Genomic DNA, 252,822 nt, shown 5'->3' with positions numbered 1-252,822 from the left:
TAGTTGAATAAAAGAGGCATACTGTCATCAGTCATTTAAAAAAAATGGCTTTTTGGAGATGCCAAAGCTTTGGGCCCCTTGCCAAAATGTGTTTGTGTATTAGCATATTCAGATTCATGATTAGTTAAATTAGTTACATATTAAATGTCTCAAATAAACTAGATAAAGTCATAGCAAGGGATACAAATATTGGCTACCTTATACAGTATTCCCTATGAAGTTACCTATTCAAGATAATTACATATTATACACATCACCAAGCAAGGGGAAAAACAACACCCAAGCACCAGACCTCTGCTCAAACAATCACAAATTACACATGCGGCCATGTGTAATTTGTGATTGTTTGTGCAGAGAACAAGGGGCTTGGTTACTCGATGTCACGAATGTGAAATTGGGGAATTTTTTAATTAGTTCAAACTTGTCCTGCAGACGCTGCTGAGTGTCTTTAAGTGGACACACAATGACAAACTTCAGTAGCCCTGACTACATACTCCAATATAACACAAACAACTTCGAACAGAAAGAGGGCAGGGGTGGGTTTTCCGCGTATTTGAAATCGTTTTGTGCGGTTGTTTTTCTTTTTCACCAAAGAAATCCACACTCCATTGCTAAATAGTCTTACAAACACTACACAACTGACTTAACTCTCCCGGTTGCTTCATTTGAATGACGTTGCTAAGTTTCCATTGGTGTGAAGGTGTGAAGTCATATTTTGTCCTTGTGTGAATGATATACCAGTTTGTCTGCCAGTTGACATGCGTAGTCACGGTGGCCGAGAGGTTAAGGCGTTGGACTCGAAATCCAATGGGGTTTCCCCGCACAGGTTCGAATCCTGTTCGTGACGGAGTTTCGTTTTTTCATTTACATCGAAAATGTTACAGCAGCAATGTACAGACGTTGGACAAATTAAATGAAAAACCTTAATCGATGAGTGAAGAAACATCAAATGCAGATTCTTCCGTGCACCAGTGCCCAATGAATGGTTTGGTGAGTATGACAATCCTACGGCCTTCACAGTCACCAGACCTCAACTCAATTTCACACCTATGGAAGATTTTGGACCAATGTGTAAGACAATGTTCTCCACCACCATCTCTATAACACCAAATTATATAATATAAACTTCTATCTTCAAATCTATTTAGTGACGTCTGTGACTGACTCTGATGCTATATGTCCTTTTGTTGTGTCTGGCTATGTTTGTTTTTCTTTTTATCTGCTGTACTCAGGTCTCTCTTGATCTCAATGATATTACCTGATTAAATAAAGGTTGTATATATAAATGAGGGAATATCTTGTGGAGGAACAATATCTATCCCTCCAATAGAGTTCGACAGACTTTTCAAGGAGCACTGAAGCTGTTCTGGAGGCTGGTGGTGGCCTGACTCCATACTAAGACACTTCTTGTTGGTTTTTCCTTTGATTTGTCACCCATCTGTATATGTTTCCAGACCCGTATATGGGTTTGCACACATGGTATTAGAATTCCTCTCAGCACAGTGCACCTCAGATAAGATGGATATGAGGCAGTTTACTCACTAGGGCAATGGGATATACTGTATGTAGATTAATTACAGCATTTCCTTAAATAAAGTGGGGTAAATGAAACCAGCATGTGTCATATAGGCAACCTAATTTACTTGAAACCTTGTGGAGAAAAATCTTAATTTTGAAATATCTTTATTGCACACAATGTGCAGAAATGAAAAAGCCGTCTGACAAATAAATGTTCAAACCGGAAGTATACTCAACAGTATGAAGACAATAAAAAAAAGGAAATTTGACATTCTACCATTATTTATGTTGTTTTTTTATTTAAAATCATGCAAGGTTTTGGCCAGATCAGACCCCTACAGAGCACTATGTACATACTTTGAGGGTCAGTGTGTCACTGTGAACAAGTTTAATGTTGAACCTGGCTGCCCCACACATGTTCTTAGACTGGTCTTGCTTTTGCATCATGTTAAGACACACAAGCTAAAGCACTACAGCCATTGGGAGTTATTTATTTATACTTATTGTATAAGTACTTATTGTACTCTAAAAGACTACAGCACCCTCACTTTTACAATTACTTCACAGTTTCATAGCTTTTATTGCAATCCTTGTGCAGCTTCATGATATATCCAAACCAAACTTTGAATTCCACATAATGAAACAAACCTGAAAATATCGGATTCAACAAAACACGTCTGATGTGTGCCAGCTGTGAGCGAAAATATGAACCGGGTTACTTCAAGTAGGCAGTGTAAATGTGGGCCAAGGTTACAGTGAACTGCTTTGCATCAGGAGTCCATCAAATCTCAAAAGGAAAACAGCAGATTTAGTAAATGCCCCCGACTATAGTGTCTAATGTTCTAATAATGAAACCAACGTAACAGCATAAAGGGCATTAGTCATAACGCAAGTGTTTAGGATTAGCCAGGTTACATAAACATGTATTTTATTACAGTCATAATGATCACAGGTCCCATATTTCCACAAGTGGGGTTGTATAGAAAATTAAACATGTAATATAATGAGACTAGAATCTGAAAATGGCAAAAAAAAAGGAATTACACTTGCTTTTCTGTGTTTTTGAACTAAATTTACTTAAAACTGTCGCCAAATCTAACAAGCTGAGTATACAATACAAACAGAGGCCTCATATTATGTTGTCTAATTAGAATAAGATTGTCATTGTGATTGTCAAAATAAAATAAATAGATGCATTCTCTTGCACCCACATACAGTGTACGTACAGTACATACTGCCCAGATAATACACATACTGCTTTAATGCACAGCAACATAACAAGAGCTAAAAGAACAGATCAGATGGCACATTTTATGATTATCAAACCACCAGCAAAGGTTCATATTCAAGTAGAATGTCATAATAGAGGTGGATAATATTCATTTATCTGCCATGCATTTGTTTGGATCATTTAGTATGTTAAATGGAAAATATCTTATTAGATTATTTCAAAGGGTTATGGCATTCATTAAGAAAATATTACAGGGAAAACAGCCTGTGTGAGCTGTCATTATAATCATCTCTTTAATGTATTTTTGTGGTCTCCACTGAATGTTTGTGTAGTAAAAGAATCTTAACAGTAAGAAAGTTGAGCATGAAAGTGCATTCTTGACCTTCGAAGTATTTGACAAAAAATAAAAATACAATCTTAAAAGGCGCCATGTGGACTTTTTGACCACCAGTGGTGCTATTGAGCAATGTTTATAAGAGTGGGTCCATGTTTTGTTTTGCATGAGCATGTGGACGACGCAGTACACAATCCTGCCACTGGTTTCATGCTATTCTGCTGACCAACAGGTGGCGATGGTACGGCGCAAAGAAACACAGCAATGCCCTTGCAAAGGCAGTGAAGAAGAAGACTGTTAGCTTGTAAATATGGATGTAAACAATGTAGGATTTAAGAAAAATCGGATTTGCAAATGTTTTATGCACTCAATACGTTTGTTAGACCTCAAGGTTACACAAAATATGTTTTGAGAAACACTGACTGTAAACATAAGACAACTCCCCAGGGCATCTTTAACTCAAGGTCCACTTACTGGCTTTTTCCAAAGCTTTCAACCACATCTTCATCAGTGGCTGCCGTTGTAATAACACAACAACATAAGTATGGAACATAAAGTTAAAAGAAATCCTTGGATCAAAGCCTTGGTCAGTTTGTTTTTAATGGGTCCAGCACAAAGTAACTGAAAGTACCTGCTGCGTGAGGAAATGTTTATATTTTAGCAGAAGGGTTACTAATGTAATTAAATCACAGCTACTTAAAGGGGATGAATGTGATTCAATAAAACACTGAAATCAAACATGAAACTGTGCAGTAACTGATTTAGCTTCTTTATAATGTGCTACTTTCCAAATATTCACTCAGAAAAATAAATACACATCAAATAAATATGTCAGTGCTGATAACTGTGTCAGCCATCAGTTTAAGAGGAATTTCATTTTCCGGCATATGAAATGTGTCTTTAATGAAACTACAGGTCTGTTCCTACTGGGCTCTACTGAAGGGTCTGTTTTAATGAGCCTCATACACAGGAAGTCACGGCGGGCCCAGATTAGGGCGGAATAATTTAACAGTGGGATTCATTTGAAGCCATAAAGGGCCATGGCTGTAGCGTTTTTGTAGACGTTGGTTTATCCTGATCAGCTTTAAAACACCCTGGAGTTCATGCTTTACTCCCATTCACACAGAACTGAAGCATTAAAGCCCAGGTAGTGTGCTCCAATGAATGGAAAATGAAGATTAAAAAAAGGATAAGTCATGCAGTGTGTCTCCAGCTACATGCAGTTGAGTTCAAAGGCCTCACATGCTGTCAGCTCATGAATTCATATTGAGAGTGAAGAAATACGTTAAAGTACAGCTCGATCTGTGATGTACAGGGAGCGCACACTGATCTTTTGGCTTACGTTCATCACTTTGGATATGCAAAGACAGAAGTACAACTATCCATTTTCTTCAGCTGTCTAGCCGGCCACATACTGTAACTATCGGTCCAAACTTTATCCATCCTTCCACCTGTTCATTTTTCAGTATATCCACGTTTACATGTATTTGTCCATCATCCACCCAACTGTCTCTCCACCTCCATCCGTTTATCCAGAGTAACATATTAATCTTACCACATGCTGATCCATTGATCTACCGTTTATTAATCTTATTGTAAATAAATCCCATTAAAAGGCCAAAACCAACAATGAATTGATCACGTAACGCTGTCAAAAACTATTAAAAACATCTTAATTAGCCACATTGTTGTTCATTCATTACCATGAAAACACATACTGTAGTTTATTTTGACTCAATCCCTGTCCTTGTTGAGCAACGTTTACAGTGCCCAGCTGTTTTAGGAAATTACTGAGCCTTTTTTGCAAATGAAACTATTTTTTTTTTTTACACATTTAAAAAAATAAAAGACATCTTCAGTGGAGACCAATGGACTTGGTCTTGGACTGATGGTTTCGACTTTTCATGGGATTTGTTGACAGTAAGAAAATTATAGAATAACACTAGCCTTATCCTTCAAGACAGAAAAAACTTTCCTCATTTAAATCTATCTTACAAGCTCTCTCTTTGGCGATTTGATCCAAGTCTAGTTTAATGAGCAATGAGTTCAATGACAAGGATGCCTTCCACCCTGTACCCCTAAATCTAACACCACAGATAAGCAGTGGTATAATGCTTCCCTGCGCTTTGTATTTTATTTTATAGTAAATCTGTGATTCCACTGTTTGAGTAATTATAAAAGCCAAGATGCATAGAGACATTTGGATGTGTGTCCTTGCAGAGACGTTTCCTTGGACACAACAAACCGCTCAAGTATGCTGATCTTGGGTTGTGTCCTTGAGGACTAAACAACCATCTCCACCTTCGGCCTGCTGCACTGGATTTAGGTAAGTAAGTATCGATCATGAGTCAATCTTTTCTTCTCTTTTCATTCTTGACATCTACCTCACCAGCAGATGCATCCTAAAATCTTGACGTTGGCGACCTGTCTTCAGCACACTTGTGTTGGTCAGTTTTGAAATTGTACAAAAATCTTTTGTAACTAGAGGTAGGGTGTTGCTGTAAATATCTTCCTCTGGTCATCTGTGACCCATGCTGTAGTTCCCTGGTGACTTGCTTGCTAGTGGCCATTACTGTTCTCCCAGGAAACAGTAACAGCACACCTCGTCTTTTCTGCTTCTTCTTCACGCTCAGAAGCTCTCCCTCCTCTGACACAGCGGGAGGTTAAGGGAGGGGAAGCCTCCGTGTCGCAGCATGCTCTCCCTCGCTCACGATGATCGGGTGAAGCATGACAGTGGATGTGCTCAGTAGCGCCCCCTGTGGTTCGTCCTGGACATGGTGAGCGGCAGAGACACTGAGGAGAGAGAGGAGACCTCCCAGTAGAGAGAACGAGACAGGAAGAGCTGGTAGAGGGTCACCATGGAGATGGACTGGCAGAGGATCACACCGATAGTCACCACCTACAGAGAGTTAAAGACAGCATGTGGAACACGTTTAAAATACAATATCTGAAATAGTATCACCATATAAAGTTGTTAAGGTCAATTTGTTAGAATCCAGTTGCCTTTTTACACATCAAGCAATTACGGTGCAACATTATCATTCATTTGGAGTCACTTTCCTTGTAGCTCTGGTTTTGGTCTCCACCAACTCCTGAGGGAAATATCTGGCTCTTTAGCTGCTAAATGCTCAAATCTTAGCTAAAAGATGCTAAAAATGTGCTGTAGAGTTTAGGAGAACTGCAGAGAAGGGTGATAATTCGCTTTCACATTACAAAGCAAAGTAAAGTGCAGCTGGAAACATTCACCCTAAAAAAAAAGTACTTCTATCATTCACACCTATTTACAGCAATTACCCTAACATTTCTACAACTGGTGCTATAATGCAAGAATTCTGCTGAAGTCAGACAACTGGACCAAAACTGCAGTCATTTAACTACAAAACAACTGGATTATTCTGGTACAGTACAAATATATATGTTATATGTAACTTTTTGAATGTGAAACATTATACTGAACATATTCCAATTATTTGAAAAAGGAGAAAGGAAGGTTTGGTTATGAGGTAAGGTCAATTGTCCTCACTACAAGCTGTAGGCCTCCATTATGGTGCCAAAGGTCACATTCCCCTCCCTGAAAACTCCAGCTCAGACTAACACATCAGTCGCACATGTCACTTCATGGTGGTGCTTTTGGTAAAATGTGGTTTGTGTGTTCGAACCTTCTCCCTCTGGTGCTCGTTGAAGACAACAGACACGACGAAGAGGACGGGATGGCAGAGGAACCACAGGAAGCATCCCTGCAGAGAACACGAGGAAGACCACATGACCTCCTGATGATCTGAAGGTAAATGTTTGTCTGTATATTAGTGCACCGTGTAGCTTACCTTGGCGAAGCAGAGGTAGAAGTCTCTCTTCAGGGTGCTCCTCTCAGTGGAGGTGATCTGGTAGAGGACTGAGGCCAGCAGGAGGGCCAGGACCACTCTCAGAGCCATGAGGAGGAGACCTGCCAGACTCTGCTGGGTGTGGTAGCTGTGATGTTCACTCTCTGATTCTGAATACTGCTCCCACAGCAGCAACACTCCCTGAAGATGAGGTGTTTTACTCTCAGTAGTTCTGGCATTATTAGGTGACTCTCAAAGGTTTCCGATGCTGATAACAAATACCACAAATCTAACTTACTTTACTCAAATTCTGACTTTCTCTTGATGTTTATCCCAGAACTCCTAGTTTTTTTATTTCAACCTGAACCATATCATTCTTATATATCACACTAGAATTGACCCTGCGTACCTGTGTAACGACTCCACCAACAGCGACAGCCGTGGAAGCCGGACTCTGTTCCCACTGCAGAGGTCTGGACTGAGGCTTCCTGCCTCGGCTCAGAGTCCAGCCCATACACAGACTCAGTAACATGTACAGCATGGACACCTGGGACACCATATCCCAGACTGCACAGGGAACAGGGAGTGAAACAGTTAGCAAGAGGAACTCTCTTGCTCTTATAACTAAATCAAGCTTCAGAAGCAGATATAAATACAGATGGAAAGAAAGGACATATTTAAAAAAGAGGAACATACACTCTGCCAGGCTGCCCATCAGTGGAATACCAATACCATCTCTGGAATACCTGCAGAACACAAGGGGAGGGAACAGGAAACATTAGAGTTTGTTTATATTCTCCTCAGTACCAATTATGTGTATGTGTAGTTCAATTCAACTCAATACAACTTTATTCATCTCTGCAAGGGCAACTGTATGCAGTAGGTCACCACCCAGGTCAACAAATACACACAATAGAGATAAAGAAAATGAATAGAAAGAAAACACTGTTAATCACAAAGCTAAAAAAGCAAACGTTACATGCTTTAAACAAATACGTGGACATGGTAATAAACAGGTTAATAAATAAATATAAATATCCCTAAAAACAATCTAGAAAACACACAAAGTAATGAAGCTTGCCAAAAGCATAAACAATGCATCTGAACTGAACTAACCACTCAAGGTCAGATTCTACTGGATCTACCTGGCCAAGTGGATGTAGTTGCAGAGAGCGGAGCAGCCCTGTAATGCCAGCGCTGTGGTCAGCACTCGGAGGACAGTGTGCATGGGACCTCCTTTCCTCAGAGCCTGGTACAGAGGCTTGATGTAGATACAGCAGGCTATGAAGTAGGCCAGCAGCAGGAGGAAGTAAAAACTTTGGAGACCTGAGAGAGAGAGAGAGAGAGAGAGAGAGAGAGAGAGAGAGAGAGAGAGAGAGAGAGAGAGAGAGAGAGAGAGAATAAAGGAAGGAAACATTTTGTCCCACATGAATGATGCAGATCTCTCAGGACCAATCCCTAATGTCACATCTGTGCAGAGTGTATCAAGGATTTGACATCTGGCAAACCATTATACATCTTTTAAATATTTAACACAAACATGTTTTTTTAATAGCTCCACACAAGCATAAAGCAGTCGATGTGGATAACTGCACTACAGAGTAAGCTAATAAACAGGAAATACATCGCCATGCTTAATGATGCACTGGGAAACTGTGCTGATATCTGACAGCTGTGGTGACGGGAGTACTCTGGAGGCCTGACCTGCCTCCTCTGCACTGAAGTGCTCCAGAGGATTTCCAGCCGAGTCGGCGTTAAACAGCAAGACAGTAAAACTGAGATCAGCATGAGAAGGTATCACTGCACTTTCCTGAAGAGAGACAGGAAGCAGAGAGAGAAAAGGAATACAAGGGGGGGAAACTTAGTGTGACAAATTACTGCTGTCAGTACCAATGTAAATGGATAAAACTTAAGGAATTATTACATTTTTGTGTATTTAATTATTTGGAGTATTCACACAGTATTGTTGTCATGTTTTATTGAACTGCCAGTTGGACCAAAGACAACCTTCCACCTTGGAGGACAATAAAGTTCTCTTCTAATCTACTAATTTATGTATTTACTTGTGAGTTAATTTAACAGGGACCACACAGATGTTACATAGTGCATCTAGGTATATGCATGTTTCTATGTGTGTATGTACTGCACATGACTGTGTATACATTGACATATGGGTGTGATAGTGTGTGTGTAAGTATAGATGTATACAGTATGTGATCATAAATGTGAATCAAATCATTCAGTGTTTACTTCTTTGTTGTTGTTTCACTGGTAACTAGCACTAGCTGTTTCATTCATGCTTCACCATCAGTGGCTGCTTGGCCACCAGCTGACTCAAAACATCCAATCCTATTCATACAGGTGTACACAGCAGCTATAACCTCAAACAGCTATATCCCTCCGCCAACCTCCTCGCTATGTACTAAGCTTTGGTATTGTTGATTGTTAAGGGTGGTTAGTCTCACAGCAATCTGCGATGTAGCTGTTACCTGACATGTGTATCTGTCAGCATACAGGGCCTGCCAGGCTGTAGGTGAGGACTGACGAGGGATCGTGTGGTTGTGTTCTTCTTGGCTGAGAGCGACTGAAGCAGGAGGAGGAAGAGGACAAACAGGGCGAGATGAGGTGACAGTGCGGAGGAAGGAGAGCAGAGGAACGAGGAGAAAAAAAATCAATGCAGCTAAATCACATCCATCATATCAGAGATCAGCTCGCTGTATTAGTGAACACTGGTTCTTACTGGTGAACTGAGCTTTAGCGAGCCTCTCGGAGCAGCTGAGGTTGTCCAGGTCTGAGTTCATATCCTGATACAGCAGCAATCTGGACTCCTTCTCTGTAGCCAAAGCAGAGTTGTCCAGCCTGCACACCAAAAGACCGTTATCACCTACAGAAAGACAGAGACAGAACAAGGGTGTTGGATGGTACTGATTCTTATGTAATTTAATGAGACTACTTTGAAACCACTGACTAGGAAGTGCTATGTAGGCCACACGGGGAGGACACTGACAGTTTGACTCACTGTTTCACGGACTATATATACACTTTTGTGTAGAAAACACTGTGCCTACCAGGACGGTACAGTGTTTCTTCAATAACAAACCCTGGGTGACCCCTGAACTAAAAGCTCTGCTGAATGAAAAGAAGAGGTTTTTCAGTTCTGGGGACAAAGAGGAGCTGAAGAGGGTACAAAGGGAACTTAAAAAGGAAATAAGCAAAGGCAAGACCGTGTGTCTGATGTGGTGGTTTGCAGCACAGGGGCCCCACAGAGTACGGTGCTCTCTCCTTGTCACCCTGTACACGTCGGACTTCTGCAACACAAGCAACTGTCACCTCCAGAAGTTCTCCGATGATACAGCCATTGTTGGACATGTATCAGAAGGGAATCAACAGAGATACAGGGAGGTCATCGCGGACTTTGTCGAACTGTGTGAGCTCAACCACCTTCCCATAAATGCCAGCAAAACAAAGGAGATTGGTGACAGACTTCCACAGGAAGACGCCTCAGACTACATTGGCGAACATCTGGGGATTGGATATTGAGATGGTGGGAACGTACAAATACCTGGGTGTTCACCTCAATAATGGACTGGTCGGACAACACGGACGTCCTGTACAAAAAGGACCAAAGTCGGCTTTGTTTGCTGAGGAGACCGAGGTCCTTGGGAGTGTGTAGGACACTGCTGAGAACATTGTACAGCACTGTTGTAGCATCTGCAGTCTTCTACGCAGTGGTCTGCTGGGGAGGCGGAAGCACGGAGAGGGACAGACAGACCCAACAAACTGGTTAAGAGGGCTAGCTCTGTCCTGGGCTGCCCTCTGGACTCCTGGATGTTAGCCAAGCTGACGTCAATCATGGACATCACCTCTCACCCCCTGCATGAGACTGTGGCCTTCAGCAACAGACAGCTACACCCACAGTGTAAGAAGGAGTGCACCGCTGACGGCAGTCCGACTCTTTAACACCAGCATGACATAATGTAGCACTGTTTGTTGTCTCTGTCACCCACCACTTACAACATCAGTTACTTTTGCACTATTTATCTTGATTTATCTCAGGTTATATATCCTAGTTATTTATAGCTATACATATTATATATATATATATATATATATATATATATATCTAATTTAAATTATACTTACAATGTGCAATTATTTCCTGTGCAATAATATTTATTTATTTACACTGTGCAACTACCTCCTGCTGTATCCTGTGCAATCAAATCTTTGTGAAATGTATCCATCTCTCAAGGCAATTATTATGTGCAATTATCCATCACATATATCTGTATAAATTAAAGGTGCGTATAGCTCTTATGTTCTATTTTCTCTTTCTATAAAAAATGTATTTTATGTGTATTTTTTAACCTATCACTCTTTTTCCTGTACATGTTGAATCTTGAGCTGCTGTAACAAGCAATCTTGGTGTTGGGTTCAATAAAGTTTATTTTATCATATCTTATTTACTGAGGGCCATAGTGCATATTTATTAGATTTCATAAGAAAGACTGTGTTTCCGCTCTGCCACAATTTTCTATGCTGGCCCCAGATTAGCTATGTAGTAATGTGATTCATTTAGTGGGGCCTAGGTAATAAAGCAGAACCCACCTTAAGGTCTCTATCAAGTCCAATGAAATTGCGCTTTACTGGTGCAAATCATGATAGGCTAATCAATTAATTGTTGAAATTATTTTTTTAGGCACAAATGCCAAATATTCTCTTGTTCCAGCTTCTGAAATTTGATGACCTGCTGCTTTTCTCTGTTTTATTTCAATGCAAATTGAAAATTTGGGGGTTTTAGACTGAAAAACAAGCAATTTGAAGATGTCACCCCGGGCTCTGGGAAAACGTAGAGTAGACAATGAATTGATTAATTAAAAAATACACTCAACATATTAATCGATAATGAAAACAATCATTGGTTTTGACCTTAGTGCACATTCCCAAACATATTTTCAATTAAATGAGCACAAGGCAGTTGGGGAGCAGAGCGCCTGTAGCTTTGAGGGGCCCCTGGAGCTCTGGGGCCCCACGGCAGTTACCTACTTTGCCTGGTTTGTAATCCAGCCTTGATTCTACCCATAAACCCTTGTGTGACATAATCCTACTAGCTCCAGGAGATGATTCTGAAACACAAGTTTTGTTTTCAAGCATACTGACATTAGTTCAGTTCAGGACAAGCTGAAACTGAAGAAGCAAAACAAGCCAAATGGGGAAAAAAGCTCCAAGATTTAAATGAACCCTATCAGCTCAGTGAGGTCTGTGGCTGACCTCTGACCTCACTGGGGGTGGGGGGCGGGAGAAAGGACAGCTTTGGAGCTGTTGTAGTGGTTAAAGTTTGTCTATAGATTTGTAGGTCTATAGGTTAGATCTCAGTAACACCTAAAGTGTCCTGGAGCAAGTTATTGAAGCACTCACTTAAAGCCACCCTAAATAAGAAAATGCTTTGAAATAAAAGAGAAACTCTGATGATGCTGGAAAAAATAGCGCTCTCTAATATTAACCGGCAAGAAAGAAAGAAAACAGAGGATAAGCAAAGTAGGGTTATTAAAAGTGATGTAAATGATCAGTGCAGACATTATCAGATAAAGTGACGATGACACCCATCGGTGAGCCAGTGGTGAATAAGAAAAACAAGAAAACGACGCCAAAAACAGTGAATTTAATCAACACATCGTCACCACGCCACGTTAAAATCAATACTATGAGCTAACCCTGTCACTGCTGAAATGACACGTGAGCAGCAACACCTCAGCATCGTTAACGTTACCTTGGTACATGAATTTAGTGATGAACTGGCCATTCTGCTGTCTCGCTGCTTCGCTCTTAAAAAGTCCCGTTACAGTTTTCCCAAAAGCCTCCGAACTGAGCAGCACTACAGTTATAAGTGTGGCTAACAAATACGACATTTTCCCATATGCAGTTTAACGCTGTCGACAATTAAACATTAGCGAATGAATTCAATGAGCCACGAAGCCAGAAGTAAACCAGCAGCGTCAAGTTATCCAAAGTTACCCAGGATGAGACCGGATGTTAGGTGTTTCTGCCCTCAAACAAATCTCTCTGTCTCACTTTGGGAATAATAGAAGAACATACAAGATTTATGATGTACGCGAAAACATCAAGACTCATTAGTGGGAATTTTATATGAAATTAAGGATTAAACTAAAGCTATAAAGGATTGTAAAATCTATAACACTGAATTGTGTAACAGCAGTGTATTTCCTGAAAGTACGCTTTATGGTTCAGTATATGTAAGGTTTTAAACAATAATACGTGGCTTGACCAAGTCAAAAAAATAAGTAAACCTTCGAGAAAAAAAATAGTTATTTAAGATAGTAAATACATTTTAACCAAATATGTTAACCAAACACTTATTTTGAAAATAAGTTCCGGACGTTACGTATTTATTGTAGCTCACTTGACACTGTTGCCTTGCCTAGTCGGCGTTGTTGACAGTTTGATTGATTTGGGATTCACACAATCAAAGGGCGCTTATTTCATCCGTCATATAAAACAACCAATCAGAGAGTAGAAACCAGTGTACAAGGGCTAGCTGTCCCGCCCATTTTCTACGTGTCAACACTGCCGTAAAACGTCCGCTAACTGTCGCACTTTACACAATACATGTACTGTACTGACGAAAATAGAGAACTTCTGAACTATCTGTACTGCCAGTTAGCTAGCAGGCTCGGTAACGGAGTATTAAAACGATTAAGATGTCGTTATTATGTCTGTAGGAGACCTTAATGTGAAGCGACAGCTTCCGGTGTTGTAATGACCAGAGGATGGACTTTAACAGGACTGTTCTGGTGACTGGAGGCTCTGGATTCATGTGAGTTCATGTAATGAATTCAAACTGATAAGAAATATATGGCTTAATGTTAAACATTACCAAACCAAAAACCAAATTATTACAGTTTTTCTCAATTGCTTTGACACAATCCAAGTTCATGAGTTGAATTGAGTTTTTAAATACGGAGACGTATGTGTGATTATATTATTCTATTAGATTCATATTACTGGTGCATTAACATGTAAGCAGCATATTAATGTTGTAGCTGGCTGTAGGGGAGCTGATTCTGCCTACTTTGTATACTGCTGGGTGGTTTACTTAACTGTATAACAAGCAATTGTATTTAATATACTTATTATAGGTAGGTTGTGGTGATGCAGCATCATCTCAGTCAGCAAAGTAGCTAGTATCTATAGCTGTATTTGCCTCTGAAATGAAGTAAAGTAGTTGTATAAAGTAGCAGACAATTATACTCAAGTACAGTACAAGCACACCAAAATTGAACTTAAGTACAGTACTTAAATTACACTACCTTTTGCAGGATGGATGAAATTGCTATTCTCATTCATTGCACTTAATGTTTTAAGATCTTGAGAAAATGTTCTTAAGCAAGTGAGAAAAACTGTTACTGCTGTATGTAATGTAATAGGCAAACCTAAACACAACCAAAGAACACGATGTGTGGCCTTTAAAGTCACAATGTGCAGACATTTTATGTGATTATACAGTTTACAAATTAGAGCATTAGTTCTTTGGAAAAAATTAACAATGTTGCTGCAGCCACAGTGTCTTTTGGGGGGCACCAAAGTCAGAATTATTCTAATTCTACTGACAGAGGCTTTAAATTCATTACTACAACTTTGCTGTAACAGACTGTCAGTCATTCATGTGAACCTTTTCCTATTGCTGGTTACCACACTATTTGTTCTGATTAAGGAGTGTCTCCACCTCCCCATCTCTCTCTCCAGTGGCTCCCATCTTGTGTGTTCACTGGTCTACAGACACCCTGACTGGAGAATTATTAACCTGGATAATGTGAGTATTTCAGTGTTGAGTCCGTAATGATTTAAATACAGTTTTTTTTTCTCACTCCAGTTCCTAGCAAATATAAAATTCTGGGCAAGCAGTGAATATATTTTCTCTATGAATCTAAAAAGTGTCTTGACCTCATGTGTGAGGCCACTAGTATGTTGTATGTACTGTAGCATTTGTCATTGTCTGATCTCTTCCAGCTGGATTACTGCTGCAGCACCAGGAGCCTGGAGAGTGTTGAAGACAGAGCAAACTACACCTTTATCAGGGTGAGAGCTGCTGGCATAAGTATTATAAAAGTAGCTCTGAGAGCTTTGTTAAATAGCAAAAGCTTTCAAGATAAACTTCTGCCCTTTGAACATATAGCTGCAGGCAGTAACAAAAGGTTGTGTTTAGGTCCATTCAGGGGAACAGTGACATTTGTACTATTACGATAACTAGTAGTATAACTGTTTAAATCTACTCCTTTCTTCAACAGGGGGATGTGTGTAACTCACGGCTGGTAAATCACATTTTCAGCACAGAAAACATTGATGTGATCTTTCACCTAGCGGCCAAAACACACGTCGGTGAGCAGCAGTTATTCAAAAGTCTACCGCGCTGATTGTACTGTGTGTTCCAGCTGTGATATTCGAGTCCTTTTTTCCTTCCCTTGCACAGAGTCGTCGTTTGAAACTCCATCTAGTTTCCAGCGTGTTAACATTGATGGAACCAGAGTTTTACTGGGAGCCGCTCATCAGGCCCGACACCAGCCACAACGCTTCATCTATGTCAGCACCGATGAAGTGTACGGAGCCAGTCTGGACGAGGTCAGTGAACGGTGATTCAGTTGATAGATTGTATGGTGGATATGTGGAGTTTGGGTTTATGGAGTCATTTGGTGACTTGGATATTGGGTGTTCTCTGCAGGTGTTTGATGAGAGCAGTCCATTGAGGCCCTCCAACCCATATTCTGCCACTAAAGCCGCTGCAGAGTTCCTGGTTAGATCCTACTGGGACAAATATAAGGTAGATACACACACACAGAACAGAACAGGTTTAAATGATCTGAAACTGAAGACATTCATCTTAAAGATCTAGATCTTGATTTTTCACTATGTTACAGCATGTTTTCTAATGATCATCTAATAGTCATCTAATTGTTGAAGCAAAAATGCCAAACATTCCCTAGTTTCAGCGTCTAAAATTATGAGATTTTGCTTTTCTTTGTCTTACATGATAGTAAACTGATTATCTTTGGGTTTTTGACTGTTGGTCAGACAAAACAAGCAATTTCATGATGTCACCTTGGGCTTTTGGGAATTGTGATGGACAGAAATGAATCAAGAAAATAATCAGCAGAGTAATCGATAATGAAAATAAGTAGTTAAAATTAACTTTTAGACAGAATTACAAATAGACAGATTCCTGTCAAAAGCCATTTGTGTTGTCATAAAAAGATGTGAGTGGGAGCAGCTGCCATGTTGTTTTTTTATATTGTATATTATCTGCATTTCCAAGGTGTGTTCACACAGATTTAAGATCAGCTTAGATCATAGAGTGATTAGGAATACACTATTTGCCAGATTAGCTAAATTTGATCTTTAAACAGAACAGTAATCCAGGTTTTGTTCTTCACGGTTCTTTGTCGTTAAATACTGCTCTGTGTATCTGTTACCAGTTTCCCATCATCATTACCAGGAGCAACAACATCTACGGGCCCAGGCAGTACACTGAGAAGGTACAGCACCCTGACTTTCCTATAAGATTTTCATCATTGATTGGTCCATTTGTACAATTTAACATTTTTAGTAAAGTTAGTACATTTTTATCACTGATTACTTCTGTAGTAGAAGATCTGTCCTTACCTGGTTTTGTCAGGAGGCAGGTGATTGATTTTGCAAACATCAGGTGGCTTTAACTAAGATGAAGTTTCATCTTAGTAAAAGTTTCTTAGTTAAAGTTTCTGAGATGAACCTGTTAAGCACAACATGGCTTTCAAAAAAATCCAATTATTTAAGCACCACTGAAGGTAAACTGGTTCCAATTTCCTTGTAATCTGCTATGTTTCATTTCTATTACAACGCATGTCTTTTTCTAATTATGTCCACCTGACACTATTGACCAGTTTAAGAGGTTGGACAGTCATCACAGAACCTTTGCGCTTGTTCCTCTTCTGCGTTACAAAACAATAAAGAAACAGCAAATATGAACGTCAAAAAGCAATTTTTTACTTAGTGTAGTTAATCTTCAGTTAGAAGGTAAACGATTATTTAAGCTCAACGGCACAAAATGTTAGTGATAAATATATTCTCTGCCTCCAACTGACCAGCAATCATCTTCTTGATCTTTCAGGTCATTCCAAGGTTTCTCACCCTCTTGCAAATGAACAAGAGATGGTAGGTTTAAACTTTAATTTGAAAAGCTTTTACTGAGAAACCATGTTATAAACCAGCTTCAGTATTTGTTAGACAATAAGAGAAAAACAAAGCAGAAAAAATCTAGTTTCTAATCTGGGTTCCTCCTCCTCCTCTCTGCCGCAGCACCATCCAGGGAACCCTCCCTAAATCCCGCCATTTCCTGTTTGTCGACGACGCCATCAACGCCTTCCGGCTGGTTCTGGAGAAAGGGATTGTGGGAGAAATCTACAACGTGGGAACAAGCTGTGAGATTCCCATCATGCAACTGGCCAGGGAACTTGTGAAGATGGTGGGTTTGGGAACTGTCCTACACAGATACACATAATAGTGTCAGATACCCTGACAGTAAAGAAGAACGGTTTATTTAAAACGCATTAAAACTGTGTTTTTTTAGGTCAAGAACGTGCCAGACTCCGAGGTGAATGATTGGCTCGAGTTTGTGCCTGACAGGTGAGTGCACTAGTTTTGGCAAAAAAATGAATGAACTGAGCCATGTTTGGTATTTACCAAAAATACTGCTTCTCACTTCGTTTCTTATGCAACTGTCATGATACAACATGCATAGTTTGTAGATTTTTGTTTATTTACTGTTATGGTAGAATCAGCACAATTATCAGAGTAAGTAAAGTAAAACACGCCATGACTTTTAAGCTTAATGTCGGCTTCAACTTAAAATATTTTGGAAGGATAATTTAACATAGTTTGCTTTACTTCTACCCAATACGGGAAGTCCTGCGCTCCTGTGGCCTACAAGTTGCCTCATCATACTTGAAAACCCAAAAAACTCTAATGCTTGATATGTTTTGAGGTTCTATCCAGTATATACCGAGGCAACATAACACTCCATCTTCCCAGCACTTCAACACAAGCACCAATTAAACACATGCGAAAATGTCTGAATATTATGACTGTAACATCATGAAAAAAATATTTTCTATCAAGTCTATTACTCCATTAGTCCTCACCTAAAATATTACTCCACTGTGATAGGCCAATTCGACAAGAACCTATCAGGACTGTGAGTTAATGTCTTCACATAACAACAGGAGACAAACGTGAATCTACTGATGTCTCCTCCATAATTTATGCACGTCTAAAACATCAGACATCGACGTTTGACCTCTGCTCTACAGGCCGCAAGTCGACCTGCGCTACCCCATCACATGTGAGAAGCTGCAGCAGCTGGGCTGGAGAGCTGACGTGTCCTGGGCTGAAGGCATCAGGCAGACTGGTACGGTAACACACACACCACAGGCCTCCATAGCAAGGAGACAGGGCCAGTACGTTAAAGCCCCAATTAAATGATGAATGTTAATTCCTGTGTTTTGTGTGTGTCTCTTGTAGTCAAATGGTACCAAGACAACCCAGACTTCTGGTCGGACGCAAGCGAGGACCAAGGACAAATCAGAGTGCAGCTTGAAAAAGCTACCAACAAATAAGTGGGCTCAGCTGTGCCCTGATGCTTGACTGACAGGAGTGAACTAAGACACGGAGCAGTGACATTTTTCTACAAATATAAATGATTTCACAATATTTGTGTAACAGAGAGGCTATTATGGCTGATTTACAACGCAAACGTCAGTCTCACTGTACAGAATACTTTATTATTCTCAATTGACTTTAAATGATTGTTGGACCAATAACAAGGCAGCAGGAAGGCAGAGCCTCCCTTCAACCAAAGTTTCACCTGAAAATGAATGCACTTTATCTTGATATTAAATACTGATTCATCTGCTGTTGTTCTTATTTTGCTTGTTCTATTTTTATACACATTGTTTAGATGTTTAAGGCTGAAACACACTACGGAAGCATGTAGAAACCTGAAAGCTTATTAAACTGACCAGTACTTCCATGGGGTACGTTTCAGGCTTTATGTGAAATTTATGTGATCTTTTTTTTAATTCATCTTATCTAATTTCGCTTGCTGCGTTGCCTTCAAAGTTCATATTCAGCAGGTAGCTCGTAAATCCAATGACCAAATATTCTGGTGGTGGTCGGCTCAAAACAGGGAAGACACGTATTACATTTACATGCACTCAAGTAACGAGGTTACTCAGAGAAATAAGGTTATGCAGATAATCTGACAATGCATTTGCATGCACTGTAGTAACCTGTTTACTGTAAATCCGTATATACACTCATCAGATTTCTCCCATAATATTGACCTTAGTTTGGAAGCATTACTTATTTAAACGGTTGTAATGCTGCAATATGCAGCTTCTTGACTTTTTATAGTGTTTTGTCTCAGAGGAAGACCTTAAGCGCAAATGTGTCAGAATTTTCCAATTAGTCAAATGTTCGGCTGTGGAAAATTAAGATTTCTAGAGGCTACTTCGTGTTAGTTTCAGTTTTAGTCTTAATGTATATGCATATGTATAAAAAGCCAATTAGAAGTCCGGTTACATGTATACATGGCAAAGAAATTGGCTTTCTCCTGGAGAAAATTTAGCGGGTTTCTCATATTCATGATGTTACTGCAGAAAGACGAATGTAAATCAGTTACTCAAGCGTATGTAAACACACCGCTGGACACGTGAGATTATGACGGAGCCGTGTGGAAACATTCAGCAAGTTTTAGCAACCGTAAGTGCAACTTTACATTTAAAATTTCTGTTTAACCTTTTACAGCACAACAGCATTTTGATTAATAAGAATAAGATAAGAGTTTGATTTTGTTATAGCAGCAGCCTTATAATAAAAGGATGAGAAGGGAACTGCAGCCAACTCAGTCTGGAGTGTTTTATAAATTTGTAGACTATATTTAACTGCAAATAAACTTTTTTACTAACTTCAAGGTATTTCACACTCTTTATACTTTTCTCTAACATAAAAATAACTACACACAGACACAAAACACTGGTTACATTTGCAAATCCAAACCTTTATTTGTGGTAAAATCCGAATGGATACAGTTTTTTTTCTTCGTGCAGTGCTCCTCTTCGTGCACAACTGCTAAACTAATACATAAAGCAAATACTAACTACCAGGCCGGTGGTGCTGTGTGTCCACATTGAGGGGTCTGGCCAGTCAGTAACGGTGACAACATTGGGCTTCATTTCATTTCATTTCAGTCACTAAACAGCAATCTTTCCTAAATAAGAATAACCCTCTGAGCTTTACTGAACTGAAAGTAAAATAAAGCAGCAAAGTGTTGTATTTGTTTTGCATCCCCACTTTGTCTCCCAGAATGCCTTTTGTCAACAACTAGAGAAGATGAACTTATTGTCGCAAAATTTTGTGTTTCTGCACACAAAAGGCAGTGGAGTGTGACGATTCACCTATGTACCATATCTTTGATCTGCCATTGATAGTGGCTTTGCTGGGGCCACATTGCATTCTGGTCCATTGAGGCTACTGTTGTTGGACACGTGGATTTGTCCTGCAGAATGTCTGTGCTAACTAAAACTACAAACAGCTGCGATATCATATTCTCATGCAATAGACAGATTAAGACTCCTACGGATCAGCTACTAGTCACTCATGTAAAAGACACCTGGATGGATGTCATCAGGTTGTCTTTTCCCCCATTCCTGATTGGCCAGAAACTCCCACATATGAGCATTAACACTCTGGCGCCTGAAAATATGCAAATCACAACAACATAGCAATAGAAACACAGTTAATTCTGTGTTATGAAGACTTTTAAAGATCACCACTTGCCAGACATTCACAACAAGGGTATTAACGGGAAGGAAAAGTGTAAAGACTTAAAATGAAAACAAAAAACACAAAAAAAGAAAAAAATAACATCTGACTTGGAGAGAATCTGGACACTTGTTTTTTGTACTGCATGTTTGTTTTTTTACAAAATGGTCTTTGATCGTAACGTTTTGTTAATTTTTTTTTAATCCAAACCTTGGCATATATGGTGTTACTGTCTCAAATTTTTGTTTGCCAATTAAAAATGGCTGTTTATGGTTGATTATCATTATTGGCAATGGAACCTGTCACACAAACAGGTTTATGGATCTGATACTGAGTCCAATGTGACTTTAAAGGTAACCTGTGTAGGATGTTTCTCTTAGTATGTCACAGTCGCATCAACTGTAATACAACTGTCAGTGCTTCGCTCTGTGGCCTCATGTGACACCACGTGCACATCTTGACGTATGCTTTGTTGTAATTAACAGAAAGGGAAGAGCCCAGCTATGGCCATTGGACTTTGCATCAAAAACAAACCATTTAACAACCGAAAGCGAGAAGTACAAATTGGGCGCAACTTTAAAACAAAATATTTCTACTTTGTTTATAGAAAAAGGAAGCAATTCGATTTTTTCACTGGGCGGTATGACACTAAACGTCGTGAGACGATAAAAATTTGTCAACCATCAGAGAATTTGTACCGTTTATATTGTGACACCTACCCCTCTCAATGGGCAGAACTGCATTATGGCATTATTGGATTTATGCAATTGTGGCATTAATAGGAAGTACCTTGACTTTTGTTTGATCATTTAATTCACTAGATTAGCCAAAAAGGAACCAGGAACTGCAGTAAATCACAATATATATGGATACCGCAAAACAAAATGCATCAGCAAAAACAGTCAGTAAACATGAGAAGATGTACACGCATGGGTTTGTATTGGCCTTACACAGAGAATTAGTGAATCGGGATTTTAGACAAGCAGACGATTTGAAGTAGTTTTGACACCAGTGACAGTTTTGTTATTTTTTGATTTTTTTTAAAAACCTCTCTGCATTTGTGTATCATCACAGCTTGTTACGGTGACATATTCAAAGAGAAATCCCTACACGTCGCATCTTTAACATTAAAAAGCTCACACTACCCCAGAAAAATATAAATTTTCACTCATACCAATGACATTCAACATTCAAGTGCCAGTGTTTTTGTTTACTGTCTTTTGGTCAAGTCACTTTGTAAAATATCAACTTTTGTGTTAGGCTTATAAAAATAAATATTTCTCAAAAATGCTTGATAAATTACACAAACTAGCAGCGAAAGTAGACTCGAGAACTCTGTGTGCAAACAGCTGAATCATATGGTTGCTGTTAACTAGAACTCCACCTGCCCCCCAAAAAAAGTTTCATATCTGGAAGAACCTTTCCACACACACACACACACACACACACACACACACACACACACACACACACACACACACACACACACACACACACACACACACACACACACACACACTAAACTGTGGAGAAACCTCTCTTTTTAACACCTGGCTGCGCTACACTTTAAACACTCACTCACTCCTTCATACCTCTCAGAGGTTTTGAAGGACATGTATTACAAAAGACTTTAGATGAACATTAAACTAAGTAACTCAAGTATTTTCTGTAAAACTTGGTGGAATTTGAAGTCTTTCTACAACAGAGGGGCCTGCAGGCCGCAGCAATGGGAGCATAGCACCATTAATTGTTCACTGACAATCGAAGCACTCCTGCTGGTAAGTTAGTTACCGTAGTGACACAGAATCATTTGCCATGGTGACACTGTCAGTGTGTCAGTTGCCATAGTAATGCTGTACATAGTGGAACCAACTTCACTATCTGCTCCATTAGGGCTGGGTATCACGCTTGAATTTAAGGCATCAAAAGGTTTTGAAAATATTAAAAAAGCAAAAACTAAAGTGCTGGAATTTTAAATGAGAACTTTGAGTTTTCTTTCAGAGGAAATAAACACTGAGCATGATCTACTTCTAATTAAAGTAAAGCGGATGGTCCAAGCAAATGTTACATTTAAACTAATTTACTGTAGAGGGTATGTATTTGTTCACGTGATAACACCCCCCCACCTCCCCACCCCACACTACTGAGTGGCAAAAACAGACCTGCTGTGGCTTCAATGAATGGGAAGAGCTGTGATACCACGAGAAAAACAACTTGAACAAGAAAAACAGCTAAAGCATCTACAGCCATGCTAGCGGCTCTGAGGCTGTACGTAGGCACAGCTAAATGCTAATATCAGCATGCTAACATACTCACAATGACAATGTTAACATGCTGATGTTTAGCAGGTTATGTTTACCATGTTCACCATCTTAGTTTAGCATGTTAACATGCTAGCATTTGCTAATTTGCGCTAAAGACAAAGTACAGCTGAGGCTGATGATAATTGCATTAGTTTTGCAAGTCATAAACGTGTGGACAACATTAAATAATGCCCTAATGATGGCGCTAGAAGAAATGTAATTAGGATTCACCCTCGTACAAATTTCAGTCTGGACCAAAGTGGTAGACCAACTGACTGACCTACATTACCATCCAGAGCCCTGCTGCTAGCATTGCTAAAAAGCAAAGGCCAACGGAATTGACAAAAGGCAGTCAAGATGGAGAATTTACTCAAAAATGGAACATTAATAATTGTTTCTAAATCTGTTTGTGCCAGTGATTGCACAACAGCTCTTAAACGTTGACACAATGTTTGAAGCAATTGTGTTTTTTCCATTGTGAACGCACCCCACTATTCTCAAAGCTTGTGTGTTTGCCAATCTGGGGTAATCTGACCGTGGTGACTTCCACGTACAGTGATGTCACATGCATACCCACTACTGCATAATGCATTTACTTTTATCCGTTTCTATATTTCTATTATAAAAGAAATTGTTTATATAATAGTTTGGATATTTCATCTGTATTGAAAAATACCCAGCCCTAACCAACACGTTTCAGTCTGTCAAGGCACCGCACACATGTCAGAATTTGGGCTGATTTCACTTGTGCCAGTTTGTGCTCTAATCCAAACGAAGCACAGACAGAAAATGACCCTTACAAAACTCATGCAGAGAATCTCGGTGACAGCAAAGTGAACGCAAGCCACAAGTAATGGATCTGTATTGGACTTAATTTAGAAGTTCAGTGCCCAGGGGACATTTTGACGAGTTGGGATGGGGGTTTGGGGCACAGTGGTAGTTAAGTGTTGCTCCAACACAGTTCATTGGTAATTACAGCTGACAGATATAATCTGTCTGCCCTAGAAAAAGACCTAAATACATTGCATATATATGTGCGTACTCTGAACAACACTACTTAACAAGATTGTTCTATAAACAAGATGAAAAGTGAGGTAAGTTTTACCTTCCATGATTCCCTGCTGTATAACTCACAAATTCCTATCTGCACTATCAGCAGTCAACAATTAGCTCATATCTTGTATTATATCAGCAGTTCCTAGCATCTTTATCACTGCACGTGAAATGCTCAGTCGTTCCTTCATATATTCACGGTTATTCTATTTGCCCCCTAGTGGCTGCTAGAAGGCACAGCGATGTTTACACACCGAACCAGATTCATTCAAGTGGTTTTGTCTCTCACTGTATCTCCATCTTAAAGGTATGCCTTTGAATTTAGGCTGCAAGAACGGCATTTTAGCATACTTAGCATTATTATTAAAACACAAGAGACTGCACTAGCTGCATACTAAGTTTGTGGTTGGCAACAGCCATGGATTCAAGTAACAAATGCGGACAATATCCCCTCACACACAGGGAATATATGACGGCAACAGTTGACAATTCAGTCAGGCATTAAAATTGGTGGACTCTGATTTTTGTAACAGTGCCTGCTAGCGCCCAAAGTTATTCATCTGCGTTGAGCTCCAAAACATCAACAATTATCTGGGTGGAAACTTTGGGACTAAGGGACACCACTGGGTGCTGTAAGGAAATCAGAGTGTATCTTCAACTGTAAGGTGATGAGCTTCAGTTTGGCATTCATCTGCCTGTGCAGATCCTTCCCCTCCATGATGGAGGACACAAGTTGGATGTGCATGTTTAAAATGTGATGGTTGTCAAATAACTGCCAACAAGACACGTTGGTTCAGAAAACTTCTACATTTAAAGATGTCCCTAAGACTGTTAAAAAAGTTAAATTTAAGAGTTCTGTGGATGTGTAAAGTGAGTTAAATCCTTCATAATTGATTGTCATTTGCACTATTATTTTCAACTTAGTGTCCTGTTACTGATTTCTATCTTCCTGCTGGTTATTCCTTCATACTAAACAGCAACAGTTCTTTTAAGAAATCGAAGGTGGAAACTATCCACCATTGCTGCAGGAGAAATCATGAAAGTGTGTTATTCATATCATTGCCACAGGAAAATTCCTTGATTGGTGCTAAAATCATCTATTGGGACACCTCAAACACAGTTCTGGTCAACAATTTAATCACGGTTTTAACTGGTGCTCATAGTAGTTTAACCATAACGACAATACAATGCTTTGTGCTACAGTAACGGTTAATCTGACAGTTGAACCATACTTAAACAGTAGCCGAAGGAATATGCAAACTAATTTTCTGTTTTTGGTTCGTTTTGAAGTGGCCATGGGGAGCAATTGGACATGGTGGAGCCTGTTACGTCTGCCCTCTACTAGGAGTTTATTTCTAACGTCGCATCCCATGACAACTGTCCTTGAACGTAGCACCGTCCCTTTAAACGGGCCCCTCATTTCAACCACTAAGAAGGTGAACCAGGTTTAGTGACATATAGTACATCACTGAACTAATTTCTCCCACCATAAATTCTGACACAAGAAGTTGGTGCACAAAGACATGAAGTAGCTTTTGGAAAATCTAGTTTGTTTGTATCTGACCTGCTGTCTGCTTGAATCCTGAGTCCTCCTGCATTACTCAGCCTGAAACTCTTCAAAAATGATGTTAAAGCCAACTAGTTTCCCAAACCGCCCTACCAACTGTACTCGAGGGAAACAGATTTGAAGATTGACCCAAACACGACCTGTGATTAAAAAGTAGTCTAAAAATCATAGAAGACGGGAAAAATCAGAGTTCTAACATAACTAAAGCCTGCTGTATAATTGTATTATTTGCTTGGCATTTTTAACTCCTTGACCAAAACACAACAACACTTGCATATGTTTTATTGTCTTGGTCCAGCCTTGTCATTTGTCAAAGCCAGTGGGCAATTTGAGGGAATCTGCCTTGTGAACATTAATTGGTAAATAAATTCCCCTTACTGATTTATGTATTTATAAACAGATGTATTTTCCGTAAATACTATCTCTAAAGAATGAATCTGCTGACTGTGTTCAAATTGCCCACTGAACTAAGCTTTTCAGACACTGCCTGGTCCAACGTTGAGTGATCAAACGTAATTTTTTTACACATCAACTGTTGTTTCACTTAATAATTCACACTTAATTATTCTCATTTATAATTCACATTCTTTTTCAGTGGAGATTCTTCTTTTTGTTTTAAGAAGAGTTGAACTATTTACATTTAATCTGTATTTTAATTCCACTAAAGTTGTTCATGTAAACAAAACAAATTAAGACCCCGATAAAAATTAACAATTTTCCCCACCAGGTAGCAACAGAGTATTTTTTGGCTTATTCTGCTGCTAATTAATACAGTGGGGGACTGGACTTCTACCACTGAACTGTCCAAATGTACAGTGGAGTTCCATTTAGAAGTTTAATCAGGGATGAAACATGGACTTCCTGGGTGCAGGTCAACTGCCCCTTGTAGCCTGGTTCCACAGCAGGGCCAAGTCGGGCTAACCAGGGACCAGACATTGATAATGTCACAAATAAATAAAAATAAAAATCATGCGATCTTCTTACATGTTGTAGACAAAGACCTTCAGTCCTGTTATGCCACTTTTCCACAAGCACACTGCAACTGTCCTGTATCTTACTGTGCTATTGCAAGCTAGGCTTCTTCTTAACATTCCTAGCAGTGCTAAAGTGCGACAATGCTAGCCAAAGTGCAGCAAATGCCAGCTGTGTTGCGCCACAACTGGTGTGTGCTACCTTTAAAAGTTAGTCTTAATCTGGATTTAGAAACATTTTTGTGCTTTCTTTGTTGGCTGATCGCTTTTAACAAAGCAACAGAGAAATGCACGTCATTACAAGAGCATAGAGGAACAGTAAACAATGAGGCTCCTATCTGTTGAATGAATAGCAGGAACAGGAATGTATTCACCTGCAATCTTAAGCAGGAGCTAAGTAGTTCTATTATAAATTGGACTAAAGAAGATGGCGTCACAAGTGAACGAGTCAAGGGGTGCAGGCAAAGTTTGGGCAAATCTCAAACCTCCAACACACGCCTCATCACATTTGCTCATAATACAGTAAGATAGGACATGGCTAAAATGTGCTATGGAGGTGTGGCTTTATATCCTCTGGAAAGCCCCAGCTGTCCCTGCTGTAGAATGGGTTAGGCTAGATTATCCAATTCTTGACCTATCTCCCTGACTTCAACAGATCATAAAGACCTAACAAATAAACTGGAATGACTTATTTTAGAGAAGACTCTTCATGTAACTCTCCAGGATAGAGTGAGCGAGAAAATTTTGAACTCTTTTAGCCTTTTTGTTGTGTATCCCCTTGAAAGAAGCTTTTGACAAACAAGGGGTTTCAATGTTTGTGGTGGAAGCGGAGCCAGATTCCCAAGAGCATGGTGGCACTAAGAGTCAGCTGAACAGCCACAGCCACTGATAAAATTTGGTTGTTTTCAGCAGCAGGCATGTAGTCGTTTTAATTTTTACACCCCAAAAATGTTGTAGCATTGCTCTGACATCACTGCTGGATGTGGTCACAAATGCAAGAGATACAACTTTTGCCAATATTTCATAGCATAGATAATTGTCACACTGTGAATATATTTCATTTTGGCTAATATTATAGAAGAAGGTTAAAGAGTGATGCGTTTGACCAATTATTGCAAATCCAATATAGCTTGAGAGTGGCGTCAGACTTTGACATCTCACTATAGTAAGTTATGAGGTACATATCTATATTTACAACCACATATCTGAATGGTAAGAGAGGGAGACGTAACATAACATGACTGCTGCTGCGCGGCTAGGCCAAATTCTCTCTTAGTGGCTCTGAAACTGACATAATGTGACCCAACAATTAGTGACAAGATGGCTTTGAGAAACCCAAACTCAAGCTCAAACCAGAGCTGTAGATGTGACACATAGGTCAATTAGTAGGACTCGGTTTCCCAAAAGCATAAAACCACTGATGTTATCTGTGCTCACTGGCTAGTAAAGCAAAGCAGCCTCTTTTTTTTTTAATAAGACAAACATAATGTCTTTTTTGAACCATTTTAGTCACTCTGGATGAGGGTATATTAAAAGAATCTATAAATATGGTTACAGTGTTGATATGCTTTTGGGAATCAGCTCATCAGAGACCTGCTGACAAATTTGAACTCCAATAAACAGATAAGGAATTGCTTTGAGTTTCCTCACCGCAGTTTTTGTTTAGGTTTTTTTTTTGCCAAGGTTTGATTTAGTTCAAGCCTAGTTTGTTTCCTTCCAAATAGAAATAAAAAAAAGCATGTTTAAACCCATACATGACATTAAATACACATTTTTTAGTCACAGTTGGCCAATACTTGTAGCCAGTTACGCATAATGGCAATAAAAACAACGGAAATAAGAGACAAAGTTCAAATTCTTAAAGGCACAGTACAGAAACAAATGATTCTCCATTATGTTTTGTTTCAAACAAAGAAAATGCTGTTTGTAGTTGTTGTATTAACAACCACAAGTTCTAAGACTGTTTGCTAGCATCATTGCTAATGGGCGGCAACATCTGCTGGCGTCCCACTGACTGGGTGTTTCAGTTTGTCCAGCCTTTTGTCCCTTCTGTCTCTGTTAGACATCCTTCTCAGATCTCTGTAAATCAATACTAATATGTTTTAAAAAGGTGAAAAAATAAAAAAACATTTTTCTGTTTCTGTGGCTGCTTTTAAGTATCTGTCATGTAAGTGAAGGAGACCTCAGCCAGTTCCCATTTTTGAATTTATATGCAGACATATTTTGCTCAGATTTGACATCTTGCCTATCTCTGCGCTAGATTTTAGAAAAGTTTTTTGGCCGGTGATTTACAGCATGGCCATGCGTTACATACAAAGATGACATGTGAAGGTACACAGGATGCCTGGCTGGCTTTGGGTGAATGCAGACAAAAACACTATGAAGCCAAAACTCAAATCTAAAGTGAAAAAACAGGATTTCCCCCAGGGTCTTCATCAGCTGTTTTGTAGGACTTAACTCACTTTAAATCATAAGTGTCCATCTAATCTTATGGGGTTAAAGGAACACCTAGAACTTTAATTTAATTAGTTAATTTTCTTTAAGCACTTGCCACAGAGGGAAAATAGTTTGAAATGTCCTCACTGAAACCAAAGGATGTTGCTAGCTGGAAGCTAACAAGTAAATCTGTGGCTAGTGTTGAAAAATAACCAACTAAAATTGAAGAATCCCTTTATAATGTGGCCTATTTAAAGAGGTGAGATTTACCAGGAATTGAGAAATCAAAAGAAGAAAGGATGGGGGACTGTAAAGACAAAGGTGGAGATGGAAAGGAAAAATCTAAGGAGGAATTAAAAGATCTGAGTGCATAGGGATGGAAGGAGGGCTATATAAATGAGTATAAATAGTTTAATACCATGCACGAGGGTTCTTGGGGTTAATGGAGGGGAGGAGAAAGATGGGGTGCAGACAACAGTGTGGAGAAAGGAAGGAGGATGAGTGAGAAGAAGAAAGAGGGATGAGTGGAGATGGAGGAATCTAGTTGCCCCACCAGTCAACTTGAGAGTGTGTGTAGTTTCCTCCGTATCCGTCACTGGTGTAGAAGTTACCAAAACCACCTGAGAGGGAGGAAACAGGAGAAAACTCAAAGTTAACAAACGTGTTCCCATGAACCAAAGGTAAAATGTTAGCTTGTCTCTAACTTCAAGTTGTGTTGCAGTATAATGTTCAGTTGGAAAATAAGTATAATTTATGTATAGAGGATATAGTAGTCGGCCTAATATTGATCCTTGTGGGACATCTTTAGCAACAATTTGGTAATAATCATTTTGTCTCCTATGAAAGAAATGTATTACAATCACATTTTCTTAAGCAGTTCTAGAAAAATTCTTGCCACAAGTAGAATGACTATAAAGTATAAAATCATTTAACACACTAGTTATATCCTAAGACCAGATCCTCACCTCCTCCAAAGCCACGGGTTCCTCCATGTCCTGCCTGGTTGCGACCTCCACGTCCTCCAAACCCTCCAGCGGTGCCTCCGGCGGCCGTTTGGCGATAATCACGGGCTCCAAAACCACCAGAGAACCTGGTGGTGAAATCAAATACAAAGTGAACTTCACTGAATTTGGACAAAACATTGAAACCCTTTAATGGAATTAACATTCATAGAAAACAAACACACACATTTACGTGTAAGTATACCTCTTAGAGCGTCCTCTGCTGCTGCTCTTATGCTGGTGTTCATAGGCCAGGCTCTCAAGCCATGAGGGAACTTCCTGTTTGGCCTCTACCAGAATGTCCAGCAGGTCTTTAGTGATGTTGCCATTTTTATCATTGAAGAACGATGTGGCCAGTCCTACAAGTAAAAAAAGTAGTAAGTAATAGTATCAGTAAATCATAGATTTTTGTAGGGTGTGGCTCAGAAAGCTTAGAGTCAATCCTCATTATGTAACACACATGACATGGGGTTAATACCATTGACTGACATTAGTTGTAGTCTTACCCAGGTTTCCGACTCGTCCTGTACGTCCAATACGGTGGACATACTCCTCTATGTCGCTGGGCAGGTCAAAGTTAATAACGTGTTTCACATTGGAGATGTCCAGACCCCGAGCTGCTACCTGAGTATGTACAAAAAGAGCACAAACATTAACACACACGTTCACATGCAGTGATACCATTCACTTGGACTGTAAGTGACATGTGACTTTGAATACCAAGAACAGTATCTTTCTATTGAGGCTGTCAATTTATATATGCTGCCATTTAAGTGTGTAATATTCGCTATGAGTTATGGTAAGTTTTCATTACATGTCTCCATTTTCATGGAGACATGTAATCAGTATATGTAAAATAATTTTATTTTTACTGACCGCTGTGGCCACCAGAATGGGGCATTTTCCTGATCTGAACTGGCTCAGGGCCTCCTCTCGGTCTCGCTGGGAGCGGTCGCCATGGATACTGGTGCAGGCGTAGCCCTCCCGATACAGGAAGTCCTCCAAGGCGTCAGCGCCTTTCTTGGTCTCCACAAAAACCAGAGTCAACGAGTCCTTACCTGATGAGCCGAGACAAAAGACACCTGTAGTTATTCATTAAAGGTGAGTGGATAAGCTGTAGCCATTGGGTTTTATGAACGAGGGGCAGTGGGTTTAATTTCTCTCTTTTAATCTGCACCAGCAGAAAAGTCAGGGGGTCACCAAAATCACGAGGAATCTGTTTTTGGAGAACATTAGCATGCATTCAAAATGTAACGCATATGAAAGTTCACCCTGGTCTTCAGTTGATCGGATATCTTGCTCTGAACCTAAGAGATAAACACACCAGATGACCTCACAATCCTTAGGGCTGGCTGACGACATGGCAGCAAATAAGTTTCAGACTTCCCATTTCACTACATGTTGTGGATCTGACATATAGATGTGGTACCATGTATAGCAATGTCAGACTGTGTGTGTGTGTAAATGAACCACACCTGAAAGAACAACCAATAAGATTTTATACTCAACAAAACATTGATGTCAGCTTGCAAGTAGCTTTGTGACACAGCACTTTGATACAATTTGATCTGAAATTTTGGACACAAAATTCACAATATTTTTCAGGGATCTTAAACTTGTGTTATTGTCAGGGAGCATAAAATCTGGATTCCTACAGCTGCCGACAAAAATCCTTTGTCAAAATGCAAAGGCATCCTTCTTACTGTATTTTATTCAATCATTTGCAATTTTTTTAAAAGCTGTAGGTACAACATATGTTGCATCATACTAACAATCTTGAGATGTAAATCCTTCAGTGTATAATCAAATCATATTATTAACTTTTTCAGCCCTACTGGCAGGTTATATGTCTACTTTCAGTACCCGGTGTGATACACAAATCTTAACATGCACCTTCATTAGTTTAAATTGTCACATCACATTACAACAGATGTTTTCCAATGAACAGAATAGTGCAACAGGTAGCATGGAGTGCAGTGTGGATAAAAACAAAGAATAATCACAAGAAAAAATAGCTAACAGCATCAGCAGCACGGTGTTGTTGTGCAGGCACTGTGACTAGAGCCACTGATGGAAAGAGTTTGGTCATAGTTCTTCCTCAATGCTCCTGCTCCATGAACATTACTACCAGATTATGAAGTGAAGGGCACTGGCCCACATTTATATCCACTTGTTAGCTGTGGAGACAACATAACCAGACTCTTTCTATCAAGGCTTTGGGTCTGACATGAAGACACCACAACAACAAACTGTACATAAAAAATGCAACAAAAAAAAACTCTTCTCCATCCACAGAGAAGAACATTAAAGGGCAAGCAAAATTATTTAAAATATGAAATGACAGATAAAAGTTTCACCATTGAGAATCTTACCAGGTTTCTCTATGTTGTCTCCAGTATTGTCCTGTACCTCGCTGGGGATAACTTGGGATAAAACCACACCAAACCACCAACATGTAAACTGCACTCAGTCAGCAGTAGAAAACCAACTCTGTATGTTTAATGTTCCTGATGTACCAAAGAGAGACACTAATGTATTGGCTGAGAAGGGAGGACGACACTATGATAATAGAAAAAGGATTGGGGATATAAAACTCCAATGTGTGTGTGTGTGTGTGTTAGCAGTAGCTCTAAACCGTTTGAGAAAAATCAGGTTACAGTTTATGTTTTATGTGTCATAAACCTGCAGTGTTGGGACACATCTATCGGTTATGAGTTGCTATTGCTATGAGACTGTCTCACCTGTAGCACTGAGCAGGTCCAGGAGGAAGGACCTCTTATCGCTCTCTTCCACCCACACCACTTTCTGAGTGATGTTCTCTGAGGTGGAACCAACTCTGCCCACCGCCAGGAAGATGTACTCCTCCAGGAAATCCCTGGCCAGGATCTGGAAGAGGAGCAGAGAACGTGCTTAGTAATAGATTTTAAGCACTGGACAGGCAAAAAAATTGCAGCCTTACTGTTTCCAATTTAGACTCTGTTAATTCTGACATTAATGCTCATAACAGCTGTTTTGCTTTTCTCTTTCAGTAAGACTCCACTCTTGTAAGTGGCCCTTAAATTTGGGCTATAGCAAAAACAAATAAAAGAAAAACACTTACTTGGGGGGTTCAAGGCTCTGAACTTGTGGTGGTGTGCTCATAAGGTCATTTGCAAAGAAACGGCCTTTAAAAATTCAACTAAAATCTTCTCTACGTAGATTTGTAGAGACGTTTATGTGTATTTACTTTGATGAAGAATAATTCCAGCCTTAAAGCATCAAGCTCTAATATTCCTGCTATTTTCAATGTTATTTAATTTCATTATTTACTTAATTTATCTTGTTTTATTTTATTTTTTTAAACTTGGTAACATAGTGTTCATCTGTGCAACTGAAGACATTCTGAATGCTGATGACATTTGGGGAATACAACCTCTGCTGTAGATTAAAGAATGCTATGTGAGCTTTCTCTACAGTCACTTTCTTTCAATGCTACAACATGTACCTGGATCTCTTTAGGAAAGGTTGCGCTGAACATCATGGTTTGTCGGATGCCCTTATGCGGCATGGTGTCCTGTTCAACGATGCGTCTTATCTGTGGTTCAAATCCCATGTCCAACATACGATCTGCCTCATCTAGGACCAGGTAGCTGCAGTGAAGAACACACAGAGGAAGAGAAAGGAGTTGTAGCCATTAAAATGAAGCAAAAACTCGAATCTTTAAAACAGTGCATTTACATAAAATGACCAATGATAGCATTAACTTGAATCAGTCCATGAAAAAAATCCACACTTTTATCTATCACTCCCTCCTCCTGTCCATGTCTTACTTGCAGTAGTCCAGTCCAATCTTGCCCCTCTCCATCATGTCCACCAGTCTTCCCGGTGTGGCCACCAGCAGGTGGCAGCCTCTCTCCAGATCTCTTATCTGCTGGCCAATGTCTGCTCCTCCATACACGACACAGGGACGCACTCTGGACCGGTAGGAAAACTACAGAAAAAAAGAAATAAATAAAAAGGCTGAAGAAATACATGTTCCTCCATTTTTTAGAATTTGATGCTAATGTGTTTGTGCGTATGTATATACCTTCCTGGCTTCATCATATATCTGCAGTGCCAGTTCTCTGGTTGGAGCCAATACCAGTGAGATGGGGTACTGCTTACGACGCCCGTACTTTCCATTCTCCTGTAATACAATGACAACACAACATTTCAGTCCAACAACAGTTGACGTTTTTTTTCTTTTAGCTCAGTGAAGTTAAGAATTTACAGGAGGGAGCCCATAGTTTCAGCTGGTTGGGAACCATGTTTAACTAAATACTGAACTCCAAATTTAAAAAGGTACAGGCCACCACTTATCAGGACTTACAATATATAAATCCAAGGGGTCGCAAGAGTACGAACACTCTGCTACACAAAAAAGCTTTTTTATGACTTTGCTTTAATTGTTGCTTGCCCTTGTGAAACATTTCCTGCCTGTTTATTTAAATGTAATAACCAATGGTGGATCTGCTCAAAACATATTGACATATGCAGCAGACATTGCTTTATTTTGGGAGATGTTTTTGACATTTTTTGGCAAAAATATGTAATTTACTGTCAGTTTGATTACTTTTGGTCTATTAAATATATATTATATCTACCCAAACAATTTTGGACATAGGGATGTCCCGATCAAGTATCTTAGCACCCAAATTAATGTTTTACTGAGTCTTTATTTAAAATTTATTTTTTCCTTCATTACACAGCTTCACAGTGCCTACTTAGTAAGCTTGCATTAAAATCAGTAAAGCTATCTAGTATGTTTATCGGCTGATTAAAGGAAATATACCCTGAAGCTTTTCTTTAATGGATTAGTATAATATCTGTGGGGTAATATACTGAGAAACATCTGTGAAACAGTTATTGTTCTTTGAATTTAAGTGGTTCTACTCGTCAGCATTAATATATCCGACTGAAACTGAGAGCTGCTGCTTGTTTGTTTGTGGCAATCCATGGTTCACTCACTAATAATGTGTGTTAGGAAACGGTCCCTATAAGAAGATTGACTATCTGACTGTTGATTAATTACTTGTCAAGCTTGTTCTCCATCTAAACTTTATGTAATGTTCTTGTTGTTTGTCTGGTGAATACACCATAAAAAAAATCTCAAAGGCATATTTTAGTCTATTTTGGAACCTTGAAGAAATAAAGAGCTATTATTTGGGGGCTTTGAGTTTCTTCTTACTTGTCCAGATGCTTTAGCTGCGTTAAGAGCTTCTCCTGGTCCTTCGGTGTAGATCTGGCTAAGAATCGGCAGCAGGAACGCTGCAGTCTTCCCAGAACCTACAGATACAAAGTCAACGTCATTCATCCCCACGTGCATTCAGCAGATTCATCATTTAATTTTTTCTATCTCAAGAATCTAACTCCAATATATTACTTTGTTTTGTTTCTGGAAATATGATGTCCTGTATGTATGCGTCTGTGTCTGTCCTACCTGTCTGTGCGCAGGCCATGAGGTCTCGTTTTGACTTGACAATAGGAATGGCATATTTCTGGACAGGGGTCGGTCTGGTGTAGCGACTCAGAGCAATGTTACCCATGATAATCTCACCCATGTCCACATCTTGGAACTACACAGGACACACAATCAAACACATTTATAGAAAGAGCAGTGGAAAGTAATCATGCAGCTGATATATAATGTAATACTGTTGGATCCCTGGCCAACAACAGTAGCTTACACTCTCGATGTGGTGAGGACAGTTCTGTCCTGTGGCCTCAACAGGAATGTCATCGTATTTCTCAAAGTTGATCCCAGTGTTGCTGCCGGAGAACAACTCACTACAGAGGAGCAAAGCAGGAGAAACAGAGTGCACATTAGTCTAATGTTCAGAAAAGACATGCAATTTAACAATGATTTGCAATAATTACACCTGTGTTAAAAAAACAATGTCTTTGAATACATCTTATAATTATTGTGATCTTAAATGAATGTCACTCACTGCTGTTAGATTATTTGGCAGATTTTTAAACTAATGATTATTTTCACTATCAATGAATCTGCCCGTTATTTTCTCGATTTATCAGTTGGTATTGTCAAATGTCAAAAGAAAGTAAAAAATGTCCAACACCATTTCCTATAACCCACGGTGATGTCTTTAAATGTGTCCAACCAGTTCAAAACCCTGAAGATAACCAGTTTATAATATATGAAAACAAACATCATATAACACAGAGAAAAGCGGCAAATCCTCACAATTCAGAAGCTGGAACTAGGGAATGTTTTTTGCTAGAGAAAATGACAAAAAAAACAGTTAATCGAATAACAAAATAGTTGCCAATTAATTTTCTGTCCATCGACTACTCGATGAATTGTTAATCTTGTGATTTTGGTAATTCTCACTCTTTGTAAAGTTATGGATACACTGCATGACTTTCAGAAGCATAATAGACATATTTTGAGTGATGCTTCCATTCTGGTATACTGTCAGTATTGGGATGTAAGACTAGACATGTGCCTGGGAGTTTTGTACAATAATTTACAATAATTTCCATGCTTTTAAAGACAAAGTTCTGGTAAGTGACAACTTTTTAGCTGAAATGAACAATGAAAAATTCTTTGCTAAGTCTGACCAGTCATTTTGAGCATGTCCTCTAAATCCAACTGGCCATTATGTGTTATTCTATGACGCAAGACCCAATGAAACCCCTACAATACCACTCACAATTTGTCTGATGCTGATAATTGCTACCATTTCTCTTGAACAGTTTCTCTACAAATCGTATCATTATTATCCAACTTTCCTTGTCTGGAGCACACCTCTCATGACCAGTAAAAGCACAGACTCACTGTTCAAGGCGTTCGTTACGTGGTGTTGGTTTGGACCAGTCTCCATCATCTCGGGACTCCTCCACCCAGCGGCTGTTTCCTCCTCCTCCTCCACCACCACCAAATCCACCATGCTCAAACCTGAGCACAACACAAAGACAATAATGATACAAGATGTGTGATGTATGATGCTCGTGTGATGTTTTCCAGATTCTACAAATCAGACATGCAGTTTTTAATTTCATACTATGTATTTTGCAATTTGGGAATGGCCACTTCGCCCTACACTGCAGTCCTTGTTGCTTCTAGCTCCCTCTGTTGGCCAGGGATAGGCAACAGCCATTGCTCGACTATGACATATTTAATGTCACATCACCCGCTTCTTTTTATGCAACAGCAAAGGTTTTCACCAGGACAGCATAACACACACACACACACACAAAGGATCACAAGTTTTTCAGTACAGTGACAAAAGGAAAATAAAGAAGTCCTGTAGCAGCAGCAGTTATTCAATCTGTCTCTGTGTGCATTTCCTTACCTTCCTCTATTAGCATTGCCTCTGTCATTGAAGAATGCAGACTTCCCTCGGTTGTTACCAAAACTGCTATATGCGTCCTTGGCAGTGTTCCAGCCGCCTGTGTCTGACAGGAGAACAAAAACAAAACCAATAGAAGACAGTTTCATACATACAGTCTTACTAGTACAGGATGTGGCGACTACACTACACTACACTACACTACACTAAACTACAGCTGCACTGCGGACTGAAATATCGGAGATGTTTGCTGTGTAACAGATTTTATTTGACGTGCTTATCTGTCTGATGATAACAAGAGACCTAGGGTTGTAAAAAATAAAAAAATCCCTTTACGCCTATACAACTCAACTTTTACTTAAAACACTTTCTAAGTAAATTGATGGTGCTGTATTATAGATTCCATCTAGGTGTATCATATTAATACTGATTTTTCCATGTTACACCCAAATTTCTCCATAGATTGGAATTCATTTCTTTATATTAATTTCTTTATTTAACCCGCTCTAGTTACTTGATGCTTCAGGAGCCCTGAACCAGAACTGATCTAGGAAGAACTACCTTTGCTGTTAGTGCAGTAGTTTCATGCAATGATCTGCAATGTCACCTAAAAATCAAAACATGTTTCTTTCACTGCTTGTAATTGCTTTCATTGAGCTTGTATTTATTTTGTTAATTGACTCTGTTAGCAGGGCGTAAAACACAATGTATGTTCAGCCACTCTACCATGTGTAAATATCTATTATTTCTATTTTATTTGGTTAATTTTTGTTGAACAGAAGACTAATGTGACCGTACTTTTAGGCAAGAATGGTTTAACAATGGCTGTATGGCTATATGCAAAGAATGTCTGCATAGATAAACTGCATGATGAGTCTTATATACACAGACTGGGTGCAACAAATATACATTTCTCATTTTATGAGTATTTTTTTCCTTAAAAGAGGACATAGGACATGTCATCTGCAGAGCAGACGCTATAGAAGAAAAAGTTTTTTAAGTTACGAGCAGTAAAACCAAATCCCACCTTTATTTTCGTAGCCAGCGAAGCTCATTGGCTGTGCTGGGTTGATGGGGTTAAAGGCTCCGCCCCTGTTGCCACGGTAACCTCCTCCGACACCACCTCGGCCCCGCTCCATGCGAGGCGGACCGCGGTTAAAAGAGTTGCCGCCAGCCATGCGGTTGTCATGGTAGCCATTAACAAAGTTGTTGCGCCCCCCATCCCAACCATCTGCAGAGGGAGAAAAAGACAATTAAAAAATTAAATCAAATCATTAAATCAAAATGATCCTCCAAGACGCACAATATGTGCAGGATTATTATTTATCACTTTTGTGGAAGAGTGGACATTACTGTTTCAATTCTTATTGGTAACCCATAAGCGGTTGATCGAGATCACAGATTACTTAATACGCCTTTTTTCACTTCACTGAGAGAAGGAGCTAACAAACTGGAAAACATACTGATGAGTGAACAACATGAACGGCAATGCACGGTAGCAAACTGCAAATGCAGAGTTTAGTAGAAGTTCAGAGAGGAACTTACAGTTGGCTGCGGGCGCTATGGTGTAGCCACCCTGTCGACCAGCAGCAAAGGCATTTCCTACTGGACAGGAAGACAATGTTTGAGTTGTGCTTCTTATCAGTAACAAGTGCAGTTAATAAAGGTACCCTGTGGAGTTTTTGACCACTGGTAGCATTACAGAGTAATGTTTTTACAAGTGGGTCCCCACTTTTTTGTTTGTATCATGCAGGCATAGACACACAAGCATGCGGACGACCTGATTCATATCCTGTCACCGGTTTCACACTATTCCACTGATCAACAGTTGACGGCAGTAATGTAATGCGCAAAGAACTGTAGCATTGTGCCAGCAAAGGCAGGGGAAAGAAGACTGCTAGCTAGCTAACATGGATGTAAACAATGCAAAATATTCTGAATAAATCAGCTTTGCAAATGTTTTATGAGTAAGAAAATACATTCAAGGATTCACACAATGTATTTTGGTGAGTAACACTGAATGCCTTTTTGTTTGTTTAAAATAAAACTCCACAGGACAGCTTTAACTTGATGCTACACACCATTTTTGGAAGCGTCTTTGTTCCGTAAATGTGGAGGAATGTATCGCCCTGCAGACAGAGAGAGACAGTGTCCAGCATCATTTAATGAATTATAAAACTTTAAGGACTTAATTTTAAATTATTCAAAACTTCTGAAGCACCCCCAGATAATCAACATTCATTGATCTATGGTGCACATCTGAAGCTAGAAAAAACATGGAAATCCAATGTAGATTTCCAAACTCATCACCTAGTCTTTCTTGCGTCAGTGACGCATTTAAACTGTACTAATTTACAATTATCAGTGAACAAATAAGTTGGAATTTTTAAAGGAGTTTTACATTGTAGTACTTCTGTCAATAAAGGAAATAGAAAATATTCCCTTTGTTGTCTTTTGGTCAACTTTCCTGTCCTTCCCAATTTATTCTCTATGGACCACTTCCTTGTTTGCTGTCTTTATGACATCTCCAGTCTTATTCCCGTGGTTCAACACTTGTCGAGGCAATGTTTCGGGTTTGTGAGTGTCTATGCACATTGATAACACTTCTAAAACCGTGTTGGCTGCTTACTGTTAGTGCCTCCACCTTGTCCGTCTGCTGCGCTCAAGTCTAGGACAGCGAGCTGGAGAAACAGAGACAAAGAGTCAGAAAAACACACAACACACACAGTCATTTTCAGCAGAACAAACTATCTATCCTTGTTCTACATGTTTGAGGCTACAGAGTGCTTCTTCTTGCAGCAGGTGACATCTGCTGCCTATTTGAAAACTAAAGCAAACAACGTACTTATTGTTTATCCATCATAATAAGCAATGTGAAAGCTTTGCTTACAGACACTAGACAGTAGCTTAACTGTCACGATTTAAAGGAAAGGGCTTTTTTAATTTCAGCACCAGACATCTCTTCACACTAGTTGGAAACATGTTTCTAACTCAACACGCAGAAATCCTATTATGGTTATGTCAGCAAACTGCACACAGCTGGTCTGAGCTATTAAGGATAGCAAAGTGATGAGAGGTAAAAGATTTGATGTTGGTGCGTCCAGCTTTCTGTGATCGGAGAATCTAACTGCTGTTCAGGAAACAACTTTGGATTTTATGCTTTTATTTACAGAAACTGAATTTCGGTCTTGGGGTGGGATGCTTTTCTACACTGCAGCTGTATTCAGTGAACTAGGCTAATAAGATGGATTGATTTCTCCATAAAAACCTTCCCAGTGCAGCTTTTTTTTTGCATCCTAGCCGAAAAAGAAGATGTATAATTTGTTTAAATGTGGTCAGTGCTGTGCATTCAACTCTCTCGTAGACATTTTGCCAATTATACCTTTCCAAAATATCAATTGAGAACATACAGTACTTTTCTGTTGCCGTCCATCCAACTGTCTGACCACTCAGACACAGCTAGTCTACGTTGCTAGTGACGCAGACGAAATGAGCCTTTTTTAAGCGGGACGCAGTCAAGACAAGCATGAAAACTGTGCAATACTGCGTATTATCTGAAAGCCAGTGGGCAACACTGTCAAGCACCGCAATGTTTGTGTGTCAGCCCCGCTAGCTGCATCTCCGCATAGCTCCATTTTATTATTGTATCAAGCTGCAAGACAAACGCAGCGAAGATAATAGTTGATGGGTGCGTTTCATATGTTCACACGGGAAAGCCGACGTAACCACTCGGGCGTAATTGCTCATTTGGCTCTGTTATAATTAAGTTTGCCCACAGTCTAAGCTATCACCTTCAACATTAAGACTATAATTTATAAATCATTTTGGAAGACTCTTTGATGTAGCACACACGGCCATAACCCAACAGGCAAAAGGCAGAAGAACCAATCATGTGGTCCACATCGTATGGTTCGGTCCCCGCTCCGCAGCCGCTCTTGGTCATTTGAGCGTTCATGTGGGTGTTGAATTGAAGCGCACCCAACGCTAGTTAGCTAGTACGATAGCATCTCGTTAGCCGGCAAGCTAACATTTTCCCCTGCCGTTATAACAAATTTCATCCACTGACGCTGCAAGACACATTAAACTGACGCGGCTTACCTGCTGCTCTAGACCGTGGACATTTTCGACGGCCACATGACTCATAACTATAGAATATGGAGGAAAAATGTTGTCGTTGAAAAAAGGACCTCTTTGTTTGCCGGGTTTGATGTAATGTTATTTTTCCTTTGCCTCTATCCTGTTTCTGTGGTTACGACAGATGACAGTTATTTCATTGGCTTAACACTTATACGTAACTTTGTAAAATGCTATTGTTGAATTTTACGTGATGATAAATTCCTGTATTTTAGCTACAAGGATGGTACTTCATGCAAACTCAGCTGATGTCGGCTTGCTCTTCAGCTGAAGCTGAGCGTCATGCACTAGTTAAGCGAGCCTGAATAACAGAAAAAAACATCCGGTAACGCCAAAATAAAAGTCAACAAACGTAAGTCGATGTCAATTTTTGCTATATATGCGCCAAATACAGCTTCATCTGTTTGATGGAATTAATATTTGGCTATATCAGATGAAAACATATTGTCCTAAATATGCAACTTGAGCAAATCTGACTCCACGTTGCTAATATTTTTGTTTATTTGCGTTCAAAGCTCATAAAGATGAGCTAACGTAAAGGGATATCTACTAAACGCTAGTGCATGTATTCTTAACCATATGTTGCACATTTCACATAGGGTTATGGCGAGCTATAATCAGCTAACAGGTCATTTAAATATAAAATAAAAAACATTTCAACCTTTCATTTTAAGTGCATCTCAACTTCCGTACTTCCGGACCGCCGCTGACTAACTAGGTGGCTTGACCGATGCATCTGAAACCAGACACCGCGAGACTTTAATCATAGTTTGTCGCGATATCGCCACTACAGCAAAAAGAATATAATGCATCACAATGGAGCACAGAGTAGATTGTCAATTGTCTTCTTTCCATCTTCACTTGCCTCTAAAAAGTTTGCAAAATTAGTTTCATCACTTTTTAAAATACTGATATACAAAAATGTTATATGAGAATTCCTATATCACACATGCACTGTGTTCCCCTACTGTTACATTAAAAGTCTGTAGTGATGTATATTGTATTCCAAACCCCATTCAAAAAGACTTTATACATTTTTTATGTATAAATGGCTTTGAGAAAAAGTTTGTGAAAATGATGTGATATAGTAGAGTGATTGTCTCTCACCCTCCATTGGTGACCACTAAGAATTTAAACAACACTGACATGTTTGTGACAAAGTTAATGGGAAACTGTAATTAACACAAACAGAAAAGTCACATTAACATAAACTGGCTAGTAATAGGAGACATCCAACAGAAAAGTCTTAGAAAAGTCTTGCAGACAACACATCCACGTGGACTCCATATGGGTTAAATGCTAAACACACTCCCAGTAAAGGTTGACGACAGCAGTTGGCTTTTGAGGTCTTCACTGGAAGCAGATTTGAAACTGTGAAAACAATACGCAACAACAAATTCAATGACAAGGATTACAAATCAGAAAATACGGGATACCATGACCAGTAGTTTGACCAAAGGTGTTTATACAAATGCATTAGTACAATAACAAGTTTACTGGATTCACAAAGTAGTTAAACTGTCCCTCATGCCAGGAAGACAACACAGTAATTAATCTAGTAGCTAAAAATATACATAGAGTCCTCAAGAGCAAAAATAAAAAGAGTAAAAAGAGTTAGCTAGCCCAACAGTTAGTTAGCTAGCTAGAATGTTGTATTAGCAACACATTAGCCTCAGACAGCAGTAGGCCTATACGGTTATATTAGCTAGCTTGGTTAGCAGCTATAATAAAGAGTAGCCTACCTACAGATACTTCTCCAACAAGGGCATTTGGGAAGTAGATAAAAGATGCTTGTAAATATTTGCTTCGTCACATATCTGACAAAATGGTGGATTTTGCTGCTATGGAACTGTGCCATTAGGGGTTGCTATAGAAACAGCGTTCAGCTGAAACCAAGTGCTGGTGAGCAAGTAGTGGTTAAAAAGTGGGCACAAGTGTAAAATGGGCAAATTGTGTTGACCTCATAAGGGCTAAACTGGCTAAAATTTACACTGCAGCTTGTGGAGCCCTAAACTAAACGGCAAGTCTAATTTTTGCTAGCTCGCCTGTTGAAAACAATCAAATGTTGTGTGTCCAAGTTAATAAATCAGGCCATTCCCCTGTTGAGCCGTATACAGAGTACTTACTGAAATTGACAGGGCAGATAATTCTGGAGTGCTTGAGCCAGCTGTGTATATCTGCGAGCATACAAGTGATTATATTTTTCCCTTACTTCTAGTCTTCTTATTCACTTTTGCTTTGCCAGCATCACTGTTTTGTTTGTTTAGCCTTTGATTTGTACTTTAACATGGCTCTCCTGCTGTTATTTGTTGCCTTCTGCTCTAATGTGGTTTTGGTTGGTGTTATGCTGACCTGGTCCTCCATGCTTTGGCCTTGAAGTAAACCAGCAACATCAGCTTGTGTTTTTTTAAAAACAATTTTTATATTATTGGCAGGATCTCAGGTCTGTCATTAGTTGTGAGTGGGTTTGGAGTAAGGCTTCTCACTTGAGGTGGAAATGAGTAGCCTAATGGCTGTTTCCAAGCCATTGCTTTACTTTGCTCTCAGTTTTATATTTGTTTTATATTTCAATTAATTTACTGAACAAATCCTCAGCAAACTGAACCAGTTCAAAGAGTATGTGACACTTTTTTTTTCTGCAATCACACTTCTTTTTAAAGATCGCTGTATAGAATTTGATTTGCAGACAGTCACACTCACACAACACTGAACACCAGTTACTTCATACATGATGTCAAAGTCTTAGTAACATTGCACAGGCACAAACATAGAAACAAGGTGTCAATTTACTTGAAAATAACACCAACAGGAAACATTAACAAGGTGAGTTTGTTTAAATGTTGAAGACCCTCTGAAGTCAAATTTTAATACTAAATAGAAATAAACGTTGTTGTATTGCAGGACGCACCTGTACAAAGAGGGACGTTCCTGAACTGCAGTGCAGTGTGTTCAAGAAAGGGCAATATTTAACAATTTAACACTTTCACTCTTGAAGGTCCAGTGGCGTGACGAGACTCTCTAAGGGGCAGGGGCAAACATAACAAAGGGGCACCACTGCTGCACGCAAGAAAAGGATTCATTTTTGCCTTAAAATCATATCAGAGTGGCACTTCTGTAAGTTATGTATTAGACCAAATTGGCTTCCAAACTTTGTACATGTCTTCAAGTGGAAATAACACAGAATCAAATGAATGCTGCTTTTGGTAATTCATTCTTGCATTTATATATATTTTTTGCTTTCCTACCCCTTTTCTCTGTGTTTGTCTCTACATCTTCACATTCAGTTCACATGACAGTTTTCACAAATGTTTGACAGCAAGTATGTGCATGGATATAAATCGCCTCTCACAATGTGCCTAACCTGTGTCTAAGAAAAACACAGCTGGCTCACATACAGCACTCCTGTCATGTCTGACATCTTAAAGTACATGAATTGTGCATACACACCCATGCCCATAGTATAGTTTGACAGCTGCCAATTAACTGTTGAAATTGATGATAAAAATTCTATATGAAACTTGAATCACTAAACGTAAATCATCAGCTTTTTGGCATTAGACAGCATTATTAAAGTCACCGTGATTGACAGATTGGCATAGGCCCATTGTGCTTTAAATATATGCAAAGCAGATGAATGCTGCAATTATGTTTGAGTGATATCATTTATCATACAGTGTGAGATGGTTGACATCACTTTTTTTTTACATTTCAAAGAGCAAAGATCATTTGTTGAGCACTACACAAATCAGATGACAGAGATTACAATGACTTTCTAATACCCTAATGCTAGGGTAACGTAGTGAATACCTTGATTAAATCTTGTATTCCTGGCACCAACCTGTTGCAAAACAATCACACAAACCTCTCCACCCCTTGCAAATATCACGCTAGTTTGTTATAGTTAATTCTTTTTACATCATTTCTTAGTGTATGTGGTGCCAGATTTTAGGAGTTTTGGAGGCGGAGACACATTGGAAGTAGTTTACACAGTTCCACGAATGGATTAACCTGTTACGGAGCCCCAGGGTAGAGGTGTGGCACTCTCTTTGGGCCCCTCCACCACATCCACAGTTATTCATTCTAGTATCTTTGTGGGCCCTCATCAACATGAGGGCCCTGTATACTCAGTCCCCTTTCCCACCAAGTCCAATGCCCCTGCCCCAGAGCAAAAATGAGCTGTTAAACCCCTATTAGGCCTGGTGTATTAGCTACGATTTTCAACAGCAGCTAATACACACCCACATATAATATAATGTATTATTTCTAATCTCACCCAATATCCAAGCCCAGGTCCTGCTATTGTGCATGCTGGCTCACTGTCACACTGTCATGGCTTACTGGGACACCTGAACAGAATAGAGCCACCGTTAATGTCATTAATAACACCTGTGCTGTCCCTACTATGACAAGTCTGCTGTGAAAAGGCACATTGTTTCAGCCTGTACTTTATACAAAGTATAATTATCAAAACTTTTTGAAGGTGTTTTGGTAAAATCAAAGCTTAAATGGGTCTGTCGGAAATAGTTATAGGCTCAGTATCGTAGAAAAGGTTTCAGTCGTAGTCATCTGGACACGGTTTTCAGAATCAAGACGTTTCGGCTCCCATCCGGAAGTCATTCTCAATTGTAAAAAAATTGGACGGGAACTGGAAATTTAAGCTACTCTGTGTTACATAAGCCCCGCCCTCAGGGAGGGAATCTGCCTGAGTATCTGTTAATAGCTAGTTTCACCTGAAACTGACCTAATAGTTTCAAGATGACCCAGTAATCAGTAATCAGGCCTATTGTTCTCTGGCTGCATCTACTTCATCACTGTTAAGTGCGAAACGTCTTGATTCTGAAAACAGTGTCCAGATGACTACGACTGAAACCTTTTCTACGATAGAACACTCCTGGACGAATGAGGGACTACACCGTCCTATAGGCTCAGTAGTTTTGACAAATTATTCAAAATGTCATTTGAATCATAGTTTCCAAGTATTTGAACTTTTGCACCATTGTTCAGTTGGAAGGTTTCCTGTCTTGTTTGATGATTGATAATGAGTTTATTAAGAAAGAAAGTGACATTTCCTGAAACAGCTTAACTGTGCAGCAGCCTGTATTGTAGGATTATGAACTTGAAGACACCAAAGAAAAAAAACCCCTCTGTCTAACCCTTCTGTCATTTCTAGCAGTGAGCTTGTGTGGGATGTGTCTTCCCAGTAACTTTCCACTTTCAGTCTGTAACTTTCCACTGCGGCAGAGAATGTTGTTAATGTCATCTTAACTGAGTGGTGGCATGTTTGCTTGTTGTGGTGCCTTTTAAGTATGCTTCACATACCATGACCTGTTGGTTCATGGCGTGTCCTTGCCTCAGGTCGTCTGCTTTTAAGCAAAAGTTTTGCTTTTACATTTACCCGTTTTTCTAGAAAGCGCACTTTATTATAGCTTAGATTTCCAGTGAGTAACTAAATAACAATACATGCAGCTGGTCATGAGTGCACTTTCCAAATATGTCTTAGAAATTGCAAGTAACCAGTACTGAACCTATGGGGGAGTGCATTATTTATAGTAATCTCACAGATTATTGTGTTTATAACATGGCCACTTGTCAGGGGTAAAATTTTAAGTCTAGTTTATTGATATTCTGGGGCAATAAACTCACAGAAGAGTGTGTGGCCTTGTACTGGTTGAGGCCAGCAGCGCTCCAGCTGTCTTTGACCAATCAGATTCAAACATTCTCTATGGTAATAAAGAATACTTGATTTTGAAGAATACCTGACTGAATTTCTTATGTGTTCAGATGTATTCCCCATTAAACTGGAAAATGTGCCTCGTCCTTTTATAAATAAATAAAGCCCTAAAGGCTTCTTTGAGAAAGCCAAATAGACGAGACAGCATAGAGAAGCAGCTAACATTTGCAGTTTAATAAAAGAAAGCCAGCATTACAAACTGGGGGCATGGAGTTGGATGAGGTGCATCATGGGAAATGTAGAATCCAGTATTATGGAAGTTTCCTCCTTTATAGGGAGTAAAAGTCACACTTTCTCTGACTCTGCTTCCTTGATTTTGAGCATTCTTTTTACATCTGCCTTTTGTGAGTCCACCAACCTTATGGAAGTACAACACTAAATCACTGGAGTTCCCTTATAACAAGACCAAGAGTCTACAGCCATGTAGCTATGTGTGAGGCTGTACTTGGCACAGTGATGCTCTGAAATAAATGCCAAGGTCAGCATGTTAACAACGGTCACAAAGATAATGCTACCACGCTGATATTTAGCTGGTATAATATTTACGGCGGGCAGCACGGTGGTGCAATGGTTAGCACTGTCGGCTGGGACCTTTCCGTGTGGAGTTTGCATGTTCTCCCTGTGCCTGCGTGGGGTTTTTCCTGGTACTATGTCTTCCTCCCATAGTCCCATTGCTCGTAGGTGTGACTGTGAGTGTGAATGGTCGTCTGTCTCTATGTGTCAGCCCTGTGCCTGCTGACCTGTCAAGGGCGTACCCCGCCTCTGGCCCAGAGTCAGCTGGGATCGGCTCCAGTCCCCTGCAACCCTCTAAGGATAAGCGGTTATGGATAATGGATGGATAGAATATTTACCATTTATTTATATTCACCAGTCTGGGTTTAGCATGTTAGCATTTGCTAATTAGTGCTAAACACAAAATACATTTGAGGCTGATGGGAATGACATTAGTTTTGCAGGTATTTAGTCATAAACGTAATAAAAGTATTGGACGAATTAAAATTGTGATCAAATAATGGCTAGATGAAAAATGAATGGATCACCAAAGTTATTACAATTCATTCCTTGGAGACCATGTCTGTACCAAATTTCATGGCAATCCATCCAATAGTTGTTGAGCTATTTCAGTCTGGAACAAAGTGGTGGACCGATCAAAAAAAAAAAGACTGTGTGTGTTTTTATAGTGTATAGTGGCAGGAACTGTGTTAGTGGTAAGTTTGCTGGGAATCCACCAGGGAGCTTTAGGCGGCTGGATGTCCCACTTTCAAAATACGAGCTGTCATAATAAATAAACAAAAACTCAGTGTATTTGTTTTTTTCATTCTCAGTCAAGCACATCAGCGCAGAAAGCCTACAAGGCATAGTATGTAGTTTCTGAACACAGCACACTGTTAACATACAATAGTCCTTATTTACAGATCCTGGTGGGGGAGCAGAACGACCAGTTTGGTTAGATGTTTCTTGACTTGTGAATGCCAAATGGTGTCATGTTCAGCAGTGATTACTGCTGTGTTATGCAGTTTGGCTGGTGAAAGATAAATTACTTTTTGTAGCAAAGTAATCCCAAAATTAACCTACACAAGCATTTTACAGCAAACTTTAATTTTGATACTCTGTATAATTCCAGTCAAACTATAAAACCTCTTAAAGTGATCAGCAATGACCAAGACATCAGATTGGATATCAAATCAAAGGACACTGATCTTGGTAGTTCTATCCTTATTTTTATTGTGTAAAACAATGATTTAAGAACTCCCTACAGTCAGATGTGGGAAGACAACTTAGAACCAGCACCTCTGCTTATTCCTGAGAAAATTCTCAGGAATAAGACAAACACCACTCAAGTTCTTTGGCTTGATTTAATTAGTTTATTTTGCATGGAATACTGTAGGTTCAGTATTAAAAAAATTCAATAATGCAATTATATTCACTGGATCAATCTGGGAGAGGAGGAAAGAGTGAGGAACTCATTCCAAGTCCTCCCTTTCACATCTGAAATCTGGCTTAACATCAGGTCTTACAAATTAACACAACACCATAATTCACATTCATAAACATTTTAAACCATCTGAGTGGAAGACACCCTTTGAGTTCTATAATTCCTGGGTGTTTACCCAATTTGTGGGTGAATGTAATTAACTACCATCACCATAATGTTAATTTGTATTCATCTCCGAAAGACAGGGGTTTGTGGACCTCTGTACTGTTCGGGGGGGTTCCTGATAGTCCCCTATAAAAAAGGAATACTTTATTTCATTCAGTGGAACTTATGATACAGTGAAATTGATCAGAAGACTGTCTACAGTAATTAAAGACTATCTTCACCACACTGTCTCCTAAAGGTGTTAATAGGCTTCAAACAAAGTTCTTGTTGGACTGTTGAACAGCGTTCACAATACCCTGCCCCCACACCTTTGTGGTGTCTGAATTGGGGCGGCTGCGTCCATAAATTTTTGCAACTTTTGAACTGACAATCAGTCAAACATGGATTGTCAGTTTGCACAGTAGCCAGGTTTCCATTCAAATATAGTGCAAATTTCAACTGAATTTCACAAAAACCTGCAAAAGAAAATGCAAATTAATGTGCGTTTCCATCCACTACCGTCCTAAGAGTTGAGTGCATCATGATAAACTATGGAAACAAGTGTGGACCATTATTTCTTTTTATACAATTCATCATGTCTTGCCCCTCTTTATGATAGCCAGCTTTTTGCCCCGCCTTCGAGTGTGGCCATTCGAAACACTTCAGACATGTACGGAAGACACTTTGTACAAACTGGTTTGTTTGAAGCATACTGAACACTTGACAGTTATCACAATATATACAGTGCAGAAAATACAGAATTTCAGAATATACAACAAAGTACTAATTTGTTCTATTAAAAAAAAAAAAATATTTTCAAGAGGTGGTTCCTTAGCCTAATCCTGAGCATATTTCAAATCTACTTGGGGTTCTAGGTCCAATTTTGCAGGAAAAAGAAATGGGACAAAAAGGATGAACAGAACCCTTTACTATGTATACAAAATGCCTTTTAAACTTGGTAAGTTGCAATTTCACATTTCACAATTTTCTCATGAGAGGAAACAGCAGTTTTCCTTTTCACTCAAGTGGCAACCTCTGGGGCTAAAAAAACTTAGCCAATGAAGCAGTTCCTCAAATGACCACTTGAGGCTGGCTCCAAAAGCGAGTCAATCCCCATAGAGCCCCATGTTAAAATGTCCAACTTCACAGCAGAAACAAACATGTTTACAGCCTGATACAAAAATCAATTTTGGTCTCTATAGCTAATTTGAGTGACAGGTGGGTGTCCTATCAGTTGGCTTGCCACTAGGTGGTTCAGTAACCAGGCTTCATTCAGCCCGCCTCAGCTCCACCTCTTTGCCCATTTTTGGACTGCCAAGATGGTGACAGCCGGAGCCGTCAGGAGCCACCCACTTTGAGCTGCCCAATGGCTTTTCAGAAACCTATGGGTGACGTCACAGACACTAGGTCCATATTTTATACAGTCTGTGTGTTCACCATGCTCTTTTTAAATTAAAAGTTAAGAGAAAATTGAAGGGTAGCCTACCTATAGACCATTCCTGCTTATAGGTTTTGGAACAAACCTGTCCCACTGCTTGGAATTGAGCCTATAAGGAGAAATAGATGAAGAGAAAGATCCCGACAGAGCTTATCGCCACCAGTCCTATGTTCAGGATGATCCTAGTTCCTGGAGGTTCATGGAGAAGCTCACCCATGATCTTCTCCTGTTCCTGGACTGTAATGACCTGAGCGTTGGGCTGCTTCTCCTGGAAGCCACAGAACCACTCTAAAACCTTCATACATCTCCCACCCTCCACTTCTCCTCCTCCAAAGCAGCCCTTCTCTTCCCCCTCCCTATCCCTCACTCTTCTCCCTTCTCCCACTTCTGCAATTTTAGGGTCAGAAATTGGTGAGTGACAACCATTCTGAATTGGATGGTGGGATTCTATGTCACTGGCTGTGATAGCATGACCATTGCTTGGTTGAGCATTTTCATGATTGGCCTCAGTGCCATTGAGCATGTTTGGGTGGTCTTGACACATTTCTTTACCAAGCAAACAGTTTCCTTTTATGATTGCATGGTTTAGAGGCTTCAAAGCATTGATGTCTTCTCCAGCTTTCTCTTTTTCTTGCTGTTTTTCTTGCCTCTTTCTCTTATTTAACCCCCACAGAGTAGTGGTTCTGATTTGTTCTTTTCTAGGCGGAGGAGTGCAGAGACTCACAACTACAGTCACCAAAGCTGACACCCAAAACAAGATGGCTGCCACATACATGAAATGAACATCTTTGATGAAAGATGGCCGCTCATCAGGCTGGTCGCAGTGAGGCTCGCGGTAAACAAATGCCAAAACCAGACGTAATGCTCCAAGGACAAATCCTACCATTCCACCCCAAAAGGCACCCGTCTCATTGCAGCGATGCCACAGGACGCCAAGCAAGAAGAGAGCAGCTATGGGTGGAGTCAGGTAATCTGATACTTCTTGGATGTAATAGAACATCTGACCTCCCTGCATCTCAATGATGACCGGCACCCAGGCAATGCTGATGATCACCATGAAAACCACAAACAACCTGCCGACTATCACCAACTCCCTGGATGATGCTCCCTTTCGTAGCATCTTGTAAATATCCAATGTGAATATGGTGCTTGCTGAGTTGAAGATGGAGTCCAAGTCGCTCATTAGAGCTGCGATCATGACAGCCATCATCAGGCCGCGGAGGCCGACGGGCATCACTGACATGACGAGCCGCGGATAAGCCATGTTGCTACAGCCAGCAGCAGAACCACACACTTCCATGCAGTGCTCTGGGCTAATACACGCCAACTCATCAGCAAAGAGTATCCTGGAAATCATCCCTGGAATCGTGATGATAAATAAATCAGTCATTTAGTCCACAGTCAGGATTTTAGGTGTAAGTCACTCAAAAAGCAATTAATGGCTCTACCTGGGATGACAATGATGAACATGGGGAGGATTTTAAGAAAGCCAGCCATGATAGTAGAACCTTTGGCATGGGCAACGTTCTTTGCTGCTAGAACTCGCTGTACAATCACTTGATCTGCACACCAGTACCTGGAACACACAGTGATACTTAGAGTTAACAATCAATCCTAAAGTACCAAGTAGCATTATAGCATTACCTGTGCTATTTGTACTGACTCCAAAGGATAGCTTTGTGGGCAGGGATCGGGCATATTGCTAGGCTAAGGGCATTTTTAAACACACTAGTGGCATGGCTCCCGGGATGGCAATGTTGGTCCAGACTGAAATACCTCAACAACCAGTGGATGGATTGCCATGCATTTTTGTACAGATATTCAAGGTTCCCAGAGGATGAAACCTACTTTGGTGATTCCCTGAATTTTCCTCTAGCACCACCATGAGGTTGACATTTCTGTTTTTTAGTGAAATGTCTCAACAACTATTGGATGGATTGCCATAAAATTTGGTACAGGCATTCATGTTGCCCTCAGGATGAATTATAATCACTTTGGTGAGTGCCTGAGTCTTCATCTTGTGCCATCATCAGGTCAAAATTTTAACTTGTCCATTAGTTTTGGTTTATGAAAAAATACCTGCAACACAAGTGTTTAGTGCATTCTAAGCTAATATGGTGACTACAGAACATGGTACCGTTATACCTACTTAGCATTTTCATTCTGAGCATGTTAGCATGCTGATGTTATCATTTAGCTCAAAGCACTCCTGTGCCTAAGTACAGCCCCACAGAGTTGTTAGCGTGGCTGTAAACTGTCTTACTTAATAGTTAGCTCCACTGACTAGCTCCACTAGTCTAGGCTTAATTCCTGTTCAGGAAATAGTCCCTGATGGTTTATATTTGTTTACACAGGAAGTGAAATTAATATTAGCTCTTTAATGACACAAACGTAATAACCAAGAGTAAAAGTTCTTCTTGCTACCTTGCCAGTGGCCCATACAAGCCGCATGCAATGTGGCTACAAAAATGTTTGAATGAACAATATAACTATATACAGTTAAACATATAAAGTTTGGCCTGAGGGTATCGCTACAAGTATGCTTATGAAGTATCCAAAACCAAGTATCTATGCTCTTCTGGGGAGAATGTTTGTCCTCAGAAAATTTCATGACAATCTGCTCAATATATTTTCACTGTTGTTTTGTAAAAGCCTGACACAGGCTCAAGAAGAAAGGCCAGGTGGGTTAGGATAAATCTTCTGGGGACCATAAATATTCATACAAGCCTACATGGAACTGAACCACTTAGGAAGTCAGTCTACATGAAAACACTTCGACAAGTACCAGATAGAGGCAGGAGTCTGGCCCAGTAAGAAACCGGGCCACGGCAGGTCTGGATCCCTTGGGCCTCGAAGGATTTTCAGAGCATCTGGCTTCGGGTTGAGGTGGTGGTGGCAGGATTCAGAATACGTCAGGTTGGGTGAAGACAGCAAGATGGCAGTGATGTTTGGAGTAGCCTGCATGTACTTGGTCCTCAGCCCTTAAAATGACATGGCAGGACATGGTTTAGCATATGGTATAGTATGCAGATCAAATAGTAGTTTAATTAATTACATGGTATAAATGGTTTAACTTCAATGCATAAAGGAGATAAATAAAGACCTTCAAGACCTCCCACTTTGAAGAGGCTGATGCCTGTAAGGCACAGTGCTCCGGTGATCATGAGGAATGCCTGGACCGTATCTGTGTAGATGACAGCGACCAGACCACCAGTGACTGTCAGCAAAGCCGTTATGGCGATGAGGAGGATGATTGACAAATAGAGGTTCCACCCTAAGGATTCCTGAATGAACAAGGCTCCGGCATAGAGGTCCACGGACAACTTGGTGAAGATGTACAGAACAAGAGATAACGCAGCAAAATGCACTTTTAGTCGCCTCCCGCCATACCGTTTTGTCAGGTACTCCGGCATGGTGTAGACTCCGGACTGAATATACACAGGGATAAACACCCAGCCTAACAACTGGAGTAATAATAAAGCGTTGAATTCCCATGCAGCCACGCTGAACCCGCTGGCAGCACCTGATCCAGCTAGTCCAATGAAATGCTCACTTCCTATGTTGCTAACGAATAGAGATGCTCCTACAGCTGCCCAGTTCATGGAGCGACCAGCGAGGAAGTAGCCGCTCACTGAGCTCTGATTGGCTTTCCACATGGCAAGGAAACCGATCGCTAGCACCAGGATGAAGTAGATTACTACAATAGTGATGTCTGCCACTTCCATGGTGGCTGCGGTGGCCATGTTGAGCACTTTTGTAGCTCTATAACAGAATGAAACTAACTGCTGAGCTGTAGCACTGTAAAATCCAGGTGCATTATATTTGCGCGTTATATCTAGTTAGGATCCTAGATATAAAATGCAAGTGCAAGTACACTTGTAACACTGAAATTTCCACAAATCTAAGTCCACAGATTCCTGTTTTGATCTGATTTCAGGGTATCAAACAGTGGCCAGTCAGTGCTATTCAGTGGGCAACAAAATCATCATACACAGTCATCTGTACATCGTCATATATACAGTATAAAGCAGTTATAAAGGGGAAGTCTGTGCTAAATGTTCCTTGTTCCTTTGGCATCTGACTCTAAGAAAATATTTTAAGTAGTCTCCCAAGTTTTTGATCCTTTGTAGTTAACCTCATCTTTGGGAATCAGTGCAGGTTGTGGCTTGCCAGCTTACAAAATGGCGGGGCATTGTAGCTAGGTTTTCACTGAGGGAGCCACAAAAGAAATCTGGAAACAAACACAAATAGATAAACAAAATTAATCTTATTGCCAAAGTAATGCAAAGCATCCTGTAACCACATTTGGGACATTTACCTATCATTTCTAATGCTTCTGTAAAGTACATGTAGCCCCCCAAGACCTTTAGGGTCACTGCTTCTTTGGTAGGCAGTCAGCCAAAACATTTTCCATGAGACAATGTCCGTACACTCATTAATCTTCACACCAAAAGTATGTAAGATATAATGCAAGATATAATTTGATGCTCAGAAGTATGCAAAAGATAATAACTTGCACTGATGTTAAAGGGGTACTCCAGCAATTTAGTATTGCACTTTCATAAAAGTTGGGGGACTCATGAGACAGAAAAAAATATAATGTTCATAATTGAAGCAATAAAGGTTGAGATATTCTGACTTTTAATCCCGAGTATGGGCCAAGCTCCAAAAACACTACATTTCCCATAATGCAACTTAGTAGTGTCTTTCATTAGACCCTACCTGCCCGGTAAATGTCCATGTCTCCACACATTCTTGTTTTGTCAACTTCTGTTTCTAAGGTCATGAAAGAACTATCAAGTGCAAATTCACACCTCCAGGTAAGTCTCCAATCCCAAGCCAAGCTAACCCTGATGCCATCACTATGACATCACCGGGGTTGGTTTCTCAGATTTGTCAAACCACCGTCAGAGCCACCAAAGACATTAAACAAATATTTTCACAGGCTGAGTAGTACACCCCATGACAAGTAAACTGATCTTTATCATTTGAGTGGCTTCCTTGTTCAGATCAACATTTCCTTTCTTTAAACCTGCTCTCCAAGTGTGCTCATTGCTTGGACCTTCTGTTTTAACTATTATGTCACTTGTATTTTATTTTGTCTAATACTGTGAAGTTTTTCAAATGTCAATAAATATCCAAGAAGGCTTGTGACATTTGGTAAATGAAGGAAAAGTCATGAATAATGCAACCGCTGGTTATATCAAGATCCCTGCAAGCTGTGTAAACACAGAAAAACATGTTTCTTTTCTTTTCTATCTTGTCTTTCCGATGCACCTGCACAGCACAGCCTTTCAGAAAGCCTATTGTTCCCTCATCTCTGCGGCTGTTTCAGATGGTAGAGGAGCTTGGGAATGACAGGCAGCTGTTTGCGAGGAGCAGTCAGCACTTAACCCCTTCTGCCAGACTGTGCCAGAGTGCCAGAGCAGATTTGGTGTCCCTAGGAACAGTGCTGTTAAAGTGGAATAGATTAGACCCGCATAGCTCAATGCTATCATTCAGGCTGTGTTCCTCCTCCAGTTTGCCAACTCGGCTGATTAAACCACCAATTAGTCTAAATCAAGTCACAAGTCTTCATAAGCAAATTGCAACTAAAGTTGCAAATCTTTTAAGAGTTCTGTTCATTGTGACTTTTCAAAGCATAGACTGACTGACAGACCTGACCGGGCCAAGTGGTGGACCAATCCAGGCTGAAATATCTCAACAACTACCAGATGGATTGCCATGAAAGTTTGTACAGAGATAAATGGTCCCTAGAGGATGAAGCCTACTGACTTTGGTGATCCCCTGACTTTTTCTCTAGCGCCACGATGAGGTTGACATTTCTGGCTTAAAGTGAAATGGCTCAAATACTATTGGATGGATTGCCATGAAAATTAGCACAGACATTCATGCCCCCCTCACAATAAATTGTAACTTTGGTGACTACCTGACTTTTCATTTAGCACCATCATCAGGTCAATGTCTCAATTTGTCTAGTACTTTGGTTTATGACAAAATACCTATGACGCTAATGACGTTAGGGTTGCTAGCATGGCTATAGACTTAGTCTTGTTTCATATATATACTGCTTGAAATTACTTTCAGGTGAATGGTTACCAGCTCTGTTCCTTGGAGGTCCTGACAGGACGTGTTTTGAAATCGCACACCTGATTTAACTGATCCAGATTCTTTTGATAGCAAGTGGCTTAATGAGACCTGGAGTTGGGAACAAACTTACGAAAAAATTATATTTGCTTTCAAAATGGTCAGAAAACATCTGAACGCATATATTTATACAATAGTCTTCAAAAAGTGGTCGGGGGCTCATGACCCCTCTAAGATCCTGGTTACTGCTGTGCAGATAGGTAAAGTGCAGGGATGAGTTGATGTTCAGTGAAACTGTAATACTGTTTAATCATGATATTTGACTATGAAAAGATCATAGCTCTCTGGGCTGCATCTACCAATTATTTTATCACAAAAAAATTTAAGAAAATAGTGAAAAATGTCCATGACAGTTTCTCATAACCCAAGGAAACATCTTCAAATGTAAAAAAATGTAATAAACTCACTTTGTAAATCGAATCAAACTGCATTCATTCAAATCAATTTATTGTAGCTCGATTATACGTAACTAAAATATTTTAACCTAATCTTAACTTGCAAAAAATGTTGTGTGCCGTGAATTTCAATGGTAGGCCTAAATAAAAAATAGAAATGTGTGGATTTGCTATGAAACATAAATTAATCATTCTGTGATTTCCATAGAAAATAGGCCTACATGTCGTTGAAGCACTTTACAGAGACATAGGCCACTGGAACACCATGTAGGCTAATCAAGCAGGATGAAACGTCAAGAATGTAACAGCTGCAGTATGTAGTGACAATACTGGTGACAAGGTGGATGGTGGTCTTCTATAGAGGGTAAACACTTATGTCACTTTTCCTCATGATACCAACCTGTTCACTACGGAGAGGAGGGGATGGCAGCACATGCCTCACCATGACAGGTAGTTTGATTAAGCACTGATTACTCTGTAAACACAGGATCAACAAAAATAATAAAGGCCCTAAAACCTGTCCCAACATGATTGATAAATGTGGAGTCAAATAACCTTTGGACGACTAAAGAACAAATGCAAGTCTGTTTGATTAAATGACAGTGTTGACTGGCAGAACTGAGAAAAACTGAAGGTGGAGTTACAGATAACTCACACAGACTGTTAGTTTCACAGCAGAGTTTAGATGCTGTGCAGATAGGTAAAGGGCAGGGATGAGTTGATGTTCAGTGAAACTGTAATATTGTTTAATCATGATATTTGACTATGAAAAGATCATAGCTCTCTGGGCTGCATCTACCAATTATTTTATCACTTAAAATGATTAATCCTATAAAAAAAAAATTAAGAAAATAGTGAAAAATGTCCATGACAGTTTCTCATAACCCAAGGAAACATCTTCAAATGTCTTGTTTTGTCCGAGCAACAGATTCTCAAAATAGTTGGCATTTAATTTTCTGTCAGCCGACTAACCAATGAATCAACTTGTCTTTTCAGCTCTAGGTTAGGGCACTAAAAGCCTTGCTAGACCAAGCTTGTAACATGGAAAACATTGGCACGAAAAGCTGCAAGGCTGTGGGTGGAATTTATCAGGTGCCAGCTGGTGGTGTATTGATATTTGTAGAAGTGGGGGATCACATCTCAGCTGCTTTCTAGAAACAACTAGCTGTTAGCAATGCTATCACTAACCTTGGTACAGGACTGTAGTATGGGGGGTCCTGCATCAGGGCTGCTGTTTGTGTTTGTTGCGGAGCAGAGTGCTGGTCTGTGGAGGACAGCTGGGGTTGACTGTATGAATGCATACAAGTCTTTGGAAAATCTAAATCTCTCCACACAGCTTCACTCCATCCACTTTATTTTAGCTCTGTGCAGGCAGCATGAAAATGTTTCACTAGCGTAAACAGTTGGGGACAATAGCATCAGTGACATTTCCTTACCAGAGAACATTGGACCTACTGTATTTTCAGGTGCAGGGTTTACTCCTGATGCTACTTGCAGTAGAGTCAATATTGATTTAAAATAGTTACTACAAGACTAACCGACTTCTTGAGGGGAGAGCTGGTTAAACAGAGGTTTAGTCATATCCAGCTTCAAGGTATCTATGGTTATTCCCGGCTTTTAAAGTTTTATTAGGGGACCTCTGTCAAACAAGTTTTGGACCTGCAGGGAGGTTTCAACACAAACAGTGAAGTTTAGTCAATTCATGACTTTTTATAAGACTTCTGTTTTATTCTGTGAACTTTAGTTGCTATTCTGCAGTGACCTTAATGTATTTTATGGAGTTTTTATTAATGACTTTATGGTATATCTATCATATTGTGAAATGGGTTTCCTTTTAATATTCCTATGATAAGAAGGGACTGTTTATAGGATTCTATTTTTCTATGATATTCCTATAATATTCTTATAGGCCTTATAAAAGTATGCTGTTGCTGTGCTTTATATTGGTTTGATTAATTGTGGTTGTTTTCATGATTAATTAATTATGATTTATCTAGTATTCTTATACTTCAAGGGGACGTTTTGTGGTGCTGAAATTAAAACTATGATGAACTGTTTTCTAAGATATTTCGATGATATTCCCATAGTTTTTTTTGCTAAATATGTGGTTGCTGTGCTTTATGGTGTTATGATTTAGATAGTATATCTCTCATTTGGTTAAAATCATTCTGGTTTAGGACATTTACAGTCGTCTCAGCTAGCTGAGGGATGTCAACTTCTTGTGGAGCCTCTGTGTTTAAATACTTCAAAGGGACTTTCTGTGGCACTCAAAGTGAGTTTATAATGAACCGTTTTCTATGGCATTCCTACAATAATCATATATATTCTTATACAGTTGGTTGGCTATAAAGTATGTGGTTGCTGCTTTATGATGTTATCACATATTACTACAGTAGGCACAGTATTTTTCCTTAATGTTTTTTTTTTTTACAGTAGCACTTTACAGTCACCAGGTTTCATTGTATTTTTTCAGTCTCCTATGATATTCTGATAATATTGCTATAAGTTCATATACTGTACCAGTATGGTGCTCTTTTGAATTCCTGTGACCCTAATTTCCTTTTCCATAATGCAACAATAATGTTAAGGTAAATGTGTTCCTGGGCATTAGAAGTGAACATAGTGTTAAAAATGAGACACGATTCTAAATACTTAAATACATATCAAAACTATTTTCGACCCTTACAAAAACTCTTACTGCAGAACTGTTTGAACAATGTATGAATGAAAACTCGCGGTATTTAAGCCGCTCGAAACACTAAATAACATCGGACTCACCTGAGCGGCTGTTTTCCTCCGTGTCGCCTCACAGTTTGTGAAGTGGCAAGTTTACAGCCAGACTGGTTTGAGCTCCGGACTCCTTATGTCTGCAGTCCTCAGCCTATTAACAGGAGCGGGAGCCTCCGCCCACAGCAGCGGCATCACCACCTGGGTGGAGGGAGATGATGATGATGATGATGTGCAGGTTGACGAGCATAAACAGCGATACAGCTGTAAAGCCATCTAAACTCACTATGTAAATCGAATCAAACTGCATTCATTCAAATCAATTTATTGTAGCTCGATTATACGTAACTAAAATATTTTAACCCAATCTTAACTTGCAAAAAATGTTGTGTGCCGTGAATTTCAATGGTAGGCCTAAATAAAAAATAGAAATGTGTGGATTTGCTATGAAACATAAATTAATCATTCTGTGATTTCCATAGAAAATAGGCCTACATGTCGTTGAAGCACTTTACAGAGACATAGGCCACTGGAACACCATGTAGGCTAATCAAGCAGGATGAAACGTCAAGAATGTAACAGCTGCAGTATGTAGTGACAATACTGGTGACAAGGTGGATGGTGGTCTTCTATAGAGGGTAAACACTTATGTCACTTTTCCTCATGATACCAACCTGTTCACTACGGAGAGGAGGGGATGGCAGCACATGCCTCACCATGACAGGTAGTTTGATTAAGCACTGATTACTCTGTAAACACAGGATCAACAAAAATAATAAAGGCCCTAAAACCTGTCCCAACATGATTGATAAATGTGGAGTCAAATAACCTTTGGACGACTAAAGAACAAATGCAAGTCTGTTTGATTAAATGACAGTGTTGACTGGCAGAACTGAGAAAAACTGAAGGTGGAGTTACAGATTTTACAGACTGTTAGTTTCACAGCAGAGTTTAGATGCTTGTCTTACACCCCAAACACCTCTTCATCATTTAAATAGGTGTTAAATGGTTATCAGAAATGTGGGTTTTTAGCTACAGTTCCTCTAATGGCCACTAGATGCTGGTACAAAGAAAACTGACTAAAACATGATCAAAGGAATAGTTTGACATTTTGGAAACTATTTGCTTTCTTGCTGAGAGTTATGTGAGAAGATTGATACCACTGTCATCCCTGTCTGTTGAATTAGAAGCTACAGCCAGCAGCTGCTTAGCTTAGCTTAGCATAAAGACTGGAAACAGCTAGCTTGGCTCTGTCTAGCAGTAACAAAATCTGCCTACCTCTAAAGCTCACTACTTAACACGTTGTATCTTGTTTGTTTAATCCGCTGGTTGCCTGACAAACCTAGAAATAGTCCGTCACATAACCTCTCTACAAATTGTCGTTTTTTTACACATTGTTTTTTTGTATGGCTTAAACAAACTAGATATAACGTGTTAATTAGTGAGCTTTAGAGCTGCTGGTAGGCAGATTCTGCTCCCTTTAGACAGAGCAAGGCTAGCTGTTTCCCCTTGTTTCCAGTCTTTATGCTAAGCTAAGCTAACCTCCTACTGGCTGTAGCTTCTTATTTAAAAGGCAGATGTCAGATTGGTATCAATCCTCTCATTTAGTTTTTGGCAAGAAAACGTATACTCTTCCTAAAAAGTTGAAACACCCCTCATTTTATACAATGTCTGTTAACATTATTCAGTTATTTCATTAAGTACAAAGGTTAGATGTTACAGCTTTAAAGTAAACCAATGTACTTTTTAAACTTCAGGAATAACTACACTTACACGTAAGACACATATGTTCAAGAAAGATTCTAAAAAGAGTCTTCATCACCACTTCCAGATAAAAAGCCCCTAAGTTTTCATCAGCTAACAGTCTTCTTTTAAGGTTATTTTTGGGGGTTTTGGCCTTTATTTGACATGAACAGCTGAAGAGAGACAGGAAATGTGAAAGATAGAAAGAGATGACCAGAGACCTCTAATGATATACCGGTCATGCACCGTATCGGTCACATTGTGTTTCACTCTATTAGTTTGAGCACTTGGCTTGATCAGTAAACCAAAGATCCTGACATTTCCACTTAGGACAAGCACACCATGCAGCTTGTTGGAACTCAACGTGTGTCCAGTACACAGACACATATGTATGGATTTACGCACATACAAGCGCACACACTAATTAAATGAGCGAGAGGCAAACACTAACACACACACACACACACACACACACACTGTTATAAACCCACCTGTTCACACGATGTGCAAGTCATGAGAACGTGGACACTGCCTGACTTGGCACTGTGTATGTGTGTGTGGTGTTTGTGGTTTACATGAATGAATGCAACTTTGCATTTCTGCCTGTGGGACTTTCTTTTACTGGGTCGCTGCATGAATGTATGCAAAATATTTTATTTGCAGGTGTTTGTGTGTGTGTGTGTATTGACCATGAACACCTTATTACCCATTACTGAGGCAGGGGTGACCTTACCATGAGAGCAAAGTGCTGCTTCCTGCACACACACCAACAGTGTTTTGTTATAAAATCAGGACTTTCTTCTGCACTCAAAACTCCACCTGCTGAGAAACTTCTCTGCACACTAATTTTGTGTATCAAGCCACTTGTTGAACTTTCTGCATATCTTATCTTTCCTTTACCAGTTTTGTTCCCAAAAGTTTCCATACAGATTAAATGTAAGCATAAAAACCAATTGGAAGATTTAGCTGCAGACTAAAAAGCATTTCAGGATTGTTGTACAGTATTTATGGGTGCAAGGACGATTTGTTTCTGCACACAGACACACCAACTGTGTCTTCCTGAATACGGTTGAGAACGTGGTTGATGTCCGCCATCTTGTCTGCAGCCAGCATTCATTGTCTTTTAACACATGGCTGTTTACGGTCTGAACGCCCACTTAATCCATTCTGGTCTTTAAGCCATTAGAGCTCCTTAATGGAACAGTGATTCTCTAAATCACCATCAAGGTATCAGAAGTGAAATTAGCTTCTGTATTTTGAGTAAGAATTTGGGACTTTCTTTTAGCCCGCATCTCATGCCAATTACAGGAACTGCAGTTTGAGACAGTTTAACAGTCAGCCATTGAGGTTTTTAGATTATTAGATTACTGAACAACTGACCTCCAAACAAGTTTATCTCAACAGCAGTATTAAATAGCCATACTTACTGTGTCCTCCTGTCCTGTGTAGGTTTATGGCTAAGCCGATCCCTGTAAACCACAAAACACATCCTTCCTGAAAACTGGTTTCTTTTCCTTTAGCTTTATCTCGAAAAAGAAAAGGCTTTATATTTAAATAGAATAGTTAGACATTACCAAGATGAAGGATTGAAGGCAATTTCTGGAGAGCTAAGATGCTTTTAGAATTTGATGGCTGAATTATGTCGTATTTATCACGGCACTTGCTGCGTCAGCATCCCTTCTCTTCTCTTTTCTCTGAGTATTATCACTGACCCGCTTGGGAAGCCTTTTTTTTCCAGTGTTTCTCTTCGATTCCTTTTTTTAAATATTGATTTTGTTAGGCAGATTTTTGTTGATATAAGGACTATCCCCAAATCAGCAGATTTCCCTGTTTTTGAATGCACTGATATTCTCTTATACAAGGATAAACAGCCAAAAGTGTCAGACTTAGTAGATTTAATAATATTACTGAGTAAATTTAACCACTTATGCAAATGGAAAAAAGACTCAGCCATACCTCTACACAGTTTATGAATGACTCCCTTTTAAATTGTCTTAAGTGAGAAAAAGAAGTCAAGAAGTCAGTTGCTATTATTTTGTTAAATGTTTATCTGTGTTTTTCAGCCTATAGCTGATCCTCCCAACACTCTTTTGTTTGAATTGCACATGCTGCATGTATAAAACATATGAAAACTGTATCTTGTTGCTCTATTCAGCCACTAGATGGTGCCCTCAAAAGACACAAGACCAGCTTCTATACAAGTTGCTGCACAAGGAAGAAAAGACAATAAGACATTTTACTGACGCACAGGGGAATCTCACTTTCATGCGGAAATATAAAAGAACGTGGATAATCCTCCCTATTCTTCCTCTACATATAAAAATGCGTGTCCACCCATCTGTACAGTAAAACCATATGCAAAAATGCTGGACTGGAGAGCGTGCAACAATGTGCATATTGTGTTTATCTGGTCTAAGTAGCTCCTGACGGACCTGCGCATGCCATGAAAAACATGACTGTTGTGTTTTGGTTATATTTGTAATGGTAATTTGTGGTGGCAGCCAGAACTTCTCCTCTTTTTGATATTGATTGAACTCTGATTGACATTGCCGGGGGTTAGATTTAGCCCCGGACGGCCCCGGCCCAATTTAACCCCTGCATATCACACAGATACATGACTTCCACGTGTCTCTCATCCATCTTCTAAACTATGGTGGATGATGTATGCAAAGCTTCTGACCTATAGATCAGTAATGTGACAAACCACACAAAACTTGTTGATGGATTACATTTTAAGGTTATACATTCACATCTATAGTATATATGCGTGCATCAAATACATACCCCTCCTTCCTATGAGATATAAAAATAGCCTTTATACAGTATTCCTCATCAAGTTACAAACAATTACAAATCCCACAAGGCCAAATAGATGACTTGTGTTTGACTCAATCAGTGGTGGAATGTAACCAAGTACATTTACTCAAATACTGCACTTAAGAATAAATTTGAGGTACTTGTACTTCACATGAGTATTTTCTTTTCATGCTACTTAATACATCTACTACGTTTCAGAGGGAAATATTGTCCTTTTTACTTCACTACATTTATTGACAGCTTTACTTTACCAATTTAGATTTTTGCATACAAAACATAAAAACAATAAAGAGCTTATAAAACATTATGCTTTGTTATAAATTAACCACTGTTCCTAACAATATACACACTTGGAGCTGAAAAGATTGGTTGATTAATTGATTGATTGAACAGAAAATTATTGGCAACTATTTTGATAATCGTTTGAGTCATCATTCATGTAAAAACATTTAATGGTTCCAGCTTCACAAATGTGAGGATTTACAGCTTAATTATTTTAAGAATTTATATTATTTAATGTATTTTTTAACCATTTTGAGGTTTGGACTATTGGTTGGACAAAACAAACATTGTGAATGTGTCACTGTCACTGTATTGCTTTCATTCAAGAGAGAGAAAGTATGTTGAGTTGAGGCTTTTTTCCTGGTCTGCTGATCACTGAGATGATCTGATTGCTGCAAAGTGTACAGCAGCTGTACGAGATCTGATAATGTTGCCTTAAAAGGAACATTTTCCATGTTTAAGTCCATTTCACCACAAATCAGACATGCTTTGCATCACTGCTAACAGTTTTCAAAGCAGTATTTCAGATTATTAGGGTTCAAACCGCGAAGTTTGTGCCGGTTTATTATTATTTTTTGTCTCATGCCGCAGCTCAAATTGCTGTGAGCTGAAATGAGCTAGAAACACGAAACTTAGCCCAATAAGTGGAAATGATGTGCAAATGCTTCCACATAAATATGAGCCCAATCGGCCACATGGTGGCGCTGTTTATGAGACCCAAAAATGCAATCATGGAAAGGCCACGCCCCTCACACCTTAAGTTCAATTGACTTGAAATTTCTCACAAACGTCCAGCTCAATGTGCTCTACAGAAAAGCCTCTTGGACCATTAAAGTCCGCTAATTTGCATAATGTGAAAAACAGTAAAATGAATAGACTCTATCGACACAAAATCTTTGATACAGCATTGCGGGACTGATATACACTTTTCTATTATAAATGAGCAAGATCAGTTGAAAAACATGGCCGCCATCAACAAAAATATCTTCGCAAAGGGAGGGGCTTAGAAGGAAATTTGCCATAACTCATTAACGATTTGTCCAATCATCATAAATCTTGGGAGATATCTTCAGTCCGTATTTGGGAATAGGCATGCCAAAGCATTTTGAGCTCGACCCATAGAGGGCCTTGGTGTGCATGCTCTGGGGGCAAGTATTAACCAAAATCTGAAGTTTCACATCGATTGGTGTGAGTGGGCGTGGCCTATCACATATTTGCTCATGACTCAAGGTGTCTTGGAGCAGTTCGGATTAAACTCACTATAGCCATCCCACGCTATCTCCTGAACATACATACCAAGTTTCGTTCAAATCCAATGAAGGTGGGACGAATGGCGGAACTTTGAGTGCGCAGTTATTGAAACGCTGCAGGCTTTGTGATGATGGAACAAGTGTGTGATTGACCAAGCACTCTTTCTTTCAAACAGAATTAATCAAGCTGAAGTGACTTTGCTTGTTGCCACCTGCGGCTTTATTTTAATGTGTTTTTCCGACCATCCAGGCAGCTGCCTGTTTCCACTGAATTAAAATCAACTTGCAGAGACTTGAAACTTGCTTTAGTTGTGTAATCCATCTGTGAACATTATGTCTGTTATAAGTTATGGTGTTGTTGCATAATGAAGATCCTGTAAGAGACATGGTTCAGCCTGCTTCTCATAATCCACCAAAACAAAGTCTTAAAGTAAAGTAAAGGTGAGAGAAGCAGGAAAACAAGAATAAATTAATGAATACTGTATTTTATATTTCATAAGTCTATTTTTATTGCATTGCGCAGCAACATACGGATGTGTGACGAATTAGAAGAAAAAGCCTGAATAAATGAGTGGAGAAACAATAAATGCAGATGCTTCAACACAGGGAGCTCACTGAACAAGGTACAAATTTGCTGTTGGGACCCTATTGACACACATTTACTACAGAATATGTATCATGTGAGTGCAGTATAACCTAAAATCACAAATGTTTAATTAGTGTTTGACAATCAGCGTTCTTATCTCTGTGAATATTTTTGTTATAATGCCATTTGTACGTCCTTATTATGAGTACTGTTTCCATTTCCTTGTGATGGACAATGTAGTTTTTATGATTCTGTGAGGAGCTGAAAGTTTTGATATCTTTAAATGTAAACTTAAAGGTCCAGTGTGCAACATTTAGGAGGCGCTATTGGCAGAAATGTGTATTGATTAAATTCATTAGTGTATAATCACCTGAAAACAAAATCTGAAACTGTTGCATTTTCATCACCTTAGAATAAGCCGTTACCTACAGAGGGAGCGGGTCTGCTTCTATGGAGGTCGCCATGTTGCACTGCCATGTTTGTACAGTAGCCCAGAACAGACAAACCAAACACTGGCTCTAGATTGGGCCTTTCATTCTGTTTTTATTGATCTCTTGTTTTAAGCGTTTTGATAGCATTTATCTATTTTATGTTCTCTTATCTATTCTATATCTGTTTACATCTGAACTGTCTTATTATTAACTTGTCAGTCACCCGTAAAGCACTTTAAATAATTGTATTAACTCATAGGAAATGATATTGTACAAATAAAGTTTGTTCGATCGATTGATTGATTGATTGATTTATTGACAGTGCCCCTTTACAAGAAAGGTCGCAACATTAGCTAATACTGTGGGCCCCACCTTAGTTAATATTTTACTTTAGTGGTTTAGTGGTTTCCTTCCTTAACAAAAGTGCAAGTAATCAAACTACCAAAACAACAATGGGCACACAGTGAACCTGAGGCTTTTGTGGCCTCCACAGTCACCAGATCTCAAGCCAGTTGAACACCGGTGGGAGATTTTGGACCGACATGTTAGACGGTGCTCTCCACTACCTTCTACATAACACCAAATGAGAGAATATCTGTTGGAAGAGAATCCCCCCGGTAAAGGATGTAGAAACTTGGAGAATCCATGTGAAGGAGCACTGAAGCTGTTTTGATCTTACTAAGACACTTTGATGTGTTTATTGTGCAGAGAGAAAGCATCAAGAAGTCAGTGTGTATTACAGTAACCTCAGATGACAGTTTATGATTCTGTGGAACAATGTGCTGTTTAAAGTCTTAGGCTGTAGATGGCGCCACTCTTCCACTGAACAAACAGCACCGCTGGCTCTGCTCTGAATTGTCCTGTTCAATTTATCTGAAGTGTCTTTGTCCTCTGTAATGTCTGTTCTATCAAATGACCTCCATGTCCTAAATTGACAGCATTACAATAGAACAGACTTTTACTACTGAAGATTATTTTCTTTTTGAATATGGGATGGATTAGAGCATCATCAGATGTGAATTCTTAATCTCTGGTCCCTGCATCATTGCTCTAAAATGTGTTTCTTCTTTCCCACTTCTCTTCAAACTTGAAATTCTTTCTTCACACAGACTAAGAAAGAGAAGTAAGGCTCTTTTCTTCACCCATCAAATATTAATAGACCATTTTTATGGTGAAATACTGACTTCCTGAATTTCAAGAACCCACACTGTCAATCAAGTATACACAAACGGGTAATTCCTACTGAGGTACACCAAAACATCAGATAAAAGACAGACTATATTTTTAATCTCATCCCTCAGCATCCCCGCGAGTCCACAACACCCTTGCATTCCAGCATTCAGCTGATTGACAGAGACAAACAGCTGAACATGACTTTTTTGTGCTTTAAAATAGTATTTTGAGGCAGAAGAGTTTATGTGGCAGAGTGAGAAGTAACATGATCATCTGCCACAGTATGAAAGGAAATTTAAGGAAATAATCTTACACAAAATCACATTCATGTATTTCTCTTTGAAGTAACTTTCTTTCCAAAATTCTTACACACTGCATTTTACATTGTGTGTCACCCAAGGCCGAACAACCAATCACCAAATGGTTTGAAGCCTGATTCATTAGAAAAGGTTTTAGAAGAAAGAACCAGGAAGAGAGTTAAAAAATACTTCAGTTTGAAGGTCATTCTTTGTGGTTTTAGTCTAAAAAGAGTGTTGGGTGACTGGTTACGGCTCCACCGTCTGATTTAGACGGTCTTTTGTGCTCACAGCTGTGAAACCTATGAATGACGATATTTGCTTGTTTATTGAGGTATGGGTTGTATTTTTCACATAATTTTTAAGGTTTCATTTCATATGAATTGTTGTATCAATAGTTAATCTAAATTGTGTTGTTTTTTTAAATTCAGCAGGCTCCTGAGTTGCACTGATGATCTTCTATTCTGATTGGAATATGTGTTAGTTTGTGTGTTATTGTTGGTGTAATGGCTTTCTTTCATATGTTGTCTGCTGTGACCCATCTGTCTCTTTTGCTATTTGTCACTAATGAAGTTATCTAATCTGATCTAAAATAATTTAATCTTTTACTATTTATATTTGTTTAAGTTAAATTAAAACAGAAATACATTTATTTATCTGAACATTTGACACTTTTGAACACCCAGTACCCCCTCAACCCACCCCCCAAAATGCCTATATTTCCACAAATAAATAAATACAGATAGGTAATTTCATCAGCAAACAATCAAAAATGAACAAACAAAACCAAACCAAATCAAACCAAAAATTCTGGTATCTGGTGCTTACACACTTCCTTGCCTAGAGGTAGATGAGAAGGTCGATACCACTCTCATGTCTGTACGCTGAATATGTAGCTGGAGCTAGCAGCTGGTTAGCTTAGCTTAGCACAAAGACTGGAAACAGGGGGAAACAGCTAGCCTGGCTCTGTCCAAAGGTAACAAAATCTGCCTACAAGCACTTCTAAAGCCCAGTGATTAACACACTTCCCTAAATGCCAAACTACTCCTTTAAGGCCGTTTCTTGCGAAGGGGTCTTGTCTCAATATCTTTATTGTTGCAGTTGATATTATGATTACATGATGCATATTCCTAACTGGCACACAGCAACCAGGATATATGTACAATGCACAGAGAGTAGGAGAAATGGGGGGTCAATGGGGTATCCCTGGTGCCACTATGTCAGATTTGGCATGAATCTGCAAGATGGAAAAAGGGATTTCTCTGCAGCACAGAGAAGAAGGAGGAGGAGGGCGCTATTCTTCTAACACAAACAGAGCTGAAGCTTTCAGAGTTGCTGGCAATGACAGATGGTGGAAGGAAGGAAAGGCAGATGGAAAAATCACTTCCAACATGTTTATCATCGTCAAGAAGCATGTATAGTGTATGTGAGGGGGGGTGACTCCCCTGGGGTTAATGGAAAATATGATCGAATTTTGAGAAGCACTAACAGTCTTGTTGGTATGAGAAAGAGACTATCTGTATGAATGTTAATTATGCATCTTGAATATGTTTCTTCTCACTATAAATTAAGGTTTAATGAATCTTTTCTGAAACCTGCTGAACATGGCAGAACATATGAGATCAGGAAAGTTGTTTTACTGGATATACAAATATGTTTTGTGCTGTTCCAGTGTGCAAAACACATTCTGTTGAATATGTTGATGAGGACTACGATGGGTTGTTTGATTATTTTTGTACATATGCCAATTTATCTCAATGCTATGCTACATATTTGTATTTGTGTGTTTGTCTGTTTAGGAATTACATTTATATACAATTATATTTCATTAGCGAAAAATACATTTTGTTGGAGATGTTGTAATTCTGCCCAGATTATTGACAAAACATGTTGACAAAATGATCACAAAATATTAGGTGTGAAGGAAAAAAAATCGTAACTTGCAAGACAACCCCAAAAGCTAACTCCATCTGCTGATGAAGCTCATGAGATGCAGCTTACTAGCAAAAATAGCAAAAAGCTAGTAAGCTGGACCTTGAGTAAGTTAGTAGTTTGTTTGTCAATTCACTAAAATGATTTGTTTAAATCTTTTTTTATTTGTTTTTCCCCATAACATCAAGTTGTGGCAACGAAAATATGATTAAGTGACTTGGGGGACATAAATGGATGTATTGTTAAGCCACTTTAAGAACTTGGTTCAGGTTAGAGAAAGACTGAGGTTCAATGTTGAGAAAGTCGATACTGACTTGAAGCAGGACATAAGATGTGAATGCAAGTACTTTATAAAGCCGACCTCCTCCCACTGCAGTATCATCACTACTTCTAAATGTAAATTGCTTTTGCAAATTAGTTGTCTTAGGAAATGTGTTTGTTTTTTTGGTCGTTCAGACCTGTTAATTGTCTACCTAAGGTCACAAGACTTATGTTACAGGTGTGAGCATGTTGTTTTTTGTACTGTCTAATGAAGAGCATGTGGGTTGAAACTTCACTTGGTGACACGTGCTGGAAACCATACCTATACTACACACTATGTGTCCTATAAAGATTGCAGTTATATCAAGTAATGTAACAAAACATACTTTATGAAAGTGATCACAGTTTTAATTCACTGTATACTAGAGAGAGTATTTTTGTTGCAGCAGAATATAAAGGTCTTTATAAACTATGCTCAAACTGATGGTTACATGAAAGGTACATACTCGGAGCTAAGGTGGGAATAGAACCATTAACATTAGCATTACTCAGCATTAGCCACTAAGCTACAATGGGAACTGAACCCCTGATGTTTTAATGCATATTTACAGTCTGATGTTCAATTCAATTTTATTTATATAGTGCCAGTTCATAACAGAAGTTATCTCATTGCACTTTTCCTATAGAGCAGGTCTAGACCGTACTCTTTCTAATATTAATTACAGAAACCCAACAAATCCCACCATGAGCAAGCATTTGGGGACAGTGGCAAGAAAAAACTTCCTTTTAACAGGCAGAAACCTCGGACAGAACCAGACTTATCCGCCGCTGCCAGGTTTTGAGAGAGAGAGAGAGAGAGAGAGAGAGAGAGAGGTTTGGAGAGAGAGAGAAAGATGTTGCCTTGGTAATAAATGTATGTGTGAGTGCAGAGAGGCGGCTGAGAAACTTGAGAAACACACATGACTTTGTGACCTCGGCAAACACACCCCTGACAGCATAAAGCAGATAGTCTGAGGATTTCTGGGTGTGTGTGTATCAGAAAGACAAAGAGTGAATTAAAGAGAAGAGCTTAGATTGCTACAGAAAGTCGTTTTTGAGGTGAAATCCAAAGAATAAAGAGTAATTTCTCTGTTATTGCAGATAACACTTCATCACACAGGTGATGAAGGGAACACATAGCTGTCTGTAATTTGCGTCAAAATTCGTACTCCTTCTCTGAGTCATAACTCAGTCAAATCTGAACACACAGACATGATACACATATTTTTACACACTTATAATAATAATAATAAAACTTTATTTATAGAGCACTTATCAAAACAAAGTACAAAGTGCTTCACAACAAGAAAAATAAAATAACACAGTATATCAGGATATCATTAATTTCAATGTCCATCACAAATAAACGTACATAAATCCACTCAGAAATCATTGAAAAGAGACGCTCCTTATAACTCCAGAACTTGCCTCAAGTTTTCTTCAGTATCAAGTAATCCAGTGATAGGTCTGTACATTCATGGGTACACTGCAAAGAAGAACTACTAATAGCTAATTTGGCATACTTTTAATGGTGCCAATTTGTCAAAATATTAACAAATACAATTTTTAAAAATGGGGCTCAAGTTGTAAGTTGTAAGAAGTTACAACAGCTAACAACATTATACTTCCTGTTTACATCCCTCAAAGGAACTGTCCAAAACAACAAAAGCATGATTATCCCCCAAATTGAATTTAGAAGAAAAAGAATAATAATAGACAAACAAAATCCATTATTATTAACTTTTTTCATGTTGCACTATATTTTGACAGTACTAAGACTCAGAATGTACCATTGACGCAGTCATAACCATTTTGAGGGGGTACAGTGTCCGACTTTGAAAACCACTGCTCTAAGGAATTCTTTAAGAGCATACCTGAAATGCTCCAAATAAGGAATACTCTGAAACCAGCTGTTAGTGTTTGGGTCTTATCAACAAAGTGGAAAGAACAGCCTCCAAAGTAAGGTCCACTAATCTTCAACTGCCTGTGGTCTCAGACAGAAACACTCAAAACAACAACACTCTCATCTGAGAGCTGTGAATAAAGATGATAGGGAGGTTCTTAGATCAGATCAGCATGCTTTAAGTATAACTCCAGTTTATTACAACTTGGGTCCTGTTTTCATACTTTTGTCCATAATTTGTGTCAGTTATGAAAACATTGTTCTCACCAAAGTAATCTGAGGAGATCTGGGAACACAGTGTCATCGCTACAATGATGTTCAAGGGATCAAGAAATTATTATCTAAACCACTTTATATGGAGAAACTGTCAGTTAGCAAGCTTGTTTGCTCAGAGGTCTGTTTTTCCCTCTTTAATTAAACTCTCAATTGAATAAAATGATGTACAATCCTGAGAACAAAATTCTAGGGAGAGCAAAGGGCACAAGCGGCAGCATGTTCCCGGCTGGCTAGCATGCTAACCCTTAGCTCACCAGCTACAGTAGTTCATCAACAAGCCCTGCCAGTAGTCACAGAGTTCTTTCTGGTGTGACTGGGCCTTAAGGCTGATGGGAGGTAGGGCAGAACAGGGCGGTATTTTGGCATTACGTTTACTTTGGAATGTATTGAGAAAAAAACCCTTGATTAAATGTTAAACTAATGTCTTGCTCTCTCTTCCTCTCAAATTCTTTTTCACTTCTGTGGGATTAGGTTTGTCCAGAATTTGGTCCGACGGAAAGTCACAGAGAAAAAAAAGAAATACTGAGAGAAAGAACAGCAGGCTCTTTCACTCTCTTTCAGTTCTGCCTCTCAACTTCTTTCATTCCTTGATTGTTCCTTCTCTCCATCACTTTCTCTCTCAGTTGTTTTAAATGAGGGCCTCTTTTTGTCTGGGGGACATCTGATCTTCTCACACACACACCCAAACATGCTGACACCAAACGCTAGCTCAGCTTTTTTAAGAGAGAGAGAGAGAACTTGACAGATGAATGAGGAGGAATAAACCCCATCCTCTCTCTCTCTTTCTCTTTCTTTGTTTTTCTCTTTCTTTGAAGTAACAACTGATGCAGTGAACCAGTGCTCAGAGCTCTTATGTAACTTTTGAGAGTGTGTGCTTACATGCATTTGACTTGGTAACATTTTTCTTGAAGGGCATTTGTGATTCATTAAAAGCAGATTATAAAACCATTTGAATGAGAAAGAAAAGCTTCCAGCATTGATCATACGCCTATTTGAAGATGAGATGTTGTACTCCTACTTGCAAACAAAGTTTCAAACAAAGAACACTCCATGCTGTAAATTTATGCAATACATATTACTAAGATTTCCAACAAAAAAATGTGCCCACCCAAACATTTTTGGGCCCCTAAGCACAATTTGGCGGCCCCCCACCCTCCACAGTGGTGTATGAAATCACAACACAGATTGAGACTGTCCTCACCACTAAAAACTATTTTGTATTCATTACATTACATTCATTTGGCAGATGTTTTTTTCAAAAAGCGACTTCCAATAAGTGCATTATACCTCTTCACGAACTAGATGTCATCAAAAATTGGAAGTGCATCCCTCCCAAAGAAACAGCTAAAAGCGTGTTAAGTGCAACAGTACTTGAGTTTTTCTTTTAGAAATTATACAGTAAGTGCTAGCATGGGGTATCGAAGTGTAGTCTGTGATGGATGATGGGAAGTGACTCTGCAGTCCTGACTTAAGTGGGGAGTTTACTCCACCACTGTGGGGCCAAAACAGAGAAGATCCTTAACCGAGACGAGCGACCACAGAGTCCTTGGAGAGACGGGGCGTTCAATTGTCCAGAGGCAGAGGAGGTTTGACCATGGTTTGGAGGTAGAAAGAATCAGTTCCTTTCACTACCCTGTAGGCCAGCACCAGAGTCCTGAACTGGATGCGAGCACAAACAAGGAGTCAGTGTGGTGAAAGGACAAGAGGAGTGGTGTGGGAAAACATGGAGGGGGGGTTAAATCAGGCGCAAACACTATCGGCAGGCAAGAACTTGAATATTCGACAATTCTAAAAACACATCCCGTTAAATCACTAAAGTTTTTAAAGTTCTCGCTTTCTACAATATCTGTGTAACTATGGTTCCAGTCAGGGAAAGATCGTGGTTGTACAAAATAAACTATGGTTAGCGTTTGGAAAAGATTATCGTTATGGTTAATAAAAACAAGAACAGGAGGTTAACTCCAGTCGTCTGCATGAAAATTGGACTTACAAGCACATCTACCACTCAAACCTCCACACCCTTACTTGCCGACTTGATGAGCACCTGGGCTGCCTTCCTAATAATTCCACCTTATGTTGTACAGGAGGAATCTACAGGAGCGGGCTACTGCAGCAAGGTCTGCTAAGAAGGTTCCTCGCTGGCATCACCACAGTATTGCCAGAGGTGATGGACAAGTATTGGCGCTGGCATCTATTCCACAGACAAGCAGTGATGCGTACCTCCACATACAGCAAGTGTCAGATAGGTGGAATGACATAAATAGCTGGGTGTCATCAGCATAGCAGAGGTAGAAGAAGCCATGCAAGTGCGATATGAGGAGGGGGCCCAGGACTGAGCCTTGTAGGACCCCTGTTTCTAGGCAGACACTGATCCTTTCCATGTCACCTGGAAGGAGCAACCCAGGATGCAAACAGTGAGTGCAGAGCCTGAGACACCTAATCCTATGGGATCTGGTGATTCTCTGTGTGAATGATGACTATCCTCTTTCAGAAGCAAACCAGAAAACCTCTTAGGGAGGAGATCAGAGTGGATGGTTGTGCATACAAAATGTCTGATTTTGACACTGGAGACTGTGGATCACATCTTGTCTTTAACCAGCAGTCATTGATTTCTGTGATCACAATGTTTTCCTAAGCTGAACTGACTTCAGCTTCAAACTACCAATAGGTGGTTATGTTGACTTCAACACTTCAACAAACACTGTGGCAATTTAATTATAAATGAAGCCCTTTGTGAGAAGATAAAATCAAAAGCTCATTCAATAACATTTCTACACTGCAGGGCTGATCTGCTCCATCCTCCTGTGCCGCTGCAGGAAACAAATTCTGTAGTAGTAACAGGTTTTTTAATGACCCAGTAGCTCAAATATATGGATGATAATTTCACCCAGGAGCAAAATAAATAGAGAGAATAGAACAGTAAAATAAAATAGTGAATAAATTATTTTTTCTCTTTCTACCAGGGATATTTAGGGCATAATTAATTGTTTCAGAGAAAAGGAATGTTGATTGAAATTACACATTTATATCATAAGATGGCAATTTAATAGAAAGGGAAAATGAAAACATGAAATGGAAACAAAAAAATTTAAATCTGCACAAATCAATATTTTTATTATTTATGAATATGTGTAATGTGAAGGTGTCACTAGTTGTGAGGAACCCACAGAGATTTATCGCTCTGCACTTCCCCTCAGCTCTACAAGTATTTTAGCATCTTTCAGCTCATTGTTTTGGTGTTCTTCCCAGCAAATTTATCAGCCTCATTTACAGCAACAACCGGCAGCTGTTTTCAGTGAAAAAGCTCAGATACGCTACCTGGCGAGCACCAAACAGCAGACAAAGTTAGCTAAAATCAAAATTGTAATGTAAAACAGAAAGAAAAATAAGGGAAAAAAGGAAACACCTCAAGAAAATCAAAATGTACAATATAGAGCTGTCCTTTTCCCCTCCCTTTTGCATTCACTCTTTGGCTATTTGAGCTAAATGTAAATGAGAGGGTGAATCTGAAACTGGTCATGGTACAACAACACCTTACAGGTAGCCAGGAGGGGTCAGACTGCTAAAGATCATTATGTGGTCCACCAACAGTAAAGGCAGAAAGCCACAGATGCATGCATGGTAGTTTGGCAACAGCAAACCGAGCAATAGCTGCTCTTTGGAGACTCCAACAGTCTCCCACCCCACTGTGTGTGTGTGTGTGTGAGGTTAATCCAGTAAGTCCTGGGTTCAGACAGTTATTGAGACCATCTGAGTGATGAAGGGCTGTCAGCTGCCATATGCAGAGAGCCCGACCTCAGTCACCCTGTATGTGTGTGGACTTAAATAACCTCATGGCTTCAGTGGACTGTGTGAGCAGTTATATTCACATTCATGGATTAATAGTCTATGACAAAGAGAAAGTCAAATGTAAAGGGCATACATCAAACATGATGACCTCTTGTTCCTGCTGCAATCTTAAGTTATTATTCATGAACAGAATCAATTCTTCCACAGCTTTAACGCACAGACTCAAGCTTCTTCTCGGTAATACACATATTGACTTTACTATAAACAGAAAGGTCCTAATGTGGAACATTTTAACATCGATACATCATTCATCAGCATGAGAGACATTAGTGGAAACATAGTTTGAGACACACTGTAAACTGCAATAACTTTAAACAAATGAAATCATCACTGAAAAGTAGACAACATCTGCCGAACTTCAGGAATAAGTAAATATTTGTACTTTATACACAGTTTCACTCCAGAATCTTTATTCTTGCTGAGTTCTGACTGAACAGCCTGGGGTTTACCAATTGCCTGAATGACCAGAGGACACGTTCTAAACATAACTGTAACTGCAGTGATGCTCTGAGACCTGGACATTTTTTCCGAAACTCCCAGCAGACGCAGCATTTCACTGGATATGAATCATTCAGATGTTCAACGCTAGTTTTATGTCTTCCAGTAGAGTGCATCACTAAACTGCTGCACTTAAAGGTTTCTCAGGAACAAACTTCCACGTTCAAACACGTTATATGATATATCTGCCCCCCTTTTTAATGCAAATCCATAGGCTTATAAAATACGGTGCATTGTAACAGTGCTTGCACTTCTACACATCAACAGTATACACCAGCAAAAACATTAAAATGCATCTTGGTAATAATAATCTAATAATCTAACAACTGGTAATGATGAAGGAATTCATACTTTTGATACATTTTGCTGATAATACTTCTGTACTTTAACTTAAGTAACATTCTGAATGGACATTGTGGTTGACATTCTACTTTTACTCATTTAAAGGATGTGAATTCTTCTTCCACCACCGCCTACGAATTTGCATTATAATGTGGGGCAGATATATCATATAACGTGTTTGAACGTGGAAGTTTGTTCCTGAGAAACCTTTAAGTGCAGCAGTTTAGTGATTCACACTACTGGGAGACATAAAACTAGCGCTGAACATCTGAATGATTCATATCCAGTGAAATGCTGCGTCTGCTGGGAGTTTCGGAATAAATGTCCAGGTCTCAGAGCATCACTGCAGTTACAGGTGTGTTTAGAATGTGTCCTCTGGTCATTCAGGCAATTGGTAAACCCCAGGCTGTTGCTATAAATACACAGCTGGTTAAATAAGTGTTAGAAAGACTGAACTGTTGAGATGGCTCATGCTATTACAATCCACATTAAGATTCTGAATTAACAGCGGTTGGCATTGTAAACCACAGAAAGCACTGGATGCATTTATCACAGTGCCTTACTCTAAAGGAGACACACTCACCTTTGTGTTGTCTGATCTTTGCCTGCAGTGAAAATCAGTTGTGGAATGTAGCCAAGTACATTTGCTCAAGTACTGTACTTAAGTACAAATTTGAGGTACTTGTACTTTACTTTTACTCTACCACATTTGTTTGACAGCTATAGTTTCTAGTTACCCTTCCTGTCCAGTAAAACCACATATCTCCAAATTTGGTGATTTTGAATTTGAATGTTTCTCATGAACAGAAATATTAAGTGTTCCCTTCTGGGTTGAGAAAATTCTCCTACTTCTTACAGTTAATAAACTATTTAAACCCCCCTTGGATCAGCTGGAAAATGCATCGTCACAAAGCTGAAAGCAGTAAAACAGGGACAGGAACCGTTTTTCTGCATAATGAGTACTTTTACTCTTGATACTTTAAGTAAATTTTGCTGATAATACTTACATACAAGTAACTTTCACTTGTAGTGGAGTATTATCACAGTGTAGTATTAGTACTTTTCTTAAAGTACAGGATCTGAGTACTTCTTCCATCACTGGTAAAAATTCCGGTGCTTCCTGCACCTCCAGTAACATCTGTCATTCTTGTCCGCAGATCTGGAGGAACTGATCACAGTGGGAATAAGCATCATGACATGACTTGCTTTGCCCTCAGTGTTGAGTGAACACAGTGTTCAATTTACTAAGATGGTCAACAAAAGAAAGTCTCACATTGCACTGTCAGTAATCATAAGGTGTCATTGCTGAGATAATAGAAGGATGCTGCAACGGGTCAGAGCAGGCACCAACATCATCAGCCACTTCAGGTCTTACAAAGTCAACCAGTGATGTCATTTCATTTTTTAATTAGTTTTATGTCCTGAAAAACTCTGCTTTTTAATGATTATTTCTTTCTGTACCAGTACATTCAATTTCAACCAATAAACCATGACAGGTTTTTGATTAACATCACACTTCCATGATGTATATGAAGCATGTCACTTAAATTTTCACTGAAGCATCCACATTTTCCTTTGCTGCTTTTTTAGAAATTTGGTTAAATTGTGCCCTAAATTTGGATGGAAAACTTGTCTAATCAAGCTTTGTAGACGAGATTAAGAATGGGGACGTCATCTTCCTGTGCTACAGCCAGTGACATGGACAGAAAAATGTTCACAAGCAAACAAAAAAGATGACAAGCATGGATTAGATCAATGCAGCTGTAAAGGTTGATGTAAGTAAATAACATATGTAACTAACAAACATCCAAGGAAAACTTATCAACCTTATAGTCATAATAATGTCTTTCTCACTACTGGTACAACTTTTCACTCGCCACCTCTGTTGTAGAAATTTGGGAACCTCGACAATGTATATCAGGGAAAGCAGCACAAGCCTCCTAAAGCTTTCCAAATATATTTAATTTTAGGCTACATAAATCATTTCAAACACGTGTCTCTAAGTCCGACCAAACGTAAACACAGAAATTAGCCATCTTGATGAGCTACTGTAGATAACAGCAGCGGGATCTTCTTAAGGGGAAACTGGCCAGCTAACCAAACTAGCTGTTGCAGTTTTAATGGTTAAACATTTCCTGAAAAACCACAGTTATAAGAATAAGACCAAGAATAGAAAATACCAGAATTACTCAGATTGGTTAGGGTTAAGGTTGTCTGGATGGACAATTGGACAATATCATTTTAAAAAATGGGGAAAACCCCACAAAATAAAAATAGCAAACCGTCCTCTAATCGTGGCTGACATAGTGTAAAACATAGCAGGACTGTGGACGGGAATGAATGAAGCCCTACATTTAGATGCATGCTGAAAAAATAAAGCTGCTCTTTCATTTGAAATGTAGCTGTAGGGAGTATCGGCGCAGTGTTGGAGGAGATGACCCAGGAGAACCGGAGGACTTCAAGCAGCACAGACACAGAGAGCATATGTTAGTGAGAGAGAGGAGGTAGTATCTTATAACCTGAGGCATAGTTTGACTTTTATTCTGGTGTGGGGGGTCCCAAAAGAAAACATCTATGCATGTCAGTTCTTCAAGCTGCTGCACTTGATCACTTGCAGCCAACACACCACCACACAACGTTACACAGTAGGCTACAAAGGAATTTATCTATTTATTTGTTGAACTGCTATATTTTTAAGGTTAGCTTTTTCAAATGAACAAGAAACAACATTACAAGAACAGTATTTTATTGCTGCTCAAAGGAGCTGAAGTATATACTGTATATACACCCATACACTGTTACAGTGACATGCATTTTCTTATGACCTCTGTTTTGAACTTTTAGCAGAAGAAGACTGTGTAAAGTACAAACTGAGCTATTCTTTAAAAAGTAATATCACTTTTATTAGCCATGCTACCGCCGGGGTTAGGGATAGTTATGTCGGTTGGTTGTGGGTCCACCACTTTGGTCGAAAGTGAAATATCTTGACAAACATTGGATAGCTTGCCTTCAGAGTTTACTGATATCCAGAGATTTAACCCTAAAGACTTTTGTCATCCCCTGACTTTTCATCTAGCACCACCATTTCATATTTGCTTGTTCAGATACGCTTTTGTCAGTGTAAACCATTCAACTCCAGTTTTTAGAACTTTTTATTCAGTCCAGACATTATTGAACTGCTATAACCTTTCCTTTTGCAGGAAGAAAAGAGGGGGCCTGAAGATCTAAAATATGTGTATTGATTTGTTCAATTAATACTATAGCTCAGTAGTAGAGAGCTCTCTTTTGCTCTCAGCTGATTTACACACGGGCAACATCTTAGGGAGCAAGTGTATGCATGTTCATATCATATGGGATGGATGGTAGAGATGAAAAGATTCCCATGTTAACAACTTGCAAACATTCACGTCATTGGACAACTAAAGATAGTTATTTGATTGAAGAGCTGGCCGTGTGAGGGCTAAAAAATACTGTGTATCAAACCCAAATTTAGGTTTAATTGCAGTGAATGACAGACTGACACTAACGTGAGGTTTGTTTGCTTTTTCAGACACTTCTGTGTTAAAGTCAAATATGTCAAAGCTTTCCAAACAAAATCTGTGTCCCAGTCGTAATTACAACCTGGATGTTAATGTGAACAGTATTTACAAGTCGGAAACACGTCATGTGACATATGTGGCATTAGCGTCAGTGTATTCAAATGAACTCACCTGCAGCTGTGCTCATTTACATAATCAGTCTTAGTAAACACACTGCCACACTGAAGACATGTGCTAATGCTAAATTTTGCAGCCTGTAAGTTGCTATAGGCTTAATAAAAATGGCACCCAGTGACAAAAAAAACCAAATCGACTCAACTCTCGCTTTTGCTCTCACATTTGAAGTTACTGATTTAGATTTGGTTGAATTTAGATGATTGAGTTAACCATTAGCGTAGCTGCCACACTGACCTAGTGCAGGCTCCAACAACGGCTCTATTGACCTCAGAGGTATTTTGTAGAAATGACACAAACAGAAAGGAAACACTTGCAATAAGACATTTTTTTCATAAATGACAACTTAAGATTTGCTGAGTTATTTATTTCAAAAACAGACATTGACTGGAAGATAACTGTACACATAAGGGCGGCCCCCTGATACCCACTACTGACCAGACCCTGCTCTCTTCATTATATAAAGAAGCAGGACTGCTGGGCCAAACTCTCAGCAGAAAAGAGGTTAATGTAAGTTGGCCTCAGGCTGGATATGAGCATCCACAGTGCATCATAACAGCCAGAATAATGAAGGGTCAGCATGATAATGATGTGACCTGTGTATGGTACACTGTTCTGTGGGGTGTAAACTGGAGCAGATGAAGGAAGTGGCCGAGATGCTCCGTAAAACATTCAGTGGAGAATATAATTGTTGTAATGTATTCAAATAATGTCTTTATGCATTTTTCTCTTTTTCTTTGCAGGTCAAGAAAAAAAACGTAAAAATGTGAAATAATTATTATTATTTTTTTTTTTTTAATCGGGGTGCGGCTGTCAGTAACATTCACAATGTCGTGACTACAAGTTAAAACTCAGCTCTGGACCAACTTAAAACTGTTTGGTATTTGTGTAAACATTATTTTCAAGTGTGAGAGCAAGCAACATCTGACTGAATTCAACCGCCGTGCAGAGGTCTGAGTTTCTCATTGATATTTCTCTCTTTAAGTGCGTTCTCTTCCATCTGTTTTTATGCGTAAATTGAAAATGCACATAGAAAAAAACCCTCAGTGGAAACACTAAAAAAGTTGAAATATCTCAAATGTAGTTTTTATGCTTGGCTGAGTAGGAAAAGTTGGTGAAAACAAAATGCGACAAAGTGCAATGGAAACAGACTTCATGATATACATGAAGCGCATGACTTAAAGTCACGAGCTTCCACTGAAGAGACGAAAAACAGCAGCAGACAAACCATCAGATCTGTGTGGTGCGATGAGACTGTAACCTTCCTCAAATGAATACCTGAAACATGGGTTCATGTATGGGTCAGAATGCATTTACAGTTGTCCTCTTGTGCTGTCATGCATGATCAGGGAGTGTGTGTACTCGTGTAATGATAAACAGTATTTAATGGCTGGTGCTTGTGTTTGAAGTGTGACGTGTTTTCTGCTCGCCGTCCTCCCCACTCCCTTAGTATCAGGCTTTATGTGACCGTGAAATGTAGTGATTGATGGTGCGTTTACACACAAACACTGCATCGCACTTTGAAGATGACTTGACCCACATCTTCACTCTGCTGTCCAAACATGGCAGCAGATCTGGATCACACAAGGTTACACATCACTGTGTGTTAAGCCTCAGAACAGAGACTGCCAGCAAACTACATTTTACTACAGCAAGCAGACACCTCCCGACTTAACACTGCTACAGTTGTAGCCATGGTAACAGCCTTTCGTGTAATGCTATAATTCAGTTAGTTAAAGGGTCATATCATTAAATTACAAAGACCCCACATTTTCTCATGTACTCTTGGTGGAGTCTAGCCATGCAGACAGTTTTGGTTTTATGTGCCGCAGTTTCAGTTTTTCAAAAGTCATTTTTTCACTTAAATGACATTCACTTCCAACGTACTGGCAACAAGTCCTCCAAATGAAGCTACAAAATGCATTTTAATTGCCCTCCAGAATGAAAATGCGTTTTCAGCATCAGCAGGACGGCATGATTTGCCCTACAGTGCTCTGACATGCTCACACTCTTGTTAAATGTACGTGTGTTCGCAACTATTGTTAGCGGAGGTGCAAGAGCCCTTAAGAGCCTCAGAGAGAGCATGTTACAATCACTTGTATCTGTGTATTCAGATGCTGAATTAATCTCTTAACTCACATTGTGGGGTGCATTTGCAGGTTGTGCTCGCTCTTCATTTGTAAAATGTGTCAAAAACAACAAGACAAAGTAAAAGTATCAGCATGCTGTATGCAAAATTAGAGCCAAAGTCTACAATTCTCAATTCCTATATATAGTGGGTTTAATGTGAAAGTGCTACAATATTAATTTCAATTGTATATATGTAGTAAAGCAATTTGGTTTGGCTTTTCTTGTGAGCAATGTATAAGTTATATTTTAGTCAATATTTTGACTGTTCAAAGTCAGATTTGTTTTTTTGCATCATTGGTTCATTGCTGCCTCAGATAAACCAGCAGTGGTGATACATCAAGACTAAATTTCAGGAGGTTAGATGTCCATTAACTGGCTGTTCTGTGGCTCAGTGGAAAAAGGCGCAAAGCGTGCAGAGTTCACATCCGCAGGCTGACCTGAGTGCAGCAGGTCAACCTCTCTGCATTGCTGCATGGGATCCAATAAAGCCGAAAATTTCCCAGAAAAATCTAATCTGATCTTGTGTGTAAATCCATGCCAAGACATGCTCCTCCATGACTTGCGAGCCTTTTAATGTGTTTGAGGCGATGTCTGGGCGGAGGATTTCAAGGTCAAGTCAAGTTTTATGAGGAAGTTTACAACTCAGTAAGCTGATATGGATGCAGTTTGCCTCTGAGCTGTCAGCTCAACTCACTTGCTTTATTCAGCCTTTATTTTCAGATTCCTTGATCTAAAAAACGGGAGTGATAGAATATGTGAGTGTGGATGGAAGTAGCAACAATTAAAGTCTATTCAGGCCTGTGGGATTTAATCTTAATGATCTAATTATCATTTAAGGTAAGTTATTCAATTGTATATATTCTTAACAGTAGGTTTATATATATATATATATATATATATATATATATATAATTCCCGTAAATTAACTTCATAATCTGCAGGATTGTGTGTTTGTTGAGGACATTACAATGCTTAGTTTGCTCTAAAACATGAACTCAAACGTGTCTTCACTAAGTATGTCTCTAACGAGTGAAAAAGCTGATCAGGGGCAACCAAAGTCTGCAGAAAACCACAGTCGCAGCGTCTTGACAGCCTCAAACAACTTCAAACACACAGACATGTCGAAGTCATTCTGACTTCCCTTATCCCTGTTGCTTTAATGCTCCCTCATGGAGCATTAGCTCAGATCCCTGAAGCCTTGGAATTACAGCTATAATGTCAATACACATTGTTAGTGATTAGTGCATGTGTGTGGAGTATTCATCATCACTATTTTGTATCTACAGTATTTTAAGTTCATAAAATGTTGAGTCCACTTGAGTCCACAGGGGCAGGCTAAGTTTTTTTGGGGGTGGCATAAAGCAAAGAAGAGGAAGAGGAAGTGATTGGGTCGGGGCTATTGCAGAACAACAAGCTGATCATCAACAAGGAGCTGCACGTAGTCGGTGCGGTCCGAGATGTTTGTGGAGCCTGGTGTGAGAAGCATCTAACGAGCCTAAAGAAGACGATGTTGTCCGACACAGTAGTGCTGAACTCGTGATTGAATGTTGTCTTTTGCATAATGTGAAATGTGCACATGCAGCAGGTTTTGCCCTCTGCATCATCCAGTACATGCATGCATCGTTTCCAGTGGTGGAAAGTAACTAACATTTACTCAAGTACTGTAGCCTTCTTAAGTACAATTTTGAGGTACTTATACTTCTACTCCACTGCATGTTAGAGTAGTAGTATTATGCTTTTTTACTGCACTACATTTATTTGACAGCTGAAGTTACTAGTTACTATGATCTTACATACAAAACAAATGATCAACTTATAAAAGATAATGCATTATTATAGATTGAAGTCCCTGCGCTACCACACTGGTGTTTTCAGTTATTGTGGCGGATTAGACCTGCACAGGTTACGGTGAGGTCACCAAACTCCATGTGCTAATGAGAAAGATAAAGTTGTAACTCGTCCGGGAGTAAACTAACAATCAATCAAGCCCGGTCAAAATCAGGCAAAATAGGTGAAAATACCTGTGGGGGTGGACCATGGGTGTGCAGGGTCTTTGAAAGACCAAACAGTTTATAGAATAAGTAAAATGACCTCCACCACAACCAGCTAATTAAGATGCTACTTACATTTCAACACATCAATAATAATAATAATATTAATCAACTAATGTAATTATTAATTACACATCCCAAAAAGTCCCTAATAATTCATCATTTTGGAGGGCATATTTATGCAGCACATCTAATTGATGTTTGTTACAAGACCCTTTTAGTGGTCCTTGGCTCCTGGAGGCCTAAGATGGTTTCCTACCTTTCCCTCTTGGTAAAGCCATCATCAAACCCTGAGCTTTACTTACCATCTGGAAGCTGAGGTAAACAGTATTTGCAGCATCAGAGCAGTTGCTGCAGCCTGGTCCTTCAGAGAGATATTAGCTGGCATCATGCCACAGAGAGAGGGAGAGAAAGAGAGGGAGACAATGTGGAGTCAAACTTACAGTACCAGTTATTTGTGTATATTTGGATGTGTATGTATTATGTGGATGAGTGTGCCTGCTGAAGAGCTGGAGCTGTGCCATGCTGAAGACACAGCACCATACAAGGACAAGTCACGCTGGAGGATCAGGCTGTCTGCAGGGTGGCACTGCTGCAGCTCTGTGACGGTTCAACCAAGGTGGAGTTTAAAAGGATGATATTTTAGAATAACTGCTATTTTGTGGCTTTAGTTCAGCATCTGTAAAGGAACTGTCTGACATTTTGGGAAATGCACTTGCTTCGTACAAATCCTCCAACCTAAATGACAAAATATGTTGTTTGTCTTCTCCTTACAAAATGATCCATTACTGATTTTAGTCTAATCTGAATAGAAGAGGCACTGAAACACAAATTACACACTAAAATGTTTCTTTTTGTGAACCAGCTTGTGTGGAATCTGAAAGTTTCTCATTAGAAGCAAATAAGGTTGAGGGCTCTCTGTATACAAACAGTGTGGTAGTGATCCATTCTACAGCAAATAATCAATTAAGCTGCATCATATCCATCATTTCAGAGGCAGACAACATTGACTGGACCACATCTGATTTGTAATAAAAGTACAATCCTGTTCCTGCATGTCAGTCTAACCCTTTTTCGTTTCCTGCTATCTGTCTCCGAGTGTGTTACTCTCTTAATGTGTTTGAATGTTTTATAAATCAGTTGAGTGAAGAGAAGATGAAAGTGACTCTGAAAATGATCTAACTGCTCTGAAGTCCATATCTGTGTGTGTTAGTGAGAGAGAGAGAGAGAGAGAGAGAGAGAGAGAGAGAGAGAGAGAGATTTATGGAGAAGTAAGGTCAAATATCTTCTTCTACCTAATAATAAATCACACACACACACACACACACCGCCACCCCCCATCTCATATACACTCTTTCCCTCTCCCCATCCCCCAACAATTTGTTGACATGGTTTCCATGGTGAGGGGAAAGTGTTGACAAGTCATCGCTGCATTCCTGGGAGCATGCTCACACACACACACATTAACATTTACTCTGGGGGGTCGGTTAACACTCGCTCCCAGTCCAATATTTGACTGAAAAAACCCAGCCCAGAGGTTTTCAGTGTCCTGTAAAGTAAAACATGCACTTTTTGTTGCTTGTCGTCGCCTCAGTCCTTCACATTTCACCCAACACTGTCAATGTGGGGATAACTTGCAAATGAAATGTAAATTTCTAAAATCCCCATGCAGCATATCCACTGGGGAGTGGGGAGTCTAGAGCTCGCTTGCAGCCTCAGGAGGATGTATTGTTTCTTACATCCCATAATTCATGAGTGTCAGAAAGGGCGAACAACATGCTGACAATTTTGCTGTTTCTCGAGCCTTACTATTAGTGGGCCAGATGCCTGGAAAAGCATCAGGCTGTGCTGCAACTTGACACAGCAGTCACAGTCAGAATTTCAGGTCGTGCGCAGTGTACTCAGATCTATTACTTAAGTATAAGTAGCAATAACATAGTGTAGAAATACTCTGTTACAAGTAAAAGTCCTGCATTCAAAGTAAAATTGCAAAAGTTTTAGCATCAAAATATACTCACTCATTATGCAGAATGGCTCATATCAGAATAATATATATTATGATTATAATTATTCATACAATAATATGTGCATCACTTGCATCTGGTAACAGTTCATTACTTTATATACTGTTGGGCTTGTGAATTAGCTTGTGAATTTCACCCCAGGGATCAATAAAGTCTTATCTTAACCTATAATAATACATCATAATTTATTTGTTGATTATATTTTGTATTCTTAATCTGAATCTACAAAGTAACTAGTAATTAAAGTTATCACATGAATGTAGTGGAGTAAAAAGTATTTCTCTCTTAAATGTATTGAAGTAGAAGTATGAAGTAGCATAAAAATGGAAATACTCAAGTAAAGTACAAGTGCCTCAAAATTGTACTTGTGTATAGTACTTGAAAAAATGCAACCATTACCAGAGAACAGCCATGGGTTAAAATGGTTCATTCTCTCAGGAGCATGAATGGTTTGGTCTGATGGCAGCATGAAAGGGGTCACGAACAGGTTAGGGGTGCTAGAGGAGAATTCACTGTGTTTCCAAACTAGAAAGGGAGAGCAGGAATGTGCTCAGTAACTTCCATTGTTGTCAGGCCAGTAATTGTTGAGTAGTGTTGGATATCTGAAACCTAAATTATTTTGGCCTGTACATTTTGATTTAAAACTTAATGTTCAAGTTGGTTTTAATAAACAGTATTTGCTTTCCTGGCCCCAAAGATTCAAGGTCCCTAAGTAGGATTACTGTATGTGCTGGGGCCCTTATTCTTTTTCTTACAGCAAAACAGAAACATGATCTCCATCTTGCTGCATTTTCATTGTTTGTGTGTTAAGTTTCTCAGGAAATTGGTTGATAAAAACCAGACTAAAGAGACACATCTTATGAAAAGGTAAGCTTTAGACACACACACACACAAAAGTACACACACACACACACACACACACACCTCAGTTTAAATTCTTCACCTAACTGCAATAATCCAAGGCAAAGCTAAAGGGCTGAGGGGACTTAACTTGTATAAATACTTCAGTATATTATCCCTAACACTTCACAGTAGCTCCACATGACTTGCAGCCACTGTGGAGCATTGTGGGTAAACTGTGGGAGGTGCAGTAGCACCTGTGGGGGATAGAAGAAATAAGCATTGATGTGAGGAAGCAGAGCGCACCTCTCCATGCAGCCAAGTTGAAAGTTAATTGAAGTGAACCACCTGCTGCTGGTGATGAGAGACTCAGCCACACTGACACCGTCAGAGCCCTGGGCCGACCGCTCCGCTCCGTCAGCCTGCAAACGGCTCTCACAGCCTCATCACAGAGTGTTGAAAAGACATGCTTTGGGTGTTTTTGGATGTCTAAACATCATCACATTATTATTGTACTATAGACACACCCAAGCAAGTAAGACTGCAGCTCTTGTCTTGAAACAGCAGTTGAGCTTCTTGTCAGTGCCGACCTGTGTGCTGGAAAAGGACATGCTGTGAATTGAAAAAATGGGTGTTGAACCAACATGCTCCATACCGGAATTAAAATTTGTTATTTTATAAAGTTCACTATCTTTGAAAAACACACTGCCAATGGTATGGTCAGATCCCCTGTTTGTCAGCATATCTTTTCAACTTCATCAGTTTCAATACATCCAAGTGGTTTCCTGGGAATTAGTAGCAGATTTTGGCAAGAATTCCCAGCAAACACTGGGGACTGTTTCCAGTCTAAATGTTTGCTAGATGAAAAGTCTCTAGAATAGAATATGGTGCCACTCAACTTCTAGATGTTGAGATGTTTCAGTGGATACAATTACTATTATCAGAAGAATCATTTGAGCATTGACACATCAGGAAACAACAACTTTTGGGGGTGTGGGGATGCTAGATCTGAATGAAAATCTGCTTCTATCCAATCCAAGAATTGTTTTGGTGAGAAATACAGTAATTTTGGCAAAGAGAGAAAACACACCAAACTACTGTGTCTAAACGGGCAAGAAACAGACAGCAGAGTGGTGTGATGGAGCCGAGGCTGTTTGGAGCTGCTGTAAACATCAGCGTTGATTACAATGAAGACGAGAAAACGTGTTGCCTCTGGTAGACTCTGGGGAGAACAGGCTGCTTACTTCTCTCAATGCGCTGCTAAATTTTTCTGTCTGAAATTTTTGTTAAGTGGAGCAACCCTCAAGTTGTGACACGTTCGAGTCGGGGGCCGGGGGTAACACCCCGAAATGTGCCATCTCCAAAACAGCAGGAGTGTACAGTGGCGAGAAGGAGAACCAAATAAAAAAATCTCTTGTGCTGTTTTTCAACACACACACACACACACACACACACACACACACACAGCTGAGTGAATTAAGGAAGACAATGGTTGAATTTGTGACAAGGCTACATTACCAAATGATCCATGAGAGGCGTGAACACACACACAGAGGGACGAGAAAACTGGGTCAAATGGACCCTGAGAGAGTGCGAGTTAGAAAGCTAGAGCCAATCGACACTGGATCTTTCTTTTCTCTCATCTCCATTTCATGTGGAAAGAGAATAAGTGGAGAAAGAGGGAGAGAGAGTTGGATGGAGAGACTGTTGTTAAAGAGGTGTAAAAATCAAAACCCAGGAGTGTGGCCGAGGTTTCAACTCATCTGCATTTCTAATGAGCGAAAGAGAGATCAGTGTAATGAGGGGAAGTGAAGAGAGATGCAATGAAAGATGGAGATGGAGGGAGAAATTTAGAGGAGAAATGGAGCAAACAGCAGAGAGATGAAGTGAAAGAGATTGGTGACAAATAGAGAGAGTGAAAGACTATAAACAGGCAGAAAATAAATCCCATAAGACTAACAAGAGGATTGGTGACACAGTAAGAAAGACATGGAGGGAAGAGATATAGCTGTGGTCCAATGTTGAATTATAAAACATTTATTCTGCTAGAAGTTTTTGAAGTTGTTTTTTTTCCAGATGTTTGGAAGTATAGCCCTGATTGATGGCTTGCCCAGAGACGGAGAAGAAAACCAAATTGGCCCACATTTGTCACAAGTCTCAGAGCAGGAACTCTGATCACGACCACATCAGATCCTCTGGAAAAATTCAGCAGCCACATTTCAACAGAAGGAGGGTATACGTGGGCCAGCGAGGGGCTACCTCCAGAATTAAATAACTCTTGGTATATTCGGACCTTTACCAGCAGAAACATGTCATACAAACACATAAATGTTGCTTTGGGTGAAGCAGAGTTACATCATGAGGAAGCCCAGTCAGAAGCCCAGCTAGTGGCCCCTACAGGCTGCAGTGTTCATTACACCCAAGAAAACTAGTGTTGAATGGAACGGACAACATGTGTTGTGATGTATGGAGGCGCATGAGTGTGCCAGAGTAATTATAATCTCATAATTAGTTAATTTTTTTTGCATTTAAATAATTAATTAAAACACAAAAGTAGAAAACAGATTATTAAATTAATAATACTATTTAATTAAATTTCTTTAATTGATGATTTAATATCCGACAGAGCAGCAGCAGGAGCTCTGATCGGCCAGCTAATGTCTTTAAATCTAAGCAATCACAAAATGCAAGCCAAATGTTAAGGAACAGTTTAAGTAAAACTTAAAATAAATTTTTGCTAAGACATCAGTATAAATATCCTTAGCGTTAGTTTTGACTCATACTTACTTAATTACTTAGTTTAAACTGGTCAAAACTGTAATTAGCAAAAAGAAGACATTAAAGTTTTATTTATTTTTCTGCATCGATAGCGCCCCCTACATTAGTGTTCTCCAGCATTAATTTTTGTTCCAAATGACAATGTAGTGTCTAATGGGAATCTGTGCTAACGTTAGCAAGCTAGGTTGCTAGCTTTCACTTTCCAAGTGTAATATAAATTTAACAGCAGTCCCTCCTAAATGTAGAATGTAAAAGGGACAGACGGTTTAAATTGCTAACGGTTGATAACTAACGTTATGTTAATGAAAATAGTGTTAACATTCGTAGGCTATACAGAGATATTAAGTGCTTTCAAAATTTGACCGTGCGTCTCCTAGCAACGCCGGCTCTCAGATGTCAGTCAACTGCTGTCGTGGGAAACGTCCACTCAGAGGCCTGGATATGTCCAAAACACCATGTTTAAAAAAAACAAAAAACAAAACAAATATATGCACAATAGCTGCAGTATCATTATAGTCATTATAATTTCTTTATACAAAGAGTGAAGAGAATTCAATTTTCAGTTTGAACAGCACTTATTGGCTTTCTTGCGGAGAAAAAAGCTCACTAATGAACACATTATATCTCTTTAAATCCGTATACAAACAGAGATGCAAAAAGAACAAGTTATAGTTTTGAGGGGAATTAGAACTCTTTCTTTGTTTATTCTTTTGTCAAATAAACTGTGATGACAGCACCTGGACTGTTTTTCTACAGTCTCTGTTAGTTTGTCTGAGCAGTAATTGAAAAGCATTTTCAAGATAAAGCAGCACACACGGAGATCACTGGGACACTGGCTTCTGCTTGTTGGTATAATATCAAAAACTGCAACTCACCTTCATCGCAAAAAAACAAACAAAAAACCCACAGTAAAATCAGAACATATAAAGTCATTTACAAAATGAATACATCTTACAAATCAATTTATTTAAAAAACATCATCATGATTCATCGTACTCATTGCAATAAAATGACAAAATAAAAAGGACACTGGGGAAGCCTTGCAGTGACATATTCAATGGTGTGTATCAATGCTACGAACGTGTGTGTGTGTTGTTTACGGTTAAGAGCATTTGGCACAGAGCCCTATTATTCACCTGTGTGCTTAAGTACAGTGAATGTGTGTGTGTGTGTGTGTGTGTGTGTGTCAATGATAGTGGTAAAACCTATTTTGAATACTGCAACAGCACTATCACAGAGAGGCACACACACCTCCACAAACATGGAGCCTTATTGGAACTTTCTGAAGTAACTGTCACCATCAATCAAGCCAAAACACACATATTGTATATTTGAATATTTCTCAAATGGATTTTCAGCTGAACCGCTTAGTGGCCCTAACTCTAGAAAATAGAATAGTAGCACTGTCCAATAGGAACGTCATATTTCTAAGTTTTTCGTTTGCCGGATGAAACTTAACTAACTGCATTCAGACCAAATTTGGTTCAAAAGGTTTAATTTTGTGTGTCAGACGAGTGCTGCTATTCTAAACCCTTCTGAAGCGCTCAGTTGGGCCAAAAAAAATTAATAAAAATTGTACAGGTTTGTCTTGGTGTTTCCAGTAGCCGATGGTGTTGTACATTTGTGCAACTATGAAATAAACCCATTGAGTATCATCAGTCAGAGATATTTCTGGATTTGGGCATTGTTTTCTGATTGGATAATAGTTAAATTTCTGTACTGGCTGCCTGACCAGGCCGCATTTAAGGCCACAAAGTCAAAGCTGAGTGGGCGATAGATGCATTGTTTGAATATGTAACATCCAATCAGGAAACAACCTTCTTGTTTTAAACTAATCTTAATGTTGTGTGTTTTAGCTCCGACTGAGGGTGAAAACTATGTAATGATTACAGCTTTACATGAGCTGTGACCTGACTACAGCCTGATATTGCTCATAAAGTTCTGATAGTTGCTAAAAACCATTTAAAACATCAAACAAAGCCCTATCCAAGCCCAGTTGGTTGAGGAGGAAACACAGCCGGGAACATCTTACTACAAACCTGTTAGGTTTGTAGTAAGATCCTGCTGGGTTTGGACAGAAACTTCCTTACTTGTTGCTGGAACTGTGAGTGTGCGTTCACACAGCAGTCAACATGATGCAACAGTTCATTCATTTGCAATAAAAACACCACAGAGACTCAACAGCTGATAATTGTTGGGCACTGCTGACCTTCTTAATCAGCTGGTAACGGCAGATTTCGCTTTGTATTTGTTCTACAGATCTGATTTTCAGTTTTGGCTGTTAGGTAAAAGTAAACTTAACAGATTCCTACAACTTTTCTCTGAAAGAGTAAAGATGAAACATCTCGAAATGATTTGGAAAAGGGCTGTATCAGAGTTGAAATCTCTGAAACCACTTTACTGACAGTTTTCTGATTACCTTCCTTACTAGTTAGCGAATGAACAGTTTGACATTTTGAGAAATACAGTATGCTTGCCAGCAATAGGTCTGGGACGTGTTTAGTCTATCTTCAAACTGGTAACTGCTAGCCTAGTTAAACCAAAAGTGACAGAACATGCCTGCCAACAATTTCAACTGGGGTTCTTGGATGTACTGGTGGCTTTAGTAAAAATGTGTAAATAAAGTTATTTCAAGGCTAAATGTTTCATTTCTGATGGAGCTAGGATAGCAGTTTCCCCCTGCTTCCAGCCTTTGCGTTAAGCTAAGCTAGGCTAGGCTAACCACGTCTCAACTCTCTGTACTGGACGCAGAGGTGGAACTGAGTGCAATCTTCTCATCTGAGTCTGGGTAAGACGGCAAACAAGAGTATTTCCCAAAACGTTAGACTGCCCCTTAAACTCATTAAAGTCATGTGATGTTTAAAGGAATAGTTAAGCATTTGGGGAAATAAGCTTATTTGCTTTCTTTTTAAGAATTAGACGAGAAGATCGATATCAATTTCATGTACGAAACTGGAGTCAGGACATGGTTAGCTTAGCTTAGTAGTAAGACTGGAAGGAGCTAGCCTGGCTCTGTCCAAAATTCCTAAAAATGCCTACCAGCACCTCTATTTACCGCTCACTAATTAACACATTGTATCTTGTGTGTTTAATCTGTACACAAACAGTAATGTAAAAACTATTTGTGGTTTTAGGAGGTGTTTTGGCGAACAGTTAATCCATCCGCCCTGCCAAGAAACTGTTAGAGCATGTAACATCCCCTCAAACAAAAAAATTTCCTTTTTACATTTCTGCTTGAGTACGGATTAAACAAACAACCTACAATGTGTTAAATAGTGAGCTTAAGAGGTGCTGGTGGGTGTTTACATTCACTTTGGACAGAGCTAGGCTAGCTACTTCCCTCTACTTCCTGTCTTTATGCTAAGCTAGGCTAACAACATCCTGATTCTAGCTCCGTACTTAATGCACAGACATGAGATTGATATCGATCTTCTCGTCTCCCTCTTGGAAAGGAAGCGAATAAACGTATTTCCCAAAATGTTTCTCTATTCCTTTAAAAAGCAAAACTGAAACTGAGGAACATGCACGAGTTTCCTGTTCAAAACTCTGCAAACAGCTGTAAACCACCCGTACTGTGTTATAACAGAGTCATGTTGCTCACCGTTTGAACAAATGAGAGTCTAGATTAGTGGAGTGACAGCTAGGTTTAAAAATCTGGATGTAAGAGACATTGATGTCATCAAAATGTAACCCTGGAAAAAGTTTGTGTTGCTCATGAATGACCAGTCTGTCATTATAAAACAGTACATGCAACTCTTTGTCTCACATACTGTAGCACAGCACTCACACACTAACACACACAGGAGACTCGGGCAAAAGAACAGCTGGATACATTTCTGAATATTTATAAAAGAAGAGTGCTTGCTGTCACCACTGTTAGTGGCTGTTCAAGTGTTGATCTAGCAATATGAACCAAGCACACCTCCGTTAGTTCAAATATTGGCACCACATACAGTATATCTCACACACAAACACACTAAATGCATATCTCCTTGTAAAGCTTAAAAATGTCTAACATTTTAAAATCTCTCAATTTTCATAAAACTAGAGTTGAGAATAAAGGTAAATACTGTCCTTTTGTTAAGGTAGGAATACTCTGGGGTGGTAGTTCTAGTGCAATACCTCTCGTGTGGAAAGCACGCAGAGCACTTTCGTTTTCTAGGACTTCTGCTGCCCATATGAACGTGACGTTTACTCCATGACCTCCTCCGTGACAGAAGTAAGGCTCAGGCTGCCTAAAGCGCCAGTCTCTGCAAATACAAAATAACTTTAGCCGTGTGACTTAACAGGGGGATATGTCAAGGTGCAGATACATAAATGAAATGCCACTTCCGTCTCTCCAACCCCAACCACCCTTTGAATTTTCTGTGCTTCCTCAAAAAAGAAAATCCAATGGGGTACGCTGGTGTGTCGTTACTTTGAGAGACTCATTTACTATCAGGAAGTGGTTGTACTTTGCAGGGAGCCTTGGCATCAGAAGAAGAAAAAAAAAAACATGAAGTCCAGCCTGAGCGCTTCATTTGTTATCCCTAGTGGTTACAGAGGCAGCAGATCTGTTTGGTGATCCTTTATTCCCAAGTGGCAGTGATGTCTCTGGATTCGTCAGAGTTTCTTGTTGTGCTATGGTCTTAACAGAGAGCAAATATATCTGTGTAAAAATCACTGGAAGCGCCACAGATTTTAATGGATCTTCATAGAAATTGAAGTCTCAAAGGCTATTTCCCCATCGGTGCTTGTAAAAGTCCCCTGCTCCTCCACTGCAGAGCTGAAAGATCCTGAGCACCTCTTAAAGCACTGCGATTGATCAGCCAAGCTTCTATATCCACAGCGATGTGTCGTTTTACTCCCAACGTCCGTCGCCTGGAAACAACTGGGTGTCCCAGAAATCGTCTATGGGAGTGTGTCTGTTGTGTGTGTGATGTTTCCTGTGAGCGCTGCAGTGTGTGGGTGCGGAGGAAAGTGTTTGTCAGTCCATCTCCAGGTCTATCAGTTTGTTGCGGGAGCGTGGAGTGTGTGTGGTGTTGCGGCAGCAGCACTGGGCACAGACCAGACCCAGGACCAGAGAGAAGAGGCCCACACCTGGAGGCACACAACAATGTTAAAGATACCATATTACCAACACTACTCCTGCACCACTAGTATCTCGACTAATGCTACTACTAATCTTACTCATACTGCAATGATTACTACTACTACTACTACTACTAGATGAGCTGTTACCATGTTCACAACAGCCAAATTCCTTTTAAAAGTGTTTTTACTACTTTTACTGGTATTACCATAAGCCTGTCCACCACAGGAAGTTTTCCAGGAACCTTTTTAGGTACTCAGGAACTTTACCTCCATTTTAACCGGAGCAGCCAGAGTCTAAATTTAGTTGCTGGCCCTGGGTGTAGTTCTTTCCGATGGATCAATAACTATTGGGGTGAAGTTTGCAGGGCTAAACATTGCTGGTTGGACCTTGCGGCTGCTATAACTTAATTCACACAATAGGGACTGAGTGGCACTAGAGTCAATATTAGGATGAGGGTTGGATATTTCCCGTTTCCCTAAGAGTTTCTTTATTAATAACAACTAGGGATGTCCCCAGCCCTTTTTTAAGTATCAGTGCCAATTAAGTGCATATTTTATTGATTGTTAGTGGCTATATTAAGCCTGATCAAATTCAGATTCTTGTCTTATTTAAATCCACTGTGCACTGACAATGCCAACTGTCAGACACGTGTCCTAAATAAGCATGAGCACAGCACTGACAGCTAGTCAAGTGCAGAACAGCACAAAAAAACAAAAACAAAAGGATCTTATTACAGTAGATCTAGTACATCGGCCAGCAGTTTAAGTGAAGATGTCCACACTGAGAGCGAGCATCAGTGAGCCAAGTGAACAAAAAAACCCTAACTTTTACACATTTTCAGTGACATTTTGCTGCTGCTCTCGGCTGAAAACTGCATTTAAATGCCAATATTTTGTTAATGCTGCCTCAACATTTCAATAAGCTAGCTCACAAATATAGGCTATAATAATTTGTCATTCCCCATGGCAACAGCTACAAACCAGATGTTGATGGGTTAATGCTCAGTTGTGTTATTGCTTACAAAATGTCTACACACAAGCATCCAATACACAATAGTATATGACATTACAGTATAAGAAACCATTGCTGTTCTCTCAGCTGTCAAACATGTGTAAATGTTGGCAATTGGCAGATACTCAATATTTAAGGACTTATATCTAAATTAAATATTAATGATTAAACAGAGGCGTAAGACAACACCTGAAAAAAACATTACATACTTTGTTAACTTTTACTTGAGAATGTATGATGGTTACGTTACCTATTGAGGCTACTACACCATACAAGAGAGGTAACTGTAGGGACTCCCACACTGCAGAAGAGAGAGAAAGAGATATTAGGTATTTAATGGGAGAACATAATGTAACACCTAACAGTATATTCAACTGTGGATTAAAGTATCCACCACAAGGCAGACATTAGTTCAGTTCCTCTTTTCCATTTAATGTTTAAATATGTGCACGTCAAAATAACCTCATGTGCCATGTCCACACTAATGTATCTTTTTTGGCCTTCAATCCACAATAAGCTGGCGTTTTCCAATAGCAAAATCCCTATCCTCAGTACAGGACACTAAAAAACTGTAATTAACTTCAGCATACTCTCCTCACCAGCAAATCGGACGGTAAGGAAGACTCGAGATGACGTCAGCTCTCCAGCTTGAGTCCAGGCTCCTGTTGAGGCCGACAGGTACCAGGGAGTGGCAACACAGTGATACTCACCGCTGTCGCTGGAAACCACAGAACAAACACATAGTAAGACACTGCAGCTGAGATTGTGGTTATAACGATGATATACTGTAAATCTTCCAGCCAACAGGGATAAAAGAGACAAATTATTAGTTCACAAAGAACAAAACATGTTTGCTGATGACCCACTGCTGTTTACCCACAACCACACACACTCACCTGTCCTGAGTGCCATGAATGTTCAACATGTAGGTGTGTGTGTCTTTGCGCTCTACGGAAATGTCACTGGATGAGTTACGAGTGTCTTTCTTCACAACGCCGAAGCGGTCGACGCTGGCCACCTGGGTTGTCGTCTCTCCACCACGCAGCCTGGTGAAAAACCAACGCACCTCATATGCCAGGTCGTCTGAGAGGGAGAGAGACACAGAGAGAGAAACACATTAACGCTGCACTGTTTGCTTGCTAAGAAATAGCTCCAATTAAATTCATACTGATCTTCTCAGGTGACCACGAGTAAGACCCCAAAGAGTAGCATCTTTCAAATATAACAAGATTCGGAAAAAGTATAATTTTTGATTTTTGTCTAACTGTTGCTTGAATGACTATAAATTGCTTATAGTGCATCACAATCGAAAGGTACCTTGTGGAGTTTTTGACTACTAATGGCACTATGGAGAAATGTTTTTATTAGTGGGTCAAGTCAGTTTTATTCATATAACCCAGAATCACATATTTCTTTCAGAGTGCTTTAAAATCTGTAAAATCCGACACCCTCTATCCTGAGACCCTGGATTCGGTAAGATAATAATATGAGGTAATAATGAAAAGAAAACACTAGGGAGAAACCACAGCAACAGCGACAGAGGAGGGATCCCTCTTACAGGACGGACAGACATGCAATAGATCACAATATGAAGTACATAAAATACATGTGTGGATCTTGTACTCCACTTCTACAATCACACACAGAAGCACGCAGATGACGTGATATACAATCCTTGAAAGACAAGGCATCACAACTTCCTTACTGTAATGTATTTCAAGTCAGTGAGAGGGTCAGTGGGCTGTTAGTTATGGAGAAAAGGGCAGTTTTATTTGATGGAACGGGTAGAAAGGAATGTTGAAAAATTTGTGATAACTTTATCGGTTGGACTTTTCAGTTGCTCCCAAATGTGCAGGATGACATCACCATCCTGAAGAGGCTGAAGATGTTTTCCAGGAAGCAGCAATTTTCCAGAAAGTTCAAGTGCCCATTTCATGAAATCTTTACTTGTTTTAGCTAAAATTTACTTTAGTTAATGGCCTGCCTGCAAATAGTAATGTTAAATTGTGGTAGATGTTTTATTTATTACCAAAATGGGGTGGTTAGTTATGAATTGTAGAGGTTTGGATGTATCATAACTCATTTGAGCAGTATTTAACCACCTCAAAACATGGTAATAGCTTACACAGAATTATTTATGTTGCATTATGATGTTTTCACATATGGTTATTAGCACCATATTCTATACCTAAAGTGTAATATTTACATTGAAGAGTTTCTGTACTTTAATTGAGGAAGAGAGTGTGTTATTTTTGGATGTACAATGCAGCCATAATTTCACTATGATGACGACAGAACAAAAGAAGAAACCAGGAGAATCAGTCCAAACCAACAGAATGACTCCATTATCACCACATTAAAACACACACACACAGGCTGCTGTTCCTTCTCCCACTGTAAGAGATAAAAAAGACAGAGATGGACATGCGACATAAAAAGGAGGATAGTGATGACAAAAGAAAGAAAACCGGGACGAGAGAATTTGTGATAATAGATGTAATCTTTGGAAAAGGGGGGCGAGCGAGCTAATTATTTCCAAAAGCAAGAGGGGGGGGGGGAGACAGAGACACAGAGAGAGAGAGAGCACAAACTAGTCATTAGTCTGTCAGGGAGAGAGGGACTATTAGCACTGTACCTCCACACACACACACACACACACACACACACACACACACACACACACACACAGAGAGAGTGAAGCACAATAAAAAACCCCATGGAGTCTTAGTCATCCTCTGTCATTTAGGAGACAAATAGAGGATACAGATGAAAAAATAAAGAACATTTGCGAACGACAACATGGAGGGGGGAAAAAGAAATGATGATGAAAAACAATTATGATGAAAAAAGAAGGCAGGAATGAAAGACAGAGAAATGAGGAGGGAAAAGAAGAGAATGGAGTGAATATAATGAAGAGAAAGACTGAGGAGAGGAAGAGGAGTGAACTCACCCACAGCAGAGTAATGAATCACATCTCAATTTCTCTCTCCCTCTCTTCCCTAATGGTTTTAATATTCAAGCGCTACATCATTAAAAATCAGTAGTAGTACAAGCAGCAGCAGCAGCAGCAGTAATAACACTGGCCTTGGTTTAGTGTCCTGTCCTTAATATTGATCATTATCTGAAAACTTTAGCCTCTCCATGTGAGACTTCAGAGTCCAGACTCTAGAGCAAGATATCCTCCTACCCTTTGGCCACATGTTCATTAAGTTTTGCTGTAGATATTCATGGTCTCAAGAGGATGATTTTGGTGACCTCCGACCCTTCCTCTAATAAAACCTCCCTTTGACCAAAGGCACCAGATATCTCAAAAAATAATTGCTTTTGCATGAAATCTGCTGCGGTCTCCAGACCACAAATCCTGATGTTTTTGGTCACCTCTGGACCTTTTCTCCAGTACTACTATCTGGCCAAAATTTACACTTGTACACATGAAATATACAAACTGAAGCTCCATTGAAGTTAGAGAGGACATTCATGCTCCCTAGAGAATGAACCCTTTCCATTTTGGACACTCCATAAGCATTTTTTTATATATATATACACATATACACACATACATATACACACACACACACACACACACACACACAAAATAAGCTAATATAAGCCGATAATGGCCTGGCTGATCTATCGGTCAGGCTCTAGGGGCCACTAGGCCACTAAATCAGCCCTGCGTTAAAACAACGCAAGCAGCGGCGCTGCTGGGCGTGCTGCTTCAGGTACTGGTGAGACAATGAAATACGACCCAGGAAATCCAGTTTGAGATCTGCCAAAACACTGCACAAAAGGTTTATAATACTCAAGACAGGATTTTACAAAAACTTTGGTATCATAAATGGTCAGATTTAGATATTTTGTAATTATTAACTACTATGTAGTAAATATTTTAAAATACTTTCACAAATTGTGGCTACTGGCAGCATTAATGCAAAAATATCAGTCTTCCTTTAAAGCCTGAAAGAACACAATTTCAAGCTCCTGTATTAAGAGTACTGTACCTTTAACCTTCTTAACACTTTTAGGTTCCATTGATCAATATTTCCATTTAATGCATAATTTAGAATTAACAACAGGAACACCATCAATACTCAGAAATCCTTTAAAGTGACATTCAGTGACAGGCTGTCCAATCAGAGAGGCAGAAGATCTCCAGATTCCCCCCAGCATTTCTCTGGAAGACACTTATTATCACACTTAGTATTATACTACATGTATTCTTGAAGATTGCTTTACTTAAGTAGATGCATATTAAGACTTAATTATACATTATTTGTCAGTGTTTAAAACTTTAAAACACACTTCAAAAGTTAGTCAGAAATAAGATGATTCCAGCTTTTTAACGTAAAGGAAATAATTAAGTTCCCACCATTTTTAATGTCAACTTTCAAAGACAGAAAAACTTAAAATACCTCAGCTCCTCATCTACACTCAAAGTCATAAAAACCTCCACACTGTTAAATGTGACTAAATTGATGGTGACGAGGAAGATGGTGATGATGAAGATGCATTCGGACAGCGTGGATAGGGGGCACTTTTTTTTTTTTTTGCACAACGACAAGTAGCTGAGCGCTCCATCCAACCAGAGAGGAGGAAACGGGAGGTGACACTAAGTGAGGGGGTGAATGGGTCGACTGACCACACACACACACACACACACACACACACACACACACACACACACACCTCCAGACTTGCTGACCAGAATCAACTGATGAGTAAAGTTGACAAAGAGAGAGGGCTGATTTGACCATTAACATCCTGATGAAAGCCCACATGGTTCCTCATAGCAACACATAGCAACATAAAGACTGTTACTACGGCACAAACTATTACTCTGAGCACTATGGGGAACCCAGTTTGTCACGTACTACAGTCTGAAACGATTCATTGTTTAGTTGATTAAAAAAGAATTGGCAACTATTTTGATAATCGTTTTAAGTCAAATGTCAAGCAAAAATGCCAAACATTTGATGGTTCTAGCTTCTCAAATGTGAGAATTAGCTACTTTTCCTTGTCTTATATTACATTAAATTGGCTTTTGGACTGTTGGCCGGACAAAAAAAAAAAAGGACATTTGATTACACCACCACGGACTCTTGGACATTTTTCACTGTTTTTCTGACCAAACAATGAATTGATTAAATCAAGAAAATGAATCTTCAGTTTAATCGATGATGAAAAGAATCATTAGTTGCAGCCCTGCTATAGTCATATATGTGACCATTCATGTTAAAGGAAAAACATGCTAATACACAAGGACATGGTTTGCTGAAATGGCTTCATGTATTAATGCTGATGGACAAATATAATGAAAATGGTGTGGTTGTAAATTAAAGTAATAGCATATTCATTAACTTAATAATGAAAAGTTGAAATCCTAAACATTAAAATGCACCCTTACTCAACTCAACACACTCAGGGGCTTTACTGCTAAAGCCTTACCTGGTCTGGTATGACCAGTAGCTTAAGGTGGCTAATGTTAGCTAACTTTACATAGAAATTGCTGTGTAACTGACATTACAGTCATTTTGCTGACTTTGTGCTACTGTAACAACTATATTTTAGCATTTAGCATTGTTCCATTACGATCATATGTGGCTGCTGTTCAGCAAACGTTCCATAGGCTTTAAAGACACAATGAAATACCCTTAAACTTTCTGGAAAATGGTGATTCTTCAAAGGCGACTTCATCCTGCACAAGTAGGTCTGACTAGAGTAAGTGACTTCTAATTTTGACATATATTTTAAAAATAGGTATTTGATCTCTTGGCAGACATATTGTCCATATATGAGGCCTGCCTCAGAGTAAGTCTACACTCCACTGAGGCCGTCTGCATGTGCGGGGCGAAGGCTTTTCTGACCATAAGGAACCCTCCGCCAAATCTGATCTATCAGTCAGGGCTCCCATCGGTACATGCTCCAGTAAAAGAAAAACAGGCTGAGTTCATGTGCAAGATGAAGGATGGTGTGATAAGGATGATCATCACTTGGGGTGCGGACTCAATGTGACCTGATGGACTACAAATGACAATTATTTATTATTGTTTAGTTTGCAGATAATTTTTTCGATCTATGAAATGTCAAAAAAAAAAAAATAATAATAATAATAATAATTGAAAAAATGCTCATCCAAATTTCCCAGAGCCAGAGGTTACAATTTCTAATTGGTTGTTTTATCCAACCAAAAGTTTCAAACACAAAGACATTCAAATGACGACGAGTTATGACAAAGAAAAGCAGAAATCTTCACATTTGAGAAGCTGGAACCAGCAGATATTGCACATTGTTGCTTGAAAAAGGACTGAAACGATTAATCAATTATCAATATAGTTGCAGATTATTTTTTTGTTGATCAACTATTTAATTAATTGACTAATCACTTCAGCTTTTCAGTATGCCCCCAAATCCAACCCATGAAATTATTCTAAAATCTGAGCGTAATTCAAATGATAATTCACAACACAAAGTTATTAATGGATAATTCTAGTTTATTACAATTTGGGTCTTTAGTTTTTAGTTTTAGCCATCATTCCTATTATTAATAATCACATTTTCGACATATCGCTGAAAAGAAGCTAGACAGGGCAGGAAACATGAGTAGCCAGATGACCAGACATGTTGAAAACAAGTTACCTGGTTGGTTGAACTTAGTTGGGAAAGAAAAAGATGAATAAACTGTTGGCTTGTTTACAGCCACATCTGAACGTCTTGACTGTTTGTGTTTCTTGACCTGACTTTTATTGTAGCAATGTCACATTAGTGAGTGATGGTCAAAACTGTGTCCCAAACTGTGATAAATAAATGAAGTTATCCTTTAAGAGTTCCATTCTGTAATGCTTTTATTTGCTGGTAAAGTAGCATTTTCATTTCACAGTACAAATAACTTGCATTATTTTAATGGCAATACATTTAAATATATTTACTTGAACAGAAATGTGTTCTGATGACAGGATGTACGGAAACAACTTTAATCCCTTTTATAAATCACTATGACTATATTCTTAAATAATCACATCATTTAAAAACTGCCTGGCTGACAGTCAAAAGGTATGTGTTTCTCTGTCGTTCTGATAACACCAGGTTAGTGTCTGACATTGCCGTTAATGATCAAAGACACATTTTGCATAATTCCGCAGGACTGACGCATGAACTCCGGTTGCTTGTTTCAGCGACGACACCCATATTCGAGGGACGGAGCTATAATTAGAAAGCGCTCTGCTTTCTCACAGTTAGCCTCCATCCTTTACTTTCTTTGTTCTTGACGGCAGAGAGGACGGAGAATGAGGAGAGGGAACGAGGGAGGGTAGGGGATTTGAAAATACTTAGTGACTGAGGAGATTATTTTGTTTATCTCACAGCCATGAATCAACAGCAAGGAGGCACTCAGCAATGTGAATACATCTCAAGTCTTTGGAGAGCATGCAGTATCATCAGAGACACGCCCGCCCCCTCCTCATGGGAGGTGCTTTAGGAGTATCTGATCCCCCACCAGCAGGCCGACTCACAGCTTTTTGCCCACAGCTGTTCCTCTGCTGAATGCAGACTCTTGCCGCCCCCCCTTATAGACCTTTCTACCCCTCTATATGAACTCACTGACTCCCCAACAGTCACTTGATAAACTACAGGCTCAGTTTACACTGCTTTGCTGCACTGCTATCCTGTACACACAGAGTGAACAGAAACATAGTGAAGTCTGTATGTGTTGTTACATAAGTAGGTGTATACAACATTTCCACAATTTCTTTGCATGTAAACAGAATATCAAAAACGCACTTAAAGGATGATCTGACAGACTGAAGAAAGTGTGATCGTAGGCTTGTTGGGTTTTTTAATAAACACAAAATAATTCAAAATGTTTGCTATGAGCGAGACGGCCCTTTGATAGATGAATGTGGGATAATCAGGCCGTAACGAGTAATCCTTGGACTCCTAATATCACAACCTAAAAGGCCTCAGTATGCTTAGAAACAAAATGCCTGTTGGATCGTCAAACAAGCGATTGAACTTCTCCCTTGAGCTCTCTTTTTTTTTTCTTTCTTCACACAACTACTTCCGTCACTTTCTGTTTGTACAACTGAGCGCAACACCACAAATGCTTTTAAGGGGACACTGTCCCAAAGTGCGCGCCGTTATTCCCATTTGTGTAAGTCACTGCATTGAGACTACAAAGACACACAAAAGAGGAGTTCTTGGAGAGCGATCAGGGACGCAGCCCATCAAGACAGGCTTTTAACGTCACCTTCGAGTGTAAACACTTTTGCATTTTTTTACAACATGCCGTACGACCTAGTTTGTTTCAAGTAACCTGGGTAAAACAACCAATGACAGATAAGAAATGTGTTGCAGTCTTGCCTGTATAATGGGCAGTGAAGCTCTCCTGTCCATGGTAATCCTACGTATTAGCAGTGGGGTCACAAACATCAACACAAACCGGCATTTAGTTGAAAACAACAATGCTGTCTGGTTTGACTCCCCCCGACTAATGACAGAAGGGTGTGTCACTGAATGTTTTGAAAACTCAATGAAAAATCAGTGGATTTAGAACATGTTCCATAAAACTGAAAAACAAAAAAAACGAATGAAAAATGTCACAAGAAATATGATGCTGGACTATAGTCTGATGCCATTTGCGAGGTCTTTCCACTTATACAAAAACTGAATTCTATGAGAAATTTCTGGTAATTATTTTTATTTTTTATTATTTTTTATTTGTGACCTTGGCACAGTGACAAATATTAGATTCAAAAAGCCATAATAGAGCTCTTTTTTCTCTTTTCATGGGATTTGTTGACAAAAATCAGATTTGTATATTAAGTGTATAACAATTTGGCCAAACAGCACAGTTATAGCGTGAAACGCCTGTAAGAAAATTGGCTGTCAAAGTTTTGGCGGGTGTAATGAGCTGAGTAGTCAGCTGACAGACTAGTTGATGACTTAGATGACCACATGGTTTGTCAATACTTATGGCACAACTTACTTTGTCACAACTATGTTAGCTTCATTACTAGTAACACTGTTTTAGCTGGTGGAGCAGCTTCAAAAAGCAGGTGGAGGGTGTGTGTGGGGGGGGGGCTCTGAGAACTACAGTGCATCTCTAATAGAATATCTGGCTCCTGTCGGAGCTAATAAAACTAAAATGGCTGTCTGTGGAAATGAAGACAGTCTGATTGGATTTCTCTGGATTAATCCCTTGAGAGTCCAAGGCATAAAACTGCCTGAAACACACACACACACACACACACACACACACAAAAGACTGACAATTACCACCAGTGCTTCTAATGAAACTGTGTGTGTGTTCTCTGCTCCATAAAGCAGGACAGCACTGGTAGAGTGGAATACTAAACACTATAAAAACACTATTTAGCCTCACAGAAACAAAGCCACTGGGAAGCAAAGTTTCCCCCGTTACTCGCCGCATGCTTAATAAGAATAAATGAATGCAAATCCTAGATTTTCAGCGGCTAAATGCTAATATTTAAAGATAACAAATACTAGATTTGATATCTATGTAGAAATAACGTACCTATCTCTAATATCTTGAATTAATCTAATATTACAGTACTATGGTCCTATAAATGAGCATTTGCATTCACATTTTGGTTTTAATTCTCAGCAGCATGAACCAATTCATCGACATTGCTTAATGTAATGATTAAACCTGAATTCTTTTTTTGGCTCCGATTAACTACACAAGCCAAAAACACGAGCATTTGACTAGAAACGCTAAGAATTAGACAATAAAACAAATTATTTTAAAGATACAGTTCTATAGAGAGCTTCCTCAGATCGGTCAAACACATTTATAATCCAAGAAGTTTCAAACTGCAAATGAAATTTCCATATTAGTTAATATGGAGTAACATCTAACTTCCATCTCTTTTTGGGTTATCCGTTTCAGTCTTGTTATAAACTGGCTGTTATTATTTATTTAATTTTAGTTTTATGTTACATTCCTCTTATAATACTTTTCTTAAATAACTGAATGTCTTGTCCCATGTATATTTGTGTATATTAAAAGGCCTACAGTAAGACTAGAAAAGCTGATTGTGTCATATTGGTAATAGTATTATACCAATACAATGCAAATGTTAATTTGGCTTTTGAATCTGGTTTGTTTTTTGGGATTTTGGCAGCAATTCTTCTACTGCAGGCCAACGTCATGTGGCACTGAGCCCTTTTAGCTCTCTAACTTGTCTGTCACACAGTTATCTTGGTTATTTTGTACTGAAATTCTCGCTAACTTTCAACAAGTTCTTGAAATTGAGTGGAATCATCTGTAAACTAGATATTATTGAACACACCTTCCTGATGGATTACTTTTAAGTAACAGGGTAATTTCATGGCTTAGCTAACAACTGTCATGACAGAGGATTCAATTAGTCACCATGAAACCTTTCCTGAGAAGTAAAGTCCTGTCTCATAGTATTATAAAGCAATGCAGTGTTTTGATGTTAAGCTGCATCTTCTCTCCCATTCCTGCTTAACTGACTGAGACCTAATGGAGTGAAAATAATGGCACTGCTCTGCTGTTCAGGACTATCTGCTCATTTTCAATTTGTATTTTACTGTCACGCTGTCCTCTCCTCTCCCCTTCCACTCACTTTCCTGCTTTTGTACCCCTCTTCCATCTCTCTCTTTATGTTTGGTTAGCTACCATTTGCTCTAGTTTCTTACCACAGTAAAAACATCCAGAGTGAGACAGTGTTTGAAGTTTTGAGTCAAGACTCTTCTTTCACTTCTGCTGAACACCTAAAAAGAAGTGGTAGTTTGGATTTTTTGCAGTCATCTAGAGGCGACTGAATACTAGAAAGGATTTTTTTTTGACAACAAATGAATAAATGACTATACTGAATAACTTGCATGAAACTTTTATCTGAATGTTTTCTCACGTCTCAGTACTTTTGGAACTCTGAAATGGGGTGAACCTGTAACAGAAAGAGCTGTGGTTTTTCAACAATCTATCTCCCTATAGCTGAAAAATAGCATTAGATTTAATCATTGTTATCACTTCACTTGCAGTTGGCATTCAAGTACATAAATGTCCAAATAGCATAAAAGCTAGGAGGTTTTCACCAATATGGGCCTTTGGATTCTTGACAAAACAGGTCAAATCGGCTTTTCTAACTGTTAATAACACTGTCACTCAATTAATAGCTTTATTAAAGCTGGCTCTAACTGGAACCATTTAAAAATAAGAACATAAATATCCATAAAGGCAAACATTAGTAAACAATGCCTATCCCACTCATGGCTAAAGGTTCTTATGTTTCCACCAGACATGAAGTAAATCAGTAATAGAACGAAAAGTGGATGGAACTTCTCTATTAGGGCTCAACTTAATCTTGTCATCGTTGGGATGTATGAAACTGGTGGAAATTTTATAAGAATGGTCATTTAGCATTTATATTACATAGGTAAATTGTTGTGATACACAACAGGAAAAAGGTATATGCCACATATTCAAAAAGCTATGAGCTCAAATTCAGCTGCCGAGTTGTTTCAAGTTATTCCATAATTCCCTGGGTTTCACAGTTACGTATTAGCTAATAAAGCAGACATGCAATAAAAACAAGACAAAAGGAAGGTTACCGAAAACAATAGTTTGAGGGAAATCTGGCAATGTTGGATGGACAGATGGACCAAACAACCAACATCACCAACATTAGGCCCTGCTGATTTTGGGGCAAATATCTTTACAGTATATTGGATTAAACCAGTGGTTCTCAAACTGGGGGGTGTAGAGCCACTGCAAGGGGGCCTGGATGTTGAGCAGACCTAAAGTTGCATGAATATGATTCATGTGGTGACATAAACAAACAAAATTGCTCTGATGCTAGCAAGGCTATTTTGCTAACCTGAATCTTTTGTTTATTTTAAATCGCCCATATTGTTAATGAATGATTAAATCCACTTTTGCTGGGGTGGGGGGGATTAACTGGATTAAACCAACATAATGTAACAAAACCTGCATTGACAGTTCTTGAATCACCTCATGTTAGTTTTTTTTTGTATCTGTAGCTGTTATTGGTTCACCAGAAACAGTTAACAGAGTGAGAATCATTTAGTCTTTCTGTCATCCGCTCTCATCACCTCACCACTTCACATTCTTAACTGTTCATCCTCTCTTCAACCCTCTCATTCCTCTCAACAACTCTTCCCATTCTTTCTCTCGCCACTGTTAGAATTCACTGCCTTCCTCTCCTTTTTCCTCTCCTCCTCGTCTCTCTCTTTAGGAAACTTTGCATGCTGTTCTCGAGCCACTCTTCCTCCATTTACTGGCTCCTCTATTCACTCTCCTCCACTCTTGCTCACTTTAACAATCTGTTTTGCTTTCTCCACTTTTCACCATTCACTCCCACCTTCTCTCCCTCTCTCTCCATCTCGCCGTCTATTCTTTCTCTACCTCGGTCTGTCTCCCCGGCTGGCTAACGGAGCGTGAGATTGGCTAATTAACGGCTGCCTGTCGGCCCTGCAAAGACAGCTGGGTAATTTGGTGAGAGTGGAGAGGAGGGAGGGAGGATAGACTGAGGAAAAAGTGAGGTGTAGAGGAGCCAAAAGAGGAGAGAAGGATGCACCATTATATTTATCCCACAGAGTTATTTTAAGGTGTTAATCACCTGTTCCTGTGTGCATTTAAAAAAGCTGGAGTTGTACTCCTCATTAAAATGTATAAATGTTATTTGCTTTACTTCCACGGCACCCATTACTGAATGGCTGAAAAACAGCAAGGATCATGGGATATGATGATGCAGGCAAAACTGAACAAGGTCCATATGAAAATGTCAGCTGACAGTAGGCTATTTAATACTGGCTTCACACCAGTTGGGTTAAATTGTTTAAAGCTGCATTTATCAGTTTTTTTGGCTGCTTGAAGGCAGCAAAACAAGATGTAAACACAGCATTGGCCTGTTATCACCTTATAAAGATGCTATGGCAGATAAATTAGCAAACAATTCCCGATTACAACATCCAGCAGACACGGAGCGATGCTATGTTTGTGGCTACCTGATGAATGTAAGTCCAATATTAAGTGAACTGAATCTGAAGTCAATTAAGATTAGTTGCAAGTCAAACTGAGTAAAAGTCGCCCACTTAAGGGCCAGTCGCTGGTTAAAAGGAACACCAAAAGTACAAGAGTATTACTTGTAATGTATTCATTTTTATAACATGTAATGGTTGGTTCGTCAAATATATACTTTTGCAAACAGATCAAGTTTTAATAATCAGCTTCCACTTCAAAATCTTGATTTAGCAGTGTCCCTCTGGAAGTGTGGCACAAAAGCAATTAAATATAGATGAAATAGTAATTTATTACATTTTCATTACATGCCTTCTCCTGATAAAATTTAAAATTCCTTTTATCAGCTTTGCAATGATTTCTGCATATTACAGTACACGTAAGGTTTTACAAAACGACTAAATGAGCTCCTGAAATAACCACCAAGAAAACAAACTGATCAAAAATCAAAAATACTGGCACTTAGCATTGTTTCACTCAGATCAAAATCTCTTTTCCAGCTGTCATTCTCTGAAAAATTAAGAAACCTATGAGATGGCAGAAAAATGGGGAGTTAATTGCTCAACCAACTGGGAACTGCAGGTTTTTAGCATTTGCCTACTTGTCTGTCTGTGTGCTCATTTACAAAAGACTATAACTACCCACCTGTCATTTAGAGATTATTATTTTATTTAAGTATTCTACCTATGAAACAAATGTTTTTTTAATGACAAAAAAAGCTCATTCCTAGTTTACATTCACAGTAAGTAACAGCATACTGATACAAGCTATTTAAGAACAGGGTGTTTTAAAATGGAAAGCATAAACATTTGTATTATTGTGATTTCTGGTTGAAAGATTAGTTTACTTGATTGAGTCCCTTTAACACCATGTTGTACACTGAATCTAAATCAAATCATCTTGATCGACACTTGACAAATGTGGCTGTCCAATATTAGCCTTATGTTTCTCTTTTCCATGGCTGATGTTTTCTTTGGAGGCTAAAAGGAGGATCTGTGTGTGTGAAGTACAAAGCTTTATTTTCTCCCAGAAGGAACAGAGTGATATGCTATTATTTTAACAAAAGAATATCTGAGCAGAAAAAACACGATATGTCAAAAAGACCCAAACTGTCACAGTTTCAGCAGCAGTGCTTCAAAAAGGAGAGAAAAATAACTCTAATTGTGATGTCATCTCACTACCACTGATTTCAAGTACGCAGCGTCTCACAAACACACACTGCAGTAACATGCCAGTCATTCCAGTGGTAATGAATACTGTGTGTCCGCATGCAGCAGCATGCTAACATAACATATCAAAGAAAAACAACACAGGGTCAAAAAGATAGCAACTCAAACACACACACACACACGCTTCTGTGTTAAACGTTAGCTGAAACAGTATCAATAATTTTAAAACTTCCTTCTATAAACTTTAATTAATTTGATAAATGATTATTGACCTACAATAATATTCAGGTTACTGTATGCGACAGAGGATGGTTCTCTTGTTTGATCAGGAAATCTGCTCTAAATGTTACTCTAATGACTCAAAGAACAAAGAATCCATTCGTCACAAATTGGGCAAGAACAGAACATGAAATCCTCAGATTTCACATATTTGTCCACATTCAATTCTGGTGTCAATATCGTCACTGGTGGGAAATCTCCAGACAGGAAGTGATGAAAGGAGTGACTACAAGTGAAGTTTGACAGTAAACTGAAAGCCACTGATCAATGTCTCAATCTCTCTCCGGCACACACCCCACCGGATATCTGAGAAACAATTACCTACCAGCTGCTGTCTGAGGGCATCAAAGAGTGATGAAAAGTCTGGAGATCACCAAAGTCAACTGAAAACATCCCCTGGGGACCATGTATGTCTGTACAACATTTTATGACAATCTGTCATAAAATTGTTGTTGAGATAGTTTGGTCTGAACCAAGGAAGCCCTACTGACCAACACTGCCATCCCTAGAGCCATGCCACTAGCATGGTTGAACATTTCAAACTGGCCCTGAGTATGGGGGAAAAAACAAAACCAAAAAACATCATCTGGGGAGCATGAATCACACGTCATGGCAATCTTACAATTTGATGATTAGATATCTTAAATTCAACTGGACATTTTGGTCTGACGATGGCGCTACAGGAAAGCTCATGTAATACGGAAAAGTTCATCCTCTTGGGAGCATTAATGCGCAGTCCCTACTGGATTTAGATATTTTGTGTGTTCAAGTAGAATTTTTTTCTGATGGTGGTTCTAGAGGAAAGGTCGGTCGGTCCACAGTAATAATATATATCCCTAGTCCTCGCTGCTAGTGGGTCAAAAACTGGCAATACTGTAATTAGTAACACAATTAGGAACCTGGTGTGGCCCTGAAAGAGATAAATGATCTTAATCCTGCTGGTTGAAGACATTTCAGTCTTATAGACTTCAGCACAACATTATACAGGTTCTCTGTCTCCCATCTGTAATCTCTGCAAAGGGTTCCTTGTAGCACAGCTGGAGTTCATGTAAGGTCATGTATTTACCTGTGGAGAGTCAATAGCTGCACTAATAAAAGGCTTAATCAGCACCACAGTAAACATGATCACTAACTGACTAAGCAGTGAGGAATAATGAGGGTTATGTTGTGTGTGAGTGTGTTTCACCATGCCCATCATAAAAACAAGCTCCAACAGGAGAGCTGTTTTCAGCCATCTCTAAGGAATGCGTTACACACACACACACACACACACACACACACACACACACTCACACTTACAGTTGCTCAACCTTTTCAGTAATTTCCAGAAGTTCCCTTCTTGTCTTATTGTGTCAGAACAATAGGCGAGGTAGCAACTAAATCATTTGTTTAGGCACACGCACGCACACGCTCACACAAATATTACTCATCTGGAATAACTATATTGACCTGCAATCTGAACACTAGTACACGCAGGAACAAAGGTGCTGCTTTATAGTGTAATATGCTGTCACACCCAACAAAAAGATCTTTTTATTGTGTGTATGTGTGTGTGTGTACATGAGGGTAAGAACACCTGAGAAAGGGAAGGTTTGTGAGCCAGCAGAAGCACCGCACCTTTGTTGATGCATGTCACTCGATACCAGTTTTCCAATTAGTCCATTATCACACGTTTTACCTGTGTCATTCACACTCGTGACACCATCAGTTACTTTTTCTGCCTGTGTAAATGTCACTAAAGAGCTTAATAATTCTGCTGGTAGCAAAAGTTACACTTGTAAGCAAAATGGTAGTGGAACTCTGTGGAAACAGCAATATCTACAGTAAGACAATGGTATGTGTGTTTGTCCAGGTACATGAAAGGAACATATTTATGAAAGATAAGGCTGGTGATATTCTATATTTTCTTATTGTCAATTGTCAAAGATCAAAACCAACAATGAATTGATCCAATAACAAGTATTGCCTGTGTATCCAAAGCCTGATATATCTTATTCTTTTGCACCATACAACTCCATTGTTTTTCAAAAGTTATTAACACATCAGGGAGCCACACTGTTGCACTGGGTGACATGTTCCTTCATTGCCATGAACACACACACAAACACAGTCGTGCTGCCCCAAATACTCACTAGAGCACCAAATGCGTATCAATCCGCAGCTGAAAATCCCCAACAAATGCACTATTTACTCCTGTTTGAGTAACATTTGCTAAAAACTACAGTGCCCAGCTGTTTTAGGAAATTTCTGCTCCTTTTAAAAAATGAAGAACTTCATCTCCTTGGTGGAGGTAACTTGGCAACTTGTGAAAGCATATCAGGTGTTTAATAGAACAGATTTTCTGATTAAATGTTGCTGCAGAGCAAAATTACCTACACAGGCGTACAAAGTGGAACCAGATGTACTGCTGAGAGTGTACTGCCTCGATCCAGGGTGGTTGTGGAGGTAGTGATGCCCATCTCCTCCTCAGGAGCAGAACAATGTCCTCATTATACTTCAGTGTTACATCAACATGTGTTCCTACTGTGTTAGTATTTCATTAATGTGTGATGTGGACAGCACTTAGTTACAGTTTTCCTTGAAACCTGAACACGTCACACACACACACACACACACATGAAACAACAACAGTCACGAGTGAGTGACTGTAGAGGAAACAACCTAATGAAGAGGCTGAAATAATGGAACCACATCCTGTTATTTAAGGATCACTGGAGAAACACTGACATTGAGACTTTTTCAGCAAAAAGTAGTCCTGAAAACTGTTCACAGTGAGATCTATACAGAGTAACCAGGACACTGTTGTCGGTCTAATTTTTCAATCCCACCCCAACCCCCCTAAAATTCCCCAACACACTGCTCACAGTGTTTTCTCTCTTCCAGTGATATTAACCTTTCTACCCTCGTGGTTGAACACTGCAGCTGACCTATTGCACTGTTTTGTGTATTGTGAACTGTATCGTGTTCATGCTGGAATTTAATCGAAATCCAGTTCAAGATTTACTCCTCTCAACAGATATTATACAAATTACAACCACTAGCACTACACAAAATATTTTATAATATTAGTTCCAAATATTGGGGTGTCTACTGCAGAAAATTTCCCAGGGGACCAAGAACCTTTTGAGGATCTCAGGAACTTTACCTGTGTTTCGACCGGAGGAGCCAGAAACTAAATTTAGTTCCTCAATGATAGTTCCAGGTGTCAAAAATAGCAGAAATAAATACCTATATAACTCTGAGCAGATCAGAAAAATGAAAGAGTCATGCAACAGAAAATACAAAGAACAACATGATGACTCTGTGTTGTTTCCATGTGTGTTAAAACTGTGTCTCAAACTAAGTCATTGCGTTTTAATCCGTCATCTGTCTGATCTTCAGGAAATGCGCAAAAGGGACTTTTGGTTCTTAGTTTTGTTCCTGAGTTTAGTTCTTCGGGTTCCATAGTTCCTGGAACTTTTTGGTCGAAAAAGGTATAAGTGAGAAAATGTGTGTTTTTGTTATTTTGATGGACCAAGAACCGTGTTCACGTGTACAAACACTACAGGAAATGGTATTCTGCTTTGCTTGTGTTTGCAAAATTATTTCCAAACAACCAAACACACACACACAAGGTCTGTAATGTGTTCTGTATCTGTTCATTATTAGGATATAATATAGAAAACACATGTTGGATAGTACAGAAAGATGCACAGAGAGGGAGAGATGGTGACAGATGGAAGGAGGCAGGTGGTGAGATGTGATGAAGTTAAAGAGTATGGAGTGATGAGGAAGAGGAAGGAGGACAGAAGATGGATGGATGTTTAGAGTGAGGGAGGAAAGGAAAGGAGGTGGTGGAGCAGAAGGAGAAATGGGGGGAATAGTGGTGGCTTACGCTGCAGATGGTTAGTTTCTGAAGAAGGGAAGGAGTGGTGGAGGTTGCATTGCAAATAATTCATTTCTTTTAACAGCATCCAACATTTCTATTCTATGGGGAATTTTGTTTTGGCCTGAGGGCGGCGCTAGAGGAAGCCTCATTTAGGGTCAAAAACTGAAACGATTTATCCTCTGGGGAGAATCAACCATCTGCCAGTTAGATTTTTATAGTTTTTGTATACAAGTGGAAGTTTTGGCCTGATGGTGGTGCTAGAGGAAAGGTCAGGGGTATGAATAAAATCATTATGAGTTATCCTCTGGGGAGCATATATATCCACAGCAAATTGAATGGAAATCTGCACTATAATAATCAAGATATGTTGCTCTGAATCCGTGATGTTTTTGTCCATAATGAATGTATATAGTTGCATACTTTTTTCTACTAGTTTTTATATGTATCTTATGAGCAAATTAATTATTATAATAATTAATTTATACTCTATGATATTTATGGTATCATACGGAAAAATGTTCTCTGACATTAATTGCATCTCATTATTTTATGGAAATGGAAATGTAATGTTTATATCTGATGATGTATGGTAGAATTATAGTTGCTATTGCCTATTATTGTTAACTTTTTGAAGTGCATTTGTACTGGGGAATGTAAACCTGTTGGATCCTCCGCTAATCAGCACCTGATTATTTAAAAAGGCACACCTGATGGCAATCAAGCACGGAGCGAATCTGATGAAGCAACATGCGAAAGGCGTAGTTCACTCCTTTTTGTTTTTAATGTGATCTATTAATAAAATAGTGTCAATCCTAGTATCCTGATGTGCTGGAATATTTATTTTTACTGTGGTTTGCTCTACACCAGCTGGCACCCAGTAGAGAAGCAGTGCTGTGCACAGGGTATCTTCTGAATCCTCGTGTTGCGCCATCTTTCTGTTTGTTTTTGTCCGTAATGAATCTATAATTGCATTCTGATATGACACCATAATGTTGTTTTTCCTGTTTACCTGTAGTTTCTCAACTCTACATTAATCTGATTGAAAGCAACCCTGATCTGATAATAGTAGCTCATTTCAGATGTGAAAGGTAATAGTTAACACAGAAATGTTGTCATTATAATCTACAACACAAGAAGTAACCAGTATTTCAAGCAGCAAACACACACCCTCAAAAGAAACTGAAAAAATCTAGAGGGCTGTGTGTGTGTGAGTTAACAAGACAGAGAGAGTCTATTTCATCTGTACCACTTGAAATGCAGAAGTCACATCATTCTTATTAGCAGTGCTGTTGACAGGTTGGCAGGTGAAGAACGCAGCAGAAGTACAAAGTGCGTGTATGAGTGTGTATGTGTTAAGGCTGAGTTTCTTTTTGCATGAGTGTAAAAAATAGCAAAAAAAAAAAAAAAAAAAAAAAACGTTGCAGAGAACTCAAGAGAAAAACAGAAACAGTAACTGATAGTGATTTACGAGTGTATGTGAAAAAACATCTACAAGTATGTGGTCTACCTGTGTGTGTGTGTGTGCGTGTGTGTGTGTTGTACCAGTCTTTGGCGAGGATCCAGAGACACTGAGCGAACACTTCAACTTGGCCGTTTCCCACGGATAAACACTGCTGGCGTCTGACTGGATGGTGATGGAGAAGGACGGGCCTGCAACATCAACACATCAGCTCAAATACACTTTATTCAAACATTTGACACAGATGGCAAACATCAGAGAAACTCAACGGAGATCAAAAGGATTCATTTAAACTGACTGTTTTTAAACCTACATATGCTATAATTCTGTATTCATATCCCCGAGGAACAGCAGTAGATATGAGCGTAATGGCCGAAAAGAGCGTTCAGCTCAGCTTTCAGATGGTAAGCACTGCTTTAAAGTCACAGCCTGCGATTTCTCTGATTGCTGAAATCAACAAGGAGAAAACAGCTGTGGTGTACATAAAGAGATTGACAAAAATAGATTACTTAAGAACACCTAAACCCAAGAAAATGTCTTTTGAGCCGTTACATTTAAATACAATGTATAGGGATCATTCTATTAATAGCATAAATGCAGTTAGCAATGCAGATAAAAACTCTAGTAACATTTTTGGGGGTTGAAACTCGAATTAGGCGCCCACTACAGATTTGGAAATGTAACTGCTGCTGAAATGCTGACCCCGCTACATACCGAAGATCTACAAGTGGATTTCCATGTACGTCCTCAACATAGAACAATGTTTAGACCCCCACTGGTGGAAGGTTGTTTGGCTCTCCATTAGCGCTCTGCTACCCAACAAAGGATGGGTTTTTGGGTTGAGCTTGTGTTGTTTTGTTGCATAAAGCCTTGGGCAGTGGTCAGGTCCTGTTTTGGCAATTGCCTATTTGATTATGACATATCTATTGTGCAAAGTTGTCATAGGACTTTTTCACATCAGACATTTTGACTTGTCAGAGTAGGAAAAGCACAGGTGTTACTAGTAACATTAACAAAGTGTCCCAGTGAGCCACGATACTGTGACAGTGAGCCAGCATTCACAATACCAGGACCCTCAAACTGAAGCAGCTAAATGGAATTCAGCCGTCATGAATTTTATTTACACCTGTGCTTTTCCTACTGTGACATGTCAACATGTCTTCATTGGGGAACAAAAGGCCTATTCTCAGCATTGCATTTTGATATTTCATGTCAAACTCTTGGACTGATGGTGCTTCTAATAAGTCACATGGGTCACCACATTTTTGACAAGGAGAAGCTTTAATTTGAATGTCGAGGGGGGTCACCAAACTCCTCAGGAATCATCCTGATCCTAGGAAATGTCACGGCAGTCTTGTAATATTTTGCTTTGGACTCAAGCGTTGGAGACAGATGGATTGGCGGGCAGACAAAAGGGCAGACAAACCAACTGCTGTTCTTGGATCAAGATACTAGCGTTATTTGGTTATTTGGTCACCGCTCTGTAAGGACAACTGCTGGCTGAATGCTTGAAAGTGCTGTGTTTAGCAGTCTGCAAAACATTAGCTCTAATGTACAAATTCATTCACGTTCAAGTGTGAAAAAGTTGATTGAGAGCAGCTACAGTTATGTTATGATATTTTCAGTGTGTGGATACTTTCAAGTCGTCTCTATAACATTTAACATGTTCTGACAGTTATCCCCAACAATGCTGCATTACTCATGCTGTCACATGCAGACCGCGTACTGCATAATACATGCACACTAGCCGCATATACACTATGTGGATAGATCTTCCCTGGGTCTTGGCACTGGTGAGCTGTAAGTGATATATATATATATATATATATATATATATATATATATATATTATTCCTTCTTTGGGGCACCATTTATTAACTTTGAAGTCTATTTTTTCTCTTCACTTTCTCTTATTATTAGTGTTTTCTGAGCTGCTCTTGCCACGAGAGGATCATGTTTTGTGGAAACTGCTGTGAACATGTCGTCTTGCAGCGCCACCTGTAACAACAATGTTTGGTTGTGTGAAAATCAATTTAAACCAAACAGCTCCTTTACTACACTTCTTCACCACAAACTAATGCCTTAAATGTTGATGTATTGTCTTCAATTTCACTGCTGTCAAGATGGAAAAGCCTTTGGAACAGCTTTCAAACCCCTCTGGGGAAAAACTCACACAGATTGTATAATACAACAATAATGTGTCATTAGCTAAGACGAGCAATGCAGAATTCATTACTTTTACAATAAATAATCAAAATACATCATGTCCACCACATCACACCATTTCAGAGACTATTCCATTTTCTTTTTACAACATGGGTCTTATGTTTGTTGAGTGAGTCACTGTATTTCCAGATCTCAGTGGTGAAGTTAATACTGTAGAAGAAGAATAACCCACAGGAATGATAGCCTTAACTATTAAAATCATCATCTTGTAAAAATATAGAATTTCCCTTTCAAAAATTGGGATAATTGGAAATGTTTGATAGGTGAGATTTAAAGTCATAAAATACAATTCAGGAAGCAGGACAATGGTAAGTCTGGTGTCAAAAGCTGACATGTATTTCCTCTGGCCACTCCATATTTATGTTACCACCCTTCTACAGAAATCACTTAAACACTGAATTATTTAATAGTAAATGTGCTGGTGAGACTTGGCATCTCCATATACGCCCTCATAGAAGATGCCAGTACAGGCAGAAATACCGCAACATGTCTGAAACATTCAAGATACAGCTGGAACCTTGGGAGACTTGCCAGTTTGTGGATGTGCTCGTAACACACACGCACACACACACACACACACACACACACACACACACACACACACAAACGACCGAGTGCACAGAACTTCCGTCCCCTAAGGCAAGTACGAGGGGTTCTTGAAAACTGCTCAGCTTGAAGCTTGAACACTGTGCGTGTGTGTGTGGGGGGGGTTGCTCTGTGTGGGGTCAACTCAAAATGTTCAACTTGGATACACACACTTGAACACTTGAAAGATTACACACACACACAAGCAGAGAAAGAAAAGGAAAGCAGCGGTGCAGATCTCTGCAGCTGGCTGATTGGCCAAAGGGCTCCACTTTGAAGATGTCCCAGAGAGAGAGAGAGAGAGAGAGAGAGAGAGAGAGAGAGAGAGAGAGAGAGAGACAGTGGGGGTGAGAGAGTGAAAAGATGGTGGAGAGAACGGGGGAGGAAAAAGTGATGGAGAGAGAAAGAGGAAGTAATGCTCAAGGGCTGCTGCCCTCCCCAGAGAAAGATAAGTCTTCAGTCCATCTTTTCACTTATCTGTCTCTCCTTTCTGTCATCTTTCTTTCTGCACCATCTCTTTGCTCCTATAGTCTTAAAGTGTTTCTGCCTCCTACAAACCTCATTCAGATGGTTCAAAATGCTGCAGCCCGTCTTCTAACAAAGATGTGTCACAGTGTTGTATAGGGAGGAGGGACTACAGGGTGAAGTCCCTGAGTAGATTTCTGAATTTTATCCATATAAAATTCAGTAAAGTTACAGAGAGGAGAAGTCAACACACGGCAGTAATGTTAGCGTTAGCAGCCATTGCTACGTCCAACTGGCTCCTCACTCCTCCGGGTTACTGAAGCCGTTTGCTGCTTGAATTACAGAGTCATGGAGGAAGGATGACACTGACCCAGTAACTGAGGTTATCAATACCAAGTCATTTTAATGAAAAATTCATCCTCCTTAGGGACTGGCTAAAACGTTAATCCGTCATCTATTGGTACTTTCTGTCTATGTAATGCTAGCAACAGTGAAGCTTTCTTCAACTATATTTACGTCAACAGATTGAGCTCCAGTTAAAAAGGAAAACATATCTTTATGACTCTTCTGGAATGCAATTTCTGGTTACTTATTGGCCGACATATGCCAGTACTGATGCATCTGTGAAAAGCCAAAATCTGTGTATGTCATCAGCCATGCCCGGCTTAAAATGAAGAGAGCATTTGCTGTCTTTGCCTTTAGACTTTGGAATACTGTCAATGCTCAAAACTCAACGCTTAATCATCTTATCACTTGACATCTTTTTAAAAACTTCAATACTCATTTATAATTCCTCGCTTGTCATATCTGATCTTTGTGCTCTTATGTTTTATGTTAATTCTTTGTTGTTCTCGTGTGTGTTATTATCCCACCTGCTTCATATTTTGTGATAAAGGTTTTTATTGTGAAGCACTTTTGTTTTGAAAAATGCTATACACTTACTCCTCCTCTACCTGCCCATTTTCTTTCCCAACTCATCCTCTTTTCCAGTTTTTGCCCCATCATCTCTCTCCCTCCTCCTTTCTCTGAATGTCCCTCTTTCTAGCTCGTCTCTTCTTTATGTTCCTCCACCTTTTCTTACTTATATATATATATATATATATATATATATATATATATATATATATATATATATATATATATATATATATATATATATATATATATATCTGGCAATTACTCCTTCCCTTTCCTCCTCCCTTCCTTCCTTTTGTGTTCCTCCCTCTCCTCTTTTTCTGTTCCTCTCCTTTTTGTCTCTCTCCACATTGTTCTCCCTCTCCGCCTTTGTTCTTGTCACCTTCTCCTTTCCACTTTCCTCCTCCTCAGTCCAACTTCACTCCCTCCCTCTCCTTGTCTTCCTCCTTGTCGCCTCCCTCATCTTCCTCCTCTTCTTTCTGACGCTCCTATTCCTCCTCCTGTATATCTCACTTCCCAGTCAGATCAAAGAAAGTTAAGTAGGCCAGTGGCTGTGGTGGGCGTCAAAGGGCTTAAGGTGTGTGTGTGCGCATCCTTATTTTTGCACATTATTAGGGAATTTATGTTGCTTATCATTAACACTGTGTGGGTGGAGGATGTGTGTGTATAATGTGTCTAGAAATGTACTGAACAGTACTGCTTACATATTTCTATTAATAGACAGTTACTCCAGGATTTCCAGGAAAATGTACATGGATTTATTCTCTAGTATTTGTTCAGATTGTTATGAAAGTGGATAAGTGATTGAATGACTAGAAAATGACTTTAAATTAATGATGAATCTTACTACAGTGTTAGAAAGTAGTTTCCCTATATTTAGTCTTCTATTATGCTCTTTGTACACAGCCTGGTTGTAGGAAATTTCATTAAATGGGCACAATGTCTAAAAAAGAAAAGAAGAAAGGATTAAGTATGGGACACAGTTGGAGCTATCCCTGTAGAAACTGAAGAGCAAAATCTACCACATACATTGTCATATTAACCAACCCTAACTAGAATTTGAAGCACGCTGATTGGATGTTTTATTTACATGTTCTTTGGGACTAGTTGACTTCTCTCTCAAAGCTTTTTACTTGTACCTTCAATTTGTTCTCCCCACGAACAACAATTCTGTGGCTTCTGGGGAAATGTCACGCCCATCCCAGTGTTGAGAAATATCACGATTTTCCAAACACGTGACCAGCCAATCGGTGTTACCAGCTTTGGCAAAGTACGAAAATATTTTTGAAACTTTGTGGACAAATGAACACAAAACACACACACACACACACACTGACTCACCATTTTCTTGAAAGTCGATCTTGACTTTGTTAGACTCTGCGCTGGTGGCTCTGGTCCAAGTTTGTCCTGGCTGCTGTTTTGTCCAGGCGGTGATGTCGCACCAGTAGAACCCTCTGTCAGACAACTGGACCCCCGCCAGGCGAAACCGAAACTCGGCAGGACCAGACTTTGTCAGAACCAGACTGTCTCTGAGTGGACGGAAAGAGAGAGATAAATATATTTCAAAATAAAACTCATCTGCATCATATGTGTTAATGTACTGTACATATGTAACCAGGTATGTACCTCCTGTTGGGGTCTGTGGCTCCTCCGTGCTGCAGGACGTTGTCAGGGCTGAGAGTCATGATGGTTTTCACATTGCTCACCAGGCTTTCCTGTGATTGGATGAGCACCGAGTAGCCCGCCTCCCCAAGGTTCTCAGTGGCCACAGTGCAGCTCATCTCAAAGGTAGCCCCGCCCACTGAGGCTTCGCGGGTGACCTTGGCTACGACGTTTAGAGAGGGACCTGAAAATACAGCCAGCCGATCAATTAATCGATCAATTAACTTTAAGAGGGACATCATTCAGCCCACCCAAGTGTCCGAGGGGGGAAATCCCCGACGGTTGCCAACAGGAAGTGATTAAACCATGAACTTATTCTGATTCAAAGCAGGCTCACACACACACAGACATACACAGAGCAATGTGGTTACATCATGGCTCAATTAGCTAAATTGAGGGCACCAACTTCAGCATGTGGGACTGAAATAGAGAGGAAGTGGGTGTGTGAATAAGCGAGGCTGAGACAAGAGGTCTGTTGTTATGTCGAGGGATTTTACTATGAAGTCTGGAAATGAAATGTAGACATTACAGCTTATTCATAAAACTCAACAGCGGGGTTACTATGACTGGCTGGCAGTGTATTATACGTTTTCTTAATCATGAATGTGAGTTAATGCTCCTGTTTTTCTGAATTTCTCCCTAGAGTACCTCATTAAATCACAGAATACGACCTGCAGTATTAGGATAAATGGAATGTGCAGTGATAAGTATAAAGGTGCCAAAAGAAAAAGCACAAAAAGAGTTAATTTTCTGTTCCATGTTTTAAATCTATCTGTGTCCACCATTTTTATCAAGAGGTTTCTATTGGTTGTTCAAAAGTGTAGAGTAGTTTATTTGTTGATAAAAATTCCTTGCCCCCATGATGGACACTGACGTGGAGATATTTATAAAAACATGTGGAATTCATCACATAGCATCAAATGTCATTCAATAATAAAATCCACCAAACAGAAGAAATCACAACAGTTGAGTACTGATGACAGGAGGGCAGATAAATACAGCTTCCTTACGTTTGGTGGCCCATCGCACGGTCAGCGGCGAGCTCTGGTGCTCAGCGGTCTTCACCATGTCGCCCTGGCTGTTAACACTCCAAGCAGACACAGTGCAAACGTATTGGCCCATGTCGATCTCCTACAGACAGAGTGAAAATGAGTCAGTGATCAACATTACTATTGTTGCATCCATTAAACCACTGCTTTACCGCCACTTTTCCCCCTCCTACGTTACGTATAAACAAATGCTGTTGGATTTTCAGTCACATAAGGAAAACTACATTTATATTTACACATTTACACACGTTTGTAGCCACTTTGAGGCTGCGGAACAAGCTTAAAACACAACATTGACAGTATGACCATATAATGTTCTTGTGGCTTACAGTAGTGTTTGCAGGCCAGAAAACCAAAATAATGAGCTAAAAAGGGATATAAAGTTTTTGTTTGGATTACAAGCGACTATCATATTACACATGATCAATTTTTGTTATAAAAATATTGATTTCTGCAGCTTTAAAGTTGTAAACAAGTATGACAGTATCACATACTGTATATATTCTACATATATAGAGTATGATTTGCTGATGTGTTGGAACAAGCAGATGTTTACACTGAGTGAAATATCAAAACGTACCATGTTAAAATGGTCTGCATGAATTTATACACATTTCCCCAAAATGACATACATATTAGGTATACCCACTACAATTTAAAACAAAGTTTGAACATAATACTAACATTGGACAAAATCCAGTTTTTAATAAAAAAAAAAAGTTACACTGGCCCCATATTCTGGTAAAAAAAATCTTACCACATAACTTTCTTCTGCCTACAGTCTGATCATCACATACAGAAATCACCGTTTCCATCAGTCATTATGTTCACAGCTCTGTTTTGCTACCTGTGTGCGGAGGAATCGCAGTTTGAATGTGTTGGGCTGGACTCTGGTCAGAGACAACAGGCCGCTCTTCAGTCTGTCAGAATACATCGATTCCGGCAACAGGTTGCCATGGCCATCCAGGGAGCCAATGGGATGTGAGGTCTGAGGATCATCCCCTATACCTGCAGGTGATTGGACAGATTGAAAACAATACGGAAGTCTGTAAGAAGTTTCGTTTAAGTAATTCTGTGGAAGAAAGCCTTAAAGATTTGGACAAAGGCTGAGGTAAAAGTACCAGGAAGTGTGGTGTGCTCCCAGGTGACACCCAGTCGGCCGCCCGGGGGTAGATGGGTAATGTTGGTCACATGACATGCCAGCTCTGTGGGTTCAGCTGTCATCTGGGGGTTCAGGATGTGTTCAAGGGTCAGCGTGAAGCTCGGGTCTGGGGAGAAAGCATCAAATTAAACTCGACTGATTATGTAGTTCAAACATTCAGAAGCTTTAAATGTTTTAACGGGGTAATTAAGTGTTCAGCAGCACAGGTGGGTTGTCTGATAATGAGTCCATTTGCATTTTGAACTAATTTCCAATGTTGTTGCCCAACGTGTGCAACTTTATGATCACTTACAATTAGTGACTTTTTGACATACTTGGGCTAAACAGACTGAGGGTCAAGCCAAGAATTACAGCTACAGGTTCAGGACAGCTACATTTTGAAGCTTGATATTGGGTTTACCACTTGCCGCAGTCTTTGTCAGTTTCTGAAGCAAGGTGAGGTGGAATAAGCAAGCTGCAACAGCCACGGCTGAATGTGACACCCTGAGGCACATGTCAGTACCAGCAAACATGCCCCAAAACAAAAGTATGCAACAAAAGCCCAACCTAAAATCTTTGTGAAACCCAGCAACTGCTGCTGAAAAGCAGGGTATTGTACTGTACTACAAAGTGGAACAGCTTTATGACTCAGCCCTCTCGACAGTACCATGCAGCCAATACATCCAAGGCATGGTCAGTCTCACAATCCTTGGTTCCCCTTACTAATAAGACCATCTGACACCTTTGGGATGAACTGGAGCACCGAATGCGAGCCAGATCTTAGCGCCCAACATCAGTGTTGGACCTCACTAATGCTCTTGGGGCTGAATGGGAGCAAAATCTAATGGAAACGCCTCCCAGAAGAGTGGAGGCTGAAAAGATGCTCGATGGAAAGATGCTTAATAATAACATATGGGCATATACATATACCCCAATGCGCACAGGTTTAAAAAAAAAGCCCCTATTGTTTAGAATAGACAGTAACATTGTTTTCTTTTTGTCTCTCAACATAATAACAGAGCTATAGATACAGTATATAGTCTGTATCACTGGGACTGAAATTAACACTAGTTTCAAGGTTAGAATCAGCACCCTGATAACTGAACAACAACTCAAACCTAATAATACCACACATCGAGTTACTGTGCTGCCTCCAGAGAAATTATTCCCATCCCAGCGGGACGTTACTTTCATCAGTCACTGCCAGGTTGTCATTTTACAACAGTCCAGCAACAAATGCAAAGTGAATCCTGTTTTTTTTTTTTTTTTTGTGGTTTTGTCCTTAAATAGACCTGAGTGAAAGAGCCAGACAACAGAAATAGACCTGAAATAACAGTGTTTACTGTGTGAGATGAGGTGTGTATCACTGTGTTAATAGTGTGTGTGTGTAGGTGGTGAGGCAGGTCCTCTCAGTGAGACATCCAGATTGCACCTTTACACGTCAATGAACAGGAAACACACACAAAGATTTCCACCTGCCTAACTGTAAGATATCCCATACACACACACACACACACACAGTACATACGTAAGAGTGTGCCTGAGTGTGTTTGGTAAAGGAGGAGGTTTGCGTGATGTCATTTGGACGTCATACACACACAGACTCATGCACTGTCACCATCTGCTGTGAAACACACACACACACACTTTGATCAATGAGAAAGTGTGAAACTTGCCAATTAGCCACGCGCCTCTCACACCCTGAAACGTTGCCTTATTTAGTAAAGCAACATGAACACTCGTCACCAGTTCAGCAGCTCTGATACTGTACAAGAGTGAACTGGATCTGACCGATATAGGTTTCGGAAGCTAATACTTAATACACAAACCACAAAAAAAGAATAGACAACAAATCCATCCAAATTTTTTTTAAATGAAAGTAACTTGACAAATTTCTAAGACTTCTAACACCAATGAATTCAAGCCAAAAGGCCTTAAAATTTAGACAACATACTGTAATTCTGGACATTTTAAGACATTTCAAGGACATGCAAACACCCTTAACATAAATAATATTTTGTGTTTAAAGACTAGAAATGATTCTGGACAAAATACTTTGACACTCAGCTACAGTACTCACCAGAAGTTATCCAAACCAGAAATGTATTTTGATCAAGCAGGGTTTTTTTTTTTTATCACTTAAAGAGTTAATATGTTTTTTTTAGGGCTGCATGGGTGGTACACAATGTTTATCTAGGATTATAATGATTATAATGATCGCTAAACCAAGATCTGTGTGTCCTGAAGATCTAGAACCAAACAACCATTAAACACCCTGCAGTTTCTGTGAATATGAAAAACCCCAAACCCCATATTAAAGAGTCCATGATGCTGCTGACCTCATGTTACATCTTCACAACTGAGTCTGCTGCTCTTCCTGCCATTCTGCACTCTGTCGAGTTTAGCAGAGCAGAAATTGTATAAAAACAAGCCTTAAAAAGAAGATAAGGCTCTATTAGTGTGTGGCTCGGGGAGGCAGAGTGAGGAAAAATAGGTCAATGTCAATAACACAACAAACTGCTCTCATCTGCATCGCACTGCATGTGTTCATTTTAAGAAGCTACTTTTAGTTAGAGACTCTTAGTGTGCAGTGATGTAATGGTGACATTCATTTACCACTGACTGGTATGTTTCAAACATTATGATTTCTCATTCATTATTTTTCTGCTACTCTCAGTGCAAATCATTAGCCAACACGCTGAGTGTTCAGTTTGAGAGCTTACATTTGGATTGAGTGATAATTTGCCATAGTCCACATAGCACATGGACACACACATACACTCCCTGTGTAACAGCCTTCAGGTGTTTCAGTGGGAGTTCAGAAGGCGTGAAGCTGGGCTTTCACTGGTCAGTGTGTTTTCTGCTTCGGCTCATTTACAGGTGGGCTGTATGCCTTGGCAATATGTTTGACACGCAGAGGAGAGGAAGGTGAACCGCTCATCCTGGCAGTGCCGTTGAGCTGGGCAGGGAGTTGAACTCCCAACCTCGGCAGAGTCAGCCGTTTCCAGGAACAGAAGAATGCTGTATTCTGCCAAAACAACCAAAGGCATGTGTAACGCTCTGGTTTCACCGGCGTGTGTGTGTGTGTATATGTGTGGAAAACCAGATATGACTAAGCCACTTGAGCCGTTCCCTCTTTCTGTCAACACTCTGTGTCTCCCAGGACGGAGGGGAAGTATGGGCTGACACACACTGAACGTCACAGATTACAGCTAAAACAACATGTAATCAGATTACTGTGTGTGCAGGAGGATTACAGTCACCTGTTCCTACCCACGTCAGGCTTCCCAGTGACTGTTATTACAACACCCATTTCTACACATCCAATATCAGATTAAATATTATATACACATATGGGATATATGAACATTTAATCTCATTGAGACGTGTGGGGTGATATTCATTACTAAACATTTAAAAAAGCTTGTCATGGTATACTGTTTGATATACTAAGGCCAAATAATAAATACTCCTCAAATAATAGATGAGGAAGTGTGAAAATCATGCCAACATTTGCTCCACTCAGACAAATTGCACTATTTCAGTGAATGAAGGTGGAAGCTCTCCAACGGGAAGGCAGGCACTGAACAGTATAGATGCTAAACATCATAAAACCACAGACTGGAGCTTCATACAGCCTGTGGCCATGCACAACCTCCTTAATTTAGCTGCTTTCACTGACGAATAGATTTTCACTGAGTTTAGGAAACTGCTGGAGAGCTGCAGGAAGCATCTTAAACTGTTTCCTTAGGGAAGAAAAATGTTAAGTGCTTTTCACCAGTCAATCCTGTATGAAATAAAGTTAGCATGACTGAAGATAATTTCTTTCAATTGACAGATGCGTCGGTAAAAAACACAATTTAGGATTCAGTGTCTTGCTCAAGGACTTCAACATGTGGGCAGGACAAGGTGGGAATCGAACTGCCAACCTTAAGATTAATAGCCAACCTGTTCTACCCACAGCTACAGACTCCCCCGAAGCAAACAATCCCAAACTTATCAGGAAAATGAAAAGAAAAATACGATTCTAAACATTTTACAAGACCAGTAACAAACTAAGTCTGTGTACAGACTGGAGTTAGCACAGTGTGAACCAACAAAGCCCCCTCATTCATTTCAATGTCAATCAAATACCTGCAAGTGCACATTCCTAGTAGATTACTTTGTAACGTGAAACAGGCTAATTCTACTGTTTACCTTATAATCATCAAGACAGAGTAAAAATAAAATAACTGCTGCAATTATAACTTTCCAGAGTTGTAAAATCCTGTCTCATAATAACTGCTGTGCAGTGCTTTGACACGATGAGTCTTCAAACTCATGGATCAATTACTCAAACTGGAATTCCTGGATTGTATTTCATTGTCTCTCCGCTACCTGACGGTGTCCCGTCAGGTAGCGGACCCATACTCCACAAACATCCTGTAATATCCCTGTACACACTGCAGAATCAATGAAAAATGTGGTCAATCAGCCGGTGCTTCCATCTATATTTTATGCAAACCTTTGAAATGTTGCAAAAAACTTAAAATGCAAATAAGGTGCATTTCCACCCTCTTGATTAAAGTACATAACCAGGTGCGGTTGTTTAAGCATTGATTACTAAAGAAGAAAGCTGCATTAAGCTATATTTTGTTGCATTAACTGTTTTTTGTTGGCCACTTGGGGGCAGCGTAACAATCTACAAACATTGATATATTATCACCTTGTTAAGGCAAACGTATTATAAAACAATTGCTTATTTACACATCCAGCAGACACAGAGCAACACTAGCATTCATTTGGAGTCGTGTTTCTGGCCTCCTGATGAATGTAAGTCCAATATTTACTCTCCTTTTAGCTCGGTTTTTGGTCTTCACCAACTCCTGAGGGAAATATCTCTTGCTGCTAAATGCTCCACTGTGTTCACCAACTAGTTGCTTACTTTGTCTTATAGAAAAATATAGATGAGTGCAGCTTTAATATGATGCAATATATGAGGATATATAATATGAGGACACGTTCCTTTATATCCTTTCCTCCAGCAATTTCCTCGAGCTCCACCTGGCCCTCCCAGGTCAGCTGGGAGACACGACCCCTACAGGGTGTCTGCACTGAGGTCTCGAAGTCTCCCGTCGGTCATGCTGGATCACTTCCAAAGGAGTGGGGGTGTGACCTCAGTGCGTGCCTGAACCACCTCCACTGGCTCCTCTCAGCGTGGAGGAGCAGCTGAACTGCACAGAGATCCAATAATATCACTGAATTCCTCATCGTGGCGTGGCGTGAGGCCAGCCACACATATTTGTCATTTCTCCATTTTCTAATCAAGGTAGACAGCTGAAGGTGGAGAATACAATGAAAAGAAGAAGCAGAAGTTAAATTCAGGCCCAGGGGAGTGTTGGCGCACATTGATCTGCTCTTCCAGTTGGGCCTGGGATCAAATGCCTTTGCCTCATATACCTAATGGCTGATGGCTCGTGGCTGATTGAAAGCAAACTGCTAGACTATACTAGAAACAGGCGGCCACCTGACTCTTTTATACCCTTTTTTCCCCAACACAGTTGCCTGGGAAAAAAACCAAAACACAGTCACTGCCACCGTCTCAGTGAGTCATTTATCATTTCCGACTGCACCCTTGTTTAATCAACGGTTCAAAAAGAGACTAAAACTGGGTGAACATTCTTCTCTATAATAACTATAGGAGTCACTACAAGAGAATTAGAGACCATCACAAGCCTATACCTCTAGATATATCAGTGGCAAATTACAGTCATATAATTTAAAAGGATAATTCCACTTTATTACAAGTGACAAGCAGTCAGATGACAAGCCAAGTTTATAAACAAACGTCCAAATTAAAGAAAACTGAGGTGAATAGTAAAATAAGTTCCCAAACTGTCTGTTGTAAACATCCACCACAGTTTACAGACCGGTTTCCTGGTTCAACTTTCACCTACTGTGCTTGCTGTAGTTCTGTGCACATGAGGGATGGTTGGCAACATTTCAGGTGCCACACTTTCGGTTTTACCTACCAAATAAAGTGGTTTGGATAATGTGGATAAACTGTGTAAAACCTTGTCGTGATGTTGCTGTAATACTACATCTCAGAAATTACTTTTGGGAGTATAATGTTGCCATAACCAATAGAAATGATGGAAATAAGCTGTGAAAAAAAATTAAATCATTCTTTAAACTCTGCTGTTCTAAATCATTTGAACCTGATTGTAGACTGCAGTGTAAATGACTTTTAAAGGACTAAATGTTAACAAAACTGTTTATATATTAGGTCTGTGGTTTAGCAGTGATGTGTATGAAAGTACAAGTGCCTCACAGCAGCATGAAACATGGAGTTTCTGTGTTTAAGTGGTACTGGTCTTGTTTTCTTCTAGTTAAACATGAACATGGCAAAAATCATAGATACTTAGTACTGGCAGAAAATAACAGCTACACATATGAGTGCAAAAATACATGAATCTCCATTCAAAATCCCACATTCATAGTTCATCGAGATATATATATATATATATATTCTGATAAGCTATGAAAAATAAAAAATATGAGTTTGCATGAAATACAAGCGGTTCTTTTTTGAGTTAAGTGGCTCCATTGACAACAATTCCAGCTGACAGAACAACAAGCACACAGAGGAAGTGTAGCCAAGGGCCAAGGGTGAGAGGAATTACACCCTCTTTAACTCTGTGTGTGTGTGTGTGTGTGTGTGTGTGTGTGTGTGTGTGTGTGTGTGTGTGTGTGTTTTTGCCGTGGGGAGCTCCTAAACAAGTTCTCCAACTCCTTTTGTGCTTCCTGTTAGGCTTGTGGCAAAGCATTGTGGGAAGAGTGGGCAACCTCAAGGCCACACATCAATAGAATAGGAACTGACTGGTTGACAACACACACAGACACACAAAGTTTAAGCTCACACTCAAGAGCAATGAGGATGAAATATATAAAGTCAATTAGAAATGTTGTTGTGTGTGTCGGCAATGCAGACGCAGTATGAAGGAATGTATACCCCCAGGCCAAAATGTAGGAGTTCCACCAGTGAGAACAGCCTCATACCCTCAGTATGTGGGACACACACACACACACACACACACACACACACACACACACACACACAGGGAGATAAAGAGAGTGTTTGAAGCATTTATGTGTGCGTAGCATTTACTCTGGAGAAAGCCTTCAACAAACCTAGTTTCACTCTAACACACTTGTAAAATGCCCGACAAACACATAAGTATGCAGATAACGTGCACACTCTCGCCCATGTAAACACACACACACACACACACACACACACAACATGGCAGAGATTGAAAAAATGTTCTCGATCACGATCCTTGATATTTTAGCTGTGCCCCCACGCTAACTCACTGTTGTGTGTGTGTGTGTGTCCATAAAGCCTGGTTGATATTTCTAAATGTAACATGGATCCTCAAGGCTTCAGAAAGCTTCTGCGTATCTACAAGAGATGGTTGTTATTTTAACTAAAGGCTCCAGTTGACATACAGGACATAGGAATCTTTACTGCACTACAACCGAAAAACACACTCTGTACTGTCCACTGAGAATGACTGCTTATGGTTTAAATAAAATGCTTAAATTCAATTGTTGGTTAACAATGTAGTTGGCCAATGGGTTAGGGGTTTTGCTATTTTACACCAATGTAAATGTCGTGTACGGTAAATTAGCGAAATTGGAAAATTGTCCATATGACGTCTTATATGTTTCTCAATATGCTCTTCTGAGACTACCTTGGTTAAACAGATGTAAAAAACTAGAATCAGTTCTGGAGAACATCTTTACTATGGGTGTGTGATAGAAGAACACCTCCCATGAATCCTAGGCTATCGACGCTGAATGCTAACAAAAGAACCTTCGTTTTTTGATTGTTAATGACAAGGTTTTCAAATTTTATTGGCAAACCAATTAACCGGTCGGCATTTTCAGATAACTGGCATCGTCCGATGCTTGCGCTCACGAGGCCGATAAACAAAAAATGTCTGCAGACACATCTGCAGGCAGCCTTGTCAGTGTGGCTGCTGTGGATTGATGTTAGCGCTCCCCCTTGTGAGTTTTGGGAAGGTGGTGAAGAAGTTAGCTTCGAGCCCTGTACTATAACTCTCATGCATCCTGCTGTTAACGTTTGCCTAAATTTCCTCAGTCATTGTCTTTTCTTAATATTAACACAGTTCTCCCATCTTAAATGACAGCAAATCTAATCTAAAACCGTTACTGGCTGCTATGTTCTAATGCCCTGCTCTCTAAATATCAGCATCGGCCACTGAAAAACTCGGTCGTCCACTACTAATTACATTGTGCAATGAAAGCTAGCCCAGAAATTTTTCAGAGGTTGGGACTCATTTTGTCAATGTTTGTTTAGTTACCACAACATTGCTGAGAATAATGATGAATGTTGCTTTTTACCACAGACACAAAAAACTCTAATTTTTCCCATATGAACTCCACTTATGCCCTGAACCATCCAGGACGAGCTAAAATCTAGTTCAAGTGGCCAGACTTGGACAAACGTCTTTGTTTGTAAAAGCATGGCATGCCACAAATGGGACGTTGGCTGTCAGTCTGAACGTAGCCTTTGGCTGTTTTTGCACAGGCTGGGTATAGCCAGCTTTAATTGCTTGGGAGCATAGTCAACCAGGGCCAACCTCAGACGGTCTCCTCTCTGAAACCAAGCTGTAGTTTGCACTAAACTCAACCCATGTGTGGCCTGCGAAAGCTCTGTTTGGTTTCACTCCTGCGTTCCTGTTTGTACTTTCAAATATCAGCCACATTAGTGTTTACTGGTCACTCTCCTACCAGCAGGAGGCTTTTACAGTGAAGCAGCAATAGGAAATGCAAAGTATTTGTCACCAAGTTAGAGTTATTGTTTAATAAAAATTGGTCTACACAACAAGATATGGAGATATTCAGTGCTATTTGATCAGTGGAACAGTTTTAAATATTGATGGGAGGAATAGCAGAGGAACAAACAGTGCAGACGCCCAGCACACCCACTGACTGTAGTAAACAGTTTCCAGCTACTCAGCCTGTATATTATTCAACTTTATCATGCAATATCAGATTCATGCTCTTTCTATGTCGAAGACCTTTTGAAATAAGCTGAAAGTAGAGGAGGCTGCTGGCCACAGAGCAGGGAAGTCACAGCAAAAACAATGGAGGAAACAAGTGAGAGGGGAGGTGTCAGCAAAGCCACAAAAACACAGTAAAGAGATGCATGGAACCGATAACAGTCAGTTATGAAATATCAGATATCAGTCAAGCGGTCCTGCTCTGATTTCATGAGAGTCAAGCCTCCCACAGATGTCAAATTTGAATCTAATTTGATTCATTTATTTGTAAAATGAATTGGGTTTTCCTTACCATTGAATGGGTGTGGTGAGTGTCTATGCTTTAATTTAGTTAGTCTGCGTTCAGTGGAGAGTTTTGCTGGTCCAGATTCTGTTTCACAGGAGTTTTTAACATCATGGAGGAAAAGTAATTGTGTTGAAATGAAAATGGCAAAAAGTAAAAAATAAGAGTGTATAAGCACAAAACAGCAACACAAACACTGTTATTGAACCTCCCAAAACCCAAGCAGTCAAACCCTAGAAAGAAGTAGAGGAGGTAGAATCTGCCATGATGAAGATTAAATAAATGGAAAGAAACCAACAAGTCATAAAAACTAAAATGCACTAACTTCATTTCATCATTTATGCTCAAAAATCATTTAAAATAAAACGGAGATTTAGTTGAATTTCAATCCTGACAAAAATAAAAGTCTAGAGGAAACTGTAAAATTGGGTTGGATATCATGAAATTGGTCACTGTCAGAAGAATTATTTCCTGATTTGTTTCAGATCTAATTTCCTGAAAAATTAATACACAAATTATTGAATGAAGATGGCAGCTTTTGACTGAACAGCAGTTAAGTAAATACTTAAATTTGTCTGATTTCCTTTTGACGTCAGTCTCACCCATCCATGCCAAACCCCTCAGAGGGAATACAGCACTGTGAGGGTTTTTGAACTGAACTGACAATATCACGGCCAAGAAGCACCAAAGCAGACACTGGACTCCATAAATATCATGGGGGGGCGGTTATTGCCACTCTATTGCTCACACTAAACTTTTAGTGAGTCAATCTGCCAAAACACTTCCTGGGAATTCCCAAAAGTATTAAATATAGTACTGTAGCTGAACTGAGATGATTATGTAACAAGTATTTATTTATTCATTAAAGTCCATTTAATTCATTTCATTGGGAATTGGGAGTTTGTCAGAAATCCAGCTGCTGTTATGCCACAGCAGTTGGATTCTCCACTCCTTCAATCCGTCTCTCCATCACTAACACCCCAGTACTCATTTCTGTTAAAGCTAACATGGGCCTTGAATATTGGGGTGTGACAGGTACCAAAAATCCAAGGTTCGGTTTTGGGGTCAAGGTTTGATCTGTTTTCGGTAAACAAAAGAAACGCAGACGATAACATGTAAAAAAAATTAAACATTAAATGGGTGCTCACTGGGTGCTCACTGTAAAAATTACAACACACACTGAACCCCCACACACACACACACAACATATATATCAATATGTCACTAATGCTCCATCGTTATTACAGCAGACTTTAAAGGTGCTTGAACACCTAACCTATTTGGTGCAATTTAAATTTTGTGTAGGTTTGTTGAGGCTGCTGTGAAAGCTGCTAGCTGAACTCTTCGTCACCACTGTGTGCCATTCAACGAGAGGAAACATGTTGATTAGTGAGCTTTGGAGGTGGCAAAGAAGCTAACTGGCCGCTGGCTGTAGCTTCGTATGTAGTTCACAGATGTGAGAGAGGTATCGATCTTCTCATCTTACTCTACTTAAGCAAATTAACATAATGTCTCAAAAGGTCGAACTATTCCTTTAATACCGAGTTCAACCATCAGCGCCAACAGCGAAGTTTAAGCTTTTCACAATCAGTTCAAGTGTTTAAGTCTCTGTAGCCCTGGAGTTCCAGACATCTGTGATGAGAGTGGATAATTCCTGGACAACTGCAGCTGGTGCTCGTATATACAGGGGCAGTTGGCACTACGGACTGATGGGAAATACGGGTGTGAAGGAACATTATAGTGCAGCTCAAGCTGTGTAATAGAAGCATTTAGGTGATGCTGTCTCAAAATGTTTAGCAAACCATATCGCTTCCAAACAACAGAGTTAAAATGGCATCGGATGTTTCTCCAGCTTCTCATTCACATTCGCCATATGATCTTTACGTCCAGGGGCTAACCCAACTAGCATGGTCTAGCTAACGCTAACGACTGTCCCACTGGCAAAACTTTCAGGGTGGAACGCTCACACCTTTACGTGCTAAGACGCATAGTTCATTAGATTGTATTAGGCCAGTTCAATAATTGTTTGGTTCATAGGGCGTATCGAACCAAAGAAAGTTGTGTCCCAAACCGAACAACGTTACAGGACAAATACATGTACACCTCTGATAACGGTCCTACAAGCCTGATCCTTCTTAAGAGTCTAAATCAAAGAGAACATGAAAAATAAAGGGGTTAATTAGCATCCTAATTTTATCATTATGTTTATTTAGGAGGAAAATAAAAAAGAAACTAATTCCATATCTAACTGCATATCTAATACATCACCTTGCAAGCCAACTACATTCCCACCAGAGAAAAAGCCACATGATGTAAAATTCAGTGGAAATAGAGAAAAGACAGAGAGACCACCCACCATGCCAGTAATTGATTGCTGTGTCGACTGTGTTTGACACCACTGCTCTTTAGGGGTGGGATCAGAGCATCACACACCACACACACACACACACACACACACACACACACACACACACACACTAACAGCATACCCAGAGGTAGCAGAGTGCAGGAAAGGCATGACTAATCAATCATCCTCGCAACAGGAGTCGACAGGCTGACTAGAGGATTAAAGAGTCTCCCCTTGAGACTCCAGATTCATCTGTGGCACCGCTGCACTGTTACACATCCACAAAACGTGAAATCATACAGAAACAACATGCACATGTTGCTTTACATCTACTTTTGTCCCCCCCCCCCAATTCTCCACTGTGTTGGACATCAGAGCAGTGCCCAAACACACCCATGTCTTTGATAATTCCTGGTAAAAAATGGCCAACCACTCTAAAGTAAAAAAAAACAAACACTACAAGTACTCAATGTCTCCTTAGAATTAGTGACAATGATAATGTAATATTTCAGGGATGAAATCAAATGAAAAGCCAATGAACTTTCACTCAGCGAGAACAGGATTTAGAGCAATATCATGATAAACAAAATTTCAGATAATGTTCGGTTTCATATCAGGGTGACATTTTACCCAGCTCTACCCAAAGGAGAGAAACATTTGCCTTTTTGTGTCCTAAAGCAATGTGCTGTTGTGCTGCAAGCAATCCTGCGGATACTGTACTGTCAAATGCAGTGACTGCCAGTCTTCTCAGTGAAGGTATGGAAGCCCATTCTCAGCAGAAAAACTAATTACTTGAGAGATTTGAAATGAGAAACCTCTCATGAGTATCTCATATTTCTTACTTGGAAAGTGAAAATTATGACTTCATAATTCTGATTCAGTATCTCATGAATTAATTACTGTTGAAACGACGAATGGATTAATTGTTTAGTCAATAAGACATTAACCGTCAACATTTTTGATAACTGAATATCAATATTTGGGTTTTGAACTGTTGGTCGTACAAAATTTTTTGAATGTTTTCATTTTAATCGTTTTTTGGGAGAAATGTGCTTCTATATGCAACTGATTTGATTCATCTCCAACTCATGTCTATGTCTCATTAAGCATCTGAACATTTTAAAGCAACAAAAAAAAACAAACATGCATTTGTTCCACTCACTAATCTGCAACACCTTCACAGTCACAGGGCTGGACATTTTCTCGGCTGCCATGTGCCACCTCCTTCCTCCTTTCTCGATGAAGGCTCGGATACGGCAGGTGTAAACGCCTCCGTCCTCCCCCCTCACCCCTCTCACCCCCAGCCTGTACTCTCCAGCTCCTGTTCGCTCCAGGCTCGCCTCCCCTCGCTTTCCTTGCGCTCCGCTCGAGGACGTGTTCGAGATCACCACCCCGCTGCGCTCCATGGTGATGATATCACGGCCGTCGGCCAGCCAGGTCACTTCCAGGGCGAGGGCGGGCAGGTTGTCGGCGGCGACGGAGCAGAGGAGGGTCAGCGTGTTACCGGGGGAGAGGAGCAGAGACGTGGAGGAGGGGGAGGAGGAGGAGGAGGAGGATGAAGCCTTCACACTGAGGGACTGACCTTGAGAGGACGGAGACAGAGACAGTTAGTCACTTCATCTTCATGTGTACAGGCAATGTCCTGCATAAACAAGATAAAGGCTTAACAAAGAGTGCTTTGGTCTTTAATAAGTCCTGCAACTTAAAGATCCTTCAGCATTACTGAATTATTCTGCACAAAGACAACAATACTGGAGTCAGACTTTGCAGTCAAATCAATGAGTGGAAGAAAATGTATGGCTATTAGTCGACTCTGAAATTCTTTAGTGTGGGTTGGCTGAACATGAGTAAATAATGCTGTTTTCAGTGTTATATTTCACTGATTTTTATCCAGAATTCAAACAATTATTTGGTTGTTTAATTACTTTACTGACACAAATTTAACCGATTTTGATATTCATATTTATTATACTATTCTGATACTTTTTTTTACATTTACTGGTTCTCGACAGTGAAGATCTGTTACATATTATTGCAGGTTTTGGACTATTATCAGACTAAATAAGCAGCTTCAACACTTCACATAGGGACCGCTGACAGAGAAAACTATTGAAACTTTTGTATAAACGATGAATCCTTTGAACTATTGGATGTTGCTCAGTTTTCACTCCCTTATGGTGCATTTTTTTAAGCAAATTGCATTAGGTTCAAAGAGTTAATCAACAGAGTAATATTTAAATTCTGATAATGAATAATGAAAATGTTCCATAGCTGCAGCACTAATGTATAAAGCTGAATATAAAGGTCATCCTATCCATCGACGAGATGGATGAAAAAGAGGAAGACTGAAATGTGAATCAATTTAGACTGAAAACCATCAGAGGCAAAGTTAATGGAAACTGGACAAGAGTATAGGATCTTAAAAGACAATGTAAACAGTCATCTATAAATGTCAGAGATTTAGAGGGAAGCACAAGTGTACTTTTGGTTTCCCAAAGCATCCTTTGAGCAGTGATGCTAAAGAAGAACTTTACAATCCTGTCTATTAAAAAGACCAGCAAATTAAAAACAGTTCTCAGTCTTTTCTGTGTATCTTCAAACCACCAGATACGGTCTCCAGTAACAACCTAGACAGCAATATGTGGAGAAGAGTCTCTGTATGGTGTCTGGAAAAGGACAAAAGAGACAAAGCCCACTCTGTTTGACTTTTCTCATCCTCTTTACTCAAGTCAGTAAGTCAATATGAACTGACTGGGACACAATGGACCAGAGACCGAGACCTGTGTGTGCAGCTCATCCCTGGTTTCATTACAAACCACTGGGTGTTTTCCAGCACTTTAAGAGGATATGGTAGCCCAGAAAGATATAAGATAGGGTGACCACAGCAACCACTATGAATGAGAGAGAGTGTGTGAGTGTAGGGGGCCTCTCTAAGGACAGAATAAGACAGAAAGACAGACAGTGAGGGTCACGAGCCTCCTGGGACAGAGCAAGGCAGAGAGAAGAAAGAGTCTCACAGAGGGAGAACTCTCCCACGTCCCTCCCTCTCCTCTCATCCTTCATTTTTTTCCAGTATCACTCCATATCCAACTAAGTAGCACGAAAACTGTGAAACACATGCAGTGTAGTAACCATTTTCATCAAGAACCAAGACTGAGATTTAAAGATTAGCTACTGCTGCATTGCCAAGTTTATGTTGCACATGATCACTTGGACGTAGCACCTGTGTCTCATACTGAAGATCAGGAGTTTTCGAAGTGAAGTGGTTTCTTTCGATTTAGGGTTTTGGAACTACAGTTCCCATTCAGCCTGTACTTTTTTAGCACCATTAAAAGCGTGCCGAATTAGCTCATGTCTGATCTGACGGACTCCACTGATTGCACTCCTATAACATGGGACAGCAAAAAAAAAAAAAGAAAGAAATAAAAAACAGTATCAAAAACAGAGATATCTTCTTTTTTATTCATCATTCAGCATTCTTCCTCCTTCTCATAACCTGGCGCCTACAGTTCGGTCAGAGTTTGGGGTATGTTGCGTTAGCCTCGAGCAGAGGTGAGGAGCGGGCTACAGAGGTCTGGTAAGCTCACTTCTTTCTAACTCCACACCCCCCAGATTATTTTCATTTTCTAACTTCAGCCCCAACCGACGCTGTGTGACATCTCAGGTACTTGGTCATAAAGCAATAAAGTATAGTAAGTAAGTAAGTATTGGGCAAATTAACATTTTGACCTGATGACGACACTAGATGAAAAGTCAGAGGATCACCATCATCTGTCTAGATATTTCATTCTGGACCAAAGTGGTGGACTGACCAACTGACCGACATTTGAATCCCTGGAGCCACGCTGCTAGCATGGCTGAAAATAAATGAATCAAAATCAAGTACTTTGACGGTTATTTAAATAAATGTAATTTAATAAAATGTGTGAAATTCTTCAGCTAAACTGCTGCAACTATTACTGCATTTACTACTGCAACGCTGTTAGACAGTGATGTTGCTTCTGCTGTTACTACTATAGCACTTGTACTGTAGCTCCTGCTGTTCTGTTTCTTACCTGTAGGAGTAACAGCAACAGTTCCCATCTCTCTTGTGCTCTCCACGATTTTTATCCATTTCCCTCCATTTTCATGCGTCCATTCCGTTCCGTTGCATTCATAAATCCCTTCGTCAGACGACGTCACTCTGGTAATCACCAATTCAAACAATCCATTTCTTCCAGGAACCAATCGGATGCCACCTTCAGCGTAGCGGCGGGCGAACTTCGGCCCCGCGACCACATCTCCCTGAGGGCCAAATGTCAAAATTTCCTCTGATGATGTTCCCCTTTTCACCGACCAGGTGACGGACAGGTAGGTGGGGTGGGTGAGTTCTCGGGTGACGTTGCAGGAGAGCGTGATGTCACTTCCTTCTGGGACGACTGGGGGCGGGGTCTGGGAGGAGACCCTGAGGGTGTTGGGGATGACTGACGAGAAAAGAGACAAACCAAAGATTTTAGGAATACATTAATAACACTGTAATAACACTGTGGGTCAATATCACTGAATACATATGTCAAAGATAAGAAACACTCAACACACACACAAATGTAAAAAGTAAATGTATATGTTGATACAAAAATTCAGCAAGAGCTGCAAGCACCTTTTGGAGTTTAGTGTGCATCAAACCTCTTGCTCATTAAAAAACAAAACTTAATAAGTTTATATTGGTGTTTATATATTTTTTTGTCTTTTTTATTACTTTTGTATGCTTCTTTGTTGTTACTGGTACAGAGTTTGGTGGATAATCAGCGGCATATTTTTTGCATTTTCTCCCCATTTCTCTTCCCTGTCTTTTACTGGGGGCACATTCTGAGCTGTGTGAAAGAAGATCTTGTTCACTGCAATGATCTGTTTAAACCGCTTTCCACTTGAAAAAGCTGCTCATTCTTTGGGTGAAAAATCTGCAAAAACCCAAAACGCAACGACAAAATCAAGGTAAGCAATGGCTTTTCCTGTATTGTTCTGCCTTCTCTACCCCCCACAACATTTATACATCAGTAAGTCAACACAAAGTTCTCACACAAGAACGGTACCGTTGTCAAGGTCACTGGCTGAATGAGAGTTAAATGAACAAACAAACAGCTCCAGATAACGCTGTAAATGTGATGTTGTGTGTGTGTGTGTGTGTGTGTGTGTGTGTGTGTGTGTGTGTGTGTGTGTGTGTGTGTGTGTGTGTGTGTGTGTGTGTGTGTGTGTGTGTGAGGAACACACCCAGGGGAGTGTTCATAACGGTTAATGACTCGCCTGCTCAGGTAACACAGTAAACCCTTTCACTCCCACACCAGCAGATTTACCTCCACTGTCACTCAGCGCTTGTTTTATTCTGACAATGAAAAAGTTCCTAATTAATTTCAGCTCTCGGCTGCTAAATATGACATTTAAGAGTTTGAGCAGGTCTTAACAGAGCAGCTTTTGCCATTGCTTTGTTTCATATCTTATGTTATGACACATAAAGAAGGCTCATGAGTCACTCTGCCAGAGGAAATTAAAAAATTGAGGAAGTTATCACTGCTGGATATCCTGTTGGGAGCTCGACTTTGCTTTTAAATGCCTCCACAACAACAACAATAAAAATAAGTTTTACTTCTGCTTTTCACAACAGGGAAAGTAAAGGAAAAGACATAAGATGCTTTGCTGAATGACATGTCAGCAGTGAAGACGTGGGGGGTTAGTAATAAAACTAACTGAGTGGCAGGCTCGGTAGTGTTGATGGATGTCTGCTAAACACAAATTACAGACTCTGTTTTATCATCACCACAGACCTATTTTGTTCCTTTACATATGAAAACACAAAATTTAAATTATGAGTGAGGGCTGGGGTGTGTTCACATCTGCTATACTGACGTCAGGAATGATATTTAATCAATAATCTACTTACAAACACAAAATCAACATTTTAAAGAAATCGTAGCTCTAAACTCTTTCCAGTTTGAAATTTCATCCCAAAATACTTTACATAAACGGTGAATAATAATTTTTTTGGAAGCTAATTCTAGTCGTGTTACAAATGAATCCAAGAAGTGGCAGATGGCTGGGAATGAGTACGAAGCTGTGCATTATGGGATGCCACATTCACGTCCTGTGGGAAAGACCAACTTTTAAGTGTTCAGAAAGAAACAAAACTGTTTCTCAGCTGTAGATGGTAAATAAAACTTAAAAATACTGGATAACAGTGTCTTTACTGCATGTAGGAGTGAAATGTGTGAGCCACCAGGTCAGATTTGGCAGGAAATCTGCTGAGGTGCTTCAGGAAATTATCATTAATAATAATGATTCATCATCCAGCACTTTTATCCATCTTCAGAGGCGTTTTGTCATTTAACCCCCCGAACCCTTTATCGCTCGGTTTTCACTCCCTTCATTTATCGAACCGAGTTCACCACAACCTCACTTTGGGGTCGGGGGCCCAAAACGGAAGAAGGGCTTGAACGGTCTGACCGAGGAGGTGGAGAAAGGAAGGTTCTGGCTGTGACACAGTGTAGGGAAAAGAAAGGATCCTGCACCAGCTGTAAGGAGTGGCAGTGACGCGTCCCTGTCGGAGGTGAGGCAGTAATGCCCAGCGGGTGCTACGCCCACTCTACCTGTTCATCTATCTAACAGGCTTTTTGCATAGCTCTTAGCTAGGTATGCCATATAGATATTATTTCAAGATAAACTGGCTTGTCAGAAATGCCAACACATTTTCTACACATTTGAAATATCACCATATGGATGGAGAGAGGAGAGTGTCAGTGTTCCAGTAATATAGACACCATGATGGGATATTCTGAGCCTTGTTAAAAAGGTAAAAATAGTTCCAGACCTCTGAATCCCCTCCCACATCTCTGATTTGTTCGGTGTTTCAAATAGCCGATGGAATTGTAGCCATAGAAAAAGGTGTGTCGGGTTCAAAGGGTTAAAGTACTTTAAATATAGGTAACTATAAAGTGTGGATATAACAGGGCAGTACTGCACACCAATAAGACTTGCAGTGGAAGTTAAGAGTATACAGTACTGCTGCTGCTGTGCTGCAGTGACGTGAGTGTCTGTGGCAGATAACAAAGGCAGTACGAATAATCTGCGTTTTGCTATATCAATTAAAATTAGCCTGAGAGGAGTTTTCAAACCCTGTACTTCACTTGCTTCTTACATAACCAAACAGCCTCAGTGGGGCGATGGAAGCAGTGCGTGTGTGTGTGTGTGTTTATGGGAGTGTGAGTGCTGATGAACTTGGTGCACAAGTCTCGACTGGTACAGACCCTCCAGCAGAAAATCTAACTCATCGCCTCTTAACGACTGACAATCTCCGTCACACACACACACACACACACAAACGCTCTCCCCTTTGCACCCTGCAAAATACACTACTCACTAATACATATGCTCTACATATACACGACACAATCTGTCTCGCACGTAAACAGCGCTGCCTAGTTAATTCAGGTCTAAATTTAACAAGGTGTCTGGGGAGCCGTGCTGGGAAGCAGAGAGCAGCTGAACATGATGGTGCATTATGGAGCTAACTAACCTGCTGTCAGCTCTTTATGACTTCATCTCTCAAATTTTAGGGTTCATAGCATAGAATGTTCCTGAAACCCCCGCTTATGTATCATGTATCAACAAAAAAACAAAAAAAACAAAACACCCGGTGTGTTTGGGCTTGGGTTAACAGTGGATTTAAACCAATACAGTCGGCAAAACGTGTGTGTAATAATTACTGACTGCATAACTGCGAGCGAAAAACCCAATTAAATTCAAAGGAAAATTGCTGAATATGGGTTTCTCGCTTTCCCTCCGTTTCTGTATCAGAAAATGATCCAAAATGAAAACTGTACACAGCGAGGTCTGTAGATGATCATACGAAACCAGAAAATTGTTTCTGGACAGATCTCCACTGTATGTCTGAGTGGCACATATGTCAGACCTGTAGACCGCAGGAGTGGCAATATTGTAAAATACTACGCAAGATCAAACTATTACAACAAAACTGTAGGATTTAATGATGAGTGGAGCTTTGAGGTTAAATTTTGTTTATTATTAATAAATACCCCAAGAGAAGGGGGGGCTTTATAGCAGTTATTTCAGACAGTAACTCTTTGTTTTCAAGATATTATACATAATACTGATAATGATGCTAGCCAGTAGAATGTTGTTTCTCTTTTATATATATATATATATATATATATATATATATATATATATATATATATATATATATATATATATATATATATATATATATATATTGGAGAAGCCTGGGACACAGCGTTATGGCTTTATCAGTGTGTCGATGTTGCCTTGATGGAGATCTACAAGATGGCTACTATAGACCATATATAACAGTGGTAGGCTTACATTGTCTTTGGTATGGGTTTTCGTTTGTGCTTAAAAACTGAACCAATGCTAGTTATAAACATAAATGAGAGTACTTTAATGAGTTAATTTGCAAGGCAGGAAGCTGAAAAGTAATATTTATCTGTTGTATTAGTATATTTATCAGACCAAACTCAAAGCACTTAGTAAAAGTTGGGGAAAGACTGTGGTCTTGGTTAAATATTAAAAGTCAACATGAAGCAGCTAAGCAAAATTATGATCTTTCCGCTATCATGACCAAAACGTTAACGTCACGCTAACCAAACACAGGATGCAGGACACACACATATACACACACGTTATTTTAAGAAGACAGGCTTGGATGAGGACGTGCTGTATCTGATTCTTCTCCTATCAGTAGTGGTGATTGGGCAGGGTGGTACAGTATATTACCTCCCGACTTGTTTGACTTGTAAATGGCAGTTAAATTCTTGTAAAACAGGTTGTGTTTTTGTTGTCATATCATCATTCCTGCGCCTCCCATTATGGTGCTGAATATAATATCAGATTTAATGTCAACAGGAGTTTTCCACTCAAGTGAAGGTGTTCTTAAAGTAGACAGTGAGGTCTAATATGCTCAGGGCAACACGCTTGTATGTAAATGTCACATGTTTGGTTGATGTCAAGGTCTGGCTCAGGACTGTCGAGTAGAAATAAAAATCTTTATCTGAAACTGGGTTTCCTAAAATCTCATATAACTTATTAAAGAGGTAATAATTTCCTACTGTTTCTGATTTTGGCTCCATTTTTGGTGTTCAGCTGTAATTTCTGTGGAAATTCAAGAAATCTCCAGTCAGTCAAAACAGTGGGGCCATTATTGTGCATCGGGGTGTTTCAGAAAAGTGCTATACAACACAGAATACTTATAACAATTTCTTATGGTTATAAGACAAATCTTTGTCATTTTCTTATTTATTTATTATCAATGAATGTTTCCATTTCTGTACAAAATTAAATATCCATTGTTGTAAAAGCTGACATCTGTACCATCTTGAATAATTGCTGGCCTGAAAGTAAAACACATTAACAGAAGTTATCCTTCTGCTTTTGCTGCAAAGGTTGTTTCATTTTTCAACATAGACTGAACTTTAAAAATATTGATTGAATATTGAAACCCTGCCAAAATAAAGACAGAGCCCTATGAAAATGCATACTTTGTGTTGTTAAAGTCTATTGTATCCCAAAAAAGACGTATGGAGGCCAGATCTCTCGCTGGTAAAATGTAGTTTTTGTGTGCTCAGTGACTCAACAACAACCAGCTGACTACTGTTTACATTCATTACGTTCAGTTTGAAACCTCTTGGGTAAAAAGAGCAAAATCCTGCTGCTACACTGCTCTCAGTTGGTTGAAACTTCCAAGCATATTGTGCCTAAGATACATTTCAGTGTCGCGCACTAGCTCTTCCCATCACATCACTGACAGATGAGCATTGCAACCAAAACAAGACACTTGAAGTCGTCACCTTGGGCTCTGGGAAGTTGTGAGGGCCATTTTTTAAAATTTTATATTATATATATATATATATATATATATATATATATATATATATATATATATATATATATATATACACACACTAAGCAGATTAATAAAAAAACATTTAAAAAACAATTGGCAGATTAACCGACGAATGAAAATAATTGTTAGTTGCAGCCCTAATTATAAGCTTTTCCAATTTCACAGTAAAGGCCTTCCACTGTCTTGGCATTTAAATCCATTTACTGTGTGCAGGAAGTGATGGTGTAGCATCAGCAGTACGTTTACGCATCAACAATAGCTAACTGCAGCACAGGAACAGAGCAGATCAGAGAACTGTTTTTTTAATGGACTGGACGTTTGGCTGATGAGGTCTTTACGGGCACAGACGCCGATCCAGCACATCCAATCCCTGCATCCCTAGTCACAAGCTGTAATCATGATGGATGGTAAACACGCTAACAATAATATAGTTTGTAACTTTCTTAAAAGGCACTTCTCCTCCCACATCTTGGTCAGGAAAATTATACCAACTTTTACCAACTGTTGATAATGTTTCCACTCATTATAGACTGTTGAAAACTAGAAACCCTGTAACATTTGTCTCTGTGGAGTGCTTTTATTATTTGCCACATGACGGTATTTATATTCTTCTCTCAGCCTTTGTGTTTCACTAGCCAAACCTCTCTCTCCCTGGCCCTTATGTGACACAAGCCAAGTAACTCCCACTTGACATCTGCTCCCCCACCACAAGTGTGTGAGTGTGTTGAGGTGTGTTGTGTGTCAGTGCGAAAGCCAAATTATAAGCCAGTAATTGTCTAAAACCAGCGGGAATGTGTGTGTGTGCGGGAGGATATATACATGGTCAGTAGAGCATTAGTAAGTCATGGGGATAGCTGTTAAATGAACCATCATAGCCAGCTAGCTTCATACACACACAAACACACTGTAAAACACAGTTAAGACAGCTAGCCCTGGTTAGCTTTACATGCTATTTTAAATGATTACAGGTCATTTTCGAAGGGAGATTTTGCCTCTGAAGCAGGATTTTGATCAGGAGACGCAAAGTCACAGTTGAAATAGACCAAATTCTCAATGAAAGGACAAAATTCTCTCACACACACACACACACACACCTCTCCCATACCAGTGAGTTGGACCTGAGCCTCATAGTTGCCACTGATAACGGAGTCGGTACTTGGCGTTTGACACCAGTAGAAACCGGCGTCCTGCGACTTCACCTCCGCTATCTTCAGCTCCACCTCGTTGTCCTCGAGCCGCACCACCGAGATGTCGCCAGATGCGACGCGCTTGCTGAGTGACGCGTGGGAGTAGCTGGCATCAAAGGTGGAGATTATCTTTATCCTCAGCCCTTTCGGCTCCCTGGACATCATCCACTCAAAATCCTGCAGGACAGAGTGAGATAATAATCATCCCCATGTTGAAAAGTTGTTAGTTGTAGGGCAATCAAGATTTTAACGCTACAAGCCAACCTCAGGTTAATCTCTGTAGAAAAGACGTAAAAAACAAGTGGTCGGATTTCCATGACTAACCAACATCACAGTCCTTTTGATGTATGTTTAATACAACAGGTTTGAGGTATGAATATTTCAAGATCCATTTGGAGCTTCACCCATTTTTAAAGATTTACGTCTTCTGTGGGACCCAGTGGGCCACAGATGGACTAACACATTGTTGGTTGTAGGCTTTTCATGGGAGTTGATGAAAATTACAAAAATACAGAACATCACCAGCTTTATCCTTTAAACCTGTGATCGGAAAGATCACATGGACCCAGATGTGACATGGAGGTGTAAAGGACACTTACCTGCTCACGAGGTCCCCCATAATCATTGACATCACATCTGATGGAGACCGGCTGACCCTCCACCCGGATTAAAGGACCAGGAGACACAGTCACCACCCGGGCCAGGCACCCACCTTCAGAGACAGGAGAGAATATTACAAAACACAAGAAAATAACTCAAGTTCACCATTAAATAACTAATATAGCTAACCAGTTTTACAATCAATATTACTAACAGAATCAAATAAGTGTACTAAGGCTGGGTTGGATTGGATTGTTTATCATATTAGTCTTAACCCTAACCCATTAAAAACAGAACTTATAGAATGAATAGGTTGTATTCAGATATATCTGCTAAAGAAAAGATTGTATGTGTATGCTCTATAAGAAGCGAGCCATAAGCCTGATGACTAATAACAGACAGACTAAAAGGACTGTCAGTATTAAAGCAGTAACATAGCTGTAAGATAAATGCCTCACTGGCTGGGATGATGTTGACAAATCTGACCAAAGATCACATGAGCTACCAATCTCAGTCTTAGACACTATAGGTGTCTGAACACAATGGCAGACACACACACACACACACACACACACTTCAAAGATTCCCCAAAAGCAGAAACAAAGAGAGATTGAGGTTTATATATAAAAGTGACTCTCTAATTTAGTTTCCATTGTTTATCATATGATTAGTGCTGTTTAGTTCCATTGTGAGGTTTGTGGTTGTATCAAATCAAACCATCTGGTTTACATTGTTCCTCAGCTGAGTGTAAAACTGACAGTGAAGCATGTAGCAACAGAGCAGACTGGCTGACTGATTCCTGGTTGGTGAAATCTGGCTGCAGGCCTCCTGACGCCTGCACTCAGATCAGCTAAAGGTGAAGTGGATGCTACATGCTGCTGGGTTTGTTTGTAATACGAATGTTAATAAAGTACCGTTGAACACAGTCTGCTTCTTGGCAGATACAACGTTCACTGTAAGGAAAATAATGCCTTTTCTCTCCTGATACCTAACTCGGGGTATCTGCCGAGAGAGTACCAGTCCGATACTAGTGCTCTCTTTCCCCCCAAATTTAAAATCCTCACAGCAGTTGGGTTTTTATGTAACCTAAGATGAGGTCAGGGATTGGTCTGGCAAGAAAAACTGAGTGGGCAGCCCATAGTGACTGAATGAATGTAACTGATAGAGGAAATACTGAATTTGACCAAAAGACAATGACCAAGAAACTGGATCAATCATGTCATTGCCAATACCCGATCAGCTTACAAGGTCAGATCAGCACTGATACCAGCCCGGTGGAGCGGATCGTGCACCCCTACACTGTATTCACCAAAGACGGCAGCATCGCTAAAAATAGGTCCAACAGGTCAAGAAACACGAGCAGTTTACAGATTGACTTCCTGGTTCAACTTTGACCTACTCTACTTGCCGTAGTTGTGCACAGTTTGGTGTGTTCAGATTTATCATCATCAATACAGCCAGAGCTATGAAATTATACCCAAAAGTTGTAGTTTTCCTTTAAATGACAAAAAAAACTTGTTCATACTGCTCAAATTTAGGTAAGGAAGAAAGCATTATTCTGCTTTCATAATGGCACGAGTAAAGTGTTCAAATGATGCACAGCTCTAAGTTATAATAATTCAGCTCTGTCTAATGCCATTTCTCTTAATATTAAGCATGCAGTACTTTGGGGGATTTTCTTTTATTTTAAAAATATTTTAAGATGTATAACAGAAGATTTATATTGTCATTATGATACTTCTGTCATATCTACACTAACGTTTACAGCCATAAAGATGATTGTCTTGGTCTTAATAACTTAGCTTTACTGTCCTGTTGCAAATTTGAAAAGTGCTTCAATCATTTGAAATCATCGTCAGAAAGGTGGACATACTGTACAATCTAGACTGGATACAGAGCCCCGATATAAATTGAGTACTGGACTGTGTCCACATACACAGTAACTGAAACTATCTGGTTCTTAGGCTTGTGTCAAATATTACCTGATTTCAATAGCAATTCTGTCACTTTCATACAGTATTTTAGGTCTTGTATGACTGTTTACTTAATGCATCACTAAAAACTGATACAAAAGAAAAACAAATGTCTTCTTTCTTAGTCCTTTTAACAAAAAAAGTTAAAGTTTAAAAAAAGTGCTTCATAAAACAAGTCATGAGCTTATATGGTCCATCAATACTCGAGAGTCCGTCAATACTTTGTTGGCAGTTGGCCTGGTGTTATGTGTGTGAGCCTGCTGAGTGTGAGCTTTCTCTGCTGCCTTTTCTGCTTTAGTGAGTAGCAATGAAATAGGCACCACATAAAACCTACTGTATGTTCCAGTCTCTGTTAACGATCACTGTCAGGAGGAGATGTGGTCTAGTGTTTACTTTATCTTCGTATCAAATAAACCAGAGACTCGCGCGTCTGACAGCTGCAATGTAACAGTGACTCGTTTAACACTTGGAAGCTAATGACGTCAAACAAGACCAAAACTTCAAACTGTACCATAGGGGTCGTTGCCATAACTGACGCTAATATGACAACCCGATTCATGCAACTCAAGAAAATCCTGCATGAAGAGTGTCTGAGGTTCTGCACCACTTGAGTCGTCAAGTAACAAATGGCTTTCAACAATCAAAATTCAAAGAATTTGTTAATTGTTAATATATATAAGGGGTTAATACAAAATTAATTAAGAAAAACCTTCATATCCTTTCCTGTGCATTTAAAAAGGCCCAATAAGATTTCTGTTGTGCCATGTCACAAAATGACCATTCAGTATACCTGTATGAGAGTGTGCATGTGGGTGGGGAGTGATAGGACCATTCATCACTAAAAATAAGAGACTCAAAGTTGCTGAGATTTATGGTTTTCAAACTCAATTTCCAGCCTGCCTGTCTCTCCTGGAACGAATACTGCACAGCCAGCGGAGCCTGAAGACACCCAGAAAGTTTAATAATCAAGTCAAGAATCTGAAAAACATTTGGACAGTGTGACATTTTTATGCCACTGTGGGAAGGGCGGAGCATCAGCTGGAGGCAGAGAGGGGACGTGGTTCCTTCCTGCCATGCCGTCTAGCATACCTGATGTGAGGAAGGTCAGATGGAATCAGACTACATTCCTGTTGCCGACACTGTGCGGCGTGGGCCCCGAGAGACGACCGGATGTGGACGGGGATTGTCCCCCCCTCCCACCCCTACCCACCACCCACTCCTGCCAGGCCTGAGTCAGGTTAACTGGATTTGCACTGGTCAAAACTCGACCATAAGTTGGTCTACTCAAAACAGCCAACTTCTCTCCTGAAATACAAAGTCAGGAAGGTTGGAACTCTAATTTCTCCTGATGTCCTTGTTATATCTTGTTTTTTTAATCAGTACAAAAATGTAAACATGGCTTGTTGTGATTTTATGGGGGGTTAGGCCTGTGCTGGACTATTTCTTGGCAGTGACTTCCTGGAGTCTTGACGTCAGTGTGAGGTGATGTGTCAGCTGACAGCATATGCATTTTAGGGTGACCGCAGCAGATACACAGTGGCTTTGAATTACTTACGTTGTATGTAAGGTTTCCGAGATTTTTAATGTGTGCACTCTGATTAAAAAGATCTCAGGGGTCAATTCATATTAGTCCAAAAACAAGAGCAGACCTGTGCGAGGGCTCCATTATCTCCACTGTTAGCCACCTCTCCAGCTTCTTCGGTGTGCTACAGTGACTCAGTTTCAGGGTTGAGCCTTTTCAACCAACAATAAATCAACTCATCACCAACAGATGCAACAAATGGCTACCTCTGGTAGCAAAAAACACGCCAATCCAAAGTCTAAGAACACTTACTTCCAACATGGTGCCATTAGACAGATTATACAAGCTAACATATAATCATAAAAACTAAAACGTAACGAACAGACATGTCTGTGGCACGCTCCAATGAAAATATCAGGGCAGCCGTCATGTGTCGCTGACTCGCTGTGGGATAAGACAAATGCAGGAAAGGAAAGTCTGGCTGTTACATTAAAAGGGGAAGTCAAAGTCCAACCAAGAGGCTTTTCGTCCTCTTGAGAGTTTGAATGTGCAATGGAGTGTAACACACTGTCTGTGTTATTTGTGTTTGAATTTAGCTGAAGCATGGCAGTTGAACAGGGCCCATGTTAAGGGAAGTCACGATGGAAAACTGCACCCATCTGCAGCGTCAGAATACACTGACACACACACACCTATAGAAACACACAGCACAGGAGTGCTGGCAACATTTGATCATCTCCCACTGCTCTAATTTAAGCCATCTCTCTCTCTCTCACACACACATATATATATATATACACACACACACACACACACACACAGGAGAGCTCCGCTCACCATTATGCTCACAAACATATGGCAACTTCAGTACTGGTAAGCCCTGAGGTATGCCAATGAAGAAGCCCTGGTTTGGCCCTGAGGTGAAAACCAGCCTAATGACTAAGCACTTTGGTTCAAACTAGCCTGATAATTAGTCAGCAGGGTTTGACTCTGGTACAAATACAAGGCTGATCATGATGGCATGCCCGGTTGAAGTTCTAAGTGGGCTAATTGGACCATGTCAAAGCTGGTCACCTCATGTTGGCCGACTGGTCTTAATGGAAGTACAGTCTTCTTGGATAATGAGCGGCTGAACAGGACTGATACATATTCTCTCTCTCTCTCATTTTTAAAACTGTATTTCAGTCTTTAAGTATGAATCCTTCACTGTGTTTTCTCTCCCTATAAACAGAACTGTCACACAAATGTTTTCCATTTTAGTTAAATGAGAGAAAGGAGGGTTTTCCCTAAGTCTAATGATTGTACTAGTGTTTTAATTTACTTATCCTTAGAATCGGTGAATAATGAAGTCATTACATTAGCTAAACACAATTGTATAGCAGTTTCTGCACAATGAGACGGTTAATTAAAAGGGGAAAATCTATCCAGAACCTTTCTGATTGGTGCAGTTCACCATCACAGGGAGAGACCATCGTGCCGAACTCCGTTTAACAACATGGCATTTTGGCATTTTTGCTTGTCGTCACATGCAGACATCTCTGACAACATAGCGTTTAGGATTTTTTCAATGCCCTGGATTCACTCTTCAATTCGGCATGGTCCAATACACCAAGCGACGCTTCTTTTTCACTTGCCTTTTAACTTTTTGACTCTGTTCGCTTGTTGCACTCTCGAACTTCTTCCCTCAAAATGCACGGCGGATGGCAGCAGGTAGCAGTGTGAACCAGTTGAAAAGGTTTCAAATTAATTGAAATTAAGTGTTGCTTGATCGATTGGAAATATGCCGGACTGGCTTGTGGATGTTAAAGATGCGGAAAATGCTTTAATTCATCTTTTACAAAGCATGTACGTATGCCGACAGCCAAGTAAAAAATTAAATTGACAGATTTCCAAATAGAGTTAAACATTGAGTTGCCCTTGCTGGAAAATGCCGACACTTATCGGAGTTAATTAGCTGTCAATGGTCAAGCAAAGAAACGTTTCTTACCTAGCATTAATAAACCAAATACGAGTGTGAGGAGGCAGTTATCCATTTTTATTCCTCTCTTCGTCCACTCTTATCTTTTTTTCCGTAAATTCCCCCCGTTTTCTTTGTCCTGTGTGTGGGGTAAGACCAGTCCTCTCCCGCCGCTGTCGGTCAATCCAATAAAACTCTCAGATCTGAGCAGTCAGTCCGCACCGGACACCGGGCGGAGCCGCAAAGCAAAACGGATGCACACCGTGCTTCCTAATCCAGCAAAACGGAGTCCAAATCCCAACCGGAGGATTTCCACACTGACACCGGACCGGTTAACTTGTCCCTGGGAATGAAGGCGAGATGGATAGAGAGGGAGAGAGAGGGGGGAGAGGCCGGAAGTTAGGTGACGGTCTGGAGGAGGAGTGGAGGGAAGCAGGGAGGTCCCAGGTGGAGAGAGAGAGAGAGAGATTCCCGTATCATTCTTACACTGCCACAAGGTTTATGGTGCAGATATGAGTCGTTATTAAATGTCAGATATTGCCCAGTCACTGTGGGCCACCTCTGATATGACAGCTTAAATTACTACTGCTAGTCTGTACATCTCTTATGTGGTTTAGGACCAAAATGCATCTGAACCCCTTTATGAATCTTGGAATTTGAAGAAACATTTATGATCTCCACAGTACCAAACAGTTGGCTACAACATTTTGGAAAATATGTCTGGTAAATATGTAGCTGGAGCCAGCAGCCAGTTAGCTTTTGTATGGACCCAACAACCTCAGATTTTGTTACTTTTGTAGCGAGCCAGGCTAGCTGTTTGCCCCTGTTTCTAGTCTTAATGCTAAGCTAAGCTAACTGACTGCTGGCTCCTGCTGCATATTTAACAGACAGACACCAGTGTGGTGGTGGTCTTCTTATCTAACTCTCAGCGAGAAAGGGAATAAGTGTATTTCCCAAAATGAAACTATAACTTTAAGCACACAATATTATCTACACAGCTCCCTCCTTATTTTATAACTCTACACAGATCTAATGCTACATTTTGATATACACTTCAGTGTTGGACAGTTGGTCTGGTTGTGTGCATATTGAGGTGGTGTTATGGTGTGCTGGAGTGTTGATGTGGTGTGTTTAGGGACCCCAGGAAGAATAGCCTCTGTTTTGATGAGGCTAATGGGGAACTTAAAGGTGCCCTGTGGAGTTTTCTTGTAAACAAACAAAAGTTATGTTTACATGCAGTATTTCTCACCAAAACACATTTTGTGTGTCCTTGAGGTCTAACAAACGTGTTGAATGCATTTCCTTCCTCATAAAACATTTGCAAAGCCAATTTTTAAAAATAAAGCGCCTTGATTTTATGCAATTAAACCTGCTTTAGCCTCTCGGTTGAAAAGGTGCAGTAGGTTCCAGTAAAAGCTGCAAACCCTTTAAAAAATTCTGGTTTCCATTTTGTAACTACTGATGACGCTTGACCACTTGATGTAACTGGTGGCGTCTGAAGACACTGTGACGCCGGGACCTCTGTTTATTCTGACAGTACAAGGTAATAAAGCAGAACCTCACTGTAAATAAAACTGTCCTACACAAATGAAATGAATAAAAATGACTGTATATGCATCGACAGTGACAATGGGGTAAACAAAATACATATAATAACCTGTCAGAAACAAAAGGATGTATTATAATGTTAAATGCAAAAAAATGACCCACCTCTCCCACGAGTAGGAGTCCAAAGGGGCGTGATGAAGGAATTTATAGCAGGGACCATAGAAGAAGAGATGACGGAGGTGGGGGCTACAATACACAGTTTACACATTGTACTGTAGATATTTTGTAATTATATAAGCAATATAATCGTACAAGTGATCCAGTTACACTGAAATAATGTTTTAAAGAAACTACATATTTGGAATTACTGATATGTATTGCCTTTCAAAAACTAAGCTGTTTTAACTGGTATGAAACCGTATTTCGGCGTCCATGTTCTTTCCCCTGCACGCTGCCCTCTTTAAATGCCTGTTGTCAGTTCCAGTCCTGTGGCCGGGCCCATGCTGTGTATTTGCACAGACCCACCGGGCAGGGCAAGGGTCACCGCTCAGTCAGAGAGGGAGGAGGAGGTGAGAAGTTTGGGTTCGTAACGTCAGGGTCAAAGGTTACATCTTCATGGGTCATCTGGTGTGATACGTGTGAGTGTCCTGTTATTAAAATGTGTGTGTGGCGGAGAGGAATCAAGCCAATGTGTGTAGCCCTCTACTGTATGTGGTCTCAACACGGTGGCATCTGTTCCACACACAACATCTGTTCAAACTCACACACACACGGACACACACCGGATGCAGTTTTATCTCACTGCCCTACTCCCCTATCAGTCATTAACCAGGTCATGGATTCTTGGCACTGGATCTGGTTTTAATGAATCTGGTTTTAATGAAGTGACAGCCTTTTATTTCAAACCAGCCGCCTCCGATATGGTGCATTTCAGACGATAAACCAGACTAAACTTGAAACCTCTGGTCCACTTGAGCCTTGCTTACTGTAAGTAAGCGGCGTCAAAACAGGCAACGCTGCAGGCAAATAATAATGTGATAACCTACAGAGTCAGAAAACTATCAAATACACAGTCAAAACCTAAATCCAACATCAAACCAGCATCAAAACCTTTTTAATCCTCAGTCTGAATTGTTGTATTAGCAGTAATAGTAGTTATTGTAGCTGTTGTAGTAGGAATGGCTCTAAAATGAAGACATTTTTTTTATCTATACAGACTTGAATCAGTTTTTATTATTGCAGCAACACAGCAACCACGGCCCAGTGTAGTAGCTAGTCATGTTGTTAAATTGGGGGAAAAACAATTTTAAAAGCTGATCAGAGTTCAGTTAAATCTGTAAACGACTACTACTACTAAAACCCTTTCTTCCATACTGAATTCATTCGTGTTCTCTCTGTACATTTGTGTTCATTGGAAGGTCATTTAAGTGAGAGGAGAGAAAGAATAAAGTAAGATTAAACTTTGAGGACAACTAAGACTGAGCTGGATCTAAATTCAGACTCTACCTCAGATTGTTCTGGTGTGACATTTCACCTCAAATGCCAACATACTGACCTATTGTAGAAAACACAGACATATAGCGCCATCTTCTGGAACTTCAACAACACAGATTTAGGACATAGCGCTATAAACTTACTGCATAAAACCTTGAATCTGGACTGTAATCTTGAAGGGGGGTGAGGATAATCTTCTTGGCCTTGTTAGATGGGTTTTCACTGTGTGATGCGTGTCACTATCATTACACCTGTAACTTTAAAACAAGTCTTCTTCTAAAAGATTGATCTGATCCTGTTTCTCATAGAAATGAGTAATCCCAAATTTCCCCTGACTGGCCCTGTGTACATAAAGCTACAACACCATCTAGTGGAGATAATGGGTCAATACAGACTGAAAAACAAAGTAAAAATCTGGAAATCTTTTATTTTCTTTTTGGTTGCTTTGTATGCTGTTTGGTGGATGTTTCTAATTTAAGCTCCTTCCCATGTACAATTTAATAGAATTAAAGAAAAGTGCACACTGTGTTAAATTCAACCAATAAATCCCTGCCAAATAGGAATCGAGCTATTAAAGATTTGGATTAAAAAGCCTCCATGTAGACTGAGGTACTGAACACTAACATCAACATTGCTGCAGCTGCAGAAAGAGAGGTAGGCTCGACAGAGTATTCCCAATGGCAGGATTATAGTCACATAAATAATGAAATAAATTAGGCAGGTAAGTAGCAAAATGCAATAAAAAGCCATAGAAGTAGAATAACATGAATAAAACCATGAGAACGGAGAATATGTATAGAATATACACTGTACAATGATAATTCATATATTGTAAGGCAAGTTTATTTGTACAGCACATTTCAACAACAAGGAATTCAAAGCACTTTACATGCAACATAGGGCAATATAAAAAGGCATTGAAATACAATTAAAAAGTTAAATAGAAAATAAAAACAAGCTAAAACAGGAGAGAAAAAGTTACCGTGCAGTGTAAGAAATGAATCACTATTTGACTGAGTAAAAGGCAGCGGCAAACAGGAAAGCCTTCAGTCTTAATTTAAAAGAACAGAGAGTTTCAGCGGAGCGGCAGTTTTTTTCAAGGTGCTAATTTTATGCACGGTATGGCAGGGCACTAGCTTCGGCGCTCGCATATATTAACACAGAACACATTTTCAGCTGGTTTGTTCTTGGCTGACGTGTTGGTGTTGAATCCCATAGGCCAGTGGCTCCCAACCTGGGGGTCGGGGCCCCAAATAGGTCGCAAGACAAATCTCAGGGGCCATGAGATGATTCATATTTCCTCAACACAAAACTGTGTTAATTTTGTTCCGTTTTCTCCAGTTGTCTTGTGAAATATTGGATAGCTTCACAGTCGTCTCCTGATTTCTGATCTGTGTGCACCTCCCTCTTTCTCTATAAGGGCTGAATGTATTTCCACACAAGCTAAGTTCTGTGTAGGCTGTGCCCTGTGTACACGCTGCCACACGGCTTCTCTGTCCACAGATTTGTTTGTAATAAACATATATTTGCAAAGCGCCAACTGGGGCTCATCGCGTTATTCCTTTATTCAATTGAGGACATCTCTTCAGTACAAGTTTTTCTTCAGCAGAGACTATGACAAGAGCACGATATATTAAGAGGGAATGACAGTTGTGAAAATCAGTTAACAGCAGCGCTGTGTGGGTGTAAAGGAACAGCAGAAAAGTAAAATACATTTAAATTCATGAAATAAAAGCAGCTCACTTTAGAATAGCTGGGAAAATGTATTTGATGGTAAATTTTGCAATTTTCTGTTGCCATGAAGCTGCAAGTACAGGAAAACCTCCGGTATACACACACACACACACACACCAGATAATAATCTTGCACTCAGCAGTAGTTCAGTATGTACATAAAAAAAAAACCCACAAACACATTTTCAGCAAAAAGACACAGGATATGCGACTGATACATCCACACACACACGCACACACACACACATACCCATCTGTCTGCATAGTTCTGTGCATTCAACCTGAAAAGCAACGCACTGCAGCGGTGAAAATGACTCAGTTTAAAACCACTTATATTTGACTGGAAAAGTTGCATCATAATTTACACCATTTATTTAAAAACTTCACTGCAGACAGTTTAAATGGACATTTTTACATTAAAAGCATAGACTTTAATGGATATAATGTAACCGCTTTGGTATGGTGGTTTTATAGATAAATAAAAAGGTAAAGGCAACCTTGAGTGACCTTGATGGTTTCCGTATAGAAACACGCATATGACCCTGCAAGATGAGCAAGTGTCTGTCTCGGTGCGATTCATCACAATCCTCAACATTTCTTTCATTCATCAGTTCCCGACACAAATACAAAAGAGAGATTACAAAGAACTGCATACAAATGTACATAAAATAGTTTGTTTTTGTAAAGTTTACATTAAAAGGCTGCTGTCAAAGTTTGTGGTTCTTACAATGAAAACATTTCAAATGACATTGATTTTTTGCAGCCGGTCAGGAAAGAAACGGGTAGAAAAGAAAATCAAGGCTGGACTGAACAGTAGCAGTACAGCGAACCTTCTGAGAGCATGTAAATGCAACCATGAAAGACATTATGGGATCACACTTCTGTTTGTCCACGAATTACACAAACAAGATATAATGAGTTAATTAGTGAGCTCTTGAGGTGCTGGTGGGTGGACTTTGTTACCTTCAGACAGAGCCAAGCTAGCCGTTTCCCCCTGTTTCCAGTCTTTCTGCTAAGCTAAGCTAAGGGCTAAGAGCTTCATATTCAGTGTACAAACGTGGTATCAATCATGATATGTTTGTGGACCCCATGACAACTTTTGTTCTGTGTTATGTTGTATTTGTACTACTGTCACTTGTTTCCACATTTGAAAACCAAACAAAAATTCAAGTATGAAAATTATAACAAAAACAGACATGACAAAGTTTGCTGAAATTCACTCATTATTTTTAGTTCCTGTAAATGCTGAATACAGAGAGGATATAGAGGGGAGTTATAGGGGATTATTTGACATACATATATATGTATATGTTATTTACTAAAGTATAAGGATTACTTATGTTAAAAAGTACTCTGAATAATAGTTTAACATTATGACCTTAATGTCTCATTATTTCGCTTCAGAGGAAGTTAAGTTAGAAGTTTTGTCTGAAAATTAATGTTGCACAAGGTTACAGTTCTGGCCACCATTTTTTGTCACATATCATAAAGTAATTAAATTGTAATAATGAGATAATAGTTTGATATCTTGAGAAAAAAAACACAATCTAATAGTTATTACAAGATTGCAATGGCAAAAAACCCCAATGCCATACATGTTATACAAATTAGGGCAGTCCAAGTTTGCTCACCGTGTCATAATAAGCTGAAAGCTTATGAAGATTCATAGTTTGAGTTCAGCTTTAACGAGCATCTTTCTACTTTGCTTTTACTTCCTGATGAAATCATGATGTTTAACGCCAAGGAGAGGCCGAAGAGGAGTGAAGTGTCATTAATCTGCTTTTCCTGGCTGAGTTTGGTTGAATTCATCTTCTTCAGTGAAGCAGAAACATCAATAGAGAAGAAGGGAGGAGAGAAGCAAATCAGGAAGGAATAAGCCGAAAATAAGAAGAGCACGTGAGAAACTTTTCTAAACTCCTTCACTCACACGGTGTCACACTCTTGGTGACTTGGGGGCTTTCTTCCTGGGCTGAGGAAGAGGAGGAGGCTGCTCGTCATCGTTATCAACTGGTATGGGGGGGGCCTGAGGGGAAGTGAAAAATAGCGTGTCAGATCAGACGCCACACTGGTAACACACACTGCAACAACTTTCCAGCGGTTTTTCGTTTTTATAATCTCCTACCTGTGCAGGTCTTCGGGGGCTGGGCTGAGGGTGACTCGGGTTGGGGGCTCTGGTACGCTGCTGGTTGTGGTGCTGTTTGGAGCGATGCTGGCGAGGACCGGTGTGGCCGGCCGGCTGCTGCTGGTGGTGATGATGATGATGATGTTGTTGATCGGGAGGATGATTATGTTGATGTTGATGCTGATGCTGTTGCTCACTGGTCCACGCCAAACGAAGCTCCCCCTCGTCTGTTGAGTAAGAAAATAAGCATAGATGACAGATCAGACTGAGCCATTTATTGTATGTGTGTATTTTTGTATTTGTACATATTACAAATAATCTCCATTTTATCACTGTACCTCAACACATACTATGTCTCAGAACAAGCCTTTGAAGGTTGCGGTCAGCTAAACCAAGGCTGCCATAAAGAATCTGATCTGCTTTGTGATCAACATATACATTGAGCTTTCAGGGGGATGCTGTGGTCATGCTGGAGCTCGTTTGATTATTAACCACGTGTTTGAAGTCTTTAAAGACTCAGACTTGTGTTTTAGACTTACTGTTTACAATTCTTATGGCTCTTTTTTAAAGTATGAAAATTGAATTTGTATTTCTTTCATATGTATTTCCCCACACTTCCACGTGGTAAGCAATGTATGGAAGGATTAGTGAAGAGTATAAAAAAAGATGAACATTTCTTATTATTATATTATATAGTAATGCAATTGATTTTGACATGTTTGCACATTTCCTTCTTTATTTTTCAGGAGGGTGCTGTAGTAAACATAGTTAACTGTAAATCTAAATATTGGCATTTTAATCACCATTTTACCAAATTTCAAAAGTATACGACCTACAGTGCATTTTGGGTCTTCAGTTAAGGTTATCGTTAGGGCAAAAGTTGAGGTTAGCCATTTTTTAAACAAGGTGGTTAAAAACAAACAAACAAACAAACCCCTTACCCTTCAGTTGCAAGCGTTTTTTCCGTCTGGTCTGGATGCAGCAAACAATGACGATGATAATCAGCACCAGAACAACACCTGATGAGGATGGATCATGTTAATAATTTGAACAAGACATGTAAAATTCAACAATTGCATATTTCAATCAATTATAATTTCTTTAACCATAATTCGTTATTTAATCTTAACCATATACAGTCCAGTATACTGTACTATACTGTAGCTACACAGGAGAGCAAACATACCTCCTCCGCCGCCCACGAAAATCCAGGTATTAATTCCAAGTACTTTGTCAGGGAAAAAAGGCTCTTAAGGAGGAAAGAGGAGAAGAAACACATTGCAGAAGTATTGATTTAATGTATTTTCTTTTAATAACTGGGTTTATTAAAATGGCTATTTCAGTGTCAAAAACTATGACTTTTGGAAAGTGAAGCTATCTAATGGACAAAATTCTTAAGCAATCGCACAGCAATGTATCCAACCCAAGGACACTGAATGAATGGGCTGAAAGCAACACATTACCTGCATCAATTTTCACCTCTCTACAAACAAAATCTTATGTCATAATCATTTTGATAGATGCCATTATCCCACTAAATGATTGTGTTTCCTCAGGAGTCTATTTATTAATTTTTGTGTAGAAATGAACGTGATCAAAATGTCTCCTTAGAATTCTGATTAATTCAATCAATAAACAACAAATATTTAGCAACTCTTATCAATACTGTTCTGTATGCAATCAAGTCTAGTCCATACCACATTTAATAAAAGTGTGTGATTTCCATCATATGTGAAGCAAAAGTCATTGGCTGGGCCACATCCCACTGTTTACAACAGACATGTGGCTGTAGTAACCGCTGGATAACACTCACTGGGAGGATCAAAGCAGGGGTTGTCAACCGTTGTACTTTTTAAAGAGCTGATGGCGTTGGAAACTTCGCAATGGAAGGAATCTTTGTGCATCTTTTTGTCTTCTAGTATCAGAGTCTGATTGGTTTTCTTTGTCAACACCTTGTTATTATGAAACCATTGAAAACTGGGATTGTCAGCCTGCTGGGGGAAAAAAACACATCATTAATAGATGGATTATTAGAGGGTTATCATGAAAATATGTAGACCTTCAAGTTTAACACAAAAGACCTAGAGTAAAACCTTGCAGGACAAATTAAACATGAGAACCTCTGCACGAGAACACAAAGTAGGCTCCAAACACATTTTAAGGACACATACTATTTTCTTAGGCTTTGATCCTTTAGTTATCCAATATGCTACAGATGAGGGCTAAGCTGAGTAGCTGAAAAATCTGAATATCCAGTAGGAATACTGTGTTTTTTGCAATGTGAGATTCATCAAAAAAATTTTGCTCATATCTTCTCATAGATTTCCCAGGATTTCCTTGTTATGTGGAGGCCATGTGCAGTTGGAGAGCTCAGACATGAAACAAGTGTGAAAAGTTCATTATGACCGTGGAAATGGTAGTTTGACAAAAGTAATATTAACCGCATTTCAGAGTTGGGTTTTTTTTGGTCAAATACATTTTTTGGTGAGTGCGTGGAACTAAGTATAACTACCCCTGTTTCTTTCAGTGACTACTGATGCAGGTTGAGTATTGACCTATAATGCCCAAAATGCCCTATAATCAGCTAATGCTATGACCTCCAACTCAAGAAAAAACAAGAAAAAAAAAAACAACTTTCAACTTGTGCATGGAAAGAAAGAATATTCTTTTACTTTGTTATTTCTGATAATGGTTGTTTACAGCAGCCAAAATCGGCTAAAAATAATGTGGGATTTTGTTTTTCACTTATATAATAAAATAATAAATCACAAATCCAAACCTTCAGTCAGTTAGTGCCTACAGTGAGTGCCTAACTCAACTCATGCCTGGTTTTAGATTCTCCAAAAACATCTTCATGGGGGAATCATTTGGAAAATACTCCACTTACAACGTGGCCCTACGAAGCTTTGTAACTAAAACATACTGTACATTTGTTCTCACCTGATCAATGTTGCAGGTTAATGAAACAGATGGGGAACACTTAAAAATCACTCGAGGCATCGGGACAGGGTCTGAGTAGAGAAGATTTGATTAGATCAAACAGTATTTGAAGTAGTGCTCATTATGCACTGTAAAAACGTTGGAATTATCGTATCACGACAAACATGAAAACAGATCTGAACTAATGACATATTACCAAATTTTATTTTCTGATGTTTGTTGATTATATTATACAGCTTCTGATGCATCACAACACACTTAAAGACTCCTAGGAGTTTTGATGACCAGATTTAAAATGGGGTATGGATATTTCATGTTCATATTAATGAGAACATATTCAACAGATAAGGTAAGAAAGCCTTTGTTTCTGAGCCCGGTAAGGCATAAAAAAGGGATGCAAAGTAAGATATATCAAGATATACTGGAATAAAAAAAGGAAATTCAATCAGAATTTGTTGTTACCTACCCAATATACATAACCGTGTGCCTTTCAAATTCGGTATTTGTTTTCCATCACTATCATGAACCTCGGGGTAGTATTTCCCTGCGTCGCTTTTCTGCAGATTTGTCAGCTTCAGGGATCCATTTTCATAAATATTCTCCTTCGTCCCTTCGACAAAAACGTTGTTTTGTCTTCGATGTACGATTACTTTACTGTCGCGCATCCATTTCAATCTGTTAGAGCTGGTGAGTTTATGGGCCAGAATCACAGTGTAGTTCCCGCCTGTTGCAGCATTGTAGTCACAATCCTTAGAATCTTTGGAACAGAAAGACAGGTGAAGAAATACACAGAAGAATCAGATGACACTCAGTAAATGTAGCAGTGAGTCATGTTATGTGTGCCCCAAACAATCGCACGACAATTCATGTGCAGAATACTTCGATATTTTTGTGCATGCCAACTTCAGTGTTACTGATATTTTTTATGTTTTCAAAAGCCTCATTAGTGAACTCTAGTGGCTGCAGTGTTTGTTACACCCTAAAAAACAAAGGAGTTGGCTGGAACAAACAAATGTAGACCTGAGGGTGGCACCAGTGGAATGTTAATGTAGTGAAAATGGAAACGGTGCGTCCTGTGGGAAGCATGAATTCGCTCAGTAAATTTCATGGCAATCTGCCAGGGATTTTGACATTTCTTTTGAAGGTGGAAAGTTGATGGTGGTGCAAGAGGAAAAGTCAGTGGAGTGGTCACTAAAACATGAATGTCCTTTCCAAATTTCATAGCAAAAGTAGTTGTCAAGATGTCACAATGCTATGAACTTTAAGTGTCAGACTCTGGTGGTGAATGATAAATATTTACTGTGGGCTTACAGTTTTTCACATATCCAATAGAAGATTCTTCTTTTCAGATCAAACCGCATTAGCTGGGCATGAAGCAGAGGCGGTAAGACCACAGGGGAACCAACAAAATGACAAACACCAGCCTGTAGGTGCTTATTTCAGCATCAAGAGCTGCTGCATAGAAAATGCACTCAGAGTGTGCAGTGCCACTGCCAACCAACACCATCCCACCACCTCCTGCCTCTTTTGTTCTTGAAACCAAAGAGCTCTTACATACCATGAGATGACCCTAGACAAAGTCTATGAATATCTGCACCATATTTTGTGCCAATCCATCTGGTAGATGTTGGGATATTTCACTGGATAAGTTAAAACTCTGACCTGCGGGTGGCGCTAGATGAAAAGTCAGGGGATCATCATTAGGATTCATCCTCTGGGGACCATGAATGTCTGTACAAAACCTCATGGCAGTCCACATAATAGTTGTTGAGATATCAACATTCTGGTCTCCACTAACTCGTTCACTGACTCGCCCCTCCTACCTCTTCCCTGAACTGTACTGTACAGTATGTATTAACCCGACCCTGTGAGAAAAGCAACCACTTGGGCATTGGTGTGCATGCTCTCTGGGTGCTGGGGCCGGTGGGGGATTCGCCAAGCTCTGGGTGACTGACTTGGTGACTCGAGTGACATGAAAACCTGACTCTTTTTAGGGAGTGACTCATACATACTCGAGTCAGCAAAAAGAGTCGAACCTCCCATCTCTAATGCATAGTCACATTCGTAGGCACAAGAAGAAATTGATTGCTTGTTTGGATTTATAAGCATACTTCAAAGCATTTGGCCACATTAAAAAAAAAATCGTTTTTGAAGCTGCTTGTCCCCTACTCCTGTGTGTGTGTGCACCTTTCACACTGTGTGTGTGTGTGTGTGTGTGTGTGTGTGTGTGTGTGTGTGTGTGTGTGTGTGTGAAACTGTCTATGAAGCCGCACTGCACAGATCGTTTCACCATGTCACAAAGCGTGACTGCACTGAAGATGGATGATGTGTGTATTATATCCTGTTGTCTCTGTTCAGACCACAGTCTGCTGAGAAGCCTCACACAGCCAAACACACTCCTGTATGTGTCTGTCTCAACGTCCTACCTTCACTTTCATGTGCTAAAGGACTACTTTGTCACCAATTCTGAAGCAAAACTTATTTGTGGTAAATATATTAGTAAAAAGTAAACCAATAGCATAGCATTTTCTGTAATAAAGTGGTGTAGAAAAATGAGCCTGAATCTTTGATTTGCAATTACAGAATGTAACTTGCGTTTCATTTTCTGTGAAGGGTCCCACAGGAAAATAATGGTCACGAGTCATCGTCTGATGAGGTAGTAGGACGTATGCTTCCATACGACAATATAAAACCCCAAAGATATTTGTGGTTTAGGGCTTTCTTTGAAACACACATTTGAGTCACTAGTCAAGACAGGGTTAATGACTTAATTTCAGTGGAAACTGAAGAAATGTGGCAGTAAGTGCCCTTCTGTTGTGACGATTAAGACAAAACGGGTAAAATCAACCCTAAACCTAACCTGCTGTGTCAACATCAGCAGATACGTTTTGAAGGCAATGTACACCTGGAGTACATATTTTATCAACATAATGAGGAAACATTTTTAATAGACGTATCTGCAAAGTCACAAAATGTCTGTACTGAATTTGTTTCATCATTTTATTTGTTTTCCTACAATAGTGAACATGTTTATGGTTAAGTTTAGGCAACTCACAGCAGTTTATTAAGGTTTGGGAGAGATTAAGGTTTTCCATTAATCTGATTAATTAAGCTTTTAATCTAGCAGGAAAATGAGAAGTGCTTTTGGTTATGATTTAAAAAAACCAAAAAGACTTTAGCATTAGTATAGTTACGCAATACTCTGGATTATTATAATACTGGATTACTGTGGTGAGGGCTTAAGCAGAAACAAACAAAAAAATAATACTACATCCTCTTTCTGTGACGCATATACAGTTACTGTATGTCCATGAAGCATCTTTCATTTTTCAACAAAATTCATTTTTGAGCAATACCAGTTGCATAATACATGATCCACGCCACTGATTAGCTGGTTGTATTGCTGGCATCACTCCCTTCTTTGTCATAATATATCTGATTATCACAACTAGCAGTATACAAGTTCAAATCATCAAAACAGAGCTTTTCCCGATTGTGACATCAAACTGAGAGGAAGTTAAATTATGCAATTCACACACAGCTTCATACTTCAACAACTTTACATCTCCCAGGGCAAAATCCAACTATTACATTTCCATTACCCATCATGCCCTCTTAAACATAAAAGACAGCTCACATTTAGATTTTTAAGCCCCTTTTTCACCTATAACAATTAGATTATTCAAGATATCACATACTATTTTAATATAATCGTGACTTAAATGTCTTATTATATTGGGGAATTGGGATTCTGTGCCTTTTGGTCTACCTGAGTCCGTTTCTTGGACTCATTCCTCTCAGTTTTGACAGAAAGAGAAGTCCCAGAACAATAAGGAACAGTATTTATTCTCTTAATATAAGGTAATTAAGTCGTGATCAATTTGACATCTCAAAATAATGAGTAGATTACACAATTATCTCGGGATAATGATCTTCAAACAAGCAAAAGAATATTTTATCAAAGCTGTGAAGAAAAATGTATTCTCCACTTCCACAAGACTAAGTGATTGTTTATCTAATTTGAAAATTTCAATGAACATCAGTCACTCAGTCCTTTAAAATGTAACATGTTTTTGCTTTCAATCATTTTACAACAGCATCTATTGCTTTTTTCAATTCAAAATAGAGTTAAATTGTTATTAAAAAGGAAGAAGCTTTTGCCCACAGAACAAACAGTAATTCCAGGAAGCAACACAAGAATGTGTGTAGGCTTATATTATATATATATGCACACAAACACACACACACACAGACACACGCGCACACACACACACACACCGCATTTTCACACCTTTGATGCTGCAAACTGGCCAAACATCAACTTTGACATTTAAAAATCAGACAATAAGATCCTCAAACTGTTTGTCTGCAATGCCTAAAACTGCTTTTCGATAATTAGATTGAATCATTTGTTTAGTTGAGCATATACCAAATGCATTTTTATTAATATGCATCGACAGAAATAAGTAATGGCTGGAGTTCACATTGCAACCATTTTTGAAAACATAAAAATAATAGGAGAGACTAAAAAGAAAAGGGCTTTTAAATGAAAAAAAAATGTACTTGTCATAATTTGTTTACATGTATTGTATTTGTATATGTATTTATAGATATATTTGTACAGAAAAACTCTATTTAGTAAAATAATTATCTATATTTTGTTTCACTCAGTACATAACTGTCTCTAACGTGGCTATTATTTGCAGAATTTATTTCTAGTATATTCATGTGTTGTTTCTTTCTTATGATTTCAGTTGTTGAAATGATATTGTTTGCTTTTCTGTACTTTGACTGCTGCTTCTGTAGGTCACCTGGACTGAAGCGCTTTTCCTTTGTTTCCTGTTCTTCTTCTGTAACCTCATTTCAGACCAATGTTACCACACCAGCAGCGTGTTTCTGCTGCACCTAACGTTCTAACTCTGATATATTTCTGTCAGAGGTTTCTAATTGCATTCACCCCGCAATCACAAACATGTCTTAGAGTAACAACTACAGGGACGTAAACAGAAAAACCAAATATAGAACAGACATTTACACTAACCAGTACAGTCAGTTTGATTAGATGTCGTTTCATGTCATTCAATGGCAACCTCAGTGGGAAATGAACCCTCAACCCTGCTCATGTCAGTGCTTGTATCTGCAGAATTTGTGCTGCATAAACGTTTTGTTGGTTCCCTTTTAGTGCCACAGTGATGATCAACTTAATACTATACTGATTTACAGTACTGATATACAGCCTGGATTTGGATTGAGTCTATTTTGTTTTTGAGAATTGTTGCCAATAAAATAGTCAAATTTAAAGCATCAGTCCACTGTTCTTGCGTGTTTTAGCCCATTTACTGTATTCTTATATACACAGTACTTAACTGATTTTAGCACCGTACTGAAATAAAGGTAAACTTTAAAACATGTTAAAGAATCTAAAACAAAAAATGATTGGTAACAGATCAAAAGAACAAATATCAAGGGGTTGAAAACATATTAAAGACCCTAGTTTAACTCATTAAAGTCGAGATAAAAAGTAGAAGTCAAACATTTGAAAAGCACTTAGGAAAGAGTTATTCAGTTGGCCAGAGACAGTTCAAACATGATTTTTGAAAGGATTTTTTCTTTAAGAGGTTTTGCTTTTAAAATAAATATGAAAATAAATGTTAAGAATCAGCACTGTTACAAGACGTACGTTTGAAATCTGATGCTAATAGAGAACCTACAAAATGTCTACTGGTTCATTTTCAAGTCAAACTGAAATCCTTAAAATCTTCAATTCATAATATCTTACTACTTCATGAGAGTGAGAATGTGATTATTAATTGTACAATACCTGTGGAGGCGAAGGAGCAGCAGAGCAGGAAGAGAGTGATGGTGGAGACAGCAGCCATCTTCATCATCATAATATTCAGCTGAAAAGAAGAACAGCCACTTTCCATTATGAAGGTTATTTCCTGTCAGAGCAGCTAGATCACCTCCTTTATGTGTGTGTGTCAGCTTATGTGTGTGTGTTTATGGTTTCTAAAGGAAGTGATCCAAGAGGCCCCATCTACTTTCATCATCAAAGAACGCGACGAGCAAAACTAATGTTATATTTAGAGCACACAGAGAGATGTGTACTTTTTTATTCTACTTTTATACTTCAGTAACTAAAAATATAATTGTCACCTCCAGTTGAAGATCATCAAAAAACAAACTAATCCCGATACAAACGCCAAACAGTTATGTTTTTAGGTGCAACTTGTGTTTTAGACTTTAAACAATCAATTGACATCCGTTGGAAACCACTTCCTCTTGTATAAGTTTTGGGCCAGAAAAACTGATTATTATAAACTGACTGTACTTGTTTCTAACCGCCGCTGCATGCCATCATTTCTTTTCTCACCTTTTTCCATTCTTAGTGGATCTTCATGCCGTTTGATTCGGATGAAAATCTTTCCATCTAGTATTGTCAGAACATGCCCTTTCCATCGGCACTGCCTTGTTTGATTAGCAAATGACAATTTTATCAATTTCATATAATTAAAAACAGGAAAAAATAACGTAAAATGTGCACAGTTTTCTAGGCTGAATGTAATTCAAATAAGGAAATAAAAATGCTGTGTTTTGTATATCTGACCACACCATCATGAGATTATAGGCTTCAACAAATCTATTTCAGGAAAGGTTTTGAATTTTCGAAGTTTGAAAAACATTAATTTTGCTACACTGTGACAACTTGAGCGCTCTCAAGTTTAAAATGTTTTGTCGTCTCTGAAAGTTTTACAATTTTTTAATCATGAAGTTTAAAGTTTTGTCGTTAAAATTGGCAAGATTCTGTGACTGTAATCTGACAAATAAGGTGGTGCAATTTTAATTTCAGAAGAACTAATTTGCTTTGTTTATTTTGCTTGAAATTAAAGTTCATCATCATCTGACAAATATTGTATTTCCCAATTGGAATTAAATGGACTTTTATAAACATTGTACACCTGCAGCTAGGTCAAAACTCTAATCCACATGAAAGATTAAACATCTTACCTTGCAGGGTTTGACTGGATGAAATGTCAGAACACCACCATCGCCACACACCTTCTCCTTTCGCACTAACTGTAGATATTGGCAGATATTGCGCCAAAATGCATCACCTAAATAGCTTGTATAAATAAGTGGTGTTCCCTCGTTTTCTCCTGAGTGCCTGTTGCTGTTGTGCCACTACATGAATGCAGAGGAAATGTGTAGACCCATATGTAAATTGAGTTAGCATCAGCTTGTGGTTTCCCATCACAAACATAATCTCTGAGCCAACAATAGAGCTGTACCTCACAAGGCTGGTTTTAGTCATTCATTTTAAATGTGGGATAATCATAGCTCTTGTATGACATACATTTTGGGAAACTCTAATAGAAACACTACAAAGAACTGATCTAACAGTGCAAAAGAAAGTAAAACAAGTAGCAACCGAGATATTTAGATAGACCGAGATAGTTAAGCACGACTGATCAGTTCCACATGTCCAATTGTTATTTAGTTTTCCTGAAGTGAAATCATCATCAAAAGCAAAATTTTTTGCACACCATTAAAGGTGTACTACAGTAATTTAATATTACAACTCCATAAAGTTTGGGGAATCACAAGAGACAGATTGTTTTTTGGCCAAAATTGAAGAAACAGGGGCCGAGATATTTTGACTTTTAGTCGCTAGTACGAGTCAAACTTGATCCTACATTTCCCATAATGCAATTCAACTTGAAAGCATCTTTTATTAGAGCCCATCCTGCCTGGTAAACACTACCACACACCACCAGCTCAAAGCGCAGACTTTTTGTTATACATTTGTGATCTTCAAGCCCAAGCCAAGATAACCCTGATGACATCACTATGACATCATCAGGATTATTTTGTGAGATTTCACAAAGCTCTGTTTCTGGGTCCTAGTGCTAGACCAACTTTCCCCTCCACACACCTACCTTTTAATGTATCTCCAACTGTTTCCGCACATTCTGATTCATTAACAACAAAACTATAGCACGAGCGCATAAAACTCCTTTGCTCGCTCTCAGGTCAGGCAGTTTGTATCCCGCACATACAAACTCCAACTAAGAGAAAAGCTCCACTGGATTTGACCTGCAAGTGAAGCATCATCAGGAAACAGAGATGACCTTACAGCTGGAGGTGAAGCCAAAAACACTGGTAACAGCTGATTCCCTACTGTACTCTATCGTGTGTTGGCTGCTTCAATACAAGAAGAGTGCTCTCTAAGACTACATGTACATTACTCCTAATTGTAAGTGGCAGGCCTGGAATTTCATCATTTTAGGGGCAAGGCCACTTTGGTGTTGTCAACTTTTTGAGGGCACGAAGGCCAAATGCCAGGGCAGCAAGGCCATCAAATAAAACAATGATTTCAAGTCCACGGAAATAATGAATTTAACTTAAGGGTTAAGGAATTTTTTTTTTTTCTAATTTGTTGATGAAAAGTATTAACTCTTCAATAATCATAACCGTTGATGCATAACAATGAGTTTCAAATTTCTAAACTTTACTGTAGCACGTCAACCTATTTTTAATGCCCCGCTCCATGCAGGCTGGGATTGACGATCACGTTCACGAAAAGTGACAATGACGAGACTTCATGAAAAGTTCATCATGTTTCAACAAACGGCACCGGATATAGCTGAACAGCCAGCTAGCCAAACCCAAGCCTGTCTTCTGTCTAACTGCGTCAGCTGCAAATCCTTGACTAACAGCTGAACTGGTATTGGGGATCTTGAGGCCTGGTGCGTAATCAAAGCGGGCTGACGACGCGTCTCTCTCGCTCTTGTTTCGGCTGCTCGGCGCACCGGTGCTCCCGGTGGCCAGTCCGGCTATGGTTTCTTGTCTTATTCTTTCGCTAATTTCTTACTTTTTTCTTCTTAGTTTCCTCAGCTCAGTCGAACTTCTCTTCTCAGAAGTTCACTCAGTCACAGCTTAGCGCTATTGGCACATCAGGATGAGTTTGATTTAAGTCTCCTGTTTGACCAGATTTGTGTCAAACCGTCGCCACAGGGTAAATAGCGCAGATTTCCAACGGTTCATACCAGGCTCGAAATCGAACCCACCGCTGGTTTTGTGCGCAGCGTTTCACTTGATGTTGCGCAACAAGAAATCTCAACAAATGACACTGGTGTCTAAAAACCTTATTGACAGGAAAGAGGCAGAGGGCAGTGCGGGCGGGGATCAAGGCCATATCATTTCTTTCAAACTGAGGGGGCACGGCGGCCGTAAAACTCTTGCCCTGGTACGTTAGTTTGGAAGATCACTCCGCTGTAGCTACAGTTCACACACTTAGCAGGAGAAAAGGCACACGGGCTGCTTCTATCTGACAATCTAAATAAGTGATCTGACGCACTGATCTCACACTGGTGTGTAGTACTGTATGTTTCACATCCTCCTGCAGCTTTCTTCTTTCGGTTTTCTTCTTGTCCGGGTGTGAGAGTTTGTATGCGTGTGTGCACATGTATCTGTATATCTCTACACAAACAATGGACAAAATGGACATGTGCAGTTAAAATCCAGGGTTTGACTCCTTTCTGCTGCAGAACAAAGAGCGCTCGGTGCCCAGACAGACGCCTAACAGGAGCCTACACATAAAACAGGCCCCTGGATCAGTAGTCTGCTGTCTGACCTGTACATAACGAACTAACATTCTTCTTCACCGCTGACAAAAACAGTCTGAAAAATCAATAACATTATATTTGATACACTGACAGCAGTTTGGTAAAAAGTGCTACTCTTAACTGCAGTTGCCCACAGGGTGGCACCGTTATATAACATGCATGTAGTTCAAAATGAAACCACAAACACCAGCAAATCTTAAACTATTATTAATGTAATGTTGCATGAGAAATCAGTTGAAATGTCCATATATGTAGTGTGTCAGTAGCTGCATAAACTAGAATAAAATTATGTTACTTCACTTAATGAGTCATTTGTATTTTTTGAATTATATAAATGATGTATAATGGAATAGTTTAGTTGCAATACTGCTGCGTTCACAGACATTACAGATTTAAACTGACTTAATAACATCAGAAATCAATTACTAATACTGAACTGTTGTCTTTGAGTTTAAAAATACCTGTGTGTGGTTCTTCCAGTGCTGTGTTTGGAACCACAGGGATTTCCAGTTGTCTTTATTTATGTCAAAGATTATACTTTTAAATGTTCAATGTTCAATACTCACAATGAGTAAACCTTTAGATGCAATAAGTGTACTACTTATTACACTACTTTTACTCCAAACTCTCTTCTTACTTTACTCTTTATCCACATTAACCTCATTAAAACAAAAATATTGTACAGTTCATCTTAAGCTGTACAGCAGTAGAGATATACAGAACCCCACCACATTCACTGACATTTTCCTGTATTTATGACTTTTATCATAACATCTTGAAGAAACTCTCTGTTATAAAGGTATTTATCTAATAAGGATTGCATTAAAAATATTAATAATCCTAAATTATTATCAAGATTCAAATTTTTGTAAACTTTTTATGTATTTACAAAGTCATATTTATGAGTTATATAATTAATGATTCATTAAAAAAAAGCTCTGGTGAATGCAATGTGCTTCTGCAGAAACTGAATATTAAAACGATGATCTTAATATAATTTCCAGAATATGAAAGAATTTAAAAACATTACTTTAAGATCAGGGCCACACAATTCATGATTGTCAAGTGGACTATTCTTTTTTTAATTTCTACACGAGTTAGGAATAGAAACAACAGTTTTTATCTGCTTTCTTTATATAGTAGAAGTACGGGGGTTTAGATGGAAGGAGCTTCTGGTTGGATTTGGTCCCAGCTCAGTAAGTGTATACTGGGTTCTATAACCTTGATAGACCGGGACGTAAACCTTTTAAACTTTGATTTATGACTTCTCTGCTTTATATGACAACATGTGAAAAGGGGGAAACATTTAGTTCGGAGTCCAGATCAGATCTTTTGATGGAGTGAGTTCATGGTAGCAGGAGTACAGGCTGACTGTTGGTGTTCCTGTGAGGGACACAGATGACCCTCTTCTGTTAAATGGGCCTTTATAAATAGAGCAGTTATTTTTCCACTGCTCTGATCCAACATGTCTGTACATCACACTGAAGACACCACACAAACCCTTTAGATACCTCAGCTTCCAATCACAATCCTCTATGTTAACCTCAGCAACCAATCGCAGCCATTCAGATGTCTTCACCATCATATCAGAATGCTTTAAATAACTGTAGCCAATCAGATATTTCAACCAGACTGTGTCAAACCAAATGGTTCTCACTCTTGGATCAGCAGGGCGCTGTGATGAGCAGAGTGACCGTCCTACAACTAGAGAGCAGTCAAACTGCTGCTCAAGGGCCCTTCAGACAGATGCTGAAGCCCTACAGGCTCCAGAGGTTCTGTCCTACAGATGAAGCTGACCATGCAACTCATTTGAAACACATGTATAAGAAATAACATAACAAGCCTCCAACATGTAACTTTCTTCAAATGAGAAAAAAACAAGGTTTTCTGTAGAGATTCAGCACACGAGATTGGCACATATGCCAAGAAGTTACCAGTGTTTCTAAACAACTTCATTTGCTGAGTTGAGTTGATCTGTGTGACTAGAAAAGTACAGACTCCTGTACAGTTACATGCAATACAAATCAGTGGACATAGTCAAGAGGTGTTGAATCATCTGCATTGAACTGCATGATAATGACATGTGTTTCCCCCTCTCAGTTAATATGGGGAGAAGACAATATTGTGAGCCCCTGCAAAATCTTTTTGGGAGACCCTGTTGACCAAGGATTCAATATTTCTCCGCCACAATTTTATTCCTGACAGTGTGGATAATGCTTTGACAGCATTTAGACCTTCATGTTTGGAAATAAAATATCATTGAACCATAAACTGAAAAAATAAATATAAAGTTTCATATAGTTACCTAGAGTACATAACTTGCAATTAAAAGCCTGCTCTCTACTACATGTTTATCTTATGAAGGCAAAAATTGACAAATATATATATATATTTGTTGTTGTTCAGATTAATCAAAAGTAAAGATGACAAATTTCAAGTTTTCAAGTTTTTTGTGACCCTAAGATTAAAACCTCTATTAATAAAATCACATATCAAATGCACTTTTAGGCCAAATCACACCTCGAGTAGAGTACGTTTTACAGTGCAAGTACAGCCCAGGGGCCTGTCGAATGAAGCATTAGCGAGCTAGCTTGCTAGCTATGGGCTGGGGAGTCAATCTCATGACAATCTGCCTCACAGCTCGCCTACTCTGCAGCAGGTTTAGTTCAAGATCAGATCTATATGTATGAACAGCCCACCTGCAGTACTAACCAATCAGCTCTCAGGAAAAATGGAGGTGTCTCAAACTGTAGGTCACATTTGAATTAACTATAGTAAACCAAAGGCTGAGTACAGGGTGTGTATGCTTTCGTATTATTTCTTTCTATATCGATTTATTATATCAGCGATGTTGAAAAAAAGGTTTCAGGCAGTTTCAGGGGTTCTGAAATGTTTTTACAGGACTCCACAGAGATGAGTTCAGTATAGGCTGTTGTACTCTGCAAGCTGCCTTTGTGAGTAGAGAATCTTTTTATAGACTTGATGTGATGACACAACATTGTATCAATGGAAAGAATGCCCACTGTGCTCTAATGACGGTCAGTGATAAGAACATTTAGTTATGCATTTAGTTGCCTGCACTGTCTACAACGCACCTCGTGTAATCCTCTCTGGACTTCACAGCAGTAACAGGAGCACTGATCACTGGAATACAATTCGCTGCGGTCTTATTCATAGTCAGATGAGAAGATCGATATCAATTTTATGTCTGTGTGTCCAGAACAGAAGACTAGAAGTAGGGGTAAAAAATAGGCCCTAAGGTATTCTTGGAGGAAGGAGATAAGGTATATTCAAAGCCTTTAGTCGGGCATTTTAATGGTTAAAAATACTGGTTTCAACCTCACATGGGGTCTTCCATCAGAGTGGAGATTATAAAGACGAATTGATATGTCCTGGTTCACAATATAGAGAGTCCGCTGGAGCTGAACATTATTTCATTACATGAAGAAAATAACCACAGACACAAAAATACATCTTATCATAATATCAACATGTTAAAACCTGATCATGCAAATCAGATCAGGAAGCACAGCTAACACTGACTCACTGTGCCATCTTAAACCATTAATACACCAGAAAAGCTATTTTCTTTTTGCTCTACCTAAGAGTACCTGAAGAATGTTTCTTTTCTGTTATCAGTTTTTCATTCTCACGATCTCTGGATTCAGCACATTTCAAACTACTCGAGCATCTTAAATGTCTTATTCATGTGTTGTACCTTGTTAAAATGTTAGACTGTGCTGTGGAGAGTCAGGTGAATTAAAGGAGCAGGGAGGAGAGGAGGAAGGGTAAGAAGACGGAGAAAAGGGATGAAAATATTTCAGTGAATAGTCAGTTAATTTTAAATTCTACTTAATCCTCCACCTTATTGTGGTGTTTACTCATAAACTACTTTAATCGAAACAATGTACCAACGTGTACCGAATGACATCAGCACCAACAGGTGCACTTAAAAGCTTTTACTACAACGGCATAAGTACGAGACTCTCTCTCTCTCTCTCTCTCTCTCTCTCTGCTGGCACCATTAATATACCTGCGCGGGCCAATCAAGTAAAGTCTTTGTGTGGGAAACACTGCTTAATCTTTTGTTACCAAACCACTTCCACTACATAAGTAGCTCCCCTTTTTGGATGTTACTTTCACTTTCAGCCATGCTTGTTGCTGTGCGTAACAGTATGACTATATCACAATATGATTTTTTTTTATTAATCATTTTAAAAATGATACCATATTTATACCAAATACCACCATATTTTCGTGAACGATATGATATGGCACACTCCTAAATATTGTTGAGTAAGGTTATGTTCCAAAGATGGGTTTTTTAGTAATTTGCAGTATTAGAAATGTGATTTGGAATGAGGTTTTCTTACTTTTGGCTCTGAAACTGGAAGTTACGGTTTCAGTTGATTGACAGGAGACGGGCAGTAACGCTAATGGAAAGCTAATATTAGGAGGTTAGTTTTGAGACGCTGTTTAAAACACTCATCAGTGTTTGTTGAAGGATAAACAGTAGAGATTGATAAGGACTGACAGAGGAAGCCAGGACTGTCTTACAGCTGCTTTTAATTTTATTTACATGCAGTCTAGTCCAATATTTCTCATTCATTGCCACTGGACTCGTTTCTGCTCACAGCTCTCTAGCTCACATAGACTCCTACTAACAGAATCATAATATAGCGGAAGTATTTTGTACAAAACCAAAATTGATAGAGCAATTGTAGCTCTGACCTCACAGCAGATTAGATAGTAGGTCCCAGTCGTTTTGGGTTTCTATTTTTGGAGGAATGACAATTGTGTCTAAAAATCCAGTGCACTGCATTTGTGTTATTTTTAGAGGCTGAGTGTCCCGAGGCATTCCGAATTTGAGCGATTGTTGCCGGGTATCTCTGGGGAATGCCGTCATTTGGAGGCGTTGGATTTGAGTGATTATTTTGGAGATGTGACAGGGGGACAACGGAGATCAGGTGCTGCGGATTTGTTTGGTTTTTATTTCAGGAGGCCCGGCTGCATTTGTTTTGTGTGGTTTTATTGAAGAAGCATGATGCACATGCCAGGATTGGGTGCACTGGATTAGTGTTACAACAGTAGCCTGCTGTGGTCATTTTCAGCTATTGTGGTACATCAGTAGACTGGATTAGAAGTCATTTTAGTTACAACATCAGGTGTGTTGGATCTGAAATGACCAGAGGATGCCAACTATTGTGCCTTGGATTTGTGGTGTTTCATAGTTAGTAGGTTGGATGTGTTTGATTTATTTTTGTTGGACAGATGAGGTGTGCTGGCTTTGTGGATTATTTCAGGAGATGTGACAGGTGGATGCCTCAGACAGGGTCTTTGATATTAGATCAGAATGACACAGGATGGCTGCTCTGGATTTGAAATGCTTATTTTGGTGGACCGGGTGTGTTAGATTTGTTTTACTTTATATTGGGAGCACTGGCAGCTAGGACAGTGTTCAGTAACTGGGGAGACTTCTTTTGTTTTTTTGTGGGACCTTTGATCCCTGAGGACGTAACCCTTTATCGCTTTCTGAGTAGAGCAGAGCAGCAGCTGGCAGGGATCCAGTGTCTTGCTCGAAGACACCGCAGCAGGCTGGATGCAAAGAGTTATGGGATTAAGTCTGAATGTCTCCAGGATGTACAGTACGACTTCTCCAACCACTGAGCTAGCTTGCACTCTCTGAAAAAGGCTCTGAGTTTCCCATCTCAGAGTTACATAGTCACCTCACAGTTCAGGGTTAGGCTCAAGTTGTTAAACCTGCTTTCTGAAACAGGGCCCTGGACTCTACTGAAATGTAAATAATCACCTAGAGTATCTCCAAAAATGTTAAATTGACAACTGAAAATATCATCTCCACTCCTCCACACACACAAACAAACCTGCACGTCACATCTCCAGCTAACTGAATTCTCTGCATGTCTCAATTGCCGGCATTTACAATCCAAATAAGTCATTAAAATGAGATCATCAGATTAAGGTGTATGTGGTCTGTGTTTCAATTGCAGTAGTCTTGTAATCACATTAGGTTCAGTGCATTAGTGTGCATACTGATGCAGCCATCGCTGTGTCAGAAACATCAGGGATTTCTTTGTAACCCTGCTCAGTGATGGATTAATGATCCATTCAAACAGAGCTAAAACCTGAGCTTGGTATATCATTTTAAGATTTTAAGGTTGACTGGGTTATCCTGAATAAAAATGATGCATCATACAGTACTTCTAGCATTTTACATATGTACCCCCACTACTGGTTAGGCTCTACATTGGTTGTAATGTTTAATAAAGCCTGTTCTACTCTCTGAAGGAACCTTTAACCAACCTGAGTCTCTAAATTAGATTTTTCTAAATTTAATCTTTGTGAAATTCTATTCACACATGATTTAATGTCATTAGAGTGAGTTTCAGAGGAGAATTATTGTGTCTTGGGTTGGTATTGTACTTCAAAAGCCCATATCAGATAAACCCTGCTCTTAGACAGAGGCCTCTGGGGAAAAGCTAGTTGTAGGCTTCTCCACATAGCTGGCTATATCTGGAGAACAGAGAGAGTAAGAGAAAGAGAGAATGTGTGTGAAGCTGCCAACAGCAGCAGTACGTTTTCCAGAGTAAACACAGCTGATGGGGTAAACCCTCCCTCCACCCCTCTTCACCCCTAAAATGCCCTTCTCCACCTCTCTCTCTCATCCTCTATCTATCTATCCATCCACCCATCCATCTCTTTATCTCAACCTCTTTCTCATGTGTTACAAACAATATACATCATAAATAGCGGAGGGTAGCTTAGGACAGGGCCTTTGTAAGTGAATATTTCCTCAACACTTCCTTCTGTAAAGTAACAGCTGACATGTAGTGCCAAACATCCCTGGTTTATTTATAATATACTGTAGAGTTATTATACATTCATAATGTAGAGTTTTCCTGAAGCTCTTTCTCTGACATGTACAATGGTTTCCTTAGAAAGAATGAAGCTCAAATGATACTTTCAGTATCTGCGTAGCTGCGAGGGTTCATGCCACGGACATTTCGTCATCAGACCTCTGTGCAGATGTCTGCATGCAGCCAAAAATGTATGACTGTGTGGACTGTCTGTGTGGTCCCTCTTGGAGTATATGAGGAGCTTAAGAGCACTTATATAATTGGTTTTAACAACACATAAGTGTAGCCAAGTGTCTGTGACACGAGTAATTAATTTGAATGAGATGACGTGCAAGAGCAAATTCCTGGCAGCTTACTTTGTTACGTGAACACTGCATTTCTGCTGTTAATTGATGAAAGATAAACTAATTGAAGCAGTGATAACTTTTCAGAGTTGTAAAACTCAAGTGTCAAAGTATTTTAAAATGCTGTGCCGTAATTTGGCATCTGATAAGCCTTCAAACTCATAGATCTTTTACTTAAATTGGTTTTGCTGAATCCAGAATACAAAGGGTTCATCCTCTGGGGAGCATGAATGTCTCCAGTAAATTCAATGGTAATCTGCTCATTAGATTACATTAGAAATTAATAATTTGGTCTGTGAGTGCTGCTGGAGGAAAGGTGTGAACATCCATTACAAGTTTCATGTGAATCAATGGGAGTCAAAGATGTCACACGTGAAAAGCCACTGACTGTTAAAAGTACAAGTTTTTGGTTTCCGTGTATGTGTTCTGTACTTACCTCTTTGGTCAGGAGTGAACAAATCTCTTTCTCTTCCGACTGGCAGCAGAGGCATTGTCTGTTTTCTCTGGCCTGCCGTGGTTTTCTATATCAGTCAAATTGTTTCTCTCACTCTGCATCTTCCTCTCTTTCGGTCAGAGCAGTCGGGCATTTCACCATGTAAGGCTGCAGAGCTGAACCGCTCCTGGGAAGAAAAAAAAAGGATAGCTATTTTATGGTGGAACATTTTTTGTAACCATTTTCCAGCTGAAAATAAGAGCAGTGTGTTTGTGAAGATGGAGAAGAAGATGGTGATAAAAATTGATCATTGAGAAACTTATAGTCCATTATATACACATATATACATACAGTATATATTTCTCACCACTTGAGAAAGACTTTACGGAACAGGTGATTATATTGCCAGTGGAATTTTTTTTTTTAACCTTTTAGGGAAGTTTCAGTTGGAGCAATGCTCTCAGTTTCAGGATTGCTCTGTTCACACTCCCACAGTCCCACACTTTCATACCTGCAGGCTGCCCAGTACAGCCACAGTCTGATCTGATGGCCACTGAACAGCTCCTCACAGGTTTGAGGGCCTTGCACCTCAGTGGTGGTAATGACTTTCACTTTCCCCACCAACACTTATCCTGCCAGTACTGTACACAATACTGGACGTGTGTTGCTCCATTAGTTCAAACATGTTTTCCATAATCAGTAACCCTCTTTCTGGCAACAAAAATGAATCAAGCCAAATGTGACACAGTTTGAATGTAATTACACAATATTACACTAGTTTGACTAACATCATATATGGTGAAAGATTTTATCTTTTAGACAAGATAAGAGTCTACAGATATGCTAGTGACTCTGTGAGGCTGTACTTAGGTGCAGCAGTGCTTTGAGGTAAATGCTAACGTAAGCATGCTAACATGCTCACAATGACAAGGCTAACATGCTGATGTTTAGATGGTATAATGTTTCCTATGTTCACCATGTTAAGTTAGAGTGTAAGCATGTTAACATTTGCAAATTAGCAATAAACACAGAGTACAGCTGAGGATCATGGGAATGTCATTGCAGGTATTCTGTCACAAACCAAAGTATTGGACAAATTAAAATTTGGACCCGATGAGGGCACTAGATGAAAAGTCAGAGGATCACCAAAGTGATTACAGTTCATCCTGAGGAGAACATGAATGTTTAAACTAAATTTTATCGCAATCCATCCAATAGCTGTTGATATATTTCACTCAAAACCACAAATGTTGACCTCATGGTGGCGCTAGAGGAAAAGTCATGGGATCACCAAAGTCAGTAGGATTCATTCTCTGGGGGCCATGAATGTCTGGACACAATTTCATGAAAATCCATCAAATAGTTGCTGAGATATTTCAGTCTGGATCAAAGTGGTGGACCGACCGACCAAGTTTACCATCCAACTGGCTAAAAAACAAACAAAGAAACCTTGTGAGTTGTCTTGGCTAAAATCTATAAAATCTTGGCTAAATCTGCATGTCTTATGTCATTACATCGATGTTTAGGTTTAAAAGACCACCTTTAGCACTCTGGGACAATACCTGTTTTTTTTATTATAAAAGGCCAAAGTTAGGCCTGTGTACCAATATGAAGACCTGAAAAACACCAACTGTCTCTTCCTGTCCCAAACATTAGCCTTTTAGAGCTACTAGACTGTAACCATCATACTAAGACTTTAAGAAGACAGTCTTCAGCTCACTGCTTTCCCCATAAATAATAGAAAACATGACCACAGGCTCCATTTGCCAGGAAACCGCTAAAGGTACTGATACAGAAATTGATAATAATGACCTGGAGAGGGATGAATCTGAAGGAACTGAAATGTCATTAATACAGCATATTTATTTGTCTAAGGCATTTTATTCAGTTTTGTAGATTTTAATGGACCTTTCTTTCTTTCTGATGTGTTTTTGCATTGTACATGGAACATAATTTATTTTTATCTCAGTAGATTTGACTGCTAATAACACATTTCTTTTTCACATTTCATATGTTAGTGAAACAGTGGAATTGTCTGTTTTATTTAATACATTTTTATCTCCTACTTGAGCAGCCCAGCTTTCCCAAGGGGAGGATCAATGTTTCATCTTTGGAAAAATACAGTTGTCATAAAAGAGGGTGATGGAAACATCTGCTTGTCCATGTACTCAGACTGTCTGAAGTGTGTATCCACAGTAGAGCAGTGAGTAGCAATAAAAACAAAGCTGACTGCCCAGTACGTGACTGACAGCCTGTTTACATGCAGATTCTCCTTATAAGGCAGATGCAATGCTTTCTGGGCCACAGCAGGGGGGTTATTTTTACTTTTCCGGACTTTTTTGAACCCCTTGTCGCTTTTGATGTCTCCCAAGTGGAGGATGCTGTCCAGGACTTCACACACATACACACACATACTTTGCTAAAGACCCAGAATTTGTTGTTTAGCCCCAAAATATGTTTTAACCTACATTCATAATGATATCAGTTGGTAAAATCTGTGTATGCAACTTTGGAGTATGTCACAAATCATACTTCAAATATTACTACCTTCATGTTGAAGGTTGGCATGACCATAATGTCCATTTGAATCTGAATTTGAAAGATCTAAAAATGCGCAGATGGAAGAAGCAGACTAGTTTTCATGAAGGTTACTGTGAGACAAACTCTCTGGTGTTGTTGTGCTTTCGCCAACAAGCCAAAAAAATCTATTATATATTCTCCAACAGCAGCAAAAAACAGATGTTGTTACATGGGTTCAAATGATCCAAGACGATTTTAGATAACAAGGCTAAATTATTTTGTCATTGCTGCTTCAACAATATCAGGATCCCAAAGGATCAATTCCCAGGCTCTTTACTGGTGTGGTCATGGCCAAACTGTATATTTAGAGGTGCCATCAGCTGTTCATAGGCACCACGCTTGTGACAAGTGTCTATCAGGCTGCCAGGATAATGAAGACAATAGAGTAGTCCAGGCATGATGTTTGATTGTAGGCCAAACTGCAAGCTGGCTCTGCCATGATGCGATGGTCATTTCCAGCTAATACTTCATGGATGTGTTAAACAAAGGATGAGGAATCCCCACATGGTGACCTGTCCATTACATTAAGGATGCTCACCAACAGCATCAAAAGGAAGTGTAAAGAAGTGGATGAGCACGAGAAAAGAAATCCCCCGCTTTCTTCCTGGTTGGTCATGATGCATCAGCATTAGTGTCTTTCTTGGGCTGACCATATTTGATTTTTACTGAATGCAACAAAACCTAGCCTAGCTTCTGTAACTCAGTGCAATCTCTCATTTAGGTTTCTTTCATCCTATCACTATCCATATTTTTTTTTAAAATCACTCATTGCTAGAGAACTTAGTATTAGAATTTGAAGCCTTCATGATTTTAACAAAGTTAAAGAAAGGAATAATTTCTATATAAGTATACAAAAAACAACAACTACTCTTGGTTTCTCCATGATATCCAGCAAAACTCTCTTTTAATGTAATTTTTCCAACTTTTTAACTGTAATCTCTGCTGTCTAAAAGATGCCTACGCCTACATTCAAAGGTCTTGGGCTTATGGGAAATGGTGTTTGTTACAGGCTGCTAAAAAAAACAATATTAGATCTTTTTTTTAAACAATCTAGACATGTGGAGTGAACCACATGACAGAGTTGAGCAATGCTATGTTTCAATGCTGGATTTTTAGTGATTTGTGTTATCACAAATGTCTGTGTGATTTTTAACTCTGGAACAAACTCTCACTTCAGCTCTCTGCAGATGTGTATGATATGAAGTTTCTGGGTCACATGACCTGCAATTCCAACTTTGGCCACAAAATTACTGCAAAGCACAGCTCTAATCCTACGGGCTTGATTTATGCCAAAAATAAACAAACATATAATAATAGCTAATATTATTTGTGAATGGAAGTTAACAGATTCAAATAATTACCGGTAAACATTATTTCAAGTGCATTTCAACTTTTCATCAGTCATGGGAACCTGGTTGAACAACTTGACACTTTCAGGACTCAAACCCAAATTCCTGAGCAAACCTGAACTGCGCTGGTAGATGCTGCCTGCTGCGTGTATAATTCGCCAGACCTGGTACGACCTTGGTATCCCCACTCTCCTAAAATCTTTTCTGGGATGTCCTGCCTCTCTCTCTCTTCCTCTCTCTTCCTCTCTCTCCCTCTCTCTCACATTGTGTTTACAGCCTTGTGGAGTGCTGCATATCTGACATTTCTCTCTCAAACTCCAACCAGCTCTGTTCTCATCTGAAAGGTAAGAACCAGCATCCTCGACAGACACAGCTGTTCTTTAATTTGATTTTGTTTTATAACAGTAGATGGGGAGATAATAATGATAACAGATGATGTATGTGAGATAAGAATGCTTAGAAATAATCAGAAGACTAAAATAGCCATTAAAATACGTTAAGTATTATTATTTCTAGTGGATTAAATGACCATGAAACAGTTTCTTATGGAACTCTAACAGCTTCCTGATGTTTAAGTTAGTCACTGATCTTACTGTGAGGGTAAGAGTAGGCTGTATTTTATGTTAAGATACAGAGGAGCACTGTGTGAATCACTGCTTCTTATTAAAAAAAAGTCATTGTTCACATACAGTAAACACAGCTCTGAACCGAGGGGCGGGAGGGGGGGGTGGAAACTCGACTGAACCTCCCAAAGGGATAAACACTCATCTCTATTTCTTACATTCCCATCCAAAGCACAAGTTTCTTTCAGAGCGCTGATCAGCTCAATCTAAACATCGATTTCATAGTTTAAGCTTACAGTAGCATATGCTAACAAATGATAGTGGCCTTTGGTTTAAAGCCAGTATGGTGTGATATGACAGCGTGCTTCATAGTATGGTAAAACTGGATATACAGGAAGCTAAAGTTGGGAGAATGGTTTTATTAGAAGTATGTTTCTGGTTTTAATGTTTGAGTGATAGGGTCCTGTGGTGATCTTGATATTTGTTGACTTTTAGACTTTTCTTTATTCCACAATGACCTCTCACTGAGGTATGTGGACCTAGTTACACATAAAAGAGCAGAAGAAACAAAAATAAAGCAAGTGGACAGTGCCATGTGTTGCCCAGTATTTGGTGAATACAATAAAGGAGGAATGGAGAGGAAAATTAATCAATAAACCAATATACAAATGAGCAAACCCCCCGGTTATATTATATTAATAGTTACTTAAAAGTAGCCATTAGTGTTTTAACAAATTTAGCAAGATTTGTTAACTCTCTAATGATCTTATTGTTGAATACTTTTCAAAAATTCATTAATTTTCATTAATCATTAAGTTAATTCACACGTTAACTGTGTGTTTCTATCATTGTCAGAGCTAACACAAAGTAATATATAATGATACTCCTCACCTTAATCTCCAGTCAAACATAAAGTATGCAGGCTTGGAACATAGTTACATAAATGTCTCTTCTTTGAAATTGGCAGATTATGACCACCACACCCAAATTTAGACAGATTAGTTCTATATACAGGGCTAAGCATAAAACAACCGCCTATTTTTACTGATATTTACTGCTGTCAGATGGTTTCTGTAGTTAAACACATCTTATACCATATCAGCAGGTGGGTGACACTATCCATGCCCCACTTAAAATAATAGGTCAGCATCAGCAGACCCATGCAACTTCCATTTTACTACTCGATAGCTGTTTTGGTTTTTTTACTGTCAATCTCCACAAGTTGCAAAAGATACTGCAGCTATTTTATTTACAGAAATATATAGATTTTGATCGAATCATAACTGTAGTGGCATGAGAGGAAACTAATAAACTGTCCTTAGTGTCTGTACAGATAGATCACCTCAGTGTGTGTGTATCCATATGGAGTACAGGGATGTATGTGCGTGCATGTACCTGTACAGCTGTGTGTAGCCTCACTTGCTGCTCAAGACAACAGCTACTGGTGCTGACACACACTGATAAAACTCACACCCATGGAATGAATGGCATCTAAAAGACTTCACACACACACACACACACACACACACACACAGTTCTCCAAAACAGTTTTTGTGATGGAAATATTTCAGTCTTTACTTTTAAGATGAAACTTTGTTGCCAGTAACTTTCATGTCTAGCTACACATCGACACGTCAAACCCCCTCTGTTGCTCACACTGGAGGTATTTAGCTCTCGGCAACAACAGCTGATTATAAAAGTACAACATGGTCCTTTCAACAGAACAAAAGCGTTATCTGTACTTTAACAGTAACAACCATCTAAAAATAAAACTAGATTTATGCAGTTTACTAATGCTTCACACAGTAAAACACAAACTGTAAGTTGGAATATCCATTAAATGGAAAATAAGTGAGATAATAAAATACTGAAATGAACAAAATATGTAAATTCTCATTAAATAGGCCAATGTACCTGTTTAATGACTAAAAAATCAAGTAACTCTAAGTAGTACATTTTAAGTAACATATTTACAAAGTGTAACAAATAGCTTCCATTTGTAGAAATTGAACATTAGAGATACATTCGTAGGAACTACAGTGGACAACTGAGGTATTATATTATATATAAAAGCACAGATGACTGTGATCCAGACATGAAGGTTCTGACATCACCCAAATGGCAACCCATTCACTTTACTGTTCACTTTTTGGAGCCAGAAAAACAAACAACAAAAACAAAAACTGGACTGAGGAGCAAACATTAAAATCACTGGGGCCGGCAGTGATAGGCTGAGGCACCGGCAATTAAACAGGCTTAATATCTCCTTAATGGAACAATGATTCTCAAAATGGCCACAGAGACACAATAAAAGATGTGAAATTAGCTTCCTTGTGGTGGGGGGGGGAACGGACGTTTGAGAGAAGTTGGGAATTTGAATTGTCTTGGCGCCACCATCTACTGGTCATTAGTGGTACTGCATCTTAAGACATTAGCTTTCATCACTGGTGGATGGCACTTGAACTACAGCAATGCCTGTGGTTTCCAAACTTTTTGGCTTGTGGCTATAGCCAAGCACTTTTAGAGGCCTCAAGGGATGAAACTCTCCAATACTTCACAAGAAAAAAAGACCAGAACAATGTGTAGCTGAGATATGTTTGATCTATGTTCTACCTTATTAATCATCCCTCAGATTTATCAGTTGCCCCTTAGGAGTCCCAGCACCTATACTTATACTTTGAATTCAGCTAAGGTGTGACCTTTGCAGGCACAATGGTTATGTAACCTCAGCTTTACCTTGAGAGGTTTTTTACGTTAGTAGTTAATTCATCAACAAGGAAATTATATTCAAAGAAACAACACAGATGAACCAATCACAGAGCAACAGCTGTGTCTGTGTGGTCCTGTGAGAAGTACAGACAGACAGGAGAAGAAAGTAGCAAGTGATGACAAAAAAAATGAAATATAAGAAAAGTTGATCCTTTTTGTCGAGGCAGGAGTTAAATTTGGCAGGAGATATGTGTGCTATGTGTGGACTCCCAGACCCCCAAATGTCATGAGACAGAGGTAAGCCTGGGTATATTCACTGTCAACATTTCATTTTTTCACTCATTTCGCTTTTGTGGAAATGAGGATTACTTGCACACTAGTCACAGAAAAGAACGACAGCCTGTCTTCTGGCATGAAATGATTGACAGTCAGCACTCAGCACGTAATGATGTGTCTGATGTGAACAGACGAGTGGAGGATAATGTGGAGTACCAGTCATTCACATGTTGTCAGTCACACAGCGTTGAGCTGTAGAGGCCCACACACAAGACGATCCCGATTTAACTGCAAGGTGTCAAAGGTCAAAGTACTGGCAGGAAACAAAGGTTAATTTCGCTCACTGAATGGTCTCCACCAACTCCTGAGGGAAATATGTGGCTCTTTAGCTGCTAAATGCTCCACTGTGTTCACCAGCTAGTTGCTAACTGTGTCTGTCTGCTGTTTTCTTGACGGACAGACGTGTCAGCCTATCACAGTCAGTCACTTGCACAACCCATCTTAGCACCGGCCGTTTACCAAAACAAGGATTTTTTGTTAGTTTGTTTCCGAAGATGGTGGCAAGTAGAAAAACCAAATTGAATCTTCAACATGTCCCTTTAGAAAACCATGGGTGACGACACAAATGCTGAAGCAGGACTAATGTTGGGCAGAAAAAACTTTAATTTAAAGAGGACAGTCTTTCAGTGGCCTTCTTTACTGAAGCTACTTTCCTATTACAATTGTATTAATTATAACTATTTGCTCATTAAAATGTAGAGCATATCATAGACTGAAAACCACTCAATTTAAAAATTTTTTTGGATATAGCTCTCCAAGTTACTTCGCTTGAAACTGGAGTGAGTTTGGTTGCATATTAAACACAAGGGGTTGGATGTGAGGAGGACAAATCATTTTTTATTCTTTTGACCACCTGCAGTCTGCCTGCTCGTCCCCTCTGCAGCGTTTTCGTTTTGATTTGCAGCTACTGCACGCTCTGACTCTTCATTTTCCTCACTGACACACTGCTTAGTTTCTCTCCATGTGGTTTGCGACTTTGTTTGATTAGAAATCTATTTTCATGGTTCATGCACTACATGTGCCAGATAGGAGACAGTTTCCTCCTCTTTAATTCAGCAGCAATATTTATGAGTTTAGTAAAAGCCCAAACATACATGAAAAGGTTGCATGCATATAGTGCAGTGTACTGTATATATATATATATATATGTCATTTTTTAAATCACGCTGCACAAGGAGTAACACTGTTATAGACCATGAATGTGTCAGCTGTTTCTGTCTTTTAATCCAGTAGAATTTCTGCTTTATGTATTTTATTCAAACAAAACTAAGCTTCTAAATACAGGTAATTTCAGGTGAGACACTATTTCAAACTACAGCACATTTTAACGTACATGCAGAGACGTTGTGTAAGTCTTCAGGGCTTAGAAATCAAACTTCTGCTGTCAGATCAGACGCTTCAGTCAGGTCAGAGGTTAGAGGTCTCAGAGCAGACCGACGCTCTTATCCCATGGGGTATGAGAAAGTGTGTGTGTTTAAAGGTGTTAACATGTCAAGTGATAATGGGTGACTCAGAGGCAGACTAAGGGTGGAAGAAACAAAAGGGAAATGATAAAAATAGATGTGCTGAAAAGTCTGTAGAAGGCATCAAATGGCTAAAATGACTCCAGTTATCTGTACGGATCCCAAACGGCAGCAAAGTAACAGGAAATAACAGGATATCTAAAGCACAGATTACCACCCTAACATCAGATATCTCTAGTAACACGGCTCTAGGAATCCAAATTCTGTCTGTATGTTGTCCTCCCTGTTTGTATCATAGGATGTACTGAACAGTGCAGCCAGCAGGGGCCGCTAGCAGGACTTTTAATCTTGTTAAAAATAGCAAAGAACTTGGCAGAGCTGATGTACAAGTGTAAGATGTCCACTGATTGTGGGAGCCACTAATGCAAAAGCACGGTCACCTTGTCACACTGACTTTGATGTCAGGAAAGTTGCAGATCAGATGACAAAAGGGATTTAGCAGAGTGTAGAGAGCCTGCAGCTGCACTGGGAAGCTCTTTTATTATTTCTGCTCACATGCTTTTTTATCGCTACTTTCTACTTTCATTAATTCGCCATGCAGTGGAGTGAGTGAGACTATTATGAGAGGGAAAATTATTTAAAGCGTGACAATGTAACTTTTTACAAGAAGAAATTACAATCTTCCTCTTGCAAATTAAAAGTTGAGTTCATAAGCAATAAATCCCACTCAGGAGTTTTTCCGCTTCAGTATTACTTGGTCTGGTATGACCAGCAGCTTATGGCGGCTAAAGTTACACTACATTTTAAAGGCCCTGAAAACCTGTTTTCTCAATCAGCATCTTACGAGTGATGTGGTCCCATAATATAAAAAACATTTTTGTGTGTGGATATTTTCACATAAGTGATTCCTGTATTTGTGTTTTTGTCATTTTCTCTCAGTTAGAGAAAGGCGATGTATTTAAGTGCACCAATCAGGATTGAGCAACATTTCAAACAAAATGAGATGGTGGGTTGTTTGCTAATGTTGTCAGCACAAACCACACCCACACAGTCCTGATGGAGCAGATTAGCTGAGTTTTAAACTCTTAAGAAACAAGTAATACTTTTTCTTACTTCAATAGTTTAACTTTGCTTGCTGATTATCATGGATATTTCATGTTTAAAGTTTTGAAACCAAGTTTTCAGGGCTTTAAAATTAACCATCATTGCATAATTGTGGCCACTGTGTCCGCTGTTCAGTAAAAGTCACTTTAATTGCTGAAATTTATGGATGTAATTGCCATTGTTCTTTTCTGAAGGTAGGCCTGCTTTAAAAAAACATTTCATTACATGTATTAGTTTAAATGGTAAATATCCTTAATCATATGTGTTATCTCATGTCTTTTAGTTCATGGCTTTTCATTGCTTATTTTCTCTGTGTACGTACACCTTGTCATTCACATTGTTGTCATGACATTTGTGTTGCTGCCACTCGTGGCTTAACACATCATCAGACCTCAGCTGGCACCTCTGAGCAGCTCTCTTATCATCACACCATGTACTGCGATACAGAAAGGTCACACGAGATCTCAGCCAGGAGACAGCACCCAGAGGAAGGTGCTGAAGTGCTCGTCATTTTTTCATGTTAAAGTACGAAGGCAAAGTGAAACTGAACCAAACAGTGAACTCTGTCTTTAACAAACTTTTCTTACTGTGTTTTTTCCATCTTCCCTTCTCACCAGCAGAGAGAAGAGAAGAGATCTTGTTGTGTAACCAGGACTGAACCACTTCAGGCCAGGCTGCATTAAACACCTGATGTGAGTTCATCTCCAGACAACCAGCAGCAGTTTGATTCCCTGATTTCACCTCCTCCAACCAGCCCGACCAGCTCAGTCCAGCTCCACTCAGTCCAAACAGGCCCAGCAGCCTGCCAGAACTCTCTCCTCTCACAATCCAATCCGGTCAAAATCTAACCAGTCTGCTGTCTCCATGGAGCGCGTTCAGCACATGACCAAGTCGGCCATCCGCCGAGCGTCTCAGATCGAGGTGAATCCGCAAGCCAAGAGGAACCTGCAGGAGCTGTTCGTCAACTTCACCCTCATCCTCATCTGTCTGCTTCTCATTTACATCATCGTCCTGCTGAGCAGCTGAGAACAGCAGAGCCGAACGCAGAGAGAGTCTGGCAGGGCTGTGCTGTGCTGCGGACGAGGGTTTGGCTGAGATATGGGCTTTACTGATACATACAGATCAGATCTCGAATAAAGCAATAATAGCATCCCCATATATCAGCCTAACCCTGTTTGACAACAGCTATGAGGAAGGATCATGGAGGTAAAAATGAATCCAGGTGAAAACAATAATGGCCAAACTCTCTCAAATTGTTTCTATCAGAGCTGATCAGGGATCAGCTTCCCTGCCTCTCTTTTTCAAGGGAATGATCAAAAGTGACCCAACTTCAACAGTTTAAACTTCACTGATATACTGTATGTATGTATATCTGCCTGCTGCTCATTCAGAGTAACACCCTGCTTACATTACACTGTGTTGATTTAAGCTGATTTACAAAGGAGACTCCCTCCATTCTTACTGTATGACAATGTCTCCTGCTTAAGTAATAATAGCTGCAATGTGTATAATACTGAAATATCAATACATCACTGTTGTTTAATTTCCATTTCCCATGAGCCCTGTTGCTTCCTGCCGCCCACACCACCACGAGAAAGATAAACATGCTGAAAATAATTTTTCCATTAGTATTTTTACTTCCTCCTTCATCTGCCACTGCCAGAAACCACAGACAGTAGGAAAACATGGATGTGGTGTCTGTGACATCATGTTTCTGTATTTTAATGGCGGTTATCAGAACCTAAAGATCCAAATTTGGCAAAAAGAAACTGGGGCAGGAAAGCAGCAAACACCACGGCTGAGTGCCCCAAAACATACCTTCTCCGCCTTAGTAGAATAGAGCGTGGTATTGGGTATTGTTGTATTTACAGCCATCCGCCATGCCAAACTGACAAATAAAACATGATTCCTCAGAAAGAAAAGTTGAAATAACAAAAACGGACAGCCATAACATAAACCTATAGGATTCTTACATTATCTGGGAGAAGGCAAAGGGAATTGGAAAAGTCAAATATGATGCATCTGTTGAATCTACACGGCAGAATTTATGTAAAGATTATTGATGTTAACTAATTAATGCCAAGTAGGTTCATGGCAGTCATGTGGCCGCCTGTCGAGCCGATCAGTGTGACTTATTCTTGCTTAACAAATATAAACATAACACTTTATATAATACTTAGAAATCATTCTGTAGGCCTATAAAGTATGTGAAGTATATACTGAGTGTATCTTCAACCTTTAGGCAGCTTACCTGCAGGTGTTTCTGATGGGCTACATGAACTTTTCAGCCGTGTAATTCACTTTGTAAAGTATGGACTACTTTGCTTGGGCTTCAGAGATCAATGCACATCTGTTTGGAAGTGTTAGAGCTTTAAACACACGCACACCACACACAACCTCTGATACAGGCCTGACATATACAGTACGTGCAGTTTATCAGTTGTGAAGAAAGCTTCACTTTGCATGGTGTGGTTTCACTCAATAACGTTTTCTGTTTATGCCATTTAAGTTCTGTTTCTGTCTAGTTATTGAAAATATTACTGACTAGTGCTGACATTTTTGGTTAATCACAGCACAAGTGCCCTGGTTGTGGAAGCAACAGTGTAGAAAATAAAAATAATAATATATAATGACAAAATCGCATCATTGCTTTTGAGAGGACAATTTAACAACTTCTACATATAATACATCTTCATTATATTTGCCATGATTGAAAATGCAAAAATGTGAATTACATTTACATTTGGGATCAGAAATGATTGTGAAATTATTTGCAGTTTTGTGCTTTTTTGTATCTTTGGAAGATTGTACCACCTGACTTTTAAACTGTGGAACACCAAAGAAATTGCATGTCAATAAAAAGTGGTTTCTCTTGATGAAGGTGTGGAAAACTTATTTAATGCACATCCTAATTTTACATTTTCTAAAAATATGGACATAATGGATGTAAATATATAGTTCAAGTCACTGAATCCAGCTTCAAAGGATAATCTGACCAGTCTATGGGTCTTTGAAGGCTAATTTCCAGACGCAGCAGTTTCAACCCACTGTACACTATTTAGCAACTAAAAGAAGCATTCAGCAGCTAAAGAGCCAGATATGAAGGAGTTTGTGGAGTAAAAAACAGGCTAAAAGAAAAGTGAATATTGGAATTACATTCATCCTCCATATCAACTTAAAAAATTATATGTCAATGTTGTGTTTATAGCTTGTTTCTGCTGCCGCCAAGTGGCCAAAAAAACTCAATTTAATGCAAGTTTAACAACAGTATCAATGAAAGGGTTGGGAAGGTCCATAATCATTTTCAATAACACCACTGTAGTTTTTATTCATGTTGCTTGCAACGTTGAGACAATAAATAATAATAATAAATTCAAAAAAAGTAGTTTGAATACATTTTAATCAAAGCTGGGCCCGAGGCCAGTCTAGATAGGAAGGGCTCAGACGGGCCTAAAGCTGAACTGGAGTAAGCTTGCCTCCATGGGTCCTAAATATATAAATATGGGTGAGCCACCCAAGATTAAAGGGCAAGTTTTGCATATAAAATTTATGTCAAATCATCTGGTTCAAGGTCAACAACCAGTGTTGGGCTGAGTGGATATTTAACATGAGTTAGGAACAGCCTTGTTATTTTGGGAAACTGCTATTATTATTGTTGCATTACTGCCATCTTCTGGAGTTTTGTCTGCTGTAGACCTACTCAAAGGCTGCCTCCTTTAATGTCTGTATTTCCAGATTGATACAGTACATACTGATACTGATCAGGGCTCAGTAACCTTAACTAGTGAACGGACTGCATATATTAAGACAAACAGTAGGTGCGGCTAGCACCAAAATACATTTTTTGGCCAACATTGCACACAATCTTTTCTCACTGATGAAACACACTCTAAAAAAACACAACAATTAACCAGAATATGACTATTAAATAAATTATCTCTCTAATGTAGGCTATTTTACTGTAGAAATTACTGAAAACACATAGCCATGACCTACTGGCTTGACACGAAAAAATAAACCCATTAACTTAAGTAGCTGCTTAATAAACTAGCTAAAAGTGACTCACCACTTTGCCTTAATGGGAGAAGAGGAGTTCGCAAACGCTCTCCAAACCTTCACCAGCCGGCAAAATATCTTCCATTTTTCACCAGCACAAAATTGTAATTTTAGTTCAGTCATTAAAGCGCTGTCACCAAAAAGCTAGCTGCATTACCACCACTTTCCTCTGTTGGCTTCATCAGAATTTCTAGCTAGCAGAAACCGCTATTCCCCTCTTCTTACTGGTGAAATATGATTGGTTAATTGCATATCAATGAAGTAGCTTCGTTAAAGGGACCGCCAATCAGCGAGCTCCCTGACATTTTTTTTACCTAACAACTAGCCAAGGTAAGATCCTGATAGGGCGGGACACAGGGGTAGTTCTTCTCTTTTCTGTGCTTGAGTTGTCCAAGTTAAGAGGTGCTGGTATGGTACATTTTCACAGAGAGAAACATTCACATTTTTGGGTAAATTATTTTTAGAATATAAATAAATATACAATGAAAGGTAATACTTTTGATTTAGCTAGAGGGCCCTGTACCTATTAGACTAATCCAAGTGTTGGCTACATACATGTAATGCATCTTTAGTAACAACAGCAGACGTGTCAGACACTGTGTACAGTTCAAGCTACTTTTATGACAACCACAGAGCAGGGCAGTGCAGCCAATATGGCGGCAAGACCAAAACGCAGTGACCAAAGACTTAATACTGGTCTGCTGTGGTCTTTAGCTCACATCTTTAATTTGTGTGGGGTCACGAGGAAATGTCTGTATTGTGTTTGTGGTATTTATTTTTTTGGCACACACTTGTATGTAATGTTTTGATGTGTTCTTAAAAGTATCTCTGTTTATTGTTGTTTTTAGCTGTATCTGTTTACCTCATATATTACCTTTATTTTATTCTGTATTGCTGCTGTTTCTAAAAACATGGTTTTTAGAAAAGTGCTATACAAATTAAGTTATTATTATATGAATAGAGGAGGTACATTTCTAAATATTATTGTATGGAGGCCCAAAGGCGCCAAATACACAACAAAATAAAACTGCAAGTTAAATTATTTACCTAGTTTGTTAATTATATAAAAAGCTTTAGGCTATTTATTTTTTTCTTACCATGCCTAGCTGTCAGTCAACAACACAACATTCCTCACATACACTAAAAGGAGCACAACATAAGGCTTTATCTCACAATCATAATTTTACTGTTCCATAACATACAACAGAAATGATATAAATATAAATAAATATCGTTGTTGCTATAATTGTTATATATTTTACTTCAAAAATGGCAAGACAGACATCATTAAATGATAAGTCACAAGGGTGACATCAAATCACTTTCAACTCAGTTCAAAATACAAACTGCAACACATTTACTATTTCAGTTTATTTCTTAAAATGTATAGATGCCGCAATCTTCTCTTCCAGTTTTTCTGCAATTTTGGAAAAACTGAGTTGAAAGTGAAGTGAACTGAGCCCTGATCAGTAGATCGTCACATAAAAAACTAAACAGACAATTAATGTTTTAATAAGCTGCAGTTTCTATGGTTCACTGATGCCAGATGTTTCCTCTGTCAGGTGTTGAGAAACAACAGTTGATATTCCCATGAATGCCCATTCATTTTGAAAAGTTACAACATTTCAAAAAGACTTCCTTGAACCTTGGGGTAACGATGGACAAAGATCATGTGATAGCAATGCCTGCAGTTCTGCTAATGACCACAAGAGGCAGGCTCCAAGAAACGTCTTGAACTGAGTGGTATTCTCCTTTAAAACAAGGCGTGGGACGGATAAACAATACATACAACAAATACATAAATTACTAAGCAAATACTACAGAAAGAAAAACAAATATGTGAATGGGAACAATTATGTAAAAACCTAAAAAACAGATAAGTAAATAAATATTCTTCATTTTTGCTATTTCAAACAAGTAAACACAACTTCATTCATAATAAACAATCTCACCACAGGGTCCATTTAGTAGCTGTTCTGGAGCTTTCTAATCTCATGATCCGAGATGTCAAACTCAAGTTATCAAACTCCATCTGCGGATGATGAAGATCATGTAATATGATGATAAGAGCACCAGATACGGTACTAAATGGACCCTCTGGTGAGACTGTTTTTCCTAAACCACTGTTCCCAAGATCAAGAATGAACTTTGATCATGGACAATCATCAGCAGGGAAATAAAAGGAGTGGCAGTAAAATTGGATGTGATTGTGAGAAAATGTATTATTAAGAAAAAAACTAACAAGAAAGAAAAGACTTCTGCATTGTCTGGTGCAGATGTCTAAATTTAAATGTCAATATTTAACATAGTCATTTGAATAAATATAATCTTCACAGTGCGCATGGAGGAATGAACCAACTGCGGTTCAGTGTCGGGGCTAAGATCCCAGAGACGATTTATTGTATTTATTGGTCCATTTTCTTTGCTGGGGCTTGTCACATTACAGGTCAATATTTACAAATAAACCATTAAATATGCTATCAGCATTGATGACATGCAGCATAACTAAAGCTTCAATGTCATTATGTCATAAGGGTACAGTTGGACATTAGGATGCCATGATAGAAGTTTGATTCATTTTGTTTCATTTTTACTGTCTTTCCCATATGACACAAATGCAGACATGTCTGCTATAGAGGTCCTGTCTCAACCTGGTTTCAGGAAGTGTTTCGTTTTTTACTTTGACAAAACAGTTTAGTTCATTTGGAGCAATACGCTAGATCGTCATCTTACCCGCAGTCAGATGAGAAGATTGATGTCGGTTTCCACACACTAGGATGTGCACACTGTAAATACAGACAAGCTTTCGGTCACTTTGTTCAGGCACACAAGGCAAACAGACTGAAAGAACACTGAAATGTACACAAAGACATTCCAGTAATTAACCTTAAAGGGACAGTTCACCCCAAAATCCATATTTTTCCTCTTACCTGTAGCACTATTCATCCATCTGCATTGTTTTGGTGTGAGTTGCTGAGCTTTGGAGACATCGGCCGTAGAGATGTCTGCATTTTTTTTTTATATAATGGAAGAACTATCGGTTGAATTTTTTGGTAGAAAGAAAATAGTTCCTACATGAAACTGCTCACAACAAATCTGTGGATTATCTTGAGTAACCGGGTCGTGATTTCTGGAAAGAGACATTGCTGTTGAGTTTTTCAAATGAATTTTTTTGGTGCTCTGAGCACCACAAGCCCAGTGCCACCTAGTCCCATTGTATTCAAAGAATGCCGACATCTCTACGGCCGACATCTCCAAAATTCAGCAACTCATACCAAAACAATCTAGATGGATAAATCTGACTGAAAGCTTGTATGAACTGCAGATTCTAGTGTGCTGAAGTTCTTTGTTGTGGTTTCTCTGTAATGAAAATCAAACCAATCTTCTTATGTGGCTCTGGGTGAGAGGGCAAACACACATTCACTTCCAAAATGTGGCACTGTTCCTTTAAAAACAAGAATGCAAAAATTTGGTTGATTTTGGACCTAAATGTAAAAAAATAAACTAATTAATATATTTTTGGAAGTATTTAGTATGTATTTTTTGCATGTTATACCACTTAAAAGGTGCTTTTGTGAAACATCTACAGGGGCTGAATGAAAACACAGACATAACAGTCCAATGCAATCCAATACAAGAGCCCAGCAACAAAGGCTTTAATATTTGTTGAGACTTTATCAGAGAGGAGGTGATTCAATTCTTTCTGTATCCAATTGTATTAGATTGCATTATTAAGGTGCGTCTAGTATATTGTATGATCCATGAATGCAAACAATACAAACACTCCCTGAACCACTGAGGCCTCGCTTGATTCTGTTATTGAAGATGAGCATCGATTCATGCTGTAATGTAACTGAGTAGGTGTGTGTTGTTGCTGAATGGCCCCCGTGCTGTCAGTGTGAGAGGAAGTAAACTCTCAAACCTCACGTCTCTCTATCCACTTTTCAAAACGTAAGAAGCGGAGCCTCTTTCAGGCTGATGATGGCCATGCAGTTTGGAAACTGTACAGGTTACTGAAGGGACTTCATGAACCTTCGGGTCATGAAAATGACGCAGCACAAGAACTATGTAAACTTTAAAGTCAAGTTTAAAAACAGACATTACACCAAAAAGATATGAGGATTTCAAGTGAGTGACAGCAGCATCATGATAGTGTTTCTGTTTTCACATGCTCTATGGCCTGCCCCACAGGCAGAGACAAGTAGCAAAAGAGTTCAGCCACCGACATGAACTCCTTGTAATGAAATTAAGCGTTTGACTGAACACTCCTTGGCATTAAAAAAGTTTCTGGGAGTCAATCAATGTCTACATGTCGCTTACAGAACTCTTTCTCTGTATGTCTCTGGTCCCCTGGCATCACAAACAGACCGTAGAAAAACAGTAGCTTGTTACATTATAAATACTGGAATAATAAAAATATGAGGGGTGCTTGATTCAGTTTCTCTTGATGTTTCCCCTCCTGAGACTGTTCAGGTGTCTGGAATGGTAAATCAAGCGCCCCTCAGCTAGCTCAGAGATTTGAAAATGACTTTCAAACATATACTGTATGTACACAATCAAAGCACTGGGACAGCAAGCTAAAGTTAGTTTTTTTTTTTTGCTGGTGTCGTTATTGTGGTATACTGCAGTTCATCGTACTGTAGAGGCCAAAAAAAAAAACAACCAGAATCAGCAGCTAGCTCTGTCCTTTTTCCTCAAATACATGTTTGAATGTGTGTATTTACACGGCAGATGGGGCCACAGCATGAAAGACTGAAGGCGAGTATCAAGGCAAGAATCACTTTGTCCTGGCTGAACTTTCAAAGCACTTCCAGTCAAATTACAGCTTGTAAGACACATGTTGATGTACAAAAACAGACAAACTTCTCTTATATGGAGCTGAAAACGTCTCTTAATCTACAGTACGTTACTAGTGTCACACGTTATACTCACTGCAACACTGCACAGATCATCGTGCATGAGGGCAATAACTTCATGGAGGTTTGAGAATGTTTCTGAAAGGGTACTTACCGACAGTGGCTACTTAAAGGATCATTCAGATTTATTACAACTTGGGTTATATTTTGGAGGTTTTGGCCATCATTTCTATCAGTTATGACAAAAAATTTTATTCACCAAAGCAATTGCTGAGATCTAGGAACACGATCTGACAGTTTAGCAGATTTAGGTACAACAAGGTCAGTGCAGCTGAAATGTCAGTAAGAGGTATACTGTCTCTTCATACTGAAACATGTTTGTCCAGTGTGTGATCTGGGATAAATACCGCCCTTTCTCCTGGAAATTCCATGATCTTTGGTATAATGACTTAAGAAATACAACTAAGTTGATGGAAATGAATGACGTCTGAAATGACTGTTTGAAAAAGAGACCTTCAAATTAGCAACTTATTTAGTGAATGCATGGGAGTTCAGGAAGAAAGCCTTATATCAGTAAGGGGCTGTTGATTATTATTATTAGATCACCTGGACAGATTTGTATTGATTGATTTTACTTAAACAAAATTCAATTCATTAATCTCTCACTGTACAGGAAAACTGTGGTTGCATAGCAACGGTCAGTACAGTAGGTCAAGGCTGAAGCAAGCAGAGGGTTTATAAACTGTGATGGATGTTTCCAACAGACATTTTACTGTTCGCCTTCATTTTCTCTTCCAAATGAGTTTAACTAACCCGGGGGGGTTTGTTTCCAACCTGTCTGATCGTCTGACTGCTCGTGTTTCGTGACCCGTCAAACTTCTCTTTAGCAATGCCCCCATGTTCCCATATCTCAGCAGTTAACTTGGTGAGTACAATGCTATTTTCACTGATAGAAAGAAGTCCAAACACCCATGTTGTAATATATCAGAATTATCCTTTAATACTGCAATATTTCTGCTATCTCTTGTTAAGACTATTAATACAGCCCTAATCTTGATTTGTTGACTTTAAACGTTACAGAATGAAGTTACTTTTTATCAGTGGACTACAATTTGATTTGTCATTACAATCACAAAGCTAATATTTCCCCTCTATGCAAAGCAGTTTCTGTAGCTGCACATCAGTTTTCTTCCTCTTCCTTTACATTTAGACTTTGACTTTTGGGCTCATCAAAAATGAAATTCATAGGTAATGAAGTCCTTTAAACTTTTAGGATTATATTTATCTCTCACCACTTATGTTGCCTAGTGCAGCTTTAGAGCTCCTAATGTCATTTTTTGACGTTGTAAATGAAGAGACAAATGACAACTAATGTGTTTATATGGCCTCACCTCCTGCTACCATGCACACTTTCATGATGATGCACTGACAAGCCACACTACTCATCGTGCTCACCATATATGGAAGCCCCAAGGTTGCAATCACACTGGAATCTCAGTAGTGTACATGACTGATGGGAGTGCTGTGATTAGCAGTTTGATATTAATGTCGCCCAAATTACTTTCAAAACCTGCAGTTTGATTGCTGTCCAACTTTAGCTCTCTGTCCCATTACTTCATTTTTTGATAGAATTGGGATTTTTTTTTTGCCGGTCAGAAAGAGAAGTACTGGGCGTACAGCTCCTCTTCTTTTGCAACGTATTCTTTGCTTTTTCCTGCCTCCATTCCCCTCGGGTCTGATGGTGTTGTAGCATTGGCCTCAGGAAGGCTGAGGGAGGGAAGAAAGAAGCATCTGTTAAAATGATGAGAAGGAAGAGACGGAGAGATGCTCAAACTGCAATTACATTCAGATATGTACAATCAGATCCTCTTGTGTGTACTGATTGTGGGCAGCACCAGTGCCAGAGTGTAATCAGGGAGATTCAGTGAGTGCTTGTAATAGATACCAAACAAGTGAAGGCTGGTGTGATGTCCAAAATCCGGGATGTAGCCTGGTGATTGTCTGAGTCCGTACGTGATTTTACAAGACCTTACAGGGAGTTGTTTTCCCCCCACATGCAAGGACACTTACATAAACAGGAGGAGCTTGGGATCAAACCATAACCAGCAACTAGTGAACTTCCCTCCATCCATTTTCTATATCCAGATTACATTCGGCGAGTGGAGGGGTACACCCTGAACAAGTCTATCAAAGGCCGGGTCAGGTGACAGTGCTAACCACTGTCCATTGTAAACTTGTGTAATAATATTTGAGAATATATATATATATATATATATATATATATATATATATATATATATATATATTAGAATAAGGAATTCTAAGCCATCATTATGAATAAGAATCTGAGGCATTGATTTTGAATCTATCACAAGTCTGACAATGTTATATGAGTACAATGCCAAATTGGAGGAGTACCTGTAATGTTTGGTTATATGATTAGCGATAAGTGGCGGCTGATTAGATATAACAAGATTACTGTCAATTTTTTACAAAACAAAAAAAGTAAAGTTATGCTACTGAAAAAAACATAATTTATACGTAAAAAAATATAAGAATAACCTAACTGACTACAGTTGTAATCTAAGATGCAGCTCTGCTTTAGAAATTTAAACAGACAAAAACAGAGAGGACGAAGATCTAGGGAAAGTGAGAAAAACGTTTTCTCCTCTCAGTGCTCTCTAATCCATGCTTGCAGCACGCAGCACTCCTTCATCTCCTCTTATACTGTGTGTCCACTGCCTTTTTGCTGCGAGAACAAAAGCACCAAAGCGCAATCTCACAAGTTTCATATTTGCAACTTGCACTTTTAAGTTACTGCAGTGCTTTTAAATCAGTCATTTCTTCTTTGAGTCACTCAGAGTTTGAAGTCCCATTGAGACTGATTTGTAAGTGCAAAATTTCAGGGTTGGCGCCTTTTTATAAGCAACTAAAAGCAGACAGGGATGACAGTGAGGATTCAGAGGATATTTCACAGAAGATTCTGTCTAAGATGGTGTGAATGTTCCATGACAGGAGAAGAGAAATGAGATGTTAAAGCATAATGGATCAAAAAGGGATTATATCTTCATTATATTTCTCTGATGACCCTGAACTAATGGAGTAAGATTGCAGCAATCTGTGAAATGAACAGATCAGTTTGGTACTCAGTATTGGCTGAGGCCTATATTAAAATTGCAAGAATTATAGAACAAATGTAAAGCCTTTAAATCCTATTCCTTTTTCTCACACCAATAGGTAAGAACAAAACAAAACAAAAAACAGCTGGATGTAAGAGATACTTAAGATACTCTATTGATAAAGCAGTACATGTCGTCTCATTGAGAATGTGTTGAACAGAGCCGCACCTCCTTGCTTTTCTTTCCTCCACATACCGATTGCACCAGTGTCATGCAGGTTGTGAGGTGTGATGGCATCCTGTTCTGGTGTTTCTCTCACATGCAACCACACACACACACACACACACACACACACACACACACACAGATACAGCATCAATTCAAAATGTGATCTCCCATGTTTTGTGTGTCGTCATAGCGAAATAACTCCATTTGGGGAGATACGTTTTACAGTGTGGGCCAAGTTGCTAAAAAGCCATGTTTTGGTAGCATATGAACCAAAGTGTAGAAGGTTATCTTCTTCATGTGGTGGCAGGTGTCTGGTGAGGAAAAGTGAACATGACAAAAAGTATTGTCCCCAAATACGTGTTCATAGCTGTGATAAAGAAGACCCTATTATTTGATTTATAATCAGCTGCTTACTGTAGTACTGATGTGCGGATGGTGTTATTGTGGCTCCAAAGATTCCATAGACAAAACATTAAGTTACCTGTAAAATCTAGACATAAAATGTAACTTAGAAGGACACCTGCCTTTACCTCAGGACACGTCTTTAGTTTAATTTAGTTTAATTTATTTGACATCATGAGATTGACATTAAATCACACACACATCTACAAAAAATGTAAGGATGACACAATAAAGTCAAAGACTTATTTCCATTGTGGTCCATAGCCAAGATGCAGGAGTCCAGGTGACCAGGCAAAAAGTAGTGTGATGCCTACATCATTACATCAATACGTGTTAGTGCCATGCTTTCTGGCAGTTACTGTATCATTTGTGGTTTACAAGAGATTGCTTGATACAAATCATTTAAAATACTAATGAAGAATGATGCTTTGTTACATTTAGCGACACACCTTTACAGGCACGTGTAATTTGACCATTATATCTATGTAACTCTTGCCTACTAATGTCTATCTATGTAATGTACAGCTGGACTATTAAGTGGCTGCAACACTGCAGCTAGTTTTAATGCAGATTTTCAGAGGTGGGTAATAAACATCTGATGTTTGATAGAAGGCTTTTTGTGGGAGAGGGGTGAGGATAGAAGTGAGGTGAGAGATACAGACAGTGGGGGCAGCAAACAGCACGTAATGCACTCCCTGAATTAGGTGAAGTGAAAGTGAACTGAGGGCAGCAGTGGCAGTAAGTCAGATTAGTTCTCACCTCCTAAAGCTCTGTAGGCCCTGATGCTGCACCAGGGCTTCCTGAGGATGAGGAGCATGAGGAAGAGCAAGGCTTGGCATGATGGGATGATGTGGAGGATGAGGAGAAGGAGGAGGAGGAGGAGGATGCTGAGGAAGAGGAGAAAGAGGAAGAGGGCTGAACAGTGGCAGGGCTTTCCTAAGTCTGGGGAGGGACCTCTGGAGGGGGGAGTGAGGAGGCACAAAGCGGCCTCCTGGTCCTACCTCCTCCTGTCCCTCCTCTTCCTCTCCTTCATGACTCATGGTGGGAGGGCTGACGAATCGGAGAGCTGACTGGCTAGGAAAGCTGGTGAAGCGGTGATCTGATTTGCTGCCTATTTTTAACTACAGACAAACAGAAAGGCAGGGTTGGGGAAGGTCATTCAGTGTTAGAGGAATGTATTTTGTTTGCAGCAAATGACCCACATCAGCTGTGTATTGAGAGGATATGCACCGTTAACTGTGGCCTGTGTAGATACAGATAGTCAGAAGTGACCATAAGGCAAAAAGCCCTTTACTTGAAATGACCTTTAAGAATACAAGAGCTGGCGAAGTCAGTATTCCCAGCAGTATAGAGCTGATTAGGGATTGAGATTCAACAAGTCAGGAAACATGAGGGCTAGCTAGCTAAGATGGCAAGCCAGCTAATTAATGTTAACTCTGTGAGTTGGTTGAAAACACTGGCTCCGACTAATTTGGATCAGACTATTATTTGGTTCTAACATATTCCCTGTATGTTTATCTTACTACAGAAAAACATACTTGGACAAACAATCCCTAACGTTTGCCTAAATTCTGATATAGTGGCTTCCAGGGCTGGCTTCCACACAGTGGGGGAGTGCCAGTCCTGAACTGGGCTTTTTCTTATGCAATCTGCAACTCCACAAAATAATGTAGTTAGCTAATGACATGCTCCTTGGGCTTGGAAGTAACGCTAGGTTACTACTGTAGGTAGTAAGCTAGTTAGCTGGACATGCCAACGATTGCAGCTTAGATGCAGGTAAACACACTGTTTAATCCAGTCCTTACACTTTTACTTGTGTTGTAACCGCCATCCAAATTCTTTATATATGAAGCATTGATCTTACTACAGCCCCATGCACACCACTTCAACATGTAGAGAAATCCAGAGCCTGTGCCCAGTTACGGTTGATAAGACAATCACTGTTCGGGGTCAATTCAGGCTGCAATTTATGACATAAAACACACAACAATTTGGCGGGGGGTGGGGGTTAGTACCTAAGTCAGCGAAATTGGTCAAAGCAGAGGTGTATATTCTAAATGGTAGAAAATCTGTGTACGCACAAATGGGCCTAAAAAGCAGATCTGTTGGGCAGGGAATGTGTATTGCTGCCTACCACAGACACTTTCTTGATACTTCCACTAGGAGGTGCCAAAGTCAGAAATGTTCTAATCCTGCTCATGGAGCTTAGAAGTGTAAGTGAGGCAATCAAAGACGCATAATGTTACCTAATTCGAACAACCCACAGTGAGCAACACTTTTATGAGGGGGAGGAGGAGGAAAGGGAAGAAGGAGAGCACTGATGTTATGATGCTGAAATCAAGCAGTATTGTTTCTGAATGACTCCTGGGATCAAACAGCAGGTATGACAGCTGTGTACACATAAGAAGGATGATGAGCAGCTTTGTACAGAGAGATCAGTGTTTATGGCAAACTTTATGTGAGACGGTATGTAATGTTCACACACGCAGCAGGTTTTCAGGAAGAATGAGATGATTTTGTGCTTTGGTGATTCATGGTGCTCAAACAACAGGCTAAATTCAAGGTAAGAATAAAAAATGCAACAAGAAGATGAAATAAAATGATGTGTAACAGACTAATGTTTGAGTTCAGTAAGACACAATGACAATACAGTATGTTTTCGTTGTCCTTGTCCTTCACTGCATGGTTGTAGCTTTCCTGCAGATCAATTTCAATATAATATAAATAAAAAATACAATGTAGACTGTAAATTGTGAATGTAAATTATTATGACAGCTACCTTTATTACCTTCAATAATGATCAATAACCTTATTTGGAAACTGTATATAAAGGTGGATAACTGTGCCAAACTGCATGCAGTGGCTGTTATGGTGCTAAGTGTGTGTGTGTGTGTGTGCTTCAGAGAGTGATAATGAGATTGCGCTCACTTTTTTGGATGAGAAATTGTGATTGATGATGTTTGTTTGTGAATTGTAGGCACTGATCTTTAGGGTGAGATTCAAGTGTCTGAACTTAAAGTTTTAGTCTTCGGTTTATATGTTGTATATGGGTTTTCATTCTCTTGTATGTAGTGTAATGCAAAAATCCAATGCATGCATCGTGAACTAGAAGTGTGGTGTTCAGGGCAGAACAATGGAGAGCAATCAAAATAAAACATAAACCAATGGCCATACACAGTAGCATTTATGATACTGAGAACACAGTCCTCTCATACATTCATAGTTGTGTGGGGATTTGGGATTTCAGTTGTCTGAGGCTTGTTGTTTGGGGGGGGGTTGATGATGTCATAAACATCCACATGATCCTCCACATCCATGCCACTCACACTGACAAGGGCTTTTGGGTATGAGACCACTTACCTTGATAAGAGGGTTGATTACACCAACATTGGCACTGGAATTGAAGACCTTGTTGAACCCTGTCTCTCTGTTGACCAACTCCAACTGGTAGAACTTCTTGTCGTCCTATAAAAAAAAGACAACATGTTTATATATATAGTATACACTGTGCTGGTTAGCGACATGTGTGTTTATAATTAAAAAGAAATGTCATATTTGCCATTGCCGTTTTCTCTCCACTGTCATCACTGTTTTAACATCACAAGACAATGCATTGTGGGTTATTCCTTTGAGCACAGAAAGTGTGCAGAAAGGGCTCAAAAAGTCAACCAGAGAGCTTTTATCCAGTTGCTGATTTCACAGTGGGACAGCCCTGAGGCCTTGTGGACTAAAGCGTAAGGGCGGACATTGGAACAGGCTTTTAACTTGCACAAACCAACACACCTGGCCTGTCAACAAGCTTGACAGGGTTGTGCATGAAGACTGAGAGTGAAGCAGTGTATTTAGTCATAGTTTTACAAAATCATCTTAACCCTAGGTCTGCTTACTAGCTTTTTATAGGGCTTTTAACTGCGTCTCACTGTCTATCATCTATCAGAAGACTGATGATGACCCTAAGATGCAGTTTGCTCAGTTTCTTGTTTTACTGAGCAAAGACTGTTGAGATGTGGAGGATTTTGTCAAACTACTATTCCCAAGGTTAAGAATTAACTTCTATATTCAAATATTTAGCCATATTTTGGTGAAAATGTGCAGGGTTCTCATTTTTAAATTAGTCACCTGGAGACATTATTCACTCTATACACAGTGGAGTGTCTTTCTATCTTTTTAAACACCAAATACATACAGAGGAGTGAGTCTTTCCCTGGGAAACCATCTCTGATGACACTGATACTGCAGTGCACATTTACTGGAATTGCTTTGTCAGCTCCAGATGATAAAATATGCCAGCAACAGTTGTGTCTGCCGGCGATATCTGTGACTGCAGTTTAAAAATAAAAAACATGATTTGAGTGTTTGGAAAATACACAGTGTACACATGGACAGCTGAGAAAAGGATTATGCTGCTGGAAAAGTTGGGTTTCTACCAACTATCCTAAGATCTCACCCCCCACACCAGATCCCACTCAGTCTACTCACCACCAGCTTTTTGACCAGAGCTTCTCGTTCGGTGACCATCTCTCTGAGCTCCGCTATAACATGCAGGTCTTCTGGTCGGCTTTCTCTGTTCCTTAACTTCTCCTCTGTCCCCTCCAAGCTGGACACACAGACATGACATATATAAGCAAAGTAGGAAGGTAAGTAGATAACATTATTAAGTTACAGAGTGTGTTACACGGAAGAAGCATTTACTTTTGCCGAAAAAAGAGACAACAATGAGACTGTGTTAAAAACGCTGAAATTGTGGCAGCAACACAAGAGATGTAATTACACATTTGTGGGACTTACAGTATTTGTAGAGCAGAAATCTTGTCTTTGAGGACCTCCTGGGCCTTGTTGAAGTCAGCCAGCATGATTTGTGTTTCTCTGTGATGGACTGCACTTAGCTCCCCTAGGTCCCTCTCATGTCTCTTTGAAAGGTCTTGTTCATGGGCTCTGCAGCACAGACAAACAAACCTAATAAATAATCCATGATGCAACATTACAGTAGGTCACATGTAACAATAACATAACCTAACATGTAATGTGTGTTGGATGCATTTTTCCTTAAGTGCGGCATAATATCACAAGTATACATTAACAGTAATCACTTATGTGTCATTAGGGGCTTTTACTGCACATGTACATCATCATGGATATTGCTCACAAATACACTTATTTTCCTGGTAGAGAACCATGAGACTAAGCCGCATTTTTACTAAATTATAGAGGACAAGATGCGCAGCTGCAAACTAAACTCAGCTGGGACCCAAAGAGCAGAGCTGGAGCAGGGAACGTGGGGTTTCTCGTAGTGCTAAAAAGAAATGGTATCGATAGCTACTGTGTTAATGCAAGAGTCTTCATTTATCTGTCTGCAATCCAAGTGGAAGGAAGTAATGAAGACTGGATTCACTTATGGGAACACAGTGCAATCAAGATTCCTTTAAAAAAAACAATGTTAATCTTTGCTTGCAGATAAGCAGGACCAGAATTACTGCAGGCAGGGTTAATAGCACAGGCTGCTGAAGCTTGTAAGACCATCGCGATGACCAAGTGACCAAGATACATAATAAGCGCTCTCTTGTCAACAAACTACGTAAATATGACACTGTGTCGAAATAACCTCACACATTTGGCATTTCTGATCTTCAATTTCTTGTTACTTATTTGCCGGCATTTACACCGATACGATATATCTGTAATAAGTTGATCTTGGCCAATACATGGGCCTGACTGATTTATCGTTCTAGCTACTAGTCATGGGCACTGCTACTCAGTCTGTGCAAACAGTTGTATAATGCCTTCTGCTGCTTTAATTTTGACTATTCTTTTCTTTTTTATCTGTCTCTTGCAAGTCCCCCAACTTTATAGAAGTGCAATAATATATCCCTGGAGTACCCCTTTAAGACCATGAATTCTAACTACACAACTTAAGGCGTATGTTGTCATAAGGCATATCTTGTGGTTGAATAAAATGGTCACTGCCCACCTCTCAAAATGACAAGTCAGAGGTTCTATGTCTACTGTATTTTACAAATGCTGTTGACTTCTCAGTGTTTGATTTGCTGTAAAATGTGTGTTAAAAGTCACAAAGTTTATCAGAATCTGAGAGGAAACTCATCATTACATCAGAAACACATCATGGTATAGATGAGTTTCTTTTGCCTTTAATCATAAACTGTTCAGATGGTATTCCCATACGACATGAGTGCAGGATTAGTCGTCTGCAAACTGGGTCAGTTAGTGTCGAGTCACAGTTTAGTTCTGCCCCCTTCAATAATAATAACATCCTATAACTGGGAAATGTTTCATATATGATATATACAGTTTGTTTAATTGAGTTTTCTTTTCTGGTTAATTCGTCTATAGAAAAGGAATATATAAGGTGTTTTTTAATTTAATAGTTCTATCAACCATTCTAGTGTTATGTACCTTATCTGATGGTTAGCTTCACTGCGGACCCGCAGCACCTCTTTGCCCTTCAGCTCCAGCTCTCTGGTCAGAGTGTCGATGGTCTCGTTCAGAGAGTGGATCTCATGGTCCAGATCGGTGATGCGGTTGCTACGGGAACACAGCTCTGCTTGCAGGTCTGAGATACGAACCAGGAGCTCTTGTTCCTAGACGAAATACATGAACAGTGCACACATGAACAGAGAAAAACAGAGAGAGAGAGAGAAGTAGTTAGTTAGAAGATGTTAACTAGGTCACACACAAACACAGGAAAAGGACAAAGAAGAAAACAGACAATACAGTTTTCATCACAGTTACCTGCTGGTGGCTGTGCTCCATAGCTTTCTCTAGCTCTCGTTTGACGGCAGTGTTGTCTTTAAGGTGGATCTGCTTCAGATGCTCTATGGAGGTAGCATGGAGGTGGTTCAGTTCTGCACGAAGAGACGCTGCCGGACAGAAACACCGGAGTTAAAGTGAGTGAACATCTACACATGGGGTAGAAACGTCAAGCAACATCTCAGCATCATGGGTAGAAACATCATCAGAGAAGAAATATGATGGTTTAATAAAAACCAAATGACTGTGTGTACAAGTGTTATCACTGAGGGCAGATCATAAATGATGTAGTGTATATCCTGTTTGCTCCTTGTGAATCCTTTTCCACCAGAATTCAAGATTTTCATCACCTGAGTTCCTTTTAAACTTCTTGATTTCAAGAGACTTTTGTTTATTATTCTTCTTGAATACAATCTGATTTGGTCCCATTATCACACAAACTTTTCTCAAAGGGTCTTTTACAATTAAACCTGAGAATTCAAACGGCCTGCAGAGATATGCATTGCCTTTTTGTTCATGGGTGGTTGTGTTTCCTTCCATTCTTTTAATAGAGATGGAGAATGAGGATGAAATGTTTTGTCATCACTAAGGGCACAGCAGGTAGAAACAGGGGAGAAAAGTCATTGCTGTAATTTAAAAATCATGCCACAGGGAGAAAGGATGTGGATGGAAACCTAATGAAGGGAAATGGCTGCAAACAGTCAAAGGCAAGTTTTTATGTGTATCATCATTTACCCAGCTTTGCTTTCCCCTCGTCCTCAAGCTCAAATCGCAGCGTCTGCAGCTCCTGGTCTGACTGCTGTCTCAGGATGTCTAAGGTCCTCCTGTGGGCCTCCTTCAGAGCATGAACCTCCTCCCTCTGCTCCTGCTTCAGACGCTCCTCCAGGGCCTGGCAGAGGGCAGGAAAGAGAAGGAAGAGGGAGGAGGAGAGTGGAGAGGATAGACAGGGAGAAGAAATGGAGGAGAGGATCAAGAGGATATAATCAAAAATTCGTTTTTTCCATGTGGTGACACAGTTGTGAGTAGTGTTAAGAGTTTGAGAGCCCCAAGGATGCTTTGACATGAGTTGGCTGAAAGAAAGCATTGCATTTATGAAGCCACTGGTTGGAAAATTAAACCCAGAAGACAAACAATGAGAAATAATGAACACTGTAGCTGAGTCCCAATTCTATACTTATTCTAATAAGGTTTTGAGAATGTAGGGTGTTCAGGCAGGAGAAGTGACAAAAGTAATTATACTCAAAACAGTCAGTATGCAGCTTTAATCCGCTTGTTTATTGAGTGTACTGTTGATGGACACTATTTGTCCCACAATGCAATGCATAAAAGAAAGAGAGGAGCTGCTCACAGCTACACAACATCAGAACAAATAGTGGTGAGACAGCTCCACCAAGATCATAGAAAACTAAGAAATGAGTATGAAAGTATTAAGTTTAACTTACAGTGTCATTCCAAAGTGGCTGTATACTATGACTTTCTTTTTCTTGCATGAAAATCAGTGTGAAGATTAGTGTGTAGAATGGAATTTTGATTGTGAAATCATATCAATTTGACAATTTCTTACATTGAAAACAGTTGTTTGGTGACCAACTCTAAAATCTCTGGTGTCAGCGAATCCTTGAATGCACCAGCAGGGAGAGTTCTTCCTCAGTGAGAGCGGTCACAAGTAATTTAAATTATATGCAAATTATATGTAAATTATATGCAAATATATATATATATATATATATATATTGTATAAGTAGTTAATGTACTAAACCCTGCTCCCACTATGCACCTTTAATATACCATATATCAATGATGTAATGTTCGAGAAATGGCGTTCAGCAAGCCAACTGAAACAAAGGTATTTTTTCAGAAAAGCATTATTCATGCTTTTTTTCTGTGAAAAAGCATCCACACAGTTGTGTGGGAGGTTTGCCTGGTTGCCAACTTAGCTTAAACAGCAATAAACTTGTTTTGTTTAGCAGGCATGAAATCACACCTACTGAACAGTCTAATTTCCATAAAGGTGCATTATGTGATCTGTGACCTCAACCAGGAGGAACAAAAACAACATTAAAAGGTATCTGACACATCCCCTCATAGACACAGTGCTACAATCATTTGTTCAATGGGGCAGTAAAAAAAACCCATCAAATGTTCCTGCCTGCAATGTAATTATAGGAGAGCTTCAACCATAAACTCCACAATAAACTATTACCACCATGGCTCATTTTCAATGTAATTTAACAAGAAAATGGGTGGAATTAAAGTAGATGAACCGAATGAATTCTTTCACAAAGCTAGAACTTTCTCCGCAGATTTGATTGCTTTATGAATCTTTTACCTCCGATTTACTCTGCAGCAGGAATGGAGGGATGGATCATTACATTTAAACTAACCATATTAGAACAACTAAAACACTTTTTCCTATACTTAGACTGTTGGTTCTTTTTGTGTCTTGTGTTGGTAGTTTTGTAGACCATCACTCACAGAGGCTCACAAATAATTAATGTGCTAAAGACTAAATTGGGGGGGAAAAAAGTCCAAATTGCAACACTGACTACTGCACTTTCCAAACTGTATGAGGCTATAAATGGCTTCAGGATAATGTCGAGCAGTAGAGAATACGAGGACAACAAATCAAGTTACATGTCAGAGAAAATCTTCCATTTTACAGTCCTCGTACTGAGAATCTCATCTTGCACCAGAAATACTATTTTACGGATTTTTGCTGATCACAGACTGCTGTATAGAAAAAACAAGCAGACAAGAACACAGTAAAAAAAAAATAGGTACAGCAACAGCACATTTTTGTACTGCAAAGCACATTTTCAACAGCACATAATGGGATATTTGTGAAGGTACAAATTGAAGGGGTACCAGAAAGGGTACTGTAGTGCTGCTATGGGGTAATGTCCAAGTGACACTCCAAAAGTTACAGTACCGCTCTACTTTTTTCTAAGAGTGGAGGAATATATTCAATATTCAGAAGAAAAACAGATTTTTGTCAAAATTTGTGAACCCTGAAACACAAACTAAAACTGCAGTAAACACTACAAATCCCAAGCCAAAGAATGCACACCTACATGCATACATGCTTGATGTGTGTGTGTGTGTGTGTGTGTGAATCCTACCCTTATCTGGTGTTGTCTGGCATCCTCCATGGTTCCCAGGGCACAGCAGTGAGCCTCCTGTAATCGATGCTCTCTCCTCTGATGTTCTCTTTGCATCTCTGCAAACACACACGCAAACAGTGATATAAACATTATTTATTTATTTTACTTTTGGAATTTTTATGCGTGTTTTGGATTTTCATTTTGCAGAGTAGAAAACCATTCGGTTTCGCCAGTCTTGTAAAAACACAAAAATACTAAAACACAAGTGGAGCATTTTTGTTTCGACCCATCCTGGATTTTTGTTTCATTGTGACATGTCACGATTTATCACTTCACATTTTTTAATTAAAGATTGGTCTTTTTCTGTCATGCTATGAGCAACCCTGACCTGATCTCATGCTGTGTGTGAGTCGCTAGCAGTTTCCCAAACAACAGTATAGCACTGTAACAGGAGTTGATTTCCTTTCTGAAATGCTGGAGATTTAACTTTTAACAATCAAATAAAATTACAAACAGTGGTACATCAATAGTGGGGTGTGAAATAATGAAAATCTTAAGGAATGGAACTTTGAGGTAAGATTGACTGTCGACACTCCAGTGCCAGCTTGTAGCTGTGGTTCCCCCTTGGAGGAAAGGGGCATAGGCCAGATTAGACGGGATAGTGAGCAGTTGTAACAAAAGAGTTTCCCCTCGGGGATCAATAAAGTATTTCTGATTCTGATTACCTTTCAGCTGTTGGCTCAGCAGCTCCCTCTCCTGGTTGAACTGAGACTGCAGCTGCTGGAGAGCTGACTGGGACTGTGACAACTGCAGCTCCAGGGATTGTTTCAAAAGAGAGATCTGGACAGACAGAGAGAAAATACAAAGAGAAGCAGATATTTCATTACTGGTGTTTGTACTGAAGGGCAAAACAGTCATCTACATACCAGGCTTATTTCAAAATGTAAAGAAATGGACAGACGGATTGATGATACAAGCAAATGTGAACAGGTCAGTGTGAACATAAAAACAGTAAATACATACTGAGCTTCGTGACAACCTGATACGGCTTTGAGTGGTTTTCTGTCTCTGACGCAGCAACATATTTAATTTCTTCTTTAGAGAAAATGGCCTCGTCGTTTAAGAAATATGTATCTCCAGGAAATGAACAACTCGCTCGACTTACTGCACACACTTAATTAGGTCAGCATTAAAAACATCATTGCTCTTTCTTTGTGTTTCCTCCTGTGTCTGTCTTTCATTCCTTAATCCTCATATGAAAACTAGAGTTTTTCTACAGATTGTTTTGACTAGAGTCTCGATTTTTTTGACAACTACTCACTGGTGGTGGTATCGACGCATGGATATAAGCCAAACACTGAGCGCTGTAGTTGGAGATTTTGCCACTCATCTCAATGAGCCGACAGCTTGTCAGACATCGAGCGACAGCACACATAGCCAAATAACATAAAGCCAACTGGCGTAAGCCCCACCACAGCTCACAAAACAGTTTTGTTTTGAGGAGATATTGGAACTATTAGGGGCCTAAGTGAACTCTCTCAGACTGACGGCTCTGCTCCTCCACACGCCACTCTTCCTCAAGCTCTGGCGGTTAAATCCCCGGCAGGATTTAGTGCTGTAGGAGTACTACATTAGTGACTGCAAGGTAAGATGGATTTAAAATGAGAGGATGAGGAGCAGGGCTGGGATGAAGTTTGTGGGGTTCTACATTGGATATGGATATATAAAAAGACAGATGACCTGTACAGTATATCCTCCCTTCCTGTGTCCACTATATGTCTGTAACAATGAATAATTCTTATATGAACAGACAAATAACTGGACACACCAGATTAACAAGGTGGAAATATCTTAAACAACCTGTTGTGCGTATGCCTAACCCGTGAAGTCTTAAATAAAGACACTCTCATGCGCACATACCAACACACACAAACAGCAGCCTGGGGCTAGAACCTTGTAAATAAAATATCTTAGACATCAATATCAATATATATCAATTAATATAAATCACATCTACTACTAAAAAACAAGGGGATGTAGTTATAAAAGTGTCTCTAATATAAGCCTGTTTCAAAATAAAAGCCTGGTTCTCTGTGTGGTTGAGGCCATTTGAGAATCTACTGTATTATAATGATTCTACAAGTACAATTTTAATATAGTTGATAACTCATCCATCATACAGGAGACTCTCTGTTGTCACTTTGACAGCTGTTACTTTCAATCATGGCTCATGTGTGAACAGTTTCAGCTGCTTGACGCTTAAAATGTGTAGTGAGGTGTTATATCTGAGGGGAGTGTCAGTCTCTCCCTGCATCGTATTCGAAGAGTCCCATCTCTGAGCCTCCAGTAGTGCTGGTGTTTCAGTAGAGCTGTAAGTAGGTCAATACAGTGCAGGTCACTATAGTTATACCTTTGTCCATTTGTCTTCACACCAGTCTAAAATACCAGAATGGCTGCTGTCTTTTCCTGGAAAGTCTCATCATGAATATTTATATTGTGTTCACGACATCAGCATCGAGGTGTGTATGCATAAGGTATACGCATAAGGTATGATAAGAGCTGCTGGAATTCTTCAAATGCAAATGAAAGGAACTTCAGTGCCGGGAATTTCCTTTATGGGAGGAAAGGATTATTTCTGGCCCATAATTCTTTGCTCTAATAACACAACTCACAATGCCAGGTCCACAGCTTTCTGTCAGGGCAATGAATTCTAATTTAAAGATTTGATTTGAAAATAATACATTTGTTTGTAGAAAACTCATATAGAATCAAGAATGTCTTGTCATTAGGGATACATGCATATAGTAGAGTAAATTCAAGAGTTGGTTCTGGATGCATGATTATTTTCATAATTATTATTATATTTTGTTGATTAATCGATAATCGTTTGATCCCTAAAATGTCTTGCTTGTGTTGTCCAACCAGCAGTCCAAAACCCAAAAGCATTGAATTAACAAAACAAATCCTCACATATGAGAAGCTAAATCCAGAGAATTTGTGGCATTTTTGCATGAAAAATGGTTAAACTCGATTATCAGAATTGTTGCATATTCATTTTCTGTTATTCAGACAATCGATTGATTGACAAATTGTTTCAGCTGTAATGTTGCACAAAGTCAAAGAGTTAAAACCTTTCCCTCTTTTAGAAATTATTAAAGGTTATTATTATATAAATTATTAGATAGAAAGTCAAAAATTATAAAAAATCAAATATGCAGGTTACCTACAGTATATGGTCTTCTGATATATAATAATATATTATAATATATGTATATTTTTGTTTGTTTGGGCTTTTTTTGGCCATATTAACTTAAATACTGTATTTGTATCATACACTGTATATGTGGCTACTTATTACTGACAAAATGTCTATGCAATACTTTAACGGCTTGATGTATCATTTTGGAATTTACCTTCCTTGGAGTTTGACAGTATTTGTAACATTTCAACTGTTTTGCTTTGTCTGTAGATGTTTAACATATTATCACTAGAGTATAAAGACAATTTATGAACATACCCTAACCAAGATGTTTTTTGTGCATAAACCTAAACCAAACCTTTATTTGTGAAACAGTTGAATTGTTAAACAGTTGAATCTCAACTAATAAGCTGTTGAAATTTTACAAATACTCTACAAACTATCTGTATGTGGACTATCCAAATAAAGTGTAACCAAATGTTTTTTCAGCTGATGTCGCATGTTTATATTGCCTTTAAAGGAATAGTTCAACATTTTGCAAGATATTCTTTTTCTTGCTGAGTTAGATGAGGAGATCAATACCACTGTCATGTCTGTCCATTCAATGTAAAGCTGGAGCCAACAGCTGGTTAGCTTAACTTAGCACAAAGAGTGGAAACAGAGGGAAACAGCTAGCCAGGCTCTGTCCAAAGGTAACAAAATACGCCTACCAGCACTTCTAAAGCTCCCTTATTAACACGTTATATCTCGTTTGCTTAATCCGCACAAAACCAAAGTGTAAAAATGACAATTTGTGGTTTTCCGGGGGGGTCTGTGGAGGACTATTTCTTGGCCGGGCACAGTAACTTCCCATATTGAATGAACAGATCGAAATATTCCTTTAAAGCCAGTGGGATTCTTTGTCTCTATGAATCTAACTCGAAAACACTGAAGAAAAACAGAATGGACCTGCAAGGTATACTAGTATAGTATATTATAACATATAAACACACTGCTATACATTCACACACATACTCAGGTATAAACTTGGACACATATCTACAGTATGTATGCACAAATATAGCAATAATAACATGCTTAAATGATCTGTGTAGTATAAAACCACACATAAACACAAAATCATTTATTTAATGATGCTCTCTAAAACACACACACACTCATATACACAAAATTCAGAGGGCTGTTTTTTCATGTAGCTAAAATAAGAACAAAAAGCACAATTCACCAAAGCCCTTTGATGAGATGAAACACACACAGACATCACCGACGTAGACACACACTCGCACATATGCACACGGAGTGTAAGCTCCTTAGGTATTTGGTCTGTGACATTGTTTGATGTTTATTTTCAGCCATGATCAGTTTAAAATGCAGCAGTTTGTACTGTGGCTCACATTTAAACAGTTGCCAAAGCTAATGTAGCAAATTTAGATAACGCTCACTAAAGAAGCCTTTATGAAATTATTTTTCAAGTCTAATTATTAGACCAATATAAAAGGCCTCAACATTTTATTGTCATAGCTAGACCTGAAACAATTAGTTGGTTAATCAATTAGTTGATAGATAGAAAATTAGTCTGCAACTATTTTGATAATTGACTAATCATTTAAGGCATTTTTTAAATTAAAAATACCAAACATTCCCTCATTCCAGCTTTTTTTTTTACTATTTACAGACATTTTGTAGACGAACGATAAATTGATTAATCAAGAAAAAAATCTGCAGATTAATCGCTCTCCAACACCCATGGGCTTTGCCTCACAACTAAGGACGCATCTAACTAAGGTGTCATTTCTCTCCAGTAAACTAAAAAATTTTGATAGAGAAAGCAAAAATCGGGGGATTTGGCTAAAACTAATGTTTCTCTGTGTGACTTTGTGTAAAACAACAAACAGGAAGATTTCCTACAATGTCAGACCTTCCTTTAACTTCATCGCATTTTGCCGTGAGGTGCTCTTGTCACAAAGTGGGGGGGGGGGGGGTTGTGAGGGCATCTGAAAAGCTGTCAAGCTGGCATTGGTGGTTGCTGGCTCCAGCTTGTCAGAAAATGTTTATCTGCACCCACCGGCGTCTTGGCAAAATCAGGACGAGCCTCTTTGAGGTTTCAGTTGTGACTCAGCTGAGCTCTGAATTACCCAGAGGCAGTATGCTCAGCACGGATGGCTACAAGAGTATAAGCTCTTCAGCCCAGCGTCAAATGGTTCCCTCTGTAGCTACAGAACTTTAACTCTGACCTGAGCAGCTCTGCTAATTTCCACTTTCACTCCCATTAAAAACATTCTTAAGCAATTGTAGCTATAAGGAGAAGAAAATCTAATCGACTATTAATTTCAAACGCACATGCACACTCTTCAGATCTGTGCTTATGTATGTGTATGTACAGCATACAAATGTGTGTGAGGATCACTTGGCTGAGAGATATGGTCTTTTGGAAAAACTAATTAAAAAAACAGAAGCTGTTTTTATTTCATTCTGCATCGCTCCAGGCGAAGAACGGCGAAATTAGACAGGAATGGCACAGAAAAAGAAGTTAAATCCTTTAGTCTTTTCAGGCCAATTTATTGTTGTTGTGGGAATTATGTATATTGTAAAGCAGGTGAAGTGGTTGTTTATGGCATCACTGTTAATCACATTCACAGACACAGTTAGAGGCAGCAAAGCCTGTGAGTGTGTGTGAGATGGAGCTGTATCTCTCCTCGGACAGACACTATTTTTGCTCCCGGCCTTAACATCGAGTGGAGCTGTCAATCAAAGTGATTCCCAAGTGGGTTAGGGTGTAAAGGTCAGGGTTGGGGGTGCCACTATTTCTATCAAAGCCAGGAAATAGATAAACATTGCTTTCAACTACATTGATCCTTGGTGTTGTTCAAACTCTGTTTCAAAGGCTTTTCCTCAATACATTTCTTAAGTAAACACAAAATAATTACCACTATTATAAAGAATATCTGCATCACCTTCTAAATCAGATACTGTATGTCCACATGTCCACAACAGACTGTGCACCTGCCAGTGCCAGGTGTGGGATGTCAATGATTTAGCACACACAGCAAGCTGTGCTGGATTTTAGCGCTAGCCTAGAGTTAATGCCTCTGTTGTTCTGACTGTAAAGGTCTGGTCACAACAGGAAGTGGCACAGAGTGTCTTTGTGAAATATTTGGCTCTAAACATAGTAACTACTCACAGGGCTAGTTGGTAAACTACTGTAGCTAGTGAGCTAACCGCTAACACGCTAGCCAGACGGGAATATACTTGCGCTGTTGTCAGTCACAACAGCTCTCAGAGATTCCTTCTATTTCCTCTGTACTGTGCAGTTTACCACGTTCAAAAGACGTATTTGTACCATAGACTCAACAGTCTGGAAAACATACCTCCTCTGTGAGGCAGTTTATACTCAGAGGAGGTTTAAATAAAAGCATATGGTGCAACATAGCTAAAAATAGCTTCCTCCATTTTAGACTCTGTGGCTCTCTGTTCCCTCGAAGGTCAGCACTGTCAAAACGGCTTCCTATCGGTCAACATTACGAATTTGCGGGTCAAGTCGATCGAAGAAAAAGGTCAATTTAAGAGTTACTATTTCTGTAGTTCTCCACCTAAAACAACCAGTACAAATGTGTGATTTCAATTTTCTGTCACTATATTTTCTGGCTCTGGCACAAAAAGTTGATTCTTAATCCTGCCTACAAAGCTCTATCTGGCTTGGTTGATTTTTACTGAAATGCTGTAAATCTGAGATGTAGGCAGCAATTAATAGGTCTTGAACCAGGCTACATATTAATGGTATTTAGTTCTAAGAGAGGATATTGGCCAACTTACTTCAGCTGTCTGTGCATCTACTGAGAATGAAGATACTGCTGCTGAACCCTCTTTCACTGAAACTAAAAGGGATTCTGAACTTGAAAATAAAAAAAAGAACATTCAGTTTGAAATCTGCTGCTTGTTATTCCTGCAAATATAAGGTCTAATATTTTTGACCTCATTGCCTTCTGGTGACTCTTAATGCATTCTGAAGATATTTCCAGATTTATTCATATATACTAATAACTAAATATATTGCTGTTACGTTTGATTCATTATGAAGACCAAAGACTTGCCTTACACTTACATTTGGTAACTTCATGACCACCTCTGTACAAAAGCAATATAGGTCCCACCCTAACTGTGTATGTGTATTAGTACATGTGTTTTACCTGTTCCAGCAGGTCTTCCACCTTCCTCTGCCAGCCCTCTCTTGCTGCCATGATCTCCAGTTCTTTCTGCTGGTTGAGCTGAGTCAGTGTTGCCTGTTTGTCTGCTTCGTACTCCTCGTTCAACTCCTCCTTCAACAAACGCACCTCTTCCCTACAGAGAGACAGGCAGAGTTTGGTAAAATTATATTTTATTGCATTTGTGTCTGTGTGCCCACTCTGCTTCATCTTGTCCTGCTTAGGGATATCTGTAAATATTGTATGCCTCTGTAACTTTCCGATTGTGTTCATTTCCTATTCGTTCTTATTAATATCCATCAGTGCTTTGGCAAAACATGTCTACTTGTTATGCTAATAACAAGTGTGATTGTGAAGCAGAGGGGGCGAGAGATGAAAGCGATGAATGAGACTACAAATGGAAAGAACAAAACAAGAGAAAGTGAGACTGACAGGCTGACAGAGAGTGTACGACACATGAGGACAGAGGAGAGAGAGTTTTCCTTTGTCTTTTTTTTTTTTTTTTTTTTTACCGCAGTGCATCTCTCCATTTCTGGTCCAGGTCATCTGCCATCTTGTCCATCTTCTGTTTCTCTTCTGTTCTGATGGACATTACTCGGGCATCATGCTGCTGTCTCTGGGTCTCTATCTCCTCCTACAAACACAAACAGGTGCACAGATTTTAGCCCTAATACTAATGTTCTATTGTGCCATCCCATCCGATGTGTTCCAGTCTTTTTGTTTAGTTATCCTGTCTGCCTTGTTTTTCATCCTTTCCTGCCTGTTTGGACTTTGCCTTCTCGACCCCTTTAAGGCGCCAGTATGCTTCATCCGAACTTGTTGTCGGATGGCCGAGCTGATAGAAGTTATGATCTTAAAGCTTGCCTATTTTTTGTCAAGATAATATTGTGCTCGCGTTTACTTTTTTTAAGGTTGTTATCCCAGGATTCTATTCTTGTTATCTCAAAATATCACACATTGTTTTTTGTGATCAGGACTTAAATGTGTCCTTATCTCAGGATAACAACCTTCCTTACTTCATGTTTTTTTCAATTACACAGCAAATGACAGTGAGGGAAGGAAGTAGGCCCGCACATTACGGTACAGTCACAGTCACCATTTGTTATCGAGATACAGCCATAAACTGTGATCAGATGACATAGCTTTGATAACAATAACAATGACAATAACAACAACAATGTAAAGCTACTAAAAGTAAGAAAATCTTCTCTAACTGCTATCTCTGACCAGATGCAGCATTTCAATAGCTGAAGTCAGATGACTCATGATGCCCACCTCCACATCTATTTATAATGCCACAGCTACAGGGCATTTATAATGTGCTGGTTCCAAGGCAGAAACTAACTTCACCAGGTCAGCTATTCCCAGCTGCTGAAGAGGCTCCGGGGTTTTTCTGTTGATGAGCTCATTAAAAGACCTAAAAGCTCTTCTGTTCAGCTTCCAGGCAAAGTGCTTGAGTGGTTAAATCCAGACTCAACTGTTTAGGATCAGAGAAATTATGTTAAAGAAGACATTTTCCATTTCAATGAATCTGCGATATTGGTCATCACCGGGGCGCAAATAATTTGGAGATCTCTGGTACGGATGTAGCAGATATTCCCATCTCTCATCATTGCATCCATTCCTACGATATATACTGATATGGTGATATAAAACTGAATTTGATCCATATTGCCAACTTATACTATAACTACTGTCTTTGACTCTCTATGGCCATTCTTCATTGTTTTAATGCTGTTTTAGGGATGTTGCATAGGTTATCTGGGGGCTTGGATATTTATAGTGATGGAGATGCTTCAGTAAGCCAAGTTTGGCCCACGCTGGGCTGGATTTCTCAGATAAGGTGACTAATGGTCTCATCGGCATTGGAGACAAAAAAGAAGAAACACTAAGTGGAGATGAGTCACATTTCACTATAATGCAATTTGATCATAATATCATGACTGAGTCATGTAAACAACAAGTTATATTTTTGAAGTCAGAAAATCTGCAGGGCAGTCAGACAATATGACGCATCATAAAACAGCTTTATTTGCCGTAGTTTCAGCCTTCAGTTTGGATTGGCATGTTCAACCAATAATATGTAAGAGCCTAAAGCCGTACAGACACACTCACCCAGCATTTTAGCAACTCCTTCCTTAATACTAGTGGTGGAAAAAGTATCAATACAGCAATGTAAAATTACTGTATTATCAGTAAAATGTTCCTAAAGTATCAAAAGTAAAAGTACTCCTGCAGAAAAATGGCACCTGTGATTGATGTATTATTAAATATGACATTATTAGATTGTAAGTAGTTGTAGCATGCATAAGGGGCATTTTACTGTTCTAGGTGCTCGAGGTGGAGCTAGTTTTAATTTTATATACAGTTTAGTAGTTTAGTCCTGTGGTTCCCAACCTAGGGATCAGGCCCCTCCAAAGGGTCACAAGTTCTGCGACACAAATTCGTATTCATATTTTGGACTTTTCTCTAATCTTTGCTTTTTTGTGTGAAATATTGGAGAGTTTTACCCCTTGAAAAGTTATTTAAATAAACCCATCAGAGAAGTTCAGAGGGGAAATCACTCTTTGGTGGAACGGCTAACTCATGGACATCTGAAACGTGACCCGAGGTTCCAACTAGACATTGCTTTTTTGTCACAAACACGGTGTAGTCCCTCATTCGTCCAGGAATGTTTGTTTTTGTCACAAACCAAAAACCACTGGCTTAACCTTTAACAATGCATTGTATTTTGTAACCTTATCATATGCTTATTTATATAAAATTTGAATCTGAAAAATAACTAGATACTACAGCTGTCAGATAAACTATACTATACTATAAATTGACAAAAGTTTACTGCCCTTTTATAAAAGTAATAAGCTACTCAAGGGTTCATACCCTGCTAAACAATAGCTGGTAAATTCACTGTGAAGCAGGGCTCGGCTGGCTCAGTGCTTGTGTCGGTCCTGCAATGAGCTCAGTGTGAATACAAGATACAATTCTAGGCTTGCCATTTTTAACAGTCCAAATCCTCTCTTTTTATAGAACCCGGGCTCTGGTGGGAAAGCAAAGAGCACCACTCGGCAGTTTCATCTAATTATCCCTCCTCATTCAGCCTCTCTGTCCTCTTTCTCTTTTATCACTCCTTTTTCTGCTATTTTTTATTCATTGATTTCCACCAGCTGTGGCTTTTTCACTTATTCATATTAAACTTCATCTTTGTGCATGTTAGTGTTGTTGACTGTGCTAAGTTCAATTCATTTGCTTGATTTGCTTATTTACATTTTAACCTCTTTTGCTGTTTCCATTTATTATTTTGCAGTGAATTTTCTACTGCCAACATGATCCTTATTATTAATAACATTGATAATAATATTATTAATAAAAAACAACCAACCAGTCTATTTCCCTTTCTCTCTTATACACACACTCTTCCTGTCTCTCTCATACCAGCAGGGCTCTTTTCAAACACAGGACCACTCAACTCATAATCGCCTCATCATCATTATCTCACAGCTGGCCTTCAGTACTGCACTTACTTCTCAATTAAATCTCATTTCCTGGTTTCAAATGTTCTTCCCCTCTCCCATCTCTCCTTCCTTCCTTTTCACTCTCTCTTTGTTTCGCCGAAACTTCGGAGGAACTAGTTATACTTTGATTTTTTGCAAAACCATCAGCAAACTCCATGAATTGAGGTTTGTTTGATTGGCTGACCAGTTGACATCAGACTGAGTGGCTGATAGACTTACTGTCACATTGACCTGCTAAATGATGAAGCAAATCAATGACTGCTGGTAAAAAAGGCAGCCGCTGTGACTCAACGGAAAAGTCTCACTGTAAAATCCACTTTTATGCTGCACAGTTCTTAGTGTCCTTGCATGTCAGTGACTCAGCAGATTACTAGTTTCTCAGACTCGTTATATTTAGGGCTAGACCTTGACTCTTTATACTATAAAACAGAACATGGTGGTCGAGCAGAAGTAAAAGTACAGTGTTCAATTGGTACACTTCCAATTAATTAATTCCAGTTAATTGTTAGCCCTAACCTAGATAGTCTTTAAAGCTCAATATGCAAAAATGTGAAATTTGTCTACAGGCAAGCATACAGCTCAACCTATATGCAGAATAAAGTTTACAACAATAAATAAATAATGGATGAATATTTCCTTGGGTTACTGCAGTCCTGTCTTCCCGATAATTAGTAACAAATTACGCTGCTATTTCCAGAAAACGTACCAGGAAAATATTAGGAAATTATGAATGAAATAAAGCATTTCCCTATTTTGAGGTTCTCCTAAACTCTAAATCCTCTTGGTTTTATCCTCAGTATTTTCCTCACCTGTAGGTCAGTTAGCAGGTTGCTGGTTTCTCGGACCCGGGATCTAGTTGCGTCTAGTTCTATCTTGAGTTTCTCCTGAGTTTCCTTCAGACAGCTGATCTGTGTCTGAGCTGAACCCAGGTTCTGCTCCCCCTCCCTCACCAACTCCTGGAGGTGGGACACCTGAGGAGATCAACAGAGGGTTATCATGTCATCTTCAGACAGATTGGTTACATTTTAGGACTCTAAGTAGAGTTGACTTAACGTTTCGTACCTCCTGATTGGCCATATTGAGCTTGGCCGAGAGCTCCTCTTTCAAGTTGTCAAGTTGCTGCTGAAGGCGGTCTCGCTGCTCCTCCAGTGACAGACGCTTAATCTCAAACTCCTGACTCATTTTCTGGAGAGGAGAAGGAAGAGAAAGACAAAGGAAAGAATGAAAGAGGATGAAAAGATGGGTAAGAAGAAGAGGAAGGACAATGAGAAAAGATCAGACATAGAGGACACCCATGGGATCAACCATGAAACCAGAGATTTATTCTGAAAACTTCATTTTCAAATACCATCACTGACAAAAAAACTCTACAATTATGATACTTGAAAAGACAAATTATCAGTGCATATGTTTACTATGAAGGCCTAGCAGCTGCAATATTCTATAATCCTTCAAACCATAGCACCAAATCCTTTCTGGGCCACTCTGAATTTCTCTCGTGAAATTCTCTTATTTTCCTCTCTTTCGTCTACTTCTTGGTTTCCCTTAACTATTAATTCCTAGCACTGATATCTATAGAGGACTTGTTTTATGAATTACAAATCATTATGAAATAAAAGCATCATTGTGCTTTGTTTGTACTGTGGTCACCTTGTAGTAGTAAAACTGTACTGTTGGATAAACAGCACCATAGTATCCTCAGAGTCAGTTTATTCTTTGCAAACGCTACTGATTTCACTGTGATTTCAAACGTTTCCCTGTATACAGTATGCCTAACATCTGCTGAAGTAATGCTAATTTAGTAAATGCACAATATTTCTTACCCCCACCTGACCAACTCTGATTTTCATGCAACCTCAGATCAATGCCAGTAGGGCTGCTAAGTATGATGATATATACAGTGAAGCCATGGATTTTACCATTCTGTCCATGCTGCAGTAGCTGTCCCTTGAATAGTTGTATTTGATCATTGCAGACAATGTTGCGAATTAATGAGGACTGATTATGGTAATGCTGGATTTACAGGAGTTTGGCATCGATGTACGTTGATATGTCAGATTTTTTATTCATTGAATGAGCCAAAAAGTGAGATTCCCATCTGGTTATTTTATCTGTATACAGTTTCTGGATTGTATTTCCAGAAGGTTTGCTATATCACTATATATGTACATTAATATTGCAAAATAATATTGTATATATACACGTGATAGCAGATGGTTTAATCCATATTTGCAACTCCAACTAGAAACATATTGGTTCAGTGTGTAACTTACAATCGTTATTCACCACCTTCAGTTGTCTGATGGTATGAAACATGCCAGTTGTAACAATGAGACTCTTTCCAAGCTCTGCCTTCCCACATGACGTGAACAAACTACAAATCAACCGCGCATCGTATCCACATGGGAGCCAACCAGTAATCCACATCCACAGATGCATATCATACTGCTTCCAGCCTTTGACAAGGGTCAAGGTTCAAGATTCAATTTATTCATCCATAAAGACATGGAAATTACTAATCAACCTACGCTGATTCCAAAAACACTGAGAATAGATACCCATAATAAAAACCCAGGCGGCTGTGGCTTAGAAGTAGAGCGGGTCGCCCACTAAAAGGAAGATCGGCGGTTTGATCCCCGGCTCCCCCAGCCTGCATGTCAAAGTGTCCTTGGGCACGTTACTGAAGCCCAAATACAGTCCATTTACCATAAAATAAACCATTGATGAAGACAACATTAACCTATATTCCAAAATAGAAACTGTCAAAAAGGGCATATAATGAAATTAAAGTGAAATTCGAGTTTATTTATACAAATTCTGGTTGTCCTGTCGTATCCCCTGTGGGATAAAAGAGAGAATACCATTTAGTGTGAGTGACTGGTGGTCTTAACTAGAGCTGCCACAATTAGTCATTTTTCAAGCAAAAATGGCAAACATTTTGATGGCTTTTTCTTGTTTACATTATAGCAAATTGAACATCTTTGGGTTTTAGACTGTTGGTCGAACTAAACAATGCATTTGACGACGTCACCTTGGATTCTAAGAAATTGTGACGGACATTTTTCACAATTTTCTGATGTTACCAAACAATTAATTGAGAAAAAAATAATCAGATTAAGCAGATTAAACAATAATGAAAATAATTGTTAATTGCAGCCCTAGTCTTAACCTGTTGCTGCGTTCAATAAGACAATCCATATTGTTGCCGTTGACGTCACTCCTGACTGAACCGAACCAGCTCTTCTCAAGTTTGACGGAGTACAGGCGACAGTTTACTGTGTCATAGTTACCTCCATCTGGAAACAAACTCACTAGATGAATGGATGAATTCATCTACATCCACAGCTGAAGGCAGATTAGAGCTATGACTGCAAAGCCTCTATTCTATCGCCGTCTCATCTGGCCTTAAGCAGACTGTGGTGAATTAATACAGCACAAGCAATTTGTAGAATTAGACATTTTATTGCCTCGGTTTAGAAACTCGTTAATATCTTGCTGACAGATGTAAAAGTTGAAAGTATTAATTAAATTGTTTTAAAAATGACCAGTTCTGTCTTCTCCGCCCTCCACCTCTGTCTACCTTTTTGTCTCACCCTCTCTGTCTTCCTGCATCCTCTTTAATTTTGCTCCAAATAAAAACAGACATTAATCTAAAGATGATGAGGCATGGCACTGCTCTGGCTTACATAATACATCCTTTTTTCATCAGTTCTCTCTCGCCACTCTCTCCATCTGTTCTCTCCATCGCTCTCTTTCTTTCAGGGAATCTATAAACACACACCCACATACTCACACACCGCTCTCACTTGGCTTTGAGGCAGGATTTAATGTCAATGAAAATTAACCAATTAGCAGTCAGCTTCAAACAGCATTGAAGCTATGCGCTCAAGAGGGGGGCAAAAGAAAAAATGTTATGAAAGAGGAGAAATATGGGAAGAGACAGAGAGAGAGCACTGAGTTCACAATTATTTAAAACTCAAATATTGCATAATCATTTCAGAGGCAGAAAATATGTCTTCATTTCAGATGAAAAGCTGTAATGTTAAAGAAATAGTCTGCACTTTTTGCGACAAGGTGTTGTGAGTTACTGCCTTCATGTCTCTAAGCTAAATAATTTTGACTGGATGTCAACAAGCTCCAGAATGAATGGCATTCTTAATGTCCGCTGAATGCAGGTGGAGCCAAGTGAGCGTGAATAAATTGGGTGTAATGTGCTGTAAAGGGCTGCACGCAGGAGAAAAACAAGCGCTCCTCCTCTTCTACCATTCCAGGGCAAAATAATAATATTGCAATATTGCAACCAATCAGATAATGACTACCACTCTGTAGGGCCATCACCATGTTGGATCTAGTGAGCGTCAACAAAATGATGCATGGTTGCCTTTTAGTTATGGGCTGTTTCGTTTTCACACTGACTTATTACAAACCAAGAGCTGTAAACATTACAACAAGTCATACGGGTAACTCATTTAGCATTTTAATGCTCCTTATGGGTTTATACATGTTCTCTGCAACTGGTCATAAATGTCATAAATGATGAGGAACACACAGAAACAGGATGAAAAAGAGGCGTCTTGTATCGTCATATTACTGTGTGGACGCTACGTTTCACTCAGTTTTTAATGAGGAACTGCCAAAATCCACAACACACCTTTGTTTTTACTCCTATTTTCACTGAAAAGGAAAATCCCTTCGCTCATGTTGCTGAGACGCATAAGTGTTACCATAGTTACCAAATGATCTTGCATATATACAATATATACATGGCTTACACAGAAGATCGCTTCCTTGACAGTCCCCATGATCAGAAGATAGCTTTAATGTCAGCTTAGGTTTTAAATTCATGCTAAAATCATTTATCTACTATCACAAAATACTGTGGTTGGTCCATTTTGATTTCACAAGACAAAATAACTGCACCAGAGACTTTTTCAAGTCGCGGCCTTCTTTCAAGCCAACTCTGGACACATCGCTCTCAGTCCACATGTTTAGTCTGCACCACAGCTTTCAAACCAGCCTAAACAAACCGAACCAGATGAGCAAGCACACCAGAGAATGGTCAGCATGCTGTTCAGAATGCACACAGAGAACTACATTATTTCCAGTATACTGAGTTAAGTCCCATTTGGATGGGCTTAACATTATAGGCCAGGGGGAGGTGGGGAATAAAATATACACTGTGCTCCTCGGTAATTTAACTCACCGTTCCGGACGGCGTTACAGAATTACAGGATGTGGTCTGTAATAGACATGGACATTTTGCAGGACTAGACGAGACGAGAATACCAGTACAAACCTGTAGCTGATATTATAACAGCTTTTACAATGATGAGGTCTTGCTCTCCTGATGGCTTTAATTTTTTTGTCTTATTATTACTGGTTCCAAAACAAGCCTATATGTTGGGGTTCATACGTCTATCAGATAAGCAAAAGCATTTTCGACTTCCACCATTTTCACACAAACGTCAAATTTCACAATGAGCTGAGAAAAAAAAAAAAAAACAAGAGGAAAAGCAGCTGGAAAAAACTCAGAGACCCACTTTTAAATACAAGGACGTCACCACTCCTGACAGAACTTAAATTACAGAAGGACCTGCAAGTTTGCAGAAATAACAGCAGGTAATTGTAGCTGAAATTGGGAAGTGTAGGACACATCGTTTTTGAAGCTTGACCCACACTACGGACTATATAGTTAGGATATCTAGGCCTCTGCTGCACTGATTTTGACCATTATTTTTTTTTATTTGTCTCTCCCCCAACTTTATGGAAGTAATACTAAATTGCTGGAGTATCCATTTGAAAAAAACCCATCATCGCGGTACTTAGCTCTTTTTTTAGCTGGGTAGTTTGTGAATCCCTGTGGTTTTGGGTTTAATTTCACTCCTACATTCCTGTTCCTACAGCACTTTCATCTAACAGATATTAACTGATCACTTTCATACAGCACCGCTCGATGCGAGTAAGCTCACCCCTTTTGAAAAATGGCAGAATAAATAGAGACTAGTAAAAAAAGAGTAGAGTCCTTCGAGCTGCAACCATTTGTTGCTGGTAATGTAATGCTGTTTTGGTAAATGGATCAGGGTAAATTAATTTGACCTGTGTAATTTGATCTGTTGTTGTTGCTCCTTTGGCAACAAGGACATTTGTATTCCCTTCATGCAGCCACTTTAAACTCAGAGGAGAGAGAATGAGGAGGGAAAAAAGGAAAACAGGAAGGAAAAAACAGAGGACAGAATGAAAGCCGCAGAGGGAAACAGGGAGAGAGTGATGTTGTTTTCACGTCTTAGTCTTAATGTTGACCTAATTAAATGTGTGCAGTCAGTTGAGGGAGCTGCTCATTTCTTAAGAGATACATATTTCTTAAAGGACTGAGGCCATTTGCTCTAAGGAAGAAATTAACTGCTCATGTTGCTGCACTGAACAGAGAGATACAAAAGAGCCCGGAGAGCAACACTCAAGAGTTGGAGCTGTGTGTGTAATTACTGTTCTTATCTGAAAATTGGTAACTTCTATATAAGGTTAATCAAAATGTCTACTTTCCAAAACCTTTTCACTGTTATTCTTGCCAAATTGTTTAGACTTCAAAAATGTTCCTTGTATGTTCTTTCCTGATTCATAATCATGTTTAACACCTATAGGTGGTGAAAATAGTGAAAGCCTGTTTGAAGTCTACTTTTTAGGTGTAATAAGGACCCATAAGCTATCTTGGAAATCTCACATAGTTTATATAAAGACAAATATGTCCTGAAAGTATTGCAATTGTGACCAAAGCACAGTACATGTGGGATTATAAGGCACTTCAAATGTTTCACTTATTTGACTCTATTTTAGTTACTGTATGGTGGTGTGGGGCAAAACATTGCATACAACTAATATCAAACCATGTATACTACAGAAAAGAGCAATAAGAATTATAAATAAGGTGGATTCAGGGAACATATTAACAGACAAAACTGAACATTTTAATTGAATTAAAAACAAAATACTACCTGAAAATCTTCAGAGGTTGTGTTAAGATTGAATGATGATGATCACAGAGGGACATTTAATTTCAAAACTCAGTATGCACATACATTTGTTAAACCAGATTTCAGTATATGGAGTCAAATTGTGGAGTTCTTTGGGGAATGACTTAAAATGTTCAAGTATTATTCAGTTTAAGAAAATGTACAGTACAGAGATCAAATAATTGAATGATATGAATTGTAGTAATGTTTAGTCGGCTGTCACTGATTCTGTATGTGTGTGCATTGTTGTGTGTACATATCTTCGAGCATAAGGCTATTCAAAGTATTGGCAGACCATCTTTGTTTATGTTAGTTATTTATTTTGAGAAGGAGGAAGGTGATATAAGATTTTTTTCTTCTCTATGCTCCTTTGCGATCATGGAACATTACTTTCTTACATATTATTGCTTCAATGTTTTGGGAAATTTGGGGGTTATTATATTTATTGTTGCCTGTGTTTCATATTTGTCTGAAAACATCAAAACCTTGGCAATAGCTTGTACTAATAGATGGTAATACAAATATAACTGGTGGCTTGGGAATGACTGTGTGTGCACTGAAACGAAAAAACATGCCTAAGTCATTTACATGACAAATGCTTTTCTACCACAACTTATCTATTATAGACTTTTTATTTCCTTTCGGGCCTGAAAGTAAATTTTGACCTTGGAAACAGTAATTTGACAAAAAATATTAACTCAAGTTCCACTTACTAGCCTTTTTCTGGAGCTTTCAACAGATTTTCATTGTCTTCATCAGTGAATGGAGTTTGCTCAGTTGTCACGGAGATGGTTCAGTTGTCATAACAGTCATGTGACCAAAGTTCCACACTTGTAAAGGTTGTGTGATGATAACTGAACCAACTCCATTCACTGATGAAGACCATGAGATGCAGTTGAAAGCGCAGGAAAAAGTTACAAAAAAGGATCTTGAGTTTAGATGATTTTGTCAAACTATTCACTCCTGTATCATCAGAATCAACATTTCGTAAACATGCGCACAACAAAGCGAAACACAAAATCCTAACATTGAACTTACCGTCATGAGGAGTTTCTTCTCTTCCTCTTTCTCCTGCTGCGCCTCCTCCCTCATGGCCTGGTGTTTCTCCTCCATTTCCTCCAGCGCTCTGACCTGCGCCTCCCTGAAGCGAAGTGTCTCCTCCTCATAGTGTGCTCTCAGCCTGGAGAGCTCCTTCTCATAACCCTGGTGCTCCTCACGCAGAGACTGAGGACAAGAAAAGCAGGAGATGAATAGTTGGCTTTATTTGGTTCATGACCTGGACTGGGATTAAGGAAGGGTTAAAAGTACCTGTTCTAGTTTGAGCACTTGTTGTTTGTGCTGTTCGTTGGCAGCCTGGCTCTGATTGAGCAGAGCCTCCCTCTCCTCCTCCAGCCTGCTGATCTTCTCCTTTAACCGGCTCTGCTCCTGATCCAGGTTCCTTATGGTCGCCTCGTGGGCCATCTGGGTGGCCTGCAGGGAGCCAATCTGACCTGGGAACAGTCAAATCAAAATCCCAAGTCTGTCAAAGACGCATCGCAGTCAGAAATCAGAACAGTTCTGACCTGTTCGACACACTGAATACAAATCGCCACCACAGGAAACCTTTAAAATGTATTTGAGCATTTGGCATTATTATTGCTTTACTGCTGAGGCAACAGTTCCATCAGCATACATTAAACTGCAACTGGAGTTGTTAAACAGGAGGCGAGCCTTCTTTTCAAAGTTCCCCTGAGAAAGACATAAAACTGGCAGAGGATTGGTAAATAGGAAGGGAAAGTAGTGTGGGGCATTTTTTACTTAAATTAAGTGGGCAGAAAGAGAGAAGATGTTCCAAAAGGAGAAAGTAGTCAAAAGAGAGTTTACATGACAAACATTCCTCTTTTGAATGGATTATAACATGTTTAATCCAGAGCTTTGAAATGGAATCAAAATTCTTCCCAAACAAGCCAGTTTACATGAGGCTTTTTTTTTTTTTGATGGGGCTCTTATTTGATAATTCGTGGCAAAAGGGCTCCATGTAGATGCAGTTAAGCAGAAGGGGTGAAGGGCAATGTGTCTACAGAGCTTGCTCTATAGACTGTCCTACAGTATGGGATAACACTAGACTGAAAACAATATGTGTGTTTATTATGACTATTCATCAAATTCCTGTAGCTGTTAGCTGTATAGCTCCCGGCTCCAGAAACTGATGTAGATTCCAGGTAAATATGTTTTTGCGTATTTAATCCGACCTAGGGCCACATATAAAGCATGTATTCACAAATCCATGCATACACCATTTCCCACACATAAATTAGTATTTATAAAAAACTGACAGAACTTCAGACCAGTATGTACATTTCTAGAGTGATCTGAGTGTGATATGATGAGGCGGAAATGAAAAATAAGATGAGAGACGGAATCTAATAATAAAGCACAGTTTGTTTAGGCTGTTTACAGTAATCTGTAAAACGCCTATCAAAGGCTTGTGTGATCAATATGAAAGCATCATTTTATTCTCCTGCATTCACTTTCTTTTCATAGTGTCCTTTCATGTGAAGTGCAGTTGTAAAGTCTAAATAAACTAAATCATTAATTACCTTTTTTGATGATGATTGGGATATCACTGCCGATGATGGTTTGCAGGTGCATGTGATAAATGAACTATATGGGCGCTATAAATGCTGCTCTGGCGTTGTTGTCTGGCCCTCGCTGTTGCAACACAATCCATGAAACTGCGCTTCTTCTAAAGACTGGTGGAGCAGACAGAAGCACTGATATGCAATTAGGTAATTAAGTGCGTGTCTACATCTATTTATGACTAACTACTGGAGTGGAAATCAGGCTCTTGAATGATTCACAATGAGTGAGATTGATAAAACAGAACCATGTCTATGTGTAAATCTGATCTTTAGTCATTTCAGTGGTGAATCCACACAGTTTTAAGGTATCTGGTCCCAGGTGTAGGTAGTTATCCCCATGAAAACTGTCACTGCATACATGGTGTTTCTTGAAACTCGTGTTTGGGTCAATTTGCAATTAGCCACAGATGGAGTTTCTCTTGGCAGTAAATGACAACTTGAAGACAAACACATATTCTCGCATTTGCTACACCTTCTCTAGGATGTACACAAGCTAAATCAAAAGTGAGCAACAACCTCCTGCTAACATAAACAGGTGAGTCAGATGACAACTGACCTGGGAGTGGGTCCGCTATGCTGTGCAGTTTGCTACAACAGCTACGGGAATTTCCAGGGGACTGTAAAATGTAAAATTTGTAGAAAGCTGTAGGATGATTCTTGCCCCAATTGACATTGTTCTTACCCGAGACTATGTTTCCCAAATCTCTACGATGAGGTGGTGACTAAAATGTTATCAAATATGAGAATAATCCCCACTTCCTGACTTCCCTTTAACAGATGTGTAAAACATCTGTGCACAGCACTGTATATTATAGGAGTGAATGACAACAGGTAGAAGAAGAAACATCTTACTGGCTTTATGGAGGATTTCAGTTGCCTGTTGTTGAACTCGTTCCCTGCTGCCATCTAGTTCATACTCCGTGTCCTTCAGTTGCATCACCCAGATCTCTCCGTCCTGGATGGCTTCTTCCAGCTGCTTGTGCAGATTCTGCAGCACACACAGAAACACACAGATGTACTCATAATAACGCCACAGCAATCCAACATTTGGTATTTTAAAACCCAGCCAAATCTCTCCCACCACAGCCTAGAGTCACATAAACCTATTCAGCTATTCACACTATATAGATTTGCCTGCAGGATCAGTGCACACCACATTAGGTTTCCCACCACTCTGAGATTCTTGAAAACCGTTTTCGCCCCGAGGCTTTTACTTTTGTCTTTATTTTCTGCAACTGTTTTTCATCCAATTTAGCCCACTTTTCTACCCAAATTTGACCAAAAGAAGACTATCATACTATTTGTGCTTTGTTGGGAATACTGAAAATACAAGAAGAAATGGGTAGTTCGTATAAGTAGCAGTTGTTACATGGCTTAGCACTATTTTCATGTGGTTACGAACAAATCAAGTGTCACACGTTTGGTGTTCTTATTTTGGTCCAAATGAATGAGTATGAACAGAAGTGCATGTTCAACCACCCGTTCATCTATGTGCCCATCAATACACACACACCTTGATAGTTCCCTCTGCGTTGGCCAGCGATGTCTGCAGTCTGTTGGTCTTGTCTCGGTTCTCTCTGGCCTCCTCCTGTGCTTTCTGAACCTCACTCCTCAGCTTGGACAGCGAGCGCTGCAGCGCTGCTTCCTGAGCCTGGAACTCTTTACGAAGCTCAACCTTCACATGAGCAGAGAATCACATCGTTCACTCGCAGACATGAAGACGTTAAATATGGCAGCAAAAACCATCCCCTGCACCAGGCAGTTAGCTCTGAAAAAGCTCTGATAAACCAAATGGACGCTACCTGTCCTTCACCAAACGGCAGACAGTTAGCAACTAGCTGGTGGACATAGTGGAGCATTTAGCAGCTAAAGAGCCAGATATTTCCCTCAGGAGTTGGTAGAGACCAAAACAGAGCTAAAAGGGGAGTGAATATTGGACTTACATCCATCAGGTGGAGACAAACACGACTCCAAATGAAGGCTAATGTTGCTCTGTTTCTACTGAATGTGAAAACAGGCAACTGTTTGATAACACCTTTGCCATAGCAACTTTTTAAGGTGATAATATGTCAGATGTTTTTTCAGCTTGTTCTGCTGCAGCATTCATTCATCAGAGACATGTTAGTATTCAAGAAAAGCTATTTGAGGCATATTTTCTTGTTTTGCGTGTCTGTGTTGTTGTTTTACTTCGGTTCTTTTCCAGGCCAGCAGGTTCTCAGTGGTGAGCTGGTGTGTTCTCCTCATGGCCTCCAGCTCCCTCTCATAATACTCCTGAGCTTTGCCCAGCTTGGCCTCATACTCCTCCACCAGACGGACCTTATCCTTCGTTAGCTCCTCCACCCTCTCCATCAATGCCTCCACCTACACAGTGAGACGGATAAATAAAGAGCAAGTCTTTTAGATTTGAATGTTGGTCATAGTGACTCAAAGCTGCCAAAATATATTCAGAGATTTATGGAATGAAACTGCCAACTGCATGTGCACATTTACCATCTTATCTGTTTTTTAAAAGATTAGTTGTTGGTAAATCTGTTATATTGGATAGTTAACAGTTGAGAAGAAAGGAAAAATGGGAATAAAAGAAGGAGATGACATGCAACAAAGGTCCATGGCCAGATTATTACCACTACAGGTTTATATTATACTCATAAGCCAACTGCACCAACAACAACAAGCCTATTTTTTTCATGCCCTTAATACACCTCCAAAACAGCAATTACCCCATCAAGTAACTTGCTGTATAATCTCTCCACAAAAGCCTAAGATCACATGCTTCAATCCAAAAACTTTGGCCTTCCAAAACACATCTATCTTCCTTCCTTTCTCACTCTTAGCCCACCTCTTGTCTATGGAGCTCAGCCAGTTTCTCCTGGTCTTCGGTGGAGGTGGCGCTCTGGTTCTGCTGGTTGTTGAGAAGTTCCTCCACCTCTTGGCGGTGGGTGGCCCTCAGCTCTTCCAGCGCTCGCCGTTTATCCGCCTCAAACTGGGCCTGAGCCTGGCTGAACGCCCGCAGCTTCTCCTCAAAATCCCGACGCATCTCCTCCACCTATTGAAACCACGAAACATACTCTAATCTGTTTGAATCGTTTATGTGTTATTGCCACCCCTGTCTCTACCTGTGCCAAGGTAAATGCTTTCAGCATCTCTTGAAAAATCCCTCTGTAATTGAAAAAGTGCAAAATATTTAATTCTATTATGCTTTCAGTATACTTATTTCTATTACTTAGTTAATTCTCAGTGCCAAAACAAGTGCTTGCAGCTTCTCTATACCTCAAAGTGTTGAAACAGCGGCAACAAAGAAACTTGCCCGTGTTTGCTGTTACATCAAAAGATCTGACAGACATGAGGTTGAAAAAATATACAAAAATGTAACGTGGGATGTGATGTCATGCAATGCCAGCAGACTCGTTCAGGTTGGTGAAGAAGGCATCTCTTTGGTCAAGCTGAAGGTGGACAGTGTGAAGGCAGTGGCAGAGAGGAAGACGAGGGACAAGACCAGAGCTAACGTACACCAATCCCAACGTAGATGAACTGATGATGAACTGAGCTCATTCAGCCACCAGCTCATCACATCTAAATACACTTCAGATGTTCATTTATGTCCACTGCCATCAGACTCTACAAAAGCAGGTGTGTATGATATTGTGTCATATGATGGCATGATACATGACATGATATAATATGATCGATGTAATCAAATTGGATTGATATTTAGTTATATATTCTCTATGGTTTTCTCGTAACTTTATATAATTTCTGCACTCAATGCTTATTGGATTCCTGTATAATTATTACATCTAAAAGATGCTGGTGCTTTACGGTGGAGATCGCAACACCTCCACTCCGCCTGGTGAGCATTGTGTAAATAAGCAACCTACCACTTTCTCTAACAATTCACGTGACTTTGTGCCAAGAGCACTTCATTTTAGTGTGTACCTGTAATCTTGGAAGCAAGGATCATACAACAGAGGAGTCCAGCAGCGCCGAGATGGAAACCAGCTGATGGTATGTCACTCCTGTTTTGTGGCATACGCTGATTCTGAGTGATGTGCCGCTGCTGGTCTACTGGCTTATGGCACTTAAGCCAATAGTACAAAATGGTAAGTCATGTTCCACTGGCAGATACCCCTTCTCACAGGCATATACAGATTCTTATTGACATATGCCACTGATTATTATGATATTCTGCTGCTGTGTGCGACTCATGTTTTACTGGCATACACCACTTTTCACCGGCATACCGGCGGTGTGCTACTCTTGTTTAGTGTCATATGCCTTTTATTGTGATATACCACTTTGACTAGTGGTATGACGCTACTGTTCTACTGGTGTCTAAGCTAGCAGGGCTAGCCGTAGCTACATATTTACCCCTGTATGAGCATAATGCCTTGAACAAAGTTTGACCATTAACACTAGCTATATGCCAATAAGCATTATGTCAAAATATTTCTTTCTTCTTGTTTTTTTCAAATATAAAAAGTGGTATATACCATGTATTAGTTGTACCGTTACCACAGCAATGTCACATACCAGTTAAGAATTCATTAAGTCATAAAGCCAGTGGAAAAGTGTTGCATACTAGTACTGATAAGCACTATACAGCACAACTTATATTGTTCAAGCATACAACTCAGAACTGAGTATAGTGAACAATATTTGATGAAAAATCTTTTTTTTTTTATGTTTTCTCAGCTTTAAACAGGGTCAGAGAATCACAATGCATCTCCATCCTCACAGTACAAAAACAGCAGGAAATAATCTTTTAAATTAGCAGGCTGTGTGATTATATATATATATATTTCTGTGTGTGTGTGTGTGTGTGTGTAAAGCCTTACCTCTCTGCTCATAGAAACCACTCTCTGTGTGTGTTGGGCCTCGGTACAGAGCTGGGAATCCTCCATTCTCTGTCTGTACATCTCAAACTCTGCTAAAGCCTGACAGGAACAAAACATTACAACAGCTGCATTACATTATTTTACATTACAGCAACTGCAATACATTACACAAATGTACAACTGCAATTTCATGCAATCACTTCTATATTACATCACAAGATTATTAGACGCAGCTCAATTCAGATTTAACTAATTGAATTCATCAAAGGCTGCTGCGGAACTACGACACGACACAACATGAAGATAATGTCCCTCTAATTTATGCATCTGTGAAGCTCTACAAACATATCCACTTTGAGCGAACAGAATGAAAACACACTAAGCCACACACACACAACCAAACTACATGGAGCCCTCGTGGTACCCAGCAGCAGTGAATGACCTGTCTCTTCATGTGTTCGTGGAGTTCGACAGATTCTTCCAGACTGGCCAGCCGCCGCCTCAGGTCTGCCTCGTCCGCCATCTTACTCTTGTACTGCATGATCTTGTCTCTGGTTTCTGTCACAATGTGTTGGACCTGAGCAGGAGAAAAAACATAAACACAGTCAACATCTTGAAAGCTGCAGAGATAATTTAACACTCCATTCACAGTTTGGTCTCATAAATGACTTTTGAGATGATGTATACAGCCAGTTTGACAATATAATGTGACATAAAAAACTGTTCCATTACAACATGTAGAGGATTTCCAAAACCCACATACAGAGTAGGCGGAAATAAGAACTAAAGTGAGAAATGTAGAAATAAACAAAACTAGGAGCCAGCACAACACTGCTGCCTCCAAGAAATGTTTCTTGGCAAGGGAGAAAATGTAACACTTTAAAGAAACAAATTAAATTATCAACTTAGACCATAGTGCATTAAAGCTTCTCTCTGAAAGCAATGGAAAGGAAATGAACAACATTTAAACCAGTTTCATATCAGCTTAGGTCTTGTCCTTAAATAAACTCTGCCTGTCATTGGAGATCATGGTTTATAATCTAGAGCCAGACTTATTCTATTTCTGTGAAACCAGTACAGTTCTACTGTATAATAAATTTAAAGCATTCCACCACCATCATTAAAACACCAAATGAGGAAATATCTTTTGGATGAATAGTGTTCATCCCTCCAGTAAAGAATCCCAAAACCTAGAGAATCTATGCCATGTAGCACTGGAGCTGTTGGCTGAAGGCTTGAGGTGGAAAAACCCCATACTAACACACTTCATGTTGGTTTTTCTTTTCATTTGGCAGCCTCCTCACCCGCTGCCTTCATGTACAGTAGCTGTAAAGTGAGTTAATCAGCTGAAAGGGCAGGGCTTCACACCTGTAAACTGTTATAGATAACAGATGCTGGTAAGACATTAATTCATCTTTACTCTACATTAACAGCATCACTGCCTTAATTTAAATGTAACTGCTGTAACTGTATTTTTTCTGTACATTTAAGATGAACAATCTACTGTATAATGAAAGTGAAACTGACAAGCATCATGAATAAACAGGATTTCTGTGATTTTGGAAAGGTCTATGTGGGAGTGCCTTGCCCCAAAATTTGACAAAAACATGGATGCACCCTCCACAGTGCAGCATTGACCTGTTCCCTGCAGATGGGCGGCAGACAGCTAAAATACAGTCTGTCAGTCTTGACACCAAAATTGCAGTGTGACACAGGATTGCTGCCCCTCTCCTCCCACTGCAGCACACTGCCAGTCACTAAAATACTGAAGAGGAGAATGTCACTTTCTCCACTTAAACTGATCATATAAATAGTGACCCTATCCACATGCTCCTGTGTCCTGTATAATCATAGGTGTTTGGTGCTCTGTTGTGTCCATACCTCGTCCTGGTGGGCGTCTTTCAGAGACTCAATTTCTTCTTCATGTTCGTCGTTCTTGGTGTTGAGAGCATAAATTACCTGGACACAAGAAGAGAATTAGACGACAGAATGAGGATGGGATAGAAGGCTCTTATTAACTGTTTCAATTTCAGATCAATAGTTCTACAGTGAAGAGTGAACCTCAGTTCTGCATTCAGAGCGCAACACAATCAATACCAATAACATCAGGGAAGGAGAGAAATAGGGTTCGCGCTCTGACAGCATTATTCACAGACAGAGTTGTGTATTCACAGCAGTAGCTGTAAAATACGATCATTTTTCAAGTGTTCTGTCTAAACAAAATTTTTCTTTACCAATGTGTGTTTCATAAAGAAAGCCAAGAAAAGCTGGGCTCCTTGTGAAAAGCCTGACTTAGGTAAACCTAACCTAACTGTCACGCACAACAAGGCACAACAAAGTAGATGAGGACAGAAAGAGAAACAGCTCTGCCAAAAGCTTAGAAAACAAATTTGGTGCAAAGGAAGTAAGTGTGCGGATGTTTTGATCTTTTTTCACTTCTCAGGAAACACAAAAATTAACTAAAATCCCATGTGGTCCTCAATTATGGTCACCTGAAAGTCCTAGCCACAAACATGCCTAAGTGAAAAACATCTTGTCAGTCATGCTTGCGCTCTCTCCCAGAAATATAAGTAGGTTTTATATGTGCTGGAGGTAAATGATATGCAGGAGCTTTAAAAAAGCTTAGGCTTCAGCAAATTGAAGCCCCCAGTGAGCAGCTAATATTCATGGTCAGCTGAATTAATGCACCGCTGGCATGAGAACTAGAAGCTGCACATTTTGTTCCACTTACAGGTGAGTGAGGTGACAAGTTACATACAAACATACAGTATGTAATGGACATATACAAGGTAATTATCCTCCATAAGGCATAATGACACAGTCATGTAATTATAGCCTTCTGACATTTAAACAGCACTTGGATCAACATCCAAGTAATAATCACAGCAGGGAATTTTTTATTTAATTGAAAGCTCCACTGCACTTGACTTGGTAGGAAACACTAAAACCACTGCTGTAATACATCTGTACCTCAACCCCAGATGACAGTTATTTAGTGTGCAAATTACACGTATTAATAGTAACACTGGCAATGACATTGAAGGTGACATGGCATGATGTAAAACCCTACACCCTGCATGGATGCCTCAGATCCCCAAATTACACTGACGTCCGTTTGGCCAATTCAGGAAATGCCCTCAAAGGGAACATGGTCTTTTTCACCCTGGACATTTCAGGCTCAAGACAAGATTTTGGTAGTTGTTTGCCTCATGACAATCACTACTGGGATGTTTTCATTACCAGTACATCACTGGTGTTACCTCGACAGTATGTTAGTCGTTCAGCTGGCAGTGAAAGAAGTCAGAGGTAGCCTCCTGTTCTCCTTGAATGTGAGCCTTTGATTCCCAGCAGTAAGTCAGCCATGGAAATGTTCCTTCAATAATACATGATTATTTTAATGACGCTGGTGTGCCTGCTGCTTTCATCTCTCACTCCTCTCCCTTTGCTTTCATCCTTTTATCTCTCCCCTTTTTTGTTCTTTATCTTCTCTTTTCTATCTTTCTTCTTTGTCTCTCCATCTCCCAGGAATAAGGATACCTCGCATTACTATTTGTGTCTCCAGTCTAACACCAAAGCTTGCTTTCCATAACTAATCACAATGCAATTTTTCTCAGTGTCTTAAAATGATTCTGTTGTAAAGTAATTCAACAATAACCATATTTGTTGATTAAATAATGTTTTAGGCTTATACTGATCACTTAAACAATTCTAACATGGTTTTGGATGTTTTGAATTGTCTCTAAAGTATCTGTATATTATGACACTTAAAGATATGTGTTGTTTCTAACTTGGAAAACTGCATCATGGTTATGAGTAGAGCTGAAGCAACTAGTTCATTAATCGATTAGTAGATGTAGAGGAATTCCAGCACCATTGTGGGAATATCAGTACAATATCTGTGCATGGCAACATTGGTATGGTCAAGGTTAGAGAAAGATTATGGTGATTATGGCAAATAAACTGTGGCATGGCTATGGTTAGCCAACAAAAATTCTTAGGGAAAGACTGTGATTGTTAGTGTCAAGCTATAGCTTCTTTAAGCTATAAGGTCCACTTGAGCTGTAAGTCCAAGCATATAGTTTGTCATTGTTTGTCGTTTCAACTGTTTACTGAAAAACTTTCTCCTAAAAAATGATAAAATGAAAAATGGTTACCAAATACATTAAACTACGATAAGCACGTAAAAAACTTAAAGCATGGTAAGCAATGTCAAAGACTAATGTGCTGTCTTCTAAATGAACTGAATCAGAAGCAAGATCTGACTGTGGTTATTATTGATCCTCATTAAGAATTCTGCAATGCAACTATACAGCTGTTTATCCATAGCAAATTAAATATTACAAAATATATATTATTTACAAATATTCTTCTGTTGTATAAATGACAATAACAGTGGTTACAGTAAAAAAAAACAAAAAAAACTTTGCAGGTCTGTTTGCTTCCCTTTAAAACAGAGTTTAGGATTAGGCTCCAAGGGTTACTTTCAACGAATTTGAACAAATTACATGAGGCTATAATTTACTGTAACCAAACTTTTTTTTTTTTACTGACAGCTCTCCTAAACAAGTTGATACTGTATATTGGACTGTTAAAAACTGGGATCTGTTCTCATTACTGCTGCCTACATCTGATATGGCAGATATGATACCATTTGATTGGTTATATTGTGTTATACAATCGATTAACTTGAAAGCCCTGAAGCTCAGCTGATTCTGATTTTAATCCTGGGATTTGATGGGAAGTTTTAACATCCTGTGGTTTAAATACCCTTTCAGATGCTTTCAACAATGACATTCAGGAAGAAGTCCTCAAAACTTACAATTATTTGGATTTTCTTGACATTAAGATGGTCAGCTTTAAAACTCAAACTTCATGCACATTGTTGTTGAAAGGTTTACAGCAAAGATTGTGACACTACTGAGCTTGCACCTGATTTCAATGTGTAAAAATACAAACATGCTGTGAAATGTGTTGCTTCCAGTGCACTGGAGCTGGATCTGGATCTGTTTTAACAGGCTTTATTGGCATCTGTCAGCCAGACAGGTGCAACCATCTGGCAGCCAAGCTGATTAACGTTCTCATAGCAGAGAACTAAGAGCATCCAGCCATCAGAAATGTGGTATTATTTTTTAATGATACTCCACCACATAGGTGAATACATTATCAATATCATAATCAATGTTATCAAGATGTCTTCAAGCATATACTGTATCTGTATATAACTGTAATGTAGCCATTATGACGCTGTTCAGTACAACAGCATTTGTCTTCCATGTAATTTTACTCCCATTTTTATCAACCAACTGAGCACCTCCCCAGCGAGCAAACACATGAAAGTGAAGCAGAGCATATGTCCATCCTTAGATATGACAACTTTTATAATAAAAAAAAAAAACTAAGAGCGACAGCGAATAGCTTCTTCCTCTCTTTTCTACTGGGAGTTTCACAGGAAAGTTTTCAGGCCTGAGGCTCCAATCAAACCAAGCCAGAAGGCAACACAACAGCCTGCAGCTACTGCAGTTACAGCCAGTCAATCACAGTTGGAAAAACAGCTGACACTGACAAGACATTCATCACTTCTTTTAATCATGAATCTTCTTTGTGTACCACAGTCCTTGTTGCTCTACTGGCCTCTTGATTGGCTTGCAGAGGGTGAAAAGCACAATGTGCTTCCTCAGAAACATATGATTTCCCCGAGCTGCTTCTTTTCACATGACCTAAAGGTGCTTCACCACGAGAGTAGGTGCACAGAAACTGTCCTCACCAGAAAAACTGTGAGGTGTCTCAAAAACTATTAGATGCATTGCCATGAAATTTGGTACAGACATTCATGTTCCCCTCAGGATGACATTAAATAACTTGGTCATCCTCTGACTTTTCATCTAGCGCCATCAGCAGGTCAAAATTTCAATTTGTCCAATACTTTGGTTTATGACCAAATACTTGCAAAACTAATGGTGTTCCCATCAGCTGTTTAGTGCTGATTAGCAAATGTTATCATGCAGGTACATTGCACCTGCTAAATATCAGCATGTTAGCATTGCCATTGTGAGCATGTTAGTATTCCGACATTAGCACTTAGCTATGCCTTAGTATGACCTCACAGAGCTGCTGGCATAGCTGTAGACTCTGGTTAAGAATGACGATGATCTTCACTACATTCAATTGTCAGACCAGACCTTAATCATAAAAGTGGCAGATCTGAAAATGCTACTATAAATAAATAAAAAGTCATATAAATCATGTTGGAAGACACTGACAATAGTTTACACTTAACAGGTCACTTATGTTGCAAAGTTATAACGTGTCTTTTTTTTCAAGCTTTACTTTTATTGTGCTTTGTTTGTATACAATCATATACATTAAAAAATGGGCCTCTATAATGTAGGGGTATCAATATTCAAAGTTGTGATATCAGGCAACCCTGGTCACAAGATGGAGACTAATTCTTTAAAATCATGATGATTATCGTGTCTAGAATATTAAAAAAGTTCCTTACTGCATCATTTTGTTCCTGTCAGAAAGGAAATGTAGACCCTTAGAATCTCATTAAAATGTATCACTAGAGTCAATTCAGCTTGAGTTCTTCCCAACCAGTGTATCGAGTCTACGTGTGTAATGAATCAAACTGCACTGTATCTCCAATTACACAGGTGGACAAATGACTGGCCTGTAGCAAATTTTCATCAAAAAGCCAACTATCAACTGGATTTACAGCCATTTTATCATCAAGATGTCAAATATAGAGCTGCTCTGTGAAGAATGTATGAGGAATGATGGCAAAAATGACAATACGACACCCAGGAGGGACGCTTCTGAGGCTAAAGGACGTTTTGTACAGTCAATCACTATTGACTGAACTACAGAATAAAGGTCAGTAATGTCTGGAGTAGAACAACTGCAGCATTTGGCTCCAACAAAACGTTGCGCTCTGCTCTCATCATTTTCAGAGGATTACCATCATATTCGTTAATTAAAGGATTAATGAAAGTCTTATTCTCAGATGTGCTGTAGTCTTAACAGGATCCCTGGACACTTGAGCTTTTAGTCCACTGTTTTCCTTCACCACACACGCCACGAAGTGGCAACACAGTCTCTGTTACCAATTAGCTGAAGAACACAGTGCATTTACTTTGTCCTCCCAGTCGTGGTGTAAAAGCACTTACATCTGTTCCTTCTTTCGTTTATGTGCTGCTCCGATGCTCCAAGTACACTCAGCGCACACACTTTCCTCCCTGAGCATCATAACACCACATCACAACCTCAGTCACAAACACTGATAGAGAAAATACAAATAGTGTTTTCTGTGAGAGCAGGGTACAAACTAAGACATGGTAAAGCAAACATCTTTTGATCCAGTTGGCTCTGTAAAAACAGTACATACAAACTGGATCTAGTGTCTCAAACCTTCTCCTTATTAACTGCTTTAGATTAAATAATCTTCATGCCCTTACATGCCAAAAATAATACCTCAGGATACGAGCAGGGTGCCCACAACAGCATAGACTGTAGGCCTCAATCTGGGTTCTTATTTTGGGAGCTGACCTGTGTGAACTTGGGAAACTATCTCTAATGCTAGCCAGCTAATCTGCTAGCATTTTTACTCCAGGTTGACACTATTGGCGTATTGTATAGACCCCGCTGGCTGTGGGTTTGACAATGTTTTATGAGTTTTTCATTTGTTTTTACAATGGATACATTTCAGTGGGACTATTGATGACTAACTTTTGTTGAGCTTTGCCCACTTCATTATCTGATATTTCACTGTCAAAACAAAACAACGGGGAAAGAATAAAGAAACACAGCAGGTGGATTAACAAACGTTACCGCACTTCCCCTTTGCTGTAGAGAGTTTTACTAACTTTTCAGTTGTGTTATGTGCTTCTTCATTGACAGTACATGCAGACAAGCTAGCAAGGCTACCAAAAAGTAGCCTGCTGATGCCTTCAGCTGTCTGCGTCTGTCATGTGACCCTCACCTTGCAGGTTGTTGCGACCCCTCAAGAGTCTGCAGTGTAAACTTGGAGTAGACAAGTATCCCAGCATACATTTCAGATCAACCAGTGGTAGATGCTTTTTTTGTTATAATTTCCATACCACAAATGTAAGTGTGTCGCTAAATTTAAGAAAGAAGTTAATCATTTAAATTTCAATATGTGATCAATGTTACAAAATAATGCCTCCTTGAAAGTCAGCTCGAACATGTTTGGAGATGTGAGGTCCCGCTGGCTTAGCAAGAGCTGTCAACGTCCACTGTCACACAGGTGCACAGTGCAAATTAAAGAGACAAAAACAAACTATATGACCTTTTAAGTGGCCTTTTGACATCTAACATGTGAGCTCAATAGATTGGGGCTTGTCAGTGCTCCACCACAGCAAGAAACCAACCTGATTCCAGACCATAATTTAGCTGAATTCCCTTCTTAATGCAGAGACGTTCAGTGCAGCTGTGATGCCACTATAATAACTGCATTCTGTTTTTGAACCATAACCACGCATTTACAAGTCAAAGTGACTTGTAAAATCAGTGAACATGTAGGACAACAAGTTTCGGATTTCAGCGCTTTCTTTTCTTCCATCTGATGTGCTCTACTTTAACAAACAATAGTTCCACCTGGTTAAGTGTAAAATAGCTGAGAAGTTGATAAAAGCTATTCAAGGCCCCTCGCATGTGTGTGCAGTAAAGGTGTTTGAAATGCAGAAATTAAGAACTGTTCCATCTGTCCTTGGAGATGATGGTAACACTAAAGTTTTTCTCTGAGTTTTAATATTTTTAAAATGTGTTTTGTGCCATCTATGTGGCACTGTACTAACTCTTCAAAATGATGTAATGGTATGAAAGGCAAAATCCAGGGTGTCTCATTTACATATTTGCAGCTACAGACAACTACACAGATTACATGTAATCAAAGTCTCAATCAGAACAGAGCACACCATCTACTGTGACAATAACTATGTCTGATCCTGGACCACATTTATATTCCTCATCAGGTTTCTTTGTTGCTTGTGGTTCCCTTAAAACTCTATGGGGTGTGGTTTAAACACGTAGTAGGTCTACGGGTATCAATATCAGTCAGCCAGTTTGTTTGTAGTTTGGGTTAAACCACTTTGGTCCACTTGGTTGTAAAGATGAAATGATTAATTAATTAATAAATTAGTTAATCAACAGAAGATTAATCTACATATTATTTAAGTCATTTTCAAGTAAAAATACCAAACCTTCTCTGGTTTAAGATTCTCAGTTGTGAGGGTGTGTTGCTTGTCTTTGTCTCACGTGATAGTAAACTGGGTTTTGGACTGTTCTGACAAAACAAGCAATTTGAAGTTTGGGGGTTTAGGAAATTGTGATTATAGGGATTATTCACTATTTTGAAATGTTATGTACCAAATGATTCATTTGTGAGAATAATCTGAAGATTAATCAATAATGAAACTAATCACATGACCTAATGCTGGCTGGCTTTGTGTCGTATTGTTTGTTTGCAATGAAAAATGAAGCCATGTGACAGAGAATGTATCCACATATCAAAGTACCAAAGTCAGTCTTGAATAAGGACTCCTGCAATAGTCAAAATGTTAGATGTGTTTAAATAGGAGCATCTGTCCACCATCCATTTTAATTTTGGGGGGGTTGAGTTGAATTTATCTCTTTGCTGATATTAAAAGTTAACGTGGGATGTCCTTCTTTGTACTTCCTTTGAAAATATCCAAAACAAGGAAAGTTCTCGTGTGCTAGAACTAGAAAATGTCCTACTTTTTACCTGCTCTACCTCAAAGCACTGCTGCATGACAATTATTGAAGGAAACAATGCAGTACCCACAGTAGTACACACACTTACAGATACTGCTCATATACATATAAACAATAGTTAAGGCTATCAACAACACTGAAAGCGGAATGAATTAAATACAGCTTCAGAGAGAACATGGATTCAGTGTATGCAAGTAGAATAACACAAACACATGAAGCACATGAATAGCAATGCAGTGATATCTGATTCACTCATTTGAAATGTAAATGTTTCCAAAGAAGAGTAACACATGTGCCACATTGAGCATCACTAGTAAGCAGGTAGCAGTAGCCCGCAGATACCCCCACGCAAGCAAAACGCAGAGGCATAAATCTGCCGTAACACTTTCAATTTTTTAAAAGCCATCTGGATACACAACACAGGGAAGTGCTCTAAGCTTTTAAGGAGGCTTGAGGAGACAACAGCAGGAATACAGTAAAGTACACTCTTATTTAAATAACTTGACTGCCGCTGCACGTTGGTTTGTGGAGCAGAAAATCCATGTAAACATACTAACTCCACACAGAAACGTCCCACTGAACCCTGTTGGGCCAAAACACATTCTTGGACTGCCTTCAAAGTGTTAAATCTGTTGTTTGCGGACCTTAAGTCCACCGCCATTGTCGTGCCAATCTCTCCACCACTGCAATAATCTTAATCAACCACTGAAACCGCTGCATTATAATCCTGGATATCCACATTTTGTGTGTATTTTTACAGCTTATCCAACTGTACAGTGTCTAATTCTGCACTGGGATAGTATCACCATGCCTGTTATGTAAAATCTTCTGTCCTCTACTCCCTGTTTTTGTCTCCTCTTGTGCAGTATGATCGTACAAACCGCTTTATTTACATTTTATCCACCCTTCCACTAGTACAAAAGCCTATAGATGCTGCAGACGTAGCTGCCACCTAAAATGTTCTACGACAGAACGACATAGTATCCCTGTATCTTACACTGGTTTCAGGTGGACTACAAAGAAGCAGCTCTGCCAAAACCTCTGCAGCCCTCTCAAGATTACATAACTTCCCTAAGCCCTTTGGTGGCAATGGCAGCCCTGTGCTGGCAGAAAAACATGCACAGGTTAAACAGTGGTGTGGCACAGGGTACATTTACAGCAGCACATTCCTCTACGCATCTGAAGGGCTCTTAGCTATCAGTGTAATCACTCATGAAATACAGTGTGGATTTTACAGGCAGAGTACAGTATACTACCAGCCAGAGAATACAAACTCTCTCTAGGTAAATCTGCATAGAATTGTACTGATAAATAACTAGCACTACCTATTAATGAAGGTAGTATTTGATGGTGACCTATGAACCGTGCAAGGATGCAGAGCAGTGAAATATCATTAAACCTCCTGACCTGGACCAAAGTCAATGTATAAAATACCATAAAATACCCCAACATCCTCCCTCATCAGCATGTTTACAAATGACACCCCATCACAATATTCTACAGCACCACTCCATCTACATCCCAAACGTGCTCTAAGTGACCTGACCACGTTACATCCTACGACATTCATTCACACCAGCAGACCTTGGTGAGTTGTGCTATCTTCTTGCTCATCTTCAAATGCAGGTCTTGACTGTATTCCAGCGCCAAACTCCCGTCGTAAAACATGCTGGACGTTGGTGAGGGGGTATATTTGGTGTTGCTAGTCGAGATGTTGTACGGAGGCTGCCAGCCTGCCCCCGTCGCCATTTTCGCGGGGAATAAACCCAAACACGACGCTTTAAATTTTAAATAAAATGGAGCAGGGGCCGCTACGCGTTAAATCCTCCCATTGTTGTGTTTGTAGTCAACCTTCCGTTTCAGTGAGGGAGACAGACTGGGAGCAGTTACAGCGGGACGCGAGACCGTCCCGTCGCACGCATCCGCAACGGGCGCGAGCGCTCGGAATGATGAGAGAGGCGGAGACGCGCGGCAGATGCTCAGCCAACGGCGCGCGCTCAATTGCAGCGCAGCTGAAATGTTTCATTGAAGACGGATAACAGCGGACGTGTTGATGAACACCAGCCCAGACTGTGTCATGTTTTCGGCAGCACACTCACGAGCTGCATGACGATAAATAGAAGAGTTAATATCATGAGTTATTATGACAAGAATTACGCCTTTTATTAGTGCTAGCACAATGTTTTATTTCCAACATGTTTGGTCGGTTTTATCTCATATTATTGTTTTTATCTCATATTATTGTTGGGTATTTTATTCAATTTTATTTTTGTATTATTTTTAATTGCAGTTTATTTGGCTCGTTGCAGTCTTGAAATGTTTTAATCCTGGTCCAACCATGTAAAGCACTTTGTAACTTTGTTCAAAAAGTGCTGTATAAATAAGGTTTATTTTTATTATTATTATTATTATAAGAAGATAACTGGAAAAAAGTTTTAATATTTTGTAAAAATATTGTTGCTTTGTGCTCATATGGTCAGCTGCTAACGTCATAGTTTACCCCTTTTATTTATTCTATACCTGCCTTAATCAATACAACACGTTAATTTATTTATGTCATTTGCATGTTTCTACTTCCTGTTTAACCCTCAACGCTTTTTGATTAATAAATAAGGTTGGCAGGCTGCTGATTCAGCCACCACACACATACCCAGCCTTTTTGGCTTGTGACACCTTAATATGAAGCCATGTGCTTGTGGCCCCTCGTCACAGGTTATGGGCTCAGTGTGGACATCAGCTGTGAGCAGCTCAACCAATAGTGATTTGTCTTTTTCGGTTTGTTTCATTTAAGGTAAAAGTATACAACATTACACAAGAAAATAAGCAAACGTGAGAGAAAAGTCAGACAAAAATAAACCAAATGTTGAAACAGGCTGCGATATAAAAGGAAAAAACTGTAAACTTCTGGGGAAATGCTGTTGGTGTCATTCAGACTTCTTTGCATTACATCACTCTGGAGATGCTGAAGCTGCGACTGATCCTGCACTGACATCTGCTGGTGATATTTATGAACTTCAAAAGAATTATTAAAGGATCAGTTCATCGAATCTACAAAGAACATCAAACAGTAAGTAAGGGCTTGCTGCATATAAAAATAAGTTAAAATAAAAACTCTGCTTTGGACCAACTTAAAACTTCTGGGCTTTAATTCTGGGTATTCTCCAAGGCTAAAGATGAACTTTCACTCTCAATTACCGGGTATTTATTTAAACCTTTTCTGCAAGTCTATCCCTCATCAGGCAGATCACAGTTTCAAATCATGTGATCATAAGGTCCACATACATACTGTGTAGTGAAACAGAATAATAATCACACTGCATACAGAAAACATTTTCTCACCTCTAGTGGGCTAAGGCATGTACATAGTTTTTGGTTTATGAGAGTTTTTCAGACCAGTTTTGATGTATCAGTCTCTGAGATTTCTTTTGTTTGTGGTGCTCACAGCATTGAAAGATTCACCCAAGTATCTTGAAACAATGTCCCCGATACTGGTGATAATCCACAAAGGAGCAGTTTTCTTTGGAACTACTTTAAATTAAACAAAAAAAAAAGGTCCCTATGAAAAATGAAATGTTTCAGTGCTTTAAGATGTGCTATCTCAAAGCCTGGGCAAATGAAACCCTTTAACATGAACCAGGGCACAGGTGAATGTGGGTCTATGTGTGCATGTGCATAAAAGGTACGGTAACTTGAATGTATACTCCAAAATAGCTTCACTCCATTAGTGAAACAAGACTGAGCATCTATAGCCATGCTAGCAGCTCTGTGAGGCTGCGCAATGACAATGTTAACATGGTTAGCAGGTATAATATTCATGTTCACCATGTTAGTTTATTGTGTTAGCATGCCAATATTTGCTAATTAGCACTAAACAC

General features: G+C 39.3%; 8 protein-coding genes and 1 non-coding gene across 40 annotated transcripts; 3 read left to right on the top strand and 6 right to left on the bottom strand.

Annotated features, from left to right (window-relative positions):
- The first annotated feature begins 765 nt into the window (after window positions 1–765).
- Window positions 766–847, top strand: trnas-cga. Its single transcript has one exon. It is a non-coding gene; the product is annotated as a tRNA-Ser (tRNA).
- Window positions 848–2,066: 1,219 nt separating this feature from the next.
- Window positions 2,067–12,962, bottom strand: gpr180 (G protein-coupled receptor 180). Its single transcript, XM_044187735.1, has 10 exons — window positions 12,675–12,962; window positions 9,645–9,788; window positions 9,394–9,488; window positions 8,609–8,714; window positions 8,050–8,230; window positions 7,601–7,650; window positions 7,314–7,471; window positions 6,908–7,105; window positions 6,743–6,820; window positions 2,067–5,982 (listed from the first exon to the last, which is right to left on the bottom strand). The coding sequence occupies exons 1-10, from the start codon at window positions 12,811–12,813 to the stop codon at window positions 5,827–5,829; spliced, it is 1,305 nt and encodes a 434-aa protein (XP_044043670.1). The 5' UTR covers window positions 12,814–12,962; the 3' UTR covers window positions 2,067–5,826.
- Window positions 12,963–13,505: 543 nt separating this feature from the next.
- LOC122872060 (dTDP-D-glucose 4,6-dehydratase-like) lies at window positions 13,506–18,866 on the top strand. The gene is made up of 12 exons (XM_044187753.1): window positions 13,506–13,739; window positions 14,669–14,735; window positions 14,933–15,001; window positions 15,211–15,301; window positions 15,393–15,541; window positions 15,642–15,740; window positions 16,393–16,452; window positions 17,067–17,110; window positions 17,255–17,420; window positions 17,526–17,581; window positions 18,265–18,362; window positions 18,476–18,866. The coding sequence occupies exons 1-12, from the start codon at window positions 13,693–13,695 to the stop codon at window positions 18,568–18,570; spliced, it is 1,041 nt and encodes a 346-aa protein (XP_044043688.1). The 5' UTR covers window positions 13,506–13,692; the 3' UTR covers window positions 18,571–18,866.
- Window positions 18,867–19,991: 1,125 nt separating this feature from the next.
- ddx3xb (DEAD-box helicase 3 X-linked b) lies at window positions 19,992–41,881 on the bottom strand. Of its 12 annotated transcripts, none has more exons than XM_044187714.1 (21): window positions 41,534–41,881; window positions 40,065–40,116; window positions 39,517–39,564; window positions 38,981–39,040; window positions 38,463–38,666; window positions 37,439–37,541; window positions 36,922–37,041; window positions 36,328–36,360; window positions 35,813–35,912; window positions 35,566–35,701; window positions 35,314–35,411; window positions 34,174–34,272; window positions 33,917–34,077; window positions 33,592–33,736; window positions 32,849–32,993; window positions 32,480–32,530; window positions 30,984–31,165; window positions 30,614–30,731; window positions 30,313–30,466; window positions 30,072–30,196; window positions 19,992–29,726 (listed from the first exon to the last, which is right to left on the bottom strand). In XM_044187714.1, the coding sequence occupies exons 1-21, from the start codon at window positions 41,576–41,578 to the stop codon at window positions 29,647–29,649; spliced, it is 2,259 nt and encodes a 752-aa protein (XP_044043649.1). In that variant the 5' UTR covers window positions 41,579–41,881; the 3' UTR covers window positions 19,992–29,646. The 12 variants fall into 12 exon arrangements, with proteins under 12 accessions (XP_044043649.1, XP_044043650.1, XP_044043655.1 ...); XM_044187715.1 differs by having other exon boundaries at window positions 38,981–39,037; XM_044187720.1 differs by lacking the exon at window positions 32,480–32,530 and having other exon boundaries at window positions 41,534–41,879.
- A 7,270-nt stretch (window positions 41,882–49,151) lies between these two features.
- Window positions 49,152–60,262, bottom strand: slc5a3a (solute carrier family 5 member 3a). 2 transcript variants are annotated; one of them, XM_044187729.1, is made up of 6 exons: window positions 60,139–60,182; window positions 57,761–57,835; window positions 53,922–55,049; window positions 53,604–53,799; window positions 52,267–52,394; window positions 49,152–52,177 (listed from the first exon to the last, which is right to left on the bottom strand). In XM_044187729.1, exons 3-6 carry the CDS (start codon window positions 54,559–54,561, stop codon window positions 50,928–50,930), a joined length of 2,214 nt encoding a protein of 737 aa, XP_044043664.1. In that variant the 5' UTR covers window positions 54,562–55,049; window positions 57,761–57,835; window positions 60,139–60,182; the 3' UTR covers window positions 49,152–50,927. The 2 variants fall into 2 exon arrangements, with proteins under 2 accessions (XP_044043664.1, XP_044043663.1); XM_044187728.1 differs by lacking the exon at window positions 57,761–57,835 and having other exon boundaries at window positions 60,139–60,262.
- A 31,711-nt stretch (window positions 60,263–91,973) lies between these two features.
- ptgfrnb (prostaglandin F2 receptor inhibitor b) lies at window positions 91,974–154,523 on the bottom strand. The gene is made up of 15 exons (XM_044187703.1): window positions 154,106–154,523; window positions 148,623–148,735; window positions 147,942–148,200; window positions 140,982–141,389; window positions 138,089–138,508; window positions 125,209–125,355; window positions 124,935–125,095; window positions 124,049–124,169; window positions 123,003–123,222; window positions 122,718–122,905; window positions 117,269–117,376; window positions 98,283–98,469; window positions 97,986–98,104; window positions 97,637–97,687; window positions 91,974–96,380 (listed from the first exon to the last, which is right to left on the bottom strand). Exons 1-15 carry the CDS (start codon window positions 154,149–154,151, stop codon window positions 96,268–96,270), a joined length of 2,661 nt encoding a protein of 886 aa, XP_044043638.1. The 5' UTR covers window positions 154,152–154,523; the 3' UTR covers window positions 91,974–96,267.
- A 4,676-nt stretch (window positions 154,524–159,199) lies between these two features.
- LOC122872058 (T-cell surface antigen CD2-like) lies at window positions 159,200–195,477 on the bottom strand. Of its 11 annotated transcripts, none has more exons than XM_044187748.1 (10): window positions 195,361–195,477; window positions 181,194–181,377; window positions 169,734–169,812; window positions 164,379–164,669; window positions 163,913–163,983; window positions 162,786–162,966; window positions 162,159–162,221; window positions 161,914–161,991; window positions 160,973–161,199; window positions 159,200–160,873 (listed from the first exon to the last, which is right to left on the bottom strand). In XM_044187748.1, the coding sequence occupies exons 3-10, from the start codon at window positions 169,801–169,803 to the stop codon at window positions 160,784–160,786; spliced, it is 1,071 nt and encodes a 356-aa protein (XP_044043683.1). In that variant the 5' UTR covers window positions 169,804–169,812; window positions 181,194–181,377; window positions 195,361–195,477; the 3' UTR covers window positions 159,200–160,783. The 11 variants fall into 11 exon arrangements, with proteins under 11 accessions (XP_044043683.1, XP_044043685.1, XP_044043678.1 ...); XM_044187750.1 differs by lacking the exons at window positions 181,194–181,377; window positions 195,361–195,477 and adding exons at window positions 170,286–170,380; window positions 170,921–171,384; XM_044187743.1 differs by lacking the exons at window positions 181,194–181,377; window positions 195,361–195,477 and adding an exon at window positions 170,921–171,184 and having other exon boundaries at window positions 159,200–160,662; window positions 160,778–160,873; window positions 169,734–170,380.
- On the top strand, window positions 185,307–192,458 carry pln (phospholamban). The gene is made up of 2 exons (XM_044187765.1): window positions 185,307–185,463; window positions 191,912–192,458. The coding sequence occupies exon 2, from the start codon at window positions 192,159–192,161 to the stop codon at window positions 192,318–192,320; it is 162 nt and encodes a 53-aa protein (XP_044043700.1). The 5' UTR covers window positions 185,307–185,463; window positions 191,912–192,158; the 3' UTR covers window positions 192,321–192,458.
- Window positions 193,147–250,873, bottom strand: LOC122872046 (protein FAM184A-like). Of its 10 annotated transcripts, none has more exons than XR_006377001.1 (26): window positions 250,532–250,871; window positions 241,079–241,156; window positions 239,640–239,774; window positions 239,198–239,296; window positions 237,202–237,408; window positions 236,550–236,723; window positions 235,876–236,037; window positions 235,215–235,350; window positions 233,050–233,231; window positions 232,780–232,965; window positions 225,797–225,919; window positions 225,544–225,705; window positions 221,735–221,856; window positions 221,208–221,358; window positions 214,547–214,661; window positions 213,840–213,937; window positions 211,456–211,609; window positions 210,703–210,830; window positions 210,367–210,551; window positions 208,744–208,890; window positions 208,435–208,552; window positions 207,316–207,420; window positions 204,957–205,076; window positions 204,715–204,842; window positions 203,968–204,043; window positions 196,514–201,973 (listed from the first exon to the last, which is right to left on the bottom strand). XR_006377001.1 is itself a non-coding variant. In XM_044187692.1 (26 exons), exons 1-25 carry the CDS (start codon window positions 250,694–250,696, stop codon window positions 203,595–203,597), a joined length of 3,423 nt encoding a protein of 1,140 aa, XP_044043627.1. In that variant the 5' UTR covers window positions 250,697–250,872; the 3' UTR covers window positions 201,837–201,973; window positions 203,554–203,594. The 10 variants fall into 10 exon arrangements, 9 of the variants coding, with proteins under 9 accessions (XP_044043625.1, XP_044043626.1, XP_044043632.1 ...); XM_044187692.1 differs by lacking the exon at window positions 203,968–204,043 and adding an exon at window positions 203,554–203,637 and having other exon boundaries at window positions 201,837–201,973; window positions 250,532–250,872; XM_044187693.1 differs by lacking the exon at window positions 203,968–204,043 and adding an exon at window positions 203,554–203,628 and having other exon boundaries at window positions 201,837–201,973; window positions 250,532–250,872.
- Between the last annotated feature and the right edge of the window lie 1,949 nt (window positions 250,874–252,822).

This window comes from Siniperca chuatsi, linkage group LG24, assembly GCF_020085105.1.
Source record: "Siniperca chuatsi isolate FFG_IHB_CAS linkage group LG24, ASM2008510v1, whole genome shotgun sequence".
In the NCBI taxonomy this organism is placed as follows: Eukaryota; Metazoa; Chordata; class Actinopteri; order Centrarchiformes; family Sinipercidae; genus Siniperca; species Siniperca chuatsi.
This window is presented reverse-complemented; position numbering and strand designations above follow the sequence as displayed.

What these genes read in the sequence shown, in the direction of transcription:
- gpr180 (XM_044187735.1), bottom strand. Translation starts at nt 12,813, where the DNA reads ATGTCGTATTTGTTAGCCACACTTATAACTGTAGTGCTGCTCAGTTCG. An exon ending in AACTACATCCACTTGGCCAG is followed by an intron (nt 7,651 to 8,049) that starts GTAGATCCAGTA and finishes TGTGTTCTGCAG; the next exon opens with GTATTCCAGAGATGGTATTG. An exon ending in ACGAGCACCAGAGGGAGAAG is followed by an intron (nt 5,983 to 6,742) that starts GTTCGAACACAC and finishes AACTCTCTGTAG; the next exon opens with GTGGTGACTATCGGTGTGAT.
- LOC122872060 (XM_044187753.1), top strand. Translation starts at nt 13,693, where the DNA reads ATGGACTTTAACAGGACTGTTCTGGTGACTGGAGGCTCTGGATTCAT. An exon ending in CAAACTACACCTTTATCAGG is followed by an intron (nt 15,002 to 15,210) that starts GTGAGAGCTGCT and finishes TTTCTTCAACAG; the next exon opens with GGGGATGTGTGTAACTCACG. An exon ending in CCTACTGGGACAAATATAAG is followed by an intron (nt 15,741 to 16,392) that starts GTAGATACACAC and finishes ATCTGTTACCAG; the next exon opens with TTTCCCATCATCATTACCAG.
- ddx3xb (XM_044187714.1), bottom strand. Translation starts at nt 41,578, where the DNA reads ATGAGTCATGTGGCCGTCGAAAATGTCCACGGTCTAGAGCAGCAG. An exon ending in ACAAGGTGGAGGCACTAACA is followed by an intron (nt 39,565 to 40,064) that starts GTAAGCAGCCAA and finishes CTCTGTCTGCAG; the next exon opens with GGCGATACATTCCTCCACAT. An exon ending in CCATTCTGGTGGCCACAGCG is followed by an intron (nt 30,732 to 30,983) that starts GTCAGTAAAAAT and finishes GTACATACTCAG; the next exon opens with GTAGCAGCTCGGGGTCTGGA.
- slc5a3a (XM_044187728.1), bottom strand. Translation starts at nt 54,561, where the DNA reads ATGGCCACCGCAGCCACCATGGAAGTGGCAGACATCACTATTGTAGTA. An exon ending in CAAAGTGGGAGGTCTTGAAG is followed by an intron (nt 53,800 to 53,921) that starts GTCTTTATTTAT and finishes TGTCATTTTAAG; the next exon opens with GGCTGAGGACCAAGTACATG. An exon ending in GTTCATCATTGTCATCCCAG is followed by an intron (nt 52,178 to 52,266) that starts GTAGAGCCATTA and finishes TCACGATTCCAG; the next exon opens with GGATGATTTCCAGGATACTC.
- ptgfrnb (XM_044187703.1), bottom strand. Translation starts at nt 154,151, where the DNA reads ATGGATAACTGCCTCCTCACACTCGTATTTGGTTTATTAATGCTAG. An exon ending in ATTTGGTTTATTAATGCTAG is followed by an intron (nt 148,736 to 154,105) that starts GTAAGAAACGTT and finishes CTGTCTCTGAAG; the next exon opens with GTGGGTGCCTGGCCCGGGTG. An exon ending in GGAGCACACCACACTTCCTG is followed by an intron (nt 125,096 to 125,208) that starts GTACTTTTACCT and finishes AATCACCTGCAG; the next exon opens with GTATAGGGGATGATCCTCAG.
- LOC122872058 (XM_044187743.1), bottom strand. Translation starts at nt 169,839, where the DNA reads ATGGAAAGTGGCTGTTCTTCTTTTCAGCTGAATATTATGATGATGAAG. An exon ending in TTTCGTGGGCGGCGGAGGAG is followed by an intron (nt 161,992 to 162,158) that starts GTATGTTTGCTC and finishes CATCCTCATCAG; the next exon opens with GTGTTGTTCTGGTGCTGATT. An exon ending in AAAACGCTTGCAACTGAAGG is followed by an intron (nt 161,200 to 161,913) that starts GTAAGGGGTTTG and finishes CTTACTCAACAG; the next exon opens with ACGAGGGGGAGCTTCGTTTG.
- pln (XM_044187765.1), top strand. Translation starts at nt 192,159, where the DNA reads ATGGAGCGCGTTCAGCACATGACCAAGTCGGCCATCCGCCGAGCGTCT.
- LOC122872046 (XM_044187690.1), bottom strand. Translation starts at nt 250,696, where the DNA reads ATGGCGACGGGGGCAGGCTGGCAGCCTCCGTACAACATCTCGACTAGC. An exon ending in GAAGCTAACCATCAGATAAG is followed by an intron (nt 208,891 to 210,366) that starts GTACATAACACT and finishes TCTGTGCTGCAG; the next exon opens with AGCCCATGAACAAGACCTTT. An exon ending in CTCTGGTCAAAAAGCTGGTG is followed by an intron (nt 207,421 to 208,434) that starts GTGAGTAGACTG and finishes TTTTTTTTATAG; the next exon opens with GACGACAAGAAGTTCTACCA.